The sequence below is a fragment of the Meles meles genome, chromosome 18, assembly GCF_922984935.1.
Source record: "Meles meles chromosome 18, mMelMel3.1 paternal haplotype, whole genome shotgun sequence".
NCBI lineage: Eukaryota > Metazoa > Chordata > Mammalia > Carnivora > Mustelidae > Meles > Meles meles.
The window spans coordinates 28,398,251-28,683,633 of record NC_060083.1 but is presented as its reverse complement, the minus strand read 5'-3'; the positions used below and the strand labels follow the sequence as shown (position 1 = coordinate 28,683,633).

The 285,383-nt window shown below is 39.7% G+C and overlaps 4 protein-coding genes and 1 non-coding gene across 7 annotated transcripts in view; 1 reads left to right on the top strand and 4 right to left on the bottom strand.

Moving 5' to 3' along the window:
* Positions 1-11,280: 11,280 nt before the first annotated feature.
* C18H17orf64 (chromosome 18 C17orf64 homolog) lies at positions 11,281-21,575 on the bottom strand. The gene is made up of 6 exons (XM_045986248.1): positions 21,525-21,575; positions 20,254-20,355; positions 19,814-19,989; positions 19,285-19,384; positions 13,968-14,163; positions 11,281-11,366 (listed from the first exon to the last, which is right to left on the bottom strand). Exons 1-6 carry the CDS (start codon positions 21,573-21,575, stop codon positions 11,281-11,283), a joined length of 711 nt encoding a protein of 236 aa, XP_045842204.1.
* A 20,530-nt stretch (positions 21,576-42,105) lies between these two features.
* Positions 42,106-42,227, bottom strand: LOC123930361. The gene has a single exon (XR_006816074.1). It is a non-coding gene; the product is annotated as a small nucleolar RNA SNORA31 (small nucleolar RNA).
* A 1,830-nt stretch (positions 42,228-44,057) lies between these two features.
* USP32 (ubiquitin specific peptidase 32) lies at positions 44,058-265,647 on the top strand. Of its 3 annotated transcripts, XM_045984378.1 has the most exons (35): positions 44,058-44,258; positions 113,603-113,730; positions 154,476-154,581; positions 158,108-158,226; positions 163,486-163,645; positions 185,532-185,663; positions 187,335-187,442; positions 189,497-189,612; positions 190,201-190,263; positions 194,133-194,216; positions 200,728-200,789; positions 210,865-210,967; positions 220,447-220,642; positions 222,868-223,043; positions 223,590-223,730; positions 227,930-228,089; positions 229,197-229,232; positions 231,652-231,806; positions 232,801-232,882; positions 233,697-233,771; positions 234,230-234,368; positions 234,612-234,717; positions 236,193-236,366; positions 237,178-237,352; positions 238,023-238,174; positions 240,198-240,309; positions 241,431-241,642; positions 248,239-248,423; positions 252,358-252,444; positions 253,444-253,564; positions 258,194-258,385; positions 260,549-260,837; positions 261,969-262,393; positions 262,821-262,913; positions 263,384-265,647. In XM_045984378.1, exons 1-35 carry the CDS (start codon positions 44,201-44,203, stop codon positions 263,555-263,557), a joined length of 4,896 nt encoding a protein of 1,631 aa, XP_045840334.1. In that variant the 5' UTR covers positions 44,058-44,200; the 3' UTR covers positions 263,558-265,647. The 3 variants fall into 3 exon arrangements, with proteins under 3 accessions (XP_045840334.1, XP_045840336.1, XP_045840335.1); XM_045984380.1 differs by lacking the exon at positions 229,197-229,232 and having other exon boundaries at positions 227,930-228,047; XM_045984379.1 differs by lacking the exon at positions 229,197-229,232.
* On the bottom strand, positions 142,038-143,364 carry LOC123929111 (glyceraldehyde-3-phosphate dehydrogenase-like). Its single transcript, XM_045984381.1, has 2 exons — positions 142,458-143,364; positions 142,038-142,350 (listed from the first exon to the last, which is right to left on the bottom strand). The coding sequence occupies exons 1-2, from the start codon at positions 143,347-143,349 to the stop codon at positions 142,241-142,243; spliced, it is 1,002 nt and encodes a 333-aa protein (XP_045840337.1). The 5' UTR covers positions 143,350-143,364; the 3' UTR covers positions 142,038-142,240.
* Positions 265,648-283,207: 17,560 nt separating the features above from the next.
* CA4 (carbonic anhydrase 4) overlaps positions 283,208-285,383 on the bottom strand; it is an 8,557-nt gene continuing 6,381 nt past the window's right edge. Inside the window, exons 4-8 of the mRNA XM_045985978.1 lie at positions 285,376-285,383; positions 285,161-285,259; positions 284,827-284,893; positions 284,520-284,686; positions 283,208-283,520 (exon numbers count right to left, since the gene is read on the bottom strand). The exon at positions 285,376-285,383 is cut by the window's right edge and continues 138 nt beyond it. Coding sequence (XP_045841934.1) covers positions 283,326-283,520; positions 284,520-284,686; positions 284,827-284,893; positions 285,161-285,259; positions 285,376-285,383 — 536 coding nt within the window. The 3' untranslated portion in view covers positions 283,208-283,325. The remainder of the gene's footprint in view (positions 283,521-284,519; positions 284,687-284,826; positions 284,894-285,160; positions 285,260-285,375) is intronic.

The following is a 285,383-nucleotide window of genomic DNA, read 5'->3' as shown; positions in this document are numbered from 1 at the left end:
CCCTATAATCATATAACTTAAAGAATTAACACTTTCCAGCTTATAAGTGTGCTGATTTGTGCATTTAACAAATTTTACATAGAATTTACTCTGTAGCAGATACTATTCTAAATGTTAGCCAACCACACCCACTTATTTTACACACATTCGTTTCTACAGTTCGAAAATTCAGAGCAAATTCAAACTCATCAGGATGGTTATTACCAAAAAAAAAAAAAAAAGTGTTGGCAAGGATGTAGAGAAGTTGGAACCCTCATGCATTATTGGTAGGGTTGTAAAAAGGTGCATCTGCTAGGAACAACAGTAAGGTGTTCCTCAGAAAATTAAAAATGGAATTACCATGTGATCTAGCAATTCCTCTTAGGGGTGGATGTTCAAAAGAATTGAAAGGATCTTTGATATGTACACCATGTTCATAGCATTCATGATAACCAAAATGTGGAAGCAACCCAAATGCCCATCAGTCGATGAATGGATAAACAAAATGTGATACATCCATACAATGCAATATTATCTATCCTAAGTAACATTCAAAATAATAATTAACTTAGTACTCCTTAAAAAGGAATGTTTTTAAACTTTTTTTTCTAAGATCTTATGTATTCATCAGAGAGGGAGAGGCAGAGGGAGAAGCAGGGCCCCCATAGAGCTGGGAGCCGGATATGGGACTCTCAGGATCCCAGGATCACAACCCCAGCCAAAGGCAGACACTGAACCAACTGAGCCATCCAGGTGCCCCAAAAGGAAGGAATTTCTAACACATGCTACAGCATTGAAACTTGAGGGTATTATGCTAAGGTGATGCAAGCCAGACAAAAAAGGGAGGGCAGAGTATACTGTATCTACTGTAAGTATGATTCTACTTACATATGTGGTCAAACTCAGAAAAAATGGTAGTTGTCAAAGCTGGGAGGAGCTGAAAATGAGTGGTCGCTTAATGGATATAGAGTTCAGGTTTGCAAGATGAAACAGTTCCTGGAAATTCGTTACACAACAATGGATACAATACTACTGAATTGTACATTGAGATGATACATTTTGTGAGTTACCACAATTAAAAATCATTGGACATTGGGGAAGGTATGTGATACGGTGAGTGCTGTGAAATGTGTAAGCCTGATGATTCACAGACCTATACCCTTGGGACAAATAATTTTTAAAATGTTAAAATCATAAGACAAATTCTCCAATTGCATAAGCAGTTATATAAGACATGATAAAGTATGACAAAGTTTGAAAAAATCTAAATGATCACTTCCACTCAGTGCCTTGATAAAACTTAAGAGCAATTTATTTTCTGAATTAGAACGTTGATAGAACATGCCAAACTTGAGTTGTATTTAAATTCCTGTTCAGCATACAAGCAAGAGCTGCTAAAGAGTATTTTTCTTTCCTGTTATTGGCTGTATTCACAGCACACATTCTGTATTTGGTATGTTGGTGTCAGAGTAACTAAATTACACAAGACCAAACGAACAAGAGAGTCATTTAAAAACCACTCTTAGGGGCGCCTGGGTGGCTCAGTGGGTTAAGCTTCTGCATTCCGCTCAGGTCATGATCTCAGGGTCCTGGGATCGAGTCCCGGAGTCCGGTGTCGGGAATCTCCTCTCGGCAGGGGGCCTGCTTCCCTCTCTCTCTCTCTGCCTGCCTCTCTGCCTACTTGTGATCTCTCTCTGTCAAACAAAGTCTTGGTTGGCTCAGTGGGTTAAGCCGCTGCCTTCGGCTCAGGTCATGATCTCAGGGTCCTGGGATTGAGTCCCGCATCGGGCTGTCTGCTCAGCAGGAAGCCTGCTTCCCCCTCTCTCTCTGCCTGCCTCTCTGCCTACTTGTGATCTCTTTCTGTCAAGTAAATAAATAAAATCTTTTAAAATAAATAAATAAATAAAAATAAAAACCACCCTTAGGGGCGCCTAGCTGACTCATATAGTAGAGCATGCGACCCCTGATCTCAGAGTTATGAATTGGAGCTCCATGTTGGGTAAGAGATTAAAAACTAACGGGTACGGATGGTTCGGTTCGTTAAGCATCTGCCTTTGAGGGGGAAAAAAAAAGTAACTGCCTTTGGTCATGATCTCAGGGTCCTGAGATTGAGCCCTGCATCAGGCTCCCTGCTGAGCAGGGAGTTTGCTCCTCCCTCTGCCCCCCACCCCCTCTTCTGTGCAAGCGCTCTCACACTCTCTCTCTCTCAAAATATTTTACAAATGGGGCGCCTGGGTGGCTCAGTGGATTAAGCCTCCGCCTTCAGCTCAGGTCATGATCTCAGGGTCCTGGGATCGAGCCCCACATGGGGCTCTCTGCTCAGCAGGGAGCCTATTTCCTCCTGTCTCTCTACCTGCCTCTCTGCCTACTTGTGATCTCCCTCTCTCTGTCAAATAAAATCTTTAAAAAAATATATTTTACAAATAAATAAAGTCAAGTTTTATCTGAAGGTGAGAATTCTAGAGAGGCAGAGTGCTTACAATGAGAACAAGGACTTAAAGTGTCCAGAGGAGCTGCCTTTTTACTAGCTGGGAGGACATAGGCAAATTTCCGACCTTGGCTCCTCACCTTTCAAGTGAAAAGGACACTAATTGTCTCTTGGATTATTATGAAGATTAACCAAAAATGAATGCAGTGCCTGAGTCAGTACTACGCCCATTATAGACATTGTAGAAATGTTAGTCCTTTCTCCCTCACTAGCAGATTATGGAGGCAAAGGAAGAGGAACCTGGAAACTTCCCTTTTACTAAATACGTGATGATGCAGCATGCCTAGCAGGGGATTCCATCTGCCAGGATGACACCTGTAAGACTCAGCTGGTACCTAGCACCATAGCAGTTACTTAGGATTTGAGAATAAGTAGGGTTAATCTAAGCTCTTTGGCTTCAGGTCAGGTTTGTGGAGGAAGAGTGTTAGGTAGATTGTGTCCTTTTGAAGGTTGGTTTCAGTGACAGAGAAGTCACTATAGGTAAGAAAGGGAGGAGTCTCAGAAGTTGGAGGAGGGAATCTATCAAAGCCAATCAACACTTCCAGGAAGGTCAGAGTTCACTAGCACAACCCAGGACAGAATGGTAGTACGGAAAGATTCACTCAAGCCTAAGATTGCCCTGGGTCCTCAGGGATCTCTCTGCCCCTACGGACCTCCTATATCTCTTAATGTCTCCCTGATGGTTTATCATGTCCTAGAGACATCTCTAGTGTGCTTTAGGATACAGACTCTAGAGCTAAACCAGAATCCTACATCTGCCATTTACTAGCAAAAAATGCAAGCAGTACAGCAGTGTCCTTGCCTCTGGTCATCTCAAAGCCATAGATAGCACCAAGCTCTCTGGCTGCAGACTCCCAGGGCCAACTTGAGAATTTAGGAAACTACTCTTACACCAGGAGAAGCTTATAACACAAGGGGTGAGGGGTGGGGAGGGTTGGGGGAGAGCGTTAAATGAGCTCACACAAACTTTAGGGAAAATCCCAAGAGGAGACTATGAGATCCTGTTTCTAGCCGTGCTTAACACAGAGCAATAGTGAAAGGGGAGGGAGCCCCATGAGGTGGAATGGGATTGATAAACTGACATTGAAAACCAAACAATTTTTTTCCTTTCTCTTACAGGTGATATATATTAACTATTGGAAAATGCTAAAAAGTCTTTAAACAAAACAAAACACTTACAACCTTAAGAAATCAAAAATTACGTGAAAATGAAAATACAACAGTCCAAAATCTTTGGGATGCAACCAAAGTGGTTCTAAAAGGGAAGCTTATAACAATACAGGCCTACCTCAAGAAGGAAGAAAAATTTCAAAACAACCTAACGATATACCTAAAGGAGCCAGAAGAACAACAACAAACAAAACTCAAGCCCTGGAAAAGGAAGGATATAATAAAGATTAGAGCAGAAATAATGATACAGAAACTAAAACAACAAAACACAATAGTGAAACTAGAAGCTAATTCTTTGGAAGGATCAACAAAATGGATAAACCTCTAGCCAGACTCATACAAAAAAAAAGAGGACCCAAATAAAATTACTAATGGAAGAGAAGAGATCACCACCACCACCACAGAAATACAATTGTAACAGAATATTATGAAAACCTATATGATAACAGATTGGACAATTAGAAGAAATGGATAAATTCTTAAAAACATATAACCTACCAAAACTAAAGCAGGAAGAAATAGAAAACTTGAACAGGCCAATCACCAGCAATGAAACTGAGTGAGTAATCAAAGAACAAAAGTCCAGGACTAGATGGCTTTACAGGTGAATTCTACCAAACATTTAAAGAAGAGGTAATACCCCTTCTTCTCAAACTATTCCAGACAATATAAGAGGAAGGAAAACTTTCAAATTCATTCTATGAGGTCAGTATCACCCCGATACCAACTAGATAGAGACATCACAAAAAAAGAGAACTTCAGGCCAATATCTTTCACGTATGTAGGTGCAAAAAGCCAAATCCAACAATATATTTAAAAAAATCAATTGCTCGTATTGCATGGAACACTGGGTGTGGTACATAAAAACAATGAATTCTGGTACACTGAAAAGAAATTTTAAAAATAAATAAATAATTTAAATCAATTGCTACAATCAAGTGGGATTTATTCCCAGGATAGCTGGCAAGGGTAGCTTAATATTTGCAAAACAACATGATACTTCATGTCAATAAGAGAAAGGATAAAAACCATATGATTATTACAGTAGATGCAGAAAAAGCATTTGATAAAGTACAGCATCCATTCCTGACAAAAAAAAACAAAAAACAAAAACCACACAAAAAACAAAAACCAAACAAACCAACCCTCTGCAAAGTGAGTAGGTCTAGAGGGAACATATCTCAATAAAGGCCACTTAGGAAAAAACCCATAGCCAACATTAAGCCCAATGGTGAAAAACAGAGCTTTTCCCTTAATATAAAGAACTAGACAAGGATATCCTCCCTTACCACTTTTATTTAACATGGTACTAGAAGTCCTAGTCACAGCAGTCGGACAACAAGAAGAAAAGGCATCCAAATTAGTAAAGAAGAAGTAAAACTCTATTTGCAGATGACATAATACTATATATAGAAAACCCTAAAGGGACGCCTGGGTGGCTCAGTGGGTTAAAGCCTCTGCCTTCGGCTCGGGTCATGATCCCAGGGTCCTGGGATTGAGCCCCACATCAGGCTCTCTGCTCCGTGGGGAGCCTGCTTCCTCCTCTCTCTCTGCCTGCCTCTCTGCCTAGTTGTGATTTCTCTCTGTCAAATAAATAAAATATTAAAAAAAAAAAGAAAGAAAACCCTAAAGACCCTACCAAAAAAAAAAAACCTACTAGAACTGATAAATGAATTCAGTGAAGTTGTAGGATAGAAAATCAATGTACAAAAATCTATTGCATTTCTATACACTAATAATGAAGCAGCAGAAAGAGAAACTAAGAAAACAATCCCATTTACACTTGCACCAAAATCAATGAAATATCTAGAAATAAACTTAACCAAAGAGGTGAAAGACCTGTATTGTGAAAACCGTAGAACACTAATGAAAGGAATTGAAGATGACGCAAAGACATGGAAAAACATAAAATTAATTCGTTAATTAAAAATGGAAAAAACAGGGTGCCTGGGTGGCTCAGTTGGTTAAGCATCTGCCTTTGGCTCAGGTCATGATCCCAGGGTCCTGGGATCGAGCCCCACATCGGGCTCCCTTCTCCCTCTGCCCCTCCTCCTGGTCATTCTCAATCTCTCTCTCTCTCTCAAATAATAAATTTTTTTTAAAAATGGAAAAAACATTCCATACTCTTAGGTTGGAAAAACAAATACTATTAAAATGTCTGTACTACCCAAAGGAATCTACAGACTTAATGCAATCTCTGAAAATACAATAACATTTTTCACAGAGCTAAAACAAAGAATCTTTTTTTTTTTTTACTTTATCCATCCTCGTCTTATTCTTTCTGAATCATACAGCCAGTTTATAAACCTATTTTTGTTATAGTGGGCTTTGTGGAAGGAGGGAAAAATGCAACCATATTTGAACAAAGAAAAGGCAAAGAACACTCCAGATCTGATATTCTCTCATCCAGAAAGTAATTACTGAGCACTCACTATTAGCTAGGGGGTGTTTTAAGCCCAGCAACAAACTAAACAAAGTTCCTGACCTCACAGAAGCAAGGTAAAACAAAGAATCTTAAAATTTGTATGGAACCACCAAAGACCTCAACTGCTTTGACTAAAGCAATCTTGAAAAACAAAATTGGAGGCATCACAATTCCAGATTCCACATTATATGACAAAGTGGTAGTAAAAAGTATGGTACTGGCATAAAAATAGATCAGTGGAATAGAATAGAAAACCTAGAAATAAACTCACAATTATATGGTCAGTTAATCTTCGACAAAGGAGAAATGAATATCCAATGGGAAAAAGACGTATCTTCAACAAAGGGTGTTGGGAAAACTGGACAGCCACATGTAAAAGTGAAACTGGACCACTTCTTTCACCATACACAAAAATAAATTCAAAATGGATTGGGGCACCTGACTGGCTCAGTCTGTACAGTGTGGAACTGCGAGTTCAAGTTGGGTGTAGAGATTGAATGAATGGATGAATATTTTTTAAAAATCAAGAGTCACATACTCTATCAACTGAGCCAACCAGGTGCCCCTTACCATGTAATATTTTGTTATGGTAGTGTATTTTTCTCCTTTTCCATTAAAATTCTACATGGAGGGGCACCTGGGTGGCTCGCTCAGTGGGTTAAAGCCTCTGCCTACGGCTCAGGTCATGATCTCAGGGTCCTGGGATTGAGCCCCACATCGGGTTCTCTGCTCAGCGGGGAGCCTTCTTCCCCCCTCTCTGTCTCTGCCTGCCTCTCTGCCTACTTGTGATCTGTCAAATAAATAAATAAATAATCTTTAAAAAAAATTCTACATGGACACAGATCAACGGACCAGAACAGAATGTTCAGAAATAGGCACAAATAAGTCAGGAATTTAATGTATCATAAGAGTGACATTTCAAATCAGTGTAAGAAAGATGGTTGATTTTTTTTTTCCTATATGGTATATACTATAAATACACTCCCACACGTGCAAGGACAACTGTTTAGCCATCTGAAAAAAATATGTTGGATTCTTATTCAACTTATACCAAAATACATTTCAGATAGACCAAAGATTTAAATGTAAAAATTGAAACCCTAGTGCTAGAAGGAAAGACACAATTTTAAATATTCTCTGAGTGGGGGAAACCTTTCCAAGTCATAAAGAAACCATTAAAGGAAAGACTGATAACTACATAAAAATAGAAAATGTCTGTATGCACAAAGGAAAAATCATAAAGTCAAAACACAGAAGCACTGCAACCAGGAGATCTGGAAAGTCAGTATTTTCAATTCAGCTGTACCAGCTCCAAGTTGCTTTAAGGAAGACTTCAGGGAAAATATCCATGTTCTCTAAGGGAGGGGCCTTCCTTGAGGGCTGCCTAGCCTGGCTCTTGGTGAAGAGCCCTATACCCTACACTGCCTACAGTGGGAGTCCCTACAGTGGGACTACCCCCTAAGGTACCCTAGGCCAAGGTATGATTGGGGGTTCCCACCTGGACACTCCACCTCCAAATAGCCTTCCCCAACTACCTGCTCCTGGTGTCCCCAAGTCCAGCTTAGAGAGTCATGCTTTGGGTAGGAGATAACTAAGATAACGCAAACTATCCTAGAACTAATACATTGAGTCTTGTGGGTTATTTATGGGGCATGAGCATTTTGGCCAAGGGTGGGTGGAGCATGTGTCACGGGTATATGGGAAGTATGCCAGCCAGGAGGCACTGAGCTTGAGTTCTAGTCCGGTTCTGGCATTGACTTCCTGCCCAACCTCAGAGGAGTCAGCTTTTCTTCTTGGGCCTCTATTTTTCCCTCTGAACCAGAGTGGTTGGACTAAATACTCTAGGTTGGTTCATTTGTACATTCATTCATTCTACAAATGTTTGTTAGGTGCCTACTACAGGCTAGGTAACTGCTGTAATTGCTTGGGACACAGTGATGAACAAAACAGATGGAAAGCTCTGCCCCTGTGGAACTTACATGTTAGTTGGAGGATGGCATCAACAAACACGAAATACAATCATTAAATTATATAATATTTAAAAGACATAAGTGCCTTAGGAAAACAAAAACAGAATAAGGGATATTCAGGGTGTGTGTGGGTGTTGGATTTAAAATGAGGATACATGCAGGCTACACCAAGAAGGTGACTTTTTTTTTTATGATTGATTTTTAGAGAGAGTATAAGTGAAGAGGAGGGGCAGAGGGGGAGAGAGAAGCAGACTCCCCGATGATCAGGAAGCCAGATGTGAGAGTCGATCCCAGGACCTAGAGATCATGACCTGAGCCAAAGGCAGACACATTAACCAACTGAGCCACCCAGGCACCCCAGAAGGTGACATTTGAACAGAGATTTGAAGACAATAGCCAACTGAGTATCTTGGGAAAGAACATTCCAGACAGGAAACAGCCAGTGAAAAGGTCCTGAGGCAGGAGTGTAATTGTCAAGTATGAGAAAAGCAAGAATGAGGTCAGACAAGTAACAGAATGGACTATGGGGGATAGATCATAGTAGGTCTTGTAGGCCCTTGCAAAATCTTTGGCTTTTAGTCTGCATGAGATGAACTGTTGGACGGTTTTATTTCTTTGTTTTAATATTTTATTATTTTTATTGATTGATTGATTGATTGATTTGAGGGTGAGGGGGTGGAAGAGGGAAAGTCAGGCAGACTCTCCACTGAGGGCGGAGCCCTATACTGGCTCAATTCCTCACCCCTGAGATCATGCCCTGAGCCAAAACCAAGAGTCCGACACTTACCTGACTGAGCCACCCAGGCACCCCTTAATGTTTTTTAGAGCAGTTTTAGGTTCACAGCAAATTTGAGCAGAAGACTCAAGAGATTTCCCGTACACCACCATCCCCACACATGCACAGCCTCCTTTATTATCCACACCCCCTACCAAAGTGTACAAGGACATGCCATCACCCAGAGTCCACGGTTTACACTAGAGCTCACTCTTGATGTTGTGCATTTTATGGATTTGGACACATGTATAATGACATGTATCCACCATTCTAGCATCACACTGAGTATTTTCACTGCCCCCCAAATCCCTTGTGATTGGGGCACCTGGATGGCTCAGTTGACCAAGCATCTGCCTTCAGTTCAGGTCATGATCCCAGGCTTGGGGAATTGAGCCCCATGGAGTGCATGTTCAGGAGGGAGCCTGTTTCTCCCTCTTCCTGCCGCTCCACCTGCTTGTCCTCCCTCTCTGTCAAATAAATAAATGAAATCTTTAAAAAACAAAACAAAACACTTTTGTTCTATTGGAGGGTTTTGAGTGAAGAAATTTCCTGTGATCTTGTTCTTTGGAATCCTGAGATCCTATTAAATTTGAGGAAAGAGTTAAGACCAAGACTTGCCTATTTTGCCTTCAGGCCGCCTGCTGGTCCCCAGGCAGTATAAAATTCCCCTCCTTCCCCCTGGTCTGAGCCTCCGCACACGTCCGGCTTCGGTTGGAAGAATAAGGCTGTAGAATCCCGTCCTTCCTCTAGGTGGCGGTGCTGCCTCACACACAGGGACATGTTCCCTGTTTTGCGGTCCCAGAAAGACCGGCCCTTTCCCTGGGACTTTTGTCATTGAAATCGCTCAGGAGTGAAAGAATTGGAGAGGCCCTCCATCATCAGGGACACCCTCCAGCCTGCTCACCCTTCTTTGGCAAATCCTTGCTTTGTCAGAACTGTCAGGGGCCCTGGAACGAGGCCGACCCCCAAGCCTGTACTGGCACCTCGCCACTTCTGGGAGGCAGTGAGTGTGAAGACCAAGGACAGAGCCGGGATCTTCTTTCCCTCTTTTTGCTTCCGAGTACTTGTTCTTCAAGTCTAGATTGATATTCATTTTGACACGTAGACACTGTGAAGATACTCACTCCTGAATATGAATTGAGGGGAGGAGAAAGGGTCACGCACATATGGACACCATACACAGTTGCCTCAGGCAGCGACTCTGCTGTGCTTGTGGAAAATGATTGCACTGCTTCCCCTCCTTGGAGCTTACCACCATCTACATAGTCTTTCCAGGTAGAAGCAAGGTACCATTTTCACTTCCTCCTCCTCCTTTATCTCTCAACTCTGTCACCAAAACCTGTTTTACCCTACATAATGTCACAGATTCACACCTCCCCGCTCTATACACATCTTCACTGTCTTTGTATATCCCCAGAGTAGCAAAAATGAAAAGCAAAACGAGTCAAAGGGATGATATAATTGGAGGAAGAAGGCCAGTGCGTGAGGCAATAGGGAGAGGTGGGGACTGTGGTGAACCAGAAAGAGCATCGGGGAAACCTGAGCCACTGCAGCTCAGCCCCAGCCCCGTGCCCTTTGTGGGGAGGCACACCCACGCTTGGCAAGTCGTGAAAAGCCAGAAATCTGTTGCGGTTTGTTGTTTTTAATGTGGAATGTACCGGGTTCATGTTGGCAACTGTTTTTTTGTTGTTTTGTTTAACTGTTTTAAACAATAAGTAGAACACCACAAGAGAGCAAACAACACACCAGGGGTCAGAATTTCGCAGGCAGCGGCCCATTTTCGACCACGAGTTGGAACCATCATTCTAGCTACAACTACTGATGTGGTTTCTACTTGGCTCTCTGGCCTCTCCCTCCCGTGCACTTTGCTGGTAGGGGGGTGGGGGCGTGACAGAGTCTCTCCCCAGGCACCAGGTCATACCAGCTCATTCCACTGCCAGTCGCCTCCCACTCCACGGGCCCCCCAGTTTACCCACGAGACCAAAGGCGGAAGATCAGGGCAGGTTGCCAGACTTCTCCCTCTCTCACTCCAGGCCCACTCCCCTCCCTACTGCGCCCTCCCCGGGGCGTGCATCACTCCTTTGTTACCGGCCTCAACTCACTGTAAGGGCTCTCCTTGTATGTCTCCCACACTGGATGGTGATGGACGGCCATGATGCAAGCGATCACCTTATTCATCTGTGCGCGCGTGGGGCACCTGCAGCCCGGAAGGTATCTGGCAAATATTCTTTTAATAAATTAAAAAATGAATGAATGATGACTGTTAATCAAGTATGGTGGAACTGTCTTAAGGAAGTTTATTTCCCCACCCCATTTAGACAGAACTAAGATCTGAGCATCCTTTTGACAGACAGTTTTCAGTCTTTCCCCTCCTTGGCCCCCAGCCCCCAGGGTGCAGAGGTGTTGAAGACAAGACAAAGTGCTCTGGGAGCCAGGACAAGCTGGCCTTGCACCCCGGCCTGGCTGGCTGTTCTCACTCGCGCGTCTCTGGAGTCTCGGGGGCTTCCTTAATCCTCTTCCTTCTGAGTTTCGTTTTTTGAGGAAGTTTCCTTAGCGAACCTGAAAAGGGAAAGTGACACAGTCCTGATAATATCACAGAGAATCCCAGCCTGTAACATGGAGGGAAAGAACGACAAAATCTTATCTTCACTTGCAACCTCTGCCCCTTCCTCTTTTCTCACAGAAACCCTGTGGCAGGGGAAGATGGTGTCACCCCGATTTATAGATGAGGGATCTCACCCAAGCGCAGAGCCCACCCTGTCCAAAGCCCGAGGCAAGTGAGGGGCAGAGTCAGAACTAGACCATGTTGCTTGACTCTCAGTCCTCCCCACACTGTCTCGGCTTTCAGGCCCCGGTTCCCACGACTTGGCTGCCGGACTATTTGTGAACCCCACTGCCAGCTTTTTACTTAAAAACTGACTTTTGAACATGGTGCCAAAGAAACACCATGAAGGTTACCTTTAATATCACAGATGGACTGAGTGATTGATCAAACCCCTTCATGGTGGGCCCTCTAGACAGCATGGGCTTTGTCATGTAACACAATGTGAGGAACACAACCTTGTCTGTATCCCAGGAAAACAAATGGTGAACGGGACTTCATCAGGACTTTCGGTCTAAAGTCCTGTTTATGCACAGAGGAACAAGCTTAAAAAAAAAAAATGCCAAAAGGAAGCAACAAGAGTCAAAAGTGGAACATTCTGCAGAACACTGGCCTGATCTCTTCAACAAGTCAGGTTGTGAAAAGTGGGGGGGGTTGTTGGGTTCAAAGAGACGGAAGATATGTGACCAGGTGCAAATGCAGGAGTGGGAAATCGTTGCAAAAAATGTCTTGGGCTACTGGGAAAATGTGAATAAGAAGTACTTAATGCAACCATTAGATGAAAACATGGACGTGGAATGCTGATCTAACAAACTGAAAAAAGCAAGTTCCAGTCAAAATCCTATATGCAGTGAGGTCTCAATTGGCTAAAATACATGTGTATAGAAAACATTTGGAAAGTGCTAGCAGTAGTGAGGACAATATATGTCTACATTTTCTTATTTTTGCCTATTGGTATTACTTACTTTCCATGCTCTGCTTATGTGCGTGAGAACAAAATGTTATTTTAAGAATTACATGAAAGCCAACGTTCTTAACCCACCATCTCAGGCTTTTTCCTATTACGCCCCTGTCCTGCACTTCTCCAACCTGCTCTTTCATTCACCTCCAGGCCCAGACTGTCTGCTCATCGCCCCTCACCTCTGCACACACCTTTCCTCCCTCTCTTTCCCTCCCTTATCCCTCTTCCTCTCCTCCTCTTGCCTTTCTTTAAGACCTGTCCCAGAGTTACCTCCTCCAACCAGCCTTGCCCTACCCTTTGCCCTATGGCCTCGGATGGCTCATCTGTAAATTGTAAATCTGTAAATGGCTCATTGTAAAAGGGGGATAATACCCATCTCCTGAGGTTGTTGCAGAGGTTAGGGTTAGGTGAAATGAAGAGATACCAAGCACTGGTTTGGGAAAAGGTTAGCCCCAAAGCCCAGAGCTCACTTTCCTTATGTGATTCATGAACTGCTGTGGCCTACATTGTCTTCATGATGGCTGGCCTTCATTTCACAATGAAAAATAGACAACTTATTGTGTATTTTGCTTCCTCAGTTTAAACTCTAGGCACCAGGACCAAAGTCCTTCATGGAGCCCAGACAGGGTTCTGGGCCTCAGTAATTTCTTGACTCACGCTCACTGCCCCTGCCTCGTTTTCCCTTCTGCTCTCCCACTCAGGGCAGCTGTGTGACTGGTGGACGAGGCCCCTTGAGCGGCACGGCCCTACATCACTCCCCGCCAGCCTGACCCTCGGAGGAGCACCTGGGGTCAATTTAGGACCACACCGTGAGCTCCTACACCACCCTGTTTGCCTTCGTTTTCTCCCCTGGTAGCGAAGCAAGAACAGCTGACTGTGGTCCCACAAGCCGGATACAGAAGCGGGAAGGGTAAGTGGCTTTGTTCCTCTGTGCACAAGGAGGGACCTTCATAGGTTCCAACCTTGAAGGCGTCCTTGACTGGGACCCCTTCACTGAAGAGCCGCTGTCCAGAGGGCCAAGCAGGGCAGTCGTGGCAGAGACTAAGGCTGCTGGCAAGGCCATTCTCAGGCCATCTGACTCGACTTTCTCCCCACTGTGGGAATGAACCTGTCCCTTAGACCATACCCCACCGGACACCGACAGCAGGCTTCCTGCCTCTGCTTGGACCCTTCTTGGGAGTCCCCACTCCTGACTGCTAGCGAGCTGTCGGCTTCTAGTCCTATGGGCGAGTGGCTTCGTTCAAACTGTTCCCTGAAACATGCAGGATCCAAAACGGTATGTATCATGAGACCCCCAGGGGGAAGTCCTGCAGAACGCTGGGGGAAACACACCAAACTCTTGACCAGTCAGGGCCTTGGGGGATGGGTGATTTTCCTCTCTCCCGTTTTACACTTATCTCTACACTTCAAACTTTCTAGGATAAGCATCCCCACAGGGAGGGGGACAAAAAAGAGAAAAGAAGAAAGCGCTGAAGGGGAAGGAAACAGGGACAGAGAGAGAAGTGCAGGGTTAAGGGAAGCGGGGGAAGGGAAACCTGTTGCACCCCCGCCTCGGAGGCCCCTCCTCGAGGCAGGCCCCCACCCCTGTGGGCATTACCTGGCCCGCCCTGGGCCCCAGATGTGGGCTCCCCCAGCAGGGAGGCCTCTGGGCCGGGGGCCTGCATCTTGGACAGCCTTTCCTTCATGCCGCTGATGTTGCTGTGCAGGCCCCAGGCACTGCAGAGTTTGGGTAGACTGTCTTCCTGGTCGGCCAGCAAGGAGCTCTCCGGCGTGTCCAAGGGGCAGAACGCCACCTGCAATGGGCGTGTAATGTTGAGGAGGGTGTGGAGGAGAGGGGGTCCCACCTTCCAGAGCCCCTGCCCTGCCTGTGAGAGAAAACTACCGCGGTCTGGCCGCCCCTCACCCCCTGCCCCGCCAGCTGGAGGAATAAGTCACAGATGGGGGAGAGGCAGGACACTGGGGACACTGAGGCCAGGCTGCCAACAGTTCCTTCCTGGGTGGTTCTTTAATATGTCCTCCTCCTCCTTTTAGAGTGATATATAGTGTCTTTATTTGCTTCAAGTTTTTATTTAAATTCTAGTTAGTTAACATAGCATAAAAAATAATGGTTTCAGGGCGCCTGGGTGGCTCAGTGGGTTAAAGCCTCTGCCTTCGGCTCAGGTCGTGAACTCAGGGTCCTGGGATCAAGCCCTGCATCCGGCTCTCTGTTCAGTGGGGAGCCTGCTTCCTCCTCTCGCTCTGCCTGCCTCTCTGCCTGCTTGTGATCTCTATCAAATCAATAAATAAAATCTTTTTTTTTAAAAGATTTTATTTATTTATTTTGACAGAGAGAGAGATCACAAGTAGGCAGAGAGGCAGGCAGAGCGAGAGGAGGAAGCAGGCTCCCTGCGGAGCAGAGAGCCCGATGCTCGATCCCAGGACCCTGAGATCATGACCTGAGCCGAAGGCAGTGGCTTAATCCACTGAGCCACCCAGGCGCCCCAATAAATAAAATCTTAAAAAAAAAATAATGGTTTCCCTGGTAGGATTTAGTGATTCGTCACTTCCGTATAACACCCAGTGCTCATCACAAGTGTGATGATCCTTAATCCCGATCACCATCTGGCCTGTCCCCCACCTTTCTCCCCTCCAGCACCCCTCAGCTGCTATAGTTCTCTATATCTCTGTATTTAAGAGTTCTCCATAGTTAAGAGTCTCTTACGGCTTGCTTCCCTCTCTCCTTTTTCCCCTTTCCCTGTGTTTATCTGTTTTGTTCCTTAAATTCCACATGAGTGAAATCATACGGTGTTTGTCTTTCCATGACTGACTGACTTCGCTTAGCATAATGCACTCTAGCTCCATCCATGTCATGGCAAATGGCAAGATTTCCTTCTTTTTGATGGCTGATCTTATCACATATATGTATCGCATCTTTATCCATTCATCAGTCAATGGACATTTGGGCTTTTTGCATAATTTGGCTATTGTGGACATTGCTGCTGTAAACATCAGGGTGCACGTGCCCCTTCAAATCATTTTGTTTCCTTTGGGTAAATACCTAGTCGTGCAATTGCTGGGTCACAAGGTAGTATGTTTAACTTTGAGAGGAACCTCCATCCTGTTTTCCACAGTGGCTGCACCAGTTTCCCTTCCCAACTGTGCACGATGGTTCCTTTTTCTCCGCATCCTCACCAGCATCCGCATCCTGTGTTGTTAATTATAGCCGTTCTGATGGGTCGGAGGTGCATCTCATTGTCGTTTTGATTCCTATTTCCCTGAGACGAGTGATGTGGAACATCTTTTCATGTGTCCCTTAGCCTAGAGTTATAGTGTCTTATGTATTTGTTTTTAATGAAACTATGGTATTTGTTTTAAAGTCCTTGTCAAAATTAAAATTGAGAGCCTAAAAATATCTTTTGAAATTTTCCTGGCCAGTGAAACCCAGAAATCACTAAAATGTCCACACCTCATATTCAGAGTCCCTGAAACGATCCACCCATTCATGTTCAGAGGAAGAAACAGAGACCTGAGGGAGAGGGGATTTGGGTAAAGCCGGGTAGCTGGAGTGGGGAGCCGCAGTTAGAGCAGGGCTTTCCTCTGAGCCAGAGTACGTTTGAACCCAGCTCTTCCCCTCACTTGCTGTGTGGTCTGGATCATGTTACTTTACAGCTCTGTCCTTGGCCTCTTCGTTTACACACTGTGGACACTACTTGTAATTACCAGGTAGGGTTGCTTTTGAAGATGACAGGAGGGAAAATAAAGCACCTGGCACGTAGAAACTGTTGCCTATGATTCTTATTTTGAACTAGTGATTCTCAAACGGTGCTCTGTGAACCCCTGGGGACACGAAATATTTTAACTTCGCTGACCCCCTGAAACGTGGGGCCTACTCAAAGTGCAGGAGAGAAACAAATGGATTCTAATGAACCCAGTGTGAAAAGGTCATCGACGCAAATCTGAGGACGCTACATACTGTATGATTCCAACTGTATGACCTGCTGGAAAAGGCAAAACCATTGAGACAGTAAAAAAAAAAAAAAAAATCAATGGTTGCCAAGAGTTTGGAGGAAAGGATGGAGGGATGAATACTGGAGCAGTTTTTAAACAGTGAAACTATTCTATATGATACTGTAACGGTGGGCACAGGTCAGTATGCAATTGTCAAAACCTGTCGGGGGCACCTGGGTGACTCAGTTAAGAGTTGGCCTTCGCAAAAGCTTTTGCACAGCAAAGGAAACAGTTAACAAAACCAAAAGACAGCTGACAGAATGGGAGAAGATATTTGCAAACGACATATCAGATAAAGGGCTAGTATCCAAAATCTATAAGGAACTTAGCAAACTCAACACCCAAAGAACAAACAATCCAATCAAGAAATGGGCAGAGGACATGAACAGACATTTCTGCAAAGAAGACATCCAGATGGCCAACAGACACATGAAAAAGTGCTCCACGTCACTCGGCATCAGGGAAATACAAATCAAAACCACAATGAGATATCACCTCACACCAGTCAGAATGGCTAAAATTAACAAGTCAGGAAATGACAGATGCTGGAGAGGATGCGGAGAAAGGGGAACCCTCCTCCACTGTTGGTGGGAATGCAAGCTGGTCCAACCACTCTGGAAAACAGCATGGAGGTTCCTCAAAATGTTGAAAATAGAACTACCCTATGACCCAGCAATTGCACTACTGGGTATTTACCCTAAAGATACAAACATAGTGATCCGAAGGGGCACGTGTACCCGAATGTTTATAGCAGCAATGTCTACAATAGCCAGACTATGGAAAGAACCTAGATGTCCATCAACAGATGAATGGATCAAGAAGATGTGGTATATATACACAATGGAATACTATGCAGCCATCAAAAGAAATGAAATCTTGCCATTTGCGACGACGTGGATGGAACTAGAGCGTATCATGCTTAGTGAAATAAGTCAATCGGAGAAAGACAACTATCATATGATCTCCCTGATATGAGGACATGGAGAAGCAACATGGGGGGGTAGGGGGATAGGAGAAGAATAAATGAAACAAGATGGGATTGGGAGGGAGACAAAACATAAATGACTCTTAATCTCAAAAAACAAACTGGGCGTTGCTGGGGGGAGGTGGGATTGGGAGAGGGGGAGCGGGCTATGGACATTGGGGAGGGGAGGCGAACCATAAGAGACTATGGACTCTGAAAAACAACCTGAGGGTTTTGAAGGGTCAGGGGTGGGAGGTTGGGGGAACAGGTGGTGGGTGATGGGGAGGGCACGTTTTGCATGGAGCACTGGGTGTTGTGCAAAAAGAATGAATACTGTTACGCTGAAAAAATTAATAAAAAGGGAAAAAAAAAAAAAAAGAGTTGGCCTTCGGCTCAGATCATGAACCCAGGGTCCTGGGATGGAGCCCTGTGTTAGGCTCCCTGGTTGGAGGAGAACTTCTCCCTCTCCTCCCTGCTTATGCTCTCCATCTCTGTATCTCTCTCTCAAATAGAGAGATAAATAAAATAAATAAATAAATAAATAAGTAAATAAAATAATCGATAAAAATAAATAATCAATAATAAATAAATACATAAAATTAAATAAGTAAATAAAATCTTTAGGAAGAGCCTATAGATGCACAGCACAAAGAGTGGGCCCTAATGTGAACTATGGACATTATTTAGTTAATAATGTGTCTTAAATAATGTCAATACTGGCCCAATGATGGTAATAAATGTATCTCTTTAATGCAAGACGCTAATAGGGAGGGAAGCAGGAGGGGTAGCATACAGGAAATCTCTGTACTTTCTACCCAAATTTTCTGTAAACCTAAAACAATATATATTTATATTTAAAACATTCATTGATAGGTTTCAGATTCCATGTTGCTACTAAGTAGCTGCCACTGGTTGGATTTTGGTGTGGTATCAAAGAATATCCACAACTATCTAAAAATGTTAGTAAAATACTCTCTTCTCTAACCAACTGTATGTTGGTACAGGCTGGGTTTTCTTCTTCCCCTTCTCCTTCTTCTTCTTTAAGATTTATTTGTCAGAGAGAGAGAGTGAACACAATAAAGGGAGCAGCAGGCAGAGGGCAAAGCAGGGTCCCCACTGAGCAATGAGCCAGATGCGGGGCTCGATCCCAGGACGCTGGGATCATAACCCGAGCTGAAGGCAGAGGCTCAACTGACAGCCCCCAGGCGCCCCAGGCTGGGTCTTCTTCATGTACTGCAACCAAATCACATATCGCAAGAGACTGCAGAAGCGTCTGTTTTCTGGTAAGTCAGCCACTAAAGAGATTTGCGAAAACGTCAAGACAACGCTACTCTTCTCACTACATTTTTGTTTTGTTTTGTTTTGGAAAAATATAGATATTTCTTGTAAAAACTATTTATGTTAAAATGTGACAGGCTCCTTGTTTTTCTTTTTAAATGGATTGGTGGGTACATATTTTGAATTTTTTTCTTTCGTTTAAATTTCTAATAGGGCAAATATCAATAGCTGTAACCTATATAAACAAATGCTTTTTGGGCTTCTCACTAGGTTTTTAAGAGGGTGAACATGACTTGAGTCAAAAATGTTTGAGAGTCACTGTTCCTGAGCAAAGGCAGGTCAGCTTCCGTCGATAGTGCTGTGAGCCTTCCCCAAGCTGGCTGAGCCTCTCTGTCTGGCCTCCGCCATCCCCACCCAAAGCTCCTCAGGAATGTCCCTGCACCTGTCCACATCAGAGTGTGGGTGTGGAGAGGGAAGAGCTACCAAGAACTTGAAGCCGAGCCTCTGCCCTCTTCAGCCCCTTTGCCCCCTGTGGGGGTCTTCCTGAGGCAGTGAGTGTGGAAACCAGTCAAGGGATGCTGGCGGTATGAGAGGGCCCCCTCAGCCCCAGGCCTCCCCCCACAATCCCAGCACACACCAGCCAACCCTCAGCTGGGCCCGGGAGGAGCTTTCCTGAGCGCCTCACCAGGAACTTGGCTGTCTGGTTGCTCTTGGTGTACTTGTAGAGCCTGCGAAGCTGTTTCGCCTCCAATTCTGAGAATAGAGAAACAAATCGCCAGAGCATCCTGCGGGGGAGAAACCAAGGCTGAGGAAGGCAGAGCACAGGCCTTCTCCCTTCAGCGTCTGTCTTGTGTCCAGGACCCACCCAGGGAGAAACGGACCATGTGCTGCCTCCTTGGATTTGGTCGGGGACGTAGAGAGCTGGAGATTTGCTAAACCTTGAACTCCCCATCCTGGTGCTGGACATCCACACCACACAGCAGTTGTTCAATCACAGGGTCAAGGGTCCGCTGTGTGGGCAAGCTATGTGAATCAGCTCTGCCCTGAATAACTAGAGGACCCTGTTCTCTCCACCCCTTCTTCACCAAGCTCGCTCCAGGATCCTCACTCTTTCACATAAAGATGAAGTACTTTGGGATCTTGACTGAGGTGTGTCCTTGAATTGGCGGGGCCCAGGAATGGGTATAGTGGGAAGGACAAGGAGGCTGCCCTACTTCCTCCAGTGCTTGATCTCCCAGGTTCGGCAGTAGTGCTGCAGAAAGGTGTTGATGTGGTCCCCTAGGACCACCAGGCTCTGCTTCATGTACTTTAGCTTCTTCTTCTGGGGAAGGTCCCTGGGCAGGTGCAACTTTCGCAGGAACTTCTTCAGTGGCCTTAGATATTCTTTACACTGTGGAGGCAACAGATGATGTGAGGGGCCATAGGAGAAAAGAAGAGGCAGATGGGCAGCCCCAAGTAACCAGCAACCATTATGGGCCAGGAAGTGTTAAGTGGGTTAAGTAAGGAGGCTCTTGTCAAGGCCTTACCCTACTTCCTTGCCAAGACCGTGACAAGTGGGACAGTAAGTATGGGTCTGAGTAAGTATGGGTCTGAGGCCTGCCAATTTCTGACCCAGGTCTCCCAGCCTGTAGGAGGGACAGAGTCCCTTACTCACTATTTTGAAGGTGTCCTGGCCCAGGCCCTTGGCATGGCGTATAAGTGAGTCTCCAGTGGAGGTGGTGCCAGAGCTCTTCTCTAAGCAGGGTACCTCTGTCACCTGGGAGGAGGCAGGGGGCAGCGGTCAGCTGGGGGGCTTAGGTGCGTGCTTCTCAGGGGGCCAGTTCGAGACAACCAGTGGTCCAAATTCCAGCCAAAGCCCTTCTCCTTTTTCCCTAGGACCTCTTTCTTGGCCCAGCCTGGAGGCAAGGAAGCCCTCAGCAAAGAAACCCATCTGTGAAGATCCCTGCTTAGAAAACCTAGAATGCCCTACCCATTTCTTTTATAATCTTTAGAGCACAGTATTGTAGCTACTTTTGCAAAGCACTTGATAAACATGAACTCATTTTATTCTCCCACAAGTTCTGTGAGGTGAGATATCATTATTCCTGGTTATAGACGAGAACACTTTGAGGTACCAAGAGATTGAAGGGACACCTTGGGGGAATGAGCAGGGAGTCATTCACTCATTCATTCTGCAAACATTTACTGAACACCTAAGTCCTAGGTCTGCCTCTAAACTTTAGCATCAAGTCACAGTGATGGGTACTTGGAAAAGCATGTGATGGTGATGGTAATGAGAAGGAGCTTTCTGATGGGAAATATGGGGCCAAAAACCAAAAAACAAACAAACAAAACCCCCCCCCAAAACCTGAAAATTAATTAAGACAAAGTGGCTGTGAAATAATACTTGAATTCGGAGCACAGGATTAGACTGACACAGTAGAATTTGCACCTGACTTTGCAAAATCCCCTCAGAAAAGTGAGGATTCATTCCTGCCTGTGTTCAGGGGGAACAAGGAAGCCCCAGGCCCAGACCACTCCGAAGGCAGAGACCAGGGAAAGGGAGGAAGGCAAACAGAGGGCGTATGGAACTTGGGCTTCTCTGGGCCCCAGAGCGAGGGGACTCCGGCAGATCGATTCCATAAACACACCACTCACACCACACAACCAAACTCGCAGACCATAACGCAGGTGTACACACACACATGCACACACACATACAAGCACTTGTGTCTCCACAACCAACAATCATCTTGCCCTGAATATATGTCTTTGATAAACATCTGTTTGAATGAATTAACATCTTGTTCCTTCGGTCTCCTGCTAGCTCATACATCACCATTTTTTCTTCTTTTCTTCCTTGAATTTCATGTTCTCTGCTTTCCAAGACCAACCCCTCAAGGACCCTCCTTTCTTCCTTCCCTCACCTCCCTAGCCCCATTTCACCTTCTTTGGTGGCTCATCCCCTTCAGCCCCTTGCCCATCTGAGGCCTCCATCTCAACAGGTGCACTGGTGGCCTCCAGAGTGACGCTCCTTCTGTCCCCTCAAGCTTCTGACCTACTGCTTCTGTGACCTGAGTGTCTCAGGGAGTGGGCAGGTTGGCTCCAGAATTCAGAGCAAAACCATGGCAACCACCAACACAGCTCCCCTCCCCCTCCCATGCCCTCGTTCTTGGGGGTGGCCACCAGCCACCTCCTTCAACTGGGAATGGAATTCGGGAAGGGAGCAAGATGTGCTGGGTAGACCCAGGACTTTGTCAGAACTCCCCACCGGCCAGGAGGGGCTGTAACCCCTTCTCCCCGGAGAGCTGTCAGATGCCGGTGATTGTGACCCCTGGTAAGACCTTTGAAGTGATTTTCCTGCGTGTGTTTCACTCATGACTCCTCAGTTACACCGTGGGTTCCCCGAGATGAGGGCCATGGTTTATAACGTTTCTTTCTGGTTTGGGGATGAAGGTCTAGAGGGTGCTCAGAGAGAATGGAATACAGTAAGCCTCTACGGAGACCGATTTCTCTTCTATTCCTCCGTAGCCTCCGGGAAGTTAATAAGCCAGTGTTGGGCGCTGGTTGAACGGTGGTAGCGTTTTTAGGGAGGGTGCGAAAAAATACAGTTGAGCCTCACGACAGTCTTCTCTGATGTGGGTACCAGCAGTGATCCCATTTCACGGAAGAGGAGCCGAGACGCAGAGAAGTCCGATGACTTGCCTCAGGTCCAAGGCCAGTCAGTGGGGCGCGAGGCGCCGGGTCGGATCCGGACCGCTCTAGCCTTTCCGCCCCCCACCCACTTCGCTCCGACGCCGCCCTCCGGGGATCCAGGGCGCGGGAGGCATTGCAGCCGCCTGAGCCCCGGCGTCTGGCTGGCCCGCTGAGCCGGGAGGCGCTGGGAGGCGCGCAGTCCCAGCCGCGACCTCGCCCCTAACGCGGCCCCCGCGCCGGATCTCCGCCTCCACAGACGCACCGCGGGGTTCGGCGCTGATGAGACCGTTGCAGCCTCCGCTTGCACAGCCTGTATGTTCTTCCCGGGGGCGCTGAGCTCCACGTCCCGTCTCGTTCCCCCTCCAAGTCCATACTTCCTACTCCTCCCCTGCCTTCGCCGGCACCCGGTTGCACCGCCGTGGCCAACCCAGCTGGGCTGGGATCCCTGCCTCTGTCTCTCTTTCTCTCTCTCATGCCATCTGGCGGCGGTACCCGCACACGGCAAGGACACTGTGGCTCGGGACAGGCCTCGGGGAATGTGGCTCTCCTCCAAACTGGAAAGCCTGTTGTGCTGAGCATTAATCCAGGACTCTTTTGCAGCTATTAAGAAGGAAATTGTATTGGCAAGAGTAAGGGAAAGGGGGCTCTCTTATACACTTCAGCTGGGAACAACTCAGAATGTTAAATGTACATTCCCTTTGGCCCACAAATTCTACTGCTAGGAGTTGGTCCTAGGGAAAGACGATGTGTGCAATGAGCACTGTTACAGTGGTGACAATTTGGAAACAATTGAAGTGTCGTCAGTAGGAAAGAGCAAATAAGCTGTGGAATAGCAATACTTAAAAATAGTACTCTTATTAAATAGTAAATAAAATTAATTTTAAAAATACTACTGAAATACTACTACTTATTAAACGATTACTCTATATCTACATAATACTAACTTAAAAATTTTAAAGTTACTACTTTATATTTAATGATGTGGAAAGAACTAAAAATGCATGTCTAATATGATTCCATTTTTGGAAGTATGTATTTATATATGCATAGGGAAAAAGTCTGGAAGGATACACTTCAAAATATAAAGGGTGATTTTTCACCTTTTTTGCATATTGTCTGCATTTCTAAAAATAATATGCTTTACATATAGTCAGGGGAAAAAAAGGAGAGCTGATTCTGTTTTTAAAAATTACTCATAAAGGGGATGCCTGGGTGGCTCAGTGGGTTAAAGCCTCTGCCTTCGGCTCAGGTCATGATCCCAGAGTCCTGGGATCGAGCCCTGCATTGGGCTCTCTGCTCAGCAGGGAGCCCGTTTCCCTCTCTGCCTGCTTCTCTGCCTACTTGTGATCTCTGTCTGTCAAATAAATAAATAAAAACATTTAAAAAAATTACTCATAAGGAATAAATAACATCATTAAAAATGTTATATAATGCGGGGCACCTGGGTGGCTCAGTGGGTTGAGCCACTGCCTTCAGCTCAGGTCATGATCTCGGGGTCCTGGGATTGAGCCCCACATCGGGCTCTCTCTCAGCAGAGAGCCTGCTTCCTTTCCTCTCTCTCTGCCTGCCTCTCTTGTGATTTCTTTCTGTCAAATAAATAAATAAATAAAATCTTTTAAAAAATGTTATATAATGCTAAGTTAAAACACACAACACAAAAGAGTATTACATTATCACTCAGATAAGTCGACATGAATATGGACCAAGACTGGAAGAAAACAGTAAAAAAAAAAAAGAAACAAGGAATTGATTATAGATATTATATAATCTATTCCTCCCCCCCCCAATAATATTTACAATGCAGAAGGGGGAAGTAAGTCAGAACCTCAAAATTAACCTGTCCTTGCCTTCTCCCTCAGCCCACTCCACTTCTCCTTTTCCCTCCCAGAGCCTCCACCAAGTCCCAGACTCTGGGTGCCTGTCCCGTTCCCATAATGGTTTTATTATCAGCATAGGGAGTAGCCTGAAGAGGCAAATGAGCCTACCAGCAGCTAGGAATAATGACTCAATACTCAACATTAAAACAAAAATCCATTGTCTTTGGAAGACATTCTCCAAAATCCAATTGGTTAGCATAAAATGACACTATAGAGCAAGTCAACTCACTGAACAGAGTCATTCCTCCAGTCTTTAATTCAAAAAACTATGTGCCATACTTCAGGCAGGTGGGCTGGAAAAGTGAGGATGTTAATCTGTTCACCCTCCACTCTATGCAGGTTGGCATATTCCTTGATGGCAATGGGCTGGTTTCACAATCATTATGTCTCACCCCTACACTTTAGGGACAAAAATCTTGTTGTATGCCCTAAATTCAGGGGACAAAGCAAATGACTCTTGGCATCTACTGCCCATACTTCCTCTCATAAACTTGAAGATCTTTCCATCTCTCTCTCTCTGGGTTAGACAGTGACTCAGAGACTTTTTATTCCCCTAAAGGACTCTCTCTCTATCCCTTTCTTTAATAAGAAACCCAAGGGTGTCTTAACATTGCCAAAGAAACCTCTTGACCTTGTTCTGAACTATCCAGTTAGAATTGTATCAAGTGTCCGAGAAAATGGGGGGGGGGCATTCAAATTCACACCATAGCTGGAGTGCTAGATTCACACCATAGCTGGAGTGCTGAATCTGGAGGAAATGTGACAGTTTCCAGCTGAAGGTCAAGGCATCCCTTGGCATAACCCAAGGCCATGAGTGACTCTATCACTACCTAAGGCAGAGTCTCTTGCCATGGGGTCCACCGATATGCCTGGGGGAGTCAACAAACCCTTTGAAACTCTTAACTAGCACATTAAGGATTTATTGCCTCCATCAGGTAATCAGAGAGATTTGTAGCCCTAAAGAAGTTAAGAACCAAAGATCTAAGAGATTTAATCTAAGGGTGTAGACCTTCTTGTTATGGGTGGTTTGTCAGATGGGTCTTTAAATCTGAGCGCATGAAAGCACACAAATGGAGGTCATATAAGAAATGACAGAAACACATTGATCTGGAGAGAAACAGGATAAAGGAAGAAGGCAAGGGGGCTTTAGATCTAACTAACCATATTCCAGACCTGGCCCAAGAAACCAATGACTAAGGAGAAGGCCAGTGGGACCCCTGACCATGTCCAGTAAAGGTGACGTACTGCACCCCCTGCCAGCAGCCTGAGCCCATGACTCAACAGCGGGAAGGAAGTTCTCCCTGCACTAATCTGGGGGCAAGAGCCTGTCAGGACAGAGCCTACAGGCGTGACCCCTTTCCCTCTCTCACCCTGGCAGGACACAGGCCCTTCTCTGCATGCTGATCAGCAGCATCTGTTCATCTCCTCTCCTCTCAGAATAGTTCTCAAAAATATTTGGCACTTTTTTTCTTCATTCCTATCTGCTATTTACTGTAGTTTTCCATTTATGGAGCCCTGGTTTAATTTCACTTTGGGTTTTTTTCTTCTTTTTTGTAGCAATGTTTTAATTTGGGCTTTATGTGCTCTAAAAATATCTTGTCAGGATATCAAAATAACACCACAGAATGGCAAACTTGTAACTTCAGAGCATGTTTCTAAACAACTTAATGATATGCAAACTTCTGAGATGGTGTTAAATTGCTGGGCCTAATGATTTCCACTCGCCTCTCTCTGGAAAGTGTTCTTTCCTAAGATGGGAGGCAGGGAGATGCGCAGGAGAGAATTGTATGGCCAACAAATATTGGAGCTGGGAAGGATTTTGGAGAGAAAAAAAAAAATCCCACCCCTAAATTTGCTACAAGTCCTACACGTTCTCCCCAAAGGACTTACTCTTATCACCTCTCCTTTAGGGCACCAGAGTTGTACCCCCTGCCTTTGGCCTAGGTTTGGTGGTACTGGGGGGGGGGGGGCTAATATCAGGTGTTCCAGGCTGAGAAAAATTCTGATGAGAAAAATCACCTCGCCTCAGACTTTCAGATTCAGAATTTCCCAGGAGGGCCTGGGAATCAATACTTTGATATGTCCCAGCCACTCATCAGACAAATTTGGAAGATGCTGTGTGGTGATATGAATCCCAAATTGGCCATTGTTTAGATCGAATTGGGTAAATTATGGACTCTCCAGTGTTGTGTGAGAGCTAGCTCTAACAAGCTCATGAGGGACAATTATTAAATTTTTAGGAATTTTGCCAGCTGTTTGTTAAACACAGACATTACTGCATGATATTGAAAGCAGGGACTCAAATACATACTTGCACATTAGTATTCATAGCAACATTATTCACAACAGCCAAAAGGTGGAACCAGCCCAACTGTCCGTCAACAGATGAGTAGATAAACAAAATGTGGTATATCCATACAATAGAATTTTATTCAGCCATAAAAAGGAATGAAATTTTTATATGTGCTGCAATATGGATAATCCTTGCAAACATTGTGCTAAATGAAATAAGCCAGATACCCCAAAACAGAATATTATATGATTCTACTTATATTAAATATCTGGAACAGGAAAATTCAGAGAGATAGAAGTAGAATAGAAGTTACCGGTATCTGGGAGGAAGGAAGAATAATTACAGAGTTTCTGTTTGGGGTGATAAAAAAAAGTTCTGGAAATAGATAATGTTGGTAGCTCTGCAACATTGTGAGTGTACTTAATGCCACTAACTTGCCCACTCAAAAAAGGTTAAAATTTGGAGGTATAGCTCAGTGGTAGAGCATTTGACTGCAAAAAAGGTTAAAATGGTAAACTTAATGTTATGTATCTTTTGCCACAATTAAAAATTAATTCTGTAAAAATAGTTAAATATCAACTTAAAATTAAAGAAATCACATTGAAGACAAAATAATATTCAACAGTCAGCCCTTCCTGGTTATTTTTCCACGTTTAATGGTTATCTTTGCCCTGGTGGTTATTTCTGTCTGTTGCACTGGTGATGTAGAAACACTGTGTGACCGTGTGCTGCCAAGCATTTCTTCCCAGCTGCACACGGAGTTGTGATACATTGGTGGCTGGACGTCAGTGCAGAGGGAATATTTATACAACAGGAATCAAAACCACTACAAATCAGCGTCTTCTTCTCCCCACCAAACTGTTCATTAAGCATTTGCCAGCACACCACTCTTTCCAAACCATAATTTCCTCAATGGCAAAAAAGGAAATAACAAAACTTATCACACAGAGTTTCTCTGAGGATTGAAGATAGTTCATTGTGTGAGTGGATGGAGGTTGACTTAAACTGATAACTGATTGTGGTGATGATTTCACCATATATATTCATATAATCATATATATAATATACATATATTTTTTTAAGATTTTATTTGACAGGCAGAGATCACAAATAGGCAGAGAGGCAGGCGGAGAGAGAGGAGGAAGCAGGCTTCCTGCCGAGCAGAGAGCCCGATGCGGGGCTCAATCCCAGGACCCTGAGATCATGACCTGAGCCACAGGCAGAGGCTTAACCCGCTGAGCCACCCAGGCGTCCCTCTAATGTACTATATATATATATATATATATATATATATATATATATAATCATTATGTTGTACACCTTAAATAAATACAATGTTATATGTCAATTAAGAATTAAAAAAAATTTTAAAGATTTTTCAGGGGAGGGGCGCCTGGGTGGCTCAGCAGGTTAAGCCTCTGCCCTCGGCTCTGGTCATGATCTCAGGGTCCTGGGATCGAGCCCTGCATTGGGCTCTCTGCTCGGCAGGAAGCCTGTTTCCTCCTCTGTCCACCTGCTTCTCTGCCTACGTGTGATCTCTCTCTGTCAAATAAATAAATAAAATATTAAAAAAAAAAAGATTTTTCAGAGGGAAGGGCCCATCAGTGTGCCTGCCACATAGAAGTGTTTGGTTAACTTTCACCTTTCTCTGGAGACCATGAGCTCCTGGAAGGCAGAATCCCGCTCAAATTAGCTTTCGGTCCTCCAAATCTCTATTGTAGGAGCTCAATAAATGTTTGTTGAATTGAATACATGAACAAATGGATGGCTGTTCCCAAGACAAATGGAGAAAAATGTTGTTGTCTTAACAGCAAGCACCGGAATTACTTTTAGGAAAGGAAACAACTTCATAGCTAGAGGCACAAGGTGAGATCTGAGGCCAAGGCAGGAGCCTTGTCACCAGAAAGAGAGAGCTAAGCTGCTTTGAAAGAGAAAATGAGAAGAATTTGGCCTTTGGTTTTGTTTTTGATGTAGAAAAGGCTGTCAGAAGAGAGAGAAAAAAAGAGGGGGTATTACAGAGATAGAAACCCGCAAAAGAGATGATGTGAGTCTGGGTCACCCTGGGATGACTTGGAGGCTAGGTAAGCTGGGTGTGACACTCCAGCACTTCCAGTAAGGCATGCCTGGGGAAGGGTGACCCATGGGATGAATATAGGTTGTATCCGTTTGCTGTAAGGTGTGGGATGCAACATTTCATTAGAACCCTCTGTGTCAGGGCTCCTGGGTGGCTCAGTTGGTCAAGCAAGAGTCTGCCTTTGGCTCAGGTCTGATCCCAGGGTCCAGGGATTGAATTCCGCATCCAACTCCTTGCTCAGAGAAGGAGGGGAGCCTGCTTCTCCCTCGGCCTGCTGTTCCCTGCTCCCCCTGCTTGTGTTCTCTCTCTCTCTCAAATAGATAAAATCTTTAAAACAAAACAAAACAAAAAAACAAAAACAAAAAAACCCTCCATGTCTACCCTACTCGACATCTTTGGATGTGTGTCTGTTTTAGAATAAGATGAAGTAAAAAAAAACTGGGCTATCCTATTTTGGGCCCAGGCTGCCAGTGAAAGATAAGGAGCAGCAACAAGATATGGTAGAGAGCAAAAAATGTGGCAGAGGCAAAAAATGTGATCAGAAGAGACCACCATGATGACATAAATTCCTGGGAATTTGTGGAGAAATTGGAGAAGCACTTTAGACTTTCATGGTTTATAGGTTGCAGAGCTGAATCGATTTTCTCTAGATTTTAGAGAGCTAGGAGATCCTAACTGCCAATGGACTACATTCAATTATGTTGGAATTTGTATAACTGTGTAATGTTCCATTGGTCAATCAGTGGACAGTAAGATAATACATTTTGGCTTATTCCTATAGCTCAAAGACTATATTCCTATAGTTTCTATAGATTTTGAGAAGATTCTTTGTCTTTTTTGGATTCTTGTTAGAATTAGGAATGTTCTGGGTAAATCTGTAAAACCTAAGGCCATTATAATGTCTACATACCCTACTTTCTTACAAAATGTTTTTTGACGTCCAACAAAATCTAAGCCATCTAAAGAATGGAGTAGGAGAAGGGAATGGTGGTAGCTTTACAGTGGAGAAGCCTGTTGAACACTACATTAACCTAGTGATGAAGGTTAACATTACAGTGATGTCGTGTGAGTATCATGTACTCCCAGATATGATGTGTTACGAGAAGAGGACTTAACCTCCACAGCATTGTTGTTGTCGTTGTTTAAGATTTTTATTTTAAGTCATCTCTACACCCAACATCGTGCTTGAACTCACAACCCTGGGATCAAGAGTCACATGCCCTACCTACTGAGCCAGCCATGAACCCCTATCTCTGCGATATTTCCCCCCAAAAAACCCATTATCCCAAACGAATCAAAAGAAAAAAATCAGACAAACCCAGATTGGGAGACATTCTACAGGATGTCTGGCTAGAACTCCTCAAGATTGATAAGGTCATTTGAAAAATAAGGAAAGACTAAGAAACTGTAACAAAGTAGAGAAGACTGGGGGATACATGACAACTAAAGGTAGTGGGATAGTCTGTGTTTGATCCTGGAACAAAAATGAACTTAAATGGAAAAACTGGTGAAATCCAAAGCAAGCTTGGAATTTAGATAATAATTTACCAATGTCAATTTTTTAGTTTTGACAGAAGTAACATAGTAATATGTTAGCAATGGTGGACATTGAGTAAGGAGCATAAAGGAACTTTCTATACAGTCTCTTCTGTAATTCTGAAAGTATTTCCAAGTAAAAAGTTTATTTAAAAAGAAACGGAATTACACAGCCTTTGGTCTGACCCAGGAAACCCACATATTCTTATGTTTTGAGCTTTTCTGTTTTGGGGAATATAATTATATAGTTTATTTGTGTCACCCGACAGAGTACGTTTCAAGGAATCTTCCTTCATTCCCATGGGGATACAATAACACCTTTTTTTCTAGGTTCTACTAGCCCACAAAAAAAGATACACATTCACATCCCAGGAACCTGGTCCCAGGAAAGACATTCTCCGTTTAGTTGTTTCGGTAGAATCAAACCTGGCTTCCTTTCCAGAACTGCACTCTGGGATAATTACCCGCAGATGCTTTATTTGGGCAACAGTAACATACTGAGATTAAGTGCACCTCTGTGCACAACTCTGTCCTGAGTACTTGCATAAGAAAGGCAAACAGATACAACTAAGGTGACTGCCGTAAGATTATTGCCAACCTGGGAAGCCTTTCCTGGGCAGCCAACAAGCCTATGCGTTAAATGCGTTAAATGACGGGCTTGCGCATTCTAAACTGGGACTCCTACTAGTGATTATTCTCTGTTTGTTTGGGGATTGTGACACGGGCTAAAAAGACCAGCTTTCTATTTAAGTGTCCTTTTCAAACTGGAAACATGAGAAGATTGTTTCTTGACAGCCACTATTTTTAGGGTGTGTGCTCTGGGAGCACAATGATAGTGCTTGAGGGAGCTAATCCCAGTCTCTTTTGTTACAAGGAAACTGATGGGCATCCTTCTACAATTTCTCTAAATAAGCCAAGCCACACTTCCAGAAGCCTTTGGTGTGGTATGTAACACAAAGAGCATTGAAAAGCTGTGTTTCAGCATGGCCAAAACTTCCTCTTGAAAAGGGATCTTTCCCAGACCAGCTCCTTAAGGAAATGAGACGTGGAGGAATACAGGCTAAACTGGGAAGTGCCTTCATAGACATCTGGGCAAAGAGAGAACTAAAGGGTTTTCTCTCAACCCCCAGAAATAAGTACAAACATCAAGTTAGGACTTTTCCCTGGCATTAAAAATATCAAAAGATTAATGCTCAGGACCTATGCTGTGTGCGTCACCTTAAAAACACTTTTAACTTGGAAATAATTCCAAGCTTACAGAAAAGCTGTAAGAAAAAAAAAAACACACACAAATACTTGTATACCCTTTATTTAGATTTATTTGTTAACATTTTAATCAATTTGCTTTATTATCGCATTCTCCCTCTTTCCCATTCTCTCTCTCCACACATACACACATGTGCGTACATACAATATATATATTCCGGGAACGTGTGTGTTATGTGCATTAAAAACTTTTTTTTTTCCTGGACGCTTTAAAAGTAAGTTTCGTACATCATTGTCCTTTCCCCTAAAGAACCCCAGTGTGTATTTACCAAGGACAGGAATTCAAGTCAAGAGCTACTCTATTTGAGGACACCTGGCTGGTTCAGCTAGTGGAGTGTGTAACTCTTGATTTCAGGGTTCGGAGTTTGAGCCCCACATCACTGGATATAGAGATTACTTAAAAATCTTAAAAAAAAAAAAAGAGAGAGCGAGAGAGAGAGAGAGAAAGAGAGAGAGAGAGAAACTATATTTGAGGAAACACACCCAAGGAGCCTCAATCACACCTGGACCTGATCTCAATGATGAGATCCTACAATCCAGGCTTGAGCCCGAGATCATAATGCAGATTTTGGAGAAAGGGGTGAATGTATATTGCAGACAGAAGAAATGTCAGTTGTGATCAGAGGGCAGGCTGTGGTACAGCAGTGTTGGTGGAAGCCATTTCCCCTCCCCTTAAACCCAGGCAGAACTCTGTGACCACTTCAATGAATGCAGCGGAAGTGCCATTGTGTTACATGTAAGGCTAGCTCATAAAAGGTGATACAACTTAAGCTGACTACTCCCGCCCTCCACTCCACACGCACAGGCACACACTGCTCCCCTTTGGAAACTAACCACGGTCTTGTGGGGGAAGACGCAGCACATTGTCTCAGTGGCAACAGCTTGAAAGCTAAGGAGTGGAATCCTCTGAAGGCTCGCTCACTCATAACGCCAGACGGCTGGTGCCTGCTGTGGGCTGGCTAGATGGAGGAGAGGTCTCCGCTGAGACCTTATGAATCACAGATTCATAAGCAAAATAAAAGTTGTCATTGTTTTATGCCACTAAGTTTTGGGGGTAATGTCTTGAGCAGCAGTAATAACCAGAATCACAATCACAGGCAATGGCACGGGCAAGCTCACAGGTAGAGACAAATATGTACGTACTGGCATGTAATTGCATTTACTGCTTTAGGACTTTAGAAGAATGAAAAAGTTTGAGGTCAAGGAGGGATGGAGTATCGAGGGTAGAGAAACTCCTTATATTAATGTTTGCATGATGCAAGATGGGGTGTAGCTAATAAATGCACAAAGGGATCTGTAACTAGAACTTAAGTCTGCCCTTCTTTGTTTTTGTTCCATAGTTCCATTTTCTGGTACATAGAAACTAGAAAATTTAGGTTCATTTAGCACTGTTCCTGGGAAAGCTTGCCATTGAATCTAGTACGTGGTCTGAGCTACGAATGAAGAGAGTTTTTCTGAGTCGGGGGAAATCAAGCCCTTTCCTATGGAATTTCTGGGGATAGTCTTAGTATCTACTGGGTACTCCCTCACACTTTAGTATGAATTAATTAGGATGTTGGTATTATTTACTAATGTACACAAAAATATGTGGGCCTAAACAATCTCTGTTGAGTGACATCCAGGTTGAAGTTCATGCACAGGTAGAAAGCTACCTTCAACCATTAATTATCATACTATAGCCTAATTCATTCTTGTAGAACAAATTTTAAGGGTGCCTATTGTCCCCAGAACCTTCTGTCAAGTATTTGTCCATTGATAGATCAAATAAATCACAGCAAAATAGAAATCTGATGAAAATCAACTAAGCTCTTAAAATCTACCTGAAAGCAGGGTGCCTGGGTGGCTCAGTGGGTTAAAGCCCCTGCCTTCAGCTCAGGTCATGATCTTAGGGTCCTGAAATCGAGCCCCACATCGGGCTCTCTGCTCAGCAGGGAGCCTGCTTCTCTCTCTCTCTCTCTGCCTGCCTCTCTGCCCACTTGTGATCTCTGTCAAATAAATAAAATCTTAAAAAAAAAAATCTACCTGAAAGCATTCCTCAAATGCTTATAATTCTTACCAAGTGTTAGAAGTGAGAATTATTACCTTGCTAGTTAATAATGTATTTTGATTTTTCAGTTGTGTTAGTAGCTAGCATTTTTGTTCACATAAAGGGAATTTCTGATGAGGCAGAGCTTCTTATCTTTTGAGTTCTTCTTTATACCTCTGTGCCTTTATTTATACTTTTCTTCTTTCCTGGAATGCTACCCCTCCCCCGCAGCATGGGGGGAGGGGCAAAGAGAGTGGGAGAAGGAATCCTCAAGCAGATTCCCTGCTGAGTGCTGAAGCTCCACCCCAGGACTCCAAGGCCACTGGGGCTCAATCCCAGGACCATGAGATCATGACCCCAGCCAAAATCAAGAGTTGGCCATTCAACTGACTGAGCCACACATGTGCCCCTCACTCTCCCCTCTTCTTTGCTTTCCTACCTCACTGGCTTCCCCTTCTCAGTCTTCTTGCTAGTTTCCCTGATTTTTTTAATGTTGAAAGCTGCAGCTACCTTGGGAGTGAATCATATCCTGGGAGATCTCATCCAGTTTCATGACTTCAAGTATCATGACTCTCTAATGACCCCTCAATTTATATCTCCAGTCAGAACCATTTCTCACGTCAGACAAAACTTTAACTCTCTATTCAATATCTCTGCTTGGATAGCGAATAGACATTTCAAAAGTAACAGGTCCAAAGCTGAGCTCCTGAACTTGTTCCACAAACCTGCCCCTCTATTGTCTTCTATTCTACATCTCAGTGAATATTAATTCTAGCTTCCGAGTTCCTTTGGCCGCCAAGTTTGAAGTAGTTATTCTCTGACACATCCCAATTCAGTCTATCAATAAATCTTGTTGGCTCTTCCTTCAAAATATTATCTTGGACTCAACTGGTCCCCCTTAGCCCTCCCTGCCTGGATATCTGCAGTAGCCTTCCAACTGGCCTCCCCATCTTTACCCTTTCTTTCTTTCTTCTTTCCTTCCTGTCTTTTTCTTTCTTTTTTAAGTAAACTCCACGCCCAACTTGGGGCTCAGACTCACGACTCGGAGATGAACAAGAGTCATATGCTCTCCCAACTGAGCCAGCCAGGCACCCCTCTGTCTTTGTATCCTTTTATCTCTTCTCTCACTCCAGTTCATTTTGAACACATCAAAGAGATCCATTTAAAGTGTATACAGATCTCTTCTCTTTGCAAAATCCCACAATGGCATCCCATTTTCTAACTAGTAAGAACCAAACTCTTCTGGGAAGATCGACCTCTAACCACTTCCCTCAGTGTTCAGTCACACTTGCTCCTTGTTGATTCTTATATTGGCCAGGATGCTGTTGCCTCGGTGCCTAGGATATCCGTAAGGTTCACCTCTTCATCGCCTTCAGATTTTGGCTTAAATATCACCTTTTTGCTCCTCTCTGACTATTCTATTTTTTAAAAATTTTTTTTAAATTTATTTATTTGACAGAGAGCGAGAGATCACGAGTAGGCAGAGAGGCAGGTAGTGAGACAGGAGGAAGCAGGCTTCCTGCTGAGCAGACTGCTGAGCAGAGAGCCCGACTGACTCGGGGTTCCATGACCTGAGCTGAAGGCAGAGGCTTTAACCCACTGAGCCACCCAGGCACCCCTGACTATTCTATTTTAAATTACAACCTCATCTCAGCACTTCCTGTCTCCTTTCTCTGTAATTTTTCTCCACAGAACTTGTTACCAATGGACTTAATATTATTTTACTTATTTTGTCTTTCTTTTTCCACTAAAATGTTGATTTCATAAGACCAGGAATTTCTCTTTGGTCAATTCAATATCTTCAGGATCTAGGATGATACCTGTTACATACTAGGCACTTTGAACTTGTTGAAGGAGTGAATGAATGGCTGATTTCTTACTCTTTCCTTCAAGACTCCCATCCCCCAAGGCTTCCCTCCCTCCCCCACTCCTTTATTTTGGACTCTCCGTATTCTCACTTCCCATAATGTACTATATTTGTCTCAATCATAGTACTTCTTAGAGCCTTTAGAGAGAATTCATCTTTGTATTCCCTAAGGTTATGCACCGTCTCTTGCACACAGAAAAATGCTTAATAAATTTTAAAATAAACTATTTGCATTCATACCAAATTTGGGGGCAGTGGGAAGATGTTAGATCCTGAGTGAGAAACTTCTCAACTTCCTCTGTTTTTGTATGAATTTCCATTTCCTTCCTTTTTCAAAGAAACCCAGATTGGATTCCACCCCCACCCCCAGAATGCCAGTAAATGAATCTAATTGCCAAAAAACGTTTGGCCAACTGCTATTTTATAGCTTTCAAATCCTTTTGGAAGAAAATTTTGGGATTTTTAAAAATATTACTTGTTGGGTCTGGATCACCAAGCAAAAAGTTTTACCTAAATCTAGATCCTAACTCACATACTGCATATCTAGCTTCACCTACTAACTCCTCTGAAGACTAATGATTTACCCCATCCTCATCCACTGTGAACATCAGACTTTTTGAATTATACCATAATTACTGGTTATTAAACACCTACATGTAGGCAGGCATGTGTCTGTATCAGAATTTTTTATTAACACACTTGATTTTTCAGAGTTTTATGTTCACAGCAAAATTGACCACAGTACAGAGATTTCCCATATAACACCTGTCCCCATGCATGCATAACCTTCGCCATCAAAATAACAGCTGTTAATCAAAAGGAAGCCGGGAGTGAAGAAATGGAGGAGAATTAGACAAATAGCACATTGGTAGTTCAGTAAAAGGTGGGAAACAGAATAGAAGCATTGCATTAATAGCCAGGTGAGAAAAACTCAGCCTGACCTAAAAATATAAAGATTTGAGGTGGCAAGAGAATGTACATTTCGAAAGATAATAAGATCATAGAACTTAAGAATTGGAAAAAGCCTGATTGAGTATAAAGCCTTCATCTAGTAGACAAAGAAATCAAAATCTAAAGTATCCAGCTAGAGTTGCCATTTCTCAAATAGCTAACTATTAAGTAAGCTAACTATTAACTAATAAGCCTATTAGTATGATCAGCTGGACTTCAGATGACTTGACAAAGCAATTTAGAAACTAGAAACTGGGGCCGCCTGGGTGGCTCGGTGGATTAAAGCCTCTGCCTTCTGCTCAGATCATGGTCCGAGGGTCCTGGGATCAAATCCTGCATCGGGCTCTCTGCTCGGCGGTAAGCCTGCTTCCCCCCTCTCACTCTGCCTGCCTCTCTGCCTACTTGTGATCTCTCTCTGTCAAATAAATAAATAAAATCTTAAAAAAAAAAGAAACTAGAAACTGAAGTAAGGTATGTCTTAGATCTGTTCGGAACTAGATTCTGATTATTCTATGTTCTAATGCTGATTAGAATTCAATGAATGTACTTATTCTTAAACTTATACTTTCTATTTTGTTGGAAAAGACTGGCCTGAGTAAAATGCTGTTGTCCTATTAGAAGGAATAAGATCAGAGGAGGACTAAGAAGAAGCTGCTTGATTTTTCAGGAGCTAACAACAACAACGATGACAAGAGCCACAGCAACAGCTGCTGGTGAAACCGGCCACAATACCCCTTCCCTAACCTTTGTGAGCTGTTAATTTGAAAGAGATATAGGGGTGCCTGGGTGGCTCAGTGAGTTAAAGCCTCTGCCTTCTGCTCAGGTCATGATCTCAGGGTCCTGGGATCGAGCCCCGATTGGGGCTCTCTGCTCAGTGGGGTGCCTGCTCCCCCCACCACCCCTGCCTGCCTCTCTGATTACTTGTGATCTCTGTCAAATAAATAAAATCTTAAAAAAAAAAAAAGAGATACACATACAACCTCATTGCTTCTGGGGTGGGGGAGGGCAGTGTGGAGTTACTATAAAAGAGTAAACATTTACTCAGGTTCAGCGGGTAGTGTAAATTATTTGCCAGACATGGATTGTGGTAAGACACCTTCTAAAGTAGGTCTAAGTTAAAGGTCCTCACTTTGAATGTTTTACTTCTTTCCCATTCTTCATTTTTAGCTTATGTATCTTGTGAGTCAGAAGCTCTTAGGGAATGGGCCCTGTTGAAATTTTGCCAGTTAGACACCTTTTAAAGAATGATAAACAGAAAGGAGAAACACCTTTAGATGTAAATGAGAGAATGACTGACATCTCTTTAGTCATTCTTAAAATATTTTGTCCAGTACAGACAAAAGGTTGATATCCAGGATCTATAAAGAACTTCTCAAACTCAACACACACAAAACAGATAATCATATCAAAAAATGGGCAGAAGATATGAACAGACACTTCTTCAATGAAGACATACAAATGGCTATCAGACACATGAAAAAATGTTCATCATCACTAGCCATCAGGGAGATTCAAATTAAAACCACATTGAGATACCACCTGACACCAGTTAGAATGGCCAAAATTAGCAAGACAGGAAACAACGTGTGTTGGAGAGGATGTGGAGAAAGGGGAACCCTCTTACACTGTTGGTGGGGATGCAAGTTAGTGCAGCCACTTTGGAGAACAGTGTGGAGATTCCTGAAGAAATTAAGAATAGAGCTTCCCTATGACCCTGCAATTGCAGTGCTGGGTATTTACCCCAAAGATACAGATGTAGTGAAAAGAAGGGCCATCTGTACCCCAATGTTTATTGCAGCAATGGCTACGGTCGCCAAACTGTGGAAAGAACCAAGATGCCCTTCAACGGGTGAATGGATAAAGAAGATGTGGTACATATACACAATGGAGTATTATGCCTCCATCAGAAAGGATGAATACCCAACGTTTGTAGCAACATGGACGGGACTGGAAGAAATTATGCTGAGTGAAATAAGTCAAGCAGAGAGAGTCAAGTATCATACGGTCTCACTTATTTGTGGAGCATAACAAATAACATAGAGGACATGGGGAGATGGAGAGGAGAGGGAGTTGAGGGAAACTGGAAGGGGAGATGAACCATGAGAGACTATGGACTCTGAAAAACAACCAGAGGGTTTTGAAGGGGCGGGGGGGTGGGAGGTTGAGGAACCAGGTGGTGGGTAATAGGGAGGGCACGTACTGCATGGAGCACTGGGTGTGATGCCAAAACAATGAACACTGTTATGCTGTAAATAAACAACAACAAAAAAATTTTTGTCCAGGTTTATTTATTTATTTAAAAGATTTTATTTATTTGAGAGAGAGAAAGTGAGAGACAGAGCACCAGTGGAGGGGGAGCGGCAGAGGGAGAGGGAGAAGCAGACTCCCTGCTGAGCAGGGAGACCAATGCAGGGGTTCAATCCCAGGACCCTGGCATCATGACCTGAGCTGAAGGCTGACGCTTAACAACTGAGGCACCCAGGTGCACCTTTGTCCAGGTTTTAAATGAAAATGAATTTCATGTCTAGAAAAGCAGGGATTCAGTTCTGTGTTGTTAGGATTTGTGATAGGTAGAGGGTAATGACAAAAATCAGTTTAAATTGATATCAATATTAGTAAGGTAAGAGGAAATTGGCTTTCTCGGACACTCTTCATTAGAATGTAAATTGATCCAAATCTTTCTAGCAATTTGGCAACATCTACTATTAAAACTAAAGATGCATAGTCTTAGACTCTGGAATTCAGCTTCTGGAAATTCCATCTACAGAGATTCTCACATTTGTAAAGGGGATATATGTACTAGGATGTCAATTGCAACAATGTCTGTAATATTGAAACCCTTGAAAATAATGTTTATCAACAGATGTTTGGTTAATTATACATTAACTACATAAAATCGGCATATTATGTATGTTAAAAAAATAAGGTAGATCTATAAGCTGACACGAAAAGCGGTTTGAGCTATACTGTTGAGTGAAAGAGAAATTGCAGATCAGTATGTAGACTATGAAAAAGGTGTGTGGTGGGTATAGTTACAGAAAACTGGAAGGATACATACCCTTGGGGAATGAGATGGGGTGAAGTATACTTTATATACTTGTATAGTTTATATAACTTTTTTTTAATTGGTGGAAAAACTTTTTTTTTTTAATATTTTATTTATTTGAAAGAGAGAAATCACAACTAGGCAGAGAGGCAGGCAGAGAGAGAGGAGGAAGCAGTCTCCCCGCGGAGCAGAGAGCCCGATGTGGGGCTCGATCCCAGGACCCTGGGATCATGACCTGAGCCGAAGGCAGAGGCTTTAACCCACTGAGCCACCCAGGTGCCCCAGGAAAAACTTTTATTTACATAGAATATATGTTATTTTCATTAAAAATAACTGTTTAAAATTATATTTTCATTTACTCTAAAATACACTTTTTTATTTCTTTTCAGCATTAAAATACATTTTTTAAAGATTTTATTTAGTTTATTACTTGAGAGAGAGAGAATGAGAGAGAGAGAGAGAAGGGATGAGAAGGGGGAGAAGCAGACTCTCCGCCGAACAGGGAGCCTGATGCGGGACTCAATCCTGGGACTCCAGGATCATGACCGAAGCCGAAGGCAGTCACTTAACCAACTGAGCCACCCAGGTACCCCTAAAATACATATATTTTTAAAATATAAATGTGACCTCATCCTCGTATTTTATCATTATAAAGAGACAAGTACAAAATACTAGAAAAAAAAACCAATTCTGTAGTCATACTTCATACACTGTTGGCTTCATTTTGTGGCAATCAAGTTAAACATAAATGAGGTGCTGTTGCATACCTTCTTTATTGTATTGATGTCCCTGACTATGACCTAAGCTGCTTTGGCAAGTATTAAAATGACTCTGCCCGATTCCTATGTTATTTCTCTGGGAGTACAAACTGAGGAACACTGTCATTTAAGTTGCTCAACTGGAAGTAAAAATTACATGCCGGTCTTCCACACTTTAAATCTTCATATGGACAGCTCTTTCACGGGCATGTAATTACAGTTAAAACAATGGTTCTCCAAGTGCAACCTAATGCTTGAAGTCAGGTGGCTGGCCAACTCTTCACTGGATTAAGTGAAATATAATGAAAGTGAACAAACTAAATGATTAATAGGATTCCTTTCAGCATGACAAGTGGCCTTTAGATTTTCTACATCATCAAACTTTAGTACTGTGTCAATTTTAAGTTATAGAGGGATGTTTAACATTTGACTGCCGGATACTGTGTAATACAAACCAAAAGGCAGGCCTTAATCCCAGCTTAACATTTAAAATTCCCATCAGACATAACTATCTGCTTCACTGCCTTCAATAATATGCTTAATTTAACTCAGACAAGGGAGAAATACTATTTCTTAGTTTGCTATTTCAACTCACAATTTCGAGAAGTGTTTAATCCATGGTAAACTCTGTGATGGGATGAACATTTTTATGGCCCTGAATGCAGGTCTGAAACCAAGGAGGAAATTTTAAACGTTCCTGTGTGTTAGTACTGCTCTAAATCTTTCACTATAAAGTTTATATTCTACTCTTTCCTATTTTATAACAATTTACTATTTCATGTGATTAAGTCCAACCCTAGCCCCACCTTTCAAGTGGGGCAAGTACTACAAAGAGCTACAATTTGCTTCAAATTCCACTGTAAATCAAATGGGTAGATAATCACTCAGGGCTATCTTTGGTAGACCAAGGTTGTCTTTAGGTATTGATTATTTGAGACAGTAATAATGCTTAGGTATGTTGCAGTTGAACTCTTGAGGGTCTTCTTCCCTACAGGTGAGCCCTTAAGATTCATATCCCATTAATTATGATAATCTAACTGCGGGCTGGAGATGATAGAGTTGTTTTGTCTGGAGATCTGTCTATACCAAACTAATGATCTGGAAATGAAAGGCTTTGAAGTGGGTTCCCAACCCCCTCATTCATGGCCTTTTAGTAATGAAACTAATCTGAGGTCTTAAAATTAACTGCCTCACGGTGAACTGGAAAGGGCGGCACAGTGACTAATGCCACGCTGCTGATCTGGTCTGCCAGGAAAGGCAAGTAGAGAAACAAGAGTATTGCCTTCTTTCTCTACCAGGGTGTATCATAATCTGTTGGCTTTAGGAACTAAAATCTTTTTGCTGGCTCTGAATTACCTGACTGGCACCTCCTGTCTAATCTAATCCAAATGGTTATTTTTCAAAGTTATTTCCTTATCCAAAAGCTTTACACTGTGACGTTGAAAGTGAAGACTAACAGAAACAAATTGAATAGGCTTAAAAAGCGAGGAACTGAATAATATACAACTGTATATAGAATACAAGTGCGTATTGTGTACTGTGTGTGTATATATATGTATATATATACATAGTGTATATATACACAACAATATATACTTATACACACATGTGCGCGCGCGCACACACAGACAGTTGACTTTTGAACGAGAGGGTCAGGGGCATCAACCCTCCTTGCATAGGCAAAAATCCTTATATCACTCCCCCAAAACTTTACTACTGTTGATTAACCAGAGCCTTGCCAATAACATAAACAGTTCACACATATATTGCATGCTATATGTATTATATACTTTTTTTTTTTTGAGTGGCTAATCCAAGCCATTCAGTCTTTAAGATTTTATTTATTTATTTGAGAGAGAGAGAGAGAGAGAATGAGAGGTGAGAAGGTCAGAGGGAGAAGCAGACTCCCCATGGAGCTGGGAGCCTGATGTGGGACTTGATCCTTAGACTCCGGGATCATGACCTGAGCCAAGTCAGTCAGTCGCTTAACCAATTGAGCCACCCAGGTGCCCCTATACCGTATTTTTTTTTTCTTTTCCAACACTTTACATAAACTCCAATTTTAGACACTTTAGAGTAAACCAGATCTTCATTGTTGACAAGGTTTACTTGAGTTGCAGAAATTTCCCTCATTTTAGCCTGTACTCCCCCACTCAATCTTGACTGCCACAATGAGACAGACAGAAAGCACGAGGACTTTTTTCTTGCATCTCTAGTGGAAACCTTAGCAGCAGACAGGAACTGCTCCAGGTCTGTCAACCGTATTTTTTTTTTTTTTTTTTTTTTAGATTATTTCACACAGAGAGAGAGACAGTGAGAGAGGAAACACAAGCAAGGGGAGTGGGAGAGAAAGAAGCAGGCTTTCGGCTGAGCAGAGAGCCTGATGTGGAGTTTGGTCCTGAGCCCAAGGTAGACATTTAATGACTGAGCCACCCAGGCACCCCTATATACTGTATTGTTATAAAATAAGCTAGAGGAAAGAAACATAAGGAAAATACATTTACAGTACTATATGATATTTATGGGGGAAAATCCACATACAAGAGGACCCCTGGAGTTCAAATCTGAGTTCATCTGAGTTCAAGGGCCAACTATACCACATCTGTTGATCTGTCCATTGATGGACACTTGGGTTATTTCTATGTTTTGGCTATTGGGAATAATATATATATATATATATATATATATATATTCCCTATATATATATATTTTAAAGATTTTATTTATTGATTTTATTTAAAGATTTTATTTATTTATTGATTTGACAGACAGAGATCCCAAGTAGGCAGAGAGGCAGGTAGAGAAAGAGAGGGAAGCAGGCTCCCTGCTGAGCAGAGAGCCCCTGACGTGGGGCTCCATCCCAGGACCCTGAGATCATGGCCTGAGCGGAAGGCAGAGGCTTTAACCCACTGGGCCACCCAGGCGCCCCGGGAATAATATTTATAAATATGGGTGTATAAATATGTGTCCCTGCATTCATTTCTTTTGGTTATATACTTACAAGTGGAATCCTGGATCATATTGTAAATCTGGGAAATTCTGACACAACCTACAACAGAGACAAACCTTGAGGACATTATGGTCAAGTAAGTCAAATAAGCCAGACAGGAAATGAGAAATACTGTTATGATTCCGCCCATGAGGTATTTAAAAATGGTTAATTCTGTATTTCACCACAATAGAAAACAGGTTTTTGAAAAGCAAGGGGCTCCGTTGTAATAAGACTTGTAAGCCTCACATCTCTGGTGGGGAGCAACTCCTGGAGAGAAGCTAGCTAAACCTTTTGCACAGCAGCTCCCAGAGAGTCTATACAAGAGCCAGGCGGAGTGGGAGGCGGAGTGGGAGTGCAGACGTGAAGGGAAATCTAGAGTCAACTGGGGTATGGGGAGAAACGGATAACGTGAAAAGGAAGATATTCTAAACTTTTCACGAGGTTCATTTTTCCTTAGGGATCTCCCCACCAAGATTAAGAATGCTTTCGTCACAGGAAATCCTTGAGAGTCTCTTTCCTTTCACAACTCCCTCCTAGCCAAGAATTCCCATACCGTTAGAAGTTTCTCCCCTGCCCTCCCTTTTCTCTCACTGCACCCCTCACACCCCGGTTTCCTAAGATTCCACCCAAGATGGGGCCTGTCCAAGAACAGACCAACCGCCAGTTGCTCCGGCCCCGCCCCTCAGACGCCAGAACGGGTGGGCGGGAGACACCGCCACTAGCGCCCCGGAAGTCGCCCGCTCGAGTGGGCGGAGGCTCCCGGGCCTTGAGGCTTCGGATTGGCGGGAAGCTGCGGGATGATGCGTTACGCGCGGGATCCACCCTCCCTTACGCTCCTGCGAGCGGAGAGCTTGGGGCGGGGCGGTGTGTGTGGCCCCTGGCGGCCATTACCCGGAACAATCCCCGGCCTCGGGTCAGGTGACCCTCGGCGGGGCCGGTGGGAGGGGGGAGGGGGGAGGGAAGAGGGCGTGAGGAGGAAAGGGAAGGGAGGAGAGAGGAGAAGGGCGGAGTAGGAGGGAGGGGAAGGGGGCGGGGTGGGAGCGGGTCACGTGATTCGGCATGGAGGCGGTGGCGGCGGCCGGGAGGAGCTGCCGGGGCAGAAGCCGCACTTGTTAGTGTGGGGGGAGGAGGGGGCTGGGGGACGCCGACACCGTCACCCAGGGACGCCGAGTCGTGGGCGGGAGGGGGGGGGTGGGGGCGAGATCAGGCTCCGACCCCCGGCCGAGGGGATGAGGGGAGCATGGGCGCCAAGGAGTCACGGATCGGATTCCTCAGCTACGAGGAGGCGCTGAGGAGAGGTGAGGGGGGAGGGGTCTGGGCAAGCTGCGGGGGAGGCCATCGACTGGCTGCCCCGGGGGTGGGTGACCGGGGAAGGGGAGGAGAGGTTGAGGGCGTGGGGCGCCAGAGGCGGAAGGGAAAGGAGGCCAGCGATGGGGAATATTATTGGGGAGAAGGGTCGGGTGGGAGCAGTGTTTGGGAATTGGGACCGTATGGAAGGGGGAGCAGCTTTCCCACAGAGAGGGGTATCTGGTGCTGGTAGGGAAATGTCCGTGCTGTTTGGTGGCGTTGTTACCCTGGATGTGTCCAGGGAAGTCCTCTCCCCCCTTTCTTGGGTGGCACCAGCCCTTCCAGCCTCTCTCATCCTTTACTGCCATTTTCTCCTATCACTCCTTCATAAAACCCAACAACATCCTAAGCTCGTACCCAACGGCCTTGGTTGGAAGGGAGAGGGGAGGCAGCTGCAAAGCCTTTTCTTTTTGCTGCTGGAAGCCCCTTCCAATTGTGGAGTCTCCGCCTTTTCCGAGGGGCCTTTGCCAGTCTCTTGGGGGCTATCATCACCCACTCCTGCCACCCCCTCACCCTTTGAGCGACTGACTTGGATGAGAAGGACCTGAAATTAAGTTGTATTTGAGGTGAGATGAGACTGGGCAGCTGGTGTTGCCACAAGACCTTGTCTTAGGTTTCATCTCCTTAGACGTTGGCCAGAGCCTTACATTGCACTTGATCCCCAGTTCTCACCCCCTCCTCCCCGCAAAATGGCATTCGGAAATCCAGCATTCTGATATTGTGTTATAGCTCCCTTTAGAGACCGGCCTTGCTGCCAGTCTTAGCCTCCTGCTTATTGGCTCTGATGCAGTGTGTTGTTAACAGCCCCAACCCCCTACCACTTACTCTGATACCGCTGTCCGTGATCGCTAAAGCGCACGTTAACTGGAAGTGTCTATTGCACAGTTTATGGCCGGAATGTGACTTAATTTTTCATGACTGGGAATTGAGTGTATGTGTGTGTGTGTATGTATGTATGCTTGTATCTTTTCGACATTTAATGGCTATTCTTGGTAAGAAGTGAAACAATTAAGCAGGTTGGATGCTTGGCATTATTGTTAACAGGTTTCTAAATCAAGAAACCAGCCATGCTTCAGGTGATGGTGTCAGTAGCTAAGGATACAAAATAAAAATTGTACTAAAAGAGAGGCATTCAAAGTGAGGATTTAGTAGTTAACTCTGTCCATATGTGGGAATATAGATAAACGCAGAGGGACATCCCCGGAAAATAGATACAGAATTTAGGTGTATTCATTGTGACCTGGCCAGAATAACAAAAATATGCTTTTTCTTTCTTTTTTTCTACCAAACAGTGTAATGATTGTTCTTATGGACAATCTCCCTTGAACTTTTTTCTCAATATGAGAAATATTCCAAATTCTTGATGTGTTTCCAGCTCTAGTAGGCTAGTCATTTCCGGGATGCTGTCGAGCCTGACAGGTCTGGCCTCAGTTAGGCAATGGCTTACATGGCATGAAAGAGGACATCAGTCAAATTGGTTTATAGCTTCATGGTTCAGAAGTGTTCAGTTTCTTAACTTTGAGGGTGATGTAGCTGACATTAAAGGGATTCTAAAATTTAACTTTTATTAAACTCTACCTTGCTTACTCTCATATCAAACTTAAGATTTTAGTACCTTTGTAAATATAAGTGAAGTTAATAGTTGGTGCATTTTAAACTGATTTGATTGAAGGTCATTGTTCAATTTATTATGAAGTGTTTGCCTGTTGAATTTTAAAATGAATACTTGAAAAGGTAGCAAAGATATTTGTTAAAACCTTTTAAAACTATCCTTTGTATAAATTTATGTTTTACTAGTTTGCTTCAGAGGAAAAGAAAAGCAAAAGAGAAGCATGTTGATAAATAGTATTTCTAAATGTAAATCAGGAGCTTTTTAAAAAAGTGATAATTCTTTTGAACATACTGTTTACTGTAGGCAGTGTTAGACTTTATTTTTAAATATATTTATTTGAGAGAGCATGCACATGAGTGGGGTTGGGGGGGTTAGGGGCAGAGAGGGAGAGGGAGAAGAGGACTCCCCATTGAGCAGGACTCAGATCATGACCCAAGCTGAAGACAGACGCTTAACCGACTAAGCCACCCAGGTGCCCCAAGTGTTAGGTTTTATTGTAGAACTTCTTTCCTATTTTTCTTTTTTTAAAGATTTTATTTATTAGACTGTGAGAGAGCACGAGATCGGGAAAGGGCAGAGGGAGAGGGAGAAGCAGACATCCCGGGGAGCAGGGAGTCTGACTTGGGGCTCCATCACTTGGACCGTGGGATCATGGCCTGAGCCAAAAAGGCAGAGGATTAGCCAACTGAACCACCCAAGCGCTCCTATTACAGAATTTCTTTTACCAAGATTATAGTAAGAATTTATAAAGCTTTTGATAGAGCTAAAAAATGGTTTGGGAACTTTGAGGGACACGTGAAGAATCTAAATAGGTGTGGAAACCTCTGTCCCTAAAGTCTTCCTTGTAAGGTGATTGGGGGTGGAGGTAGGGGGAGGATTGGACAATATACTATAGGTTTCATGAATCACAATACACATAAAAAGCAAGCTTGATAAGTTACTGAAATACCTACCCGCTTGGCTTTAGTTAAAATTATTGAGCATTAAATAATGCCTAACCATAATTAGGTAGTATTAAAAAAATAGCAACTGTATATTGCTGCAAACAAACATGGAATTGCAGGCAGTTTATCTTCTAAAATGGGGCCTTGGGAATGGAGTGTTATGTTAATGACAGATAACGCTCACTGGACTTAAGTGAAGGCCCTGACTTCTCATTTACATTACAGAAGCTTTAGAAATTAGGAAGATTGGTTTTGCCTGCTGTTTTAGCTAGACTGTATGTCAGTTATATAAACATTCATCGCTTTCTGAAAGCATATCTTAAAATTTTTTTTAAATTTTACCTTAAAAATTTTTTTAAGGTAGATGTATTAGTGGTAGCTTTTATTTTTGGCCTCTTTCTATCTAGTCTTGAATAGAACACAAATAGGCTGTTCCTTAAAGGCTTGACCCTTGTTTAGATTGCCTGTATGTTCTGAAGTGTATTTACTATATTTCATGGGTACTGAGAATTTAGTAGCTGTGTTCTTCTCTTCACTTCCTTTTGCATCTGAGTTTGTGGCTTGTGTATTCCTAAAAATATATTCTAAATGTTTGGAACATAGCATTAGAAAAAACATTGAATGAAAGATGAATTGCAGTTTAGAGTATTTCGGAACTCCTAGAAACCTTAAAAAAATCTCCTTCATTCTTTTTTCTTGCTCCTCTCTCCTTTTCATCATTCTGGAAACAGAATTATAAGCCTTTCCCCTCTCCGCCCCAAGAATTGGCTGAATTAAAATTGTCCTTAGCTTTTTTGTGTGTGTGTGTGTGTGTGTGTGTGTTAATAAAGTGGGTGAATTTTTTCTAATCCCTTTAAGAGGAATTTGGCACTTATATGAGACTAAGTAGTTGGGTGATGAAGTATAGCATGTCAGAAATTATGCTGTGGTTTCATGTTTTTTGAGAGCTCCATTGCTCATTCATTCAGCAAATTTTTACGGAGCGCCACCCGTGACTTAGGCACTGAAGAAACAAAGACGACTAAGACCCTCTCTAGGAGCAAATAGTCTGGTCAGTGGGAATAAAACAGTAAAACGTCTTTTTAAAGTTCTATTTTGTGTATATTTGATATGGACAGTATTTTCAAAAAGTAGTATATATATTATTTATGAATGATTAACATATAGTATGCTAAATGCTACAGTGCTTTTGAAGAAAGTGCTATAGGGATGTACAGTGTGTGTTGGTGTATTGGCCTGAGAGTACCTAACACTATGCATTTCGTAGTATGTGCTCAATAATTGTATGTTAAAGAATTTAATTTCTTCATCACTTAAAGGTTGTTGTCTTCGCTAGTGGAATAATTTTGTAATAGTTGAAGATTCCAGTACTTTGAATTTTGCTTATTATTCACCAGCCCTCAAACATGCTCTAAATGCTCTAAAACATTAATTCCCCAACCAAGATTTTATTCGCCAAGTTTCATTGTATTAATATTAAAATTTCCCTGATATACTGCCTATGATTTGATGTTAGTTGGCTTAGCATAATATATCATTGTATAACTGAAAATTTAATTTCACACTTGTTACCTTCTGGGATGCACTGTTCTCTCTTATTAAAGCACTTATTTGCCTTTGTCTGAATTTATTAAATTTACCAGTGAGATCTCTCGCATTAGGGTGGAATTACAGGTTTAGGTTAAGCCATTTGCAAGTATATCTAACAAGCTGTTATTACATGTAAAGAAGAAAAATGGGACAGCTTTAAGTTAGTCTACTTACATGTAGTCACCTAAGTGATTACACAGGTGCTGTTCTTCAGAATCCTCAGTTCAACACTCCATGTAAAGTGTCCGTGACAAAGAGGAGATAAATTCACCAGTGAACCCTGGATTTGGGGAGGATGAGCAGAATGAGGTGACATCATTTCATGGTTAATGGCCTCCCCATTTACCAAACTGAACAGCTGTTGTTTGTGTTTTCTTGTTCATTGTTTGTCTTTGTGCGTGGTTAGGGAGACCTCACAGTGACAGCATTCAGGGTTGCTTCCAGAAAGACGTATTAAGTACGAAGAGTTGGGAATGTGGTGACCAACCAATTGTTAGGTGTTTTCTCAGGAGAAGGAGATTTTTGGCACTTGATTATATGGTGGGTCCCAGGAAAAGTCAGAGAAGTGATTATTATTCTTTCTGTGACTGTAGGAAATCCCTTTTTGGATTTGAAGTACTAGAGATTAATGCCGAGAGCTGGATTAGAAGCTTTGATGTTAAGTAGCTGCAGAGGTGGAGGGATTTTATTTATGAATTAAAAGTTTGTGGTTTGATTTGGGACAACACGGAGACTAGAGGGAATTATGCTAAATGAAACAAGTCAGACAAAGGCAAATACCATATGATTTCATTTACATGGAACCTAAAAAACAAAACAAATGAATAAACCAACAACAACAAAGAGCAACAGGCTCATAAATGTAGAGAACAAATTAGTGGTTGCCAGAGAGGAGAAGGGTGGGGGGAATGGGTGAAATAGGTGAAGGAGATTAAGAGGTACAAACTCCAGTTATAAAATAATTAAGTCATGGGGATGGAAAGTACAGCACAGAGAATATAGTCAATAATATTGTAGTAGCTTTGTATGGTGGCAGATGCTAACTGTCCCAATCATGGTGAGTATTTTGTAATGTATATAGTTGTCAAAACACATAAAACTTAATATGATATTGCATGTCACGTACTACTCCGATTAAATGGTTGATGGTCCAGTAATGGTACTGAGAAGACTTCAGTAGAACTGGGTAATGTTCATATCATATCCAGAAAGCATGGCTTCTCTAATCAGGGGTTGTTTATGCTTCAGCTTTTACCGTTTGGGCTTCATGACAAATGTGTTTAAATTGAGCCAATCTAAGGGTACTTGGCTAGCTCAGTCCTAAGAGCAGTGCCTCTTGATCTTGGGGTTGTGAGTTTGAAGCCCACATTGGGTGTAGATTATTTAAATAAATAAATAAGCAGAATCTGCTTTTAAAGATTTTATTTATTTGACAGAGAGAGAAAAAGAGCACAAGCAAGGGGAGAAGCTGGCCAAAGGAGAAGCAGGCTCCCCGCAGAGCAAGGAGCCCGATGCAGGACTTGATCCCAGGACTCTGGGATCATGACCTGTGCCAAAGGCAGAAGCTTAACCAGCTGAGCCTCCCAGGTGTCCCTCGATATCTGCTTTTATTTTATTTTATTTATTTTTAAGATTTTATTTATTTATTTGACAGAGACCACGAGGGCAAGGGGAGAGGGAGAGTGAGAAGCAGGCTTCTTGCTGAGCAGGGAGCCGGTGTGGGCCTTGATCCCAGAACCCTGGGATCATGACCCAAGCTGATAGCAGATGCCCAACGTCTAAGCCACCCAAGCCCCCTCAAAATCTACTTTTTTTTTTTTTTAAAGATTTTATTTATTTATTTGACAGAGCGAGAGAGCACAAGCAGGCAGAGCAGCAGAGGGAGAGGGAGAAGCAGGCTCCCCACTGATCAGGGAGTCAGATGCACAGCTCGATCCTAGGATCCTGGGATCATGACCTGAGCCGAAGAAAGTTGCTTAACCAACTGAACCACTCAGACACCCCAAAATCTACTTTTAAAAAAGTAAATAAATTGAGCCACGCCACCTCTTTCTGTATGCTGATAAATTCTTGTTCCTCTTATCTAATAATAAAGATCTCTTGGAAGTCAAAGGTGCATAGTTAATTACTGACAAAAGCGTGATAAAACTAGTAGTTTTAGATTTACTGTTAAAATCAGAGACCTGTCAGAAGACCTGTCTATTCAAAGATGAAGGTCTTCTTTTAACACCCTTCTTTATTATGGATTTAGTGTTAACATAAGGCTTTTTTTTTTTTTTTTTTTAAGATTTTATTTGTTTATTTGACAGAGAGAGAGATCACAAGTAGGCAGAGAGGCAGGCAGAGAGCCCCAATCCTGGGCTCGATCCCAGGGCCCTGAGATCATGACCTGAGCCGAAGGCAGAGGTTTACCCCACTGAGCCACTTAGGCGCCCCAACATAAGGCTCTTTTTATCTCAGGGAAATCTCAAGTTTATTACTATCTTGTAAACAAGATTCAGAAAAATTGATACATCAAGACCTTGCTATAACATGGTTCTTAGAATCCTTGATGCTGGACTGCATTAAAAGAAAACTGTGCTAAAACGAAGTTTTACAGGGGCACATGGGTGGCTCAGTCAGTTACACGTCTGCCTTGGGCTCAGCTCCTGATCCTGGGGTCCTGGGATGGAGCCCTGTGTGGGCTCTCTGCTCAGCAGGGGACCTGCTTCTCCCTCTTCCTCCGCCTGCTGCTCCCCTGCTTGAACTCTCTCTTTCTCTGTCTCTCTCTCAAATAATAAATAAATAAATAAAATCTTAGGGGAAAAAAAAATAAAGTTTTACAGAGAAATTCTCCAGCTTCTCTTTCATTTCCATAAAGAAGTTAGATTGTTTTGGCATTGTAGCCCTTGAGGGCAAAGGCTTTTATTTAAGGTTTTTCTAATGACTCATGAAAGACTCTAAAGAGATCTGTTAGGAAAAGGACCTTTCTGTCAAAGTCCTCCCCTGGTCTTTTTTCCACCATAGTAAATGGTACCATTATTGTATCATATACACATGTATCATATACATTATGTATATGTATCATACATTATCATATACATGTATCATATACATTATTGTATCATATACATCATATTGGCTAAAACCAAGAGTCCTAGACATGCTCAGTTCTTCTCTTCTTTCACCATCTGACCTACCTTCTTCTTCTTCTTTTTTTTTTTTTTTAAAGATTTTATTTATTTGACAGAGAGAGAGATCACAAGTAGGCAGAGGCAGGCAGAGAGAGAAGGGGAAGCAGGCTCCTCGCTAAGCAGAGAGCCCGATGCGGGGCTCGATCCCAGGACCCTGAGATCATGACCTGAGCTGAAGGCAGAGGCTTAACCCACTGAGCCACCCAGGCGCCCCCCCCCCTTTTTTTTTTAAAGATTTTATTTATTTATTTGACAGAGAGAGAGATCACAAGTAGGCAGAGGCAGGCAGAGACAAAAGGGGATGACCTATCTTCTTATCCCCAGTTTGAGTCTGTCATGTAGTCCTGTTAGTTTGGTGTCCAGTCCAGTCTTTTTACTTCCCTTCGTCTTCCCTGCGACTACTCTAGTCCCAGCTGCCATTGTCTCTTGCTAAGCTACTTTGCAGTGCTTTTCTGGTTTCACACAGCAGCCAGTGTAATCCTGAAATTAAAATCAGATCCTGTTACTCCTTTCCTCTCAGCCTGGAAAGGCTGCCTTCAGATTTTCACAGGTCTGCCTCATTCGTCATACCTTAAGTATGAGCTCTGATGGCCTCAGTGAGGCCTTCTCTTACTATCTTATAAGTCAGTATTGCACTGTTCTGTATGGTTCGTTCAGAGCCTTTATCATAATATGTAATTAACATGTTTATTGTCAGACATGATGGTGAATCTCCACTGCCAGGATAGGTGCAGTGCTGGGTATATTTTAAGTGTTAAGTAAATATTGGATGGCTGCGTGAAGGTATAAATATATAAATGTTAGAAGATTTGGAGAACTAGCATAATGTTTGTAAGGTTGGAGGTGAAGGATCGAGTACTGATAGGGATTGAGTAAACTAAGCGATGTATTGATCTCAAGATTTCTTTAACTTTAATCAACTTAAAAAAATGTACTAAACGTTCTGAATTATAGTTAAAAATGTAAGAGGCTTAAGTATAGTATATAATTTTGTCTGTTCAGATATTGAAGTTTAGATACCTAATTAAATTCCTGAGTAGACATTAAGAGACTAGTATGGCATTAAGTATTATGTTCATGAACACTTGAGAATGTCTTTTGGTACAATATAATATTTAATAATTTTGCCCATGAAATGATTTATTTTTACACAGTGACTTTCATGTGCTTTTCATCTATGATGACAAGTAGTATCTACTGCCAAATGCGAGGTTAGAGTTACATACTTTTTTGCTTAAAATGTTGTACAGTATTACTTTGGAAGCTGAGAACAAAATTTGCATCAACATAGAGTGCTCTCATTGGTTCTAAGTAGTCCAGGTGATTTAAAAATGAATTTTAGGGGTGCCTGGATGATTCAGTTGGTAGAACATGTGACTTTTGAACTTGGGGTCCCGAGCTCGAGCCCCACATTGGGCATAGAGCCCACTAAAGAATAAATAAATAAAATTTTGCTGTTTTGAGGGGGCCCAAGGTTCTTTTTGTCTTATATTCCATGACTAGTGTTCCTCCCTCCTACCTTCTTTTCTTAGTCTTTTAGTTTTAATTTTTATGACAGTGATATATGTGCATACTTTAGAATCAAATGGTTCTACAGGGTTTGTTATGAAAACAGTAGTACTGTTTTCCTCTCTCCCTTGCCAGTTTTCCTCTGCTTAACTGTCCAATACTTTTAATATTTTAAATTTATTAATTTGGTCTTTACATTATATCTCCAAATAATATATTTATGGTGATACTTTTTTTTTCTGTTTCAGGACTATTTAATTGCATCCCACTATTAAAGATCAGGATTTAGTTCTTTTTTTTTTTTTTAAGATTTTATTTATTTATTTGACAGAGATCACAAGTAGGCAGAGAGGCAGGCAGAGAGAGTGAGCGAGAGAAACAGGCTCCCTGCTGAGCAGAAAGCCCGATGTGGGACTTGATCCCAAGACCTGAGATCATGACCTGAGCCGAAGGCAGAGGCTTAACCCCCTGAGCCACCCAGGTGCCCCCTAGGATTTAGTTCTTAATTTCACTGCTGCCTGTCCTCCAAATACACACACGTGTTCTTTCTATAGTCGCATTTCCTCATCTTGGTGTGTGTATGCGTGTGTGTGTGTTTTAAGATTTTATTTACTTATTTGTCAGAGAGAGAGAGAGCACGAACACAAGCAGGGGAAGCAGCAGGCAGAGGGAGAAGCAGGATCCCTGCTGAATAAGGAGCCCAATGCAGGACTCCTTCCTAGGACTCTGGGATCATGACCTGAGCCAAAGGCAGATACTGAGCTGGCTGAGCCACCCAGGTGCCTTGGTATATGTATTTTAAAATTTTGGTTACATCATTTTTCAGTGTTTGCATAATTAGGTCTTTATAAATGCTTTTCACAGCTAAGCAGTTACTAGGATTACTTTTCCTTTTCTGTATCCTTGAATTCCTCCTAAATATTTCCTGCAATAATTGCCTCCTATTTTATTTGCTTAGGTTTCTATTTACTGTAATTGAACCCCAAAAATTCCAGTCCAGTTGTTAAGTCTATCTATATGTGTGTTCTTTTTTTTTTTTTTAAGAGAGATTTTATTTGAGGGAGAGACATAGGTAGTGTGAGAGAGCATGAGTGGGGATGAGAGGGAGAAGCAAGCTCCCTGCTGAGCAGGAAGCCCAGCATGGGGATCAGTCCCAGGATCCTGGGATCATGACCTGAGCTGAAGGCAGCTGCTTAACCAACCGAGCCACTCATGCACCCAAAATCTGTCCATATGTTAATATACATCAGATGTTCACTCAGTTCATTATATTGGAAAATTATCTTGGAGCCTTTTGGCCTGCTCCAATCTGTACCTATTGTCCTTATTTCACCATTATCCGAAGATTTCCTTCACTGTTCTGTATTGGATCTCCTGTTTTCTCTATTCCTTGTTTTCTTTCTTTTTTTTTTTTTTTTTTTTTTTTTTCCAAGAAAGAAAACAAGGGTACTTGGCTAGCTCAGTCCTTGTTTTCTTTCTTGACTTACAGTGTTATTTTGATGGAATTCGGGTGCATAGGAGGTAAATCTTTAAGACCTTTATTCTTGAGCTGGTGCTTTCTTACTTTAATTCTTATATCTCTCTTCTGCTCAGTTTTCAAGAGGCTCTCCACGTTTTTTACCAAGTTATTTGAAAGTTCCTTTTTAGTAATTCTTTTTTTTTTTTTTTAAAGATTTTATTTATTTGTTTGACAGAGAGAGATCACAAGTAGAGAGGCAGGCAGAGAGAGAGAGAGGGAAGCAGGCTCCCTGCCGAGCAGAGAGCCCGACGCGGGACTCGATCCCAGGACCCTGAGATCATGACCTGAGCCGAAGGCAGCGGCTTAACCCACTGAGCCACCCAGGCGCCCCCCTTTTTAGTAATTCTTATACTTGATCTTTGGTCATGTGGGTCTTAATTTAAGCCTTAGGGCAGATTCCTTGCATGATCGGTTAGCAACTGAGGTAGAAACTAAATTTATTCCTCGCATCGTCAGTTAGAAACCTTGCTCTAGAATGCAGTTTTCCTGATCATGTACCACTAGGCTATAAAATTCCATGAGGGTGGGGGCATGTCTGTTTTGTTCACTGCTGTATTTCTAGCAACTGCGTGTTGTTTGTCTTATGTTAGCTACTCAATACAATACTCAATACAGATTAAACTTTTAGAGAAAACTTTGTTCACGATAAATGTTCATATGCTCATGGGTATATGCCTTGAAGCTTAAAACTCATATTTTTCTATGTATGTACATATATTTAAATGCATCTTTTGCCTTTAAAAATTGTTAGTGTATTAAAATGTTATTATGTCATCTTTGGCTCTGTTTTAAAGTTGGTTTTGGAATCCATTGGTGAGCAGCTGTGGTGGGATTAGAACAGTTGTTTGATTAATAAATTTGGTTTAGAGATTCTTTAGTTTATGGAAGCATCCATAAATGAAATCTTTCACTGTGTGGAGTTTTATAGATCAGAAGTTATTCTTTGTCAGATGCTGAGGTAAGAATACCTCTTTATAGCTAATTACGGAAGGACAAGAAGTTGCTGCTTCTTTATAGGTTTAGAGGTATAGCAAGGAGTAATCAATGGTGGAAGCATTTTTTTATTGTCACATCACTGGTACCACATAAATATAAATATAAATTGAAGTTGACAGAAGATCGCCAAGCAAATATATTTAACTGACCCACCCAGGTGCCCGCCAAGCAAATATATTTAAATAATGAAAGAAATAGGATATCAACTGAGTGAACACTTGGCAATAAATAACATGTTCTAGAAAAATGTTTCACTTTGAGTGGAGCATATTTTTTAATATTTCAGTAGAGTCCCAAACTAAATGTAACTTATTTTTCTACAGATCTGCTTATATATTGTATAAGCAATATGATTTGTTTATATGTGATTTACCCACAGGCCTAAGCCAGAAACCTGGTTATCATTTGAGTCTTTTTTTTTTTCTGTTCACATTTAATCTATCACAGTGTCCCTTTGATGCTACCTTATTATCGTTTGTTTCTTCTCCATCTTTAAAGTCATTGCCTTAGAAAAGGCCTTCATCTGTTCTTTGGACTATTACTAGTCTCCTGCCTTCTCAATCCATTCTTTGTATATCCACCAGAATAACCTTTCTGAAATACATGTCTTCATTTTATTCAAGTGCTCATCAGTGGAAAGTACCTAACACCCTGTGGTTTGAAGTCAGTCTTTAGTGTTGGGAAGCCCTGGTAGTTTCTCTGATTTGGCTTCTGCCTGAACACTCTTTGCCTTTGAAATGCTGCTTCCCAGATCTTGAAATGCCTTCCTTTATTACTTATACTCACTAAAGTGCACAAATGTTGCTATATAGCTTGATGAAATTTTAGCTATATACCCAAGCAACCACCATGCAAAACCAAGATAGAGAACATTTCCATCACTCCAGTAGGCTTTCTCTTACTCTCTCCAGGTTGATACTGCCCCTCAGAGGTAACCACTGTTTGGACTTCGTCCTTATAGATTAGTTTCACCTAGTAATATAAATAATAAATCCTGTATAAATAAAATCGTAGAATATTTACTTTGTGTGTGCATGGTGAAATCATTTTTAAAAAATGCGATGTGGGGCGCCTGGGTGGCTCAGTGGGTTAAGCCGCTGCCTTTGGCTCAGGTCATGATCTCAGGGTCCTGGGATCGAGTCCCACATCGGGCTCTCTGCTCAGTGGAGAGCCTGCTTCCCTTCCTCTCTCTCTGCCTGCCTCTCTTGTGATTTCTCTCTGTCAAATAAATAAATAAAATCTTTTAAAAAAAAATGAGATGTGAACTCATTTTTTAAAAAATATTTTATTATTTATTTGAGAGAGAGAGACAGTGAGAGAGAGTATGAGGGAGGAGAAGGTCAGAGAGAGAAGCAGACTCCCCGTCTGCTGGGAGCTGGGAGCCTGATGCGGGACTCGATCCTGGGACTCCAGGATCATGACCTGAGCTGAAAGCAGCTGCTCAACCAACTGAGCCGCCCAGGCGCCCTGAACTCATTTTTAAGACCAAATTTTAGGCCTTTTCTTTATCAAGTAAGGTCCTGAAAAGATTACTAGTGGCTTGAAATTAGGGCCCGTGTATTATTTTTTTAATTTTAAAATTTATTATTTTTTATTTTTTAAAAATTTATTTATTTGACAGACAGAGATCACAAGTGGGCAGAGAGGCAGGCAGAGAGAGAGAGGGGAGGAGGCAGGTTCCCTGCCGAGCAGAGAGCCCGATGTGGGGCATGATCCTAGGACCCTGGGATCGTGACCCGAGCCGAAGGCAGAGGCTTTAACCCACTGAGCTACCCAGGTGCCCCTTATTTTTTTTTTTTTTTTAAAGATTTTATTTATTTGACAGAGAGAGACACAGAGAGGGAACACAAGCAGGGGGAGTAGGAGAGGGAGAAGCAGGCTCCCTGCTGAGGGAGCCTGATGCAGGGCTTGATCCCAGAATCCTGGGATCATGACCCGAGCTGAAGGCAGATGCTTAATGACCGCGCCACCCAGAGCCCCAAGTGTATTATTTTTATTTTTTATTTTTTTTATTTTTCATTTTTTAAAATATTTATTTTTTTTGACAGATAGAGATCGCAAGTAGGCAGAGAGGCAGGCAGAGAGAGAGGAAGGGAAGCAGGCTCTCTGCCGAGCAGAGAGCCCGATGCGGGGCTCGATCCCAGGACCCTGGGATCATGACCTGAGCTGAAGGCAGAGGCTTTAACCCACTGAGCCACCCAGGCCCCCCCAAGTGTATTATTTTTGTTTCCAGAAGCTGGTGTAGTGGCTGGCATGAAATATATGCTTATTGATGAATTGACATGTATCCTGATCCCTGAACTGTCTGCCTCACTGGATCCTCATCCATCAAAACTAAGCCCAGGCATCAGGTCCTCTAAGTAGTCTTCCCTGATATCACTCCTATTTTGCCTCCCCCTTTCTGCTGTCACACACTTTAATCATAGTGGTTATCCTGCTGCATTATAGCTGCTAGTTTAATTGACTATCTACTCTATGTGAGTTCTGAAATCCTTGAGAATAACTCTGGGGCCTAGACGGTAATTAGGAAGGCTTATTAAAATGTTGATTGAGTGAATGGGACAACTTAGTGCCCTTTGAATAGATAGAAAGGTGACAGAATAGAACTAATAGTAATAATCTGGTAAATTGTATTTTTACAGGATAAATTATCATTGTTTCATGACATTTATATAGTACTTCAAATGTTCCAGGAATATAAACATTTAAAATTTGGGTAAAAAGAATACCTGTGGCCCTAAACTAAAATTACCTGAATCCATGAAGCACTGAGTAGAAAATATGAAGGAAAAAGGAAACAGAGTCTTATAGGCAATGACTTGTAGATTTGTAATTTGTTATAATTAGCAGCTTTGATTAAATTTAGTGCCGACATTTTGCAAGTGAGTCTTGATTTGATTGGTTTTGAGACACTCAAATTTTTCATAAATAGCAGATACTTATTGGTGTGAATTGGAAGACATAAAATCATGGCAGAATTCCATGCAATTCTGGAAATTTTTTCATATAATATACGTAATTTAATATGTACTTCTACTTATTTTATTATTTTTTTCCAGAGAAAGAGTGCACATAGGTGCGTGAGGGGGAGTGTGAGTGGGGAAGGAGGAGAGGGAGAGGGAGAGAGAGAGAGAAAAATCCCAAGCAAGCCCATGTTCAGCACAGAGCCTGATGTGGGGCTCGATCTCACAACCCTGAGATCATGGCCTGAGCCAAAATCAAGAGTCCAGTGGTTAACTGACTAAGCCACCTAGGTGCCCCTCTACTTAAAATTTTTTAATCTCTTAAATGTGGGCCAGATGGTTTGCTTCATTTCATATTTCTGTGAATTCTCTTCTGTGGAGTGACTTTTTCTCTACCTTCACCTGTTCTAATAATTTTATATTGTACAAGGTGTTGAGCGGCTATATGAAGCTAGATTATAAAGAGTTCATTTTCATTTGATTTCACTCATCTTCCTGGACTTCTAGATTTTGCCTAGATCTTCTCTGGACCATTTCTGGACTATAGAGCACTTCTCCTTTGAATTCCTAGGACTCTTAATTTGTATCCTTGGTATTTGAATATTTTTGCATTTTTTTTTTTAAATTTTTTTTTCTTTTTTACAGATTGAGAGAGAGAGAGAGAGAGAGAGATTACAAGTAGGCAGAGCAGCAGCCAGAGAGAGGAGGAAGCAGGCTCCCTGCCAAGCAGAGAGCCCGATACGGGGCTCGATCCCAGGACCCTGAGATCATGACCTGAGCTGAAGGCAGAGGCTTAACCCACTGAGCCACCCAGGCGCCCCTGAATATTTTTGCATATATATGTTATTACTTTATGTGTTAATTTTTTATTTATTTTTTATTTTTTAAAGATTTTATTTATTTGACAGAGAGAGATCACAAGTAGGCAGAGAGGCAGGCAGAGAGAGAGAGAGCCAGGGAAGCAGGCTCCCCGCTGAGCAGAGAGCCCGATGCAGGTCTCCATCCCAGGACCCTGAGATCCCCATGACCTGACCCAAAGGCAGAGGCTCAACCCTCTGAGCCACCCAGGTACCCCTGATTTTAAGTTTCGTGAGGAGGAATCTCTTTTTTTAAAATCACTTTGCATTGTTTTAAGTTCAAATAGGTATTCAGCATATGTTTGATGATGGAGAGAACCAGATGATTGTAGTCATTGGTGACTTTATATAATTGTGATGTGTTGCTTTGTAAAATCAAGTTATCTTATTTAGTTTTCTTTTAAAATACATCCTTTAACTTTCATTTTTATGTTTTCTTCTGAACGTTTAACATGTGGCTCATATCTCAAACTCCCAATTTGCAAGTTTATATTAATGTGACTGAAAGTTACAGTAATACGTCCAAGAGAACTACACAGCCTGGCAGTTCTGTATGTGTTAGGAGAATTTATTAGAAGTTAGACAATTGTCAGTTGCAATGGAATTTAGGAGACTTTTGCTCATCTTATGTATCTGTGTCATTTTGAGGATTTGAGAGTGCACCCAAGATGACAACTATTTATCAGTATCTCTTGTGATTCTAATACTAACAAATAGTTTTTCACATACATATGAGAGAGAAAACAAAAATTGCACTAAATTATGATTTCTGATGTGATAGGAATATCGCCTTATGATTAGTATTGTATTATCAACCATATGTGTTAGGATTGTTGTCAGGGACTTATGAAATATTTTATGTGAATTTTTGATCTTTACAAGCTTAGGTACATACATAGTTTTGTTTTATTTTCTGGCCTTAGCAATTGATTATTGTGGTTAAATTATACATAAGATGAAATTTATTCTTTGAACCATTTTAATTTAGTTTCCTTAAGATTTTACTTTTAAGTAACCTCTGTACCCAGTGTGGGGCTTGAACTCACAACCCCGAGATCGTGAGTTGCATGCTGTACTGACTGAGCCAGACAGGCGCCCCGAACTGTTTTAAATTGTATAATGCAGTGTCATTAAGTACATTCATAACATTGTGCAGTAATCACCAATATTCATTTCCAGAACTTGTTCATCATCCCAAACAGAAATTGTGTAGCCCCTAAATAACTCCCTGTTTTCCCTTCCCCCCAGTCCCTTGTAACCTCCATTCTACTTTTTGTCTCTGAATTTGCCTATTTTAGGTACCTCATGTCAGTAGAATTATGCAGTATTTATCCTTTCATGTCTTTTTCCATTTAGCATAATGTTTTCAGGGTTCATCCATCTTATAGCATGTAGCAAAATTTCATTCCTTCTATGGTGAATAATGTGTGCATACCACATTTTGTTTATTCATTCATCTGTTAATGGACATTTGGATTGTTTTCACCTTTTTGCTGTTGTGAGTAATGCTGCTATGGATATTGAAGTACAAAGATCTGAGTCTCTGCTTTCAGTTCTTTTGAATGTATACCTAGGAGTAGAATTGCTGGGTCATACGGAAACTTGATGTTTCACAGTTTGAGGAACTACCAAGCTGTTTTCCAAAGTGGCTGTACTCTTTTATGCTACTACCAGTCATGTATGAGGGTTATGATTTTTCCACATACTTGACTGCACTTGTTATCTTTCTTATTTAAGTCATCCTAGTGGTTGTGAAATAGTACCTCATTGTAGTTTTGATTTGTGTTAACTTAATGGCTAGTAATGTTGAGAATTTTTTCCTGTGCTTGGTTATATAAAAGTTGTTTTTCAACTGTACTGTAGTCTTTTAAGTGTGAAAGAGCATTAGGTCTAAATAAGCAGTATATGTACCTGAATTTTAAAAATATTCATTTTTTTTAAAAGATTTATTTCTTTATTTGGGAGAGAGCGAGTGGGGGAGGGCAGGGGAGAGAATCTTTTTTTTTTTTTTTTTAAAGATTTTATTTATTTATTTGACAGAGAGAGATCACAAGTGGATAGAGAGGCAGGCAGAGAGAGAGAGAGAAGGGAGAAGCAGGCTCCCCGCGGAGCAGAGAGCCCGATGTGGGACTCGATCCCAGGACCCTGAGATCATGACCTGAGCCGAAGGCAGCGGCTTAACCCACTGAGCCACCCAGGCGCCCCAGGGGAGAGAATCTTAAAGCAGACTCCCTGCTGAGTGTGGAGCCTGGCATGGGGCTCAATCCCATGACCCATGAAATGATGACCTGAGCTGAAACCAGGAGTCAGATGTTTAACTGACTGAGCCATCCATGTGCTCTCCAAACACTTTATTTTTAAAAAATGCTAACCATCATCTGAACTTCGGTGAGTCTGAATCTTTTTGCAGATGGAGGGTCTCACCTTGGTGTTGATAGTTGGTGATTGTTCAGGTTGGTGGTTGCTAAAGGTTGGGGTGGGTGTGGCCATTTCTTAAAATAAGACTACAGTGAAGTTTGCCTCATTGAATCTTCCTTTCACAAAACAATTTCTCTGTAGCATGTGATGCTTTTCGATAGCATTTTATTTGCAATAGAACTTTCAAAATTAGAAGTCAGTCTTCTCAAACTCTGCTGCTGCTTTATCAACTAAGTTTATATTTTAAATCCTGTGTTGTCATTTCAACAATCTTTCTTTTTTTTTTTTTTTTGTAAGATTTTATTTATTTATTTGACAGACAGAGATCACAAGTAGGCAGAGAGAGAGGGGGAAGCAGGCTCTTCGCTGAACAGAGATCCTGTTGTGGGACTCCATCCCAGGACCCTGGGACTATGACCTGAGCCAAAGGCAGAAGCTTTAACCCACTGAGCAACCCAGGTGCCCCTCAACAATCTTTTATTTAATAGTTTATTATTATTTTTTAATAATCTCTACAGCCAGTGTGGGACTTGAACTCATGATGACTCCAAAGTCAAGTTTTGCATGCTCTTCTGACTGAATGGCCTTTATAGCATCTTTATGAAGAGATGCTTCATCTCTTCTCAAGATCCCATCTTAAGACCACTTTCCATCTCAAGAGACCACTTTCTTTGCTCATTAGTAAAAATTAACTTCTCACCGGTTAAACTTTTATCATGAGATTGCAGCAATTCAGTTACATCTTCAGGGTTTTTTTTCTGATTCTAGTTCTCTTGCTGTTTCCACCACATCTGTAGTTTCTTTACTAAACTGTTGAACCCCTCAGAGTCATCCATGAGGGTTGGAATCAACTTTTTCCAAACTCCTGTTAATGTTGATATTTTGACCCATTCCCATAAATCTTGAATGTTCTTAAGATCATCTAGGGGGCGCCTGGGTGGCTCTGTGGGTTAAGCCTCTGCCTTCGGCTCAGGTCATGATCTCAGTGTTCTGGGATCCAGCCCTGCATCCGGCTCTCTGCTCAGCATGAAGCCTGCTTCCTCCTCCCTCTCTCTGCCGGCCTCTCTGCCTACTTGTGATCTCTCTCTCTCTGTCAAATAAATAAATAAAATGTTTAAAAAAAAAAAAAAAAAGATCATCTAGAATGATGAATCCTTTCCAGAAGGCTTTTAATTTACTTTGCCCAGATCCATCAGAGAAATCACTTTCTATGGGAGCTATAGTCAAAATGTATTTTTTTCTTTTGTTTTTTTTTATTTCATTTTTTAGAGCGAGAGCATGAACGGGGGAGGGTCAGAGGGAGAGAGAGAATCTTAAGTAGGCCTCATGCCTTGCATGCAGAGCCTGATATAGGACTTGATTTCACCAGTCCGAGAACGTGGTCGGAGTCAAAGTTAAGAGTTGGATGCTAAACCAACTGAGCCACCTAGGTGCCCCTGTTTTTTATTTTTTAAAGTAAACTCTGGGGACGCCTGGGTGGCTCAGTGGGTTAAAGCCTCTGCCTTTGGCTCAGATCATGGTCCCGGGGTCCTGGGATCAAGCCTGTGTCAGGCTCTCTGCTCGGTGGTGAGCCTGCTCCCCCCACCCCCCGCCTGTCTCTCTGCCTACTTGTGATCTCTGTCAAATAAATAAATAATCTTAAAAAAAAAAAGTAAACTCTGCCTCCATGGGGTTTAAACTCAAGACCCCAAGATCAGCTGCCTCATGAAATGTATTTCTTAAAGAAAAAGATTTGATAGTTGAAATTACTTCTTGATGTGTGGGCTGCAGAATGAATGTTATGTTAGCAGTCATAGAAACCACATTAATCTCCACCTCCATCAGTGCTCTTAGGTGACCAAGTGCATTATCAGTGAGCATCCATATTTTGAAAGGCATCTTTTTATCTGAGCGAAAGATCTCAACAGTGGGCCTAAAGTATTCAGTAAACCATCTTGTAAACAGATGTGTTGTTATCCAGGCTTTGTTCCATTTGTACAGAAAGGCAATAGATTTAGCATTAGTTCTTAAGGACCTTAGGACTTTCAGAATGGTAGAATAGCATTGACTTCAACTTAAAGTCCCCTTTGAAGCGAGGCATTGACTTCTCTTCTTTAGCTATGAAAGTCCTAGATGACCTCTTTTTCCAGTATAATGTTTCATCTGCATTGAAAATCTTATTTTGTTTTTTTTTTTTAAGATTTTATTTATTTATGTGATAGAGATCACAAGTAGACAGAGAGGCAGGCAGAGAGAGAGAGAGAGAGGGAAGCAGGCTCCCCGCTGAGCAGAGAGCCGGATGTGGGGCTCGATCCCAGGACCCTGAGATCATGACCTGAGCCGAAGGCAGCAGCTTAACCGACTGAGCCACCCAGTAGTCCCATTTACCCTGCACTTCTGTGTTATGCAGAGGGCTTCTTTCCTTAAACCTCACAAACCAACCTCTGAAGCTTTTCGTCTACAGCTTCCTTACTTTCAGCCTTCATAGAATTGAAGAGATTAGAGCTTTACTCTGGATTAGACGTTGGTTTAAGGGAATGTTGTGGCTGGTTTGATCTAAAACTTTCTACCAGCAATAAGACTATTTCACCTTCTTGTCATTTTGTATGTTCATTAGAATTTTGCTTTTAACTTCCTTCAAGAACTTTTCATTTGCATTCACCATTTGGCTAACTGGCGCAAGAGGCCTGGCTTTTGGCCTGCCTTAGCTTTTGACATGCCTTTGAAGATAAATAGTAAATTTAATCATTTCTATTTTTTTTAAGATTTTATTTATTTATTTGACAGACAGAGATCACAAGTAGGCAGAGAGAGAGGGGGAAGCAGGCTCCCCGCGGAGCAGAGAGCCCAGTGCGGGGCTCGATCCCAGGACCCTGAGATCACAACCCGAGCCAAAGGCAGAAGCTTAATCCACTGAGCCACCCAGGTGCCCCATTTCTAGTTTTTGACTTAAAGTTAGAGATGTAGGGCTCTTTCACCTGAATGCTTGAGGCTGTTGTAGGGTTATTAATTGGCCTAATTTCAGTATCATTTCTCAGAGAATAGGGAGACCCAAGGAGAGGGAGAAAGACCAGGGAGCTGCCAGCTGGTGGATCAGTCAGAACATATACAACATTTATGAATTAAGTTTGCTGTCTTATATGGGCATGGTTCATGGTGCCCCAAAAGAATTAGAATAGTAACATCAAGGATCACTGATCATTGAGCACCGTAACAAATATAATAATAATGAAAGAGTTTGAAAATTTTTGAAAATTACCAAGTGTGACACAGAAACATGAAATGAGCAAATGCTGGTGAAAAAATGGTACAAGGAGAGTTGTGAAAAACCTTCAATTTGTAAAAAAAAAAAACAACAAAAAAAACCAAAAACAAACCACAGTATCTGCAAAGTGCAGAAAATTGAGGTGCAATAAAATGAGCTTACGTTTGTACTCTGGATATTAATACCTTATCATTTAGGTGATTTGCAGTTATTTTCTTCCTTTCTGTGGAGTGTTTTTCATGTTCTTGATACTGTCTTTTGGTGCTCAGAAGTTTTTAATTTTCATGATATCAGGTAGTTTTGAACTTAATGTTTTAGACTGTGGAGAGATAAAACCCCCCAAACTCTGAAAGATTGACCTCACAGTTGCAGAAAACCACAGTAGAAAGAACCCTACTTTCTATACCCAAAGGACCCTTGCCTCCCCAAATAAAGATAATGCTTTAGAAATAATTTTCCAAGTAATCCACACAGCTCATGGATAAATAAAAAGCAAACAGTCTGTAAAAGCTATCTATAATGTGAGCAGAGGAGAGCCAGTTTAATTATCGAATCTTAGCTACGGTGGAAAGTCCACGTATTCTTTGAGGAACATCAAAAAGATTGGCTTCTATTACTGACACATACACAAATAGTAGCAGGTAGTCTCTCTTTTTTTTTTTTAAGATTTTATTTATTTATTTGACAGAGATCACAAGTAGGCAGAGAGGCAGGCAGAGAGAGGAGGAAGCAGGCTCCCCCCTGAGCAGAGAGCCCTATGCAGGGCTTGATGCAGGGCTCCATCCCAGGACCCTGAGATCATGACCTGAGCCGAAGGCAGAGGCTTAACCCACTGAGCCACCCAGGCGCCCCAGTAGCAGGTAGTCTCTTAAGAGAAGTGCCTGGTCTCCATGAATTCTAAAAATTGAACCTTTGTTAACCCAACTGCTATGGAGGCCTAAGGCTTATATGTTACATATGCTACTGGACTAGAGACTATATGATTGCTACTTAGTGACGCAGTGACATTTATATGTTTTAAAATCTTTTGTTTTAGTAGGCACTCTTTTAAAGAAAGATCTGCCTGTAGTTTTTCAACTTACTGTCTGGGGGCAGGTTCTGAAAAGTTAACATATCTTAATGGACATATATAGATTAATAGGTGAGTTTAAGGGGGTGATAAATACTGGCTGTAAGAGGTTTCTTTTTAGCTATGTAGTCCCTTAGATGTAGTCCTTTGCATATCAAAATTTTATTACAGCAATGTTCTATGCATTTTTAATAGAGATTGTCAGTCATTTATATAATAATTCTTCCAGAAGTTTTTATCTTTTGGCAGTGACTTTTTGTAACTTCATGTATTGGAAAACTTTTATTCTAGACTAGAGGCTGTGATATGCTATGTTAGTCTGAAAATTTTTTCCATATTTGAAAGTTGTTTAACTGAGTGGCTTTAATTGGTTATTAATACTTTAATGTTGTGTTAAACATTAATGCCATTATAGATATATGGTAACTTAATGCAGTTAGAGTACTGCAAGGAAGAAATTAAATTTTCTTCATCTTTTAGATGTTACTTTTCATAAAATACAAAGTAATTGGCAAAAAGTTAAGTGAATTGAGTAAAAATGCAATGCATATTCTGTTGTTTTCCAGTTACACACACACTGAAAGATACGAATTATCCTCTCCTACCATACAAGTTTAGAGATTAAAGATTTGTCAGAAAATTAAAAATGGCCAGTCAAATTCATACCTTTTTTTCACTTTGCTGTTGAAATTTTTGTCATTCTGTCATTTTGTGCTTTGTGCATTTACATCTCGGGGCACCTGGGTGGCTCAGTTGGTTAAGCATCTTCTCAGGTCATGATCCCAGAGTCCTTGTATGGAGCCCCGCATCGGGCTCCCTGCTCAGCGGGAGGTGTGCTTCTTCCTCTCGCACTCTCCCTGCTTGTGTTCCCTCTCTCATTGTCTCTCTCTCTCTCTCTGTCCAATAAATAAGTAAAATCTTAAAAAATAAAATAAAAAAGGGAAAAGGAGAAACAACATTAACCAAAGAGATAATTTAGTGTTTGTTATTCATACACCTCATGGATTTGTACATATGTTTATGGTTCTAGAATGCAAATTCTGGCATCCTGTTACATAATTTATAGTACATTATAGATGTTCCTTTAAATGTCCAATGATAGTATTTATGCAGTATGGTGTAATTTAAAGTATCAGAACTAGTGTTTTATTTCTTTGTGGAAAAACCTATCGAGTAGTTTCAAGCTTGCCTTGTATACCTTAAAATATGGAGTGGGATCTTTTCTATGCTTTGGTGAATTTGTCATTCTAAGTTTGGATTAGCTTCCAACATTTTCTCTTTTGTATTTTCAGTGTTGTGAGAGTATCTGTGAGCTCTCTAAAAGTTTTTTGTTGTTTTTTTGTTTTTTCTGTCAGTGTTTCTCCTCTGGAACATCTTTCACTGAGTCCCTCTGAATGCCTGTCTAGTGTCTGGTGAAAGGTAGCAATGTCAGCATTTCCATGGTCAGCTGTTTCTTCTAAATCTCTATATTTAATTGGAATTTAGCATTATCACTTTTCATTTCTATTCTACATTTTTACCTTTGTTGGCTAGTTTCCTTTTTTGATTATCCATTTTCATAAAATATAACTTGGACTTATCACATGACATTTACACCTTCTTACTCTACATATGAACTGAGTAACGGCTGTGTAGGGACCAATTATAGACAAACTTTGAAAGAAGTGGCATGATCGGTTACTCATCAGGATTTGCATCTTTTATTAAAATAGGGATTCATGGACTGAGGGGTGCCTGGGTGTCTCAGTGGATTAAAGCCTCTGCCCTCCGCTCAGGTCGTGATCCCAGAGTCCTGGGACCGAGCCCGCATCAGGCTCTGTGCTCGGCGGGGAGCCTGCTTCCTCTTCTCTCTCTCTCTCTCTCTCTGCTTTCTTGTGACCTGTCAAATAAATAAATAAAATCTTAAAAAAAATAAAATAAAATAGGGATTCATGGACTGAAGAACCAGCCATGCAGTTTGTATTTTATGAAATTATATACAGTTAGTATTGATGTGGTGTCTGAAATTTCAACTGTGTTTTTGGGGGGCTTGTGTTATTTAAACTGTAGAAGCTGAAATTTGTGAATATGGTAACCATGCAAAGCAAGGACTGTCTTTATATTAAAAAGAACTAGCCTTACTTTCTCTTAATTTTTGTAAAATACATGTTTTAGTGAGGATTTGATTTGAAGAAAGTAGGAACGTGTTTGTGGTTTGTAGAGAAAAGGATGTGAAACTGACCTAATAACCTCAGTTTCTTTATTACACTTCAAAAATTCTGTGAGCTTATTGCCTTTAGTATAGACCGTGTATGATGTCTTTGTTTCCATAGGTAGATTTGTAAGATTAAGGTTTTTCATTTGTTATTTACCTTGGAGCTGATTAACAAAGGTATTCTCTTTTTATCAAATTTTGTACTTATTTTAAAGAGCTTTTTTTAAAGTTTTAAAGTTTTTTTTTTTTTTAAAGATTTTATTTATTTATTTGACAGAGAGAGAGATCACAAGTAGGCAGAGAGGCAGGCAGAGAGAGAGGAGGAAGCAGGCTTCCCGCAGAGCAGAGAGCCCGATGTGGGGCTCGATCCCAGGACCCTGAGATCATGACCTGAGCCGAAGGCAGCGGCTTAATCCACTGAGCCACCCAGGCGCCCTAAAGTTTTAAAGTTTTTTAAGTTTATTTATTTTTTAGTAATATCCACACCCATTGTGGATCTTGACTCACGATCCTGAGATCAAAAGTTGCATGCTCTACTGAGTCCGCGAGCCACCCCTCAAAACTATTTGTGTTAGATTGTTTATAGTTTTTAAAAAATTATGAATAGTCTAAGTGTCCACCAGTAGATTAGTAAAATAAATTGCTATATCTGTACAGTGAATATCATATACCTAGTAGAAAAGGAAAGCTGTTCACAATATGGTACAATGAAGAAAATGTGAAATAATGTATGGTGTCATTTTTGTAAAAATACATGTGTTTAAAGAAAAACAAATTTGAAGAATAAACAGTTGACCCTTCACACAGATTTCAACTGTGCAGGTCTTATCCTGGGATTTTATTATTATTATTATTATTATTATTTTTTTATCCTGGGATTTTTAAAAAAATAAATAACAGTGTAGTACTGTATGTATTTTCCCTATGATGTTCTTAATGATGTTTCCTTTTCTCTAGCTTACTTTGTTTTTTTTTTTTTTTTTAAAGATTTTATTTATTTATTTGACAGACAGAGATCACAAGTAGGCAGAGAGAGAGAGGGAAGCAGGCTTGCTGCTGAGCGGAGAGCCTGATGCGGGACTCGATCCCAGGATCCTGAGATCATGACCTGAGCCGAAGGCAGCGGCTTAACCCACTGAGCCACCCAGGCGCCCAAGCTTACTTTGTTTTAAGAATATGGTATATGGGGCTCCTGGTTGGCTCAGCAGGTTAAGCGTCTGCCTTTGGCTCAGGTCATGATTCTGGGGTCTTGGGATCAAGCCCCACATTGGGCTCCCTGCTCAGCAGGGAGTTTGCTTCTCCCTCTCCCTCTGCCCTTCCCCTTGCTCATGTTCTCCCCCCACCCACTCCAAATAAGTAAAATCTTAAAAAAAAAAAAAATGAATGGTATATAATATGTATAACATACAAAATATGTGTTGGTTGGCTTTATGTTATTGGTAAGGTTTCTGGTCAACAGTAGGTTATTAGTGGTTAAGTTTTGGAGGAGTCAAAAAAGTATACATGGATTTTCCACTGGAGGTGGGGTTGGTGCCCCGAAACCCCATGTTGTTCAGGGGTCAGATATATTGCAAAACATTAACAGATTATCTCTGTGTTGTGAAGCTGAAGGTAATTTTCCTTATATATCTTTATTATTTATAATTAAATTATGCTTAAAACTATTTTTCTTTTTTTTTTTTTAAGATTTTATTTATTTATTTGACAGAGAGATCACAAGTAGACAGAGAGGCAGGCAGAGAGAGAGAGAGAGGGAAGCAGGCTCACTGCTGAGCAGAGAGCCAGATGTGGGACTCGATCCCAGGACCCTGAGATCATGACCTGGGCCGTAGGCAGCGGCTTAACCCACTGAGCCACCCAGGCGCCCCAAACTATTTTTCTTATTACCAAAAAAAAAGCATCACTTTTTAGTCCTCTTCATGAAAGACTGTATTTCTTTTACATTTCAATGTAACAAGTTCCATTTTTTTTAAACAAGTTCCATTTCTTTTGATAATCCAGTGGGATTAAAGTCTCATTGTAAAATTTTTGTGACTTTTTTAAAGTTAATTTTTCAAATTACTATGTAAATGCTTTTTGTGTATTTTGTAACCAGTAGTCTCATAGTCTCATGAAAATAGATTGTGTTTTGTGAAGCCTTTAGTAGCTCTTTTTTTTTAGGATTTTGTTTTAATTTTAATTTTTTAAAAGATTTTATTTGTTTACTTGACAGAGAAAGAGAGGGGAATCACAAGCTCCCTGCTGAGCAGAGAGCCCAATGTGGGGCTCGATCCCAGGACCTTGAGAACACGACCTGAGCTGAAGGCAAAGGCTTAACCCTGAGCCACACAGGCACCCCAGATTTTATTTATTTATTTTTTTAAGATTTTATTTTTTTATTTGACAGACAGAGATCACAAGTAGGCAGAGAGGCAGGCAGAGAGAGAGGAGGAAACAGGCTTCCCGCTGAGCAGAGAGCCCGATGTGGGGCTCGATCCCCGGACCCTGGGATCATGCCCTGAGCCGAGGGCAGAGGCTTTAACCCACTGAGCCACCCAGGCACCCCCCGGATTTTATTTTTTAAGTAATCTCTTCGCCCAACGTTGAACTCAGATTTACAGTCAGGATTTGCATGCTCCACTGACTAAGCCAGCCAGGCACCCTTTAATAGCTCTTTTAATTTATTCACTTCATTATTTAACAGCTTTTTAAAATATTTTGGGCAGCAGAAGAAATGAGCCTATTTATTGGCATCTGCTTTAAAATGTTTTTGTTGACAATATGATCAGGTGAAGAATTTTAGGACTTATTGGTCAATATAATGGAAAAAAAATTTCTTTAATATAAAACACTCTCTTCCACATCAAAGTTTACCAAACTGTGTGATAGCTGTCTCTTTTATTAGCTTATGAAGAATTTAAGACATTTTGAGTTTATCTGGAAGGTAATCTAGATAAGTTTTTGCAAAAGATTTGAATAATGTTTTGCCAATCTGAGTTACATAGAAAAGTTAAGGTTAGATTATTTTAAGTGTTAAAGTAGAAAAAAAGGAAATGTAATGATAAATTACATTTCCTCTTTAGAAGTATCTTTTTGTTAAATTATTAGTTCCTTTGCCTTTCTTACCTCTTTTTAAAAAATGTATTGCCTGTCCTTTCTTATGGTTATTGGAGTAAATGCATAATTGAATGATTATTTATTAAATGCTCTGTGCTGAGTGCTAGGGCTACCAAGACAATGATACTACACTCAAGAAGCTTATTGTTCATATAAGACAGAATAGGGTCAGGACGGAAAGAGTACTCTGGGAATGAAAGGCAATAGGTGATGTTTTTTTTTTGAAAAGATATTATTTATTAGAAAGAGAGTGCACGTGCATACACGCTTACAGGACAGGAGCTTGTGTGCGAATCACGGCCTGAGCCAAAACCAAGAGTCGGATGCTTAACTGACTGAGCCACCCAGGAGCCTGGAAAGAGGTGATGGTTTAACTCAAATTGAAAGAGGATTAGTCAGGTGGCATTGCAAGAAGTAGGGTGATATCCATAGGGGAGGGAGCATTGTAAGCAAGGCGATAGGAATGGCAGCTAACAGCCAATAGCACTTTTGTAAAATTTGTTTAAAAATTATAAAGCAGTATAACATTACTAAAGATCCATTGGAAAAGGGAGAAAATTTCACTGATGGTCCTGTCACCCAACATAGCTAATTACTTGCTTTTCTTCCTTTTTCTTATAAATGCTTTATACTTTCATATTGTTTTAATCATAACCTACCTGGGATTTTGTATCTTGTTTTCCTGAGATGTCTGTTTTTATCAATGTTAAACATTCTTATAGTTTAAAGTGTTAGTTTGCGTAAGATTTGTTGAATTAAAAAAAATTGTTGAATAAGATGCAATTGCCTAATCTTGGCATTCGTTCTTTCCCAGAAGGTACTACTATATATTCTTTTAGTTGATCTTTGGTATTTGGTACTGATTTTTCAGTTTTAGGCATTATCTGTTGACTTCCCACTTCTAAGCATGAGAATTCAGCTTTCTTCCCCCTCCTTCTTCCTTAGCCACTTCCTCTTCCCCTCTCCTTATTACTTCATCCTGCCACTTTAATTGTATGATAATTTTCCTTAGATGAATATTTAATGTTTACCTTATGACCATGTAAATGTATGGTTCACAGTTCAAGTTATGTAGTAAGTTGTGATTATTTTTCTAGTGCAGTTTATTATTTTCCCTAGAGCTAATAATTGTGGTTTATTTATGTTTGGTTAGTATTCTAAGTGTTTATCATGAATCCAGTCCTGCATACAGTCTTGTCACTTGCCCACGTCTCCTCTCAAGATTATCACATGTTGTTAGTTTCTTCTGATGTTTGCATGTAGCCTGTGGACTGGTTTCAAACTGGATTGGTTACGCTTTGAACCTGGTCCATAGTGATGATCTTGGGAACTCCCTTCACCTTTATCCTGAGGATTCTTCTATACTAGATCTGTGGTTAACCTCTGTCCCATGTCTTCTGCTTTCTGGGTTTTTTCTTTTTGGTGGATACTTGGCTTCAGGAACTTTTTGAGAAAGAATTTATGTAAATTATTTGAGATTTGTAAGTCTAAAAATACCTTGACTCTATCTTCATACATGGTTAAGTGTCTGGGTTGGAATTCTAAGCTAGAAATAATTTTTCTTTAAAATTTTGAAAAAGTATCGCCTCATTTTTTTAGCCTTGATTTCCCATCTTGTTGAGATATCTGGTACCATTCTAATTCTTGGACCATTGTATTTGTTTCTGTTTCTGGATGCTTATAGGTTCTTTATTCACAGTGTTTTGAAATTTCACAGTGATGTCATTTAGTATGGCTCTGTTTTCACCTATTGGCTAGTAAAATTGGGCTCTAACCTGAAAGTTGATGTCCTGAATTCAGTTGTGAGGATTTTATTTTAATTGTTTTATAGATGATTTCCTCTCAGATTTTTTTCTTTCTTTCCTTTTTATAATTCTTTTTTAAAGATTTTATTTTTTTATTTATTTGACAGAGAGAGAGAGAGAGAGAGCACAAGTAGGCAGAGTGGCATGCAGAAGGAGAGGGAGAAGCAGGCTCTTCGTGGAGCGGGGAGCCTGATGCAGGGTTCGATCCTGGGATCCTGGGATCATGACCCGAGCTGAAGGCAGAGGCTTAACCCACTGAGCCACCCAGGCACTCCACATTTTGGGGGGGCGGGGGGGGGGACGCTTGTATTGGGATGTTGGAGCTCCTGGATTGATTCTCTAATTTTCTTACCTTTTGCTATCTTTGTCTTTTTACCTCTTTTTGGGGGATTTCTTTAACCTTGCCTTCCAATCTTAACTGATCTCCTTTTGCTCTCATTTTTTCAGAGCACTTAATTTTTTTCTTAATTGAAAATTTTCATGTAGTAAAATCTTACATGTACAGTGCATAAATCTCAAGTGTATACTTCAGTGAATTTGAAAATATGTACACCCAACTTCCATCAGAATCCTTCCCCCCGGATAAGGCTGTAGGCTGATGCTCACAAGGAAATGTGCTAATAAAGCCCATGCGTATGCAAAAAGAATACCCTAAAACAAAAAATTCCACCTATGTAACATATGCTGCTATCATGATATATATCTCAAGTATTTAGTTTAATCAATTTGGTGAGTGGTTTTTATTTATGACCAAAATCAAGATTAAGAATATTTGCATCACCCTTGAAAAATCCTTCATGCTTTTTTCCAGTCATCTGCCCCTTTAGTCTCTCTGCCACCAGAGGCAACTACTGATCCAATTTTTGTCACCATATATTAGTTTTGATTGTTTTTATACTTAGCACATGGAATCATATAAGTATGTATCCTTTTGTGTTTGGCTTTTTTTGGTCAACATAATATCTAAGAGATGTGATATTAATCCATGTTGCTGCTGAGTGGTATTCTACTATGTGAGTATGACATGATTATTTATTCTTCAGTTGGACATTTCCTGGCTGTTATGAATAAAACTGCCTTAAACACTTTTAAACATAATATTTCCATGCATCCTATATCCCTAGGAGTGGAGTGGAATGGTAGGTCATAGAGTAGTGTATGTTTAGCTTTCTTGGAAACCACCAAATAATTTTTCGAAGTGGTTATATAGTTTTCTTTTCATTTCTGCTGGTTCAGTTGCGCTGTCTCCTTACCAGCGTTTGGTACTGTGTGTTCTTTTAATTCTAGACATTTAGATTGTTGGGAAGTAGTATCTCACTGTTTTCATTTGTATTTCCTTGATGACTATTTATGTTGAACACCTTGTACATGTTGACCATTCTTCTGTCCTTCTGAGCCCTTTTGTTCTGTGAATTTTGTTCTGGCATCTTGTTCTTTTTTTCACTTTTGTTGTAATCTCACCTCTTCAAGGATATTATTAACACATTTTTAAAAGTTTTCTGTTCCTCCTCCTATAGACTTTCTTCAAAAAATTTTTTTTCTTGTTTTTTGCTTCTCACAATACAGGCTTTCTGCAGATGCATCATAATCTTGTTTCTCTGCTCATAAAGCTGAATACAAGTCCTGTGTTAGTGTTGCTTGTTTTGAGCATTTTCAATGTGGAACACCCTCCCCCAACTCCTAGTGAGTATCTTTAGGTCTTCACTCAGAAAAGTCTCCTCAGCTCTTCTATCTGGAGAGTAAATAAAGGTCTGGTTGCCAGACTCTGGAAGCTCAAAGGAGGAAGAGGGGAGATGTCTTTACATTCCCTTCATTACCTAATACCTCCGTTTAAGGTTTAGTTAACCTCATTTATATCTGGTGTCCAGAGATTTTCTGAGGTTTCATATCTTCAGACAATAAACCTCTAGTCTTTTGCCATGGCTGGAGAGGCTTCGTAGCTAGGCTGTGTGAAATGGGTTGGGGATCTCTGGAATGTCACTACTTAAATAGAATTGAGCCAGTAGCACCTCTGCCTTCTTTACCATCACCCTTCTACATCTGGAGGCACCTTCATCCCACTCATGCTGCATCTTTATGGGGTTCCTCCATATAAAAAGCTCACCTTTCCCATTGGCACCTTGGGATTCACTTTTCTTATATCTGCTAAGTCCTTTAATATCTGTCCATGTTCTTTTCAGCTTCCAAAATTTTCTTAGTTTTTTTTTTTCCTATCTCAATTTTTTTGTCTTTGGGTTTAATGCCTTTAAAAAAGAAAAGAACCCCTTTATTGAAAAGTGGGCTTTAAAAATGGAATGAAATTAAATGTGTTTCAATTAAGTGTTCTTTTATCAGAATTCTGTATATTTTTTGTCACATAGCATGTGATTTTATTTTTTTCAAATTATTTCCATAAATATAATTTTTCTTGGTTGCTTGATATTCCATTGCCTAGATTTTCCATAATTTACTGTTGCCTTATTACTTGATACTTCAGTTTGTTTCAATTTTTCACTTGTTACATTATGCTGAAATGAACATCATTTAAATTTCCCTATTTTTAGGGTTATTTCCTTAGATTTCCAGAAATAATCTTTTTTGACTCAGATCATTATCTGAAAATGATAAGTGAGTGTTGATTTTACTAAACATTTATCAGAATTTCGTATTATAACTTGTAAAAAAACCCACCTTTTTTCTAATTAGTCTAAAATGGCAGCTTTTTTTGACTTTTGTTTTTTAAAAGATTTTATTTATTCATTTGACAGAGAGAGACACAGCAAGAGAGGGAACACAAGCAGGGGAAGTGGGAGAGGGAGAAGCAGGCTTCGGGCAGAGCAGGGAGCCCGATGTAGGGCTTGATGTCGGATGGGATCCCAGGACCCTGGGATCATGACCTGAGTGGAAAGCAGACGCTGCTAAGCGACTGAGCCACCCAGGTGTCCCTAACATTTAAAATCTTTTTTTTTTTTTAATCAATTTGTAGAACTCTTTATAAGTGCCTTGAATGTTAACCATCAGATGGATTTGCTGCAGATATTTTCTGCAGTGGTTTTGCCATTTTATTGCCTTTTTAATTTTTTTTTTTTGCTATTTTTCCTTTTTATTTTTATTTGTTTTAAAATGAAGTATAGTTGACATACAACATTATATTAGTTTCAGGTGTGTAACATAGTGATTTAACATTTATATACATTTTGAGGGGTGCCTGGGTGGCTCAGTCGTTAAGATCTGCCTTCCTCTCAGGTCATGATCCCAGAGTCCAGGGATCAAGTTGCATTGGGCTCCCTGCTCAGCGGGAAGCCTGCTTCTCCTTCTCTCACTCCCACTCCTTGTGCTCCCTCTCTCACCATCTTTCTCTGTCCAATAAATAAATAAACAAAAATTTTTTAAAAGATTTTTATTTATTTATCTGACAGAGATCACAAGCAGGCAGAGAGAGAAGGAGGGGAGGCAGGCTCCCTGCTGAGCAGAAAGTCTGATGCGGGGCTCTATCCCAGGACCCTGGGATCATCACCTGAGCCGAAGGCAGAGGCTTCTGAACCACCCAGGTGCCCCTAAATAAACAAATTTTTAAAGAAACCACAGAAAACATGCATTATGAAATGCTCACCACTCTTAAGTGTAGTCACCATTTGTCACCATACAAAATTACTACAGTATTATTGACTATATTCCCAATGCTGTACATTACATCTCAGTGACTTACTTATTTTGTAACTGAAGTTTGTACCTCTTTTTTTTTTTAAAGGTTTTATTTATTTATTTGACAGAGAGAGAGAGAGAGAGAGAGCACAAGCAGGGGGAGTGGCAGGTAGAGGGAAAAGCAGGCAAAGGAAGAAGCAGGCTCCCAGTTCAACAAGGAGCCTGATGTGGGGCTCAATCCCAGGATCCTAGGATCATGACCTGAACTAAGGCAGACGCTTAACTAATTGAGCCACCCAGGTGCCTGAAATTTTTACTTCCTAATCCCGTGTACTTATTTAGTTGGTTTCCTTACCCATCTTTCCTCTGCCAGCCCCCAGTTTGTTTTCTGTATTTATGAGCCTATTTCAGTACAGTATATGTCTTTCTCCGATTTACTTCACTTAGCATATTACTGTTTGGCTTCATCCATGTTGTTACAAGTGGCAAGAGTTCATTCTTTTTTATGGCTGAGTAATATTCATGAGCTCAAAATTTGTATAGTCAGATCTGCCAACTGTATATGTTATATCATTCTGAAGTTTTACATTTTTGCTCTAACATATGCCTGAAAAATAATTAATTCTAATTTATGACTTCATATTTTTAGTGTTCAACTTTGTTTTATTTATCTGAGATTGATTTTGGAGTATGGGAAAAGGTTCTAAATTTGAGGGTTTTTTTGTGTTCTGATTAGTTGCTAAGCAGCTAATCCAGTATGAGCCAGGAAATCATTTTCATTATAAAACAATCCTTTAAAAAATAATTTGAATATGTATAGTAACATCTGTTTTGCCTCATAAATTCTGATTATTCTTTTAGTCTTGCATCAGAAACGTGTGCATTTTCTCAGAAACGTTCATTGCATCATATGAAGCCGGACTTCCTTATTTTAAATTATTTTGTTCTTTGCTTGTTTGGGAAGTGTTGGTACACTTCTGTTTTTATGTAATAAAACTTCAAAATGTTGTCATCTTGAGGTTGCTTATAAAACCATGTATGGTTATCAGGAAATGCTCACAACTGTGAAGTGCTTATTGGGTGGAATAAGGAAAATAAACTCCTAGGCTTATTTTGTGTTTATTATTTGGTGGCCAGATTCAGTTCTTAGTTTTAATTGTTTTGTTTTTGTTTTTTAACTAGGATCTCGGTTTGTTTTTTTAAAAGATTTTTATTTTATTTATTTTTAATTTACTTGACAGGGATAGAGAGAGTATAAGTAGGTAGAGTGGCAGCAGAGAGGAACAGGCACTCTGCCAAGCAGGGATCCCAATGCGGGGCTCGATCCCAGGACTATAGGGTCATGACCCGAGCCCAAGGTGGACGCTCAACCGACTGAGCCACCCAGTCGCCTCTAGGATCTCAGTTTAAAACATATTTTCTCTTCAGCTTTTATTTGTTCTTTTTCTTATAATGGACCTACAACAAGTAGCCTTATGTCTGAACCAGGGCCTTTGGATGAAAAGATTTTCCTCTAGTTGAGAATCTCCTCTAGATTTTTGTATCAGGATTTCTTACTAACTGTAAGAAATAGAACCCCCCCCCACTTGATTTCTATAAGTAAAAAACCAAACCAAACAAAAAACAAAACCAGTAAACTACCCATTGGAATAAAAAGCAATCTGATGTTTATATAACTCTGTCAAGCTTAAGCAAATTTACACTAAGGGGTGCCTAAGTGGCTGAGTTGGTTAAGTGTCTGACTTTTGATTTCCGCTCAGGTCACGGTCTCAGTGTTGTAAGATCAAGCCCCATGTTGGGCTCCACACTCAGCTGGGAGTCTGCTTGAAATTGATTCTTTCTCTCTCTCCCTCACCCTCTTCCCTTTTCCGTGCTCATGTGCGTGCTTTCTCTCTCTCTGATAAATACATCTTTAAAAAATTTACATTAAAATAAGTAAGCAGGTGGTACACTAGCTACTGTTGCAGTATAGCATTATCTCTAACTACAGCGAACAACAGGTTTGAACTGCATGGGCCCGCTTATACGCAGATATTTTTCAATATTATAGTATAGTATTGAATACTGTAGTATAGTACTGTAGATATATTTTCTCTTATGATTTTCTTAATTTTTTTCTCTCGTATACTTTATTGTAGGAATACAGTATATAATACATATAACATGCTAAATAAGTGTTAATCAGCTGTTTATGTTATTGTTAAAGCTTCTGGTGAACAGTAGGCTATTGGTAGTTAAGTTTTTGGGAAGTCAAGTTTATGTACATTTTCAATTGTGCAGGCAAAGTCGTGGGGCTTGGTGCTTTTATTTATTTTTATTTTTTAAAGATTATTTATTTATTTGACACACAGAGATCATAAGTAGGCAGAGAAGCAGGCAGAAAAAGAGGAGGAAGCAGGCTCCCTGCTAAGCAGAGAGCCTGATGTGGGGCTCAATCCCAGGACCCTGGGATCATGACCTGCGCTGAAGGCAGAGGCATTAAACCATTGAGCCACGCAGGCGCCCCAGCTTGGTGCTTTTAACCTATGTTGTTCAAGGATCAACTGTACTGTATTTCTGTTATAGAAAGAAGGGTAGAACTATGTTTTATGAAACAGTAAACTTGGTGAGGTGGCATTTTTACTTAATGTCAACCCTTGCAATGTCTTTTTAAAGTTTTGTTTGTTTATTGCCTGTTGGCTTTTCTGGTTTTTTTTTTTTTTTTTTTAAAGATTTTATTTATTTATTTGACAGAGTGAGATCACAAGTAGACAGAGAGGCAGGCAGAGAGAGAGAGAGGGAAGCAGGCTCGCTGCTGAGCAGAGAGCCCGATGCAGGACTCGATCCCAGGACCCTGAGATCATGACCTGAGCCGAAGGCAGCGGCTTAACCCACTGAGCCACCCAGGCGCCCCAGCTTTTCTGGTTTTTTGAAGTAGGTATATGGGTTTCTTTTTAAAAATGGGCTTAAGATTCTTACCCACTTTCATAATAGCAATGTATTTCTGTCTCTGGGAGAAAGAAGTACCACAGTTTTCAACAGTAGACTTAAATTAGAATATTTTCAGAATTCTAGAAATCAAGAATCAATAGCAGTCTGTCACCACATATAACTAAATTATATTTATTTTTCTTAAAAGTGTAGTAAAATATTCACTTTATTTTTAAGTGTTGGAATACTAGGATTCTTACTATTAAAAGTACAAATTAATTTTTTTAAAAGATTTTGTTTATTTATTTATTTGTCAGAGAGAGAGAGAGAAAGAGCACGCGTGCGCACAAGCAGGCAGAGAGGCAGGCTCCCTGCTGAGCAAGGAGCCCGATGTGGGACTTGACCCAGGACATTCTGATCATGACCTGATCCGAAGGCAGCCGCTTAACCGACTGAGCCACCCAGGCATCCCACAAATTAATTTCTTATGTCATTTTGTAACCTGCTCTTTTCAGGAGTTTGGGTTCAAGGCCAAACTCTTTTGGTAACTTCATTCTAGTTTTCCTCGTATATTTACTCCATGGAATTATTTTTAGTATTTCAATAAAATTACATGTAAAATTTTATTTTTAAAAAATGCCTTCTCTGTATAGATTCTTTTAGTAATTATTTCCTGACGACTTCATAACCATTACCATGAAGTCATGGTGTAGAGTAACGAAAAAGTAGTAACATTTTTGTACATAACTAGGACAGGAATTCCTTGGGGGAAATACTGAGTGAATGATTACAGGGATGGTAATTCTTTAGTTACAGATTAATTGCCTTGAAAGTTAAATTCAGCATTAAAATGCAGTCATTTTAAAGAAATAAACTCATTTAAGAAGCTAGATTAACTGAATGATTAGAGTTTGGTTGATAAGGAAAATTGGAAAAAGAATGAACATTTTCTTTATTTAAACAAATTAACATTCGCTTGTTGAAATAACTTTCCTTTCAATTTTCTTCACACCATAAACTGGAAATGCTATTGTCTCTTCCTTTACCTGAATGTTTAGTAGAATAGTAATGACTTTTCCTTCATGCTTATGGGTGAACTGTTAGTGTGTTGCTATGTCAGACACCTGTCTCAAAGTTGTGAATGAGAGTTTAGGATAGAATATGTGTCACTGCTATTAGAAAATTTGAGATCATGGGGCGCCTGGGTGGCTCAGTGGGTTGGGCCGCTGCCTTCGGCTCAGGTCATGATCTCAGGGTCCTGGGATCGAGTCCCGCATCGGGCTCTGCTCAGCAGCGAGCCTGCTTCCCTCCCTCTCTCTCTGCCTGCCTCTCTACTTGTGATCTCTGTCAAAAAAAAAAAAAAAAAAAAAAAAAAAAAAAATTGAGATCAGGGAACCAGTAAGGAATGAGACCTAAAATACTCATGAAAATTAAGTACCAATGGTACATGAGTCCTTTCTAGAAAAATTTGAAACTTCTATTTATCATCATTTTAATTTAAAATTTTCAGATTAAAACATTGTCATTACCAGATTGGTATGCATTTTCTAATCCTCAAGTATTGTTAAACACTCTTGAAATATCAGGAACTAAGTTTTGCAGTTGTAAATGTGTGACTTTCTTTTAAGAATCCAGAATTGCCCACACCTGACTCTTAACATTTATGTGATTTTTTTTCAGAATTGCTTTTGATATTAGAAGGGATAATGTATGAAATTTTGTTAGATGTTATATGATGTTACCATTAATAGTACTGAAAATGACATTTTTGTCACTTGTTAGTTGTGGTTTCCAAGATACGTTTGTTTTCAACAGTATTTCTTCCCAGGTAACAGCAGCATTGAGAATAGAATACTGTTTGTGTTCTTTTTCCACCAGTTTGCCAAGAAGGATGTTAAAAAATTCCAGCTATGTCCACTGTGTGTGGAAAGGATGAGTAATTCCAGATTACAGTAATATGTTTTCTTCTGACCATTTTTTTTTTTTTTTTTAAGATTTATTTATTTGAGAGAGAGTGAGTGAGTATGTGGGCATGTGGGTACTTACGAGCAGAGGGAGGGGCAGAGGGAGAGGGGGAAGGAGGAAGCAGATTCCCTTCGAAGCCTGTCTTCAGGACCCTGGGATCATGACCTGAGCCAAAATGAAGAGTTGGATGCTTACCTGACTGACCCATCCCAGGTGTGCCCCCGACCAGTTGTCTTTTTGTTTCCAAATTTCATTAATTTGTTTTCTTCCAAGGTAGTTTTTTTTATAATGCCTTTCTTAGTGATAAGTAAGGATGAATGAATAAATAAGGATGATTGTAGGAAAAATTTCATGATTTCTTAGTTAAAAGGCATAAAGAAATAGCTTCCAACCTGAATATTCTGAGTTTAGCTAGTACTAATGGTAGAATGGAAAAGGTCTAACTTTTAATTCTCTCGTCACTTGATGTAAATCTATGTTGTTATTGTGGCTTTCTCATTTGTGAAACTCATTGGAGGACTGAACTTTTTTTGTGGACATGTTAGTGAATAATAAAGTTTTTGGGGGTGCCTGGGTGGCTCAGTGGGTTAAAGCCACTGCCTTCGGCTCAGGTCATGATCCCAGGTTCCTGGGATCAAGCCCCGCATCGGGCTCTCTGCTTGTTGGGGAGCCTGCTTCTCTTCCTCTCTCTCTCTGCCTTTCTCTGCCTACTTGTGATCTCTGTCTGTCAAATAAATAAATAAAATCTTAAAAAAAAAATAAAGTTTTTGGAAAGGGGAGGTGCTTAGGATATGTTATAAAAGACTACTCTTTCCTTAAAAATGATTTTATTTATTTATTTGAGAAGACAGCAAGAGGAGGGGGTGGGATAGGGGCAGAAGGAGAAGGGAAAGCAGAATGTCACGTGGGGTTTGATCCCAGGACCCCAAGATCATGACCTGAGCCAAAGGGAGATTCTTAACTGAGTGAGCCATCCAGGTGGCCCTATAAAAGACTACTCTTAAAGTGAAATAGAATGGAGGTTCTAAATGATTTTAAATTCATAGATGTTTAATGTTATTGGCTTAGCACGTTTTGGGGGATGATGATGAAAGGAAACATCACTGGTTCCTTTAAGGAACCTGAAAATATACGTGTACTTTTGCGGGGGCTTTGTTCTATGTGGGCTGACCTTCCCTTCTTACTTCCTATGTTCCTGCCTCCTTGCCTACTTTCCCTCCTCACCTTCCATATCTTCCTTTCTCCCTCCTCTCCCCAAAACCAAAGTACCAACATAGATATATATGTTATCCTTATTAAACTATTGTAAGAATCTTTGGGGGCACCTGGATGGCTCAGTGGGTTAAGTGTCTGCCTTTGGCTGAGGTCATGATCTTGGGGTCCTGGGACTGAGCCCTGCACTGGGCTTAGTGTGGAGTCTGCTTAAGATCTATGCCCTCCCTCAAAGAGTATGCTTATGATAAGCACTGAGTAATGTATAGAATTGTTGAATCTCTCTGTTGTACACCTGAAACTGTTAACTATACTGTAATTAAAATTTTAAAAAGGAGTAAAATGCTAGGTTAGATACAACAGCTATTATTAATCTTCGTATCTTTAAGGTTAAAGCACTGATGACAACCTGTCATTACATTTTGGTTAAATTCACAAAGGAATTTGGGCTACTAGATGTCTTAACTAACTTCCCCCAACCCCTGGAAGAAAGGAAGGTACTTGGAAACATATATTTTAATGTAGTTGAACTGATGAGTGCCATGTTGCTGATAGCTCAGAAGTTTATGAACCAGGAGAGTGATAAATTGTGTGTTTGATTTGAGAAACTGCTGGAAGCAAGTGAATGGACTAGAAAACTTGTCATCAACATATGTTAAATAGTCATTTTGTTATGTTATGGAAAATAAAAAAAGCTAATGAATACTTCTAAAGTCATTCTTTCCATGACATTTTTAAGACTCTCCTGCAGCGTTTAAGTATACAACAGATTTTCTGTGACAATAAACTAAGTGGTGTCTTTTGTGATTTATATCCTTTTCTTTTGGTCAGTTTTCAAAGACACATTCTTGAATTATTTGAAGTTGTTAACTATAGTGGCATATTTGGTATGCTTCAGAATATAGCTGTCATTCTTAGTAGAAGAAAACTTGTACAACTTGGATGTTTCCTCATTTGTATTCTAAGTTTATAAATTACTCCTGTTTGATTCATTGACAAAATAGCTTTGTCTAGCACAGACTCTGTTCTATATTATTTTCTTCTTCACATTTTCATGCTTGTTAATAAAAAGCAATAGGAGGGAGGAAAGCAGAATTTTCTTTTAGACTCCTTCAATTTTTTTTATGCAGTACAGCAAAGCTCAAAGCTTAGGGATGCTGGGGAACAGAAGTAGTAGCAGATGGTCCAAACTGATGCTCTGCGAAGATAGGGTGGTTCGTTTTGATTACAGACACTGGCAGTCTGTGAAGTGAAGATATGGAGCCACAATATATTCTAAAACCTGCACTAACCATGTGTGTTGTGGTAAAGCCAAGAACAACTTTGTATGGACGGAGTAGAAGAGATGACTGGATCCACTTTTAGTTTCCACTCACCCACACAGAGCAATACTGTCAACATTATATCTTTGGGCACTAAGGCCAAGCAGTATATGAATTGCCACACTGTTTTCTGCTTTTAGCTGATTATAGCTATAGCTGATGTGCTCAGGGATATAAACTAGGTTATAATACAGAGAGCTAGATTTATATCTTCTCAGTGACAACAGAAAGGGAGATTTATTTTCTCCATTGTTTAAACAGCTTCTCAAAAATGGGCTCTATGGGATTCCTTTAGAAATTTTTGTTTGTTCGAATTTCTGAGACCATGTAAACAATAGTGGATAAAAGGCCAGGGAAAGCATAATTGTGAAAATGTAAATTGGTAGAGTCATTTGGAAGGGAGTTTGGCAGTATTAAGCCAAAAAAATGTGAATGACCTACTGCTTACTAGAGAAGCATATGGGTATGTGTATATATTTCTCCAAGGAGGCATGATTTTTCATAGCAAGTGTGTGAAGGAAAACATGAGAAACTCCCTAAGTGTCCAACAACATTTGAATGGCTAGATAGTCTGTAGTACTACGTAGTGGAATACTATACAGCACATAAAGGAATGAGATCTCTTTGTAACAGAGTAAGTTGCACTGTGATATGTATAGTAGGATACAACTGTAAGTTTCACTGGGTATTTATGAAAGCGTGGAAAAAGATCTGAAAGGAGACAGACCAAACATTGATTATTTCTTGGGAAGCGTGAGGGAGAGGTAGGGATTAGGACTAGTGGAAAGAAGTGACTAGGATTTTGAAGTGGTGTTGTCTTTAGCCTTATCTGTATGTATTGTTTGAATTTAAAAGAAGAATTCATTTACTTATTACTTGCATGATAGAAAACATTTAAACAGTTATCCCCCAGGGGTACCTGGGAAGCTCAGGTTTTTCCAGCACTTGGTTTTATTCTTTTTTTTTTTTGTTTTGGTTTAAATGGTGATCTCAGGGTCATGGGACTGAGCCCCACATTGGGTGCCACACTGGGCACGGAGTCTGCTTGAGATTCTTGCTCTGCCTTTCCCCTCCCCCTGCTCAGGTATGCGCTCTCTCTCTCAAATAAATGTTAAAAAAAAAAAAAAATCCCCCAGTACTACCTAATACAATAACCACTTTATTTGCACATTGTCTTCATTTGTGTATATATTTGTCTACTTTTAGTAATCTGTTGTTAATTTATTATATTACAAACATGTTTTCGTGTTTCTGTGAAGTCTCTATTACCATCTGTAATAATACTTTTAAATTATTTCTTTACCTGAAATTCCCAGGAATTAACCATGTGATCAAAGGATATGAACATTTCTGGCTCTTCTTAAGTATTGTCATATTATTTTACAAAAGGATTTTACCAGTGTATAATGCTACCAGCAGTGGTAAAGTATAAGTTTACCACACCTTACCATTCAAATTTCTTTTTAAAAGCGTAACAGAGGGCACCTGGGTGGCTCAGTGGGTTGAGCCTCTGCCTTCTGCTCAGGTCATGATCCCAGGGTCCTGGGATTGAGCCCCACATTGGGCTCTCTACTCGGCAGGGAGCCTGCTTCCCCCTCTCTCTCTGCCTACTTGTGATCTGTCTCTCTCTGTCAAATAAATAAAATCTTGACAAACAAAGCATAACAGAAATTAAAGAGTAGGGATATTGGAGTTGACTTTGTGAATACAAATCCTGCCTCTGCCCCTCGTCAACTTTGTGACCTCAGGAAAGTGACTTGACTTTGGTGCTTCATCTTCCTCATCTGTAAAAATGGAATAGTAACAGGATCTACTCTGTAGGATTTTTACAATGATTAAGTGAAATATTTGTAAAATAGCTGGAATGGTGTCTGGCATAGACAAAAAATTGGTAAAATTTTTTAAAAAATCGTAACTTGGAGGATCTTTGGAACAAGACTGTTTTGTATAGGTTGTATGTTACCTGTCTTGTTACATACTCTGATTATTTTTCTAAAATTTGTCACTTTTTGTCATTTGAAGCAAAAGCATACTACGTAAGTGTATAAATACATAATTCTTGAGTATAGTGTGTATGTTTTTAATGATAAAAATGGATTTATCAAATGTAACAGTTTTTGAGAGCGCCATTGTTTGATTTTCTGCCTTTGGACAGGTAAATATCTAAATTATACCTATTTCAGCACTTTTAGAATTAACATATTCTAAACTTCGTGTTTCTCATCTGAGTTCCATTGAGTAGGCTACTAAATGTGATTCCAAATTGGATTTAAGCTAAGGAAAGCTGTGAGGAGATAATACTTGTATTATGGTCACATTTGCATTATGTTCACCTTGGGTGATAACAAACATCAAGTGTAAGATAATTAAAAAACATTTTTTTTGAGCATTTACTGTGAGTCAGTATTGTTCTAGATGCCGAGGTTCAGTGATAAGTGTGAGTCAGTGAATGAAAGGATAGATAGGACATTTATTTGATCATTCACAAAAATCTAAACTTTGTCCAAAACCTAAGCTTTATCCAAAAATTCATTACACATCAATAGTTTTTAAGGTTCTTTGATGAAGTGTTAGATACAGGTAAGGCCATTTCTTTGTTCTCAAAGAGCAGAGGGAGATATATAGCTAAATCAGAAAATACAGTATAAAGTTGTGTTAAAGTTAAGCACAAAAAGTTTCATACTGAGTAAGTGATTATAAGAAAGGTCATTCTGTAAAGGGACACCTAACTGTAGGTTGTAGGTCATGGAAGCGTTCAGAATAGGCTTCTAAAAAATAAAGGAGAGACATTAAATTAAATCTTGAAGGATGTTGGGCTAGTTAGATTAATTGGGGATAAGGGGCAAAGAACATTGTGAGGATGGTGACAGTGAAGGTAATGTGGTTAGGGAGTGGTAAGTAGTTTGGAATACCTGGAGCCTGTGTATATATCTCTACTTCTGATTCTAGGGTTTACATTTACAATTTTCATCAGATTATTGCTGTCAAAACATTTTAGATTCTTTTGGTCTAAGCCTAGGATTCTCAAGTCTTGTCGAGTGACATTCTTGCTGGCTTTATAATCATGGCATAAGCTATATTTTCTTAGTTTCTGAGATGCCCCATAAAGTAGTCTCAAAGCCTTAGGAAGCATCCTCCTCATCAGTATCCTTTTCTCACTAGTTTCTAATGGCCTTTGATATTCTTCATGTACAGAGTAACATTGCCTTTTTTAGCTTCTGCCTTACTTTATTTTTTATTATTTTTTAAAAGATTTTCATTTATTCACTTAGAGAGAGAGAGAGAATGAGAACAAGCATGTGTCGGATGGGGGAGGAGCAGAAGAGACAGAAGGAGAAGCAGACTCCCTGCTTTTAGCAGGACTCAATCCCAGGACCCAGAGATCATGGCCTGAGCCAAAGTCAGACACTTAACTGACTGAGCCACCCAGGTGTCCCAAACCTTGCCCTACTCCTCCTTTGAATTTTGAATTGTGCTCATTTTTCTAGTTCTCCTTCTTTCAATTTTGGTTCTCCTGACTTAAAGGTGTTTTGAATTATGCTCATTTTTTCTAGTACTGTTTCTCACTTGTGAGGTTCTGATCTGTAACTGACTTTTTTTTCAGTTTCAAAAAAACTGATTTGTTTTCAGTACATTGTTACATGTTCAAGTAGCCATTAATTGTTTTTTATATACTCTCATTATTATGACTATTTTTTAAGATCCATCCATTTATTTTAGAGAGCACAAGCATGAGTGGGGATTGGGGCAGAGGGAGGGAATCCCAAGCAGACCCCCTGGTAAGTGGGAAGGCCAACCCTGGCTTGATCTTGTGAGATTATGACCTGAGCTGAAACCAAGAGTCAGACACCCAACCAGCTGAGCTACCCAGACACCCTTACTCTTTTTATTAGATATACAGATCTAGTCTGGAACTTGTTCTTTTCTGTAATGTATCTAGCACTTAACCTTTGCGGTCTACTCAGTACCAATCATAATTTAATCATCACTAGTTGGCTTTTTATGCTTTTTTGAGACATATTTACAGAAATTTGTTTCTGTTATGGGATTTCTTGTGTATTATTTCTACTTTTATGTTTAGTTGTTTATATTTTACCATTCTTTTTCTTTATATTTATTTATTTATTTATTTGATGGAGAGAGATCACAAGTAGGCAGAGAGTCAGGCAGAGAGAGAGAGAGAGGAGGAAGCAGGCTCCCTGCGGAGCAGAGAGCCCAATGCAGGGCTCAATCCCAGGACCCTGGGATCATGACCTGAGCCAAAGGCAGAGGCTTAACCCACTGAGACACTCAGGTGCCCCTACCATTCTTTTTCTAACAGATATTTTGGAAACTTTGGAGGGATGGCTTTCTTTTACTTTACCTTCAGAATGCTGTTTTCTATGTTTGAGTTTAAAGTCCAAACAGAATACTGTGAATGCTTAAAGGGATCTGTGAAAATGTCATTTTGGTAGACTCGTTCACTGTCAAAGATTAGATTTGTACCATTGATTTAATGAGGTTAGAGAAACCGTTTAGATTAACTAAACTACTGGAACATGTGGGGGGTTTTTTTGTTGTTTAAGAGTAAGCCTAGTTTAAAGTACTCTATAGATTGAGTTCCAAAAGTTTACTGAGAATTGTTAACCTTAAAAATAAAACTGTCAGTTATTTTACCAGCAAAAGGAGGGCTTTATTCAGGAAGAGCAGAAAAATTGCAATCCAGAACAAGCAAGCTATAGCAAAGCCATAGGCAAGTCCGTGGAACAAAATATAAGCATGCCCTTTTATAGACCAAAGGGGGCGAAGTTGGGAGGGCTGTTACAAACAAAAGACTATGAAAGTAAAATGGGGGTTCTAAGTATACTGGCTGTTCATTGTCTGGGTTGTGATGGTCTCTTACTGGTTGGACATTACTGTGCATGAAGAACATTACTGTGCATGAAGAAAATTTCCTTCTTCGTGCTGGGATAGTCCAGTAGTATCCACCTTCAAGGAAGGTTCCTCTCTTCCTGTTGGGTCTGTAATTGGCAAGAATACTGGGCATGAGCACTCTCTCTCTTGGGCTCCCAACTCCATTCTAAACAGCATTTCCTTTTATTGATTTTCACTGAATTTACTATTTATGTCTCCATGGAAACAATCTTGTTAATGCTGATTAGGTTTGTAGGATTGTGGCTTACAGAAATTTTAAGTCATTGTTTAGCTGAAATACTATATACATTTGCAATAAAAAAGTAGTAGAAACAATACTGTGGAATACTAGATGAAACACAAAACCAGTAAGATTCACAGATGGATAAGAGTTATTTCTAGGGAATTTTTGTTCATTTGTGAAAAGCTGGGGATTTTTGATACAAGCAGATCTGCACTTTTCAAAATCGGCCTTCTTTTTGCCCAGTGTTAGTGTCTGTGAGCTTCATCCATGTTGTTAAATGTATCAGCTTTTTCTTCTTTATTGCAGAATAGTATACTATAATATTAATGTCTCATAATTTTTTTGTTGTCTTATTCATGAATGGAATGAATCATCAATCAAGTTACTGTGAACACTTTGTGTAAATCTTTTGGGATCATATGTTACCATTTCCCTTAAGTAAATATCTAGGTGTGAAACTGCTTGGTCAAAGAACAGGTATATATTTAACTTAATAAGAAACTGCTAAACCTTTTTCCAAAGCAGATATACCATTTTATATTCCCACAAAATATAGCAATGAATAAGAATTCCATTTCTTCCATATCCTTGCCAACATTTGATGTTCTTCTAATGTTCATTGAATGTTTATTGATTTGGTTATCCTCTTTCATAAAAGCTCATTTAAGTCTTTTTTTGTGTCTCTCAGTTGGGTTCTCTTTCTAATCCATGCTTTCAAGGACGATGAAGAGCCTGATATAGAGATCCCTCACTGAGACTTGAAGGTATAGATGTTCAGAAGCAATGTAGTTACTACTTTTGAATCTGGATGATTGCTTCTTGGTTTGACCAGGGGTCTTAGCATTGGAATTTTTATTTTATTTTATTTTATTTATTTATTTGAGAGAGAGAGCATGAGCTGATAGAGGGTTGGGACGGGAAGGGGAGAAGCAGACTCCCCATTGAGTAGGGAGCCAGTTGCAGGGCTCGATCCAGGACCCTGGGATCATGATCTGAGCTGAAGGCAGATGCTTAACCCTCTGGGCCACCCAGGCACCCCTTAGCATTGAATTTTATTGATCTCATTTGCTTTTTATATTTTGATGAACAGAATTCAGAATAGGTATAAAGCTCATTGAATTTAAACTATAATAAGAGTTTGTATTTTGGGATCACAAGTACAACCATAATCAAATCTGCCATTATTTACCACAGAAACAATTTGTATAAACATTGTTATAAGTCCTATGAGCCATTTCTTTTTCTGAGGGTAACACTGCTTAAGGATCACAATCAGTAGTTAGAGTGTTAGCATTGCCCTTGATTAGCCAAATTAGTCTTTTGGCCTCACTTACAAAAATTGGGAACTTCTTCCCCACTTTCTGGAGGTATTGTGGAAAACTGTGGCTCTCATTAGTCCTTTAATCTTTCTAGAATAAATATATAATTACTAAAATTATTTCTTTACATTGTCTAATTATTTAGAGGTAATTTCCTTGTATACTTCTTGTACTAACCAATTTAGAACAAAAATGAAAGTCTACTTTGAAGGAATTGATCCATTTATATTTTTAGAGATTCTAGTTTATAGAACAAATATCAGACCAGTTTCAGAATTTTCAATTTTGTGTCACTTGATTAAACATTATAAATATGTGTGAGTTTAACGTTTCAACTTTGGTTTGCCCCCTTTCATAAGAAAAAAACTTAACATCATTTAGCCTGAGATTCATTCTGAAATTCTGGTGAAGTTGTATTCTTGACAAAGTCACTAGTGGCAAAAAACAAACAAACAAACAAAAACAACTTTTGCTGTTTGTAGGCTGTCTCTTGTCTGAGATGTTTCATCTAGGGTACTCTTTATTATCTACTTGAAGTGGCTTTGCAGTAGCTTTTGCTACAGGTAGCCTGCTAGAGAGTCTTTTTTGGTAGAAAAATTCACCAACCACACTTATAAATTAATATTGGTTGTGATTTCTTTGCTATGTTCCACTTTTTGCTTCTTCTGTGTTTGGAAATTCTTACCCTACTTTGGCAGTAAAAAGCATATTTCCCAGTGTTTGTTTACCTCTCTGGTTATCCTCTGATTCAGATTGTTAAGTTTTTATCTATGCCTTTGGAACCAAACTGTCAAAACAGCAACTCCTGTATTTTAGCATAAACCTGAGTGCAAGACAGCGCCTTGGCTCTGTGAGAGAGAAGAAATATTATTACCTAGTGTCTGCTTTTGAGAGACTTAAAATCTGCTTGGAGAGAGATTTAACCTCTACCTTTGGAAAAAAGTTATAGTGTAAAGCAGCATATAATAGGAATACAGAACACCTGTACCATGGCCTGTTGTGAAATATTTTATAGCCATTTAATGAGTAATACGAAGTACTGAACTTTGGGGTGGGGGAAGCCTGCCTTTAAAAAAAAGTGGATTAAAGTTCGTGTATTTCACATATGCATATGATTTCTTTACTGGAGATAAAAAGAGTGTAGTTACAGAGTTCAGGGAATACCCATGAAATGAAAACATCCATCCTGTCACCACAGAAAAAGTTTGATAACTATTATTATAGAAACCACCCCCGCCAAAAATTGTAGGAGAGATGAGCATTGATTGTTCTTTCTTTTATACTGAAGTGTTTAGTTTTGTTTTGGTGCCATCACTAAAGTACATATTTATTTATTTATTTACTTTTAATTTATTTGACAGACGGAGATCAAAAGTAGGCAGAGAGGCAGGCAGAGAGGGGGGGAAGCAGGCTCCCCGCTGAGCAGAGAGCCCAATGTGAGGCTCAATCCCAGGACCCTGAGATTGTAACCTGAGCCGAAGGCAGAGGCTTTAACCCACTGAGCCACCCAGGCGCCCCCATATTTTATTTTCTTTTCAAGGAGAGCAAGTTTTAATCTCTTCATATGACCCTGCAAAGCCATTTAAATAGCATCTCTAAATCAGAACTGTGGAATTGACCTATTTATTACTGGTATTATACAGATTGTATTAATGTGCTTGGTGTGCCATAATATACCATATAGACTGGGTGGCTTAAAACACAAAAGTCCAAGATCAAGGTTCTGGCAGGGTTTGGTTTCTGGTGAAGGCTTTCTTCTTGGCTTGCAGATAGCCGCCTTAATCTTTGAGCCTCCAGGGCCTTTCCTCTCTGTGCGGGAACTCTCAACTCCCTGGAGTCTGTTGTTATAAGGATGCTAGTCTTATCTGATCAGGACCCCACCTTTATTTATTTAAAAAATTTAAAAAATTTTTATTTAGGGGGCACCTGAGTGGCTCAGTTGGTTAAGCAACTGCCTTCAGCTCAGGTCATGATCCCGGAGTTCCAGGATTGAGTCCCGCATCGGGCTCCCAGCTTCATGGGGAGTCTGCTTCTCCCTCTGACTTTCTCCCCTCTCACGCTCTCTCTCACTGTGTCTCTCTCTCGCAAATAAATAAATAAAATAGTTAAAAAAATTTTTTATTTAGGTAATTTCTACACCCCTCAAGGGACTTGAAATTATGACCCTGAGATCAAGAGTCACACACTCTTCTGACTGAGCTAGCCATGTGTCCCTTTAGAAAAGTTAAAAAAAATTTTTTATTTAAGGACTCCAGCATTAAGACCTCATTAAAATTTAATTTCTTCCCAGATCCAGATGCATCCTCACTAGGGGTTCGGTGCCGGGGGGACATATAAATTAAGTCAATAACATTCTAACCCTGGTCCTCCAGATTAATATTCTTGCATCTAAAATGTATTCATTCCATTCCAACAGTCTTAACTCCTTCCAGCATCAACTGTAAGGTCTGAAGCCCATAGTCTCATCTAAATATCCTCTGAATCCAGTCATAGGTGAGCCTGGAGATAGGATTATTGTGAAGAAAAATTTTTCTCCAGCTATGAACCTGTGAATCTAGACAAAGTTATGTGCTTCTAAAATTCAATAGTGTGCCGGAAAAGGGTAGACATTCTCATTCCAAAAGGGAGAATTTGGAAAGAGGTGAAGTTTCCAAGCAAGTCCAGAACTTAGCAAGGCAAATTCCATTAGTTGTTACGTTTTGAGAACAATTCTCTTTGGTTCAGCGTTCTGCCTGCCAGGCACTGGGGAGTCAGTGCCACTCTCATGGTTCTGTGGAGCAGCCTGCTCCCAGATACTGGGCCATTACGTTGCTCTTAAGGTAATGGGTGGTGGCATCTTGGTGGCATCTTGGTTCCCTACCCCCAAACCAAAGAGACTTCACCTTTTGAAACTGAGGAAGAGCCAGACTTGTCCTCTGGACCTGTGGTGGGAGTGGCAGCCCTCCCATCTCTGAATCCCCTTTGGGGTTAGTCTCCCCTTTTCTTGAAGGATAAGTCATGTTTGAAGCTGGATACCTCTATTGTATCATTCTGTAGAATCCCGGAAGTCTTACAGCTATCTCATTCCATACCATTTTTTTTTTTTTCCTGTTCCCTTTATTGTCTCAGCTGGCTGGATTTCTGCTGCTATTATCCCATCTTTATGTCTGGCTTCTGCTGAGGTGGTTGATTTAATTTGTGGCTCACACCCATACTAATTTCCTTATCACATAGTTCAGCCACACCCGTAGTGTTCTTCCAGAATAAGCTTTATCATTTTTGGCAGTATGGATAGGCTGAGAATTTTCCTAATCTTCAAGTTCTAGGTCTTTTCTGCTTAACATTTCCTTCCTTTTCTTTCTTTCCTCTCACATTTTACTAAAAGCTGTAAGGATAAAACAGGTCTTCAACACTTCGCTTAGAAATCTTTTTAGTTAAGTATACAATTTTGTCACTCAAAGCTTTATCTTCTACAAAACACTAGGATCTGAACACAGTTTAACCAAGTTCTTTGCCTTTTTAAAAAATTTTTATTTATTTTGAGGGGGGGAGGAGGGGCCGAGAGAGAGAGAGAGAGAGAGAGAGAGAGAATGAATCTCAAGCTGACTCCCTGCAGAGAGTGGAACCTGACATGGGGTTTGATCTCATGACATGGAACTCATGACCTGAGCAGCAATCAAGAATCAGATGCTTAACCAACTGAGCTACCCAGGTGCCCCTCTTTGCTGTTTGTTGTTGTTGTTGCTTAAAACAGGAAACAAGGATCACCTCTCCTTCAATTTCCAGTAACATGTTCCTCATTTCTGTCTAATATCTTACCAGAATGGTCTTTAATGTTCATATTCCTAACCAACATTCTGTTCATGATTTAAATATTCTTTAGGATGATAGGGACCTTCTCTGTGGCTTTCTTCTCTCTGACCTCTAACCTTTCTTCACCTTATTTCTCACCTTTGAGGGCCATATTTCTATCAATAGTCCTTTCACAGCAATCTAGGCCTTTTATATATAAAGCTTATTTATTTTTTTAGTAATCTCTGCACCCAGTGAGGGGGTCCAGCTCACAGTCCCAAGTTCACGAGTTGCATGTTCTTCCTGCTGAGCCAGCCAGGCACCTCTGTGCCTTTTTTAGTATGCAACTCAAAACCCCTCCAGCCTCTACCTATTACCCCGTCCCAAAGCCACTTGATATTTTTAGGTGTTTCTTATAGCAGTACCCAATTTCTCAGTACCAAATTCTGATTACCTTAGGTGGCCATAACAAAATATCCTAGACTGGATGGCTTAAACAACAGAAATCTCTTTTCTCACAGTTCTGGAGGCTGGAAAGTCCAAAATTGAGTTTCTGGCAGGGTTTGGTTTCTGGTGAAGACTCTTCCTGGTTTACAGATGGCTTCCTCCTCTGAGTCTTCACAAGGCCTTTATCCTGTCTGCAAGCAGACAGTTGGGGGTGGGGGAGGGAAGCACCTTCTCTCTGGTGTTACTTCTTATATGGATACTAATCCTATCAGCCCCACCCTTGTGACCTCAATTAACAGTAATTCTTAACTCCAAATGCAGCCACACTGAAGGTTAGGGCTTCAACATTTGAATTTTGGGAGTGACACACACACTTAGTCCCCCGCGGAAATGTAAATACCATGTAAAATACTCACATTCTGGTAGACTTTATCTTCATCATTGACACTGAATACACTTTAGGACCAAGCAGACATTTAGATCCTTTTACTTTCTTGTCCTTTTACGGCTAATTAATTATCCTTTCCTTTGAACCTATTGAACCCTGTTACAGTCAATTTTAATGTCTCTTGAATCTGCCTTTAGCTCTCATCTCTTGTCTGAATGAGTGCAGTAGCTTCTCAGCTGGTCTTCTGTCTTCGTGCTGCCAGTGTGGCCTTTTTCTAATATTTTTAATATCTTAACATGAGTGTGAACATAAATCTGTTTGTTACTTATTTGTTTAAAACTCAGAAATAGCTTAAGAGTTTCCTTCCATATACTTAGACCTAATACCTCTATCAGTTAGGATTAAGTTTGGTTAAATAGTAAACAGAAATTTTCTTTCTTTTTTTTAAGTTTTTTTTTTTTTTTTTTTAATTTCAGAGAGAGATCATGGTGGGGGAGGTGGATGATGTGGGGCTCCATCCCAGGACCCCAAGACCATGACCTAAGCTGAAGGCAGATGCTTAACTGACTGAGCCCCTCAGATGCCCTTAAACAGAAGATTTTTCTTGTTCTTTTTTTTTTTTTTTTTAAGATTAATTTATTTATTTGTCAGAGAGAGAGAGAGTACATGAGCACATGCAGGGGGAGTGGCAGGCAGAGGGAGAAGTTGAGGCCCAGGGCCCTGGGATCATGACCTGAGCCCAAGGCAGATGCTTAACAGGCTGAGCCACCTAGGCATACCCTGAACAGAAAATTTCTTAAATAATATATAGGAATCACATATAGTTCTGGAGATAGGATATCCAAGGTTGTATGGTAATTTTATGGTCATCTGAGCTTTTTCTGACATTTTGATTTTACTGTCAGTTGTGTATGGTTTATAACTTCAGGTTCATTTGTTGTGTAAGAGAGCTGCTGCAGAGGCAGGCATTGCTTTCTGAGTTCCAGGTGGGAGGAAGACACAAAAGCAAAAGGACATTCATTACTAACTACCTGCAGTTTCTTAAAGGAGTCTTATGCTTTAGCAAATTTTATATTTCATTGACCATTTTTAGTTGCAAGGAAGCTGGAAAGTATAGTTTTGTTTTGTTTTTGTTTTTTTTAGCTGGGAACATTATCACCTTGAATAAAGTAGGGTTCTGTGTATTTCCCAGTTACCATTCTAGTTTCATTTCCTACACCTCTGCTTCTTGCACCCTGTACTCCATTTATATCAAACTACTTGTAGTTCCCCGATTATCAGTGCTACTTTATTCTTTTAAATGTGTTTTCCTCGCATGGAATACCTTTTGGCCTTTTTTTTTTTTTTTTTTTTTTTTTTTGTAGGTGAACCCCTTCATTTCAAGAATCAACACCTCTTGGAAGCCTTTCTTAGTCACCATCTCAGAATTAATCACTCCCTATTTTGGGACTCCATTTTACTACTTCCACCATAACATTTCCTATCTGGTTATGATGGTTATTTGGTTGTGTGCGGATCTTACCTTCTGAAATTTGAAGTATTGGAATGTGTGAATTATGTCTTATTCATCTTTACAGTGACTGACACATAGTAGCATGTAATAAATGACTGTTGAAAAAATTAGTTAAAACCAATTTTAAAAAAAGAAAGAATGTTATGCTTATAGGCCACGTGTAGTTCAAAACTGCCTGTAGGAACTGCAGATAATGAATATTTAGGATATACAAACTACAACATAATTAGGGAAATCTCTGAATTCCCTTGTTGAATGATCTGAAGATATTTATTGCTTAAGACAAAGTTAGAATTAGTCTTAGTAGCTCTGCTTTGTAAATGAATTTTCCTAAATGGATTTTTTTTTCCAGATTATGCTTCGCCCTACCCTTTTGAAAATAATCTATGATAAAATAGTTACAACTTTAACTAAAAGCTCTGTTTCATCTTTGATTTTCACTTCCAGGGACAGTATGTCCATTGCCTTGCTAAGTCATGCTTCATTATAGAAGTCATGTTGAGTAAAGGAAAAGAGAAAAATTTCCTTTAAACTGAGGAAGAAATGCTCTAGATAGTCAGACCCTAGAGCGAGCCTCAGATCAGGGAGTCACTGGAAGATAGCCTACTTTTTCTTATCCTTTTGCCATGGACTGCTTTTCCTTCCCTTTCCTCCTTCCTTTCCTTCCTTCCTTTCCTTCCTTCTCTTTTGTAGATCTTAGATGCTGAAGTTCTTAACTGGAGAAATAATTCTCAGTCTCCTTTCCCTCCCTTTTTTCCCTCTAAGACTAAGTTGCTTCCAGTTTCTGAAGTAGTGCCCTTAGATGTAGTGCAGATGGGTTTCTGATCTCTCCCAGTTGGGTAGCAGATCACATGCTTTTCCTCTCTCATCTTCCTTTCAGTTTTGTACCTTTTCTAAGATGTTAGTTTGGAAGTTTAAATCTTCCGTTTAGCTCTATTTTTGGTTAGAGGTAATGTACTATAATAGTTGAGTATTCCTGAAGGAGAGTGGTATGGTTGTCTTCTTTTTTGCCAAGTACTATTTTCTTTAGTACCTATGTATATAACTTGTCTTGCAAAGATCTGTAAATATTTAAAAGGGGAATATATGATGTTGTGTTCTTCAAGTGGCTGTGGAAAAAAGAAAACCTGGTACAAATATTTAGTGTTCATTATATGGCAGATTATAATTTTGAAAAATGACTGTGACAAATATCCTATCCCACTTGCTGTTACAATATGACTTTGACAATTCTCCCATGAAAAGTGGGATCTGTGGTTGCTCCCCTTGAATCTGGGCAGGGTTGTGATATCAGCAGAAACACAAGCGGGGGGAACTGTATGTTTCCCCTGGGGCTGAGCAGAGAGCCCCATGTGGGGCTGAATCCCAGGACCCTGGGTTCTGGACCTGAGCCAAAAACAGAGGCTTAACTGACTGAGCCGCTCAGGTGCCCCTTGAATTCCTATTTTTAAAAAAGGTATACCTTCTTCTTCTTTTACTGACCAGAATAGGACTCAAGTATTTATTGACAGATTTTAAGCTTTTAAAACCAAGGAAATAAAACAAAACAAAACCCTACCAAGGACAATACCTTATCTTTGTATCATCCCCCATAGAACCCAACACACTGTTGTCAGAATGTTAGGTGAAATACACATCTGTTTAGTTTTTATGTTGTTTCATATAGGCTACTCAGAATATGCTTGAATTACTATGTAACCAGAAACTGCTAGATAAAACTGAAATGTTTATTCTGCTCTTGTTTGTATTTTATAAACAGATTTTAAAAAATTCCCTCTAGAGAAGTCTTGAATTTAGTGAACTCTCTACTAGTCTTGTGTCATATGTATGATTTATATCAAAGAAGCCCCATTCTTCAATCTGTTAGAAAGTAGTCTTATTTTTAAAATGAGTACAAGTTGAATTCTTTGTGACTTTAGTTCAAGGAGCTTTTGTGATTAGGAGCTTTTGTAGATAAAGTATAGCAAGTGACCATACCCATGCTTTAAGTAAATATTACATTTAGCGCAGCTTGTAACCAGTGAATACAGCTAGATTTACCTGATTGAACCTTTGATCTATTAATGCTAAGCGACTCCTGATTTCTTTTATGTGAGGTTGATAGCAGAATTTATTTTACAAAGGATAATTTTGTTTATAATTTTATAGAATGAATAGGGTACACCCTCATTACTGCTAGAAATCCTTTCCTTTCAGACTGTCATTTATTGAGCATCCATTATTTTCCTGTCTTTGTCAAGTCCACATACATACCGTTTTACAGAAGAGTAAGTGCAATGATACTAAGTAACTTGCCCATGTTCTCACCCCTAGTAGGTGACTTTGTTCAATTTAAACACATGTATATTTTGTTAACCATTTGGCCAGAGTTTGTTAAACTTGGCAGCTGGCTGGACAGATATACTGAGACAGCATGCTGTTTAAAATTTTTAAAAAATTAGTTGTCAGTGCTTTTAAAGTAGAGATCTCTCTCTCTCCTTCTCTCTCTGTCTCTCTCTTTCACTCACCCCCCCCATTCTTGGTTTCCTCATTGCTACATTGTAGCAAATGCCTGGAACTTAGTAGCACCTACCCCCTGTAGGAGGATGTGTGGTCTCTAGGGTTCCATATACCCCACCTGGCCCACTTCCTCACTTAGATTGCCTTCCTCCTCCCTGTATGTATTTCAGTTTTTGAGCTTTGCTCTATCACTCTTTACTTTCTCCAGTAATTCCCATTATGCTTGAACTTTTATTCCTTAGCAGAGGAGCCACAGAATACTTTTATTCATACAACTTTTCTTTCCGGTGTCAGATCTGAGAATAGTCATGTGTGGGGGAGATGTCTAATGTTTCTGGCCTTTTCAGTTGCTATTATGCATGTATTTTCTTCTTCTTTTTTTTTTTTTTTAAAGATTTTATTTATTTTTTGTCAGAGAGAGTGAGCACGGGCAGAGGCAGAGGGAGAAGCAGGCTCCCTGCTGAGCAAGGAGCCGGATCCCAGGACACTGGGATCATGACCTGAGCCGAAGGCAGCCACTTAACCAACTGAGCCACCCAGGCGTCCCAAAGATTTTATTTATTTATTTGTCAGAGAGAGAGAGTGAACACAGGCAGACAGAGTGGCAGGCAGAGGCAGAGGGAGAAGCAGGCTCCCTGCCGAGCAGAGAGCCCGATGTGGGACTCGATCCCAGGACGCCAGGATCATGACCTGAGCCGAAGGCAGCCGCTTAACCAACTGAGCCACCCAGGCGTCCCACATGTATTTTAATTTATTTAGATAATTTGTATTGATAATTTTGGTAAAGGATCAGATGAAATGTGATTCAGAAATAGTGGAGGTATTGAAGAAGCATAGGTTTCTTGTTAGCACCCACTGCCCTGATTATGTGATCCTTTAGCAGGACATGGACTGCTGCCTGGAGTGAATTCAGCATCTTCCCCTTAGCTCACCAAAGTACACTGTTCCTTTTGCCCTGCTCAGGAAACCAAGTGATGAGAAAGGATGGGGACAATCTGGGATGGTAGGGTATCCAGGAAGCACAGATTTGTGGCTAGCCCTATTGTCTATGCCTGAGAGCTTTTCATTTTCTCATCCAGATGAGGAGGTTGATGGCCTGAAAGCATGTGGGGAATTCTTGAAGTTAGTTATCTGTTCTCCTTCTCATCACAACTAACTCAAGTCCAGTCAAGTTAGTCCCAGTCAGTTGGTATAACCTGTAAATCTTATCATAGAATACTACAGTTTTCTCTTAAAAACATGATTATAACTGTTGATTAGGTTGTTTTTGTTGGTTATGTTGCTGTATTAGGATTATTATAGGTCAGATAGGTTTTTAGAATGTCATGCTATACATTATCAAATGTAGGAGGAATTCACAATAAGGAGACGTTTATAAAAAGGATATAGAAGTAGGGGCGCCCGAGTGGCTCAATCAGTTAAGCATCTGCCTTCAGCTCAAGTTGTGATCATAGGGTCCTGGGATCAAGTTCCACTTCAGGCTGCCTGCTTGGAGGGGAGCCTGCTTCTCCCACTCCCTTAGTGTGCTGATCCTGCTGCTCGCTCATGTGCTTGCTTGCTCTCTCTGTCAAATAAATAAAATCTTAAAAAAAGATTTAAAGAAGTATATAGACGTAATCACTAGATGTAGCTAGTTGTCTGTTTTGCTGTGAGTTGTGTTTAGAGCACAACTTAGTAGTGTAGTTTTAGAGCAAGCACTCTTCCTCCCTTTTTAGGTGTTCTTCCTCTGTGCCCAGCTATGTCTTTTATATTTACTATATTGTCATTATTTATTCATGAGTCTGTCTCTTAGCCGTGAATTCCTTGAAGGTAGAGTTGATTATTTTTAGGTTTGTGTTCTCCATTGCATAGCACAGGGTTTGGGCATATGGTAAGTAAGGGCTCAATAGCTTGTAATATTTAAATTTTTATGTTTTGCATTTTAAGGTGGTCTTTCTGGAAGGATTCTGTTTCACTAGTGAATACCATAGTCTTTGTTTTATCTCTGGTCCAGTATTGGCCCTTTCTGTGTAATTGCTTTTGCTTCTTCAGTGCTACAATCAGAAAGTGATTATCAAGTACTTCTTTTTCTTACCGGATCTTGTTATTTAATTGTGAATTGCGAATTCTCAGCAATTAAATATTTTAAAAACTGAGATGTCTTGAAGTCACCAAGGCTTTTTTTGTGATGAGATTTGTGTTAAATTTCCCTGAGGGGCACCTGGGTGGCTCAGTGGGTTAAACCTCTGCCTTCGGCTCAGGTAATGATCTCAGGGTCCTGGGATCCAGCCCCGCATCAGCCTCTCTGCTCTGCATGGAGCCTGCTTCCTCCTCTCTCTCTGCCTGCCTCTCTGGCTACTTGTGATCTCTCTCTCTGTCAAATAAATAAATAAAATCCTTTAAAAAAAAATTTCCCTGAAAATCATTTTTGATATGAGAAAAAATATTTTGCCCTTCTATCTTTACCTTCGGTGTTTCTTTGTTGTTGTCTTCTGTTCACACTTCCTGTTTGAGGAGGGATTATGGTTCTGTCCCTATATCTTTCAGTAAGATTCTGGATGGTTTCTTAACTTTCATGACAGAATGTTACAGGTGTACGGTTGACCCTTGACCCTTGACCCAGGGACACTGACCCCCTGGACAGTCAGAAATTCACATAAAGCTTGTGATTACCAAAAAAAAAATTTAAGTAGTCTCTGCCCAATGTGAGGCTTGAACTCATAACCCCGATTTCAAGAATCACATACTGTACCCACTGAGCCAGCCAGGTGCTCTTGATTCCACAAAATCTTAACAATTAATAGCCTGCTGTTGACTGGAAGCTTTACTGATTACATAAATAGTAAATTAACACATATCTTGTACGTTATATGTATTATATATTGTATTCTTAAGGTAAGCTAGAGAAAACGTTATTAAGAATCACAAGGAAGAGGAAATAACATTTACAGCACTGTATTATTTTTATTGATATTTTAAGTTTGTGTCATATGTTTACAAGATGAATCTGTGAGTACCTACGTTAATATTATTGTATATAATATAAAACATTGTAGATGTTATATGTATTACTAACACTAGGCATCAAAAATGAAAAGATAATGTGAAAAGGAAATTCATATTTACAGGCTTAACAATTCACACATTGATAATGAAGAAGCAGCAATATGGTTGCTTTATGGTAACCTGGTGTTATTGATCCATTTGCTTCATAGTAGCTTAGCCTAATGAAGTTATTCTAATGAATGAATCATTATACAGTTTTCATGGCATACATTATTGTAGTCCTTTTCATAACTCATTGTCACATTAAAAAACATACCTGTGATCATAGTCTGATAATGCAGTGTCTCCAATTATGAGAGAGGCATACTGTATCAATAACATACTTCTTTGAAAGAAAAGTCATAAAGGGGCGCCTGGGTGGCTCAGTGGGTTAAAGCCTCTGCCTTCGGCTTAGGTCGTGATCCCAGGGTCCTGGGATCGAGCCCCGCATGGGGCTCTCTGCTCAGCAGGGAGCCTGCTTCCCCTCCTCTGTCTCTGCCTGCCTCTCTGCCTACTTGTGATCTCTCTCTGTCAAATTAAAAAAAAAAAAAAGAAAGAAAAGTCGTAAAAACTAACACATTACTGATTTTATATGAAATACCGTTCACTATGGTGAGTGCTGTGAAGTGTGTAAGCCTGACGATTCACAGACCTATACCTCTGGGGCAAATAATACATTATATGTTAATAAATTAAAAGAAATATCATTCACTTCATGCATACATAAAGATAGGCTATCCACTTCCATACGAGTTTTGTACACGGTGTTCTACATAATGAATAGTTAGATGATGATGACAAAAACATCACAGTTCTTGCCATACAGTTACTAGATTTTCATACAAAGAAACATACATACACAAGATAAGCTTTTTTTTTTTTTAATATTTTATTTATTTGACAGAGAGAAATCACAACTAGGCAGAAAGGCAGGCAGAGAGAGAGGAGGAAGCAGGCTCCCTGCGGAGCAGAGAGCCGGACGTGGGGCTCGATCCCAGGACCCTGAGATCATGTCCCGAGCCGAAGGCAGAGGCTTTAACCCACTGAGCCACCCAGGCGCCCCACAAGACAACTAGGCAGAAAGGCAGGCAGAGAGAGAGGAGGAAGCAGGCTCCCTGCGGAGCAGAGAGCTGGACATGGGGCTCGATCCCAGGACCCTGAGATCATGACCCGAGCCGAAGGCAGAGGCTTTAACCCACTGAGCCACCCAGGCGCCCCACAAGATAAGCTTTTTAACTTTGACCTACAGTTACTTACTATTCATTAAGTAAAAGTAGATTATCATAAAGGTCTTCCTCATTGTCTTCATATTGAGTTGGTTGAGGAGGAGGAAGAGGAGGGGTTGTCTTGCTGTCTCAGGGGTTGTAGAGGCAGAGGATGTGGAGAAGTGGAAGAGGAAGCAGAAGAGGCAAGCACACTTGGTATAACTTTATGGAAATACATGGTAATTTCTGCCCGATTTTTTTGCTTTTTCGTTTTTTTAAAAGCATCATATAAAGATGTCAGCATGATATGGTACCAATCCTTCTTCCACTATTTGCTTTAGTTTTAGTGCCCGTATCATAGGAGGGTCCAGGTCATAAAAGAATTTAAAATAGTCTTGCCTAATTGAAATCCTTCTGCTAAATTGTCTAATGTCAGTTTGTTTTCTAGCACTGCTTTTACATCTTACTTCTCATTATCTGGCACTGGTTTGGAAACATGTATCTCCATTGTATTGTCTCCGTCAAGTCTGCCTTCTGGTGCTTCTGGTGTGGTGTCCATTTGTTCTTGAATTTTTCCAAGATCCCTATCTTGAAACTCTTTATCCCCCACTTTTTTTTTTTCATATCTACAATCTCTTTCATGGTTTCCTTGATTGGCTCTTTTGTAAATCTTGTGAAGGTACCTGTAACATTTGGACACAGTTTTCTCCAGCTGGATTTTATTGTTTCAGGCTTTGATGGCTTTGCTGCTTTTTCTATAACAGTGGTGGCATCTTCAGTGGTGTAATCTTTCCAGACATTCATGAGGTTCTCTCTAATATGTTCTCTTCCATAGCATTGGCAATCCTTTCCAAAGAATACCACATGTAATGAGCTTTATGACTCCTTATGACCTGACCCCCTGATACAGAGGTTGAACTAGAGACATTGTGTTTGGGGGCAGGTAGATCACTTTTACACCTTTGGTGTTGTACTCATAGGGTTCTGGGCACCCAGGGGCATTGTTCAATATCAAAAGTATTTTTTCATTTGAAAAGTGTGATTTACTAGTCACTCATTTGTCTAAGCAGATCTGAGTGCCTACGATGTAACAGATAAAGTTCTAGTCTGAGATCACTGTTCCAGAAATTGAAATTTGTTACTGTTCTTCCATTCCCCAGTCACAGCGTCCACCCCAAGAATTTGTACCCCTCTTCCTGTGTGAAGGGATTTCACACTTAAAGACATTTTTTTTTTTTTTTAAAGGGTCTTGATAGGGGTGGAGACCACCTCCATCCATTAGAGGGGAACACCCAATTTCCCAGATATTCTTTCAGGTGGACATGACTCCTAATGGCTCCACCACTCAGATGACCACATGCCAGACTCTGACTCAGGACCTGGTGCTACAGAGGCTGGAACTGTGCAGAAGCATTTGGCATAGGTGGTATGAGTGGCAGTAGTGTCGTCAGGAGCAGCAACAATAGCAGTCCTGGCCACAGGGTCCAGTGTTCAATATTTAATAAGGATGAGAATCAAAAGAACTTTAAAAAGTAGACCCTTTCTGGCAAGGTATTTCTGACTATAGGGACAGAGCATTGATGGAAGGGGTTCTCGTTGTGGAGAGACTTTGTTGTACAGCCCAGTGACTGATGTTTATCTTTTCCCTTCAAGGATCAGGTGTTAGCAACTTTAGAGATAAGGGTAGTCCTGACCATGAACCCAAGTGCATCATGAGCCCAAGTGCATTGTACAAAACAATAGAATTACCTTGTCTCTTCCTATCTTAAATCCCGGTGCTTGCTTCTCTTCCTTACCAATAAACGTTCTTTGAGGCATTCCACCCTCCCTGTGTGCCCCTGCATCCCCAGGATAGGACACTTACATCTGCATTTAAAACTTGCTCGGCAGATATCCTTCTCTTCAATGATTTTCTAAATGGCATCTGGGAATTCATCTGCTGCCTCTTGGTCAGCAGAAACTGCTTTTCTTGTTGACATTTTTTTTAAGATTTGATTTATTTCTTTGATAGAAATAGATCACAAGTAGACAGAGAGGCAGGCATAGAGAGAGAGAGAGAGAGAGAGAGAGAGAAAAGCAGGCTCCCCGCCGAGCAGAGAGCCCGATCAGGGTTTGATCCCAGGACCCTGAGATCATGACCTGAGCTCTACGCAGAGGCTTAACCCACTGAGCCACCCAGGCATCCCCTTGTTGACATGTTCTAAGGCAGACCTCTTTTTTCAAACCATCCTTTGCTGGGATTAAGTTCTTCAGCTTGACTAGATCCTTCATCTTCCTTTTGCCGTAAGTTGTCATCTGGTGACTTTGATTTTTCTTGGATCATGTTAGAGTCTACAGGTACGCCTTTCTTATTAACAACCTGCACCCACATAAAAGCTGCATTTTCAGTACGAGATAAAAAGGTATTTCACAAAAAGTATAAGGTTTTCACTCCTGCTGGCACAGATGTGGTGAGGCTTCATGAATCTACCCCCCACCCCAGCCTTTTTAAAATAATGGTCCTTACAGTGGATTCATTTATCTTCAGATAGTGGGCAGCCACAGCTGCAGATCTGTCTGTGGTATATATCAGGCAATTCAGCTTTTTCTTAAAATGGTATGACTTTCCTGTTTCTTGGGAGCACTTCCAGCCTCACTAGAGGCACTTCCTATGGGCCCCCTGGTGTTATTCAAGGCTTAGGGTTTTGCACTAAACGTGATGAAAAATACATGAGAACCACGAGAGATCACTTTTTACTGTGCTACACAATTTACTAGAGAGTAATACCACACGGTATTAAGCAGATGTTCTGACACTTGAGCTCACTATAATAGTAATAGGAGGTGGCTACAAAATTATTAACAGTTATACAGTATGTACTACAGTTAGTTTTATGCAGTTATGATTTAATACCGCATTTTTACATTTGTTTGCATTTCTCTTGGAATGGCACCAAGTACGGTCTGTAAGTGTGTGTAAGTTTTGATAAATTCTAACTTCTCTAATTTTGTATATTTTTTGGTAGTAAATGGTAAAATAGACAAGTATCTACATATATTTCATGCATTCATGACATACCTTTCAATTTTCTTTGATAGTTCTAGGCTGTACAGTTCATCTGTTTTTTCAAATTGCAAATCTCTAAAACATTTTTCAGTGTCTTTATTGAAAAAAAAAAGTCCATGTATAAGTGAACCCATGCAGTTCAAGCCTGTATTGTTGAAGGGTCGACTGTACTTTGAAAGGTTTCTCTTCTCTTTTTTAGGTTGTTAAGAGAAATCTAAAGTAAAACTAATCCTCGAGATTTATTTTTTGAAGGTGAAATACCTCTTAAAGCTGATCCCACTGTGGTCAGATGTATTACTTGTACCGTCCTGCTCTCTCTTTTTTTTTTTTCTGGAACCCTTCTTCATTTCTAATCTGGTCCTATCCTCTAGGCCTACTGTGTAGTTGTCATCCTGGGGTGTCATATCATACTCAGCCATCCTTTACCTCTCTCATGCTGGAGTCAGTGTTTTCCAGATCCCTTTTCTTTTGTTTATCCCCTTATTTTGATGAAGAACATTGTCTTACAGCTACTGGGAAGGGGTCCAAGAGATTATTGTTATTTTCTCATTGCTATATTTTATAATGCTTATTTGGATGTAATTTTCCTTTTATCCTTCTCTAAGAATATTTGGAGGTTTTAGTATTTTTTTTTTCTTATTTCTTCATTATTTCTGTTATCCCCCCTAACCCTTCTTTGTTTTGGTACATTCCTTGTTGGTATCTTTCTTCAATATTTGGTGTTCTTTGACTGCTTATTCATTTTTTTAAAGGTCCATTCTATTGAAATGTAATTTACATACAATAAACTGCACAGATTTTAAGTACTCAGTTTAATTAGTTTTGACAAATGTATTCTCTTGTGTAATGAGCACACCAGGCAAATGTATAAAACATTTCCATCACCTCAGAAGAGTTCCCTCCTACCTCTTTTCGGTCTGTTCCCTACATTTCTACCCACACACCCTTTACTCCACCAATGGTCAATCACTGTCTTTGCCACCATAGTTAGTTTTGCCTCTTTAAGATTTTCATATAATGTGGTTATACAGTCTTTTCTTTTGTGCCTAGTTTCTTTTGCTCAGTATCATTTTTGAGACTTATGTTACGTGAATCAGTTTCTTAATTTTTATTGCAGAATACTACTCCATTGTATGGATATGCATTTATTCACCTGTGTATGGACAAAGGAGTTGTTTCTAGTGTTTTGGCTGTTATTAATACAACTCCTGTGTACATTTCTGTACAGTATGTTCATTTCTCTTGGGTAAATAACAAGGAGTAGAATTGCTGGGTTATAGGATAAGTAAGTATATGCTTAAGTTTGTAAGAACTGCCAAACTGCCCATTTATTTTTAAAAGTGTACATTAAACAGATTGATTGGATGACTAATGTGTTTGAATTTGTCACTTGTTGACTTGTGGATTTTCCTGTTGGGTAATTAATTGGGAACCCAGCCATTTCTAAGGAGGGAATAGAGTCTCCTCTCACTCCATGTCAGTAACAGTAGGCATATATCATTTACTGCTGTCATTTACTTTTCTTCGGGGAAGAATCCTATTTATTCAGCCTACGTGAAAAATATATCTCAGTAGGGCAAGGAATACAGATGCTCACTTAATCTTTACCTTTTTTCATTCCTTACTATTCTTAGCTCTCAGGTAAACCTGCTGTTTCCATGTATGGAGCCTTTCTACCTCAGATTCTTTGGAGAATGTATCTCTGGTCTTTTAATATATATCTATATCTAAAAGGTTTGTGTGAAAGTTGTGGCTTCTGCCTGACTACGTCATGCTTCAGGGTTAGACCTGAGGGTCTGGTCTAACCACTTTTCATACAGACTTTCAACCAGTCAGTCTCTCTTTATCCCCAACTATTACCACCTACCCCTCCCACTCCCGCCTTTGGTGGTAATTGGTACCATCAGTTCCTGAGCCTTTTTTTTGGGGGGGGGGGGAGGGTGCTCTGAATAGGGTAAAGTAGGTAAATTATTTTGCTTCTTGTTCATATTTCTCAACTGCTAGTGCTTAGGTTTCAGGTCTTTGGTCTGCATAGATGGGTCAGCACTCCTCCAAACACTTGATGGTCACAGAAAAATTTGACTCTTAGGTCTCACTTTTCTCTTACCTTTCCCTTGTGAATTTATATCCTTTTTTATTCTTGCTGTAGTTCTAGTGAAGTCTAGAGAGACAAAAGAGATTTAAAAAAAAAAAGATTTTATTTATTTGAGAGAGAGCACTAGTGTGAGCAGGGGGAGGGGCAGAGGGAGAAGGAGAGAATCCCAGGCGGACTCCTCACTGAGCATAGAGCCCTACATGGGGCTTGCTCTCATGACCCTGAGGTCACGACCTGAGCTGAAATCAAGAGTTAGACAGTTAATTGAGTGAACCACACAGCTGCACCCGAGAAGAGATTTTTTAAAAAATGCTTTCAGGGATGCGTGGGTGCCTCAGCTGGTTAAACATCTGCCTTTGGCTCAGTTAAGCATTTGCCTTCGGCTCAGGTCATGAACCCAGGGTTCTGGGATCCAGCCATGTGTCAGTCACCCTGCTCAGCGGGGAGCCTGTGGCTTTCTCTGCGTCCTGCTCCCCTTGTTTATACTCTCCCTCTTCTGCATAAATAAATTTTTAAAAAAATGTGTTTAGTTTTCCATTTTTTACCTGAAGTTGTTTTTTCTTTTTTCTTTTTTTTTAAAGATTTTATTTATTTATTTGACAGAGAGAGATACAAGCAGGCAGAGAGGCTGAGAGGGAAGCAGGCTCCCTGCCGAGCAGAGAGCCCGATGCGGGACTCGATCCCAGGACCCTGAGATCATGACCTGAGCCGAAGGCAGCGGCCTAAACCACTGAGCCACCCAGGCGCCCTGTTTTTTCTTTCTAAAGCGAAAATAACTACATTAATGTTATGTTTTCCTACTTTAAAATTTTACTAAGCTTGATCCTAGTCTATTTTCCATCTGCCTAAATTTTTATTTTTTTGTTATTTAATTTTTAAAATAGGTACCATTTATTGAATATCTGCGTGTAGTAGACCTGACCTATTACATGCTTTATATTCATTAGGCACTTTAGTTTAAATAAAAGTATGTGAAGCTGTTAGAAAGAGTATTGGAAGTATTATGGTATAATTTCATTTTATTTCATGTTATTCTCACAGCAGTTATAGGCTATTCTCATCACACATATATGATAATGACAGCCACAATAAATAACATTTAGATGGCTTTCTATAACTCAGGCACTGTTTTGAGCAGTTTACATTAGTGAACAGAATTCTCCTAGCCACCCAGTAAGGTATGTACTTTTCAAACTGCCATCTTACAGAAGGTTCCAGGGATAAGGAATGACCCAGCTGGGATTGCAGTCCTCCTAAATTTTCATTTTTAAAGTTTTCAAAATTTCAGTTGTACAAAAGTGAACACTTTTATATATGTACTTGTTGTCTACATATGAGCCAATTGTTAGTCTGTTTATTTTGAATAAATAAAAGTGCTGTTTGTTTTCAGTAAGTACGGATCTGTGGCAGTATTTTAGTGTCTAATATTCTATTTCTCGTATATACAGTAACTTATTCAGTCTGTCTTGTGTTAATAGATATCACTTGCTTTTTATAAGTGCTTTAAAAAGCTTATTACATACATTTTCTCATGTTATAAATGAATAAGTTCATTAGTCAATAGTCTGCTATTTTTTTTTTTTATATTTTATTTATTTACCTGACAGACAGAGATCTCAAGTAGGCAGAGAGGCAGGCAGAGAGAGGAGGAAGCAGGCTCCCCGAGGAGCAGAGAGCCCGATGTGGGGCTTGATCCCAGGACCCTGGGATCATGACCTGAGCCGAAGGCAGAGGCTTTAACCCACTGAGCCACCCAGGCGCCCCAGTCTGCTATTTTTTAAATGTACTACTAAATAGTTCTTCAAATGATCGGCAACCAACAGTGTATGAGATTATCATTTTATATCCCAGTGATTGATTTTTCTTATCTCTTCCACTAGACTGTGAGCATTCTAATTTGTTAGTAAAGCTGTTAATGCAATCAGCCATCTTGAAGAAATATGTATTTCAGTAGCTGAAGTAATTTCTTTACCATTACCATAGTTCATGAGATTGAGCTTTGTTTTCTTTACTTTTGCATTCCCTTTTATTTTTTTTTAAGGGAGTGTGTACACATCGTGGGCGGGGCAGAGGGAAAGGGGGAGAATCTCAAGCAGCCTCCACCTGACACGGGACCTGATCTCATGACCCCGAGATCATGACCCAAGCTGAAATCAAGAGTCCAATGCCTAACTGACTGAGCCACCCAAGGCCCCCCTCACTTTTGCCTTCTTATGAGGAAAAAAAATGAGTATATTGAGGATGTTAATAGTATGACTCCAATTTTTAATGAATTAAGCATGTAGTATTTACATTTTTCTCTAGTTACTTATTCAAGTATTAGGGTTTTTTTTTTGTTTGTTTGTTTGTTTTTTTGACAGTTTACAAGTAGGCAGAGAGACGGGCAGAGAGAGAGAGAGAGGAGGAAGAAGCAGGCTCCCCCTTGAGCAGAGAGCCTGATGCGGGGCTCGATCCCAGGACCCTGAGATCATGACCTGAGCCGAAGGCAGAGGCTTTAACCCAATGAGCCACCCAGGCGCCCCAGTTCTTATTTTCTTATCATCGCCCTACAAATTGTCAGACCCATGTTTCTTTCCCTACTACAAACATTTATTGAATGATAATATATGTGCCAGAGACTCTTTGGTCCTTATCTTGTTGGTTCTTTCTGCCTTGTGTGAAACTGTATACCAGTTCCTTTTTCTTGTCCTTTGGATACTATACTTTCTTGTTTTTCCTGTTCTAACTGTTCCTTATCAATATTCTTAGAGTATTTTTCTTTTTCTGCAGATTCTGTAAGCATTGGTTTCTTACAGTTTTGTCTCGGACTCATTGTGCTTCTTATTTATAGTTTTTAATTGTCATCTATGTGCTGATGACTCTCAAACCTCTCAGCTAAGCTTTACACTCATAATTGTAAAAACCCACTGAATTTTCCCAGGATTCTTCATATACAGTATATCCATACCAGAGTTTATCATCTTTTCTTCTTCACTTATCTTTTCTTACATTCCCTTTCTACATGATAACACCATCCTTCAAGTTTCCCTGACTAGAACCATGAAAATATTATCTTAGATTGCTTCTCAGCCAGCCTCCAGGTTCTACTGACTTTTTTCTTTATAGACATTTTCCCAGATGTAGCTTCTCCTTTTCTTCTTGTTTATTAGTCTACCTTTTGCTTCTCTATATTACTAGTAGAATGGACTGTCTGAATTGTATCCGACCGTGTTCTGTTTCCTAGCTGCGTGGAATTTGTATCTGAATTGTGTCTGACTATATCCCTTCCTATATTGTGACAGAGCAAAATTTCTGTGACTTGGTCAAATGACTTCCACCCTAGGTTTATAGTTTACTACTCCCTGCCTTGTTTTTTTTGTTCTAGTAACATACAATTCCATACACTCCATTCATCCTTGTACTTTGTAACAAACTGTCGTGTCTGCCTGGCATACCGTTGTCTCTTTGCTTTGGTTAGCCTTTACATTTTTATGTAATCATTCTCTCTGTCTAGAGTCTTCTCTTTTCTCCAGCATTGGCTAAAGGTAACTACCTTTATGTACCTATCCGTGCCTCCATTATAATCCCTGAATTGACTGCGTAATATTAAAAAGTATTTTTCTTGTCCTTATAGACAGATACTGTTCGAATTGGTGAAAAAAAAAAGTCTTCAAAATGTCTAAAATAATGACTTGGTAATTTTTTTGATAGTGGATGTCTGAAAATAATTAGGTTGTTAGAATAATCAGTTCATAGATTACTTTCTTTGTAAACGATGACAAAATATAAGCTAAACTTGGAGACTGTCCTCCATATGTATACATAAGTGCTTAAGGAGTATAAATAATACAGTTTTTATCCCAAAGAAAGTTGAAGTATAGTTGGCATACAATATTTTAACTTATTTTATAGCTGGAAGTTTGTGCCTCTTTATCCCCTTCACCTGTTTTATCCATCCCCTCATCTGTCTCTCTGGCAACCACCAGTTTGTTCTTTGTATTTATGAGTCTGTTTGTGTTTTGTTTGTTTTGTTTTTTGGATTCCACATATAAGTGAAATCCTACAGTATTTGTCTTTCCCTGTCAGACTTATTTTGCTTAGAATAAATACCCTCTATGTCCATCCAAACTGTTGCAAATGGCAAGATTTTGTTCTTTTTCATGGCTGAGTAATATTCTGTATTGTATATATATGTATGTGTATATGTGTATATATATGTATACACATACATACACACAAACACACAGCTCTTATCCTTATCCATTCACATGTTTTTAAAAGATTTTATTTCTTCATTTTGAGAGAGAGAGAGAGTGAAGGCACGTGAGTGTGAGTTGAGGGAGAGAGAGACTCTCCAGCAGGTTCCATGCTGAGCACAAAGCCTGACACGAGGCTTGGTTTCAGGACCCTGAGATCATGACATGAGCTGAAATCAAGAGTCAGCCACTTAACTGAGCCATCCAGGCACCCCATATCCATTTATTTTTATTAATAAAATAAATTTAGGTGCTTTCAAAATTTCGCTCTTATACATAATGCTGCAGTGAACATAGGGGTGCATCTGTCTTTTGAAATTAGTGTTTTTGTTTTCTTTGGACACTGAGAAGTGTGTGTGTGAGGGGAAGTACTCAGAAGTAGACTGCTGAATCATATGGTATTTCTGTTTTTAATTTTTTGAGGAACTTCTGAAATGTTCCATTGTAGCTACACCAATTTACATTCCCACCAGCAATGCACAGGGGTTCCCTTTCTCCACATCCTTGCCAACACTTACTTTTAAAAAAAATGAAGCTTTTGAGAGACTTCTTTTCTCTGCTGGTTTCTTACCCTCCTCAATTTCTGAATTGCAGTTACAGATGTAGAGCTGAAACGACTGAAAGATGCCTTTAAGCGGACCTGTGGACTCTCATACTATATGGGCCAGCACTGCTTCATCAGGGAAGTGCTTGGGGATGGAGTGCCTCCAAAAGTTGCTGAGGTAATCTTTGTATTCTTGGTTTTCCTTTGAGATGGTTGTCCACCAGCCTGAGTTCTTGAGGAGCTTTCTGGTCTTAACGTGTGTAATCTTCCCTACAGTTATTTTTCTTCCTGAGTAGGTAAACAGGTCTTATTTTAGATGCCATTATGACTCTGTTTTTCAAGGCCAAGTGGGAGTAACACGGACCCTTTCTGCTGCTTTTATTCTTCTGAGCTTCAGTAGCCAGTGATTGTAACCATGGGACCATTTGTATGATTGACTTCTTATTCATATAAACTTCATTACTCTGACATATATATTTTATGTTAGGAGTATGTTTTTTAAATTTTGTGTTAAAAAAACCTTTCATAGAGCAAAGCCTCATTAAATTAATTCTATAAAATTAAACGTTGTAAATGAAACACTAGCTTATTGGAACCTCTAAAGACTTAATTAATTTCTACTAAAAATTTGAGGTAGAGATAAGATGTCCTAAGTTGATATAAATACACCCTTTCTAAAAATAGTTAACTATTTTATAGCTACATACACATATGCATTTTGTCTTTTCAAATGTGCAATGAGAATAAAACGTTGAAAATGTTAAACACCGAAAATTATAGGAATTAAAGCTTAGTATATTACAAAGAACCATAATTCACCATTCTTTCTTTTTTTTTTTTTTAAGATTTTTATTTATTTATTTGACAGAGAGAGAGAGAGACAGTGAGAGAGAGGGAATACAAGCAGGGGGAGTGGGAGAGGGAGAAGCAGGCTTCCTCTGAGCAGGAAGCCTGATGCGGGGCTCGATCCCAGGACAGACACTTAACAAAGGCAAACACTTAATAACTGAGCCACCCAGGTACCCCCATAATTCACTATTCTTAATTAGTGACAGTTTTTTTTTTTTTTTTAAAGATTTTATTTGACAGACAGAGATCACAAGTAGGCAGAGAGACAGGCAGAGAGAGAGAAGCAGGTTCCCTGTTGAGCAGAGAGCTCTATCCCAGGACCCTGACATCATGACCTGAGCCTAAGATAGAGGCTTAACCCACTGAGCCATCCAGGTGCCCCTTAGTGACAGTTTCTATTTCTAACATGGGTTGTGTGCTTTTAAACCTGTGGTTTACATAATACAGAGTTTACATTTTTAAATTCTGTCTTTTTTTTGGGTGGGAATATATGTTGCATTAATTCTCCTAAATGTATTTTTTTGTAAAATTAGGTACCTCTGCCATTGTTTTGGATTTATGACAAAGTTAACTTTTTTTCTTAATACTATATTGGGTTTTCTGTTTCAGTGTGAGTTCTTTTGCCTGTTTCTTTCAATCTTTTTGTCTTAAATGCTTGTATATAAAATTCTGGAATTTATTTTATTTTAGGATATAACTAACAGTTTATGAGGTAATATAAATTGGCAGATGAGGAAGGGTCCTCTGAGTCCATAATGATTAAAATATTCCAAATTCAATTATATACTACCTTCAGCCTTTGTCTCCCTTCACCTCCTTTCTTAAAGTCAAAACTGTCAGACGGAATATAATTCATGGTACTGGGAAAATAAATCAGAATATCTCACTTGTCTTTCTGGATCATATAGAAAGATTTACTTGCATACATTGAATTATAAGATTTCTCTATATATTCTAGATACAAGTCTCTTATAAGATACATGATTTGCAGATATACCCTCCCATTTTGTAGGTTGTCTTTTCACTCTCTGGATGGTACCCTTCGTAACACAAAACTTTTAAATTTTGGTGAAGTCCAGTTTACCTATTTTTCCTTTTATCATTGTGTTTTAGGTATTGTATCTAGGAAATCATGGCCCCTCCCTCCCCAAAAAAGAAAAAAATAAATAAATCATTGCATAACCCAAGGTCATAAAGATTTATTCTTCTGTTTTTCCTCTAAGAGTTTTAGCTCTTAAATTTAGGTCTCATCCATTTTGTATTAATTTTACATATGGGATAAGGAGTCCAACTTCATTCTTCTACAAGTAGTTCTCCAGCTGTTGTACCATTTGTTAAAAAGACTGTTCTTTCCCCGTTGAATTGTCTTGTCACTGTTGTTAAAATTGTTGAAAATCAGTTGACCATAAACATAAAGTTTTATTTCTGGCTCTCAGTTCTTTTCCATTGATATCTGTGTCTCTCCTTGAATCAGTATCACATTTTCTTGATTACTCTAGTTTTGTAGAAGATTTGAAGTCAAAACATGTTCTTTATTATTATTTTCTTTTTGAAGATTTTATTTTTTTACTAGACAGAGAGCGAGTGGGCACGCCACGCTCTCAACCATGAGTGAGGGGGGAGCAGAGGGACAAGCAGGGAGCCCAGCACAGGGCTCCATCCCCTGAGACCCTGAGATCGTATATGTGCTGCCGAAGCGAGCACGAGACCCTGAGATCGTGACCTGAGCCAAACTCAGATGCTTTACTGACTGAGCCACCCAGGTGCCCCCAAAACTTGTTATTCTTCTAACTTCCAACTTTAATCTTCTTTTCCAAGTCATGTCTATTCTAGGTCCTTTGTATTCACATATGAATTTTAGGATCATCTTGTCAATTTATGCAAAAAAAGGCACCTGGGATTTTGATAGGGGATGCATAGAATCTGTAGATTGGTTTGGGGAGTATTACCATTTTAACAATATTTTAAGTCTTCTGACTCACAAAATTAGGAAGTTTTTTGCATTTAATTTTTAATTTTTTTAAATGCTTTATAAGTTTCGTTATACAACTCAGATGTCTATTGGCTGAGCAAAATGTAGTAAATACATACAACAGAATATTGTTTGTTAATAAAAGAAATGAAGTTTTTTGATATGTGCATGGACAAACATGCTAAGTCAAACATAGAAGACCCATTTTTTAACCCGGTTTTATGAAATGGTCAGAATAGCCAACTCTGTAGAAACGGGAAGTAGACTTGTTAAAATTCTGGTTGATTTTTTTCTTACTCATGTGTGTAGCAGCTGCATCTTCTTTCTGGGTTCTACTATTGGAGAGGCAATTCATACGTCTCATGTTTTGAAGGAATCTGTCTTTCCTGGGATGTCAGGTTACTTCATTGCCTCTGACAGGCTCAAGAAATATTGTAATGTGATAGTTTATTTGGCTTTTTCCTGGTTTTTAGGTTAGAAGTAACACTCTTGCAGATACTTTACATCGAAGGTGGAAATGGAACTCCATGCAACATCATCTTTATGTGAATCTCTCATAAATTTCATTTCACCCAAAACTGCTTCAGGAATCTTGCTCTGTCCTTTGGACTCTCTGTTAAGAGTCTTCACTGGCTAGAATAATTAAACTAATTATTTTATAAGAACAATCTTAATGTTAAATTGTAAAGTCCACAATGATAATTTCAAGTTTCAGTTCCATTGTAGTTGACGCTTTGTTTGTAAAATCTAGCACTGTGCTAAAACGCATGAATTCTGTAAACGCTTTTAGTGATGATATTAGCCTTTTTTGCCATAGCGTTAAAACGCATGAATTCTGTAAATGCTGTTAGTGATGATATTAGCCTTTTTGCCATGTTATTTACTGACACAGGCTTATTTTAAGTGAGGATGGGTACTAATAGCATGTGAATATTGATTAGTAAGTATAATTGTGTGAATTGTGACGTATGATAAGGAGCTAATAAATACTTTTATCTTTAATTAATCGCTGGTATTTTCTCAGGAAAGGAAGTCCTTATAGTATCTCATACCGTAGTTTCAAAAGGATGAGTGAACCTCATTTAAGCTCAGTTTTGGAGCAGTTTCAACATTCAGCTTGTGTTTTATTTTAGCCATCTCTCAAAGATAGGTCAGTAAATAGACTTTACTAGCTTTTGTGTGTGTTTGGGAATGGGAGAGAATTTATTAGTGTAATTCATAGTTGCAGAGACAGAGTTATTTGCTGCAGGAGAAATGCTACATTTTAAATAAAATGGAAGTTATAGGTCTACACAGGTAGTTTTGAAGCTTGAATTTAGTTTTAATGTGTAGGTAGACTCAATGGAGGTCTGCATTCTACAGCTTCAGGGAAATAAATGATTGGATTTATAAATAAAGAGATGGCCTTGTGAGACCTTTCTTAAAATCCTGTGGAGAGATTCAGCCTTAAATTTGGGTGAAGGGGGTCACCCACTCTTGGTGAGATTCTGAAATTAATGTTTTGAGGCACAACTATATTACTTTAGTGCCAGTATCTCTATAAGAAAAGCCAAAGCCACAGGAACCATTTCAGCTCCCAATTGTGGGTAGAGAGAGAACTTCATTCCCTAGTTAATCAGTGTTTTCCTTTAAAGTAAAAGTAATAACATATCTTTGAAAAGTAAGGGGGAGGTATTTTTGGAATCTTAGTGGAGAAGGATGATGAACTTAAAAAGTAACTTTAGTCCTTAATATGTTAATTAAGGAAGCAGTGCGAGTTTCTAAATTATTTTCTAGAAGAGAGTAGCTGTATATTTTTAGAGCAAAAGAAGGATTTATTTAGGATTGAACTGAACTCTTTTTTTTTTTTTTTTTTACTTTCTCTGAAGACTTACTGTGATAAATTGTAAGACATTTTGGATAAGGAATAAAAACTCATGACAGTTGACAATTTTTGGAATTTAAGCATTGATTTCATTTGTCTCATTGTTTCTAGAATAGATTAGCGTAATTTATATTTTGATGCAATTCTGATCTTGTAATAGTAACCATGTATTATTTGAGTAGAATATCAGATGAATAGGATTTGAGGGGATTGTGATAACAAAGTCAAATGAAGTATGGGGTAAGTAAATGAAAAATGTGTAATACTTGAAATTGGCCTTTTCTGAACCAAGGCCACTAACTCTTAATAATCCAGTGCTTCTTTTGGGTGCCACCCATCTCCCAACTCCTCTCCTCCCAAAGAAATTCTAATAACATAATATTTATGTGTAGTATTAATTTGGAATCACTTCCTATTATTTTCACATTCACTTAAAAGTAGTTTTCACCATTTACAAAATCTGCTTAGGCAAGTGAATTTGTGGTAGCTACTCATTAACTGTTTTTTTTTCTTTAACAAAAAATTCTTAAATCTCTATCTCAGGATTGATTTCAATTCTGGATGACTGGTGAATATATAGTAGTACCTTTCCACCTTTCTCTTTACAGCTGCCGCTGACAGTTTCAGCTCACATTGTTTTTCTCCCATTCCTTACAGGTACTGAATCCTGCCTCTACCTCTACTATGTAGCACAACATTTTATGAAGTGATGGCTTGTTCTCTAATTGTTCATTTATTTTTTTTTAAAGATTTTATTTATTTATTTGACAGAGAGAGATCACAAGTAGGCAGAGAGGCAGGCAGAGAGAGTGAGAGGGAAGCAGGCTCCCTTCAGAGCAGAGAGCCAGACGTGGGACTCGATCCCAGGACCCTGAGATCATGACCTGAGCCTAAGGCAGCGGCTTAAACCACTGAGCCACCCAGGCGCCCCTCTAATTGTTCATTTAAATCTTGTCTCTGAACTAAGTTGCAGTTCATGATGGGCAGACTTTATGACTTTTAAAAAATATGCCCCAGAGTGCTGTGCATATAGTCTAAACCTAATGAGCATTTATTAATGCTTTTTTAAAAGTAGTTATATATATATATATAATATATATATTATAATATATTATAGTATTCTGCAAAATCCTATTACAAGAATGACCAGGGGCGCCTGGGTGCCTCAGTGGGTTAAGCCTCCGCCTTCGGCTTAGGTCATGATCTTAGGGTCCTGGGATGGAGCCCCACAACGGGCTCTCTGCTTGGCAGGGAGCCTCCCCCCCCGCCCCCCCCCGCCTCCTCTCTGCCTACTTGTGATCTTTCCCTCTGTCAAATAAATAAAATCTTAAAAAAAAAAAAAGAAGGACCAGAAAACCAATATTTGTGAAGTCAATTAGCTTTGCTAATTTTTGCAATCTTTGAACATTTAACCTTTTCCAAATTAGAGGAAAATGCACATGTTAAGTGAAAGCAATCTTAGAGCCTAAAGTGTTTTCAGAGATAATGATCAACATGTAAAAACAGTTGATTAGTAGGGTATTTTTCCACTAGTAGTGGTAAATTTACACTGAAGTGTTCATATTCATTTAGATGCCCCTTGGGACTAGGGACATGTAGTTACTACATAGTCAAGGTTTAGGGGGACTGACCACAGAATTATGATTAGTATTTGTTTTGATGTTAGTTGATATGTATTACTTAGTACATTCCTTTATGTTGGATTTACTAGAATGATGGCTAACAACTTTCTTGACAACTCTAGTCATTGATTTTTAGTGCTTGATGCTACAGATCATTGACTGTTGTGATATCCAAAATAATTGCTTATATCAGCCAGAGAAGAGTAGCTAACTGTAACATTTGTTACTGTAAATTCTAATCTTGACATTATAAGCTAACAGGAAAACACTAGGCAGGATACTGGTTTAAAATCTTTCTTTGTAAGCAGAATCTGTAAAACATTCACTAGACTTGATTTTAACTGCATTGCATTTTGTTCTCAGTGTAATATTTATTATGCTAGTTCTTAAGTTTCATGGTTTTTCAGTATTTCTGTTTGAAAAACTAGATAGAAAAGATACCAAGGATTCTATTAGGTGAAAATATTAACAAAATATTCTAGCCACTTGTGAAATTATGTATGGACTTTAAAAAAATGCATTATTGTCTTTATGGTTCTTAACTGCCAAGTTTTATCCTAGAGTGATTTTTAAATAGCTTCATAAACTATTGAGAAACAGTTTATAGGAGTGCCTGGGTGGCTTAGTCAGTTGAGTGTCCAATTCTTAATTTTGGCTCAGGTCATGATTTCAGGACCTTGGGATTGAGGCTGCAGTGGGGAGTCTGCTTGAGGAGTCTCTTCCTCTCCCTGTACGCATCAGCTTGTGTGTGTGCACATACTTGCTCTCCATCTCGCTCTCAATGTCTCTCTCAAATAAATAAATAAATATTTTTTTAAAAAAAGAAAAGCAGCTTATAGAAGCTTATGTCATTAAGCATAATGGAATTAGTGAACTTATATAAAGCATTATATCAAGTACATGGTGTAAATTACGAATGTTGTAAATTGTATTGCAGATGTCAGCGAAGTTATTTATATTAGAACTAAAAAATACTTTTACAGAAAATAACTTACGCATAATCACTCAAATCCTTGATGTATTAACTGAGCTACCAATATGACTGGTGTAGTAATTGGTGAAAATAATCAGTATCCTGTTAAAAGTCAGTCTTGATAAACACATCTGTCCAATAGCATCTTCCTTAATTGATAAATAATAAAGGTAAAATAAGGCTGATTTAATTTATAACTTTAAAAACTCTGCCAAAATTTAGCTAATAAGATTTATCTAGGTTTGACTATAGAAATCATAACATTCAGGGCACCTGGGTGGCTCACTTGTTAAGCGTCTCTGCCTTTGGCTCAGGTAATGATCCTGGGGTCCTGGGATCGAGCCCCACATCGGGCTCCCTGCTCAGTGGGAAGCTTGCTCTTCTCCCTCTCCCACTCCCCCTGCTTGTGTTCCCTCTCTCACTTGTTGTCTGTCTCTGTCAAATAAATGAATAAAATCTTTAAAAAAAATTTATAAAATAGAAAAGAAATCTTAACATTCATATAAAAATAATTCTAGGGGAGCCTGGTTGGCATAGTTGTTAAGTGTCTGCCTTCAGCTCAGGTCATGATCCCAACGTCCTGGGATCGAGCCCCACATGACCAGAGAGCCGGTTTCTCCCTTTCCTACTCCCCCTGCTTGTGTTCCCTTTCTTGCTGTTTGTCTGTCAAGTAAATAAATAAGATCTTTAAAAAACAATAATTCTAAATGGTGGGAAAAGCAACTAATATTTGCTAAACTTGAGTGAATGTAGAGGGAGACATCTGAATTCTTATCTTTTTCCCCTTTCTCCCCAGGCCCATAGATGGAATAAATATAGCTTTATTTTATTGAGGAGCTGCCTAATAAAATTGTCACAGAAATGGAACTATTTTGTTTGCCTTGTATATGGTTGTTACTATCTTCTAAGACTTTAATCTTTGACTACTGTGAGTTACTACATTCAGTATTTAGATTAAAATGTAGGACCCTGAGATCATGACCTGAGCCGAAGGCAGACGCCTAACTGAGTCACCCAGACGTCTCATCCATGGGAATGCTTTAAAGAAATTTTGTCCTGTATTTATAGCTGCTAAAGTTAGATAATTGAAGTTTTTTTTTGTTTTGTTTTGTTTTGTTTTGTTTTTTTAAAGATTTTTATTTATTTATTTGACAGAGAGAGATCACAAGTAGATAGAGAGGCAGGCAGAGAGAGAGAGAGAGAGAGAGAGAGAGAAGCAGGCTCCCTGCTGAGCAGAGAGCCCGATGCGGGACTCGATCCCAGGACCCTGGGATCATGACCTGAGCCGAAGGCAGCGGCTCAACCCACTGAGCCACCCAGGTGCCCCGATAATTGAAGTTTTTAATTATTTTTTTCCCCCAGAGGTGATATACTACTGAAATACATCTCTTTATTGGGTAGTCTTTCTATAACATTCTTTCCTTTAAAATAGAAGCATATTAAAAATATCTGTTCTGTTCATCATAAATATAGGAAAATGTATTCACAATGAAGATTTTCTTTTAACTACTTTGAAAAATTATACTTGATGACTCAGCAGTAAAAAGGAAGATCTAAAATAAAAAGGGAGATCTATTGATACATGCACAAACATGAGCGAATCTCAGAATCACTGTGCTAAGTGAAAGAATCCAAGTAAAAATAGAATATATGCTTATGATTCCATTCATGTAAAATTCTAGAAGTTGCAAAGTTCTCCATCTTGAAAGGAAGCTTACTGGGTGTTGGTGGTGCACGGGGAAGAGGGAGAGAGATTACAGAGGGACATGGGGACACTTTGGAGGTTACTAGTTTTTTGATTGTGGTGATAGTTTCAGTGGTATGACATGCCGTTATAAAACTGGTCATTTGTATACTTTAAATATATGCAGTTTATTTAAAAATGGGACTAATAAAAACATTTGCAGTTTATTGTACCTCATTTATCCTTCAAAAACTTTGTTAAACATTTAATTGGATTTTCAGAAAGAATACTAATACTACTTGGAAAAGAGAGCCTGAAATATAAAAAATGACTTTTGACAAGGTGTATCATTTCCCTTTCAGTTAGGATATTTGGGTTTTAGTTCTAACCAATTAATTTTTTTTAAAAGATTCTATTTATTTATTTGACAGACAGAGATCACAAGTAGGCAGAGAGGCAGGCAGAGAGAGAGAGAGGGGAGAGCAGGCTGCCTACTGAGCAGAGAGCCCGATGGGGGGCTTGATCCCAGGACGCTGGGATCATGACCGGAGCTGAAGGCAGAGGCTTTAACCCACTGTGCCACGCAGGCGCCCCCTAACCAATTAAATTTATTTCAAGGTCTTTTCCTAGTCACTTAAGCTCTGAGTCAAAAGAACTTCCAAACCTTTGATCAGAGTTGTTGTAGGAATTAGATGTATGAACAGCTTGATTGTAATTAGAAAATTTAGAAATGCAGTTAAATTTATGTTTAGTGGTCTTTGAAACTGGCCTGGAATGGAGTAGGAAAGGATGTGGGCTAGGTTAGGCTGGGAAGGTTGAGGCAATGAAAGGGAAGACTTCTCAATGATAAATTTGGAACTCTGCCTTTTCACCCTTGATTTGAAGTTACATATTGAGTTAAACTTGTAGAAATTGAAGTTAAAAGCAAGGAGATTCCAGATTGAGATCGTTAGAAATAAAGATCCAGGATAATCAGTTTCCAAGAAAAGTAAGGATAATAAAGTAGGAGAGGGAGCCAGTTGTGAGGACAAGGATCCAATCTTAGTATCATGCATTAAGGTGTGAAAACATCAAGGAGAAAAGCCTCCATAGGCCGAATTCAGAGACACTGACTCAAAGGAGAACAGTTTTGACTTGAAACCTCGTGGTTGAACCTGAAGCTTCTTCAACACCTGTGGATCTAAGGAGACTGCAGCTTCTTCATTGGGATGGGACCAGATCAGGGACAGACACTTGCTTTAAGGAAGCTAGTAGGGCGCCTGGGTGTCTCAGTGGGTTAAGTCTCTGCCTTCAGCTCAGGTCATGGTCTTAGGGTCCTGGGATCGAGGCCCACATTGGGCTCTCTGCTCAGCATGGATCCTGCTTCCCCATCTTTCTGCCTGCCTCTCTCCCTACTTGTGATCTCTCTCTCTGTCAAATAAATGGGTAAAATCTTAAAATAAATAAATAAATAAATAAATAAAGGAAGGAAGGAAGGAAGGAAGGAAGCTAGTTAGTGGATGGGAAGTTACAACCCAGAATTTCAAAGAAATTATTTAATTATTTTAAACCACTCCCAAGCTAATTGAGAGGGTATACTAATACTTTGCCTCACTAATGTCTAGTGACACTGTAGTTTATACTCTGAGTATGACATGTAGTTGTGTATTTGAATAGACTTACATAGACAAGGTATCTAGAGATGAGAAAAGAGGTAGAGACTGAATCTCAGAACTTGCTTTTTGGTGTGGTAGGAACAGGAAGTTACCTAAGACAGACAGAATTAGTAATCTGGTTTGTCCAGTTAATCCTAGGATTAGTTATCAGTTGGACAGTCCATCAGATATAAATAAGTAATGTACAGAATTATCCTGGGTTATTTTGTTTAGGCAAGGCTTCTTTGCTTTCGTGCTTGAGGAAGGGAGAGAAGTGATATGGAATATTCTATTCTCTAAATTTAAGAAGAGTATTAGTAACTTACTTTTGGACTCTGGTATTACATAAACATTTTATGATATGGGTTTATGTTTAGCATCTAATAGTCAACGGTTCTATGGGATAGATACCTGATGCAGGCTTATGAAGCTCTAGGACAGTTCTTATGTGAAAAAAATAGGGGGTTATAGGATAAATATAGTAAAATATACTTAAGAACAGAGCAAATGGCATGTTTTAATTTTTTTCTGAAAATAGTATTTAATTTTTTCCCTTTAACAGATTTAACAGCTGATTCTTTAACAATAAAATAATTTGGGAGGATAGTAATCTACATAAAGAAAATTTCTGTCTCTTAGAATGTCTTTTTTTTTTCATTTTTTATTTTTTAAAGATTTTATTTATTTGACAGATAGAAATCACAAGTAGGCAGAGAGGCAGGCAGAGAGAGAGGAGGAAGCAGGCTCCCCTCTGAGCAGAGAGCCTGATGCGGTGCTTGATCCCAGGACCCTGGGATCATGACCTGAGCTGAAGGCAGAGGCTTTAACCCACCGAGCCCCTCAGGCGCCCCTAGAATGTCCTCTTACTTTTATTACACTTGGTAGGTCTTTTCGGGGAAATAGGACTTAAATTATAGATTATTCTATCCTATGTGCATGAATTTTTCTTTGGTGATTCTCTGGAGGAACCTCAAACAGATAGGCGATGTACAGAGTTTCTCATACTGAGAAGTCTAAGAATTGCATGTGACCACAAGCATTGTCTCAGTAGAATGAGAAAGTAAACCATGGTGCCCAGTATGGACTCTCAAATCAAATTACAAGAGCAGATGATCTGAAATGCAAGTTTTGATTTATGATTGATCATTAATATCTTAGAAAAAATTGAGGTTCTCTTACTAAGGAAGGAAGGAAAATGGATATTGCGTAGACTCCTAATGGTTTCTGCCACTAACTATATCACACAAGCTGTATTATGATACAGAGTGAGTAACAACAGGAATTTATTTAAATAGATTAAACAGGATTGTGGAGGCTAGTCATTCCTGTATAAATGTAAATTTTATTTAGTAAAATTGCCTTTTAGGACACCTGAGTGGTTCAGTAGGTTAAGTGTCTGCCTTCTGCTCGAGTCGTGATCCTAAGGTCCTGGGATCAAGTCCCATGTTCGGCTCCTTGCTTGGTAGGGAACCTGCTTCTCCCTCTGCCTGTTGCTCCCCCGCCTTGTGCGCACGCTCTCTCTCTCTCTCTGTCTGACAAATAAATATTTTATATGAAAAAAATAAAATTGCCTTTTGAAAAATGTATGCAGTGAATGTTCATTATATTATTTAAATTGAATTATAGTGCCCTTGTTTCAGTTGCTCTGTATTATTAATTGTATTGAAAGAATAGGCAATATATGCTGAAGGCACACTATTTGAAACTTACAGAAGTATTTTTAATGAAAAGTAAAATAAACCTTCTCCATCTTATCCCTATGACCTAGAGTCCTTCCTTAGCAGCAACCAGTTATCCTGCTTTGCAAATAAAGTTTGGGTTTTTTTTTTAGAGATTTTATTTATTTATTTGAGAGAGAGAGAAGAGAACATGAGTGGGGAGGAGAGAGAGAAACAGGCTCCTGCTGAGCAGGGAACCCAATGTGGGGTTTGATCCCAGGACCCTGGGATCATGACCTGAGCCAAAGGCAGACTTTTAATGACTAGTTAGTTTTTAAATTATCTTTTTTATCATAGTGATATATGCACATGGTCATAGCAGAATCAGAAAGAGCTAGTGAAAAGCAAGAATCCTCCAACTACTCAATCTCGAGTATTATGATTATATAAATTTTTGTATGCTACAATTTATTTTTATTTTTTTGTTTTTTCCCTGGGGTTAACAGTTACCTTATTTTTTCATTTGCTTAGTTTTCATACCTGTGCCTAAATCATCCCAAACATTCCAACAACTTTTTAGTGTAATTTTTCATGAGTCAAAAGCTAATTTTTTAAAAAAGATTTTATTTATTTATTTGATAGAATGACTGCAAGAGCAGGAACACAAGCAGGGGGAGTGGGAGAGGAAAACCAGGCTTCCCGCTGAGCAGGAAGCCTGATATGGGGCTCCATCCCAGGACCCTGGGATCATGACCTGAGCCCAAGGGAGATGCTTAACTATCTGAGCCACCCAGGTGCCCCTCAAAGGCTAATTTTTTACACTGGGCTTCTAAATGTGTGTGTAAATATTTTAGTTGTGATATATACATAAATATGTCATATCTATCTATTTTTATATCAGGCTGTCTTTCTATCCTTTTATATTCATGAGCTTGTATACTTTCTGGCCTTCTGTGTCCTAACTGTGAATAAAAAAACCAAGATTTAATTAGTAAGTTTTCTTTATATGCTGTTGAAGTAATGTGGGACGTTAAGATAAAATATAGGTGGTGAATTGGGGATGAATTTTTATCACATCATTTGCATGTTGCTAAATTACCATTAATAACAACAGTGGGAAAATACTACATATAAAATTCCATCTGTGTGAAGCACTTGACCTCAGAGGAAAGAGAAAGTCTTAAGAATTAGTTTTTTTTTTCTTTGTCTAAGAAAGAAGCTGAGATACTCTTTAATTAGCATATCTAAACGTGTTTTGTTTTTTACAGATTCTGGCTAGAATTTGGCTTTTTAAATAGTTTATAATTTTTAAAACCCGCTTATAGCTTATAGCTTATAGTTAGCACGCTCATAGAAATTAGTAGTAGTAGACTTGCTTAAGTTACTTTATTTTTTATTTTTTTAAGATATTATTTATTTTTGTGAGAGAGGAAGAGCATGCCCAGGCCCGAGTGGGGGTGGGAGGGGCAGAGGGAGAAGCAGGCCCCCAGCCAAGCATGGAGCCCCTGGGATCATGACCTGAGCTGAAGGTAGACACTTAACTGACTGAGCCACCCAGGTGCCGTTAAGTTATTTTATTTTATTTATTTATTTATTTTAAGATTTTATTTATTTATTTGACAGACAGAGATCACAAGTAGGCAGAGAGGCAGGCAGAGAGAGAGAGGAGGAAGCAGGCTTCCTGCCAGGCAGAGAGCCTGATGTGGGGCTGGATCCCAGGACTCTGGGATCATGACCTGAGCCGAAAGCAGAGGCTTTAACCCACTGAGCCACCCAGGCACCGCCCCCCCCCTTAAGTTATTTTATATATGAATGACAACTTTAATAGTATTCCAGCTCTGAAAAATAATCCTCTCATTCCTTTCCAAATGACAGAAGCAGTAGGGGTGTTTTGACGTTTATATAAAAAGCAGTATTTTTTTTTTTTTTTTTTTTTTTTTTTTTTTTTTTTTTTTTTTTAAAGATTTATTTATTTGACAGATAGAGATTACAAGTGGGCAGAGAGGCAGGCAGAGAGAGAGGAGGAAGCAGGCTCCCAGCCAAGCAAAGAGCCCGATGCGGGGCTCGATCCCAGCACCCCGGGATCATGACCTGAGCTGAAGGCAGAGGCTTTAACCCGCTGAGCCACCCAGGCGCCCCTAAAAAGCAGTATTGACATGGGACGCTTGAGTGCCTTAGTTAGGCGGCTGCCTCTCCTCTCGGGAGTCCTGCATCGGGTTCATTGCTCAGCGGGATGCCTTCTTCTCCCTCTGTCTGCCTCTCCCCCTTCTTGTGTGCTTGCACATGTGCACGTTCTCTTTCTGATAAGTAAATAAAAAACTTAAAAAAATAAAAATAAACCGATATTGACATATAATACCGCACATGAGGGTTCATTCTGAACTATTTTTCCTGTCTTCATTCTTTTTTATTTTTATATTTAACTTTAAAAAATTTTAGATGTGGAATAAAAAGGCTTATGGGAGCAGTCTTCCAGAAAATGTGTTAAGCCAACTTTTCTATTATACCAGATCTTTGCTTTAAATGAAATACTGGTATTGTTTCTTAATAGCCTTTTCCCTAACGGTTTCCTAATTATTGAGATACAGTACATGCTATTCAACTCACCCCTTTTATTTTCTTTTTTTAAGATTTTATTTATTTGTCAGCACAGGCAGGCGGAGCAGCAGGCATATTTTATTTCATTTTATTTTTAAGTAATCTCTATACCCAGCATGGGGCTCAGACTCACAACTCAGAGATCAAGAGTTGCATGCTCCAACTGAGCCAGCCAGGTGCACTTCAATTTCCCGATTTAAACTATATGGTTAATGACTTTTAGTTTGTTCACAGAGTTTTGCAACCATCACCACAATTAGTTTCATCAGCCCCAAAAGAAACCCTGTACCTTTGTCACCCCTATTTTCTCCATCTCCTCCTCCGTCAGCCCTAGGCTAATATACTAATTTACTTGCCATCTTTATAGATTTATCTCTTCTGGGCATTTTGTAAAAATGGAATCTACAATATATAGTCTTCCGTAACTGGCTTCTTTGACTTAGACGAATGCTGAAAACATGCTGTTGCAATGTGTATCAGTCCTTCATTCCTTCTTATTGGTGAATGATACAGGCTTGTATGGATGTATCACATTTTGTTTATTTTTTCATCAGTTGATGGATATTGGGGTTACTTCTGTTTTTTAAAAAAAGGTTTTATTTTTATTTGACAGCGAGAGAATGCATACAAGTAGGGGGAGCAGCAGGCAGAGAGAGAGGGAGAAGCAGACTCCCCGCTGAGCAAGTAGCCTGATGCGGGTTCCATCCCAGCACCCTGGGATCATGACCTGAGCCAAAGGCAGACTCTTAACTGACTAATCCATCCAGGCACCCATTTCTACTTTTTGGCTATTATATATAGTGATGCTATGAACATTCATGTGTATTTGTGTGGGCATATATTTTTCATTTCTTTTGGATATGTACTTTGGATGGAATTTCTGGGTCATATATGGTAACTCTGTGTTTAACCTTTTGAGGGACTGCCAGACTGTTTTCCAAATTGGCTGTACCATTTTACCTTACCACTAATGGTGTATGAGGGTTGCATCTTCTCTACATTCTTGCCAACCTTGTTATTATCTGTGTTTTGGTTAGAGACATCCTAATGGATATGAAGTGGTATCTCATTGTGGTTTTGATTTGCATTTACCTAAATAGTGGTATTCTGAAATAAATTTTTTTTTTAAGATTTTATTTACTTGATGGAGAGACAGATCACAAGGAGGCAGAGCAGCAGGCAGAGAGAGAGAGAGAGAAGGGGAAGCAGGCTTCCTGGTGAGCAGGGAGCCTGATGCGGGGACTCGATCCCAGGACCCTGAGATCATGACCTGAGCCCGAAGGCAGAAGCTCAACCCACTGAACCACCCAGACGCTCCTGAAATACAATTTTTTAATTTTAATTTATTTTAAAAAAAATTTTATTCATGAGAGAGAGAGCAGATGTGCCTGACTGGAGGAGGGGCAGAGACAAAGGGAGAAGCAGATCCCTGGTTGAGCAGGGAGCCAGACCTGAGCTGAAGGCAGATGCTTAACCAACTGAGCAACCCAGGTTCTTAAAAAAAAACCTTAAGTTTTTAATTTTTAAAAAAGAGTATTTGAAAATATTTGAAAGTCTTTGAAAGTATTTGAAAATAATCTCCTAACTGTTCAGGGATCCCAGTTAAATATATTAGTAGATCTGAAATGTGCAGTAGTGGTTTATACATTCTGTGGTGTGCACATGTATGGGAATTTGTGTATGGCTTAATTGTCTCAAACCTTTTGAGGGCTCTAAAGAATTTGAGGTTTTCTGTATTTTAGCAATAATATTTTTAAAAATTTAATGTAATAATCATTAATTAAACTTAATGTTGATGTAAAGGATAATCCATATTTCATATTAGGGTTGTATAGTTCCAAGTCTGAAACGCTTCTTTAATTTAAACCTCAACATATATATTTTCTTGGTTTGTATGTTGTAATACTTATTAAAAATTCATCTCTCTAAGAACATTGTTTTTAACACATAAATGTGATTTAGATCTGCAGAGGGACCTACCCTTCTCACTTTGAGTCGCAAGATCTATTAAACATATCTTGTGAAACAGTAGGCCTGTTTTGTACTTTGTAATCAGAATTTTTTTGTGGCACCCCGGAGTTACCACTCTTAAAAGATCTTGTTTTCGGGGCACCTGAGTGGCTCAGTGGGTTAAAGCCTCTGCCTTTGGCTCAGGTCATGATCCCAGGGTCCTGGGATAGAGCCCCTCGTGGGGCTCTCTGCTCCGCAGGGAGCCTGCTGCTTCTTCTCTCTCTCTCTCTGCCTGCCTCTCTGCCTATTTGTGATCTCTCTCTGTCAAATAAATAAATAAAATCTTAAAAAAAAAAAAAAAAAGAGCTTGTTTTCCTGCATTTCCCGTTACTAGATATAGGGAAGTGATATTTTTTGTTGTTACTGGATTTTTCAGTTCTAAAATTTGCATATGGTTTTTCTTTATGCCTTCTGTTTCTATACTAAGATTTTCTGTCTTTCCATTCAGCAGTGAGTGTTTGACCTCATTTGTTTTGTCATTTTTATATGGCTTCTCCCGTGTCTTTGATAGGTCTAAAATCTGTCTCATGTTGTTGATTATCTTTTCCTAATTGAATTGAGGCTTTTTCTGGTTTTTTATATGCTGAGTAATTCTGGATTATATTCCAGACATTTTTAATATTATGTTATGAGTTTTTGAGTCTCTTTAAATCCTGTGTGGAGGTTGATATATTTGTGTATTCAGTCATTGTATTAGATCATTGATACTGATCGTTTAGGCAGCAAGTTCCAGTCCATCTTCTTTTGGTTGTGGTTCCAGTGTCAGTTGAGTTTCCTAAGCCTGTGCACTGTTATTTGATCTGTTTCATGTGTGCACCACCCAGTGGCCAGTGTGGAACCTGGACACTGCTCGATCCGGAATTTAAGTCTCAGACTTTGTTGTGATGTTTAAATTCCAGTCCGTGCATGTGCTGTTAAAAGGTGAACCCAGGAGTCAAAAATAACGTTGCTGCGCTCCTCCCTCCTCTCAGTGTCCATAGTACTTTTCCTTTCCCTGGAGCTGCCATTTTCAGTAGAAGGCTGGTACTTTAGTTACCCTCTTGTGGCCACACACTTTCCACTACTCTGCTTGTGTCCAGAGCCAAGCTATAGGACAACAGAGAGAGAGAGAGAGAGAGAGAAAGGGAGTTTGGCCCATCCTCTTGGGGTTATAGGTGTTCTGATTAGAGAGTGTGATAGGCTGAATAATGTCCGTCCTCCCCCCCCCCCCCAATCTCCAGGTCCCAATCCCTGGAACCTGCATATGGCATGTGTCTGTGGATTTGTAGTAATAAATGCCCATGTTCTAAATGCCAGGTTTATTACTTATGGCTCTCTGAAGATATTTTTATTTAATTAGGGATGTCTTGGGGCTCCTCGGTGGCTCAGTGGGTTAAAGCCTCTGCCTTCGGCTCAGGTCATGATCCCAGGGTCCTGGGATCAAGCCCCACATTAGGCTCTCTGCTCAGTGGGGAGCCTGCTTCCTCCTTTCTCTCTGCCTGCCTTTCTGCCTACTTGTGACCTCTGTCTGTCAAATAAATAAAATCTTAAAAAAAAAATTAGGGATGTCTTTCTTGATTACAGGAGATAGGTTTATATAATTATGTGTTTTGGTTGTTAAATCTCCAGTTCCAGATTTTCAACAGAGATGACTAAAAATTTACTGTGTGGGTGACATTGTTCTATGATGATACTGAAAATATTTATAACCTGTCCTCCTTTGTTATGTAATGAATATTCCAGTTGTCCTGTTAATAAAGTCCAGCTGTTGATACAGTATTGGGCACATTCTTATACAAGATGAGTTAGGTTTTGTTTTTCCCATTTCTCATAGAGTTATGTAGTATTTGTGTAATGGTTGAGTGGTACAGTGTTTAGGTCAATATAAGCTACCAAAGGGTGTAGGTAAGGGCATGAACTGGCATGAGCCTGGGAAGAGCTTGCCGTGAGCATGCCACTTTTAGTTTGGAAGAGCAGGTCAAGCTAATAACTATATTTTACTCTAGTCTGCTCATTCCTTGTTCAGGCAAGACAGTTTTTGACTGCGAAGTTAGTTCTCAGAAGGAACCTTGCTTACTGCAACTTTTACACTTAAGGAGTAGGAATGATAGACTACTAAGTCAAGTCATTGTGTGTCTCAGAGGATTTCTAAAAATCTCAGAAAATAAGTCTTCCTTCAAGACCAGACACTTTTACCAGACACTTATTAATGAGATAAGGAAGGTGTAGAAGGAGGAAGCAGAGTAAAACACATGTAAAGAAGATTTATACATCTATTTTCAGTGAGCGTTCTACAGAATGTTAGTGCCAAAAAAGACCAGTTCAGTTGTTTATTTCTCTTCCACTGTGTCTCCCATATCCCATTTGATGTCTGGCATGTAAGATGCCCAATAAATATTATGTGGAGTATAAATTTTAATTACTACCTGGCTCTGTGAATAGTTGGTGTTTCCTCTCTTGAACTGGAAAAGTGTTTATGTTGTTTATTTATTTATTTTTAAAAAGATTTATTTATTTATTTGACAGAGAGAGAGAGATCACAAATAGGCAGAGAGGCAGGCAGAGAGAGAAGAGGAAGCAGGCTCCCTGCTGAACAGAGAGCCCGATGTGGGGTTCGATCCCAGGACCCTGAGATCATGACCTGAGCCAAAGGCAGAGGCCCAGCCCACTGAGCCACCCAGGTGCCCCTGTTTATTGTTTGAAATAAGTTCAGGTTCTGTATGTGTGGGTCTTTGTGTAATTATTTTCCTTGGTCATTGTGCCTGTAGAAGGAAAGCTAGCTATTAAATCTAGTAGTGGGGAGGGAATATTATTGAGAATACATTTAACATAAAATTTTTATAATGATTTTTTTCCCATGGTACATTTATTCAAATATTCTGAAAATTTGTTCTTCCTAAAAGTTGTAATTAAAGTTTGTATTAAAATAAATACAGATTCACATGCAGTTAATAAGAATACAGAGGAATCCTTTTTTATACTTTGTTAGTTTCACCTGAAGGTAACATTTTGCAAATGCATATCACAACTAGGATGTTGACATTGATGCTTTCTAGCCACCGATTTTAAACTGCTTTCGCCAGTTCGCGCGCGTGTGTGTGTGTGTGTACACTCAATTCTGTGTAATTCTGTAACTGTGGGGACATGTGTATCCACCACTATGGTCAAGATACTAAACAGTTGGTGAAGTCATCAAAGCTTGATAGTTTGTTAACCTTTGAATTTTCTGGTGTTAGAGGCTTTTTGTTGTCACAGCATAGAACCCATGCACAGTATGGTTTACTGCTGTCCATTTTATTACTCTTTTCCCAGCAGAATTCCTTTCGTTTCTAGTAATGATTTGGTTTGGTTTATGGTACTCTTGTTTCCTGAGAATGGAAGTCCCTTTTCAGTTCTGTTTGAGGATGCTATCATTTGTCTAGACAACCCTGAGAAAAAGATCAGAAGCCTAATTGTGCTGATATTATTAAAGCTATATATTGAAAAATTTGGGACTGAAAAATAGCCCCTATTAGTTTTTCATTGACTGTCTCTCTCTCTCTCTTTTTTTTTTTTTATCTCATAGGGTCAGGATTATTTTTTCATTAATCCCTGGAAACCAGCCTATTTGTTCTGAAAGAGAGTAGGGATTTATTTAATACCTTTAAACTCCAAAGAGATACTATCTGAATTTTTTAATTATCTTGACTCTTTTTCTTATTAGGTCATTTGAGAGTATCATGCTATAATGGCCAAGGTTATTTATTTGTTTTATCCTCTTGTGGATAGTTTCAGCTGAACCCCAAACTGGCAATAACATACTCATATGTAGTGAGTTTGCAGGTGTGACACAAGGTATAAATAAAAGCAGTTTATTTATTTGAAATCAGATCTTTCCCTCTGAGATACTATTTAACTGTGAAGAACTTTGGTTGTTGTTTATTAATATTATATGCTAGTTATTACCTGCTTTGTAAACATGTCATTTAGTACTTGCAACAACCATGTGTAATTGGTTTATCTTATTGGGGATGTTAACTTTGAACACTTAAGATTGCGTTTGCCTAGTGAATTCACAAATTTTTATCTGATATTTTGTTTGTTACGTGATGTTTGTCATGATGCAGGTACTGATATTATTACCATTTAATGAATGAGGCAAAGGTATAAGACTTAAGGAGGTTAATTTACTTGCCTAAGGATTAAAGTTAATACGTGAGGGGTGCCTGGGTGGCTCAGTGGGTTCAGGCCTCTGCCTTAGGCTGGGGTCGTGATCTCAGGGTCCTGGGATTGAGCCCTGCATCGGGCTCTCTGCTCAGCGGAGAGTCTGCTTCCTCCTCTCTCTCTGCCTGCCTCTCTGCCTACTTGTGATCTCTGTCTGTCAAATAAATAAATAAATCTTAAAAAAAAAAAAGTTAATACGTGAATGCAAGATTCAAGTCAAGTATCCAAATTCATATTAGCTATTCTTATGTTGCCTCCCACTGATTTTTTGCTTTTGTTAACCACTGATGATGATCATAACTAACATTTATGGATTTATTTATCATGTACTTGGCACTGTGCTAAACATGTTATGTAAATTATCTCAGTTCTCACCACGCCTTGTGAGGTTTAGGTGCTATTACTGTTAATCTTGTTTTCTAGACAGATAAGCAGAAGTTATATAATTTGTCCAAGAACACACAGTCCCTGAGTAAAAAAGCTAGGATTTGATCAATTTGACCTCATGTCTATTTGGTTCTTAACTACTGTGTTGCACTGAAAATTGCAGGCTTATACATTGATTTGTCATGTCAGCCTTTTTATATAAGATATACAGCATATATAGAAAACTGTCTTGTCCTGTGACTACGACTTCATTTTTCACCCATGTTAGGTCTCTGTCAGTATGATATAGTGCATGAGGGCAATTGGAAAATGCTTATTTTTTCTTTTTTCTCTCTTGTATTTTTTAACAGATGATAAATTCTCATGGTTTAGATTTTTAAAAAGAGCAGAAGGACAATGAAAAATTTCCTTTCCATCCAGTTCCCTGGATGGAAACTCAGTTTCTCTTCCTGAAAGGAAGGAAGGATCTTACCATTTTTTTTGACATATTCTATCAAAGTTAAGATGTATCTTAACAAATATAAATGGGATATTTACTCTTTTTTTTTTTAATTTTAAAAATTGACATTATATCAGTTTCCTTAGGTTTCTAAAACACTTTGTTACCCTGTAGTTGTGAGTTTTTTTGCAGTTTCTAACTCTTGGGGATTTCTTTTCTTTGCTTTTTTGGTGAGGACGTTTAATTTCTATTCTCATAAGAAGTTTGAATTATATAATACAGTATTATCAACTGGAGTCACCGTGTTTTACATTAGAACCCGAGATCTTATTCATCTTACAGCTGAAAATTTATACACTTTTACCCACCTGTCCCGATTTCCCCCACTCCCCAGCCTTGACAATCACTTCCCTACTCTCTGTTTCTTAGAGTGTGAATTTCTTTTCTTTTTTCTCTTCTCCCCTTCCTTCCTTTCTTACTTAAATATTCCATGTGATACTGGGAAGTATTTGTCTTTCTCTGTCTGGCTTATTTCACATGCTATAATGCCCTCAGGGCTTATCCATGTTGTCACAAATGACAGGATTTCCTTTTCTCTTGAAGAATATTTCATTGTGTATGTGTGTATCCATCCATGTTGTCCCAAATGGCAAGATGTCATTCTTTTTTATGGCTGAGTAATATTCCATTGTATATAAATGCCACATCTTTATCCATTGATCTATTTTTTATCCAGTAGATCTATTGATTTATTGATGGATGTAGTGATTCCATATCTTGGATATTTGTAAACTACTGCAATGAACATAGAGTGCACATATATTTTCAAATTAGTGTTTTCATTTTCTTTGGATAAATACTTAGAAATGGAATTGCGGGCAGATTAAGGTGGTATCTCATTGTGGTTTTGATTTTCATTTCCCTGGTGATTAGTGATGTTAAACATCTTTTCATGTGCCTGTTGACCATCTGTTTGTGTTCTCTCTTACATAATGTCCATTCAACATTCCCACCTTTCCCCCCCTCCCACTTTTTAATTGGATTGTTTGTTTTTGATAGTGAGTTGTGTAAGTTCTTTATATATTTTGGATATTACCCTCTTACAGTTATATAATTTTCAAATATCTTCTCCCATTCAGTAGGTTGCCTTTTCATTTTGCTCATGGTTTCCTTCACTGGGGGAGTTTTTTTTAGTTTGATGGAGTTCCATTTATTTTTGCTTTTGTTAACCCTTCCCCGAGGAAACAGATCCAAAAAATACTACTAAGACTCATGTTAAGAACCTTACTAATTTTTCTTCTGGGAGTTTTATGGTTTCTGGTCTTACATTAAGGTCTTCAATCCATTTTTAGTTTGTTTGTATACGTGTTATAACGAAAGTGGTCTTGGTTTCATTCTTTTGCATAAACTTGTCCAGTTTTTCCAGCCACCATTTGTTGAAGATACTGTGTTTTCCCCATTGTATATTCTTTTTCTCCTTTGTTGGAGATTAAAAGACCAAATAAACATGGGTTTATTTCTAGACTCACTGTTTTGTTCCTTGATCTATGTGTGTGTTTTTGTGCCAGTACTATACTGTTTTGACAGTTACAGCTTTGTAGTATAGTTTGAAATCTGTGGTTGTGATATCACCAGCTTTGTTGTTCTTTCTCTAGGTTGCTTTGGTTATTAGGGGGTCTTTTATGGTGTCATATAAGTTTTAGGATTACTTGTTCTAGTTTTGTGAAAAGTGCCATTGGTGTTTTGATAGGGATTGCATTGAATCTGTATGTTGTTTTGGGTAGTATGGACATTTTAGCAATAATAATTCTTCCATTTCCTGAGCTTGGTATATCTATTCATTTCTTTGTGTTTCTTCAGTTTCTTTTATCAGTGTCTTACAGTTTTCAGAGTTCAGGTCTTTCATCTTCTTGGTTAATTCATTCTTAGGTATTGTATTGTTTTTGCCATGTTTGTCTATAGATGATAGCTTTCCCCCACTAAGATTTATTTATTTATTTTAGAGAGAGAAATTGAGCAGGGTGAGGAGCGGAGAGAGTGTCTTAAGCAAACTCCCTGCTGACCACAGAGCCCAATGCAGAGCTTGATCTCATGATCCTGAGATCAGCACCTGAGCTGAACCCAGGAGTTGGATGGTAAACCAACTGCACCACCCAGGCGCCCCCAGATGATAGCTTTTCTAATAGTTGTGAGGTGATAGCTCATTGTGGTTTTGATTTTCGTTTTTCCAGTGATTAGTGATGCTGAGCACCTTTTCATATACCTATTGGTTATTTGTATATCTTTGGGAAAATGTCTGTTTGATCCCTCTGCTATTTTAAGAATCAGGTTTTTGTTTTTGTGCTATTGTACTATATAATAGCATACAGCATATGTGTGTTATATATAATATTTGCAGATATTTTCTCCCATTCCATAGGTTGCCTTTGCATTCTTTTGTTGGTTTCTTTTGCTGTGCAGAAGCTTTTTAGTTTGATGTAATTCCAACTGGTTTATTTCGTTGTGGTTGCCTAGAATGAATATATGTATCTTTGGTTACTGAGGGAACGAGTAAGAGGGTAATGTCTTGGCACAAAGTTATTATTACCATTCTTCAAAATAGTATTTAGAGGGCACTTGGGTGGCTCAGTTGGTTGGGCATCTGCCTTTGACTTGGGTCACGATCCCAGCATCCTGGGATCATCGGGCTCCCTGCTCAGTAGGGAGCCTGCTTCCCCCTCTCCCACTCCCTGCATCCTGCTCATGCCCTCTCTCGCTCTCTTTCTCAAATAAGTAAATAAAATGTTAAAAAAGTAGTATTTAGAGTCCCTATTTTTTTTAAAGACCTAGGGCAGCAGTGGCGTGTGACAGCACCTCACTAGCATTCCCTAGTGCTGTTGACTTCTTTGCAGGTTTATTATTGCCAGTAGCCAATGTATATAGTGGTGGAAGTTGTGTTCTATGATCAGGTGCCCCATTATTTCTTGAACTGGATTCCTAGAAATGAGAGGAAGGAATGAGCAAAAAGGGTAGTCAGACATGTTACTATCTTGCTTGATTGATCCCATTCTTAGAGGAATAGTAGTCCAGGTTCTGTGAATGTGATTTTGTCTAGATTTATCATTTCTGGGATATAAAGACTTTATAATGTCTCCCGTCCCTACTCCAGTTGCTCACTTTGTTTCTTTAGCTTATTTTTGTCTGCCTAATAATCTCAGCAGTGGAGGCTGGGAAGGATCAGGTAAGAGAGGAGCGATGAGCAGAGACATATTCATGTTGTGTTTTTATTACCTGTTTTAACACATGGTACAGGCATATCTCTCTGGAAATAATATTTGTAAATGATTGCATTCCTATACTAGCTCCCAAGCTTATTTAGTTCATAATAACACAGATGGAATACATACATTCACAGTAGTATGCTTTTAAAGTCCTTATAATTATTGTTGTCAGTTTCTCAATATTATAGCCACATTATAATTTAGGTAGAATTTTGGAGGTTAGCTAGGGAAATCTGATCATTAATTATGAGGAGAAATGCATTTTGTATTCAAATAGTCATTTTCACAAACTGTAGATGTATAGTGTGTTTGTAAGTTGGGAACGATTTCCTTATTTCTTAGTAAATAGAGTTACTTGTGAGTTATTTAAGGGTTACCTTTGGGATAGGTTTTGTTTGATTTTGCTAGTCAGTCTTAAGATTTGCTAAGTAATTCCATGACACTACAGACTTGGACTGGATGAGTGAGTTGGATCAGGACTCCAGTAAGTCACTTTCTTTGCTGGATCCTCCTGAGCCAAGAGGGCAGAGAAGCATTTGGAATAAAATATACTGAATAAAATTTACCATTTTAACCATTTTTAAGGACATCTCAATGGCATTAATTAAATTCACTTAATTGAATTCATCACTACTATCTTTGTCTAAAATATTCTTATCACCCTAAAGAGAAACTCTGTACCCATTAAGCAGTAAAAAGGCCTTCCCCCAACCCCTTGCCCTACGGTTCACTATCTGCCTCTGTGAATTTGTTTATTCCAAATATTTCATATAAGTGGAATCATACAGTATTTATCTTTTTGTGCAGCTCATTTCACTTTACATAATGTTTTCAAGGTCTATCCATGTTGTAGCATGTGTTAGAACTTTGTTTCTTTTTATGGCTCAGTAATATCTCATTGTAACTAAAAGTGGTTAAGTTTTTTCTCACAATATTCTTCTGTTCAACATTTCTCTTACATTGTTAAAGTTTTTTATCTTGCTAATTGTTGTATGTTTTAAGTTGATGTGACAGATCAGCTTGAAGATGTAGGATGTCTTGAATTCAGTGAAATTTTTATGGTTCCATCCCGTTTAAATTTGGGGGCATTGAAATAGTTTGGTATATGCCCCTGATCTAGTCCCAGTCTCATTTTCTGGCTTTAGAGATGGTGGTGGAGCTGGAGGCAACAGGATTTTGGCACAGTATCATGATCCCAGAATTTGTGCTACTAGAACCCCCATTGGAAATCTTTCACCTCTTAGAGATGGAATTCAGCTGTATGAATTGGGAAAATGGAACCTTTCCTTCTAGGCCTCTGAATAAGTCCTTTTCCCCTGCTGCTTCTTAACCATAGTTAATATGCATACTAGTTAATCTCATGCTGTTCTCTAGGTGGAATTAGATTAGTGAACAGTAGGAGAATATTTAATTCTTTAGTCAGTACCATGCTCATAAAATTGTATCTTGTTTTTCTATCCTTATATATACTGAGTTTTAAAGAAACTCTAAATACATTTCGCCCAAGATGATTCTATATTGTTACCTGTTTTTTTAGCCACTTTTGTCATTTATAAACTTAATACATATACCTTCTATGTCAAATCCAAATCACTGATAAAAAGATGTTTAATAGGGGCACCTGGGTGGCTCAGTCAGTTAAGCATTAGCCTTTGGCTCAGGTCACGATCCCGGGGTCCTGGGATCCAGCCCCTCTCATAGGGCTCCCTGCTCAGTGGGGAGCCTATTTCTCCATCTCCAGCTTGTGCTTGCTCTCTGTCAAATGAATAAATAAAATCTTTTTAAAAAAAGATGTTTAACAGTTATAATAAAAATAAGGTCCAGTTAGAACTTCCTTGGAGTCTTTTTTCCAAGGAAGATACAGAATTTTTAAACAATATTTTTTGTGTTTATTCTCAGTCATGTTTGCATGGCCCTGAGTATGATTTTTTTTTTACATTTTTTAAAATTAATTAATTAATTTATTTTTTATTTGTTTATTTACAGCATAACAGTGTTCATTGTTTTGGCATCACACCCAGTGCTCCATGCAGTACCTGCCCTCCTTATTACCCACCACCTGGTTCCTCAACCTCCCACCCCCCCGCCCCTTCAAAACCCTCTGGTTGTTTTTCAGAGTCCATAGTCTCTCATGGTTCATCTCCCCTTCCAGTTTCCCTCAACTCCCTCTCCTCTCCATCTCCCCATGTCCTCCATGTTCTTTGTTATGCTCCACAAATAAGTGAGACCATATGATACTTGACTCTCTCTGCTTGACTTATTTCACTCAGCATAATTTCTTCCAGTCCCGTCCATGTTGCTACAAACGTTGGGTATTCATCCTTTCTGATGGAGGCATAATACTCCATTGTGTATATGGACCACATCTTCCTTATCCATTCATCCGTTGAAGGGCATCTTGGTTCTTTCCACAGTTTGGCGACCGTAGCCATTGCTGCAATAAACATTGGGGTACAGATGGCCCTTCTTTTCACTACATCTGTATCTTTGGGGTAAATACCCAGCAGTGCAATTGCAGGGTCATAGGGAAGCTCTATTCTTAATTTCTTCAGGAATCTCCACACTGTTCTCCAAAGTGGCTGCACTAACTTGCATCCCCACCAACAGTGTAAGAGGGTTCCCCTTTCTCCACATCCTCTCCAACACACGTTTCCTGTCTTGCTAATTTTGGCCATTCTAACTGGTGTCAGGTGGTATCTCAATGTGGTTTTAATTTGAATCTCCCTGATGGCTAGTGATGATGAACATTTTTTCATGTGTCTGATAGCCATTTGTATGTCTTCATTGAAGAAGTGTCTGTTCATATCTTCTGCCCATTTTTTGATATGATTATCTGTTTTGTGTGTGTTGAGTTTGAGAAGTTCTTTATAGATCCTGGATATCAACCTTTTGTCTGTACTGTCATTTGCAAATATCTTCTCCCATTCTGTGGGTTGCCTTTTTGTTTTGTTGACTGTTTCCTTTGCTGTGCAGAAGCTTTTGATCTTGATGAAGTCCCAAAAGTTCATTTTTGCTTTTGTTTCCTTGGCCTTTGGAGACATATCTTGAACCTGAGTATGATTATTAAGTCTGCAGTTTGCCATAATATCTAAAATATAGTATTAGGAGATCTTGTCAAATACTTGTCTGAAGAAAGTAAGCATATATATACTTTAATTCTTACTGGTTAATTTGATTACTTACCATTTAAAATTTCTGGACCATGATATTTATCATAACATGGAATCTAACTTTTTTTGTAACTTATATATAGGCTAACTTTGGTTTAGGCATATGAGGGAGGTGGTCTCTTTCTAATGTGATCTCGTAGAAAGGTGTATTATTTAAAAATTCACTTTTTTTTTTTTTTTTGACTGGGTACAGTATACTTTATTGATGGTACATGACAAGGTAGGGCTCCCCAAGCCCCTCCCCTTCTTCGGGGGTCTGGGATGGAAATAGTGGAGGTTGGGAGATTCTCAGTGTTTTGGGGGATAAGTTGGGGCAGGGATTCCCCAGCAGCTGAGGGCCTCTCTCTTCCTCTTGCTCTGGTTGGGGCTGGTGGTCCAGGGGGCTCTCACTCCTTGGAGGCCATGTGGACCATGAGGTCCACCACCCCATTGCTGTAGCCAAATTCATTGTCATACCAGGAAATGAGCTTGACAAAGTGGTCATTGAGAGCAATGCCTCCTTGGAGGCCATGTGGACCATGAGGTCCACCACCCCGTTGCTGTAGCCAAATTCATTGTCATACCAGGAAATGAGCTTGACAAAGTGGTCATTGAGAGCAATGCCAGCCCCAGCATCAAAGGTAGAGGAGTGGGTGTCACTGTTGAAGTCGCAAGAGACAACCTGGTCCTCAGTGTACCCCAGGATGCCCTTGAGGGGACCCTCTGATGCCTGCTTCACCACCTTCTTGATGTCATCATATTTGGCAGCTTTCTCCAGGCGGCAGATCAGATCCACGACAGACACGTTGGGGGTGGGGACACGGAAGGCCATGCCAGTGAGCTTCCCATTCAGCTCAGGGATGACCTTGCCTACAGCCTTGGCTGCACCAGTGGAAGCAGGGATGATATTCTGGGCAGCACCTCGGCCGTCACGCCACAGCTTCCCAGAGGGGCCATCCACAGTCTTCTGGGTGGTAGTGATGGCATGGACGGTGGTCATGAGTCCCTCCATGATGCCGAAGTTGTCATGGATGACCTTGGCCAGAGGAGCCAAGCAGTTGGTGGTACAGGAGGCATTGTTGACAATCTTGAGGGAGTTATCATACTTCTCATGGTTCACACCCATCACAAACATGGGGGCATCAGCAGAAGGAGCGGAGATGATGACCCTCTTGGCCCCGCCCTTCAAGTGAGCCCCAGCCTTCTCCATGGTGGTGAAGACCCCAGTGGACTCCACAACATACTCAGCACCAGCATCGCCCCATTTGATGTTGGCGGGATCTCGCTCCTGGAAGATGGAGATGGACTTCCCATTGATGACAAGCTTCCCGTTCTCAGCTTTGACTGTGCCGTGGAATTTGCCATGGGTAGAATCATACTGGAACATGTAGACCATGTAGTTGAGATCAATGAAAGGGTCATTGATGGCGACAATATCCACTTTACCAGAGTTAAAAGCAGCCCTGGTGACCAGGCGCCCAATTCGGCCAAATCTGTTCACTCCGACCTTCACCATCGTGTCTCGGGCACGCAGCTAGCACTGCACCTGAAGATCTGGCTGTCTGTCGAACGGGGAAGAGCAGAGAGCCTAAAAATTCACTTTTATAATAGTTTGAATTGAGCCCTTTTTCAAAGTAGTAGAAAAATGTAAGAATTGGTATATTTAATGATTAAAAGATTGCTTTATTCATTTGATTTACATTTCGGTCCTGACTAAGATATTGGGCATCTTTTCATGTGCTTATTGGTCATTTGTATATCTTCATTGGAGAAATCTCTAAGTCATTTGCCCATTATTTGTTTTCTGGTTTATAAAGTCTCCTAGTTTTTTGTTTTTGTTTTTGTTTGCTTTTTCATTTGTTCATAATTGGGTTGTCTTTTTGTTGAATCCTAGAATCCTAGGCTGTGTACAGACATTTTTTCTTCCTTTCAGCACTTTAAATGTGTTCCTTTTATTGTCTTCTGGCTGGCATATGTTTTTTCTTATTAGAAGTCAGAGATTATTTTTATTTTTGTTTTGCTATGTAAGGTATCCATTTTTTCTCCCTCGGTGCTTTCAAACTTTTCATTGTTTTTTCATGAATTTATTATACACTTTAATTTGTTTTTCTGTATTGTATGAGTTTCTTCGAGAATCTTAGATCTGCAATGGAACTTGAAAGAGATCTTTACCACTATCTTTCAAATATGTTGTTTTCTGTTTCCCCTTCCTTTTTCTTGGCCTCCAATTACATGCATGTGAAAATGGTGATTTTTCACATGACTGGAACTCTGATTTTCTCCCTTTTATTTACTTTCCATCTCCTCACCACCGCCCATTTGTAGCCTTTTTTTCTCGCTGTACTTCAGTTTGGATAGTTACAGTTGTTCTGCCTTTAGGTTCACTGATCTTTTATTTACCAGTGTTGCATATGCTGTTAAGGCTGTATAGTAAATTTTTCAGGTATTGTTATTTTCTTTACTCTAAAATTACATTTTTTCTTTTAAAATACAGTTTCAGGGGTGCCTCAGTGACTCGGTTAACCCTCTGCTTTTGGCTCAGGTCATGATTTTGGGGTCCTGGGATCAAGCCTCGCATCGGGCTCTCCGATCAGCAGGGAGCCTGCTCTCCCCCCCGCCCCGGCCTACTGGTGGTCTCTCTCTCTCTGTCAGATAAATAAATAAAATCTTAAAAAAGTAAAATAAATTAAAATAAAATACAGTTTCAGGGGCATCTGGGTGACTCAATCTGTTAAGTGTTTGCCTTTGGCTCAGGTTATGATCCCAGGGTCCTGGGATTGAGTCCTGAATCTGGCTCCCTGCTCAGTGAGGATCCTGCTTCTCACTCTCCCCCTTCCCCACTGCTCATGTGTGTACATGCTCACTCTCTCTCTCTCTCAAATAAATAAAATCTTTTAAAAATTTTTAAAAAATATATAGTTTCAGTTTTCATGTTCATATCTTCATTTAAATCCTTAAGCTTATTTAATTGTTATTTTCACCTTCTTTCATAGTTTTTATCATCTTTGTCATTCTTTTGCCTGATTTTATTTCTGGTGATTATTTACATTTTCCCTCCTCTTGTATCTAGTATTATTTATATCTGCTGGATATTATAAAATTTTTTATAAAGATTTTATTTATTCAGTTGAGAGTGAAAGAGCATGAGCAGAGGGAAGAGGCAGGGGGAAAGGGTGAAGTAGACTCCCCACTGAGCAGGAAGCAAGGTGGGGCTTGATCCTGGAACCCCAGATCAGGACCTGAGCTGAAGGCAGATGCTTAACTATCCAAACTGCACAGATGTGCCAGATATTTAAAGAGACAGAGAGATTTATGTATATATTTTAGAGAACGAGAGAGAGAGTGAGCATGGGGTAGGGGGTAGAGGGAGAATGAGCAAGAAAACGAAGCCAACTCTGTGCTGAGTGTGGAGTCTGCAGCTGGGCTTGATCCCACCACCCTGCAGTCACAACCTAGCTGAAACCAAGAGTCAGAGGCTTGACCAACTGTGCCATCTAGGCACCCGTAAATTTTTTAAAAAGATTTATTTATTTTAACAACAACAACAAAAAGATTTATTTATTTTAGAGAGAGGGAGAGAGAGCGCGCGAGAGAGTGAGCATGCAAGTTGGTGTACACAGGGGGTGGGGCAAAGGGGGAGAGAAAAATCTTCAAGCCGACTCCCTGCTGAATGCAGAGCCCTACACTGTCTGTCTCACCATCCAAGAGATCATGACCTGAGTGGAAACCAAGAGCTAGATTCTTAACTGACTGAATCACCCAGGTGCCCCTCTACTGGATGTTATAAATTTTATGTCTTGAGTACTTGAATTTGTTGTCTTCATTTAAAGAGTGCTAGCTCTTTTTTATTCTAGCACACAGTAAAATTAGTTGCAGATTAGTCTAATCCTTCTGAGGCTTGTTTTAAATTTTTGTTATGTTGGGTCTTGAGTAGCCTCTACTGTAAATCTTGTTTAGCTCGAACAGTAAGAATTGATTCTTCTGGAGTTTCTTGAAAATGTACTGGATATTAATGGAGATCTCTCTTCTGAATGGTCAACTCCATATGAGCTTTGAGTACTGTTCAGTTTCCTAATACCTGGTAGTTTTTCCTTAGTATTTGTTCTTTTTTTGTGGAATTTTCATTATGCACCTGTATGTTATTTGGACTTTCAACGGGTCCTTTTTTATTTTCTGAAGCTAAGTCTGATTCTGTCTTATGATATTTCTATATAGAATTTACAGAAAAGGAAAATTTGATTAGTATTATGAAATGCATTTGAATTAAAGAAACATTTAGTTGGAACGGAATCTGCAAAGGCAATAATGTAAACAAATACTTTTTGTCTTTAAAAGGAAAAATCTTTTCAACATATATGTAGAATCAGAGTTTGCATTTGAATAGCAATTTTGCAAGTTTTATGGGTATTAAGTATGTTTTATGTAAATAAATATTTCATGTTTTCATAGGTTATGTACTGTGGGTCTTATCATGTGCTTGAATTATTCTTTGAACTTCACCAGCATACAGTGTGACTCATTTTGTGTATTCATGCTATGTATTTGTCATTAAACCCTGAAGACAATTTTAGGCTTACAGGTTGGTAGACTCAAGGTATCAGGGTCTTTGGGAAAGTATGTGGGTTTTTTTTTTTTTTTTAAAGATTTTATTTATTTATTTGACAGAGTGAGATCACAAGTAGGCAGAGAGGCAGGCAGAGAGAGAGAGGAGGAAGCAGGCTCCCAGCCAAGCAGAGAGTCCTATACGGGACTTGATCCCAGGACCCTGAGATCATGACCTGAGCTGAAGGCAGAGGCCTAACCCACTGAGCCACCCAGGTGCCCAAGTATGTGGGGGTTTTTTTTGTTCTCCCCCCAACTTTTAGCTTTTATACCTTTTTTAAAAATTGCTGTGTCAGTCATTAGAGATGATACTACACTTTTGTAACATGTTTCCCCTAAAATAGGAGCTCGAGATAACACAAGCTATTTTTCACTCATAAAAATTCTGTTGATGGAGTTAGGTGATTCTCTGTAATAGTTCCTTTGTGTATTGGTTCTACTTTCCAGGCAGTATCAGTTCTTATGGCATTTTTACTGCATATCAGAAAGAGCTTCTATAAATCACCAAGGGAAGGGTAGTCATTCCAGGGAGGGGTCTCTTGCCTGCAATTAGGTATTTAGCCCAGAAGTCACATAGGTCATTCTATCCCTAACCCTTTGGTCACTAATAGTCATATCTTTTCTATCCTGTGCACACCCACTCTCACCAGTCCTAAAAACAAAACTGAGTAGTAATGAGCATTGCCCGTAACATTTCATAAATATTAAAGTATTGTCATATTGTCAGTTGTCACATAACCAGTGCTTTGAAAATAACTTTTTGGGGATAAAAAAAGATAATACACATTAGGTATGTTAGATGCATGATCATTTCTGGAATATTAATAAAAGGTAGAAATACATATGCCTTAGAATTCAGGAAATATGTTGCTTTTCCTGGGCCTCTTTTCCTCATCTGTCAGATGAACTTTTGAACTCGGTAGCTTTGGAAGGTTATTACTGTTCTTATATTTTGGGAATGAGGTTACCAGTATGTTTCAGCATTCCAACCAAGCGTATTCAAAACAAAATCTTCTGCATTTTAGAAATACTTGCAAAACTGAAAATCATTTCTTACCCAAAATTCCTTGATTAACTTTATCCTCACTATAATCTCTTTGTATTAAAGTCAGCTAAGTGGTCAGAAATGAAGAGCCTTCATCATTAAGTTAAAGCACTGGGAAAAGGGATGCCAAAGATAAAGTGCTTATGCATTGAGTTTGTGATCATTTGGGATTTTGTAGTTTAATTTTTAATAGATTTCAGCAAAATGGTATCATTCTTGCTGGTAATGGCTTTCATTTCATGTAATACTAAAGAATGTATATAACCATGTTATAGAACTACAAAGTGGTTAAGAGTTCAGTTTCAGGAACCTGGCTTGCCCAGGTTTTGAATCTTGACTCTGCCACCTCATTAATGTATGACTGGACCATCTCCTTGGGCTCTAGTTTTCCTCAACCACAAAGTGGGCACACCAGTAATACCTTCCTCATGGAATCGTCTGGAGGCTTAATACCTAAAGCACTTACCACAACTGTTGTATGGCACATAACAGGTCTTTAAATATTGGCTGTTGTTTTTATAATTATAAAAACAATAACTTAATGGAGTTAATGTTGGGTTAAACACTACAGTGCTGTGATTTAGTAAGTAGTTTCTTGCTGAGTGGCAGTGTAAGGATGGAGATACATGAAATACCCTTGTACATGTAGAATGCAACAGTGTGTGTCCAGTTCCTTTCTCCCATCTTCTGTGCTATTGTCATGTGTTTTAATTTTACACATGCTATAAACACATTACATTTTTACTCCTGTTCCTTTAGACAGCCGGTTATCTTTTAGAGCAATTAAAAATAAGAAAAAAACTATATTTACATGTACCTTCATTTATGCCATTTCCTTTTCTTTTGTTTTTGTATAGGCACATGTATCTAGTTTGGTATTGTAGTTCCTTCAGCCTAAAGTACTTTTCTCCCGCTTCTGTGTGGTGCAGCTTTGCTGGTAGTGACTTCTTTTTTTTATTTTCCTGAAAAAGTCTATTTGACCTTTCTTTTTGAATGATATTTTCTCTTGAGTATAGGATTCCCAGTTTTTTCTTCTTAGTGTGGTAAACATGCCACTACACTTCTTCTGGCTTACGTAGTTTTCAATGAGAAGTGCTTCTCTCAATGTAGTATGTCTTTTTTCTTATCGGTGCCTTAAAGATTTTCTTTTTATCTTTGGTTTTGAGTAGTTTGACTATGATTTCTCTAGTTGATTTTGGGAAGTCAGAGGTATAATTTATCCTGCCTGTTCTCAGAACAGATTCTGTCTGTGGTTTTTGTGTCTTTATTTGTTTTGGAAAATTCTCAGCATTTATCTATTCAGATACTTCTTCTGCTTCATTCTCTTTTACTTCTAGGATTTCAACTGCATGTGTGTTAAATCACTTGATTGTCCCAAGCTCTTGGATTTTTTTTTTTTTTCCCCTTTCTGCCTGCACATATTTCCCCCTCCATTTCATTTTGGACAGTCTCTTACTTGACTCTCTTGAGTTTACTGTTGAGGCATTACAAAGGTTTATTGAACTCTGTGTTCCCCTGTTTTCCTTTCTCAGGGTGATTTTTTTCTTTCCTTCCTTGTAGAACTTATAATTTGGTTGAAAGATGGGTGTTTTATACTGGACAGTAGAGACTGAGGGCAGTAGTTTTTATGCCTGGCTAGGTGTTTAGCATGGGTAGTTGAGTCAGTCTCGTTGAGCTACATTTTGTATTGCTGGACACCCAGTGCATGGTAGGCTTCAAATTCTAGTCTAGAGTTACCTTTTTTAGGGTAAGATCTCATTTGCCAGAGGATTTTTCTTTCCTTTCCTTTTCTTTTTTCTTTTCTATTCCTTTTCTTCAAGATTTATTTATTTATTTGAGAGAGAGAGTATGCAGGAGTAGAGGGAGAGAGAGAATCTCAAGCAGACTCCCTGCTGAGAGTTGAGCCCGACCCATGGCTCGATCCCAGCACCCTGAGATCATGACCGGAGGTGAAATCAAGAGTCAGATGCTTAACTGAGTCACCCAGGTGCTCCACCAGAGGATTTTTCTAATGTCTGCTCTTTGGATCTTACTTTCGTACTTTCTTAGTTGTTACAGTACCTCAGAGAGGGTCTGTCTCCCTAATCTTCCCTCCCCAGCAGTAGACTGATATTATTTATTGTCAGTGTTTGCTAACACAATGGGGGAGGGGGATGGAAGAGGGTGCTGGAGTGGGAGACAGTCTGTTTTCCATTTTTCTGTTTCAGTTTTAGGCAGACAGTATATTCTCAGAGACTTTCTCAGTGGTTCTACCTCTCTCCCAGGGGTAGGGGATCTCTATAGGTCTAGGTCTATGATGTTTTCTACCCTTGCCTCAGGATAGAGGGTGTTTTCTGTTAGCTTCCTTCAGTTTATGCAGAGTCCAACTAAAAATAGTTATTCCACAGAGTATATCTGTTAAGATTTTTTTTAATGTTTTTTGTGTTCTGATCTGAAGCCATCTCTCTAGGTGTCTTTTCCTAGACTTTTCTATCAGTGGCACCAGAGATACAGAGTTTTTGGCATCAAGAATGTTACTAAATATATATGTAAATACATTTAATAAATAATATATTTTCACTTTTCATATTGACTATATAAGTTATTTCTTTAATTCTTTTTTTATTGAAGTATAGTTGCTACATCATGTTAAATTAGTTTCAGGTGGGGGCGCCTGGGTGGCGTCAGTTGGTTAAGCAACTGCTTTCTGCTCAGGTCATTATCTCGGGGTCCTGGGATCGAGTCCTGCATGGGGCTCCTTGATTGGCAGGGAGTCTGCCTCTCCCTCTCTCCTTCTCCCCCTCCCCCTGCTTGGGCTCTCTGTCTTCTTGTCAAATAAATAAAAATAAAATCTTTAAAAAATAATTAGTTCAAGGTGTACAGCATAGTGATTTAACTTCTCTATACATCATGCTGTGCTCGCAAGTGTAGCTACCATCAGTCACTGTACAAACTGTTACAGTACTATTGATTGTATTCCTTATGTCGCACCTTTTATCCCTGTGAGTTGTTCATTCTATAACTGGAAGCCTATTATCTCCCACTCCCCTTCACCCATTTTGCCTATCCTCCCCACACTGCCCCTCTGGCAGCCATCAGTTTGTTTTCTGTATCTGTGGGTCTGTTTCTGCCTTTTGTTTTATTCATTTGTTTTGTTTTTTAGGTTACACATATAAATGAAATCATCTCACTTACCATAATACTTTCCAGCTCCATCCGTGTTGTAGCAAATGTCAAGATTTCATCCATTTTGTGTGGCTGAGTAATATTCGCGCGTGTGTGTGTACACATACAACATCTTCCTTATCCATTCATCTATCAGTGGACACCTGGGTTACATAAAAAAATGCTGCAATAAGCACAGGGGTGGATATATCTTTTCAAATTAGTGTTGTCATTTTCTTTGAGTAAATAGCCAGTAATGGAATTACTGGATCATATGGTATTTCTATTTTTGATATTTTGAGGAGCCTCCATACCCTTTTCTACGGGGGCTGCACAATTTATAATTTCACCAACAGTGTGCAAGGGCTCCCTTTTTCTCCAGTCCTCACCAACACTTGTTATTTCTTGTGTTTTCTATTCTAGCCATTCTAGCAGGTATAAGGTGACACCTCTTTGGTTTTGTTTTGCACTTCCCTGATGATTAGTGATATTGAGCATCTTTTCATGTGTCTTTTGGCTATCTGTATGTCTGCTTTGGAAAAAAATGTCTGTTTAAATCCTCTGCCCTTTTTTTTTTCTTAAGTACTCCATGCCCATCGTGGAGCCCAACCTGTGGGACTTGAATTCACAACCCTGACAAGAATTAGGTGCTTAACCGACTGAGCCACTCAGGTGCCCCATGTCCATTTTTTAATTCTATTATTGGGGTGGGGGGTGTTGGTATTGAGTTGTATGAGTTCTTTATATAGTTTGGATATTAACCCCTTAACAGATATATTATTTTTCAAATATTTTTTCACATTCAGTAGATTCCCTTTTCATTTTGTCGATGGTTTCCATCTCTATGCAAAAGATTTTTATTTTTGTTTCATATTATTTATATTTTATAAATATTAATACTTATTAACATTTATATTAATAGTTTTGTTTTTGCTTCTGTTTCCCTTGCTTAAAGAAACAATCTTGAAAAAATGTTACAACAGCTGATGTCAAAAAAAATTACTACCTATATTTTCTTTTAGGAGTTTTATGGTTTCATGTCTCACATATAAATCTTCAGTCCATTTTTATTTTATTTTTGTGTTTTGTGTAAGAAGATGGTCTAGTTTCCCAGACCTGTCCAGTGTTCCCAGCACCATTTATTGAAGAGACTGTCATATTTTCATTGTATAGTCTTGCCTCTTTTGTCTTACATTAATTGACCATATAAGTATGTGTTTATTTCTGGGCTGTTTATTCTGTTCCATTGATCTTTATTTTTTTTTATGCCAATACTGTTCTGCTTTGAATACTTTAACTTTGTAATATATCTTGAAACCTGAGAGTCCTGGCTCTGTTGTTCTTTCTCAAGGTTGCTTTGAATATGGGGGGTGGTGGGGTTGTGGTTCCATACAAATTTTAATATTGTTTGTTGTTGGTCTATGAAAGATGATTTGGTATTTTAATAGGAATTCCATTGAATCCATAGATTCCTTTGGGTTTGAACTACTTTCTAATCATGCATTTTACTGACAAAAATTCTGCATGGCAAGTACTAGGTCACTTTGGTTGTTTTTTTTTGTTTGTTTTTGTTTTGTTTTTTGCTTTATATCTTTTTTAAAAATTTTATTTATTTATTTATTTTTTCAGCGTAACAGTATTCATTGTTTTTGTACAACACCCAGTGCTCCATGCAATACGTGCCCTCCCTATTACCCACCACCTGGTTCCCCCAACCTCCCACCCCCCGCCCCTTCAAAACCCTCAGGTTGTTTTTCAGAGTCCATAGTCTCTTATGGTTCGCCTCACTTTGGTTGTTTTAAACGATATGGCACTTCTGACACCAAAACTGTGGGTTTTTTTTCCTATTATCAGTCAGTTTTTCAACTCTCTGCACACCAAAATTAGATGTTCTACAACTCAGTTCAATTCTGATACTGAGTACCCTGAATTAGTGCTGACCTCACAGGTCTGATCTGCCCCCAAATTAAGATGCCAGTCACAGGTCCTGGACCTTTGTTACTTCTCACCAGTTGGCTGTAAATCTAAGATTGCTCTGACCCCTTCTATGGGTTTGGTAGAAATGTTGGAAATGGCTCACAGAACTCAGGAAGACACTTTAATTACTGTTACCAGTTTATTTTAAAGACGACAGCTCAGTAACAGCCAAATGGGAAGTGATGCTTATGGAGAAGAGGGATGTGGATGGACAGGGAGGAAGACAAGATGCAGAACTTCCATGCCATCTCTGGGTCCACCCTTCCAGCACCGTGATGTGCTCACCAACCGGGAAGCTCTCCAGGCCTTGTGGTGTAGGGTTTTTGGGGGGGGGTTGTTTTTTAAGATTTCATTTATTTACTTAACAGAGAGAGACAGCCAGAGAGCACAAGCAGGGGGAATGGCAGAGAGAGTGGGAGAAGCAGGCTTCTGGCTGAGCATGGAGTCCAACCTGGGCTGAAGGCAGATGCTTAACTGAGCCACCCAGATGCCCCGGTTTAGGGATTTTTAATGTAAATTCACTTATGTAGGTATGGTTGATTAAATAATTGGCTTTTGATTGGTTATTGGTGATTAACTCAGTTTCCGAACCCTCGGGAATGAAGCTGAATACAGCCCTCTAATCGCATCTTTTCCTTTGACTGGTAAACTGACATTTTGAGGCTTTGTAAATTAGGCCCACCAGGAGTCACTTCATTAGCATGTGAATGAACAGTGCTTATTGGATGAATAACAAAAGATGCTCCTTTCATCTACATCACTCAGGAAGGATTTTTAGAAGCTCTTGTGTCAGGAACCTGGTATAACACCAAATACTTATTTCTTATTATATCACAATATCACCCTATGGACTCAGTGAAGAATTGTCGAATGAATGAATTTGTGTGATTGTTGTTGCTGTCCCTTTTTATGCATGGCTCTTTTTATTTTTAATTACTATAATACTCATTTCTAAGAGTATAAAAAATGTCTTTTGTGGTCTCTCTATGTTTTCCTTTTTAGGCCACCTGAGTGGCTCAATGGGTTAAGCATCAGCCTTGGCTTGGTTGTAGTCTCAGGGTCCTCGGATCAAGCCCTGCATCTGGCTTTCTGCTCACTGGGGAGTCTGCTTCTCCCTCTCCCTCCTTCTGTGCTCTCTCAAATAAATAAATAAAAGTCTTTATATTTTACTTTTAAGAAATTGAATCTATTTGACATGTAACATTGTGTAAATTGGAGGTATACAACTTTTTAATTTGATACATTTATATATTGTAATAAAGGGGCACCTGGGTGGCTCAGTGGGTTGAATCTCTACCTTCGGCTCAGGTCATGATCTCAGGGTCCTGGGATGGAGCCCCGCTATGGGCTCTCTGCTCAGCAGGGAGCCTGCTTCCCCCTCTCTCTGCCTGCCTCTCTGCCTACTTGTGATCTCTGTCCATCAAATAAAAAAATCTTTTTATATTGTAATATGATTGCCATTCCATTTCTGAACTTTCACTTAAAGAATGTTCATCTTTCGAATAAAAATGTGTGTAAGTTTTACAGAGATGGAAGGAAATTCTGTAATTACACAAAATTCTTATCACATCTTTGGGGATTTTGAAGATGGGGGGAGGAGCTTTATCTTCTTTAGCCTTCATAAGGACTCCAAAGAGAAAGAATATTCAGTGTGTGAGCCAGTGATATATGTACCTTAGAATAGATACAATGTATTTTTAGCTAGTGCAGTAACAAGATGTATGAGAGGAAGAAGAGAAAGAAACAACATCATTGCACTGAAGTTTACCAAAGCCTTACTTGGAGATGGACACAAGATTTGTTAAAGGTGATATCAGCTTCAGATTCCTCAGCAACTGAAACATCTAATGTTGGCTTTATCATTTTTTTCCCAGGTGATCTACTGTTCTTTTGGTGGAACATCCAAAGGACTGCACTTCAATAACTTAATAGTTGGACTTGTCCTTCTTACAAGAGGCAGAGATGAAGAGAAAGCAAAATGTAAGCACTTTTATTATCTCAGAGTGATAATACTACATTGGTGTGTAGAATAATTTACCTGAAAATTCCGATGACAGTTAAAGCATTTGAGTTGATGTTTTTCGGAAGTAAATATACAACTGGCCAATAGACGCTTGAAAAAATGCTCAACATAATCAGATATTAGGGAAAGATACATTAAAGTTAGAGTGAGATATCACTGCATATCTACCGGAATGGCTGAAACAAAAAGGACATATTAGGATTGGTGAGGATGGAAAAGTTGCAACGCTCATACGTTGTTATGGGAGTGTAAAATAGTACTGTCACTTTCAGAAAACTCTTAGATAGTACTTCAAACTGTTACGCATTGAGTTATATGACCTGGCAATTCCACTCCTATGTATATATCCAGGAAAATTGAAAAAATGTTTTCAATGAAAAAATATACCTGAGTATTCACAGAAGCACTGTGCATAATAGTCACAAGGTGGAAACAACCCTAGTGGCCATCAGCTGATGCATTCAACATAAACAAAGTATATATGTCTATACGATAATATGCTACTTGACAATAAGAAGGAATACAATACAGGGGCACCTGGGTGGCTCAGTGGGTAAAAGCCTCTGCCTTCGGCTCAGGTCATGGTCCCAGGGTCCTGGGATCGAGCCCCGCATGGGGCTCTCTGCTCAGCAGGGAGCCTGCTTCCCCTCTTCTCTCTCTGCCTGCCTCTCTGCCTACTTGTGATCTCTGTCTGTCAAATAAATAAATAAAATCTTTAAAAAAAATAACTAAAAAAAAAAAAAGGAATAAAGTACAAATAAATGCTGCAACATGGATTAACCTGAAAATATGATGTTAAAGTTATAAATGCCAGTCACAGTAGGCCACATAGTATGTAATTACATGTATATGAAATGTCTGGATTAAGCAAATCCATAGACACAGTTGATTAGTGATTTCCAGAGGCTGGTGGACGATAGGAAAAATGGAAAGCAACTGCTAATGAAGGTGGGTCTCTTTTCAGGATGAAAGTTTTTACTGAAAATTTCCCATAGAAGGGGCACCTGGATGGCTCAGTGGGTTAACCTTCTGCCTTCAGCTCAGGTCATGATCCTTGGGTCCTGGTAGTGAGTCCCAAATTGGGCTCCCTGCTCAGCGGGGAGCATGTTTCTCCCTCTGTTTCCTGGGCTTGTGCTCTCTTCTCTCTCGCTCACTCTCTCTCTCTCAAATAAATAAGTAAAATCTTTAAAAAAAGAAAAAAAAATTTCCCAGGGGAAGTAAAGGCAAATGTTTCTGTTTCATAGGATATACATATAACATTTTGCTCTAAGAATTCCCAGGTTTTTATCCTTGGCCACTGGATGTTGGGTCTTTCTTCCTTCTTCCTTTTCTAACCTGCCTTCTGACTGCTTCCCCTAAATCTCTAAATCCCTGAATTTAGACTGTTCTTTTTAATTATTTTGCTTTTTTATAGTTTTATTGAGGTGTAATTGACTTAAAATAAAATGCAACATATATAAAGTGTAGATTTTTATATGTTTAGACACATATATACCCACATCATCACAGTTAAGATATTGTTGGTATCCTTAAACCCAGTTAGAATTTAACTGTGATCCTGGTTTTTCAAATTAGCATCCTTCTACCAACAAACAAATACTAGTAGCTCCAGGCAGCCAGTAATTAAAAATAACATTTTGGGAGGGTCACAGACATAAACCTATATTCAAATTTTTTCGTTTTTTAAAAAAGATTTTATTTATTTATTTGAGAGAACAAGAGAGAGCGGAGAAGCAGAGGGGAGAGGGAGGAGGAGAAGCAGACTCCCCTTTGAGCAGGGAGTCCAATGCAGAGCTTGATCCCAGGACCCCAGAATCATGTGAACTGAAGGCAGACGCTTAACTGACTGAGCCACCCACCCAGGCGCCCCTCTTTATTTTTATTATACTGTTGTATTAGTTTTCTAGGGCTGCCCTAACAAAGTACTGCAGACTTTCATAAGTGGCTTAAAACAACAGAAACTTACTATCTTACAGTTCTGGAAACTAGAAGTCCAAATTGAAGATATTGGCAGGGCCCGCCCTGCTCCCTCTGAAACCTATAAAGAAGAATGCTTCCTTCCTAATTTTTCATGGTATCATGTTTGATGTTCCTTGGCTTGTAGCTGCATCACTGCCAATTTCTGCCTGTCTTTTCACATGGCTTCCTTCTGACTGTGTTTTGTCTTCTCTTCGTACAATCAGTCATGTTAGATTAGAGCCCACCGTGATGACCTCATCTTAACTCAATTACATCTGCAGAGACCCTCTCCCAAATAAGGTCACATTTATGGGTACTGGACTTTACCATCTTTAGTGGAGAACACAGTTCAACCCATAACAGGTGTTCAAAGCACTCGAGCAAATAATCCATCTGAGGAAATCTGCAATGGGATGCAGGAAGGCAGGCAGCGAAACCCGCCAGGCCTTCAGAGGAATGGAATGTCTCTTCTCTCTTTCTGTCTTCTACCTTTCCAAATAAGTTCCCATTCACAAGTACCTGGAGGTTGGGTTTCAACATATCTTTCTGGGAGATGCAGTTCAATCCATAACAGCAATATTTCAAACATATATATATAAAATATGTACATCCACCAAAGCTTGGTACATCCACCAGCTTTATACTTAACATTATATCATATTTGTTACAGATCTTATTTTTTAGGAAATAAAACATTACAGCCAAAGTGTGGTGCTGTCTCTCTGTATCTCTCCATGGTTCTATCCCCATTCTTCCTTCACAGAGGTAACCACTCTGATGAATATAGTGCTCTTTCATTCCTCATGTAGGTCTTTATATAGTTATGATGTTGTATAAACCCTTAAACATATCTTCACCTGTTTTTCAGATTTTAAACTTTTTTAAGTAAATGGTATACAGTACAGATTATTTTGCAGTTTGCTTTTTCCCTGAATATTTTTTATATTTATCCATCTTGAAACACTTCCTTTATTCTAACTGCTATGTGTCATAGTGTGTGTATATCTCAGTTTACCTATTTTCTTATTGATAGACATTTATCTTTTTTCCCCCTGAGTTTTGCTATTGCTGATAATACTCCAGTGGACATTGTTGTATCTCATGCACATGTATGAAAGTTTCTCAAGGGTGGAAGTTGAGTTGCTTAGAATCTGAATTTCTAGCATATATTCCCTTTGCTAGACTTGGCCAAGTGAATCTCCAAAGTGGTTGCAATAATTCATATTCTTAGTAATAGTGAGTAATAGTTCCTGTTTCTCCCGATTTATTGCTAACACTTAGTATTGTCACACCTAAACATTTTTGCACATTTGCTGTGTTTGAAAAGATACCACATTGCTCTTTTAATTTGTATTGCTGGTTTCATTTTCTTTCTTTTTTTTTTTAAGGAATAAATTAAATTACATATTTATAGAGTGCTTGGCACTAGTAATCACTCAGTAGTATTTACCTCTCTCTTCCTTTACTACTTCTACCAAGGTATATTTAATCTATGGTGTTTAATTTATTCTTTCTTTTTCCTAGACATTTTTAGTCTTTTTGCAAGTGAATCTGGGAGCTATGTTATACGGGAAGAAATGGAAAGAATGCTCCATGTGGTGGATGGTAAAGTCCCAGATACACTCAGGAAGTGTTTCTCAGAGGTATATTTAAAGACTTACATTTCATCTCTGCTTATTACAAAGTATTAATTCTTAGATGTTTATGTGCAGCATATTATTGACATTTTTTATTTTAATGGTTGATGTTCCAACTGTTTATGTGCTGTGCCCAGAGGTCCTTGACACTTACTACTGCTGTATTTGTGAATCTGAAAATTCCCAATTCTGCTTTAAAGGCAAGTGTCTGTACTTATGGTATAATGAAACATTCTGACCCCAGCACAACTGGTGATTCTGCAGGAAGCTGAGCATTGCTCACATTGTAGTGTCCTTGCTTTTCATTGTACTAATGGACTTGAGCCATCTGTGACTCTGGGACATGTCAAGGCTTATTTTGTCATTCATTTGACTTAACTGATTTGCATAGTGAAATATTTGGGTCTGAAAAACCTGTTATTTTTTTTCTGTTTTCATAAATACATTTTCATTGTAGAAAACCTAAACAATAAAAAAATGTGTATCTTTAAAAGATAATATTTTCCACCCCACCTCCCCTGCCCTTTTCATTGGTCTGCTAATATGAGAAAAGTCCCTAGAGATGGTAGAGTAAAAACCCTTTTAGAATTTTCTGATCCTTTCCTGCAGCACACTCAGTGCTGTGTGATTTCTTTTTTTTTTTTTTTTTTTAAAGATTTTATTTATTTATTTATTTGACAGAGAGAGAGAGAGAGATCACAAGCAGGCAGAGAGGCAGGCAGAGAGAGAGGAGGAATCAGGCTCGATGCGGGGCTCGATCCCAGGACCCTGAGATCAAGACCTGAGCCGAAGGCAGCGGCTTAATCCACTGAGCCACCCAGGCACCCCAGTGCTGTGTGATTTCTTATGGGTGGCTGTTTGACTCATTTGCATTTCACAGATAGGACAGCCCCTTACTGCTCATAGTTTTATGCAGTTTAATTTAGTCACCTTCCTAACTGTGTAGGCACTGATTGTCAGTACTCCAGCCATATGCATATATGTGGTTCTAACGTCTCTTTGGACCCTCTAGCTTTAGCTTTTCACTATTCTGTCTTTGAGTTTCTTCTGTGTTGATAGCACCTGGAGATTTCCCTTTCTTGCTTTGAGCTCACTGGTATGCTTTTTGGTCACATTTATGGTGTTACATTTTACTCAGCATTTCTGTGTGTTTGGTACAAAAGGTTTGGCTTCCTACATTTTTGCTTCTGACATATTGACTGGAAGTTGCTGTGGTAGTATTTCAGTACTTCAAGACAAACTAAGCTGTGGTTTTTCTCTCCATTAACAAACATTTTCTGGTCACAAAAAGTCATCTAATCTTTGCAGGCCTGATTAATTGGATTTTTCACAGAGATGTCAAATGTGTTAGTACTCTGTACATTTTGGGGGAGAATGTATATTTTTCTTATTTTAATAGGTTTTATGCACACATTCCCATTTTATAGATGGGAATTAAATGTGGTTAGTCACCCAGTTCTCTAAAGTTTATGCACAATAGCAGATACATGTATTAGATGGTAGTTAGTGCTATAGGGGAAAATTTAAGTAAAATAAGGGGGATAGGTGGAGATAGGCAGGAGGTGACTGAGTGGAGGTATTTTGTTTAGGATAGTTGGGAAAGGCTTGTCAGATGAAGTGACATTTGAACCAAAAATTTAAAGGATGAGAGATACAACCTGCAGATACCTGGGAAAGCATTTCTCAAGAAGAGAATACAGCAAAGGCCCTGAGTTGGGAACGTGCTTGACATGTCCAAGCAACAGGTAACCTGCCGTAGAGTAAGAGAATAGTAGGAAATGAAGTTACAGAGGTTGGGGAAGGAAGGGATGGGATGAGGTGGGGAGATTATATGTGGCTCTGTAGGACAGTGTGAGTTCTTTGACTTTTTTTTTTTTTTTAAGATTTTTTTTATTTATTTGACAGACAGAGATCACAAGTAGGCAGAGAGGCAGGCAGAGAGAGAGGAGGAAGCAGGCTCCTCAGCAAGCAGAGAGCCTGATGCGGGGCTCGATCCCAGGACCCTGAGATCATGCCTGAGCCGAAGGCAGAGGCTTTAACCCACTGAGCCACCCAGGCGCCCCGAGTTCTTTGACTTTTACCCTGAGTGAGATGAAACACTGGAGGGTTTTGGGCAGAGGAATGAATACATGAGGGTTGTTTTATTTTGTTTGTTTTTAAGATTATTTATTTGAGAGAGAGAGTGTGGAGGGGAGGGGCAGTGGGAGAGGGAGAAAGAGAATCCACTGAGTGCAGAGCCTACCCGCCTCAATCTGATGACCCCAGATCATGACCTGAGCCAAAACCAAGAGTTGGACACCTAACTAACTGAGCCAAGGTGCCCCAACATAAGGTTTTTAAAAATGTGATCAGTTTGGCTCTTCTGTAGAGGGTAGGCTAAACAGAGACCACCTGAGATATGTGAATAATCCAGGTAAGAGGTGGTAGTCATGTAGATCATGGTATAGCTGTGAGGTGATGAGAAGTTTTCAGATTCTGCATTTATTTGAGAGAGAGAGTTGACAGGAATTTTTCTTGTATTGATTATGGGCTGTAGTAGAGAGAGAAGAGGATTAAGGTGTTTGGCTTGATTTATGAAGTGAATGGAATTTCCTTTAATTACGACGACTAAGATTATTAGAGGTAAAGTTTGGGGTTTTGATATCAAGGGAGATTTAGGACATAATTAAATTTGAAAATCACTTTAGACATTAAAGTGGAGATATCAGTTGTGCTTTTTGATATATAATTTAGTGTTCATGGGATAGGGTTTGTTGGCTTATAGTTGAGGATGAGATCATCTTGGAGTGAATTTAGATAGAAAACAGATTGGAAGACTAAGTTCTGTATTCCAGTGTTCAGAGAGTAATGAGATGAAGAAGAATCAAAACAGGAGCCTGAGGAATAACCTGTGAGGAGAACCAAGAGAATGGTGTTGAAGCCAAGTGATGAAAGTGTTTTAAAAGAGAGGAGTACTTACACCAAATAAACTGAAAGGTCAAGTGAGTTGACCTTTGATCATTGAGAAGTGATTATTAGATTTGGCAATGTAGAGGAGTTGTTGTATTCTTTTCTTACTGAATATTTTCTTAGGTTGTCAGTTTTTAAGGTAGAAATTCATATTTTATATTGTTCTTTAAAGATGTATCAGTTTCAGGAGCCCGTTATTTTTAATTGCCCTATGTTATTGGAATTTTTTTTTCTAAACTGTTGTGACAATTTATAAAAGGAAATTTGTGTTTGCTGCCTTTTTTTAGAAGACATCCATGACTCAAAAACATAAAAAGTTGGGTTTAACAGATGGAATTTGGGTGTTACCAGTATTGCAGTGATCTGAATGGATAGATGGAGTTCCGAGATTACTTTATATTTTACTAAGTCAGCCACCAAGTGTGGTGTATAACTTAGGCTTAGAAACTTTGGACTACCTGGGTTTAGTCATATCCCTGTCACTGTATAACTTAGATATTTCACTTTTTTTTTTTTAATTTAATTTTATTTTTTTGACAGATAGAGATCACAAGTAGGGAGAGAGGTAGGCAGAGAGAGAGAGAGGAGGAAGCAGGCTCCCCGCCAAGCAGAGAGCCCGATGCGGGGCTCGATCCCAGGACCCTGGGATCACGACCCGAGCGAAAGGCAGAGGCTTTAACCCACTGAGCCACCCAAGCGCCCCGATATTTCACTTTTTAATGCCTCAGTTTTCTCCTGTGAGAAATAGGGATGATAATAGTATCTCTCCTATAGAGGGTTACTTTGAAGATTAAATTAATATAAACATGTTTAGGGCTGCCTGGCTGGTTCATTTGGGGGACTTTGTGATTCATGATCTCAGGATTGTGAGTTTGAGCCCCATGTTCGGTATAGACATTACTTCAAAATATTTTTAAAAATTTTAGAACAGTGCTTAGGGAATCGAGAACAGTATTGACTATATGGGAAGGTGGTAGAAGTGCCTATTTTAATTGGCAACTTCTTTCTTTCTTAGTACGTGAGGGTGCATTTTATAACAATAACATCTTAGCTTCACCGAAACCATTGATGCTACTTGTTTCATTGTATCTAAGATCCCATAGATTAGAAGATGTACCTGCTTGTATTACAAGGAAAGACAAAAACCTGCTAGTTATAACTGAAGGACACTGTTGATTTACTCATCCCAATTTACACATTAACATGTGTAAAAATATGTGCAAGCTTCTGGATATATACTGCTAATCCTCTTTCTAGACTAAATGCGGGAAACAGAAAGAATATGGGTATGATCCCTGATCTCTGCACATGCTGGCAATGTCCTCTCATGTCTCTGCAGCAGCTCTGAATGCTACCTTCTTCCATTCAGAAAAACAAGACTTTCGATGTTGTTTTGATTTGCATTATACTGTTAAATCTTCTGAAACTACTAAGTGAAGTGTATTACTGTACTTAATAGGATGCTTCCAATAATGTAGAAATTATTTCTACCATATATCACTTTTAGGTTATGAGTTATTTGTATCCCTTAATATTTCTATCAGGATTAGACCTGATAGGCTCCTGAATGTCAGTTTTCATTGTATTTCTATGTGGGTTGCTTCTCTCTTTTTTTCATAGAAACATCTGGCCCTTATTCACCCTAGGTTCTCTTGTCTCCCAGGCAAAGAAATTGACTTACATAGCTATATGATGTTCTTTCTCAGCCCAGATACTTTTTTTATCCAGGATTTAGAAAGCAAAAAATTTGACAAGAAAGCAAATAAATAGAAATCTGCTTGTTTCTTTTTGTATTCTAGTTGACTTATGAATACATGTTTTCAGTGACACCTTCTGGAAGAGGGCCCCAGGACAGTTGTTTTTCATTTGCCCTGGAAATTTAAAAGAGCATTTGAATCCCACACATACTTAATTAAAAATGCTAATTATGACAGATTCAGGTGCTGAAGAAGAGGGATAAGGCAAGTAAAAAAGTGGCCTTCTTAAATATAGGAAAAAATGCAGTTTACGGATTTCAGGATATACCTTAGTAAATAAAATATGGCTTATTAGTAACAATGCACTGCTTTAATGAATTGATAAAATAATTTACAATTAGCAAATAGATTTTATGGAAATAGAAGTTCTTAAGTACAGTTATTTTTGAAAGCAGTTTGATTTCCAGGTATACAATCTGTAGTGTTATTTAGATTAATTGTTCCTTTGTAGATAGTAGAAAGGTAAATGTCAACGAATTGCAGATTTCAGGTTGTGCAAGTTCTAAGCAAGATATGTTAAAATTTTACTAAATCTGTGGGGTTTTTTTTTTCCTTTTAGGGTGAAAAGGTAAACTATGAAAAGTTTAGAAATTGGCTTCTTCTAAACAAAGATGCTTTTACCTTCTCTCGTTGGCTACTATCTGGAGGTGTTTATGTGACCCTCACTGATGATAGTGATACTCCCACTTTCTACCAAACTCTGGCTGGAGTCACACATTGTAAGTAATGGCATTTTGTTGTTTTCTATTCACTTTTTAATACAGTTGCCTGTTTATATGACAATATGCCTAGTAAGGAGAAATTTATTGTCAGTGGTTTTTTTCTTCCAAAGTGTAAAAAATGAAGTACTGGAACACTTGGTACATAGCTGAAAAGGAAAACTTTTTCTCTACTCACACCAATTACTTTTGTGCTTCACATGTGTGGGGGTTTCCCCCACACAAAGCAATTCACCAATGCTCTGTAGATACCAGTGCTTCTGATCAACCAGCTCTAAATGAGATGATCTCCCTCCTTGGGTTGGATAATTTGGTAGAAGAGCTCATAAAACTCAGGGAAACAGTTTATGTTTACTGACTTAATATATATAAGAAGGGTTGTGTTAAAACAATACAGATGAACAGCCAGATGAAGAGATACATAGGGCAAGTTTGGAAGGGTCCCAAGCACAGGAGCTGGGATGCGCCAGTCCTTCTGCAATGGATGTTGATGTTCATCAATCCAGAAGCTCTCCCAAACCCATACTTTTGGGATTTTTATGGAGGCCGTATCACATATAGGTATGATCAATCATTAACTCTATTTCCAGTCTCTAGTAGGGCTGAAAGTTGCAAGTATCTAATTATGGCTTGGCCCTTCTGGTCACCAGCCCCCATCCAGAAGCCCACCAAGAGTCACCTCAAGCATTATAATGAAAGACTGCTATCACCTAAGAAGTTACAAGGGATTTAGGACTTCTTTGTCAGAAACCCTTATCACTCAGGAAGTTAAGAGAGTTTGGTCAAAGACCAAATATTAGCTGGGGCCGGGGGCAGAAACCAATTTCACACTATTTCATAATGGCGCTCTACTTATTGTCCATAACCAAGTGGTATTAATTTCCTAAAGTTATTCTAACAAATTAGCACAGTTCTGGAAACTGAAATCAAGGTGGTAACACGTTCCTCTGAAGGCCCAGGGAAGAATCCTTCCTTGATTCTCCCAGCTTCTGGTGACCCCAGGCTCTGCTTGTGGCCGTTTAACTCTACTTTCTGCCTCCATCTTCCCGTGGCCTTCTCTGTATCTCTCTGAGTCCTCTCCTTATCTTATAAGGACACTCGTTACTGGATTTAGGCCCTAGCCTAAATTCAGGGTGCTGAATTCATTACATCTACAAAGACCCTATTTCCAAATAAGGTCATATTCTGAGGTTCCAGGTGGTCATGAATTTTTGAGGGATATCATTGAACACACTACTATATAGGCCTTAAGTGTTAATTTCTACTGTTCTTCTTTCCTGTGGGTACAGAAAAGTACCTGCACTGGGCTTTTGCTAATGCTGTTTCTTAATACTAGAATCCTTTTTTCCTTTCCTTCTCTCTGTAAATCCTAGTCATCTTTGAAGACTTAAATCACATGCCCCTTTGTTTCCATGAAACCTTTTCTTGCCCTCCTGTGGGAAATCATTTGTCATTCCTCTGAACTATCATATAACACCTTTTTTGTACAATTCTTGAATGAGCTTACCACTTTCCACCTTTTATTATAATTATTTATAGCATCTATTTATGTGCACATGTCATCTCTCTTTTTTAGAGAAAGACACAGAGTGGGGGTGAGGAAGGGGCAGAGAGAGAAGGAGAGAGAGACTGCTGAGCAGGTTCCATGCCCAGTGGGGAGCCTATGTACATGTCATCTCTCTTAAATCATAGAGTCTATGTTATTGTTTCCTCTCACCCCCTCTGTGCCAAACCTTAAAAATAAGTATTTGTTGACTGAATAGAGTAGCTTGGATGTCAGGTACTGTTTTTATCTGTTGCTTTATGGAACTTATGACTGGTTATTAATTATACAGCAGCTACTTTTCTGCCCATTTTCATTCCATTCTTACCAGAAGTTCCAACAGATTCTGGCATAAATAGGCAATGAACTTGATTTTACTACTTTTCTGTGCTGTTGTCTTTATTTTTGATAGGAAGCCTCTTTAAAAATATTGTTTTGCATAAAAAATTAGGGACTTTTTCTTATACTCACTATAAGCTCTAACTTAACATTAATATTTAAATTGTCAGTATTATGTATATTTTGCTGAACTTTTGGTTTCGTATTTGATTGTATGGTAAATTATTTTTCTGTTAATATTGGCTAAGAGTGTGACTACTCCCCTTTAATGACTTGCGTTAAAGAAAAAATTATTCTGACCCTTGTTAAAGTGGTAAGGAAGACTTAAATCCAAGACTTCTACAGTAGTCTATTGTAGTAGTAGAGAGAGATTGGTCAAAACAGGGACAGATAAGGAGTTGTAGCCAGGGAGTGAGGTGAGGTGGTCAGAGGAGATGTCAAGGGTAGGGGGAATTCTTCCTAAAGGCAAGCCAAGAACTTATTCATCAAAGGTGGGGTTTGAGGAACTTGATCAGATATCAAGGGTAGGCAGACAACTTGGCAGGATTCTTTGCTAAGACTGGATCTGAAAAGACTGGATGGGGGCCAAGTTGGAGGCCTAGTAGAAAGGAGGACTCAAAGAAGCAGGACTAAAGTGTGGTCAAGGAGAAAGTCTTTTTGTCAGTTTCTTGAGGTTAAATTAGGTCTGACATACTTTGCAAATGCATATGCTGCTTATTCCTTATTTTGGAAAGCACTGTATTATTACAGATTACAGATTTACTTAAATTCAGTCAGAATAATTTTCAAAATGTTAAAAATGTTATCCCATTATGTGGTTCCATTTTTATTTGAAAGTGATCTTTTCTGTTTAGCTTTTTATCATTTGGGAAGATTTCTTGAATTTTTAATAGTGTTTGAAAGTTATAATTCCTTTGCCTTGTTAAAAATATTTATCTTGAATTATTTAAAGCAAATATTAATGTAGATGCATTGTTTTACCTGTAATAATGATCTTCTAATTTCTAAACTGAGTGGTTTCTTCTTAGGGTCATTGTATCTACTCATATCTCACAGCAGCATTTTAGCACTATTCAGTTTTCATGAAATTCTCTTTTTTGACTTTTGAAACATTGTAGTTTCCTAGTTTTTGTTGTTGTTTGGGTTTTGTTTTGCTTTTTTGTGTTTTTTTGAGTTTTCTTTACTGCTCTCCTTTTTCTGCCTACCTTTTAAATATAAGTTATTGGGTGCCTGGGTGGCTCAGTGGGTTAAGCCGCTGCCTTCAGCTCAGGTCATGATCTCAGGGTCTGGGATCGAGTCCCACATCAGGCTCTCTGCTCAGCGGAGAGCCTGCTTCCCTTCCTCTCTCTCTGCCTGCCTCTTGTGATTTGTCTCTGTCAAATAAATGAATAAAATCTTAAAAAAAAATATATATATATAAGTTATTTCTCATGGGTTCACCTTTGGCCCTACTTTCTTCTTAGATGATGTGCATGCTTTTGTTTCACTACAGCCATTTCCATTGCTTTGCCTATCCATCATATCTCTGCAGGTGATACTTTTTTTTTTTTTTTAAAGATTTTATTTATTTGATAGAGATCACAAGCAGGCAGAGAGCCCAATGTGGGCTCGATCCCAGGACCCTGGGATCATGACCTGAGCTAAAGGCAGAGGCTTTAACCCAGTGAGCCACCCATGTGCCCCTGCAGGTGATACTTTGATGAAGTTTTCTGGTCTTGCTTATCTCAAGCTCTATATCATTTTAATCAGTGCCTCCTGAATATTAGTGGAAAGCAAGATTCAGCTGAGTAAACTTGAAGATCAAATTGGCTTTATTCAAATCATGAACTCAGCAGTATCCCGTCTAGCAAATAGAAAGGAGCTCTGAGGAATTGTAAAAATGAAGGCTTTTGTAGGCAGAAGGGAGCAGGAGTAGGGATATTAGGATGGAGTTTCTAAAACAAAGAGTGGATTGTTAGATTGTTTCAGGCAAGGTCATCTTCTTTTGGGGGAATGGAAGGGGTCTGTCAGGCAAAATACCTTACTAGTGCTGATCAGGTAATTCCAGATTGACTGGTTAAAGGTCAAATTTCTGGGAGAGGCTGAAACTACAGTTAGATTAGATATTAAATCTTTGTTTGCTGCATGAGGCTCAGCACAGGTGACTCCATTTGGGTCCTACTGTTTTTTTGTTTTGTTTTGTTTTCTTTCCTTTTCTTTTTCTTTTTCTTTCTTACTCTTACTCTTACCAGAGCTCAGATCAAGACAGACACTTAACCAGTTAAACCACCCAGGTGCCCCTATTGTTCCTTTTTAAAACTACGTATATTCTAACATCTTAATCTCAGATGTAAAATCAGATTCCTGATTTTTCCTAAAGGTTCGGAAAGCAAACAATGTGTTCTTCCTCTTGTCTCTTCTGTCATGGTTAATAGTATTTGTAATTCCAGTCATCCAATTTGAGATTAATTTTGACTTTTCCTTGTCAGCCTTCACATTAGATCCTATCAGTCTTAACTCAGCCATATTTCTTACACCTTTCTTTACTATTGCCGTCATTGCAATATTTGTCCGTATTTATCTGACTATATGTTAATGCTAGGAAATAATAAAGGGCAAATCTGTTGTTTGTTGTTGTTTAGTTTACATTAAAAAATATAAACTCTTCCCTGCTCCAAAATCTTTGAGGAGTCTTCATGTTCTGTAGAACAAAGTTTAGACTCCTTAGCGTCGCTCTGAAATCTCTTAGTTTCCTATTCTTAATTATCCTTATTCATTTTTCCTTACATATGTGCTGTGCTTAATCTCCAGAGCACTGCTCAGTCTTCCATAACTATCCCCATGAATTTATACAGCTACCCTATACATCACTCCTAATATTCCTTCAATTAAGATTGCATTTCATCTTTCAGCCCTTGACAATTGAAATACTTTGTCCTCAAAGCCCAATTCATATGCTTCCTTTTTGATCATGCTTTCTCCATTTTCTTCAGTTTGAATTACTTTCCATTTGCATTCTTGCACATTTTACATTTCAATTAAAGCAATTAAGATGCTTTTTGCCTTACCTCAGAGACATTTGAAAATGGCTTTGATCCCCCCCAGAAGTTACAAGTCCCTGGAGGACAAGGTTCTTGTCCAGTTCATCTTTGAGTTCCTAGTACAATGGACCAAATGCATGTTATTGGATTGGACAGTATTGAAAAATTTTTAGTCACTAACAGTCTGCTTTCTAAGTAGTGATTTAAATGTTTGATTTCCCCAGGAGTGAGCAGGGGGTATATGCTATTTTAGGATTATAGCACTAAACCCATGCCAAGGAGAAAGGCCAGTATCATGTTTGAATAAGGTTCAGCAGTTTCGGGCGCCTGGGTGGTTCAGTTGATTAAGTGACTGCCTTGTGGCTCACATCATGATCCTGAGTCCTGGTGATCCTAGGGTCCTGGGATCGAGCCCCATGTAGGGCTCCCTGTTCAACAGGGAGCCTGCTTTTCCCTGCCCCTGCACCCCCGCTCCTCTGTGTTCTTTCTTTTGCTCTCTCGCTCTCTCTCTCAAATAAATGGATTTTTTTTAAAAAAAGGTTCAACAGTCTCATAGTATGTGAACATTCATGTAAAGACATGCCATGTTTTGGGGGGAAATGAATTATAATATTTATAAATATCATTAACTGCTGAAGGGTGCGAAGTTGGTTCTAAGATCTTCTTTCTGAAACTCTTGGATAAATGATGTGAAATACAGAAAATTGATTAGCATTAAGGCACATGGAAGATCAGCTTACTATAAATAGGAGGGAATTATTATCTGAACTAATTATTTTATCTGCCCCTGTAGTGTGCCCATTGATTTCCCTGGTGGCCAAAGAAATAAGTAGTATATGGTAAAAGCCTGGAGAAATGGTATGCTTTAAATTTTTTCAGTTATTTGTAACATATTAAATTGCTGGCATCTTAGTTGAATTTTGTCATATCCTTGTGTCTTGTAAGAGGAATACATCAAAATAAAAAAAATAATCAAATATAAAGCTACTACAGTATATTGGTAGTTACCAGTCTTTATTGAGCATTAGAATTATTTGGAGAGGGTATTAAAAGTGCAGGTTCCTGGTTCTGTGGTAATAATTGTTATTCAGGGGGCCTTAGGACTTTGTACTTGAACAGACATCTAAAGTAATTCTCACGTAGGTGGACCATGAACTACATTTTGAGAAATACTGATAGGATGTTTAGGAGTTCTTCAGACTCTGAGTCAGACACTGGCCCTATCACTTATGTCAGTGTGGGAAATTTATTTAATCTCCCTGAACTTCTTTTTCCTCCTCTGGAAAACAGGGAAAATGGTACAGTTACGTTCATGGCATGTAGGGGAGGAAAACTTCTTTTCCTCTACCCATCTTGGGTTCATTGGTTGGGGCCCTTTAAATTAGACTGACAAAAGGTGGATAACAAGCAAAAAACATAAGTTTATTAACATAACTTATACATGGGAGTATTCATTGTGAAGAACTGAAACAGGTGGTTAGAACTTGAGTTTATATTGCATCTTGGCAAAGACCAGTAGTTTTATAGAGAAGGGACAAGACAAAGGAAAAAGGACTTTGACTTTGAGCTTCTAGAGGTGGCAAATTATAGGAAGGCAAATTTTTGGAGAAACGAATAGTAGTAGGGCTGCTTAGTAAGATCTGTTACATAGATTCATTTATCTGGTGGAATCTCCATGTTGTTAAGGATCTAGACTAGTCTCTGGTGATTACTTCTGTCCTTCCTGATAGAGGGGCAGGGAGGACGCTTTTACAAATTAAGTAAATGGAGGTGGGTAGTTTGCAGAGAGCTTTTTCTCTTACCTGTTTCTTCTCAATTACCTTCAACTCAATAGAATCCTTATGCCAAAGTGACATATTGGGGGTGGCATATTGTTCTACCCTTTAGGCGGACATGACATAATACTTGTTTTAAAGGACTCAGCTCGGGTCCTGTTCTGGAATTGGTGCTTTACGATGAATATGCATCCTCTTGTATCACTGAACACTTCACTTGGAAATGTCAGTGAGCTTCACCCTGGTATCTCCAGGGAGTAATTGTTTTAGAAGCCATTAATTTTATAATAGAGGGTTGTAGATTGGTATTAAAATGAACTCATCCACATCTGTGGGAAGAAAGTCTTTTTCTTCTAAGTTTTTTTTATTTTACAATTTACAGAAACAAAGAACCAGCATAAACCAGTGGAACAGACAACACAGTGGGTATGGGCTTCACCAGATAGCTACTGTCTTCATGGGGATTACTATGAAGTCATTTTTTTTAAAAAATTTAAAGATTTATTTATTTATTTGACAGACAGAGATCACAGGTAGGCAGAGAGGCAGGCAGAGAAAGAGAGAGAGAAGGAAGCAGGCTCCCCGCGGAGCAGAGAGCCCAATGTGGGGCTCGATCCCAGGACTCTGGGATCTTGACCTGAGACGAAGGCAGCGGCTTTAACCTAATGTGCCACCCAGGCGCCCCTTACTATGAAGTCATTATCGCAAAGTCAGAATTACTGCTAAATTTCATTTATACATTCTGACATGGGTAGATTTACATTCTGATGGCTATGATTCGTCATAGTATCTATAAATTCTCATTTTCTGGGTAAACAACTTGCAATTGAATTATTTGCCGGCTCTTCCACTTGATGAATATTTGGCACATTAAACTTTTCACATAATGTATCCTGAATGTGGAAACTTGTGATAAAAAGTAGAGTGTTATTAACTGATTTATAAGTACACAGAAAATTTTTATTTTAAAGCATCAGTGACCCCTTTTAAATATGTGTAATGAGCCAAGGTATCTAGGAAACAAAAAGGAATTACAATTTTTCACTTGTAAATAACATTTATATTAGAGTGTAGATGCCTTTAATTACTTTTGCACATACAATTATAAAGTAAAATTTGAAGTCACAGTAAATTGAACACTTCCATATTTAATCAGTTGTTCTCTTTTATGCAGATCACAAAGGAAACTGGGGAGCTCTTTGTATTCAATACAGAGTCAGAATAATTAATTTGATTTATACAAGATTATAGATTTTGTCATGGCAAGTACATTTTTCAGAACTGCAAATTCCAAATTATTGTTACCTTACCTTTTTTTTTAAATTTAAGAAAGTGAATTGGAACTTTAGCGCAGAGTTAAATTTTTAATATTTGAGTAGATCTTAATAAAATTTTTTTATTAGGGCTATTACGTTTTTCTATCATGATTTGCTATTTAAATACCTATGATTAGATCTGAAGAAGATCAGATGGTAGAGTAGAAAGATTGTGGGCTTACCTCCTCTCACAGACACACCAAAACTACAACTACATATAGAACTGCTCTTTCTCAGAATGACCTGAAGACTAGCAGAACAGCTAATCCACAACTAAAGACATAAAGAAAAAGCCACTTGAGATAGGTAGGAGGGAGCGCAGAGATGTGATGTAGTCAGGAATGACACCCCCAGTGTGGTAACCCTTAAGCAGAAGGGATATCACAAATGTGGAAGTCCTCCCTGGGGAGCAAGGGATTTCAAGCCCCACAGTGGACATCCCCACCCTGGGAACCTGCACTGGGAAGATGAGCTCCCAAAAAGGCCTGACTCCCAAAAGGCCTCACTTTGAAACTCAGCATAGCTTAACTCCAGAAGAGCTGCTGAACTGTAAGAAACCCGAAATTGTACCCTTAAAAGTAGTCTGTGCACAAATGCACTCACTCCAAAAGCACAGAGTCAGGAGTTTGAAAAGTTCCTGTGTCATATATGAAGATTTATTTGCCTATTTTAGTGCGTGTGCTGAAGGGGCAGGGCTTTTTAGGAACTTTATCCTGAAACAGAAATGCAGGTAGGTGCCATTTTTCTTACTCTCCTACCGAGCTGGCCTAGTGCTGGTAGGTGCCATTTCTGACATTCTCCATCTACTTTGCTAGTACCACTCACCATGCCCCAACATTCCTGCACCCCTAAATTGTTCCCCCCACCAAGCAGGTGACTCTCTAAAACAGCTTCTCAGCTTGTCTCACACACCCACCTTAAATGATTCCCACCTCACAGCACCCATTGGGTGTCCTCCACCAAGACCTCCTGCCATTCTGCATGCAGCGTGTGGGTATGGCCTGGACCAGCAACCCCAAACTGGCTTCCACTCCAGAGAGTCAGCCCAACGCAGTAGTGTGCTGGTAGCAGCTGCATCTGGTCATTTCAGCCAGTTGTGCTAGGGACACTCCTACTTACCAGTGTACTTGGAGCCATCACAGTCCAGTCACAATAGAAAGGCACACACGACCCACAGAGCGGATACCCCTGGAGGGGATACCAGGAGATACCTGGTTTTGATGACCAGGGGGATTGTGCTTCTGGGCCCCACAGGATATGTTGTACATAAGGCCACTCCTCCAAAACTAGGAGATGTGGCTTATCTAATACATGGAAACAAACACAGAATGAGGAGACACAGGACTATGTTCCAAATGAAAAAACAAGATGAAACCTCAGAAAAAGAACTAATGAAAAAGAAATAAACAATCTACCTGATAAAGACAAAAGTAATGGTCCTAAAGATGCTCACCGAACTGAGGTGAAGAATGGATAAACACAGTGAAAACATCAACAAAGAGCTAGAAGATACAAAAAAGAACCACTTAGAGGTGAGGAATATAATAACCAAAATGAAAAATACACTAAAGAGAATCAGTGGCAGATTAATAATGCAGAAAAATGGATCAGAATCTGGAAGAAAGAGTGGTGGACATCACCCAAGCTGAACGGCAAAAAGGAAAAAATTATTAAAAATGAGGATGGTTTAAGGGACTTCTGGGATAACATCAGGCCTATTAATATTTGCATTATGGGAGTCCAAAAAAGAGAAGGGAGAGAGAAATATCAGAAATATTTTTGAAGAAAGAAAAGGGGAAAACTTAACTTAAATCTTGGGAAGGAAACAGGATATTCAGGTCCAGGAATCACAGAGAGTTCCAAACAAGATAAACCCAAAGAGATCCACAGGAAGAAACATAATAATTAACATGTCAAAAATTAGGGGCACCTGGATGGCACAGGTAAGCATCTCACTCTTGGTTTTGGCTCAGGTCATGATTTCAAGGTCATGAGATTGAGCCCTGTGGTAAGCTCTGTGCTCAGTGGGGGGTCTGCTTTTCTCCCTCTGCCCCCTGCCCAAATGTCAAAAATTAAAGATCAGAGAGAAACTTAAAAGCAGTAAGAGCAAATACAAGAGAACCCCCATGAGACCATGAGCTGATTTTTCAGCAGAAACTTGGCAGGCCAGGGTGCCTGGGTGGCTCAGTTGTTGGGTGTCTGCCTTCTGCTTGAGTCATGATCCTGGGGTCCTGGGATCGAGCCCTGCCTCGGGCTCCCTGCCCTGCAGGAGGCCTCTTTCTCCCTCTCCCACTCCCCCTGCTTGTGTTCCCCTCTCTTGCTGTCTCTCTCTCTCTGTCAAATAAATAAAATCTTCTAAAAAAAAAAAAAGAAAGAAAGAAAAACTTCGCCGGCCAAAAGGGAGAAGCATGATATATTCAGTGTGTTATAAGGAAAAAAATCTATAACCAAGAATACTCTACCCAGCAAGGTTATCACTCAGAATAAAAGGAGAGATTGTTTCCCAGATTTCCCAAACAAAAGTTAAGGGGGGGTTATTTATCACCATTAAACTGGTCTTATAAGAAACATTAAAGGGACTTCTTTAAGTGGAAAAGAAAACGCCATGACTAGAAGTAAGAAAATTATGAAAGAAAAACATCTGGAAAAGCAAAAATATAGTAAAAGTAGTACAACCACTTGTAATGCTAGTATGAAGGTGAAAAGACAAAGTAGTAAAGTCTATTTCTACAATAATTAGTTAAGGGATACTCGGAATAAAAAGTAAAATATGACATCAAAAACATAAATGTGGGGACAGATGGTAAAAATGTGTGTTTAGAATGCATTTGAACTTACATGACCACAGACTTAAAATAGACTACTGTATACATATTCGGGTCTTATATATATGAATCTCATGGTAACCACAAACCAAAAACCTGTAATAGATACACAGAAAATAAAGAGAAAGGAATCCAAACATCATACTAAAGAAGGTTTTCAGAGTATAAGTCTCCAGTTTTCAGAGTATAAGTCTCCTCTCTGCTCGATTAAATTTATCCCTAGATATTTCACTCTTTTTAATAGTCGTATATAAATGGGACTTTTCTTAATTTCGTATATAAATGGGACTTTTCTTAATTTCTCTTCCTGATAATTCATCATTACTACAGATTGAGCACTTACTGGAGGAGGTACTATGTGTACTCTGTGTATATTATCTTGTTTAATCCTCGTGCTCTCTCTGAGGTTCGTTTTATCCATATTCTAAAGATGAGGAAACGAAGGCTATGTGAAGTTAAAGACCCTCTCTCAGGATCAGATGGCTAATCGGTGCCAAACTGCGATGAAGACAGTTCATTGACATACACTCTTCTTATTCTTCAATCTTTTATGAGTAGCTTGTAATTATAGATAAAAGGAGTTGGGCATGTGGTTATTGTGGTTGTTCTGCTCCATCTCCTTCAGACTCACTTCAGACAGTCTTTGCAGATTCACTCTTCCAATTTCCGTTTTCCCCCCCTTGAGATACTTACAATGATTATTTTTTATATCTCTTCAATAATTAATTTTATTTGATCCAAGCAAGGTCCTTGAATGATTGTATATTTACCAATAGTGAAATGGGCAGTAGAAGAACTATGATTTTATGAACTATGTTTTAAAAATGAGTTATTTTCTTTAATGTTGATCATATTTTCACATAATTTCGCTATATTTTTGGCAGAAAATGTGTGTTCTTGATTTTCTTTTCTCTCTTTCTTCCTTTCCTTTTCTTTTCCTCTCCTTTCTCCCCACTCTTCCCCTTTCTTCTTCCATCCCCTTCTCTCCCCCCCCCCTTTTTTTTTGTTTTTTTAGTTGTTTTAAGTAGGCTCCCAGCCCAGCTGTGGAGCCCAGCATGGGACTTGAACTTCCATTCCTGATATCAAGACCTGAGCTGAGATCAAGAGTCAGACACTTAGCTGACTGAACCACCCAGGTGTCCCTGTGCCTATTCTTTCTTGTAAATATCTCTTTAAATAAACCAAGAATGAGTTTTTGGAATTTCCTTAAAATGTATCATAAGAATGAATAAGCCTAGTAAGTCTGATTTCTTTTTAGTAGTAGAATCTGGACTTTGAGGTAATTAATGTAGTATTTTGGGCTAATTTTAGGGCTATGGAATTCATTTTGATCATTTTTCTTTTCATATCAAACTTAAATTTATACTGTCTCTATTTTAGCATTATTATTGTATTCCCTTGCCACATTTTAGTTGGTATTGTTAGCACCTTCTTTCAGTAAGAAAAAAAGTACTTCAGTGATTCTTTGACCATAAACCCCTAGTAAATCTGCTTGTCCCTTCTTCATTATCCTCTTATCTGGTTGTACAGGACATAAGGATTACAGCCCTTATAGCCATTTTAAGTAGATCTCAGAAGGTCATTGCGTTTGTGAACAGGTTGCTTCCTCAACAGTGCTAAAGAACTATGTTACTCTTTGAAAGTACTTGAATATTTTGCCTGGTTTTTTGTTCTGTTTTGTTTTAAATGAGGATCCAGTTCTGGCCTTAAAGACCTATTTCTGCTGTTGCAGCCTCTGGTAAGGTAAGACTTCATTAGGATGGCCTAAAGTGTAGGCCAGGAATTGTTTAGAATGCTGAGAGTATGGTGTGCTGCTGTTGTGAACCAGAACAAATTATACCTGTAGGTGGGTGATAAATTCAATCCTATTTAATTAGTAAAGTGTAAGTTTTGGGATTGACCTACGAATTGCAAGTAGAGTAATTACTGCAGTCATTACCTCTAACTTCTTTAAGTAAAAATAAAGTTAGTTCCCTTCCTTCTTCCCAGGAATTCAGCCGCCAATTCATGTAAAATGTTTGGGTAATGCTAGTACACGTAATTTACTTTAGCTTGCTTTTGGCAAGTATTCGGTAATGCAGTCTGTAACCAGAATATGAACAGATGACATAAGCTTGAAAGGGAACTGTAAAGCTTAGTTTTAATTGACCATGACAGTCTGATCCTAATCATTTTTTTCTTTTAAATATCTTCTACATGTCTTTCCATGTTTCTCCTTAAGCAAAGAAATTGTGTTTTTTAAGGAGATTAATAAAGTTTTTAAAAGTAAAAAAAAAAATTGAAAGGCAGTTAGTGTAATTTTCTAATTTAGTGTATTGTGTAGACACCAGTTAATCAGAAGTTCTTATTGAACATAGGCTCAGTACCAAGAATTATAGAAATAAGAACAGTTTCTGTCAAGGCTGCTGTCTTTCTTGTTTTGTTTCAGGGTCAGATTTTTTATGTGTAGATCTATTACTTGGAAGAAAGTTTAGAATTTGAGAAAGCTATTTCTCTGCAGGAACGGAAGAGGGTTCTCTTTTCTTTCATGTAGTATAAATAGAGTGAACAGATATCTAACTTTGGAAAAGCAAACATTAGTCCTGTCTTAATTTATCAGACTCCTGTGGTTACTCTCCTTATTGTTAAATTTTTATTTTTTTTGAAGTTCTGTTTATTGAGAGAGGAAGAAAGAGAGAGAGTGTGCATATGAGAGTGGAGGAGGGTCAGAGGGAGAAGCAGATTCCTCAGTGAGAGGAGTTAAATTTTTAAATACTCCTTTTTATTAAATTCAGTTATCTAGGTATTTGAAGTAGATACCTCTGTTTTAAACTTTCACAATTTTTTTTTAAAGATTTTCTTTATTTATTTGACAGACAGAGATCACAAGTAGGCAGAGAGGAAGGCAGAGAGAGGAGGAAGCAGGCTCCCCCTGAGCAGAGAGCCCGATGTGGGGCTCGATCCCAGGACCCTGGGATCATAACCTGAGCCAAAGGCAGAGGCTTTAACCAACTGAGCCACGTGGGCGCCCTTCTGTTTTAAAAAATCGAAAGCTACATGCTCATTAGAAGTTTTGCATATTTAAAAAATTATTTGCTGTTCCAAAATGATTGGATCCTTTCAAAGGTTGATTCATCAGAAGGTTACAACGTAGTATATTCGGTATTTGGTTAAAAAAAATGTGTACTGGGGCCCCTGGGTGGCTCAGTGGGTTAAAGCCTCTGCCTTTGGCTCAGGTCATGAACCCAGGGTCCTGGGATCAAGCCCTGCATCAGGCTCTCTGCCCGGCAGGGAGCCTGCTTCCTCTTCTCTCTCTACCTGCCTCTCTGCCTACTTGTGATCTCTGTCTGTCAAATAAAAACCTTAAAAAAAAAAGAGAGAGAAATGTGTACTCTTGTATGAAAATTTTATCTTTTTTGTATCTCAGTCTTGATGATTTTGATGTAAAATTTAAAAAATTAATTTAGCCCATTGATTTTTTGAATCTATGAACAATGATTTTCTATAATTTGAGAAATCATACAGTGGTATAGATGATACAATGAAAGTATTGGAAATAATCTTCCCAAACAATCTAGGTGACATTTAGTTTAAATACATGTACATTCAAGGGTGCCTGAACTGGGTGGTTCAGTCAGTTAAGAGTCAGACTCTCGATTTTGGCTCAGATCATGACCTCAGGGTCATAGGCTCAAGCCCCCGAGCTCAGCAAGGAGTCCGCTTGGGATTCTCTCTCTTCCTCTCCCTTTTTTCCTCCCCCTGCTCATGTTCTAGCTCTGTCTTTTTTTTTAAATATTTTATTTATTTATTTGACAGAGAGAGATCATAAGTAGTCAGAGAGGCAGGCAGAGAGAGAGGAGGAAGCAGGCTGATGTGGGGCTCGATCCCAGAACCCTGAGATCATGACCTGAGCCGAAGGCAGAGGCTTTAACCCACTGAGCCACCCAGGCGCCCCCTCTAGCTCTGTCTTATGCATGCACGTGCTCTTTCTCTCTGTCTCTCTCTAAAACAAATAAATCTTTAAGTAAATAAATACATGTATATTCAAATATATATATAGTTATATGAGAACATACAATTACATGTTTTTTCTTTTTCCTTTTTTTGATTACCTGTATTTTAAATAATTTTTCATGTAACAAAATGTATTATTAGTCTAGTGAAAGCAAGTAATCTTAAAAAAAAAATTAGTATAATTAGTATTTTTAGTTTTAACTTTTGAAAACATGTTTTAACTTTGTCACTCAGTTGTAACTCAGTTGTTTTTAGTTACTTTTAATAATTAATCAGTAATTAGTTCTTTTTAAATGCCAAAATATAGGATAACTTTATTGTCATTCTGAGAATCCCTTTTCCTAGATTTTGTGGATCATTAAGAAGTCTATTCTAGGGATAGCCAAGTTAAGAAATTTCCAAGAGCGCATTCTTCTTTGTGAAATGGGGACAAGTTAGAATCAGTGTACTTGACCCCAGGTACATACTGTTAGGGCCTTTTTTGTTTTAACCTATGGCAGGTATGGTCATTTCCATGTACTTTTTCTGCTTCAGAGTAAATTAGAACACTGTCTTTCTCAAAATCTCAGTTCTTCTGTCTGCTGATGTGTAATAATGTGCACAAATTTCTCTATTCCTAGTGCAGATTTGTTTTTATTTTTATATTTTACTTTCAAAAGAATTTCACTTTTAGATCTTTTAAGTAAAAACCTCTTTTAGGTTTCAGGTATAGAGAACATCAGGGCAGAATTCGGAGTATGAAGGGAAAATAGTCATTAGCTTTAAGTCCGGGAAGCCCCTTGAAAATCAAGCAAAAGGAATATTTTTCTTAAAATTTTGTGAAAGTTGGTAGAATATATGTTTTCCTTCACCTTCTTATAACTATAATACTTAACACAAATACCGTACAGGTATGCATGTTGATTTGACTATCTCTTTATTGTCTTGTTGATAAATGAAAAAGTTTTCCCCCTAAATTTGTGCTAAAACTACAAAAGAATAGAGGAAGAATCCTTTGAAAGCAGTGGAAATTTAGAGAACATTGTTCTTGTCTTCCTAGGTAACTAAGTTATTGGAGGCCAAGGTTCCCTACTGATACCAATCTTCATTTTTTATCATAGTTAACACTATTCTGAATATATATATTCTGGATTCAATAAATAATTCTTGTTCATTAAAAAAATATTCTATGAGTGTTCGAAATGTACCAGGTATTATTCTGAGTGCTTAGAATATCTCAGTGAACAAAATAGACCATAAGGGGCGCCTGGATGGCTCAGTGGATTAAGCCGCTGCCTTCGGCTCAGGTCATGATCTCAGGGTCCTGGGATCGAGCCCCGCATCGGGCTCTCTGCTCCGCAGGTGAGCCTGCTTCCTCCTCTCTGCCTGCCTCTCTGCCTGCCTCTCTGCCTACTTGTGATCTCTCTCTCTGTCAAATAAATAAATAAAATCTTAAAAAAAAAAAAAAAAGACCATAAGACCTTACCTCAAGGAGGATATGTTCCAGTTGGGGGAGGCATCCAATAAACAAAACAAATAAATTATGCCAGATACTGATAAATATTAGGGACCAAAGTAAAGCAGAGAAAAGGGATGGAGGAGTATCTTCAGGTCGGGTGCAGTTCAGATGGTCTGGGAATGTGACATTTGAATAAAGAGCTGAAGGAGCTGTTGGAGTAGCCATGCAAGTATCTTCGGGAAGAATGTTGAAAAGTTTTGAAGCCGAGAAGTAGCATGATTGTGTTTAAATTTTTCTTCTGAACTGATTTATTTTATTTTTTTATTATTTTTTAAATTTTTTATTTATTCATTTGAAAGGGAGAGACAGAGCATGAGTAGGAGAAGCAGAGGCAGAGGGAGAAACACACTCCCCATTGAGCAGGGAACCCAACATGGGACTCGATCCCAGGACCCTGAGATCATGAGCCAAAGACAGACACTTAACCATCTGAGCCACTCAGGCTCCCCTGATTTTTTTATTATTAGTGAAATTAAATCCCTCCCCACTATTATGAATTGTCCATCTGTGCTTGTTAATCAGTTGTCTAGTGTTTCTTAATTGCATGTTAATAATTGCATCAATTGCATTGATGATTTTAAATCTTTTATTAAACATCTAACTGGTCATCTCACTTCTGTTCTTGCCACCCACCAGGCTATTCTTTTTTTTTTTTTTTTTTTTATTTGACAGAGATCACAACTAGGCAGAGAGGCAGACAGAGAGAGAGGAGGAAGCAGGCTCCCTGCAGAGCAGAGAGCCCGATGTGGGGCTCGATCCCAGGACCCTGGGATCATGACCTGAGCCCAAGGCAGAGGCTTAACCCGCTGAGCCACCCAGGCGCCCCCCACCAGGCTATTCTCACTTGGTAGTGAAGAGTAGTAATCCTCTAAGTCACATCTTGTCACTGCTCTGTGTCAGACCCTCCAGTAGTTCACAGTTTAAAACCAAAGTCCTCACAGTGACCTACATAACCTGACCTCCATTTTTCCTTAGACTGTATCTCCTACTACTGTCTCCCTCACTAACTCCACTTCAGTCACTTTGCTCTCCTTTCTTTTCCTTAAGCTTGCTAAGCATGCTTTTGTCTAGAGGCCTCTCTCCTTGTTCTCTCTGTGTAGAACGTTTTTTTTTCCACCATTTGCCCCCTTGGCCTCCTTCAGATCTGTACTCCTGTCACCCTCAGGGTGTGGTCTTACATAACCACCCTATTCAAGCCCATGTATGCCTCTGTCAAGGCCCTACTTGAGGCCGTGGTATGCTTTATTTATTCAGACCTTTAATATTATTATATAAAATTTTCTTCATAAAAATCTCGTATCTTAAAGTTTACTTTTAGATATTCATTTCTTGTAGGGAATTGCTATTCTTGTGTTTTTTTCTCTTTAATGTTTTCTTACATGTTATTAATGTTATCTAGAAAAGCACTGATTTTTGTTTATGTATTTTGTATCTCTACAGATTAATTTTAATATGTTAAAAAAGACCTGAGTTTTTAATATGCATTCTGCTCATATGCAAAGAATAACCTTGCTGCTTCTTTTCTAATTTTATACTTCATGTTTATGTCTTACGGCATTGGTGAGAATTTTCAAATTCATGTTAAGTAATAATTGAAGGGTTCTGCATTAGGTTAGGAAGTAGAAAGATATGAAAGACCTTCACTCCCACTGTAATAACATGAAATCACCACATAAACTAAATCATACTCTTTAAAGCCATATCATGCAAAGAAATCTTAGAAGGGGAGGAAGGAAGGGGAGAAAGGAGGGAGGGAAGGAGGGATGAAGAAAGGAAGAAAGACTGAACTCCAGAGGGACAAAGCCCTTCCTTAGTCATCAAGGGATGTAGGGTGCTTTTGTATCTCAGGCCAAGAGCCTGAGATTGGAAGTAAGGCTGGCAGAGGAATGAGCCTGCCTGAGGACAAGCTTTACGGGAACAAGGAGAAACCAGCCAAACTTTGAGAAACCTGTTTCAGATTTGAGTCTGAAAGGACCCTAAATGCAAAGATAATTGTTTCCACCCAGTTCTCTCCTGTGGAAGTCTTGCTGAGACTAGGGGCAAGTTGAAAAGTGAAAAGAGATCTCTTGATTTGTAGTTTTATGGCCTAACAATTTTGAAATCTCAGACTTTGAAGGGTCTCAGTCTCAAGGCTGTGGTGGTCCCCAGGTACTTTCATTTTGGAAAGTTTCCTAGTTTTGAAGTTCATGCAATTTTAAGGTCTAACACAGAGATTGGCAAAACGTTTTTTTTTTAAGGCAGGTAGTAAATATTTTAGACTTGTGGACCATATGTCTGTTTATCACAATTACTCCATTCTGCCTTTGTAACACATTAGCAGCTATAAACTATATGTAAATAAATTGTGTGGTTGTGTTTTAATAAAACATTATTTATATAAACATGGATGCAGCCTTTAGGCTGGAATTTATGGACCCCCTAATTTCAAAAACTAGCAATTTCTGGGTTTTCCTGAGTAGAAATCTGAACTCAGTTTTCAAAGCATTTGAACCTAGGGGCTAACAGTCTAACCAAAGCTGCAGTCAGGCTCCTATCCAAAATCTGGGATGATCTATATCAGCCCCAGGGAAGTTAGGGACTGGGCATTTCCTGTTTTCATCATTCAGTCTGAAAAACACCCTTTAATAGTCCTTTTGGTGCAGTTCTGCTATTGATGAATTCTCTCAGCTTTGGTTTGTCCAAAAAATTCTTCATTTTGCTTTTTTCAGGAAGGATATTTTCATAGGATATAGAATATGAGATTAACAGTACTTTTTTTTTTTCCCCCAGCACTTTTTCCCCCATTGTCTTCTGGCTCCCTTGTTTCTGAAGGGAAATCATTGCTTATTTTAGTTCCCTTGTTTGTAATGTGTTTTGCTCCCGTCTGTTGCTGCTTTAAAATTTTCTATTAGCAATTTGATTATGACTTGCCTTGGTTTGGTTTTCTTTGAATTTTTCTTGCACAAAGTTTATTGAACTTTGGGATTTGTGGAATTATAGTTTTCATTAAATTTGAGGATCTTTCGGCTGTTATTATTTCAGATATTTTCTGCTGTCCCTTCATGGGATCCCATGTGTGTTGTGCTGTTAGAGTTTATCTTATAGTTCACTAAGATTCTAGTAACTTTTCACCTGTTTTTTTCTCCTTATGCTTCCATTTGGGTAGCATTTCTGTTGCTTGGTGTTCAGATTCACATATCTTTCCTCTGTAGGTTTTAATCTGCTATTAAATTTTCTTTATTTCAGATATTGTATTGGGACACCTGGGTGGCTCAGTGGGTTAAGCCACTGCCTTCGGCTTGGGTCATGATCCCAGGTTCCTGGGATTGAGTCCCTCATCGGGCTCCTTGCTTGGCAGGGAGCCTGCTTCTCTCTCAGCCGCTGCCTGCCTCTCTGCCTTCTTGTGCGCTAGCTCTCTCTCTCTCTCTCTGACAAATAAATAAATAAATAAAATCTTAAAACAAATATTGTATTCTATATCTCTAGTTTCAGTTGGTACTTTTTTATAGAATATATGTTTTAAGGGCTTTTTTTTTTTTTTTTTTTTTTGCTAATTCCAACATCTGTTACTTCTTTAACTTTTTGTATTGACTGATTTTTATCTTGGTTTTGAATCACTTTTTCCTGCTTGTTTCATATTTTTGTGGCTGCTAGACATTGTGAATGTTAAGGTTAAGTGGATTCTCCCTTTAAAAGGAGTTTTTTTTCTTCTCACGGGCATTTAAATTACTTTTGGATCAGCTTGACATTTTGAAGGATTTTTTTTTTTTTTTAAGATTTTATTTATTTATTTGACAGAGAGAGAGATCACAAGTAGGCAGAGAGGCAGGCAGAGAGAGAGGAGGAAGCAGGTTCCCCATGGAGCAGAGAGCCTGATGCGGGGCTCGATCCCAGGACCCTGAGATCATGACCTGAGCCGAAGGCAGCAGCTTAATCCACTGAGCCACCCAGGCACCCCTTGAAGGATTTTTTTAAAAGCTTTGTTGGGGCGGGTCTAGAGTAGCCTTTATTCTGGCGTTAGTTTTTCCCCTTCTAGTTAAGTGTGACCCTCTGAGTCTGAATACTCCCAGTGTTCAGGAAAGTGTCTCCACCTTGGCTGGTCAAAACTTAGGCATATCCAAGTCCAGCCTCAGTGAATTTCACTGTGTGCATACACAGCTTACTATTCTGCTATTCTCCCAAAACTCAACAAGAGTCCTGTACAGATTTTTGGAGCTCTTTCTTTGTATTAACTCTTTCCTTTCCAGTACTCTGCCCTGCAAATTTCAGCTACCTTAACCTCCCAGAACTATAGCTTCTCTGTTTACCTTAGTGAAATTTCACTGCTTAGGTTCATCATACCTTACCAACATCTGGAAAGTGACTACAGGCAAAAAACCATGGCAGTGGAAGGCCTCTCACCTGCTTGCTTTCTAAATTTTACTTTAGTTCCTTGGTGGGGGAAAACATACATAAAATGTAACAATGGTTGGAGCTTATCTGTAATTTTTTTATTGTACCTTCTGTTGAATGAGGAGAGAAAGATACTCACGTTTTCATGATGCCCCATTACTTATCACATTGTAAATCCTATTCTACCTCATCTGTTGTTTATTGACTTTTATTATTTATAAAGTCCTTTTTCATACTCTTTTTCATTAATAAATATTGACTGTGTAGAAGGTTATTCATATCAACAGGATGAGTCAGACATGGGTCCTGCTATTAGGATGATTACAGTGTGGCCAGGAATGAAATAAGATAAAAACAGAGAGAGGCGCAAATCATAAGAGACTCTTAACTCTAGGGAACAAACTGAAGGTTGCCAGAGGGGAAGTAGGTGGGGAGAATGGGGTCATTGGGTGATGGGCATGAAGGAAGGCAGTTGATGTAATGAGCACTGGGTGTTACATGCAACTGATGAGTCACTGAAGTCTCTCCCTCAGACCACTAATACACTATATGTTAACTAACATGAATTAAAAAAAAAAAAAGAATCTTTAAATCCGAGGTAGAGATTGAAAATTATGAAAAACAAATATGAGTAAAAGTGGTATAGGAAGCCAAAAAGAAATGTCTCAGTTTTTTATTATTTTACATGTTGGATTTAAACAACCTACTTAATGGAAAATTGTAAATATTTTTTTCTGATTTTGAGGCCACTTTTATATTATTATATGTGCTGCTGAAGCGAGCACAAGGCCACTTTTAAATTAATTCAGATTTAATTTTCATGCTGTTTTATTTATTAATTTTTTAATTTTTTAATTTAGAGCACAAGCAGGGGTGAGGGAGGGGCCTATGGAGAGGAAGAGAGAATCTTAAGCAGGCTGCGCGCCTACTGGTAAGCCCAACTCCGGGCTAGATCTCATGACCCCGAGATCATGATATGAACTGAAATGAAGAGTCGGACACTTAACTATGTGAGCCACCTAGGCACCCCAATTTTCGTGCCATTTTAGATATAATGTATTTATTTTTCAGAGTTTTGTTTAGGTAATTATTATTTTTAACAATTGGAAAATTAAAATACATCCTTGGAAGTTACATGATCAGAATAAACTAACTGCCTAGAAGAGAGGTCTGAGGTTTTATAATCTTATTTGTTTTGACACTCAGTGGAGGAATCAGACATCATTGATCTGGAGAAACGCTACTGGTTACTAAAAGCTCAATCCCGGACTGGACGGTTTGATTTAGAGACGTTTGGCCCATTGGTTTCACCACCCATTCGTCCATCTCTAAGTGAAGGTAGGAATCATTCTCTTTTCTATAAATGTTCTTTGGTAAACACACCTGAAACCATCCCTTCTTTCTAATCAATATATCTTAACTCTAAAAGACCATAATATTATAAGTTTGCAAGTTTCTTACAAATAGCCTAGTGGAAAAAAACTAGAAGGGAAATTAAGATTGTGCTCTTGAGCTTCCTATTCTACCTATGTAACCGTGCATAAATCAGGTAAGCTCCCTACACCTGAATATTCTCAAATATAAAATGAATTTGACGGAGTTAGTCACTGTATTGCAGTGAAGTATCTCAGCCATGGTACAGGGGTTAGTGTGGTGGCCACCGGCTGGGTAGAGCTCCAGGTTGCCACACGTAACCCCACCCCTTCCTCTCTTCAAGTGCCTCCCCTTTTTAGGAAGTTTCCACTGCTGTATCCACCCCACTCCATCCCCAGCCCTGCACCAAAAAAAGATTAAGAAACTATTGTACTGGACCATCTCTGAGGTCCTTGATAGCTCTAGACTTTTCATTACTGTAACTTTTTTTTTCTTTTAAATTAGGAATACAGAGAGTAATTGTGGGTGATATCATAAAAATCATATTTGGAATCTGAATATTTGGATTCTGTTTTTGATTCTGACCTTGTTTAACTTTTCTTACTTTTGGCCAATCACTTTGCCCCTCCTGAGCTTTAGTTTTCTACTCTTTAAGGAATTACATTCTTAAAATGTACAGTCTGTGTTCACCAGGTTCCTAGCATACTTCAGAAGTACTTACTGAGGGGGCGCCTGGGTGGCTCAGTGGGTTAAAGCCTCTGCCTTCGGCTCAGGTCATGATCCCAGGGTCCTGGGATCGAGCCCCACATCGGGCTCTCTGCTCCGCGGGGAGCCTGCTTTCTCCTCTCTCTCTCTGCCTGCCTCTCTACCTGCTTGTAATCTCTGTCTGTCAAAAAAATAAATAAAATCTTTAAAAAAAAAAAAAAAGTACTTACTGAGGGAGCCACAGCAAATAGGGCCCTGGGCTTTTCCACCTACTTCAGCAGTGCAATTGGGATTTTACCTTTTTAGAATTGGATATTGAGAAATCATTTTATTTGAAGACAGAATTTTTCCATTTGTAATTTACAAAAAGGTTAAAAACCACAGGATTATAAATTCCCTTTCTGATTTTACATATTTGTTTATGAAATATAAACTATGACAAAGACTACAGTACAGAATATCTTTTATTTGTAATATGGTGTGTTATTTTTCTTTGCTTAATGGGAGCTTTATAGGAGCTTACAAACATATCTTTGTGTATACATTAGCTTTTCTCATTTATTCTTCCTTTTTCTTCTTAATCTTTCTAAGTAAAGATAATTATAATTCTGATTTTTTTAGTTTTTAATTTTTTACATTGATTTTAATTTTTTACATACTATTGTCATTTTTAGCTGTTACAACTGATAGAAGATAGAGACAAACAGGCAAATATAACTGAACGCTAAACGACTGTAACGTATTTTCTGCGAGGATCTTAAGTTTTAGTTATACCTGGAGAAAAATACTTCCTGAGACAGTGGGAACTACTGATAAACTTTTTTTTTTTAATTTGGCCAGTTTGTGGGAGTCATGCCTCCTTTCATAAGCATGATATTTTAACAGGAGGCTTGTTGGCTGGGATTTATGTTGTCCTTTCGTGTTTCACAGGTTTGTTTAATGCTTTTGATGAAAATCGTGACAATCACATAGATTTTAAGGAGATATCTTGTGGATTATCAGCCTGTTGCAGGGGACCTCTGGCTGAAAGACAAAAATGTAAGTGTGTTAAACATTTAATTTAAGCGATTAAAAAGTTGCAAACTCTATATACAGACAAAAAATTAGCATTCATCCATGTAGCATCATCTGTGTATTAAGGCTTGAATTTTCATCATATTGTCAGATTGGCAAATACCAGTCTCCTGTTGAGGTTTTACTGAGGTGAGTCTAAGGATTCAATCTTCTCTTCTTTTTTACTGTGGAATAGTTTGGGATCTTTGTAATTACTAATGGAATTGATTTTCCTGATGAATTTGCAGTTCATAGTAAGTGAACTACATCAGTCACAATATATTTGACAATGTTAAGCATTTAGAAAATACTTTCTCATAGTCCATAGAGAATTTTGTGTCTTGCATAATTTAAAGTACAACTCATTTTCTGTCACTTGTATACATTAATATTTTATTAGTAAGATGAAATCTGTGATCAGAACACAATTTTATTAAAGACTAAAATGGTCTTTTTAACCTAGCTAAAATGTTATTGTAGCATAATTTACAAGCATAAGTACATTATGTCATTAAATCTTAACCATATTTGAGAAAATGCAGCCGTTTACATTTAATTGGAACCTAATTCTGTTGTATTTAGTAGGGTCACCATTTCTGTGTCTTTCTAAAATACAGCTTCACAAATGTCACCTATTTTGGGTGTGCTATTTGATATTTTTATCTTCTTTAGTAATATTTACTATGCTGCATTCAGTTGATTTAATAGCATAATTATTATGGAGGTATACTGTAATAGATAACTGTTTAATCTTAAAATTCACGATTCTTCCCTGATGATATACAATTACTGCAATCTGGGCTTTATAGTAGATTATTTGTTCCCATTAAAGTTCTAATATTAAAAAGGAGGCTGGGGAAAAAAAAATAAGGACACTGAAATCTTTGCTTCTCAAGTGAGGTTAATTAACACCTTATATTTGTTTTTAATTGTTTTTTTGCTAATGGACTAACAGAAGTTAGCAAACTGTCATGATTTGTTTGGAGTTAATTAGGAAAGTACTGATATTTCTTTTCTTTTTTTAGAGATTTCAGTACTTTTTTTTGTTTTGTTTTTTTGTGAAAGAGAGTATGTACAGGAGTTGGGGAAGGGGTAGAGAGAGAGGGAGAAGCCGACTTTTTGCTGAGTAGAGAAGCAGACTACTTGCTGAGCAGGGCTCAACCCCAGGACCCTGAGATCACAACCTGAGCCAAAGTCAGACACCTAAACTGAGTGAGCCACCCAGGCGCCCCAGTGCTGATATTTCTAATTCAGAGCATGTGTTATGTAAACTTCACAGAAGAGTTGAGATTGTTCTTCGGCAAAAAAAATTGAGTGTGCTTTAATTACATTAGGGGGGCAGAGTGGAAGCAGGCCATCTTTATAATACCTTGTCACTGATTCTTTTTTTTTTTTCCTTTTTTAAATTTGAGAGAGAGTGAGCGATTGTGAGAGAGAAAGGGGTGGGGAGGGCCAGTGAGAGGAAGAGAGAGAGAATCTCAAGCAGACTCCTCACTGAGTGTGGAGCCCAACATGGTACTCGATATCACAACCCTAAAATCATGACCTGAACCAAAACCAAGAGTCAGACGCTTAACTGACTGAGCCACTCAGGTGCCAGGTGCCCCATCTTACTATTCTTAATATAAATGAAATATTTTCAACATTATAAAAATTAACTCTGCAATGATCAGTTTAAAATATTAGAAATTAATTAAAGGCTTGGATTACCTCCTCAAAATGTGTGAGGCATTGTAGTATTTCTTGATAGTAACTTAACCCTTTTTTATTAGTTTGAAAGGAATTTTGCTCTAGATTTGGGTGATGGATAAGACTCTGTAACCCAGGTAGTTATTCAGAGAGGGATACATGAAGTATGCAGGAAGTCCTATGAGTGCAGAGGACTTTAATGACATACCATATCCTACTCCAGATGAGAACTTAATCCAGAATATACTTGCTTGAGAAACTAAGTGATTTTACTAGGGCAGCTTCGGTGAAAGGCACTGTACTTCAGAACAGGAAATTAACTTCCCTCCTTAAGAGTTTCTTTTCTTTAGTTTGCTTCAAGGTGTTTGATGTTGACCGTGATGGAGTTCTCTCCAGGGTTGAACTGAGAGACATGGTGGTCGCACTTTTAGAGGTGTGGAAGGACAACCGCACGGATGATATCCCGGTAATTTCTGATTTTAAGCATACTGTTGAATGTAAACTTCCAATAGGAAAATAGAGTGGAGAATTTAAAAAGAGAAAGAAAGAGAAAAGGATTTGTATTACTTTTGAGTTGCTGTGTTGCGCTACTACTTAAAATATTCATAGCTGAAAGTACAAAATTGGGAAGAGAATGTACCTTAGAAAATTTAATAAACTGAACTTACTGTGTAAAGTAAGAGTAAGACTGCAGAATTCTCTTAATTTTTTTCAAAGCAGATCTGAGCACCTATTTATTAAGGTAAAAAAATGTACTTGACTGATAATTACTAGAGAGGAGGGATGTGGGGGAATAGATTAAACAGGTGATGAGGAGTTAAGGAGAGCCCTTGTGATGAGCAGTGGGTTATGTATGGAATTATTGACCTACTATATTGTATACCTGAAACCAATATAACATGTATAACACTGTAAAAAATAAAATTAGTATTTAAAAAAATTTTTAAATTAAAAATTCTTTAAATACTTGACCAAAATACACTGTACTTTAGCCATTGAATAATAAAAATGATAACTCTTTTCTAATTATTCCTTTGGATATCTGTTTTTAAAGGAGTTACATACGGATCTATCTGACATTGTAGAAGGCATATTGAATGCACATGACACCACAAAGGTGAGTCTAGCCAGGACTAGAATGAATTATATTCTTTTCTAAAAATACCAGGTACTCTGAATTAGGATATATGGCTTATATACATATTTGAGTCTCTTCTGCATCATCTCCGCCAAGTGCTTATTTGGACCTCCAGTTATAGTACCTCCAAGTTGTCCTTAAGATAGTCCATTCCATCTTCTTTCTTTCTTTCTTTTTTTTTTTTTTTTTTTAAGATTTTATTTATTTATTAGAGAGAGCCAGAGAAAGAGTACAAGGAGGGGTGGGGGAAGGACCAGTGGGACTCGATTTCAGGACCCCAAGATCATGACCTGAGCCACCCAGGCGCCCAGCCCGTTCCATCTTTAAACAACTCCATTAAGTGTTTATATATACATTTATATTTTATAAGCTAGGTATTTTATAAAAATTAAGTAGACATAGCCCTTGTCATATGTGGTTTATAATATTTAATTTTCACATTTTAAGAAGTTATGGTAGGGCTAACCTTACATTGAGCAAAAGAAGTTACACAAAAAAGAATACTTACTGTGTCATTCCATGTATATGAAATTCAAAGACAGAAGCAAAACTAACAAATGTTGATTGGTATTAGAATAGTGATTTGGGGGCGCCTGGGTGGCTCAGTGGGTTAAAGCCTCTGCCTTCGGCTCAGGTCATGATCCCAGGGTCCTAGGATCCAGCCCCGCATCGGGCTTTCTGCTCAGCAAGGAGCCTGCTTCCTCGTCTCTCTCTCTGCCTGCCTCTCTGCCTACTTGTGATCTCTATCTGTCAAATAAATAAATTAAATCTTAAAAAAAAAAAAGAATAGTGATTTGGGGAATGGGTGGATTAATTGGGAAGGACCACAGGATATCTGGGATGATGGAAATTATTTTTTTAAGATTTTATTTGTTTATTTGAGAGAGAGGGCACAAGCAGGGGGGAGGGGCAAGGGAACGAGCAATCTTCCTGCTGAGCAGGTATCCCAACAATGGGGAGCCCCACCTGGGGCTCGATCCCAGACCTTGAGATCATGACCTGAGCCAAAGTCAGACACTGAACCAGCTGAGTCACCAGGTGCCCTGATGGAAATGATTTTTTATCTCAGTCTGGGTGATGCGTACATTCCTGAATTATTTTCTCCAATGGTATTGGTAAAGATCTCTCCTGAGTTATTTAATGGCACCCAAATTAATCATGTAATACCAGAAATAAACATGTGCTTTACAAAGAGTAAATTCTTTTTTTTTTTTTTTTTTTTTAACATTTATTTGACAGAGACAGATCACAAGTAGATAGAGAGGCAGGCAGAGAGAGAGAGAGGGAAGCAGGCTCCCTTCTGAGCAGAGAGCCCCATGTGGGACTCGATCCCAGGACCCCGAGATCACGACCTGAGCCGAAGGCAGCGGCTTAACCCACTGAGCCACCCAGGCGCCCCGAGTAAATTCTTTTTTTAAGTAAATTTTTTTTTAAGTTGGACAACATTTATTAGTAAGGATATTATTAAAGGTTCATTCCTGTGGCTTATATTACTGTAATGTCTTTGTGACCCTGTGTGAAACTGAAAATAATGCACATATGTGAGGCACATTTTAGTTATTTTGAGCCTTTGCATTCAAACATTGACATGTACAAAGTACCAGATTGGTTGGATATAGTCCATAGTGGTGTTACAGAGGTTTAGGAAAAATAAGTGACATCAGTTTTGTTGTTTTTTTTTCTTTCTTCAGTCACAATTACAGAAGGAATCATTTAGTCTTTTTAACTGATGCTCAGCAGAAACAAATAATAGAAGTCAGTCTTAATAGGATTTGAGCTTTGTTTGGCAATAACAGCCTTCTCCCTCATTTACTTCTCTCTGCCTAAAAACTAAGGTCTCCACTTCTATTTGATATGCATAGAAACCTGGGAAGTTTTCTGTTAGAAAATACCTCAGGCAGAGGTACAATTTCTAACACCCTTTTTCTGAGTGCTAAATGTGTAGGTATTATTACTGTCTGTTTTTAGGTAAGATGTAATTTCTTCTTCTGGCTCTGCTGTGAACATTAACAAGAAAATAATTTAGCTGCTCCATCTCCTTGTAGCGATGATAATGAAATGGTAATAGTTTAGAATAAAACTTGGACCTTTCAGCCAAACCTATTAACCATAGTCACCCAAGACATACTATGTCAATAGTAAACTTTTTTTGTACCTTTAGATTTAGTATTAACATACTAAGAGAAGCTGTATTATGAAAACTAATAATTACAATCACAGTACATTAGAATCTTTTTGTATCATATGTGGTTGTATAGTGAAAGAGAACATACCAATATCATTAAGTAATAAAAGTAAAAAACATCATTCATCTAGGATAATGCAGGAAATAACACATGCAGGAAAAAATATTTGGTTATAGTTTTGTTGAACAAGATAAAATAACATGGGCGCCTGTGTGGCTCAGTGGGTTAAGCCGCTGCCTTCGGCTCGGGTTGTGATCTCAGGGTCCTGGGATCGAGTCCTGCATCAGGCTCTCTGCTCGGCAGGGAGCCTGCTTTCCCCTCTCTCTCTGCCTGCCTCTCTGTCTACTTGTGATCTCTCTCTGTCAAATAAATAAATAAAATCTTTAAAAAAAAAAAAAGAAAAAAAACATATTGCCTCTATATGCATATGTAAGTTTTGTACATGTTGACACCACAAAAATGTTTCTTTACTCAACTTGTAATTTGCTCAATTATTTTGGGGAAAAATTAATATGGTTATTTATTTTTGATACATCAAAATTTGTTAGCAAGTTCCTTTAAATGTCTGATTAGTCTGATAATATTGTCAGATATTTCTAAAATGGTCTTAGGAGATTGTTGGAATTGGTGTTCCTGGAGACTCCGCCGGTTGAGGGTCTGCCTTCCTCTCTGGTCATGATCCTGGGGTCCTGGGATTGAGCCCTGCATTGGATTCCCTGCTCACCAGAGAGTTCTGCTTTTCGCTCTACCGCTGCCCCTCCTTCTGGCGGGTGCTCTCTCGGGCTTGAGCTTTCTCTCTCAATTGAATAAATAAAATCTTAAAAAAAAAATTGTTAGAATGAAAGTGCATAATCCAAAGAGTCTGCTTTTTGCTTTCAAAATTTATAAATATTTCAGTTTCCGTATACAAAGCCTTTGCAGCTTTCCATAGATAACCCTTGGAGCAGATGATAATGAGAGTTATTTCCCAGGTCTTATTGGAGGAATGAAGACTGTTGACAATAAATTGTCCTTATTACCATTGACTGCTTCGACAGAGTTTAGTTGCTTTTAAACTTACTGTAGCTCGTTTAGTTTTCAGATAAACACACAATGTCTACTTTATTTTTATTTTTTTAATAAGATTTTATTTTATTTTTTTATTTGACAGAGAGAGATCACAAGTAGGCAGAGAGGCAGGCAGAGAGAGAGGAGGAAGCAGGCTCCCTGCCAAGCAGAGAGCCCGATGTGGGACTCGATCCCAGGATCCTGAGATCATGACCTGAGCCGAAGGCAGAGGCTTAACCCACTGAGCCACCCAGGTGCCCCACACAGTGTCTACTTTAAATTTTTGCTTTGCTTCCAGAAAAATTACTGATATAAGTTTAATAAACCAGATTTTATTCCAATGCTATAAAAATGAGGACATGCTTGGGGCGCCTGGATGGCTTAGTCATTTGGGTGTCTGCCTTCAGCTCAGGCGATGATCCCAGAGCCCTGGGATTGTGCCCAGTGTTGAGCCCTGCTGTTGGGCTCCCTGCTCAGAGGGGAGTCTGCTTGTCCACCTCCCTCTGCTTCTCCTCCTCACTCATGCACCCACTCTCTTCCTCTCTCTCAAATAAATGGAAAAAAAAAAAGGACATTCTTAACATGAGATCTTCTAAAATATTGTTTCTCTTTCAGATGGGCCATCTTACTCTAGAGGACTATCAGATCTGGAGTGTGAAAAATGTTCTTGCCAATGAATTTTTGAATCTACTTTTCCAGGTATGTTTAAGATAAATGACAGGTGCAGAGAGTAGTAGTTCTACATCTGCTTCATTGTGTAGTAGTTACTATAACTCAGCTACAAAACCACATATTATAAAAAGAACTACAATATCCTTTATACAACTGAAAGATTGGTAAGGTAGAGTTTGAGAGCCCTGTGGCATCTCAAAATCATGACATGAGAGATGAGGAAGTAGAATAGAGCTGACTGTTTATTTATCTTATGACTCATGGTAGACCAGAATGTTAAATACATAGAAAATAATTTAGATTGCAGAAGCCATCATAATTTCCTATTTTTCTTCACTGTTGTCTTTTTTAAAGGCCCTTCCTAACAAGTCAGGCAGTGTGAATAGACAGATGGATCATAAGTAGGCAGCTGTAAAATTTTCAACGTACACAGTCTCTCCAGTTAGGAGATTATCCTGGCTACAAAACTGTTTCTAAAACTTTTAGAAAGTTCTTTAGAAGAAATAAGAAAGATTGAAGAAGGAAGAGAGAAAAAGCACAAAATGCAAAGAATGAACATTAAGTTATAAGCCTTGCCAGATTTCAACTATTTTCCTGGTTAGAGTATTTCTCTTGCTCCAATTTTAAAAAAAGAAATTATGATTTCCCATTTTTTATCATTCTTCATAAATATTTTTGATTTAGTAGTGGTATTTTAGATTCTTATTTTATTTTTCTTTCCCTGTGAAGTTAAAAAAAGTTCGGTATTTTTTTTTTTTTTTAAAGATTTAATTTATTTATTTGACAGAGAGAGATCACAAGTAGACAGAGAGGCAGGCAGAGAGAGAGAGAGGGAAGCAGGCTCGCCGCTGAGCAGAGAGCCCGATGCGGGACTCGATCCCAGGACCCTGAGATCATGACCTGAGCCGAAGGCAGCGGCTTAACCCACTGAGCCACCCAGGCGCCCCAAAAGTTCGGTATTTTTGTATCTATCATGCTCTTCCATATTAAATAAAGAATAACTCATTTGTGCATGGCTGTTTTTGAATAAATGATAATTGGTCTCTTCCTGATAGCTAATGACTAATTACTATGGATATAAAACATAAACAATCTAATAAGCCTGTAATATCCATTTATATCAATCAGTTACTCCACTATCAGTTACAGTTTTCAGCAGGATTTAAGTTGATGGCTTTATAAAGCATAAACATGTACAAAAATTATATAAATCATTATTCTAAATAGAAATAGCTTGCTTGATAATACCAAAATTGATCAACTATTTTTATCTCATTTAAATAATATCCTCATTACTTTATTTCATATTTATATAGACATTTAGATCCCTTTGGCTTATGTCTGTGTCATCTTATAGCTCTTACATAGCATAGCATTTTGATTTTTTCCTATTGCCTTTTCTATTTTCTCATTCCTTTTTTTTCTCCTTCTTATCCGGGACTTGCAGTGGCACTAATTTTCTATGACTGATTTATAAATAAGCATATGCTTGAGATTTGCTTTTGTATGTGTGTGTTTCTAATATTGTGTTATGATGAGCTGAAAGATAGTTTCCATTGAATACCTGTCACTGACATTTTAACATTACATTTTACTATATTCACTTTATTTCACATGAAATATGTTTTTAAAACTATATATTCACTTAGTATATGAGTAAGAGACTATTCACACTAAGTTGTATTTTCTGTGTGTCTTAAAATTGGTAGAGTTACTTGGTAAGTCTAGCAAATCAAAGCTTGAATTACACACTTATTGCCAAGATTCCTCTTAGCTGAGTGTTTTGGGTATTTAAGTATAACATACATAAGTGTCAATAGAATTAGAAAACCATCCCTGTAATAATATCTTTATTTTCAATCTTTTTTGTACACTCAGTGCCCAATGTTTTGCAGAGGCAGGATGCTAAATGTAACCAGGATGTTGTTTCTTTTGCATTTGTCAAAAATGTCAAGTTTTTAAAAGCGTGGTAAGCAGAAAAAATTCACACCACCTCCAGCACCAATTATCCATGCCCTAATCCCTGGAACCCACGCACGTAATCTTACATGGCAAAAGGGACTTTGCAGATGTATCAGGTTAAGGACTCTGAGATAGAGAGATTAGCCCAGCAGATGGGCCTTTCTAATAATGAGTACTTTTTTTTTTTTAAAGATTTTTTATTTATTTCACACAGAGAGAGATCACAAGTAGTCAGAGAGGCACGCAGAGAGAGAGGGGGAAGCGCCGAGCAGAGAGCCCGATGTGGGGCTTGATCTCAGAACCCTGGGATCATGACCCGAGCAGAAGGCAGAGGCTTTAACCCACTGAGCCACCCAGGCGCCCCGCTAATCATGTGTCCTTAAAAGTAGAGAACCTTTTCCAGCTGTGGTCAGAGAGAGGGAGGGAGAGAAAGGAGGAGAGGGAAAGAGATGACCTTGGCAGAAGAGTTGGAGATGCTGGCTTTGAGATAGAGGAAGGGGCTGTGAACAAAGTAATGTGGGTGAACTCCGGAAGCTGAAAAAGGCAAGGAAATATATTCTTTTTTTAACCTCCAGAAAGGAATGTAGTTCTGCTGACATCTTTTTTTTTTTTTTTTTTTTTAAGATTTTATTTATTTATTCATGAGAAACAGAGGGAGGGAGGCAGAGGGAGAACAGGGAGCCTGATGCGGGACTCCATCCCAGGACCCTGGGATCATGATCTGAGCTGAACGCAGACACTTAACCGACCGACTAAGGCATCCATGTGCCCCAACACCTTGATTTTTAACCTAGTGAGACCCGTATCTGACTTCTGACCTACAGAACTGTAAGATAATAAATTTGTGTTGCTTTAAGATGCTGAATTTGTGGGCGCCTGGGTGGCTCAGTGGGTTAAAGCCTCTGCCTTCAGCTCAGGTTATGATCCTAGGGTCCTGGGATCGAGCCCCGCATCAGGCTCTCTGCTCAGTGGGGAGCCTGCTTCCGCCTCTCTCTCTGCCTGCTCTCTGTCAAATAAATAAAATCTTTTAAAAAAAAAAAAAGATGCTGAATTTGTGATAATTTATTACAGACGCAATAAAAAACCAACACAGAGCAAGATAATCCGGATTGTAAGGCTCAACATTTTAAAGATGTCAGGTCCCTTTAATTTAGTTTGTAGGTTTGGTACACTAGCAATCAAAAATCCCAAAAAGTTTAATGTTGTCATTGTTTTTGTGGAACTTGACAAGCTGTTTCTAAATACATACAGAAGTGGAAAGGGCCAAAAATAGCCGAGATAATGTAAAGAACAGTGTTAGAGGACTGAAGTTACTGAATATTAGGACTTCTTATAAAACAACAGTGTTAAAACTGTGATATCTGTGTGAAGGTAGACAAAGAACAACATTGAGAGTTTTTAAACAGACCTACCTGTTTGTGATCACTTGATTTATAAACAAGAAGACATTGCATTGCACATGGGAAGGGGTAATCTTGGCAGTGAATGGTGTACTGGGTCAGTTCATATCTCTATGGGGGAAAATGCATCATTATTCCTACCTCATGCCATGGATGAAAATTAATTCCAAGTGAGATCATAAGTCTGATAAGTTTGAAAGGTAAAAATAAAGCATTTAGAAGATAATGTGCAAGAATAGTTTAATGGCTTTGAGGTGGCAAAGAGTTTTTTAAAAGGACAGAGAGAGCATTAACCACCAAGGAAAAGTTTTTAAGGTGGACTTCAGTAAAATTAAGAATTTTTTTGTTTTGTTTTGTTTTTGTTTTTTAATTGGGAGATACCATTAAGAAAATGAAAAGGTAAGCTATGCAGTGGGAGAAGTTGTTTGTGATACCTGTATCCAGAAAGACATGTGACTAGGGCATATAGAGAATAAAAATGAGAAAAAGGTAAAACTTCAGTATAAAAATGTGTAAAGAAAACTTGAAGAGATGCTTGACCAGAGAGACTATCCAGGGGCGCCTGGGTGGCTCAGTCGTTAAACGTCTACCTTCAGCTCAGGTCATGATCCCTGGGTCCTGGGATCGAGCCCCACCTCGAGCTCCCTGCTCAGTGGGGAACCTGCTTCTCCCTCTCCCACTCTCCCTGCTTGTGTTCCCTCTCTCGCTGTCTCTCTCTGTCAAATAAATAAAAATCTTTTTTTAAAAAAAGAGAATATCCAAATAGTTAATGAATGTTATGAAAAGGGGCTCCTTAGTCCTCACAGAAATACTATTAAAATCAAGTATGAAATACTAGTAGACATGCCCCCAAGAATGGTTAGTTTTTAAGTGATAAGAAGTATTGGTGAGGATAACAAAAACTGAAACTCCCATACATTGCCAGTAGGAATACAAATTACTACAAATACTTTGGAAATTGGGGCTCGTGGGTGGCTCAGTCAGTTAAGTGTATGCCTTCAGCTCAGGTCGTGATCCCGGGGCCCTGGGATCAAGCCCCATGTCAGGCTCCCAGCTTAGTGGGGAGCCTGCTTCTCCCTCTGCCTGCCATTCCCCCAGCTTGTGTTCTCTCATACTCTCTCTGACAAATAAATAAATAAAATCTTTAAAAAAACAAGCAAATACTTAGGAAGTTGCTTGGCAGTATTTACAAAGTTGAACATGCGCTTCCCCCTGTGACTCATAAAGTCTACTCGGTATGTAAACCCTGGAAATATGTATATCTGAGCATCAAAAGACATACAAGTAGGTTCTTATAACTTGTTATAGCCCAGAACAGAAAATGACCCAAATATTTATCAACAGTAAATACATAAACAATAAGCAAAGTGTGACATGTGCATAGAGTGGTATATTGTAACGCAATGAAAATAAGTATAATGGTGCCACACAAAAAAACTTGGATGAATCTTATATATAATCTTGAGTTGAAAATACTAGACCAAAAAATTCAAAGGCAGGCAAAACCTCTTCTATAGTGACAGAATTCAGGATCATGGATACATCAAAGGGGTTCAGTGGTGTGTGGGAAGGAACCTAAAGTGGGACTTTGGGTGAGATAGCAGTGTTCTGTTTCTTTTTTTTTTTTTTTTTTTAAAAGATTTTATTTATGTATTTGACAGAGAGAGATCACAACTAGGCAGAGAGGTAGGCAGAGAGGCAGGCAGAGAGAGAGTGAGAGGGAAGCAGGCTCCCTGTGGAGCAGGGAGCCCGATGCGGGACTCGATCCCAGGCCCCTGAGATCATGACCTGAGCCGAAGGCAGTGGCCCCCAGTGTTCTGTTTCTTGACTGGGTAAAGGTTTCATAGATGTTACTTTGTGAAAAGTCATTGAACTGTACACTTAAGATTTGTTCACTTGTAAGCATGAATATTGTATTTCCATTTTCTATAAGTTCGCTTGAAAAATCAGTTTTGAGGCATCTTCATGGCTCAGTTGGTTAAGTGTCCAACTCTTGACTTTGGCTCAGGTCATGGTCTCAGGGTAGTCAGTTTAAGCTCTGCATCATGCTCAGTGGGGAGTCTGCTTGAGAAATCTCTCCCTCTACGTCCCCCACCCCCAGGCTCCTGCTCTTTCTCTCAAATAAATCTTAGAAAAGAAAAATTGATGGGGCGGCTGGGTGGCTCAGTGGGTTAAAGCCTCTGCCTTCGGCTCAGGTCATGATCTCAGGATTGTGGGATCGAGCCCCACGTCGGGATCTCTGCTCAGCAGGGAGCCTGCTTCTCCCTCTCTCTCTGTCTCTCTGCCTACTTCTGATCTCTCTCTGTGTCAAATAAATAAAATTTTTAAAAAAGAAAAAGAAAACTTAGTTTCAGAAGCTCAAGTATGTCAGTATGAGAATGGATGAAATAAACAGTGGCATGTTCGAAGAGTGAAATACTATTCAACTGTAAAAATGAACAGCCACTACATAGATGAGTCATAAAAAGTTGTACTAATGTCTATAATTTACTTTGAATGCATCCAAAATTAAGATGGATTGATGGGTGAATTAAGGGATAGATAGATGCAAGTATAATAAAATGTTGATGTCAAATCTAGTTAATGGATATGTTATCTTCAGTATAAAATTCAAGTTTTCTGTATTTTTGAAATTTTTCATGAGAAAATGTTGGTAAAAATTACATCTTTTGTGATGATATTTAGAGAAGGCAAATAAATTGAGGATGAAATGAGCCTTAAAAAGCATATTTAGCATTAGTGGCAATAATCTATCTCTTTGAACTGTTTAAACTAAAATGCCACCCATATCTTTTGTCTCCTGTATCCTCTTCATCACCTTCACCTTTCTCCTCACATACTGTGATGTGCTCTTCAGATTTCAGGCATGAAAATAATATTTTCTGAATGGTTCTTTTCGTTATTCTTTGTCTCTCTCCCTCCCTCCCTTTCCTGTCTCATACAGAGATTTGGAAATTGGCCTCTATTGAAACAGTTTGTTTAAAAACAAAACAAACAACAGCTAAAGTTTAAAGCTCAAGTTGCTCAAGTGAATCATTGATAATTCATCAGTTGAAAGCTACGGCTAATTCAGATTCCTATCTACAAAGTGGAATTCATGCAGAGAATGTGAGATATTACACAGTCCCGTCATTGCCACCAGTCAGTGAAGTTTGATTTATCACTTTTTTCTCTAGGTATGTCACATAGTTCTGGGGCTAAGACCAGCTACTCCAGAAGAAGAAGGACAAATTATTAGGTAAGTTTGTGGTGTATTTTTCATTACATAGTTGAAATTTTTGACACCTGAAATATATTGTTAATACATAACAGCATGTCCCATTTTAATACAGTCATTACAGTGACATCTTATTTCTCCTGATTAATTTCATACTGAAATATTTTTGTTAAAGTAATTTCCTAACCAAGGGATTGAATTAATTTAGAAATCAGATTCTCTTTAACATTAAAATTGCATTGAGTACTGAATTTAACTTTTTGAAATAAGACATGAGAAAAAAGGTAGCAAATTTTCCTTACTACAGAGTAATTCATATTTATTGTGTAAAGATTATAAAGTAGAGCTAAACAAAAAGAAGCAAAAAAATACCCATCATCTCTGTATTTAAGGTAATTGCTGTTGACATTTTTTTCGACTTTATTGAGGTATCATTGACATCTGAAATTTTAAGATATTTAAAGTGTGCAGTGTGATTTGATATGTATGCGTTGTGAAAGGATCCCTTCATTGAATTAACACTTCCATCACTAGGGCCTCACATACTTTTGTGTGTGTGTCAGAACATTTAAGTTGTACTCTCAGTTATACATTATAGTGTTATCAACTCTGATCATCATGTTATACATTACATCTGCAGACTTAATTCATCATATCGTAAAATTTTTTACACTTTTATCACCCTTTCTCTGTTTCCCCCAACTCCCAGCAGCTGCTTTTCTACTCTCTGTTTCTGAATTTGACTTTTTTAAATTTTTTTAAGATTCTACATACAAGTTCTATACCTTGCAATATTTGTCTGTCTTTGGCTTATTTCACTTACTATAACGCCTTCCATTCTCATCCATGTTGCTGCAAATGACAGGATTTCCTTCTTAAGACTAGATAATAGTCTGTTGTATATACATACCACATTTTGTTTATCCATTCGTTCATTGTTGGACACTTAGGTGGTTTTCATACCTTGACTTTTGTGAATAATGCTGCTGCTTTTTTTAATCTTACGTGAAATATGTTTTTTATAGTAACTATTCCAGTTTATTCCAGTCCCATCAGCAGTGTACAAGGGTTCCTTTCTCTGTATATCTCTGCCAGTGTATATTATCTCTTGTCTTTTTGATAATAACCATCCTGACAGGTGTGAAGTGGTACCTCGTTGTGGTTTTGATTTGTATTTCCCTGGTGATTAGTGATTTTAAATATCTTTTCATGTAGGTGTTAGCCATTAATATGTCTTTTTTAAGAAAAATGTTCAGGTTCTTTGTTATTTTTAACTGCTGATTCTTATTTTTTTTTGCTATTAAGTGATATGAGTTTCCTATATATATTTTTTGGATATAATCCTTTATCAGAGCTGTGGTTTGCAAATATTTCCTCCCATTCCATACACTGACTTTTCATTTGTTGATGGTTGCACTGTTGATACGTTTATATTCATATACCTATGTGTATATGCCATTGATGGAATTTATAATTTTTTTAATGAGAATCCTTCAAAATACTGTTTTATTTTTGGCTTCCATTTTCACTGCAGATCATATCAAATGATACTTTTACATATCAATAAAGCCTCTTATAATTTAAATGACTAGCTAGTAGGCCTTATTCATCCCCTATTTTTTTTTTAAAGATTTTATTCATTTATTTGACAGACAGAGATCACAAGTAGGCAGAGAGGCAGGCAGATAGAGAGAGGAAGAAGCAGGCTCCCCGCTGAGCAGAGAGCCCCACGCAGGGCTTGATCCCAGGATCCCAGGAGTCTGGGATCATGATCTGAGCCGAAGGCAGAGGCTTTAACCCACCAAGCCTCCCAGGCGCCCCTCATCCCCTATTTTTAATCTCTATTTTTCTTCAGTATAATTTAGTAATAAAAGCTGTATGCCTTTGTTAGGTATGTATTTAGGCAAAATTACTTGAGGTGAAATATCTTGGTTAATAGACATGCACGTTATTACGGCTTTGATTCAATTTTTTTTCCTGTTTTTTTTTTTTTTTTTTTTTTTTTTTTAACATACAGTGTATTATTTGCCCCAGGGGTACAGGCGTGTGAATCATCAGGCTTACACATTTCATAGCACATACCCTCCCCAATTGTGATTCAATTTTTGGTACATCAAGTATCCTTCATTGCTTGAGTGTTACCATTATACTATACATTTGTGTAGAAAGTTTCAGAAACAGAACCGAATCTCTACTAAACTTCGCTTTTAAAAGGAATAAATTCAATACATAGTTTGTCACTTATTCTTAAAAGTAGTGTGTATACAAATTTTTCAGTAGTTTTTTCTGGTGTGAGACTGCTTGGTAAAAGAGTTTACTGAAATAGAGTTATTTGGAATACCTGAAAATAGGATTATATGAAGAATACCAGTTGATGTTCAGATTAATTGAAGTAGCAAAATATATTTTCCAAATTTTATAAGGATTCTTTTTAAAAATGGTCCTTTCTTTTAAAGAACGTTAAGCAAAATCCATTTTTTAAAATGTTGTTTTCATAAAAACACTAGTCTCATGTCGTGTTTTTAATTTTCATGCTCAGAAGATTCATTCTTGTTTATGGTATTCAAATGTTGACAATGTTGTCTTGATTTTTGTCTGATTTTTAGCTATCATAAAATAAAATTTTAAAATACATTTAAGTCTACAAGTGAGATATTGCAGAGAAATACTGAAAGGCTTTTATATAGCTGCAATAGCTTTTTTTTTCTTAACTATTGCAATCTAATTTAATCACATACTAATACCTTCTGAAGTCAGCATGACTTACATTACATACTAAGAATGCTATCAAGATAAGCACCAGGTAATATACACCTGGCACTTGATATAACTCTGTATGTTAACTAACTGGAATTAAAATAAAAACTTAAAAAATAAAGAAAAGAAATGTTGATTTAAAAAAAAAAAAGGAGGGACACCTGAGTGGCTCTATCTGTCAAGGATCTGCCTTTGGCTCAGGTCATGATCCCAGGGTCCTGGGATCAAGTCCCGCATTGGTCTCCTTGCTTGGCAGGGGGCCTGCTTCTTCCTCTGCCTGCCATTCCCCCTGCTTGTGTTCTTCCTCTTAAATGTGCTGTCTCTCTGACATAAATAAAAATCTTTAAAAAAAAATTTTTTTAAAAGGAATGCTGTATAGCATGATATATATATTTCTTGGCTTAATTATTTTGCAAATGCTCATAGCATCCCTATTTAAAAATAAAATGTTGGTATAATCTCATTTTTTTGGTTTTTTTTAATCTCATGTTTTTATAGAACTTTATACTACTTGCATTATTTCATCTGTTCCTTAGAATAACTGCATTAAATTAGTGTCACCATCCCATTTTATAAAAGAGGAAACTGAGATTCACAAAAGTTGAGGAACTTAACAAAAATTGGATGGAAGTGGCAGAATCAAGTCTAGAACCTTTTTCATTGAAAACACAAATGGTCTGTTTTCTGTAATCCTTATTTTTTCAAAAAATCTGAATCTTAAATTCTAGATTCCAAATTGGCTAATTTCATTTGTGACTTTTGAATTTTGTTTTATTTTACCTCCATTTTCACTGCTAAAAATTCATCTGAACTTTTAGGATGATTTTTAAAAGATGAATCAGGTTGGTATATAAGTAGTGAGGTGAAAGAAATATTTGTCTGTAACTTAGAGTCAGTAATTTGTTTCAAAATTAGTGTCATGATTTCTGCAGTGGCTGAATAAAGATCTCAGCAAATCTCTTCCTGAAAAGCAACTAGACAAAACATAGCACTGTATAAAATTGTCAGCCAACTGTTTTAGGACTCTGGAAACTGAGCAAAGGTATTTAACAAGTTGGGAAGCATTTATTCATCAAAACTATTTAGTAGTTTTACTAAACCTTGGTAAGAAAAATGGGAATCCATAGTAATTTTACCTAGGGCTGGTACCATTCCCTCCTACATGATAGTTTTACCAAGGCATGGGTGACAGGGCTGACTTGATTTGGATTAGAGCAGGGATGAATGCCCGCCTAAGAGAATTGTAGCAAACAAACAAAAAAATAGTGATCATGGTGGCAAATAGTCAAGGAACATCATTAGCTTGGATTTGAGATACTGGTTAAGGAAAGCAACAAACTGAGAGACCAGTCAGAATTTTAACAAAGAGATCCAGAGAACAAGACAACCAGAGTGTGTATTGATAAACAATAAATTTCCCCATGTCCCAGATGATCTGCAGGGCTGCTCATATATCCAAGGCTGTGTGCAAGCTCAGCAGAAACCAAGGAGGGTCTTAGCTATCTATTAATTCCTGATGGAATGTAGGGCCTAGCTCATGCAGAAAATAAAAGCCAAGAAAGGTTTGTAACCTGCCTGAACTTTGCATCATTTCCCAAACTGAACTGACATCAAGAAAAGGGTGCAAGTGTCACTGGCTCAAGATGTTTCAGCACAGCAGTTATTGGCCAACCAGTAAGTTCTGCTCTCCTCAGTTATTGGCTGATAAGTAAGTTCTGCTCTCCCCAAGGAAACCAAACTTAAATGTAAGAAATAATAATGAAGAAAACGGAACAACCTCACACTGCAGGGGAAACAAACTCTATAGAGTTAGTCCAGGAAGTCACAAGGCAAAACACACAGACAGGGTCAGAATCCAGAGTTAGTGAAATATATTATCAAATATGTCCAATTCTCAGGAATGTAAGATGATGAAACATGCAACAAAATAGGAAAAATGTGACCCGTGGTGGTGGTGGGGACACTAGTTAATAGAGATAGCCCAGATGGTTGACTTAGAACACAAAAAGGACACAAAAGACTTCAAAGCAGTATTATAAATGTTTTCACTGCTAAAGGAAGCTTTGTTTAAAGAATTAAAGGAAGTTATAATGACAATAACTAACCAAATATAAAATATCAGTAGAGATAGAAATTTTTAAAGTGAACTAAATGGAAATTCTGGAGTTGAAAATTAGAATAAACAAAAATTCACCACAGTGACTCAGCAACAGATTCGAGCCACAGAGAAATAACCAGCAAAATAGAATAAAGTTAAATAAACTTTTCCAATATGAAGAACAGAGAAAAATAAAAATGAACAGAACCAGAGATATGTGGAAGTCCCAAAGGAGGAGAGAAAGGTGCAAAAAAAGATAATTTATAAAATGATGGCCAAACCTCCTAAAATTGCTTTAAGTTGCTAATCCAAGAAGCTCAGTGAACTGCAGAGAGGTTAAAAACAGATCTACATCTAAACATACCACAAAGATCCTAAAAGTTGGAAAAGGAAAATGACTCTGTGTAGAAGGCAATCCCAGTAAGATTAACGGCTGACCATTTTTTTATAGAAATGATATAGGTCAGTAGGCAGTGGGATGACATTCAAAGTGCCAAAGGGGAAAAAACTGTCAACCCAGAATTCTTTATCCAGCAGATCTATCTTTCAGAAATTAAGATAATTTGTAAACATTCTCATATAAACACTGTTGGTAGTAAATACTTAAATACTGAAGAATTAAAATACTGAAGGAACTTCTTCATGCTAAAACAAAGTGACCCCAGACAGTAATTTGAACTACACAAAGAAATACAGAGCACCAGTAAGCATAATTACATACTTAAAAATTAGGCAGTATAAATACATTTTTCTGTTTTATCCTTTTAATGATTTAAAATACAAAATCGTGGGGTGCCTAGGTGGCTCAGTGAGTTGGGCCTCTGCCTTAGGCTCAGGTCATGATCTCAGGGTGCTGGGATCAAGCCCTGCATCGGGCTCTCTGCTAGCCTGCTTGCCCCCCTCTCTCTGCCTACTTGTGATCTCTCTCTCTGTCAAACAAATAAGTAATATCTTTTTAAAAATACAAAATCGTAAGATAATAATTGAAAGCTATGCTGTTCTTATAGCATAAAAAGGTGTCATATGCATGACAATACAACTGAAAGAATAAGAAGTAGAGCTGTATTTGAGCAGCTTCTATAATTTACTGGCGTAAATTAGTATTAATCTGAAGTAGCATGTGTTAAGGTTTATTTTATACCTCTAGAACAACCAGTAAGAAAATAATCCCAAATACAGTTTCTTTAAAAAAATAATAATAATTAAAATGATACAGTAGAAAACAACTACTTAACACAAACAAAAGAAGGAAAGTAAAAGAGGAATAGAGAAACAAATAAACACACTTGAGATGAATAGAAAACAAGTAACAAAAGGGTAGGCACAAATCTATACCAATAATTACCTTAAATATAAATTTGGATTAGTTGTCAAAGCTAAAGATAGACTGATATTTTTAATCCAAATACTTGAGGGGTGCCTGGGTGGCTCAGTGGGTTAAAGCCTCTGCCTTCTGCTCAGGTCATGATCCCCGGACCCTGGGCTTTCTGCTCAGCCCCGCATTGGGCTTTCTGCTCAGCAAGGAGTCTGCTTCCCTCTCTCTCTGCCTGACTCTGCCTTCTTGTGATCTCTCTGTCAAATAAATAAATTTTTTAAAAAATCTTAAAAAAAATACTTGAGATTCAAAGACACAGGTCGAAAGTAAAATGATGGAATAGATACAATAAGGCACATAGTAACAATAAGAGAGCTGGAGTGGATATACCGACATTAGGAAAAAAATGGCTTCTAGGCAAAGAATTATTATTACAGGCAGACATTTTATAATGATAGAAGTTTTAATTCATCAGGAAGATATAAAAATTGTAAATACATGTGTCTACAGCAGCAGAACACCCCCCAACAACAACAGAGTACATATTCAAGTACACGTGGAATATTGTGTAGGACCAAGTATGTGTTAAGCCATGGATTATTATACTATGGCTCACTGACCAACTTTGGTCTGATTTGATGGACCAACTTTGCCTGATTTGATGCAGCCTGCAAGCTAGAAATGTTTTTTTCCCCTGTTGTTATACACTGAGAATCACAAAGCTCGGCTGAGAGAAGTTAAAATCTAAAGATAGGTCAATTGAAGCTATTGAGACTGAGGAATAGAAAGAAGAAAGAATGAAGGGAAATGAACAGAGCTTCCTGGACCTGTGAAATAGCAGCAGCCTTACCAGCATACACATGATAGGAATCCCAGAAGGAGAGGAGGGAAAGGGACAGAATATTTGAAGAAATAATGGCGCCAGACTCCTCAAATTTGACAAAAGATGTGAACCTAAACATTTAGAAAGCTCACTGAACTCCAAGAAGGATAAAACTGTAAGTGATTCACACCAAGACACATTATAATCAGATGGTCAGAAGCCTGGGGACAGAAAATTTTAAAAAGCAGCAAGAGAAAAGCTATATATGCAATAGATCCTCAATAAGATTAACAGCAGGTTTCTCATCAGAAATCTTGGAATCTAGAAGTGAGCGGAATGGTACTTTTATTCTATATCTGGGAAAAAGATTTTTTTCAAGAGTGATTTGGATTTTAAGTTGAATTCTTATATGTGACACTAAAAGGATAAGCAGCTGAAGAAAAAAAGATAAATTTGTCTTCATTAAAGCTTCATTAAAGTTTTATCAAAACACGTTTCAGGAAAGTGAAAAGATAACTTGCAAAATGGAAATAGTATTTGTAAATCATAGGTCTGCCAGAGGTCGAGTAACTAGAATGTATCCAGAACTCCTACAGCTCACCAACAAAAAGAAAACTCAACTAAAAACTGGGCAAGGGACTTGAATACACACTTCTGTAGATATGACAGACAGATGGTCATCAGGCATATAAAAAGATGCTCAAAATCATTAGTCATTAAGGAAATGCAACTCAAAACCACAATGTTTCTACCTTGCATTTACTAAGATGTTTATAATTTTAAAAACAGAAAATAAAATTTGTGAGGATATTTAGAAATCGGGGCCCTGATACATCACTGGTAGAAATGTAAAATGGGGGTGCCTGGGTGGCTCAGTGGGTTGGGCCTGCCTTTGGCTTGGGTTGTGGTCTCAGGGTCCTAGGATCAAGCCCTGCATCAGGCTCTCTGCTCAGCGGGGAGCCTGCCTTCCCCTCCTCCTCTGCCTTCCTCTCTGCCTACTTGTGATCTCTGTCTATCATATAAATGAATTTTTAAAATCTTAAAAAAAAAAAAAGAAATGTAAAATGGTGTAACTACTCTGCAAAAAATACGGTAGTTCCTCAACGGGATTACCGTGTAACCTGGCAATTCCACTTCTAGGTATATACCCCAAACATTGAAAACAGGAACTCAAATGCTGTATACAGATGTTCATAGCAACACTATACACATTAGCCAGTAAGTGGAAACAGTCCACACAGCCATCAGTGGATGAATGGATAAACAAAATATCGTATATCCATACTATGGAATATTATTCAGCCTTACAAAGGAATGGTACATGTACTCACGCATGCAGCAACATGGATGAACATCACAAATGAAAGAGGCCAAATACAAAAGGTCACACATTGGAGGATTCCATTTATATGAAATATCCAGAATAGGTAAATGAATAGATATAGAAAGGTGATTATCAAAGGCCGGGGAAAAGTAGTAATAGGAAATAACCGCCTAATGTGTAACTGCTCAGTTGGGATGTATGAGAATGTTTTGGAGAAATACACATAACATGGAAGTGACTATTTTCAAGCCTCCAATTTAGTGACATTGGTTCATTCAAAACATACAACCACCACATTGTTATGAATTTCTCCTCTGTAAAAACATTTTTTAAAAAAAATCACAATGTGGGGCGCCTGGGTGGCTCAGTGGGTTGAGCCGCTGCCTTCGGCTCGGGTCATGATCTCGGGGTCCTGGGATTGAGTCCCGCATCGGGCTCTCTGCTCGGCGGGGAGCCTGCTTCCCTCTCTCTCTCTCTGCCTGCCTCTCTACTTGTGATCTCTCTCTGTCAAATAAATAAATAAAATCTTTAAAAAAAAAAAAATCACAATGTGATGCAACTTCACACCCACTTGAATATTTATGATAGAAAAGATAGATGGTAAAACACATTGCCAAGAATGTAAAAAAACTAGAACCATTATACATTACTGATAGAAATGTTAAATGGTGCGGCCACTTTGGACAACAGCTTATCAATTTCAAATGATCAGATTTTAGATGGATAAACAAAATGTGGTGTATACATACCTGTGGGATGCATTATAAATAGTATTTGGGGGGCTCAGTCGGTTAAGCAGCCAGGCAACTCTTGGTTTTGGCTCCAGTCATGATCTCACGGTCCTGGGATTGAGTCCTGTGTCAGGCTGTGTGCTCAGTGGGGAGTCTGCTTGAGATTCTCTCTCTGCCTCTCCCTCTGCCCCTCCCCCCACTCATGCTTGCTCGCTCTCTATAAATAAATCTTTTTTTAAAAAGATAGTGTTTGGAATGGAATAACAAAGCACAAAGTAATGATATCTGCTAAAATGTAGATGAACCTTGGGGTGCCTGGGTGGCTCAAGGGTTTAAGCCTCTGCCTTCGGCTCAGGTCATGATCTCAGGGTCCTGGGGATCAAGCCCCGCATCAGGCTCTCTGCTCAGTGGGGAGCCTGCTTCCCCCTCTCTCTCTGCCTGGCTCTCTGCCTACTTGTGATCTTGGCCTCTCTGTCAAATAAATGAATAAAATATTTTTAAAAAATAAAATGTAGATGAACCTCAAAAACATGGTAAGTCAAAGAGGCCAGATGTAAAAGACCATGTGTTCTATTACTCCATTTATATGAAATGTTCAGAAAAGGGAAATTTGTAAGAGATAGAAAATAGACTAGTGATTTCCTGGGCTGAGAGTGGTAACATGAATTGACTAAAGTGGACACAGGATAGCTTTTGGGGGTAATGGAAATGTTCTAGAATTGGATTGTTGGATTGTGGTGATAGTTGTACATGTCTATAAATTTACCACAATCATTGAGTTATACTCTTAATTGAGGTAAATTTTATGTTAATGTAAATTATTCCTCAATAAAACTATTTTTAAAAACATTGGGTATGAAGCTTGATAGTGTTGTTATGACTCCTGAAATGGACTTACCAGTGTTTCACTAATTGAAACTATGGCAGTCTCTGTAGTATGTCCGTGTCATGTTTTTACTTTGTAAAAATTTCTAATAATTTCTGGATGTGTGTGTGGTCATCTGTTTCATATACCATTTGATGTACTGAATTTCTTCTGTATATACAGAGGGTGGTTAGAACGAGAGAGCAGGTATGGTCTGCAACCAGGACACAACTGGTTTATCATCTCCATGCAGTGGTGGCAGCAATGGAAAGAATATGTGAAATATGTGAGTATGATCCCCCTTTATCTACATATTACATAGGATATTCAGCTCCATCAGACTTTGTGTGCCTGTTGGCCAGTAATAAAATGCTTCGGTGTAGATAAGGATTTGAAGGGGAAGGAAACGAATACCTATGTGATACTTCCACGGACCAAGCTCTGTGCTTACACTTCCACATAAATTTTCTCTCTTGCAACAGCTCTGTAAGGAAGGTAACAGTGGACATGGGGGTGCATGCATATGGACCTTACGTATCTCAGTTAATCTTCACAGTATCGGGGTGCCTGGGTGGCTCAGTGGGTTAAAGCCTCTGCTTTCGGCTCAGGTCATGATCCCAGGGTCTTGGGATAGGGCCCCACATCAGGCTCTCTGCTCAGCGGGGAGCCTGCTTCCCCCCTCTCTCTGCCTGCCTCTCTGCTACTTGTGATCTCTGTCTGTCAAATAAATAAATAAAATCTTTAAAAAAAAAATCTTCACAGTATCTCTGGGAGGAAGGTGGTATTAACACATTTTACCTGTGATGAACCTGAGGCTGAGATTAAAGGTAACCTAAATACAGGGTAGAGTTCTGGGATCAAACCTAAGGACTGACTTTTAAGCCAGTGGTGTCTCAACCACATCATTTACATTATCCTTCATTTGTTCACCTTTTTCATCAAAATATTGAAGACCCTTGTCTTCAGAAGTGCTGATTTTCTATTTAAAAAGTTAATTTCAGGACTAACATTAGAACTCAGTTTCTAATTGAGTATCTGCCATTGTTCCAAATAAAGAGTTCAAAGAGAAATTGTCATTAGTGAATATTCTCATCTTACTTAAAATGGAATGGATTTTTCTTTAGAATTAAAAGACTCAGAGTAATTCCAGAAATCAAATTTCTCCATACTTGGAGAGCCAGTTGGTATGTAGACTCATTGTTAGTTACCAAATAATCACTAACCTGGCTATTTGACTTATTTTTTTTCTCTATGTCCTTTTCTGTCCTTATTTTTAAATCACAATATTGGTAGATTGTTTATATTATCTACTTAATTATTATGCCTGGTTCTTTTTCTATTTTGCAGGGTTAACATTGTGTTTTCACATATAAAATACATTAATCAATGTTGTTGAAGGAGTAGAAAAGTGGGCAAATGACTTCAAACCCTGTAGGTAGATAATGATGGTTATTGTAAGTAGAGAATGAAAACATGGGGTAAAGCATCACAGTCTATGTCGAAATGCTTTTTGTCCTTTATGTTCTTAGATTGGCCTTGAAATGAATGGTTATTAATGTTTTACTGGCTGTGGACTCAAAGTGATACCTCATTTTGTGTTTTGAAGTATTACTTTTTGTTTCCTGTAGGAACACGGTAGAGGTCTTATTCGTAGCAGCACATCCCTTATAAACAGAAGTGCACTGATGAGAACACAAACCTGATTTGCCCTCACCTGTGTAACCCTTCTATGTATTAAAAGAATTAGTGGAGGGTTGCAAGAGAAAAATGTGGAGGGGGAAATTACACTGAAGGGTCGTAGTCTATCCACTGTGGCATTCTGTATTACTGTCCAATATGTGTCTGTCAAATGCAAACTTTTAAAGTTTACTCTAAAATTAAGTTGGTCAGGGGCATCTGGGTAGCTCAGTCAGTTAAGTATCTGACTCTCAAGCCCCTTGTCGGGCTCCCAGCTCAGCAGGGCATCTGCTTCTCCTTTTCCCTCTGCCCTGCTCATGTGCTCTCACTCTCGCTCTCAAATAAATAAAATCTTTTTTAAAAAATAAATAAATGCAAATCACCTTTTAAAAAAGTGACATTCTGGCCCATGTCTGTAAAATGACATTAAGAACAGTTACCTCCATGACAGGATGTTAGAAGATTAAAGGAGTTGATACATGTTAAACATTTTAGATCAGTGTCTGGCATATAGTAAGTACTCAGTAAGTATTAGCTAATAGTCTGAGAAAACAGTACAGGATAATAGTAGTGAGCTATTATCCTTTTATAGGATAATAGTAGCGACCCGTGTGTTAGGGTCCTGGTCCTGCTACTTGTGGCATAACCTTGAATAAGTTACTTACCCTTCCTGTGCCTCAGTTTTCTCATACAAACAACAGGGTTAATAATGATGCCTATTTCAATAGGGTTGTTACAAAGAATTAAATGAATTAACATAGATGAAGCATTTAGCCCCATGCCTGGCAGGTAGGACCCAATGTAAAGTTAGAGGAAGTAATGGTAGTAATACTAGCAGTGGTTTCAGCAGCAGTAGCAGTAGTAATTAGTGATTTACATTTGCCTTTCCAGTATATATGGCAATTTTGGCAAATGCTTTGTTTAAGAAAAATAATCGATATTTCCAGTGTATTGGATTATTTCCTCTGGGCGTAGTCTGCCCACCTAATAAGAAATCCGTTAGCTTTATTTAATGTCTCTTCATAAAATGGCATATTTGCTGATGTGAATTACTAATTGTCTATGAGGGCAGACTATCTTTCAGACAGCAGCATGTCTAAATAGAAAGAGATTAAGAGAGCAGGAAAAATAAGCAATCCTTTCTCAGAAGTGTCTTGCCTCATATGAATGATTGACTTGAGTTTGAATTTTGGATCTGCTCATAGGATCTACTCCTTCTTTATGGAGCCAAAGTTTTTTTTCTACTGTGTGAAATCTCTTTTTGCACAAATGTAAACTGGGAGAAATGGTGAAATCTTTTCTGTCATCGTTGTAGTATATATTCTTGTCTTCCCTCCTGTTTGAGAGCTGAGAGAGCAGCTCTTACTACTCATGGACAGATTTTACTGTTCATTATGTATTATTGGTTGGTATGTGACTTTGGAGTTAGAAAGCACTTTAAGCACTTCTCTTTTCTAAACTTGCAAAGCTTCTGAGGGCCATTTAGGTTTTGTAACTGCACAGAGTTGTACTGGGCAAATATTTTATCCCTGATCTAGATTTTCTAGAGTTTCAGGTCTCTTGACTCCTATCTTAGTACTTTTTCCATTACTCCATACTACCTTCCATTTTTCAAAAACCAGCATTGCAGACTAATGAAATATAAAATTGGCATAACTAGTAGTTAGGTTCATTAATAGTTGTAGTATATACATATGTATAGAAAAAAGTAGCATCATCATTGATAGAGAAGAAAGTGATCCTGACTCTTACTTTGAAATATCATTAAACACTGACACAACTCAAAAGAAATCATGACATGCTCAAAATAGAATTATATTAAAGTGCCACATATCCGTTTTGGGAGTCAGTGACTCAGAGCTCAGAGGAGGATGAAGTTTTTCACCATTGGTGAAACTTTATCTACCTAGAGATCTGTCTTCTGAAAACACAGGATAGTTGCTAAGAGTTCCAGAGCCAGAAGTCAGAAAAACAAAACAAGACCCTTTGACATTTAAGGGGAAAAAATTTCCCAGAGCAACTGGAAATAACACTCAGAGCCAGTGACTATGTATGTGACCATTATTGATTTGTTTAAGATGTAGAAGGAAAGTAGTCATAAGATTAGTCAACTGAAAATGTTGACAGTTTCACTGAAAGCCAAGGGTGGAAGCAATGACCTGAAAAATAGGACAGAGAAGGGGGAAGAAGAAAGAACCTGAATAATGGTGGCACATTCAGACAGTGCCCGACACTGAGAACAGTAGATTCCTAGAATAGAAAAATAAGCCAGACAATGAGAAGATAGACCACTCTAGTTGGAACACTGGAAAGTAAGTGAAGAAAAGCCTTAATTCTCTATCTAAAAAGGGTATCATTCACTGTACCATGTTAAAAGCATATGGTATAGTGTGCAGTCACTGGTGACAAAGGTTGCAGTCTCTGATAAGCTATTCAATTCTGTTGCTGAATTATTGTAAAACTTAACAGATTTAATGCCTGGTAATATTTTTCTCACCTCATTTCTTACCAATGATATCTATAGATTTCATCCTAAGGACTAAGCTGTTCAGAATAAGAAATAAGAATGGTTTCATGTAGGGGTACCTGGGTGGCTCAGTGGGTTAAGCCTCTGCCTTCAGCTCAGGTCATGATCTCAGGGTCCTGGGATGGAGCCCTGCATTGGGCTCTCTGCTCAGTAGGGAGCCTGCTTCCCCTCTCTCTCTGCCTGCCTCTCTGCCTGCTTGTGACCTCTCTGTCAAATAAATAAATAAAATCTTTAAAAAGAAAAAAAAAAAGAATAGTTTCATGTAAGTTTTCTTTAGAAATGTAAGCTATATATAAGATTTCCAAACCCTTGGGGCCTGGGTGGCTCAGTCTTAGGTTAAGTGTCTGCCCTCAGCTCAGGTCATAATCCAGGGTCCTGGGATCGAGCGAGTTGGACTCCCTGCTCAGCTGGAGTCTGCTTCTCCGTCTCCCTCTGCTCCTTTCCTTCTCCCCTGCTTGTGCAGCTCTCTCGTTCTCTCTCTCTCTCAAATAAATAAATAAATCTTTGTTAAAGATTTAAAATACAATTCAAATATTTCTCTTTGAACTTCTGCTAAATATCAAACTCCGAGGAAAGTGTAAAGGAATTTTTTTTCTCAGATATAATTAAAGGAGACCCAGTCTTCCTCAAAGGATATTACTATATATATATATTTTTTAATTTATTTGACAGAGAGAGATCACAAGTAGGCAGAGAAGGCAGGCAAAGCGGGGGTGGGGGGGGGGGGAAGCAGGCTCCCCATGGAGCAGAGAGCCCAATATGGAACTTGATCCCAGGACCCCAAGATCACGACCCGAGCTGAAGGCAGAGGCTCAACCCACCGAGCCACCCAGGCGCCCCAATTACTACATATTTTTAAAAAGTGAGTTATAGTACATAAACTTAAATGGAATAGAGAAATGAGTATAAATTTTAAAAAGTTGCCTGTCAAGTCACATGATAGTTACATGGACATCATTTAAGTTCAGAAACACTTGTAGCAAAAATAAAATGATTTTTCTGGAGGGTAATGAAGTAACCTGAGAGAAGACATTAATTTTTTAAGTTGTTCTTTCAAAAGGCTATCTTACTAGTTTTACTCCCATCTTTATAGAAAAGAAGCAAATGACCCAAAAGTTCATTAAAAATCTGAATCTTTCTAAAAAGCAAGTTCCAGAGGAAGTAGTACATTCAGTAAGAAATCAGTTACTACTCTACTCTCAGCATTGGGAGCACATTATAAAAACAAAAGTATGAGCCTATGATCCTCACTGGGGCAGTGGTTATCAGTTTTGACTACATAGTAGGATCACATAAAGGCGTTTACAAAAAGAGAAAAAAAATGCCTCTGTTCCTCTCCAGACCAAATAACTCAGAAAGTATAATTGGGGGGGGGGGGGGGAACCCACATTGAATTAATATAAATAAGTCATCTTATTTACTAAAAATTTTGAAACTTAAATCCATTTCTTTTGGTATGGACTCAGCATCAGAAAAGCTGTGAGAAGATCAGTATTATCTTTGAGAAGATCAATGTTATCTTTAAGAAATTGCCATGAAATCCACACACAAAAGACCAAACATAGGATTAATAATACAAACTACTCAAGCCTAGTTTATGTTTCTACTTCTTTGGCCATAGGTAATTTTTGTTTTGTTGTACATATGATTTGACTTCTTTGGTGGATAGTCTAATTTAAAATACTGATGGTGGGGGGTACATTGCTGGCTCATTCGGTAGAACATGCAACTCTTGCCAGATCACGAGTTCAGGCCCCATGTTGGTCATAGAGCTTACTTAAAAAGAAATAAAATCCTAATGGCCCCAAATCCATATTTAACGTAGATTCCCAGTTTTTAGTCATTTGTGTACTATGGCCATCATATTTTGCCATATAATTATGTGCTTAATGTGTTTATTTAAATAACTTTATCATTTTTTATGTAAATAAATGTATTTTTAAAGTAAACTTTGTATCAGCATCTTAAATAGAAAATCAGTGTCACACTCCAGAAATAGAAGGTTAAAATAAAAATAAATTCAGTGAAAATAAGATTTAACATCAAATTTCAGCTAAACAGTGTTGCCCTTTAAAGAGTAGTATTAAGATCTGTTCTCTGTTAAAAAGAGAAATTATCAGGTGTTACATAAGCAGATCAAGTATTAGATTAGCACTAGGAAAAAAAGATTAGCACATCAGTACCAAACAGGGACCGTTTCCTTGAAGTAATTAGAGGATTGAGAGAGAATTGAATAGGGAATAACTTTTTCACTGTGAACTAGTTATTAATACCCAAAATAATCTGGTACCTTTCCTATACTTTAGGAAACGTATTAATTGACAGAAGATGCCAACATTAGGACCTGTAATAAAGAATCTACATGCTTCTGAATTGTTTGCAGTTATAACAATTGCTATTTTAAAAAATTTAATCCCAAAAGTGAATTGGTTTGTAGAAAGGAACCTAGGTTTTATTCTCATTCTTCTTGCCACTCTTTAAGTTAAAGGCATTGAAATTTTTTCAGACCTGGCTTCTGAAGGATCTATAAATTGATAGTATTCACCTGGCTTATAGATGATACAGGAGAAAGCATCTAATAAAATGTTGATCCAGTGTCTCTCTAGGCTAAAATTAGGGATGTTTACTTGCATTAAAAGAAACTAAAGGTCCCACTGTGCTATTGCTATGGTGTTACTTGGAGCTTGTCTTTTAAATTGGGTATTTTTCTTGGGTTGGGTCATTTGTTTTATAAGCAGTGCCTCCAGCAATCAGTTTTTTTCTATAAAACGCATATCAGTGTGTGTTGAATGCCACTTGAGTTCTTCTACCCATGCTATTGCATATCTTCTCAGATGCCTTTTGGACCTTGTTTCACTGGTAAATCCCTTTAGTCTCTTTACCCTCTCAGTTACAAATATCCTGATCTTCTAAAGACATTCACAGATACACATTCTCAGAGTCTTATCTTTCTGTTTTTCTGTCACTAAACAGTGGAAGATAATTCTGTGTTAGTCATCTCAGCTTCTGGTACTGTACAAGCTCTTGATTTTTCTTTCAGCATTCAGACTCTAGATTCTTACATTACAAATTTTATAAATATTATTCTCCCCTTATTTTACATACACCATGTTCTTAGGCTTCAGAAAGGCTCTTGACCTTCAAATTTTTATACTCTGCCTCTTTTTCTGTCCTGAGCACAAGACTCAAGTGTCCCAGGTAACTCAAAAAGAATATCCCAAAATAAGCTCATTCCCCCAGATGATCCCATTAACTCATAAACTTTATCTTATAAAGGTGTCAACTCCCATCTAGTCATCTATACCAGCACCTCAAGTTCTACCTTGGAATTATCTTTGCCTCTTTTTTATACACAATTAGTTGTCAAATTTTTTCACCTCTTACATATTCTTAGTCCATGTTCTTCTCTCCATTTCCTTACTTCTGGATCTGTCTTTATGGTTTATTACCTTACAATCTCTTGCCTTGAATTATTATAGGAGCCTTATTTTTTTTTTTTAAGATTTACTTACATTTATTAGAGACAGAGAGACCGTGCAGGACGGGGATGGGGGGGAGAGAGAATCTCAAGTTGACTCCCCACTGAACAAGGAGCCCGTCACAGCGCCTGATCATGACCTGAGCTGGAATCAAAAGCTGTGACTGAGCCACCCAGGTGCCCCAGTATAGGAGCCCTCTAACTTGTGTCTCAGGTTTCCATTTCTGCCTCTGGTCCTTTCTGTAGAGTACTTTTTAAAGCAAAAAATGGATTATACTGTTCTATTTGAAAGCCTTTCACAGAAAAATCCTGTGGATATAATGTTAAGTGAAAGAAAAAGAGAACTCTATGCTGTGTTTAAAATGTAATACCAGTTTTATAGCAACCAGAATGATGGTTCATATTTACTAAACACCAGGCACTTTACATGTGTTGCTCAAGTAATCTTTCAGTAACTCTGAGATAGATACTAATATTACCCTGATTTTTACCCATGAAGAATCCAAGGCTTAGAAATTTACTTATTGTGGGGGTACCTGGGTGGGTCCGGAGTCAGTTAAGTATCTGACTCTTGATCTCAGCTCAGGTCTTGATCTGAGGGTTGTGTGTTCAAAGCCTGTGTTGGGCTCCATGCTGGGCGTAGAGCCTACTTTTAAATAAGTTATCGTGAAAGGTCACATAGCTGGTAAGTCAGAGCACTGCCCTTAGTTCTAACTATATATTCCACGCTATTTATTTTTTGCATGTATGTGTATGTTTTCAGTTATGAAAAAATAAACACACCAAAATATCAACTGTAGGTAATGCTAAATGGTGGGATCATTTAGCATGTTTATGATATTCTTCAATAGTTTTTGCAGTGACAGTGTAATCTGTAATAATAAAAATAATAAATATTATTTTTTTAAATATTAAAAGAAACCTTCCATAATTTTCAGTTTTTGACAGAATAAAGGCCTAAATTAGTTTGTATCGGGGCACCTGGAAGGCCGACTGGCTGGCTCAGTCGGTAGAGCATGCAATGCCCCCCAACTTTTTTTTTTTTTTAAAGGCTGACCCCCTTGGGGTACCTGGGTGGCTCAGTGGGTTAAAACCTCTGCCTTTGGCTCAGGTCATGATCTCAGGGTCCTGGGATCGAGCCCCGCATTGGGTTCTCTGCTCCACAGGAAGCCTGCTTCCCTTCCTCTCTCTCTGCCTGCCTCTCTGCCTACTTGTGATCTCTGTCTGTCAAATAAATAAATAAAGTCTTTTTTTAAAAAGCTGACCCTCCCATGAGTAAGAGGATCTTCTTTTCCCCACCCCACCCCGAATATTTTTTGTTTATTTGACAGAGAGAGACAGTGAGAAAGGGAACAAAAGCAGGGGGAGTGGAAGAGGGAGAAGCTGGCTTCCCACCAAGTAGGAAGCCGTATGCTGGGCTGGATCCCAGGATCCTGGAGTCATGACCTGAGCTGAAGGCAGACGCTAAACAACTGAGCCTCCCAGGTGCCCCAGAGCATGCAACTCTTGATCTCAGGGTCACGATTTTAAGGTCCACGTTGAGCATAGAGCTTACTTTAGAAGATAATAATAAACAGGGGCACCTGGGTGACTCAGTCAGTTGAGCGTCTTGTCTTTAGCTCAGGTCATGATCCCAGGGTCCTGGGATTGAGCCCGGCGTGGGGCTCCCATGGGGCTCCCTGCTCAGCGGGGAGCCTGCTTCTCTCTCTCTCCCTTTGCCTTCTACTTTGCCTACTTGTGCTCTCTGTCTGTCAAATAAATAAATAAAATCTTGGAAAAAAAGATTTAAAAAAAGATAATTTAAATAAAATAAACATATATACGTACATATATCACTCACTCCCTTTGTGTCACAGAGTCCTTTGTGCTATGTGTCCCCAGTCTGCTTTATCAATTTTATTTACACACTCTTCCCCTTTGAAAAAGCTGAAATTTAGTTACAGATTAAAATGTTCTTAATTGGCAGTAGCTAACTACAGGAGGATTAAAAGCAATAGATAATTCGGAGATTCATTTTTGAAACCTGCTTAGTGCTTGCATTATTAAATTGTACCTTTTAATTTCTGACCTCATGATTTTTTAGGATGCCAGCCCTGTTGTAATTGAGCCGTCATCTGTTCTGAATGGAGGGAAATACTCATTTGGAACAGCAATACATTGTATAGAGCAGAGTGAAGATAGAATCGGAGGAGGCAGCCTCAACTATGTGAATACCACAGAAGAGAAGTTTTCAGACAACATTTCTTCTGCATCGGAAGCCTCAGAAACTGCTGGCAGTGGTAAGATGGCTTGCTTCCCATAAAGTTTATTCAAGGTCACTTCTTAAAAGAGTATACTTTGTCAGAGAATGTGCTTCATAGGATATAACCAGACTTCCGTTCACAGAAATAAGTTTTGAATGAAATGAAATTCTTGAATATATTAGTAGCTTTACAAAGAGAAACTCTTCTGTATTCTATTTCATGAATCTCTCAATTTGAAAATATGTTCGCTTTTGGGGTACCTGGCTGACTTTGTCAGTAGAGCACACACCTCTTGATCTTAGGGCTGTGGTTCAAGACCCAGATGGGGCATGAGCCTACTTAAAATAAATAAGTTCATTTATTTAAAAAATATATATATATTTTCTCACTATTTTCATTGATTAAACTACTTTTCTCCATATCGCTATTTAATTATTTTGTCAATCATTTGGAGAAACAGTTTTGAGAAAATCTAAAATTCCATCTCCAAGACTCACTCTGCCTTCACTGGGTTAAACGCACCCTCATATTGATTCTGCAGACATTTCAGGCTGGCATTAGGGGATTATTTTGTGAAACTATTGAGAAAAAGTCATAATGCGTCCCATAATCCTTTGCAGTCCTTTAGTCTTATCTAAAACTCAGTGTTTCCACACATTTGGGGAAAATGCTTTGATGTTTTTGTGGCATACCTGAATTGAGCTGATCCCTCTGCTGATTAACAGTGGCAGTACTCTCAAGCTTACTCTTATTTCATCTCTGAGATCCCGCAAATCGGACAGAGCTAGCATCTTCTCTACGAAGTTCTTTGTAGAATCTACTCCTCCTTCTTCCCTATCTGATATATTTTTTTAAGATTTTAAAAAAAAATTTATTTGTTTGACAGAGAGAGAGATCACAAGTAGGCAGAGCAGCAGGCTCCCTGCTGAGCAGAGAGCCCGATGCGGGGCTCTATCCCAGGACCCTGAAATCAAGACCTGAGCCAAAAGCAGAGGCTTAACCCTCTGAGCCACCCAGGCACCCATTCCCCATCTGATATTATAGCAATCATTTAGCAGTCCTAGAAGTTCTGTCTCTGATGAGCTTTAACACCAAGATTATTTTTTAACATCAAGATTATTTTTAACCCTCTCTAAGGTCCTGTGCTATCCATAGTCTGATCAGTGCCCCAGACAAAGGTTTAAAGTGTCCGATGGCTAGAATGGTTAGTCTATTGTTCAGAGTTGAAATACCTTTTTTTTTCTTTAAGATTTTATTTATTTATTTGACAGACAGAGATCACAAATAGGCAGGGAGGCAGGCAGAGAGAGAGGAGGGAAGTGGGCTCCCTGCTGAGCAGAGAGCCCAATGCAGGGCTTGATCCCAGGACCATGGGATCATGACCTGAGCCAAAGGCAGAGGCTTTAACCCACTGAGCCACCCTGGCGCCCCCAGAGTTGAAATACCTTAAAATACCATTGAGGTTCACAACTTTTAAATCATTATTAATCATCTTTCTGTGTGCATTTTTCTATTGTAACCTGACATGCCTTCCTTTGAAATAAATTTACTAGGAAAGTTCCTTCCTCCCTGGCACTCTTCTGTTAAGAGTTCTTGTTTTAGCTCCTTCGCTTTGGTTTAGAGACTTCTTATGACCAGTCTCTTAAGAACATTTGGAATGTGTTTACAGGGGGAAAAGAAGAATTAAGGGTGACTCTGTGAGAGCCCAGCTTTTTGGCCATACACTCCCTTTTCTATTAAAGGATATATAATTATCGTGAGTTATTAGATATTTTAGGAGGCTGGCCACATGTTCATTTGGTGATGGTTTTTTGTTTTTTGTTGTGGTTTTTTAGATTTGTGTTTATTATTTTAGAGAGAGAGCATGTGAATCACGGTGAGGGGAGCGGGAGCCAGAGGGACAGAAAGAATCACAAGCAAACTGCATGCTGAGTACAGAACCTGACATAGGGCTGGATCTCATGAACCTGAGATCATGACCTGAGCTGAAATCAAGAGTTGGGCACTCACCCGACTGTGCCAGTCAGGGGCCTCATTTGGTAACAGTTTTTAAAGCTTTTCTTCCACCTAGTGTTATGCTAGGTGTTGTCCAGAAGGATTACGTATGTAATTCCTATCTTCTACAGAGTTGTCAGAATCCTAACACTGTACTGCCATGCCAACAGAAAAATAGCACTAATCTAATATATGGACATTGAGTTCAAGCCTATTTATGTATAATAACTACAAATAAAGAGATTCCATCCTCTTTCCCCTTACAGGCTTTCTGTATTCTGCCACACCAGGGGCAGATATGTGCTTTGCTCGACAACATAACACTTCTGACAATAACAACCAGTGTTTGCTGGGAGTCAATGGGAATATTTTGTTGCATCTCAATCCCCAGAAACCAGGGGCTATTGATAACCAGCCACTAGTAACGCAAGAACCTGTAAAGGTAGGTGATATGACATCTACTTAAAATAATTCCCTTTCAGGTGGCAAGTAAGTTTCATTCTAGAGGTTTTAACATATAGCATGACATTCGTACATTCACGGTTCATTAAATTAACTTGTTGTAGGTAGGTATCTCTGCATAGTATATTTCCGTGAGGATATTTTATGATTTAGTAATTGCACAGAAGCAGTGTAGTAATCCTTAGAAATAGTCTTACTTAGGACAGCCACTGGGAAAATGTAGTTTTATGTGTATGTGGAATTTTTTTTCCAAAATAATATTTTCTGTTGTTTGAAAGAAATCTGTGAAAACCAGTCTTATTTCCAAATGCTCCAATGATTTTTCAAATGATTTGCCTTGAGTTCTCTTTCTTAAATAATTTATTTTGGAAGTTAAAAATCTCTTTTAGAAAATGATTTTCCAGTAACATGAAACTGAGTAGTGACATATGTGTTTGTTCTCCTGTGTCTAGATTTTGTTAAAACACAAGAGACTGTAATACTAAAAATATTAAAAAACCAACATTTATATTCCATTCTTTCTAAGGCTACATCACTAACACTAGAAGGAGGACGATTAAAACGAACCCCACAGCTGATCCACGGAAGAGATTATGAAATGGTCCCAGAACCTGTGTGGAGAGCACTTTATCACTGGTATGGAGCAAACCTGGCTCTACCTAGACCTGTAAGTATAACCACTGGAGCTTTATAAAAGGAACAGTCCTACTTTGGGTCTTCCATTACTTTCCTATATGAATCTCACTATTCACAAATTAGTTCTTTCTTATCACAGCAGAGTGCTCAGTACCTGTAAATTAGTTGAACAAAATTTAGGTTCCTTTATATTTAATCACTTATTCATTCATTTATTCAAACATTAACCAAGCACTGTATTAGTACCAGCTCTACAGTGTTGTGCCTGTGGAAATGGGTGGCTTACCTGGGGTGGAGGAAATAGTTACTAGACTAAAGTCAAGGAATTGTTAGACTAGGCTATTAAATAAGCCATCCATATAAACATAGACTTTAGAATAATGTAGGGCTTAGGCTGGAGCAGAAGTCTGAGAGCCAGTGCCAAAAAGTTCAGTGAATATAAGGGAAGTGGTGCAATGATTACTTCTGAGACTTATTTTCATTAACCACACAGACATCCAGTTAGGGATTGGTTCATCCCATAGTTGTTGGTGGATTTTTGTGTTTTGTCTTTTTGAAAGAAGGACACAAAAATGATCATAACAGGGGGGCGCCTGGGTGGCTCAGTGGGTTAAGCCGCTGCCTTCGGCTCAGGTCATGATCTCAGGGTTCTGGGATCGAGTCCCGCGTCGGGCTCTCTGCTCAACAGAGAGCCTGCTTCCCTTCCTCTCTCTCTGCCTGCCTCTCTTGTAATTTCTCTCTGTCAAATAAATAAAATCTTAAAAAAAAAAAAGAACTTTAAAAAAAAAAAATGATCATAACAGGAATGCAAGCAAGTGAATTCTGATTGTCACTATTACTAGGATGAGTTATTCAAAGCATAAATAAAATGCTCTAAAGTAATTTAAAAGACTTAAAGAATGTAACAACAAAATATTAGCGAGTTAACTATCCCATTATACTGTTGGGCTTATACCGTAAGCAACAGGACGCATACCCTGAATACTCTTTGCATTATCAATGCAGTAAAATGCTTCATAATAAGGTTCCTTTTGTAGATCAGGAAGCACTCTCCAGGGGCGCCTGGGTGGCTCAGTGGGTTAAAGCCTCTGCCTTCGGCTCAGGTCATGATCCCAGGGTCCTGGGATCGAGCCCCACATTGGGCTCTCTGCTCCGCAGGGAGCCTGCTTCCTCCTCTCTCTCTCTGTCTGCCTCTCTGCCTAGCTGTGATTTCTCTCTGTCAAATAAATAAAAAAATATTTAAAAAAATTAAAAATAAAAAAAAGGAAGCACTCTCCATCATATAATGTCCAAGATAGAATTTTCTTATACTAGAAAAGTTGGCGTAAATGAGATACAGTAACTTAGATCACTTCCAAAGAGAGTAGAAGTCTGCTATAAAGCCTTAGTCTATAATTTTGATGTTGATTGTGATTTATTAATAATTATGTTTATTAAAAATTGTGTTCAAGTCAGAATCAGGAATTTGGGCTTTGAGTTTGTTGGCTCCAAAAGTTTCCTACTGTATTTGGCATCAGAACTCCTAGAAGATACATATAAATACATATATAGAGAGATACATAAACATATACTTTATTTCTTGGGAGGTGGGGTGATCCTTCAGTTAGTCGCTTAATTTCTGGGACTTCCCAGCTCTAGCTTAATATTCTGTATCTGGGAATATATCTGGGAAAACACTGTGATAATCGTTTTTGACATATATATAGTTTGATGTTTTAGAACCTGCCTAAATTTGGATTACCAGTGTTCCAAGCTCTAAATCTTAGTTTCTTCCTCCTTTCTAAAATGGAGGTAACAGTATCTACTTCATTAGAGTTGTTTTGATAATTAAATAATACATATGATTAAACAGCATCTGCTTTACAGTAAGTGCTCAGTAAATGTTGACCATTGCCAATATCATCATCATTAAGAGCATTTTCAGAGCCTCACACAAGGTCATGTTTTTTTACATTTATGTCAGACAAATATTAAAGTGATTTTACTAGATCAGAGCTGCATTTGCTGGCTTGATAGAATTTTTTCATCTCTAAATATGACACATTTGCCTGATTTCAGGAAAAAATGCTACAAAAAACATTTAAAATGGTGTTTTCAGGTAGAGAGAATACTAAATATATTGCCATGGCAAGGTTAAAAATGATTGCTTTTATGATGTATAAGTCATACTGTTTATATAAAAATATCTTTGGAGGGGCGCCTGGGTGGCTCAGTGGGTTAAAAATATCTTTGGAGTGCCTGAGTAGCTCAGTCGGTTAAGCATCCGACTCTTGATCTCAGCTCAGGTCTTGATCTCAGGGTTTTTTCCAAACGTGTGTGATCTGTTTAAGGTAAATTCTTGCACATGGAATTGCAGCTATTGTTTGGCAGTTGACACTGAAGTTAAGAATTTCAAAGATAATAATTAAAATGTAAATAAATACGTGTTTCTGTATGTTTGTGCGTAAGACTTTATTCATTTTTAATGTTTCACAAACTCACTTGTTATTTTGGCAAACAAGATGCATATTATAAAAACTACTTCATTATCAGTTCAGATTCTGCCAAAGGTATGTTTTATGTAGCCTGTCAACTACTAATACTGAATTATTAATGCTTCCTCAAATCATATTTAACTGAAATTACAAGAAATTATGGTTGGCTTTGCAACTGTTAGTGCCTGCCCAGAAGTGGACAGACTTCTTCCAGCAGTCTAGAATACCAGGGAGAGCCCTTTCTTGCTTATCATGTAAGTAGGATTTGAAAAAGCTCCCCAATGGAGCTTTTCAAGTGCCATACTGTAGCATAACAGAACATGTGGAATACTGTTAAGAAAAAGTCCTAAAGGTTTGGTTTGTAGCATTGTTTTCATTTGGTTCTTTACTGCCTCCTCTTGATACTGGAAAATGGTCTACTGCGAAAGACATTGGTTACTAGGGCAGAGGGAAATAAAATAAAACCTGCTCACTTGAGACTGTTAAAGATTGTGTAGGATTTTGTGTTTTAAAGTAGGTTAGTCCTGCTATCCTTTTGGAATACTAAATTGATAATGTTCTACTCTTAAAATTCTTAGAGCGATATTTTTATAATGAAATGTTTTCCTGTATCTTTGGGCTGGCAAGCACATTATTTGGAGGGGGTTACTAAAAAATCCTGTTTCAACATGAATCTCAATTTTGTGCATCCAGAGTAATTGTTTTAATCATAGACAAAAATACATGAAACAAACCAGTTATAGTAGAATATAGCAAATTTGTATATGAAAACATTTCTATTCTTAAAACTAATACAAGAGGGGTACCTGGGTGGCTCCGTGGGTTAAAGCCTCTGCCTGCAGCTCAGGTCATGATCCCAGGGTCCTGGGATCGAGCCCTGCATCGGGCTCTCTGCTCGGAAGGGAGACTGCTTCCTCCTCTCTCTCTGCCTACTTGTGATCTCTGTCTGTCAAATAAACAAATAAAATCTTTTTTAAAAAACCGAAAAACTAATAAATAAAATTTTAGGCAAATTTATAATACTCTTTTTATATGTGTTAAAGAAACCAGGTATTTTCAAATGATGTCCACTGATAAGGTTTTATGAGGGAAGTACATTCATAAATTTCTGAGGATATTGTAAATTGCTACACTTCAGGTGGCAAAATGACTTAGACAGTTAATGATACGGCCTTCCATACTTTTTGACTTACAGCTCCAGTCCTAAGAATTTGTCCCTTAAAAGACTATCATTTAGGGGTGCCTGGGTGGCTTAGGCGGTAAGCATCTGCCTTCGGCTCAGGTCATGATCAGTGTCCTGTGATTGGGCTCCTTGCACCGCAGGAAGCCTGCTTCTTCCTATCCCACGCCCCCTGCTTGTATTCCCTCTCCTGCTGCGTCTCTCTCTGTCAAATAAATAAAATCTTTAAAAAAAAAAAAAAAGACTGTAAAAGTGAGAAGAATTATGGTGTGAAGGTAATGGAATTATAGATAATATTTAAGATATCCCCCATTAATTTCAGTGTTCCTTGCTTTTAAATAAAAGAGGAGAAAATACTCACCGGGAGTTCAAATCTTGGAAGATGAGTTTAGGACCAGGAGCCTGAGAGTATTTAAACCCATGTAATTTAAGTCTATGAATCTGTAATCTAACAAATACAAGTAGTGAACCTATTGAACATTGTAGTTTCAAAATAAATCGTAGAAATTCAATAAAAAAATTACAAATTTTGTTTCTTCTTTTATAGTGATCACATTATATCTTTTATAACAATAGGTGATCAAGAATAGCAAGACAGAAATCCCAGAGCTGGAGTTATTTCCTCGCTATCTTCTCTTCCTAAGACAGCAGCCTGCCGCTCGGACACAGCAGTCTAACATCTGGGTGAATATGGGTATGATGAGCCTGAGAATGTTTCCTCAGCATTTACCAAGAGGTAACTTAAGAATGCAGCAAGAATACCATGCATTTCTTCAAAAAAACAAAAACAGCCAACTTGCTCTAAGTCTGGTGCCACTGTCCTAACACATACACCCATCTACTTTCATACAGAATCAGTAAATCCTCTGTGGGGCTTAGATCTATGGTCATGCGCAAGACTCGATGGGATAGTGGCAAAGTCTCAGCATCAAACTGAGAAGAATTGTTTCCTTTTCTGGTTTTTAAACATACAAAGAAAATAAATAGAATAAATTTCACATACTTTTTTTCTTTGGGGAAAAAAAAAAAAGCCATTATAAATTACTTGTTAGCCCTAAGTTAGAATCTGCCAGTTGATGACTGGTCTTTTCAACTCCACTCAAATTTCTGAAAAGTAATTCTTTTCACAATATCATATTTTTGTTTATTTGTTGGTGTTTTGGGGGGACTCTTTTGGCAAAACATGATACATTTCTCATGGTTGGTCCAAGGAGCCTTTATAAGAGACAGGTAATATAAAGTGAAGAATATATTTTTGAAAATAAAAATGGCACATTTGCTTTGAAAAACATCAAACCTGGCTTATCAAAATGACATGTAAGTTCCCATTTTAATGTATTATAGGCAAAAATTCCCCTTTGATTTCTCTGTGAGGTTACACTTTATTGATGGGCAGGACTTGCTCTATGCTTTTGCTTTGCAAATATTTGACATTGTTCTTCAGCAGAAATAATGAGTTACACATTTACACAAAGTCTGAGGCTTTGTGTAACAATGCCCTAACGTTATTAATATAACTTGGGATGCAAGAACTACCTGTGAAACTAAACCAGCCCTATAAGCACCATTCCTCTTTGGAAATCAAATAGTTTTATGTCTTCCTTAAAGGTTATATTCCCATAATATATGCAGATTCTTACACATTCTGTTCGGTAAGAATTATAGCAAAACATTGGCTTCTGCCTAACCAAACTTTGTCTTTGGGGAAAATGTCAAAATCAAGGAACAGTGAAAACAGAATCACTATGAAACATTTTCTTGATTTAATTTTCCATTGAATAAAAGTATTCACCTTGCTTCCATGACACCCATAGCATGTATCTTTCTCAATTCTCTTCGAAAGATAACATGAGAGGCAAGATGTGTTGTTGCACTTTTAGTAAGTATTCTTTGTAACTCTTGTGCTGATCCTAGATTTTTGCTGTTTCTGTAAATTCCACTAGATTTGTTGGTGTTACTCAAAAACACAAAATTATGTGTAATAAGTGGCTGCCTGCTTAATGAGCTATGCTATAAAAACTGTCTAGAATTCATATAAATTTCTTACATGGCTTAAGATAATAGAAATTGACTTGGACACTACACTTGCAAATGCTTCTGAATCCTAGAACTTGGGTAGCTCCAAATTTATTCTTAATTTGAAATTTTATTCCTTACTAATTAGTTCTGAAATCAATCATTAATCATTTTGAAGTTTATGAAAATATGCTTTCTTGCTGTAATCTTATAACTAATCCTCTGATGTATAATTGGAAAATTTTGCTCTTTTATTTTCTGTCAGGAATTATCCTTTGCTTGCTGATAGTAAAGAACTTGCTAGACTGTGTTTAAAAATTGATCATGGTTGGGTTTTGTTCTGTCATAACATACTTTTCATCTTTCTCATTAATGTATTAGGGCTGTTTACTAGACTCTTTTATTACTTTTGAAGTGATGGATATACAAACTGTGACACAGTTAACAATGACTTAAATGTAGCCTTGTTGACAGATAAGGCTACAGGGTCTTTGTTTCTTACATGATTTTTCAGCCTATTTTAGGTGAGTAAATTTTTTGCGGGGGGAAGCTCTTAAAAAGCGGATGATACCAATACTTTTCTCTGCTTTGTTTAGTAGTTGAAGACTCAAAGGCATTTAATAAGAGGAAAAAAACTAAGTCTCCATTGGATGGGTGGAAAATTACCTGGCATGTATAATTTTACCCTCAGTGGATTATATCGATACACTAAGTTCATTTTTGTTTTGGGTTGCTCAGTTAACTATAACCTACTATAGCTAGAGAGGACCATTTTAAGCTACAGTTCTTGCCTGGGTTTTTGGCTGAGTAGTTAACCAAGGTTTAGTTGATTGTTTTAGCAACCTATTTTTGACTTCCATCATCTCTTGTCATGTCATCCCCCTTCTCTTTAGAAGTAGCAGGTGGTTAATTAAACTTGATATATTCTTTCTTCACTTTTCTCTGTTTCCCCTCATTGTCATTCTTTTTGTTTCTTAAGCCCTCTTGGAATTCAAGATCATGTCTGCTGTCATCTTATTTTGCAGGCAGGCCATACGGTTTTCCTGCCTCCTACCTTTTCAGCAGGGAAATTTATTTTTTGGCATGGGAAGGTTCTCGGTTTCACTTTAAACTCTGTTTTGCCATTGTAGAGTCTGTACCTGTTTGGAATCTTAAGTAAAAGTTTCTTGTGTAATTGTACTACTGTGCCAGGTAATTGGGGCACTTAATTACTGAGAGTGATGGGATTAATTCAAAGACAGTTTATTTTAAGAAAGTGGGTCAGGTTGTTAAATAACAAAAATTCAACCAAGTAAATTTTAAAGATCTAATTGGCTTTATTAATTGATTTATGGATCTGGCAACATCCTTTCTAGCAAGTAGAGGAGTACTCCCAAGAACTACAGAAAGAAAAGCAGGGGTTAAAGATAGAGGAGTGGAAAAAAGGAAACTTTTCACAAAGATTCCATTGTTTTGCGGCGCCTGGGTGGCTCAGTAGGTTAAGCCTCTGCCTTTGGCTCAGGTCATGATCCCAGAGTCCTGGGATCAAGCCCCACATGGGGATCTCTGCTCAGCAGGGAGCTTGCTTCCCCCTTTCTCTCTGCCTGCCTCTCTGCCTACTTGTGATCTCTCTCTCTGTCAAATAAATAAAATCTTAAAAAAAAAAAAAAGATTCCATTGTTTTAGGCAAGGTCTTGCTCTAAAAGGGAATAATAGGGGTCTATCAAATTTCCTAGTACTGACCTGGAAATTCCCGTGTTGACTGGTTAAAGGTTACATTTCTAGTGGTTTGAAACTGTAGTTAGGTTAGGTATTAAGTCTTGGTTTATACACTTACAACTTTAATGTAAGTGATCCCATTTGGAGCCATTCTTTTTAATGAATCCAGTTTTGTGTGGAATTCTTTTTAATGAATTCAGTTATCTGTGGAATTCAGATCCAGTCCCATATGATCTTCCCCATTCTTAAGTTGAATATTGATTTTGCAGTTGAGTGTGACCCTGCTGAGGGCAGCCAAGGTACCAGTGTCTATTGTTGATACTTGCTACTCCTCTTGGGATCTAAATACTGCCTGTTACTTGGGCCTCTGGTTTTGTTGCTCTTCCTTTCAAAGTTAAGGCTTTGAATTTACTTAAACACAGTTGGTCTCCTGTCTGCGTTTTAAAGCTTCTTAATTTATAAAATTATTAAACCTGTAATTCTCATTTCTCATCATTATTTCCTAAAACAATCATTGCTGAATGGGGTGCCTTTTTTTTTTTTTACATCTACCTTTTTCCGTATTATGATTACTATGACCATAGGCAATGTACCTTCTCCGAATGCACCATTAAAGCGGGTCTTAGCCTATACAGGCTGTTTTAGTCGAATGCAGACCATCAAGGAAATTCATGAATATCTGTCTCAAAGGCTACGCATCAAAGAGGAAGATATGCGCCTGTGGCTCTACAACAGTGAGGTAAGTCATTCCCAGTTGTAAGGTGACTTGTACACATAACTGACAAGATCCAAACAGTATAGAAGTATATACTGAAAATTCTTCACTCTCATCCTCTTACCCTTGTCTTCCATCCTCCTCTGGCGTAGTGTTATTAATTACTTATATAGTCTTCCTAACATCGCAGTGTTTTCAGATTATACTCTGAAATTGGATCATAAGTAGTTTTAACCAGTTCTGTATTCCACTGTTCCCTCTTTTTATCTTCCTGTGATCACCATTGAGAGGCAGTATAGTATAATAGTTAAGAGCACAATTCTAATAGCCACACTGCCAGGAATTAAATCCTGGCCCTGTCACTTGTTTAATTGTATAACCCAGAGCAAGTCACTTAACTGTCTCAATTTTCTCATGAAAATTGAATGCATTCCAACATAATAGTATCTCCCTTAGAATTAATAATATACCTTAGAATTAATAATAATATCCCTTAGAATTAATAACAACATAGTATCTTCCTTAACATTCCAGCATAATAGTAACTCCCTTAGAACTAAATAACTTAATTTTGTGAGCACAAAAACATGTAATTCTGCTGTAGAATTTTGATTTTGTATTTTTGGTTCCGGTATGTTTCATCTTGATCATAAGTATGTTTACTGAATTTCATACTGGGTACTAAAGAAAATTTCTTTAGTGCAAGTGCTTCAGAAAATCTAAATCTCAGTAAATTTTGGTTTGGTGTGTGTTGAATCTTCTCATCTCCCCAAAATTCTGTTATAATTTTTGTTTTGGAGATAGAGTGTTTGTTTGTGACGTAGGCATTATTTTTCTCTCATTTTGCCACCTAAATTGTAAATATTTCTGAACAACTATAATATGCCAGATATCTGTCACATGAGTTATGGAACTACACGGACATGTTTAAATTTTTAATTATTGTTCATTTTTACTTCCTTTTCTGTTTTAAGTTTAGTAATCAAATTAACAAAAACATTTCTTCCTCCATGCACAGAATTACCTTACACTTCTGGATGATGAAGATCATAGATTGGAATATTTGAAAATCCAAGATGAGCAGCATCTAGTAATTGAAGGTATAAGATGGAAGCATGCATCTATATTAGATTTTACGGGAAGAATTTAAAGATTTAGTTACTAATAATCTACTTTATAATTTTTTTACTATAACTTGATCATTATATTCTTTATAGTAAGAAAAACCATTAAGCTCTTATGTAATCCTACACACTACATAAATTGCTTTAAAAGAAAAATAATATCTGCATTCGTTGGTTGGCAAGGAATATTAGAAAGATTAGGTAGAAACAAGTGAATTCGGTTATAAGTTTACAAAATTTCAAGCTACCTTTTGAATTTGAGTAAGAAAACTAACTCTCTGGCATAGTGAGTGGCAGAGGCTTTCATTAGTCATCCACACCGGTCACTCACCAACAGAGCTTACTTGTATACTCACACATAGATCTACACACTGGCATGGGCATGTCAGTGAAAACTTAAAATGTATCTTTTCCCTTCAAGATTTTCGGAAACATTGTAGGATGCCTTTGTATTAAAAGAAATTACTCTGACAGTTGTCATAATTTAAGAAGGAATTGTGATAATTCTTATGCATTAAGTTTAAGAGCTTTAATTACTTCTATAGATGTTTGAGTATAATTTTAATTCAGGTAGGCAATTGAGGGAATAGTTTACCAGTGCATTCGAATCAAGTGACTATAAAGTCCCCAGTATAGTTAGAATGGTTTCAGAATCAATTACTAAAATTAACTCAATTTTTTTCAGTTTCTGATTTAGAAATAAAAACCTTTCTTAAAAAAAAAAAAAAAGACAGAAGCAATTGATTTGAATGGGTAAGAAATTAACATATTCCTCTCTCTGTCTTTCCAGTTCGCAACAAAGATATGAGTTGGCCTGAGGAAATGTCCTTTATAGCAAACAGTAGTAAAATAGATAGACACAAGGGTAAGTCTCTGGTTAATTATTTCTAAAGAAATTATCTTAAAATTACTAAACTATTGAAGTGTTAATAACTTTGGCTTTCTAGTTCAAAAGTGATTAGGACCCCTTTTTCTTTTTCCTGGAGCATCACATTTTTTTTCTAACCTTGGCAATTATATAATTTATATATTTTTTTAAAGACATGATACTGGGAGAGAATTGTTTGAGTTGTAAAAATCTATCATAGCAGTTAAAGAGAATCATAGCTAATTTTAGATCACAATGAGCTTAGATTACCATAATCGCCACTGATACTCTGAAAAACCTCTACTTCAGCATTCCAAGACCAGATAAAGAAGTATTAGCTCCATTTAGCTGATTAAAAAAATTATAAAAATCATTGCATCAAATACAAGTAACTGTTTGGTCTGCCTGTGACATCTTTCTATAGTTAGGCTTCCTTCTCATATTGTTTGTTCTAGTTCCCACAGAAAAAGGAGCCACCGGTCTGAGTAACCTGGGAAACACTTGCTTCATGAACTCAAGCATCCAGTGTGTTAGTAACACACAGCCACTGACACAGTATTTTATCTCAGGGAGACATCTTTATGAACTCAACAGGTAATATTTCTTGGTTCATTGCCCTCTTTTATGACTTTGATATGAACCCACTATCTCTTAAATCTCCTCTTCTAAACCCTGGGGGAGAAAAGTCTTATTTGCCCTATTTAGTATAAGGGGCAAGGGATACTTCTCTCGTTTTAAAAAGAAATTTATGAGAAAATAGATGCTAGACATTTCTGTCCCCTTGTGATTGTGATTTATGAGAACGTTTGGCAATAAATTTTCCTCTCAAACTTCTAGGACAAATCCTATTGGTATGAAGGGCCATATGGCTAAATGCTATGGGGATTTAGTACAGGAACTTTGGAGTGGAACTCAGAAGAATGTTGCCCCATTAAAGCTTCGGGTAAGCAGATTAAAATAATACTGAAGTATTAAGTCCTAAGCAGTTGTTTAAGTAACTGATTTTTTTCTACATGCTTTTTATGTTTAGCTTTTTAGTTTTAGTTTAACTAATGTGTTTTAGATCTTTCATGAGACTAAACTAGGTGTCAGATGCTTTTACTTGTTCAGATATATGCAAAATACTGCTGTAGATGTAGTGTTAGGAAATGATCAAAGTCATAGTGTAAATTTGGGTTGTCATTCAGTTTACTGATTTATCAACTATCTTGTATACATAGGAAATCTTCCTTTGTTAGTCCTTTACTGTTAGTAGTATTCTAACTGCAAGATATACCTCTGAGCCTAATAAATGATACTCAGTACACCTTTTAATATTGCTAAGATAATTCTATCTATAGAATTTTTTAAAAGATTTTATTCATTTATTTATTTATTTGACAGAGAGGAAGAGAGAGCCAGAGAGCACAAGCAGGGGGAGTGGCAAGCAGAGGGAGAAGGAAAAGCAGGCTCCCTGGGCTCAATCCCAAGACCCTGGGATCATGACTTGAGCCAAAGGCAGACAATCAACTGAGCCATCCAGGCCACCCCATATATAGAATTTTAAAAAGCAGCAGGAGAGACGCCTGGGTGGCTCAGTGGATTAAGCATCCAACTCTTGATCTCAGCTCAGGTCTTGACCTCAGGGTGATGGAGTTTAAGTCCCACATTGGGCTCCACACTGGGCATAGAGCCAAATTGAAAAATAAATTAATTAAAAATAGGAACCAGAAAGAATGTAATTACTGAAATCCATGGATATAAATTTTATATTTTACAATGATTTTTTAGGATTATTTTTTATCTTTATTTAAAAACAATACAAAAACTTTTTAGATTAAAAATTAATAATCATTATAGCTAAAAATTTGACTTCTTAACCACTTCCAAGCATTACTCTAATTACTTTATGTGTATTAACTCAGTTAATCTTCTGAATAGTCCTAAAATGTAAAGCAATACTATTATCCTCATTTTATGGCTTAGGAAACTAAGGCTCAGGGCAGTTAAATAGCTTGCCGGAGATTATAAACTAGTAGAATCCTCACAGTTAAACAGGCTATTCTGCCTCCAATAATAAAAGTTAGGATACAAGACCAGAAAAGTTAACTGTTAAAGAAAACACTTTTTCCAATGAGAGCAAATGCTATTTTAATATTTCTGTCCTACCTGTCTTAAATAATATCTGTGTTCCTAAAGAACTGTTTGCTTATATGATACTGAACTAGAACACAGTATTGGCCAAAATACCTTTTTTTCCTTGTCATTTAAGATTAAGACTAGAAAGATTTCATGGTTATTCAAAACATATTTGCTGAAATCAAGGCAGACTAAATATTATTTACCTTCTCATAATGCCACTGAATGAATTATGGGGCATGTTCATTCCAAATTTTACGTGGTAGCAAATAATGAGTTTGATTCCTGTTATATTTATAGTGGACCATAGCAAAATATGCTCCCAGGTTTAATGGGTTCCAGCAGCAAGATTCCCAAGAACTTCTGGCTTTTCTCTTGGATGGTCTTCATGAAGATCTCAACCGAGTCCATGAGAAGCCATATGTGGAATTGAAGGACAGCGATGGCCGACCAGACTGGGAAGTAGCTGCAGAGGTTTGTCGGTTTTGAATTTCTAATGTAAGCAATAGATCAGATGTTCTGGCCACAAACGTGTGTCACACAACTTAAATGCTAATTAAACTATTAACATTTAATTTAATTAAACTATTCTGTGATTAGAATTTTACTGTGGAAGTGAAGGAATTTATATTTCTCTGTTTAATTCTTATTCAGTAACACCAAAACAAAGCATCTTTAATGCAAGTTTTAGAATGTTACCTTTTTACATTGTAAACTTTTGGGAAAAAATGTAGGAATAATCATTCAGTAGAACTTGGGAGTCCCCTTAATTGCTAAAATAATGTGTACAGTCACCAATAGGCATGTTTTATCTACCTTTTAATGGACAGAGAACTTTAATACTCACCGTTGTCACCATGGTAAGAACAAAAAAAATAGGATTTCCCATCTGTATTTAATATGTAGGTTGAACAAAAAGAATCAAAGTCCATTCAAGAACTGGTTTTCTGTACTATCTCAGTAGATGGTACATTTTAAATTATATATTTGTACTATAAATTTACAGGCAGAAAGCTTCCATTTTTTTTAATTTAATTTTTTTTCAGTGTTCCAAAATTCATTGTTTATGCACCATACCCAGTGCTCCATGCAATACGAATGAAGACTAAGGATTATTTTTTTTTTTATTGGAGTACAGTTGATATACAATGTTACATTAGCTTCAGAGGATTATATTCTTGACATTTAAACCTAATAGATTTAGCTAGTTCATTTGAATTTGTGTAGAAATAATTATCTTTTGAATTTTAGAAAAAAAAAGTTTTCTAATTTTTTTCCTTGCTAGGCCTGGGACAACCATCTGAGAAGGAATAGATCAATTGTTGTAGATTTGTTCCATGGGCAGCTGAGGTCCCAAGTCAGATGCAAGACATGTGGGCATATAAGTGTCCGATTTGACCCTTTCAATTTTTTGTCTTTGCCACTACCAATGGACAGTTATATGCACTTAGAAATAACAGGTAGGTCACAAAGTTCTGAAAAATTACTTAACTTGAATGTCTTTTACCTTATTCAGGTAACCTGAGTTTGTAAGTATAGTCATTTCTTTTTAATGCATTCCCATAAAAATTGGCCATCATGTTATAATCTAGCAATCTAATTGTAAGAATAATTTGCGGTTTGAAAGACCTGGAATAGGGGTCCAAGCCTTGTACTCATCGATTCCTCTATTAGTTTCAAACATGCCAGAAACTCTTTAAAATCTTGCAAGGCCATTCACATTTCTATAGCAGATGAACATCAAAAAATAATGATTGCACTCAACATCATCCCTAAGTACCATCTGTTGTAATTTACATATAAAATAAAAATTCTAGACTGAGGGGCACCTGGGTGGCTTGTTAGTTAAGCGTCTGCTTTTAGCTCAGGTCATGATCCCAGGGTCCTGGGATTGAGCCCCACACTGGGCTTACTGCTAAGCAGAGGGTCTGCTTCTGTCTTTCCCTCTGTTCTTCCCCCTGCTCATGTTCTGTCTGTCTGTCTCTCTCTCTCAAATAAATAATAAATAAAATCTTTTTTTAAAAAATTCTAGACTGAAATGTTTGCTATTTCCAAGTCTCACACACAAACATAGGAAAGCTTTCAGTGAAACCTGTATTTTACTGATAAAAGATGTTTTTCCTTTACTAGTTATTAAGCTGGATGGTACTACCCCTGTACGATATGGACTACGACTGAATATGGATGAAAAGTACACAGGTTTAAAAAAACAGCTGAGCGATCTCTGTGGGCTTAAATCAGAACAGATCCTCCTGGCAGAAGTACATGGTTCCAACATAAAGGTAATATTAACTATTCTTTCTAAGAAAACCTTGATTCCATCCTTCAATGATCATAGTTTTCTCGGGGCACCTGGATGGCTCAGTCAGTTGAGTGGCTAACTCTTGACTTTAGCTTAGGTCATGATTTCAGGGTCTTGGGATCAAGCTCCGTGGCCATCTCCTTGCTCAGCAGGGAGTCTGTTCCCTCTTCCTCTGCTTTTCTCCCTGCTCTCACACTCTCTCAGATAAATAAAATCTTTTAAATAAATAAAAAAAAAATCACAATTTTGTCAATTGATGACTGAAGGAGATACTAAAACGCAACAGAGACTGAACAAAAAAATTTCTCAAGCTTCCCGTTCCAGAAATTTAAAAAAGGGTTATCTACCAGCATAAAGAAGTAATAATGATAGTGGCATTTTTAAAAGAGAGAAACATGTAAGTTCAGCGCTATCTGTATGGAGTAATCTAGCTATGTTACTGCAGTATAGAATTACCCTAGTGACTACTGCTGCTACACTTTATGGTCCTTCTATATTACCATGCTCACTAGAATTCTTCCTAGGTTAAAATTATATACATAGTTATAAATGTGTTCTTTTATTATTTCTTTATTAATGTATACACCTGGCCTTTCAATACACTAAGTTAGAGAGCAAAGGCAAATGACATAAATCAGTTCTTTTATATTATATATAATGTGTGTGTGTGTATATATATATATAGCCTACATATATAATATATATATTGTCTAAAACTAATATACACCATATGTTAACAAACTAGAATTTATTTTTTTTAAAGATTTATTTATTTATTTGACAGATAGAGATCACAAGTAGGCAGAGAGGCAGGCAGAGAGAGGTGGGGTGAAGCAGGCTCCCCACTGAGCAGAGAGACCGATGCGGGGCTCAACCCCAGGACCCTGGGATCATGACCTGAGCCGAAGGCAGAGGCTTTAACCCACTGAGCCACCCAGGTGCCCCAACAAACTAGAATTTAAATAAAACCTTGAAACGGGGGCGCCTGGGTGGCTCAGTGGGTTAAAGCCTCTGCCTTCGGCTCAGGTCATGATCCCAGGGTCCTGGGGTTGAGCCCCGCATCGGGCTCTCTGCTCAGCGGGGAGCCTGCTTCCCCCTCTCTCTCTGCCTGCCTCTCTACCTACTTGTGATCACTCAGTCAAATAAAATCTTTCAAGAAAAAAAAAAAAACTCGAAACAAAAAAAATAAATAAATACAGGTGGGTGGGGATGGAGTAACTGGGTATCGAGCATTAGGAGGACATGTGATATAATGCACAGTGGATGAGTAACTGAACTCTGCATCTGAAACTAATGCTACACTGTATGCTAACTAATTGAATGTATTTATTTGCTTTTTTATTGCAAGATTTTATTCATGATTTAAGAAGAGGAAGCTAGAGAGGGCACAAGGGGGGTTGAAGGGCAGAGGGAGAAGCAGGCAGAGAGAGAAGCAGACTCCCTGCTGAGCAGGGAGCCCAATGTAGGACATGATCCTGGGACTCCATGGTCATGACCTGAGTGAAAGGCAGACAGTTCACTGACTGAGCCACCCAGGCGCCCAGCTAACTGAATTAAATAAAATAAGCTTAAAACATTTTTCAATAAAATAATAAGTATGTTGCCTACCCTGAATTGAGCTCCTACCATTGGTATTATTAACATTTATCTTTGGGCTTTCTTAACGAACTCACCTAATTAATGTTTTTCTCATGTGTAAGGCAAAGGTAAGAGCTCTCTGAGTTTGGGGTTTAGATGCTTGAAATGAAGGACAAATCTTAAGGAGCCAGCTATGCAAAACATACTTTTTTCCTATGGAAAGAGATAATGGTTTTGTCAGTAAGGTTAGTTTTCAGCCAGTTTATCAAGATTTCATCTTTTAGTTGTTTGAGAAGAATTACTGTCTTTTTGTTTTTTTTATTGGTGAAAGCATCTAAAACATTAGCTTGTATGTATCAGAAAGAATGATTTTCCATTTTATCTGAAAAATTTCCCCTTCTTATCTTACCTTTTTTTTTCTGTAGAATTTCGCTCAGGACAACCAAAAAGTACGGCTCTCAGTGAGTGGGTTTTTGTGTGCATTTGAAATCCCCATTCCTGGATCTCCAATTTCAGCTTCTAGTCCAATACAGACAGGTAAGATAGAACTAGAGCTCCCTCTTGTGATCTTAGCTTTAGATATTGGCCTAAGAGCTTATATTATTTGTTCGAGCTAAAGATATTTGAGCAAAAGAACTTTGGAGCCTGATGGAAACCTTGGTGATCATTTGGCTCAAATTCTTCATTTTTTAGAAGAAGAGGCTAAAATTCAGGCAATACAAGTGACAGGTAGATGATTAACTAAATCTTCCACTGGAATTCAGATTTCTTAATTCTTTTTATCTGACACTAACATGGCAATAGATGGTGTAAGAGATACATACTATCAGAAAATAAAACAATAAACTCAACTAAAGAATCTGTTTTAGGGTTGGGATGGGAAATAAAAACAAAAAAAGAATTATTGTTTATTTAATATTGCATGTGATTTGATATGGTTATCTTAGTCTTTTTGACCATGTAGTATTGTTTGTCTGTCCTATAACCTTTTCCATCCAATAGAATATCCACTAGTCACATGGATTGTTGAGCACTATTGAGACTGAAACAAATGCATTTTTAATTTAATTTAAATTTAAGAAGTATTTTCCATCATCATTTGTAACAAATATATCCCTTTGGCTGCGAAGGTGTTGCTAATGGGGAAGACTTTGCATTTGTGGGAACAAAGGGCATATGGGAAATCTGTGTACCTTCCTCTTTAGTTTGCTATATACATAAAGTGGCTCTATAAAATAAAGTATTTTTTTAAAAGATTACAAAAAAGGCAACATCTAGCTAGAGACTACTGTATTCAACTAAACATTTTTAAGAGAATGGAGAAATGAATTTGTAGAGGAAGAAGAAGATAAGAGAGAACTATTTGCATGCAACAATGTGGTGCTGATAGAGGTTCTTTGAAAAATTTACTTAAACTTTTCAGAAAACTTTCCAGCAGTTACTCTTGGTTTGTTATTTAGTCTTAAATGTGAGTTATAGAAGTAGAATCTGAAATTAAAATCTTCTAATCTAGAATTATTATTTGAATTATGATTTCTCCCTGACCTTTGCTAAAAGAGACTCTACTATGGTGGTCTGGGTCCCCGCATTAATTGAGAAAAGAGCAAAGGTGAAGGCACCACAAGCTTATGATGCTGTACTTATCTTTGAATTTGTAGATTTCTCCTCTTCCCCATCTACAAATGGAATGTTCACTCTGACCACCAATGGGGACTTGCCCCGACCAATATTCATGCCCAATGGAATGCCAAACACTGTTGTGCCATGTGGAACTGAGAAGAACTTCACAAATGGAATGGTGAATGGTCATATGCCATCTCTTCCTGACAATTCCTTTACAGGCTACATCATTGCAGTCCATCGAAAAATGGTTAGTTTAATGTTAGGCAAGTTATTGCTGGTCTTGCCTGCCAGTGTCATTTGTGAAACATAGCCACTTTCTGTCTTTGGAGCATCTTCATTGTGTTCACTTTCAATGTATTATGATGATATTGTATGTGATCAGAGCCGGGATTTGGTATCACACATGCTGACCCATATATGAAATTACATTCCTCACTCATATTAAACAACAACAGGATAGCTGGTACATCAGAATACTACTTTCTTTTAACAGTTTCTGTCTCCTATGTTACATACACATGTACACCTTCTCTGCCATGTAAATGTGGATACCTTTGGAGATTAGTTGGTTGGTTGGTTGGAGAGAAACAAGAATGTTCTTGGGTAAAACAAGTTGTTTCCTAGGACTGCTGTAAGAAATTAGCACAAATTTGGTGATTAAAACAACAGAAATGTATTCTGTCATACATATTTCTAAAGGCTGGAAGTCTAAAATCAAGACGTCTGAAATCAACAGGGCCGTGCTCCCTCCAAAGGATTTAGGGGAGAAACCTTCCTTGTCTCTTCCAGCTTCCGTAGGCATTTCTTTCTTTCTTTCTTTCTTTCTTTTTTTTAATATTTTATTTATTTGACAGAGAGAAATAACAACTAGGCAGAGAGAGAGGAGGAAGCAGGCTCCCTGTGGGGCAGAGAGCCCAAAGCGAGGCTCGATCCCAGGACCCTGGGATCATGATCTGAGCCGAAGGCAGAGGCTTTAACCCACTGAGCCACCCAGGTGCCCCCTGTAGGCATTTCTTAGCTCATAACTCCAATCTGTGCCTGCTTCTTTGCGTGGTCTTCTCCTTCTCCCTTTGCTTTTCACTAATAAGATTTACTGATAAGAACATTTGTCATTAGATTGAGAGGCCACCCAGATAATCCAGATATGAGGATTTCTCAACCTCAAGAGCCTCAACTTAATTACATTTGCAAAAACTATTTTGCCAAATAAGGTCACATTCATAAGTTTAGGGGAGTTAGGATGTAGACATCTTTTGGGGAGCCACCATTCAACCCACTACGGATATCGTTTGTCATAGTATGAAAAAAATTAAGTACCTAGAAATAAACTACAATAGACATATAAGGCATCTATATGGAAAACAATAAATAAAATATTGACAAAAATTTTTATAAAGACTCAAATATTTGAAGGACTAGACCATGTTCATGGATTAGAAGACCCAATATTTCAAAGATACCAGTTCTCCACAAACTGATCTACAGATTCAACGCACAATCCCAATGAAAATTCTAACTCAGTGTATAGATGATTGTGTATGTATAACTCGATAAGCTGAATCTAAAATCGAAGTACGGGGTGCCTGACTGGCTTAGTCGGTAGAGCATGCAACTCTTGATCTTGGGGTGTTGAGTTTAAGCCCCATGTAGAGCTTACTTTAAAAAAAAAAGTAGAGGTACAAAGCACCAAAACATTCTTGAAGAAAAATAAAGCATGAGGAATTGAACTACCAGATACTATAATTTTATAACACTACAGTACTTAAGACATTGTGATATTGGTGTGAGAAAAGACAAGTAGACCAGTGAACTAGAATAGAGAGCCCAGAATCAGGTTCACAAACGTATGAACACTTGATTTATGACAAAGATGGCATTGAAGATCAATGAGAAAAAGACAGTTTTCTCAGTCTCTCTCATCACACCGTGTTCAATTCCAGGTGGGCTATAGAACTAAATGTGAAAGCAAAACAATAAAACAGTGCCCAGAAGATGATAATAAAGGTGAATATATTCATGTTTGTAATGCCTATAACTGCCAAAGGGCTCAATCCAATACAAAGGACTTACGTAAATGATTAAGAAAAAAGCAGTTCCATAAAAAATGGTTGATACTTAAATAGGCACATCACAGAAAGGATATTCAGATAGCCAGTAACCATATCAAAAAGTGATCAGCCACACTACGAACCAGGGGAATGCAAATTAAAGTCACATTGCCATATCAGTGCACACCCACCAGAAGAGCTAAGATTAAACAGGTTGATGGCATTGGTAAGGATATTTAAGCAACAGGGACTCTCATACCCTGCTATTAAAAGTATAAATTAACATAGCTCTTTTAGAAAATAGTTATCTAGTTAAGGATAAATCTTTTTAAGCATCTAAAAACAGGCATGTATACCGGGAGATATATATAAGAATATTCATTCAGATAACAGCATTATCTGTAATAGGCCAAAGCTAAAAAGAAAAATGAAAACATTAAATGTCCATTAATTGGGGCACCTGAGTGTCTCAGTTGGTTAAGCATTGGACTCTTGATTTCAGTTCAGGTCATGACCTCAGGGTCATGTAATTGAGCCCTGCATTGGACTGCAAACTCAGCGGAGAGTCTGCTTGAGATTCTCTCTGTCTCCCTCTGCCCCTCACCCTACTCACCCTCGTTTGCTCTTGCTCTTTCTCTCTAAAATAACAAGTTGAGGGGTGCCTGGGTGGCTCGGTGGGTTAAAGCCTCTGCCTTCAGCTCAGGTCATGATCCCAGGGTCCTGGGATCAGGCCCCGCATCGGGCTCTTTGCTCTGCGGGGAGCCTGCTTCCTCCTCTCTCTCTGCCTGCCTCTCTGCCTAGTTGTGATTTCTCTCTGTCAAATAAATAAAATATTAAAATAAAATAACAAGTTGAGACATATTCATGTAATAGAATATTGTACAGCAATGAAAATGAAGGGACTTAGAGTTATATTCAACATAAATGAAACATCATAAACAATGTTGTGGGAAGAAACCAGACACAAGTATAAATTACATGATTTTTAAAAAAACAAAAACCTCAGAAAGAGGGGAAATGAAATTGACTATCTTTAATGCATAGACTACAAAACTAAAAAAGCAAGGAATAATTGACTACCATAAAATGCAGAAAAATTGTAAACTTTCTTTTTTTTTACTTATTTAATAGAGAAAGTGCATGAGCAGGGCCAGGGGGATAGAGGGAGAGGGAGAGAGAATCCCAAGCAGGCTGCACACCCAGTGCAGAGCCCAACGTGGGGCTCAATCTCAGGACCCTGAGACCATGACCTGAGCCAAAATCAAGAGTCAGACATTTAACCGACTGAGCCACCCAGGTGCCCCAAAACTGTTAACTTTAGAAGGAAGGAAGAATTTGGATTCAGAGAAAGCAGAAGGAAACTTTTAAGAGTGCTGGCTGTATTGGGTCATGACCTGAGTGGTAATTATACAGCTGTTTGCCTTCTGATAATTCTTTAAAATGTACTTTTCTTCCCTTTTGAATTAATAACTTTTGGCTTAAGGTGAGTTTCTGACCATATGGATAACATTCTGTGGACCAGGATTGTATGAGTAGACAGAGAAAGGATCCATTTGTGACTTGGAATTGTCTTTAAGCATGGCTCCAACTGGTCCCATCAGCTAAAATAATTGATCCGTGTATTTCCCTGTCTTTCTTACCAAATGTTATCAGATCATAAATTAAGAACTCTGATGTACTTTTTTTTTAGTCTTTCTTGGAAAACAGTTCTCTTCAATTATCATGTATATGTTATGTAATTGCTTGGTAAATGCTAAAGCATTATGTACAGGTTTTCATAATTATTGGGCCATAAAGCCACATTGTCAGCTCTTAATTTTCACATTTAACTAGTTTCCTGTTTCCAGTTTCCTTCATGATTTAGACAGCTGCTTTGGGAATGCCTAAATTTGATTTTACCATCTGTCTGTCTCAAGTCACATTCCTTTTCCTATCATTTTTGTGAAAGGCAACATTATTCTTCCATGCTAAAGCTAACAGCTGGGAGTGTTTTTAGGTTTTTTTCCCCCTTTTCTTACCTTATATTCATATACCTCTATGCTCTTTTCTTCTTTCAAAGTACTTAAGTACTTGAATTTACCATTTCTTCATTTTCCCTGCCACTTTCTTTCAGACCTTATTGCTATCATGCTTGAATTACTTTGAACGTAGTTTTGTTTTGTTTTGTTTTTTTTCTATTCCCTTCTACAGGGTACAAAAAGAAAAGGAATAAGGCAAGGCAACATAAGCAATATTCCGAAAATAAAGGGAGAAATAGAAAAACAGTATTGACATGACAACTAAAGGGAAAGTCAATTTAAAAGAAAAAAAAAAGTAGTTTACATGGGCTAGAGAAGTCAAAAAGTGAAAACTACAGTTTCACAGTGTAACCTAGTAAAAAAATGAGGAAGTTCTTTGCATAGTCGGGTCAAATGAGTTACTTCAGCTGAGAGGAAAAGTTGTTGGAAGAGAGCAAAAGGAGAATTTCTGGTGTAGGAAAGTGGGAGTGTTAACCCTGGGGAAACTGATCAGAATCTCTGTTTGTTACTGGGAGAAGTTACTCTCAAGAGGATGAAAATTTTGTGTGGGTTTAGAAAAGAGTTACACTGATAAGAGTAGAGGAAAGAGATCATTGCTTAGCTGATCTCATTTAGTCTTATTTAGTAAAGTAAGTCATCTGCTGAGAGTGGAAAAATAGTAGAAGTTCAAGTAGAGAAGAACTAATCTACATTTTTAGGTTTTTTGTTTTTTTTTTAAAGATTTTATTTATTTATTTATTTCTCAGAAAGAGAGAGGGAGAACACAAGCAGGCAGAGCGGCAGGCAGAGAGGCAAGGAGCCCGATGCGAGACTCGATCCCAGGACCCTGGGATCATGACCTGAGCCGAAGGAAGCGACGTAACCAACAGAGCCACCCAGGCATCCCTGTTTTTAGGTTTTTAAAAAATAGTTCTGAATTCTAAAAAAGTTCTGAATTTATCCATATTTCTCTGAGTCTTGTAAAAACATCAACACATGAAATGTGGCTTAGAATCATCAATTTAACTAAGCTTAAATAAATAGTGGTAAGGGGTGCCTGTCTGGCTCATTTGATGGCACATGCGACTCTTGATCTCAGGGTTGTAAGTTTGAGCCCCACTTTGGGTGTAGAGATTATTTAAAAAGAAAATCCTTTAGGGGCGCCTGGGTGGCTCAGTGGATTAAGCCGCTGCCTTCGGCTCGGGTCATGATCTCAGGGTCCTGGGATCGAGCCCCGCATCGGGCTCTCTGCTCCGCAGGGAGCCTGCTTCCTCCTCTCTCTCTGCCTGCCTCTCTGCATACTTGTGATCTCTCTCTCTGTCAAATAAATAAATAAAATCTTTAAAAAAAAAAAAAAAAAAAAAGAAAATCCTTTAGGGACACCTAGGTGTCTCAGTCAGTTAAGTGGCTGCCTTTATCTCAGGTCATGATTCCAGAGTCCTGGGATGAGTCCTGCATCAAGCTCCTGCTCAGCGGGGAGTTTTGTTCTCCTCCTCCCTCTGCCTGCCGCGCTGTCTGCTTGTGCTATTTCCCTCTGTCAAATAAATAAATAAAATAAAAAGTAAAATAAAATCTTTTGAAAACTTATACTTTAAAAAATTAATGGCAAGATAAAATGCTTGAGAATCTGAAAGTCTTTTCCCCTAGAAACTAGATAACCTTTAGTGAGTTTCTAAGTTGTTGATTTAGCTTCTATAAGTACTACACAGAGACCAAACTTAAAGAATTAAATGTCCTGGGGCGCCTGGGTGGCTCAGTGGGTTAAAGCCTCTGCTTTCGGCTCAGGTCATGATCCCAGGGTCCTGGGATCAAGCCTCGCATCAAGCTTCACATCGGGCTCTCTGCTCAGCAGGAAGCCTGCTTCCTCCTCCTCTCTGCCTACTTGTGATCTCTGTCTGTCAAATAAATAAGAATTAAATGTCTTAAGTGCTAGGCAGCTTTTTTTTTTTAATTAACATATAATGTATTATTTGTTTCAGGGGCACAGGTCTGTGAATCATCAGTCTTAAACAATTCACAGCATTCACCATAGCACATACCTTCTACAGTGTCCATCACTCAGCCACCCGCTAGGCAGTTTTTTTTCAGTAATCCTGAACTCTAACCAACCTTTCTATTACATTAAACTTTTGTTTTATTAAGCAGCTATTTCCAAGCTACTTCTGTATAGTATCTCTATATTAAGGAATATTGTAAAAATCTCCTTAACATACTAAAAGCAAATATTTTTAAAGTGTACCTTTTATTCTATCAAAAAAAAAAAAAAAGACTAAAGTCACTCAGCTACTTTTAGGAAGATGCATAAGTTTTTATAACATTAAGTGGCTGGGTTTTGTATCTTTCCAAAAGTTTGAGAATTATGCTGTAATAGCAGCTATCAACACCTTACTAGAAAATTTCATTTTGAGGGAGTTTGGGTTTACTGGCATACTTTCTAGAGAAAGGATTTTATTGCCTTTAAAAGCCTTGAGCTCTGAAACTATCACTAGTTTTTATGTATGATCCAGTATGTGTGAGAAATATTTATCAGAGAAAACTAGTTTGAAAATATTAAATGCTGAAAATCTCTGTTTGATAGACAACAGCTCTGAAACTGGCAATACCTCAACCTTTCAGTGACTCCACTTTAAATAACCAGTCTCTTCATAGTAATAAAAAATGTTTCTGTCAATAAGGGGAGGTGTGATAGTGACTAATTTGAAAATGATAACAATGTCTGTTACTGGCAGTCTTAGAAGAATGAAAGGGAGGAATCAAAGGCCTGTTTTCTCAGCCTTCTCTTTTGTTTGTACATACAGATGAGGACCGAACTGTATTTCCTTTCATCTCAGAAGAATCGCCCCAGCCTCTTTGGAATGCCACTGATTGTTCCATGTACCGTGCATACCCGGAAGAAGGACTTGTATGATGCGGTTTGGATTCAAGTGTCTCGATTAGCCAGCCCACTCCCACCTCAGGAAGCCAGTAACCATGCTCAGGATTGGTGAGTTTAGGGGATCAGCCTAGACCTGTGGTTTCCAAACTCAAGAAGAATTTCTGTGAATTCTGTGTGATCCATAGGATACTTTCCATGTTAGGTTAATCACTTGTTGAACAGCCATCCAGAAAGTATATAATTCAACCATTTGGTTTGATCTTTTGAGTAGGAGACTATATAGTCTCCTTTCATCACCTAGACATTCTGGTGTCTAAAAATCCTTTTATTCTCTAATCTCTTACCTAAAATCCTTCCTGCTAATGCTTTAAATCCTTCAGGTAATATCCTTGACTTCTGTTATTGCAAAACTAGAGACTGTGAATTCACCAGGAAATTTGTATCCTCTAGTGTGCATTTCTATATATGAACTCTAAAAAATTCCCATGCCATAACAAATGATTCAGTTAGATTGTTTCCATACTATGTCAGTTTAACACAGAATAATATCATAAGTCTAGGTAAAGAAAATAAACATCTTCTGTTTTCTTTCCATTCCTCCTACCAGTGTTCTGTTGGATTCGTAAATATGTTTCTTTTTTTTTTTTAAAGATTTTTATTTTATTTATTTGACAGAGCGAGAGATCACAAGTAGGCAGAGAGGCAGGCAGAGAGAGAGGAGGAAGCAGGCTCCCTGCGGAGCAGAGAGCCCCATGCGGGGCTCGATCCCAGGACCCTGAGATCATGACCTGAGCCGAAGGCAGCAGCTTAATCCACTGAGCCACCCAGGCGCCCCAATATATTTATTTCTAATAATTGTTGGGATCATGATGCATTACCTATATCTGAACTGAACTGCTGTTTATTTTCTTATCATAGTGCAAGTGAGAGGTCAGCTTCTGTGTTAACTGAATAGAAGTTCTGTTTGCTGATAGGTTATGGTATGGGGTCTTTTGATGGCTAGGGTAAGGCTTAAGGATAAATCTTAAAGGAAAACTGCAGACAATAAGGAATTTAGTTGAGGAATGTTGTGCTTAGTAAAAACGACAGTAGGTGGGGTGCCTGGGTGGCCCAGTGGGTTAAAACCTCTGCCTTCGGCTCAGGTCATGATCCTAGGGTCCTGGGATCGAGCCCCGCATCAGGCTCTCTGCTCAGCAGGGAGCCTGTCTCCCCCCCTCTCCCTGCCTGCCTCTCTGCCTACTTGTGATCTCTGTCAAATAAATAAATAAAATCTTAAAAAAAAAAAAGTAGGGCAAGATTAAACTTGAAGCAAAAGTCAGACTGAATTGAAGGACTTCCAAATGAGAACTTTTCCCAGGGTTTGCTAATGAATTAGATATGGAATATGAGAGAAAGAGAAATCCAAGCTTGGTTTTCAGCCTTAGGACTTGTTTGTGAATGGTGTTAACACTTATTGAATGGGAAAACTGAGAAAGGAGTATGTTTGGGCAAGAGATGACAGGAATCAAGTTAAATTCAAGATGTAGGTTATATTTCCAAGTAGGAAATAGAATTAAGTGTCCTTTGCTAGAGATAGAAACATAGGTGTCATCAGCAAATAGTTGATATTTAAAGCCTTGAGACCAGATGGTATCATTTAGGGAGTAAAAATTAGAGAAGACACCCACAATCTAATTCCTGATCCCTTCCAACATTTAGAGGTTGAAAAATGACAGCAAAAGAGATTGAGAAGAAACAGCGAATGATGTAAGAAGAAAATCAGTAGTAAGTCGTGTCCCAGAAGTTAAGTGAAGAAGTGTTTAAAGGAAGATCTGGTCAATTTTGAGTGCTACAGAGAGATTGAGAAGGGGACTGGGAACTGACCACTGGACTTGATAAAATGGCAGTCTGTGGTGACCTTTGCAAAAGCTGTTTTAGTGGAGTAGTGTAGATGAAGGCATGGAGGTTAGAATAGGTAAGAAAAAAAGTGCTTCTACAAACAAAAAAAGATAATAAGAGTTGACCTTTTAAAGATAACACACTGAAATATTAATGAAAATGATAAAATGTGTCTAATTCCCTTCAAAAATAATTAACGGGTCACAATAACCAAGAGGTAGAAACAACCCAAATGTTCATAAACAGACAAATGGATAAACAAAATGTGGTGCACCATACAATAGAGGATTCGCCAACCATAAAAAGGAATGAAGTTCCCGTACACACACAGCATAGATGGATCTTGAAAACATTATACTAAGTGAAGTAAGCCAGACACAAAAGGACAAATACTGTGTGATTTAACTTTTATAAGATACCTCAAGTAGGATATTCATAGACAGAAAGTAGATAAGAGGTTACCAAGGTTTGGGAGAAGAGGTATAGGGGAATTATTATTGCTTGATGGGTACAGAGTTTCTCTTTGGGAAGATGAAAAATTCCTGAGATGGATGGTGGTGATGGTTGTACAACATTGTGAATGTACTTAATGCTACTGAACTGTATACTTAAAAATGGTTAAGTGGTAAATTTTATGTATATTTTAGCATAGTTTTTTTATGATAGAATAAAAGAATTTAATGGAGGTAGGTAAGGGTATAGAGGAAATAGAAGTGCCCAAGGGTTGATGATGATTATAGCCAGGTGACAAATACATGGGGTTTCATTGTATAGTTCTCCATTTTTGTGAGTGTTAATGTCAGTAAGTTTGCAGTTTAGAGGGACAAATTCCTAGAATTGAGGATCTGTATAAAAGATTATTTTGAGGGACAGTAGACAAGGAGAAAAGTGAGAATTTGAGGACATTGATGAGGAATTTCTCTTTGGTCCCTGGGGGCCTGGGTGGTTTAGTCACTTAAGCATTTGCCTTGGGTCAGGTCATGATCCCAGGGTCATGCACCACATCAGGCGCTCTGCTTAACAGGGAGTCTGCTTCTCCCTCTTCCTTTACCCCTACTCTCTCACTCTCATTCTCACTCTCAGACACGTGCTCTCTAATAAAATCTTTTTAAAAATAAAAAAAAATAAGTAAATAAAAAAGAAATTTCTCTTTGGCCAAAGAATTGTTAAAGTAGTGATACTTGAATAAGTGATTTAAAAGGATAGGAGATGGTTGTTGCAAAGCAGGATATTTGGAACTGAGATTTTTGGAGGTCATAAATTCCTTATCATGGTTTCATTATCTTCGGCAACCATGTAGTAGCCAGTACCAATTGCCAGATGTGCTGTCCTGCATTGCTTCTTATTGGGGAAAGGATGAATTTTTTTTTTTTTTAAATTGGAGAATTCAAGGCTCTCTTGCAGCTAAAAGACATTACTCTAAAAATGTTATGTACCTTATAGCTTTGAGTAGTTAAAGCAGGGAAGAGAAGTGCCTTTCATGTACCACATCAAGGTTCCCATTAAAGAAAGCTTCTAAATACATGGTTACTCAGCTCTTCAAAAAAACCATTATGAGGGGTGCCTGAGTGGCTCAGTTGGTGAGGCAACTGCCTTCGGCTTAGGTCATGATCCCAAAAGTCCCACATCAGGCTCCCTCAGCTCTGTGGGGAGCCTGCTTCTCCCTCTCCTTCGGCCTGCCACTCCCCCTGCTTGCGCTCTCTCTTTCTCTCTCTGTCAAATAATTAAAATCTTAAAAAAAAAAAATTACGACCTTTCAGCCTTCTGTGCTGTCTCAATGTTCTTGTCATGGAAAGATCTAATTATTTTAGTTTAATGTGAATTCAATCTTATGATAGAATTAGAACTGAAGGATAATTGGTATTTGATTTCATAATTTGCTGCTCTTATAAAATTTGTGTGGACCACATGGACTGTCTTATTAGGGACATCTGGCAGTCTAGTCTGTCTACCCTTCTGTATGCAGGGATACCGCGTGGGAGCCCTTAGTGTGGTTGGTACAGGGCTGCTGCTAATGGGTTAAGATAACCAGCATCGAACCATCACCATGAGCCTACTGCTATGACAGATGTCCCTGCCTTGGGTTACTTCAAGAGAAAATGAAAAGGATTTGAGACCTCAAATCAGAAATGTTTTTTATACTTTGGTTTATGTTCTGTTTCAGTGATGACAGTATGGGCTATCAATATCCCTTCACTCTACGAGTTGTGCAGAAAGATGGGAACTCCTGTGCTTGGTGCCCATGGTATAGGTAAAGTGATCTTCTGCAAAGGAAAAATTTTAGTAGAATTGCAACTTGAGATATTATACCTTTCTTATAAGGTTTCCAGTTTTTAGAGGTAATACTGAATAACGAGAAGCTTAAACTTGGGAATTTTTTATTGATCTTTTCCTTATTATGATCCTATTTTGATTTTGATCCTATTTTCCTATTATTCCTATTATTGATCTTTTCCTTTTTATTTCCTTATTATTTCCTTATTATAGCTTAGTTTTGCTCGAGCCTTGCCTGGTTCCATAAACTCTATGATCCTCATCGAATTCGTAGTTTATGATCAACATTTATTATTTTATACTTTCTGCTCCTTAAATATAAATCAGTTTAGCAGTTTTGAACCCAGTAGAACATAGTCTCCATACTAGACTTTCCTGGAAGTCTGTTTTTGATTTTTAGAAGAATTACGGAGATTGATTGGTCATTACTGTGCAGCTTAGAAAATACCTGAGTACTGAAGTCAGCCTTCAGAGAACTGTAATAGACTTAGCAAACAATCTGAATAGCACTGAAACCTTGGCTTTGTCATGGTCCCTCCCTCCTATAAAACTTTATATGCATTTATTTATTGTGACACTTTACGAACAAGGAAATAGGGATTGTTATATCAGATGAGTTATCCTACCTCAGAACATTAAATAACTAAATTTAGAATTTTCTTACAGGTATATTATCTCAAATGTCCGATTCCCATGTCATTTATTTGCCATAAAGTCCACTCATATGGATTTAAAATGACTGTCCACTGCATTGCAAAAACAGAGACTTGAGAAGTGATAAGCATGCTTCCCTAAAATAATAATAATTATATTAATATATATTCATGCATTGATCAGTCTTAAGTTAGAGGCCCATGACAGACTGTGAACCCAAGAAAGAAAGGGAGAAGTAGAAAGGAAGAATATTTCTGAGAAAGAAAATTCGGATTCTTTCATAATGACTCCATCCTTCAGTAGATCATTTTCCTCCATTTAGATTTTGCAGAGGCTGTAAAATTGATTGTGGGGAAGACAGAGCTTTCATTGGAAATGCCTATATTGCTGTGGATTGGGACCCCACAGCTCTTCACCTCCGCTATCAAACATCACAGGAAAGGGTAAGTACTCAAGGCCACCATAAGACTGTGATTTGTAAACACTTTCCCAGGTTAATTGTATTATGCCATTTCTGTTTTAGATGATCTAATCATGAATCAGAAGAATATCCGTTGGTATTCTCTGTGGCACTTAATATACTGGCATGGTTACGTGGATGTTTCAGTTTTCCCACTTCTGCAGTTAATTGTATTGGGGCCTTATATTTCAAAAATACTAATAATAAGTAAATCTGGAAACTCTGGGTATAATTAAGATGCTGTATTGTTTGGCCATCACATACCAAGCAATAAATCTCTCTCTGCCTGTTGTATTAATTATTTTTGAAGCTGCCACATTTGATAACCACTGTTACTTAGCTCCAAGGCATCCCAGGGCTAGAGTTTCTTAGTGGGCATAGTGATCAGAAGAATTTAAAGAAATTTAAAGAAAGAATTTAAAGAAAAGATTGAATGTTTCAGCACTGGGCACCTAAGAGTACATCTCAATGGCTATTCTTACACTTGGCATTCCTCTACTGGCAGAGCAGTTTTTAAATTTGGAAAATAATACTTCAAAAAAATATTCAAAACAATACTAAATATTGTTTAGTATTCAAAATACTATCAAAATATTAAAAAACAATACTAACTCCATTGCTAAAAATGTTTGCCAAGTATCATTTGAAGGGTAATTTGGCTAGGTAGCTTGTGGATAGAAATAGAACAAATCTGATGGAGAAGTAAAAGGAACAGAATCAAAGGATTTTTTTTAGTCCCGTGAAGAACTGTAGTGGCTTTTACATTTATGTGGCTCTTGATGGAAATTTCCAGTGCACAATCTGAAAAACTCTAGAGGACATCCTGCTTTTAGAAAGAAGGGCCTGCGTGACCTGTTCAGTCTCACCCCATTTCCACTTTCAGTGATGCTCTTAGGATACCATGGAAACCAACTTGCTGTTGAAATATCCTGCCTTGCTAGGGACTGGGGCCACATGACTAATTTCTTTCTTTATAATTTCTCTTCCTACCCATGATTTCTGCGTGTGCTTGGGGAGTCACGTAGACAAAGGAGATCCCTTGGTTTAAATTGACATTTTTACCCATATATTTTATGTTCTTTTATCCCAGTGATTCTAGGAATTGATTCTAGGGAAATACTCTGTAATTTGCTGACAGATCTTCATCATAATATTTTTTAGAATAGTAGAAAAATTTGAAACAACTTGTATTTATCCCACATTACAGGAATGGCTAAATAAAGCATAGTGTATTAGCTGGGTAAAATATTGAAAGTCATTGAAAACAGTCATTGAAAACAGTGATTACCAGGAGTTTTGGAGGGGATGGTGTTTAAAAGATGTTATTTATTTGAGAGAGAGCAAGTATATGAAGGAGAGGGGGGGAGAGAGACTCAAGCAGACTCCACGCCAACCTCAGAACCCTGCACGGGGCTCAGTCTCATGACCCTGAGATCATGACCTGAGCTGAAATGGAGAATTGGGTGCTTAGCAGACTACCCAGGTGCCCCATTACCAGGGATTTTTTTACTGTCATATATGGGCAGATACTTAACAATGTCGTGGGTTTTTTTTAAAGCAAGGTATAAAATTGCGTACACTGAAAAATCTATTTGATATAAAGGAATACTATTTAGGAAAAGGATAGAAGAAAATCTGTCAATATTTTGACAGTGTTTATCTTTGTATTAAGAATATAAAAGGGGGGCGCCTGGGTGGCTCAGTGGGTTGGGCCGCTGCCTTCGGCTCGGGTCATGATCTCAGGGTCCTGGGATCGAGTCCCGCTTCGGGCTCTCCGCTCAGCGGAGAGCCTGCTTCCCTTCCTCTCTCTCTGCCTGCCTCTCTTGTGATTTCTCTCTGTCAAATAAATAAATAAAAATCTTTAAAAAAAAAAAAAAAAAGAATATAATAGGGGACAGGGTACCTTGAGACTTGAGACTCTTTCTTTCCTTTTCCCTCTGCCCCTTCCCCCTCACACACTCTCTAAATAAATAAATAAATCTTTAAAAAAGATATCTGTATAAAATGGGGCCGGCACCTGGGTGGCTCAGTTAGCTAAGCGTCCCACTCTTGGTTTCGGCTCAGATTATGATCTCAGTTCAAGCCCTGCATTGAGCTTTACGCTGAGCATGGAGCCTACATTTAAAAAAAAATAAAAGAAGGGGCGCCTGGGTGGCTCAGTAGGTTAAACTTCTGCCTTTAGCTCAGGTCATGATCTCGGTCCTGGGGTTGAGCCCCACATCAGGCTCTCCGCTCAGCAAGGAGCCTGTTCCCCCGAAACCGCCTGCCTCTCTGACTACTTGTGATCTCTGTCTGTCAAATAAATAAATAAAATCTTTTAAATAAATAAATAAATAAAAGAATATAAAAGGTTCCCTGCCTTTTTATATTTTCCATCTTTTCCAAAATTTCTTTGTAAATGTTTTATTTGGTAAATAGGAAAAAAGGCAATTGTTCTTAGTCTTTTTCTTTTTCACTTGTTTAGACTCACATTCCTCAGTAGGTAGTTGAACTAGATAGCTTCTTATGTCTCCCTCTCTCTAATAGTCTTATCATGTGAGGAAGCCATGACTTTATTCTTTATGTTTTGTGTTAAGGATGAGCTTTCAAGCAGAAGAAGAAAGAGGGTGCCAATGAGTGATTTAAATTATTCGAATAGTGGTAGAGGATCTGGGAATGGATCCCAAGAGGTAAAAAGGGAATCTTTGTCATTTAGGGAAATTTTATTGATACTGGGTTTTTTTTAATCAGCCTTCCTCCCTGTCTCCAGTAGCCTGTGTGTTCCATAAGAAATATAACAAATAAAGATCAACATTCATTACTAGCTTCCTGCAATTTGTGGTTGTCCATAAAGCATCCCTGATAGAGATGATGTTTCACCAGCTAAGAGAAAAGAATATTACTGTTTTTCTACTCTGATTCTAGCAACCATGAGGCAACATATTTTCTTTTGAAGCATGTCAGTTTTTCTCTCGAATGACCAGCTCTAAAGATGATGAAAGTTAGTATCAGAAAAGAAGTCAGTGACCTAAGGTCAAGCCAGATTTCTCATTCTGGGGAAAAAAAAACCAAACAACTTTTTTCTAAGTTCCTCTTTTTATAGATCTTTAGAAATGGCTGGTGATGCAATGCTGAAACCATTAACTGCATGGTCAGCCTCAGCATTTGACAGCCTGTGACTAAGCTATTCTCTCGTGTAGGGAAAAAGTCACACATGACAACCTCTTGTAAACCGAATGTTCTGAGCCATGCCAGATTGTAAGCCAGGGAGCTCAGTATTCCCATCATAAGTTCAGGAAGGAAAACAGAAGGGAAGTTGCCTCAGGCAAAGAGAACAAATTTACCTCTGGATGGGGTGAGTAGTAAGTTCAGTAAATGGACATGGGTGTGCCCTTTGCCAGAAAGAGACACACCTATTGTTGGACTTGGTGTCCAGACTTGGGATGAAAAGATCACTGGATGAAGTCTCACAGTAGCATTTGTAGTCCTGATGCTATGTGTCACCTGCTGTGGTTCTGGGTTGCTGTTAGGTGGCAACCAAGAATGGAAGAGGGCAAAATTCTTCCTTTTCTGTTGCATTCTAGGTACCTCCTCCTCTCCTTCTTCTAGATCGCACACTACCTCCAACACACATACTCACACACCTATCCACATCTGCTCTCTCTCTTACATGTATGTCTTTCTCGCTCCAGAACCTAGTGTGCTGGTTAATATGACCAGAGAGGTTTGGGCAGGTATTAAGGGCCTTCTCAACAAAGTTCAGCACTTTTTGAGCCTGCTCTTGCTTTTATTGCCCTCTCTTTATTGCTGTCTCAGATAAAAAGGCCCCAGGAGGCAGGAGACAGATGATACACTTGGTATTCTGATAACTGTGTTACATGGCACCAGTATGCAAATGAGTTCTATCCTGTGGGGTTTCATGCTCTCATATGTTCCCTTCTATGGCGAGTTTTTCTGTACCCTTTCTCATCTAATCCAGATCTGGCATTTGTGTTCCAGTGATATTTCTCCTAGCCTCCTTAAAACCTGCAGCCTGCTAATAATGTCTTTCTGGTTGAAAATGAATGGCTTAATTTCAGCACCCCTGGCATGAGGGTGAGCGCACATGTAAGCTATTTTAGGATTTCAAAATTGTAAAATAGAGGTGCAGTAGCCACTAGTCGCCTATGGCTGTTGAACACTTAGAGGTGCCTGATTTAAGTTAAGGAGGTTTGTAGATTCCAAAGACTTAGTAAAAAAGACTCTAAAATATGTCATCAATAATTCTTGTATTGATCACATGTTGAAATGAGACTGTTTTAGATAAAATACATCATTATAATTAAAAGATTGTAAAACAAACAGGCAATTCTTTGTTTTTGTCATTTTGAAGAGTTCAGAGAATAGTCAAGAAAAGCTGTTATGGTCATATAAATAGAAATTTGATCCAGGATGTTATTGATGTGATTTTGGAAGTAAATGTACAAACACTGCATTTGCTTAGACTCGTTTGAGTCGTACTTTCTTTCTCCTCATGTAGAATAAAATGAGAATCAGTCACACCTAGCAGATGATGCCTAGCCATGGGACCATTTTAAACTCCCTCCTTCCCTCCCACCCCTTCTGCCATTCCTTTTGTCCCCTCCATCTGCAGGTTGTCGATGAGCATGAAAGTGTGGAACAGAGTCGGCGAGCACAAGCTGAGCCCATCAACCTGGACAGCTGTCTCCGTGCTTTCACCAGTGAGGAGGAGCTAGGGGAAAATGAGATGTACTACTGTTCCAAGTGTAAGACCCACTGCTTGGCAACCAAGAAGCTGGATCTCTGGAGGCTTCCCCCCATCCTGGTATGTTACAGCCCTACCTCTGAGAGAGCAGGAGCTTGGCATAAAGGAAGGAAGTCATGCACAAATAGGAATTTTATGACTTTTGAGAATAAAAAGACCTTTCCTGTGACAGTGTTCAAAACACTTTGGCTATGCAAGGTTTATGTATTGCACCCAGATTAATTGTTCTGCACATATTACTACTGCCAGTTCCTGCTCTGAAGGAGCATACAGACTAGAAGGAGAGAAAAGTCATACAGACCACTAACTATAGGTCCATGCAGTGTGTGAGAAACACCGCAGGTTGTGCCTCCTGGTGAACTCGAACTTCAGGAGAAGGTGAAAGCACTTCTGGGTGTAGAGAGAGAAGCTTAGGCCCTTCCCTAGAAGAGCAGCTGAGCCCGATCTCCGGTCCCACTGTGTTTGGTCACCTGGCCACAGCACAAGCACACAGGTGCACTGGGGCCTGTGTCTTCTTTTATGTGTTATTTACTACTTCTGCCTTTTGCCTCAGAGAAGATGCTTCTGTTGCTTGTCAGGAGAGTTTGAAGTGCCAGATCTTCACATTCATTTAAGGAAGTATTTTTCCTTAAGGGTGGAAGTATCATATCAAATGTGACTGTAAGGCACCAGTATATTTTAACCAGACCTTGTGTGTATTTTTTTCTTCATGTCTTCTTCCTACTACTCTGTGAGTCTGTAAATGTGGGTTTTCTTTCCTTGGACCAGAACAACTTCAGAGGAAAAGATATAACAGGAAATTAATAACATAAATTATCTAGCTCCAGTGTTGGGAGCTCTGGGAAGAGAGGAAAAGGGCAGGGGGCAGGCTTGGAAGAGGTAGGTGGGAAGGGAGAAAGTTAATTTTTAACTGAGGTGTAATTAACATGAAATTAAATGCGTAGATTTTAAATGTCTAGTTTGAGGAGTTTTGTGGGTTTTTAAAAGATTTTATTTATTTATTTGACAGGGAGAGACACATTGAGAGAGGGAATACAAGCAGGGGAGTAGGAGAGGGAGAAGCAGGCTTCCCACCGAGCAGAGAGCCCAATGTGGGGCTCAATCCCAGGACCCTGGGATCATGACCTGAGCTGAAGCAGACGCTTAATGATTGAGCCACCCAGACGCCCCTAGTTTGAGGAGTTTTGATAATTATATATACCTGTATAATAATCACACAGAACATATGCAGTAAAGGCATTTATATAAAAGCTATGTTTTTGATGTCTTTAAAGAATAATAAAAAATATATGTTACGTTGAGAGTTTGTTGGGCTTCTGTAGATCCATATGCCAGTATATGGAAGGGTTTCTCTTTATTTACACAGTAAATTGTTAGCATTTACTAACGTTTAGGGTAGAGGTAGCCACTCAAAGATCTGTGCCCATACTAGGTTGTATAATAAACTGTGTAAGATTAGAGGAATTTGTTGCTCTTGAAAAAGAAAAGAGAAGCCACAAAGGAAAAGGGAGATTCTTACGCTTTTTAGGACAGTGAAACTCCCTGGTAATAACTAAAGGATATGGTAAGAAATGAGAGGCCTCCTACTGGAGACTGGGTAAGTTTCATCCATTTTTCTTCAAAACATTCAGTGTAGTCTTCTGTCTTCATGACAGAAGTATATTTCTGATGTCTGAAAAGGGAAAGGTCAGTTTGGGTCACAGGCCTAGGAAGCAAGGGAAGACATGCAAATATGTGCCCGTACGATGTTGCAGAAATTTGGGAAGAATTTAGGATATGCACAGGCTATGACATTATGGAGATTATCATGTTAGCTATGTATCTAAAGGCCAGTGGCCCCACTGATAACTCCGTTACATGATAAAATATATTCTTTTTGGAAAAAAAAAAAAAACATACATTCTTGAACATTCACATGAATTAGACTTGGGGGTTTTTTTGGTTTTTTTTTTTTTTTGCTTTTTTTTTTAAAGATTTTATTCATTTACCTGATAGAGATCACAAGTAGGCAGAGAGGCAGGCAGAGAGAGAGGAGGAAGCAGACTCCCTGCAGAGTAGAGAGCCCGATGTGGGGCTTGATCCCAGGACCCTGAAATCATGACCCGAGCCGAAGGCAGATGCCTTAACCCACTGAGCCAGGGTGCCCCAGACTTGGGCTTTTAAATGTAATTTTGTATCTTCTGAACCCTTTAACGTAACTTTTTTCTGCCTTTGCTTCTCCAGATTATTCACCTTAAACGATTTCAGTTTGTAAATGGCCGATGGATAAAATCACAGAAAATTGTTAAATTTCCTCGTGAAAGTTTTGACCCTAGTGCTTTTTTGGTACCAAGAGACCCGATTCTCTGTCAGCGTAAACCACTCACACCCCAGGGGGATGACCTCTCCGAGCCCAGGGTTCTAGGAGGAGATGGGAAGAAAGTGGACGCTCTGAATTCAGCTGGCGAAGAGGATGTCCTCCTGAGCAAGAGCCCATCTTCACTCAGCGCAAACATCGTCAGTAGCCCTAAGGGTGAGGAAGCCTGGGGGACTCACAGCACCCAGATCTCACCCTCATAGGGGCTTTCCTGGGACCCCTATAGGCTTCATGTTTCCCTCTGCCTTCCACTCTTGATGTCTTTACCATGATGAGGTACAAGGAACCCACCTGGAGTCAGACCTATCTAGGTTTGAGTCACCTGTGTGACTTTTAGCAAGAGATACAGCCTCCCTAAATTTGTTTCCTCATTCATAAAAGTTCCCAGAGTCTGAGGATTTGCTACATGAGGAGCGAAGCACCATATATGCCTAATACCTCTGGTGATCATGAATGATAGTGGTCATCCTTGTTCCTACAGCAAAGGTTCTCAAGGTGTAGTCTGGGAACGCCTAGAGGGTCTCTGAGAGTCAGAGGGCCTGGAAGAGCAGAACGATTGTCATAAAAACTACTAAGACAGTATTCACCTTTTCAGCTTTTGTTCCCCAAATGTGTAGTGGAGTCAGAGCCACCATGATATGTGATGATACATCACTGAAATATGTGCTTATGTATTATATTCTTTAATTCCTCAGTTTTAATTTCTAATATGATTAATACTGGTAACCCACATAAACAAAAGTTCTACAGGTCTTCAGCAATTTTTGAGAGTATATAAGGAGGTGAGGGAGGCTGTGACCAAGAAGTTTGAGACCCACTAACTTACGAGATTGTTGTGAGAGGTAGAGATAGTAGAGAGAGTTCCCAGTACTGTGCCTAGCAATAGTAGGTGCTTAATAATTGGTGATCGTGTTTTTTAATCTAATGTAACGAAGGAGGATATGTATTTGTAATATGTCTTAGTCTACTTGTTTGTTTTGACCTGAATCTGACCTGTTAATCTTTCTACTGTTTGTCTTTATTTTATTTTTATCTCTCTGCTCTTTTTAAGTCCCTACTTGGTACTTTACATTTTCAGGACATTGCTACCTGTGGGAGCTTGGCCAGAGAAAAACAAGAATGTAACTTATTGGCTACAAAATAGGAATAAAAAGTAGCTGGTCCGAGCACCCCTGTATTTGCCTTTATGTGTGCACTTGTGAAGTCGGCTTCAAAGTTGGCATTTGGTGGCTGCTTAAACCTGTGGCATGGGGATTTATGAGTCTTTTCCTTCTCTTCTCTTCACAGGTTCACCTTCTTCAACAAGAAGAAGTGGAACTAGCTGTCCCTCCAGCAAAAATAGCAGCCCTAACAGTAGCCCCAGGACTTTAGGGAGGAGCAAAGGGAGGCTCCGGTTACCCCAGATCGGCAGCAAAAATAAACTGTCAAGTAGTAAGGAGAACTTGGATGCCAGCAAAGAGAATGGGGCTGGACAAGTCTGTGAGCTGGCTGATGCCTTGAGCCGAGGGCACGTGCTGGGGGGCAGCCAGACTGAGCTGGTCACCCCTCAGGACCATGAAGTAGCTCTGGCCAATGGATTTCTTTATGAGCATGAGGCATGTGGCAATGGCTACAGCAATGGTCAGCTTGAAAACCACAGTGAAGAAGACAGCACTGATGACCAAAGAGAAGATGTTCATGTGAAGCCTATTTATAATCTGTATGCAATTTCGGTAAGTCGTTTGTTACATGTTTTGCAGAATGATTGGCATTTCTCTGTGGTTCATTCATCTTCATTTGTCAGTCATTTTTTTCAGGGCCTGCTTATTTGCTAGGCATTGAACTTGGTGATAGACAAAGTTAGCAGGGGATAATCATGTAATCATAATTGGAGTCACGGGTTCAAGACATTCACAGTTATGTACACTTAAGGAATTTTTGCCTTTCAAAAAATAGTTACAACTATAAAATGGTAGTGGTAGGATTTGGAGCTTTTAAATTTTGACTCTTCTGTTTTGTTTTTAGAAAACAGTAGGTGGTTCCAAAACATTTTTCTTAATCACTTGAGTGCTTGGTGTTTTCCTGATTGGGTTCTGGTACCACGCCCTGGCCAGACTGCTGTTAACCACTAACATACGTCTACTTTCTTCTCTCTTGCAGTGCCATTCAGGAATTCTGGGCGGGGGCCATTATGTCACTTATGCCAAAAACCCAAACAGCAAGTGGTACTGTTACAATGACAGCAGCTGTAAGGTAAATATCCCCAGTCTTTGAATAAAAGATGCAGAAATGTCAGCAGATCTAGGGGACATTTGTTTAAATAATGGACTTCGTCCCAAACAGGAAATAAATCTAGTTAGAGTCAATATATAGGTGCCTTCCGTATTAAAGGAGCAAAAGTGCTGTGCAGAGTAGAGAATGAAAGCATGAATGGTGAGGAAAAAGAAGGTATTGGTTAATGAGAAAAAGTTCTTATCTTTTGAGCTATGAGGATGTGATGGGTTTTTGTTATTCTTTTGTCAGTGGTCATAATATTTTCCCCAAAGCAAACATTGAGAATAATGGGACTTATTTTAGGGCCAGTGTCAGGCAGCCTCAATATCGAATTGATTGGAAGCAGTCTGGCTTAGTAATTGAAGAGGGTCGGTGCTCCCTTCCCTAGCAAGGATTAAGAGCCAGCATAGGGATGGCTTTTTTATTAAAGGCTTTTTTTGCCCCTTCAGGAACTTCACCCTGATGAAATTGACACCGACTCTGCCTACATCCTTTTCTATGAGCAGCAGGGGATAGACTATGCACAATTTCTGCCAAAGATCGATGGCAAAAAGATGGCAGACACGAGCAGCATGGATGAAGACTTTGAGTCCGATTACAAGAAGTACTGTGTGTTACAGTAGAGCCGCCGCTCGGGCTGGTAGACAGGCTGGTGGTGAGGGAGGCGGCGCCCTGTAGCTGACATTTGGCAGAAGCGTTGCTGAAAGGCAAGCTAAATGTAGTTATTTTATCCTGTGACCCTGAAGCACAAAATAAAAATCCTAATTAAAATAGCAGTTAGCCTAACAGTAGTGATACTTTGGTTTGGAAGTGTCTCACACAAGCTCTCTGGTAGAGAACTTTTCAGGCAGAGCCCACCATTAGCCTGTAGACAAAAGGGTTTGGCACCAGCCACCTGGGACCAAATAAGAACTAAATTGTGCTTGTCCAGATATAAACAAACATGTAGTGAGTGTAGAGTTTACCAATAACCATAACAAAATGCTAAGAATTTCCTTGGAGTCAAAGTCAAACAAAAAATTGTAGTGTTGTCTGGGGACGACATGATATGCTACCTCCTTTTTCCTGAAGTTTTATTCCATTATACTGATAAGATGGAGAAAGCAAGAGCAGAAGGTGTGCAAAGGATTCTTCTGGCACGGACACGACGTTTTTTCTATTTATTTTTTTAAACTATTTCCCCCACTCTTTCTATGCCTTTCTTGCTTTTCGTTTCTGTTGCTGTGTTCGTGTTTGAGACACAACCAGTCATTCGTGGCGGAGGCATATAGAAGTGGTCAGTTTGAAAGGGAGACTCTCTTAAGAGCTGTGTGCCTTCTACCCAGGGCGGTGGTCGGAGACCCTGTAGGGGAGAAAGAGCATCCTGGGAAACCCAGCTAAAGTAGCCCTGCACTTAGAGGCGTCTTACCTTGAGGACACTTCAAGTGTCCTCAGAAGTAGACCCCCACCCCTGCTGAAGCGCGGTAGAGTAGTTGTGCCAATATTTGCACCATCTCTCATGCCCACATTGCACAAGAGTTTCTGAGAAGGAAAGTGACATCAAAGGTAGATGGCGTTTTACAACTAGGGGCTGTTTGTTCTTTGTTTCTTTGTTTTGCACTTTAAAATAAAGAATACATGCAAATGAACTTTTTAAAACATGTTCATATTTGATGGCTGTAAGGGCTATAAATTAACTTGAATGGGGGTATTTTGCCCCATCATATTAAACTTAAAAAAACAAAACTCATCCCAGGCACTGATAGTGTGTATTTTTAATTTAATTGGTGGGTTTAGGAAGCAAGCTTTTATTTTGTTTGCATTGTCCTTCTTTGTGTGTGTGTGTGTGTGTTTGTCTTTTTTTTCTTTCTTTTAATAATTTCACAGTAGTGGATCAAAAGTTATGTTTCTTTGCTCGCTTAATTTTTTTTCTCTGATAATTCAAAACTGGAACAAAAGTATAAATGTTATTTATTTCAAGCATCATTTTTTTCCCCTGTGTTGTTTTTAAATATATATGAAGTAAATATTTCCCCTTTTTCCCAGTCTTTTTTCATTCATCTGGACCTTGGAAGTGACTCTCATTAATTGTCAGATTTCATTAACTTTCCTTCCTCACAGATAGTAGGTACCAATGTAATTGAGCATTTGTGTTCTGATATCTGAGGCCGGTTATTATCCAGTTCTTCTCAGAGCATTTGGAAAGGTTATTTTAAATGGATATGTAAGTTGAAACCCTATTCAGAAAAAGACTGTAATTACAAGTAAGAAGGAATGGCCTAAATGGTAAATATGATGAAGTCAGATGAAATGCAGGCTTTATAGTTCATGATTTCAGTATATAAAAATCTGTCCATTTCTACCTGGACAAGTCCCATGAAAAAGTGGAAGATTTAAAATAATTTCCTTACAGATGTTTTATTTAAGCAGGTAGCACAATCTACTAATGTTGTTTGATCTGTGTTTGTTATATTGGTTGTAATTAATTTTTTAATTCATGACTAGCAGAAAATTTATTAACTATTAACTACATTCACCTTGTAAATTACTGTATAAAACTTGTTGACAATGCACTGACTTTAGAAAGATGTTAATGTACATAAATAGAGTGTAAATAAAATAGTGTTGATGTACTGAAATATGAACTGTATAAAAAAGTATTGGTAATTGTATATGGAGTGTACCTGTTTATCTGTAACTATTACCCGAACATTAAATACTGTGGATGCATCTATGTGCTGTTTTTCCTCTATACAAGTAAACACCAGAAGAGTCAGATTTTTCAGCCTTTCTCTCTGTAGCCCTGTTTAATTCTCCTACTTGAATAATACCTACCTGACAATAGAGTGGATTCTCCATCTGCGAAAGAACCAAGAATGGAAACCGTTGAAGGTAGAACAAGATCCCTGCTGTGACCAGGTGAATTGATTTAAACTTTGCTCACATCCCTATTGGGACATCGTTTGGAAGGCACTGGTGTAGGGGGAGAGGATGTGTATGAGAGCTAGTGGTGAATGGAGACCTGATGAAGGAGATCTTCACAGTAGTTTTCTTGAAGATTAAGAGATAAGGTGAAGAGGTAGACTTACCATTGAATAATGCCTCAAATGATCCTGGCTTTCTAGGGGGCGCTGTGAAACCAGGTTTATCCCTGGGTTGTCTCTGGGAGGTCATCAAGGAAGCAGTTGGCCCTGGGTCCTTCACCCTTAGTCCCTCTTTCTTTATCTTTAAAAATAGAATGCCTACCTCCCGCCTTATCTTAAGTAAATGAAGTATTCAAAAGCCTGCGGGTTCCTTGGTAAATGCTCAATGAATGTGGACTCTTACCTGTGAGATTCAATCATGTTTTGCCAAGAGGTTTTTTTTACTCTTGCTATTCTAATACTAAAAGAATTTAATAGCTCTTTGATCAAATTCTCAAAAACAGGAATACACATTAAAAATGTAATAGAAGGGGGCGCCTGGGTGGCTCAGTGGTTTAAGCCGCTGCCTTCGGCTCAGGTCATGATCTCGGGGTCCTGGGATCGAGTCCCGCATCGGGCTCTCTGCTCGGCGGGGAGCCTGCTTCCCTCTCACTCTCTCTGCCTGCCTCTCTGCCTACTTGTATCTCTCTCTGTCAAATAAATAAATAAAATCTTTAAAAAAAAAAAAAAATGTAATAGAATTGGGGCGCCTGGGTGGCTCAGTGGGTTAAAGCCTCTGCCTTCGACTCAAGTTATGATCCCAGGGTCCTGGGATTGAGCTCCGCATCGGGCTCTCTGCCCAGCAGGGAGCCTGCTTCCCCCTCTCTCTGCCTGCCTCTCTGCCTGCTTGTGATTTCTGTCTGTCAAATAAATAAATAAATAAAGTAATAGAATGAAACATGTTGAATCAGCAGCAGTGGTAGCTTGTTTAAGGAAACACAAAAAATCCCAAAAGTCATCGAAAATAGGGCTCCTGGGTGGCTCGGTTAAGAGTCTGCCTTCGGCTCAGGTAATGATCTCGGGGTCCTGGGATTGAGCCCCACATCTTCAGGCTCTCTGCTCAGCAGGGAGTCCTCTTCTCCCTTTCACTCTCCCTCTGTGCTTACCACCCCCCCCCCCAAACAAATAAATGTCTCTTAAAAACTCAATCAATCAATCAATCATAGCTCCTAAAGCGTAGTCTGTGTCTCTGGCTCTTTAAATGACAACCTTTTTAAAAAGATTTTACTTATTTACTTGTCAGAGAAGCAGAGGGAGAGGGAGAAGCAGACCTGAGCAGGGACCCCGTTGCAGGACTCGATCCCAGAACCCTGGGATCATGACTTGAGCTGAAGGCAGATGCTTAACCCCCTGAGCCACCCAGGTACCCTACAGGACAATCTTGAAAAGAACCAGCCTATGGAGATGGGTAAGCATTTGTTTCTAGCTTCTGCGTGGCCCTTAATAAATTGGGAGGTTTTTGGCCTCCCAGCCTCTCTGGCTGAGGGTAGCATTTCTACATACAATCTCCCTATCACTTGGCTTTGCTGCCTGTGGGCTCCTTTCGTAATTGTAGACACAGTTGAATTGAAGAAAATTGACGAATTGCCACATTTCCTCCCAACTATTTTAAGGGTTGCATATAGGATTTTTACTAGTCCAGAACCAGAATATGTAGCTTAGGGAACAGAGGATCCTAGTTTCCATGATGATGTACCAGCAGGTTCCTTAGTATTGACACCCCAAAGTCAGAAGTGCACACACCCACCCCTATGATCAGAGAGAGACTCATGCAAGACAGTGCAAATAAAAAGAGGATGTCTTTAGTTTGCCAAACTTCCTGAGCAATGAAAAGCAAGACCGTAAATAAGAGTGCAAGAATTGCAAACTCCAAGGCCTGTAAGGCCCTGGTTTCAGAACAGAGTATAAGAGAAACAGGTTCAGCCATGTATGAGAATGGGGAGTATTAGGGACTATGGTGGGTTCTAGGGCACACATCCATCAGAAAGTTCCATTTGATTGTTGCCATGCAGGAAGGTGGGCCCCTGTGTTACCATATCTTTTCTTTAACCCCAAAAGAGAAATCAGTAACCCAGATTTTAATACAAAATACCCAATTTAGAAATGTTAAAAAATTTTTAAAAGTTTTAAACATTGTGGTGTTCACATAAAGCCTATCTGCAAACTAGATACAAGCCACCAGTCTATGCCCTCTGGCAAATGGAGAGGTCATGGACTGAGAGCCTGTTAAATCAAAAGTTAGTTGTACCAGCTAGTCCAACAGCTGTGCACTTCCAAGCCCTTCAGATGCTCACATTCTCCCGCCCGCCCAGGGAACACCATTTTACTTCAAAAAGGTACTGTAAGGAGTAGATACTGGATCTAAATAGGCACAGAATCTGAAACTTACGAAGTACTCAAATAACAGTATTCTTTCCTCATGTAGGGAAACAGAACAGAGGTATAATACAAGCGTAATGTTATGATCAAGTTCATTGCCGGTCCAGAAGCATGTAGCTAACGACATGGAAGCACATTCTAGGTACAGAGCTCTGTGCCAGGTCCTCTGGGGCAGCAGTTCCCAACCCGGCAATTCATCAGGATCATCAAAATCAACCAGGAGCTTGGGGCGCCTGGGTGGCTCACTGGGTTAAGCCTCTGCCTTCGGCTCAGGTCAGGATCTCAGGGTCCTGGAATCGAGCCCCCGAGTCGGACTCTGCTCAGCAGGGAGCCTGCTGTCCCCTGCCCCCCGCCACCTCTCTGCCTACTTGTGGTCTCTCTTTATCAAATAAGTAAGTAAATCTTTTTAAAAATTAAAAAAAAAAAATCAACTAGGAGCTTGTTACAAGTGTTGATTCCAGGGTCCCCATCCATCACTGTCATGTTAAATCTGTGTTCTGTACGTCTGCACTCAGATTTATGAGATCTTCTTCCGTGCAGTCGAAGAATCTGCATTTTAATCAGTTCCTAAGGGGACAGTGTTTTACAGCCAGTTCACACTGGTCTTCAGGTTGGTCATTTATGGAAACCACTGCTCCAGGGAAGGGGTCATGATTCAGTCTAATTAGGGAATGATGATATGCTATGCACACATGCAAGGAGCAGTGGTAGTAATTAACCAAAGCTCCCTAGATATAATTGTCTTTGATGAGGTGCTGGCTGAGGGCACTTGGATAGTAGGCTGTTGACAAAGTACTTCGGGAAAGCCAAATGGGAAAGGAAAGTGAGCTGTGCCATGAAGCAAGATCAGGACTTTATCAGAAGCGTGCAGAACAGTCTGGCAGTCTAAACAGGCAAGGGAGCAGTTGTGTGGACCTGTTTGGAATGAGCTGAAAGTGCGTGAAGACTATGGCGGAAGATAACAAGCAGGCAGAAACCATGTTGTGAAGGTCTTCAAAGGTCAGGCCGGTTCTAAGTGTTTCATGTTGCCAAGTATTTTGGTATGGTTGCAACATACTTTTTACGTTTTTTTCTAAGTTTTTAAATTTATTTATTATTCGAGCATAAGCAGGTAGAGCAATAGGCAGAGGGAGAGGGAGAAGCAGTCTCCCCGCTGAACAGGGAGCTGAATGCGGGACTCGACCTAGACCATGACCTGAGCTGAAGGCAGACGCTTAACGACTAAGCCCCACAGATGCCCCTTCTTGTGGTCTACATAAGTGCACAGTACATCTAGACCATTTTATTGTAAACCAGTTTTTGTTTGCTGTCATTTAACTTTTCTTTTTCATACACACAATCCCCATTTGCTGAAATTTCTGTTGATAATAGACTTTGAACCTTACCATGAGCCCAACAGGAACGCAGAAGGCTGCTGGGCTTAAAGTGCTCCAAAAAATCAAAGTAAGCGGAGGAAAAAGAAAAAAAGAATCGGGCCGGAGATGGTAGAAACACTTAGAAGGGCTTTGGAAAGGAAGAAGGCAGGTGGGAGAGAGGAGCTGAATGTGGCCTAGAGAATGGAGGAGAGGAGGCGCGGAAAGGAGAGTGAGCTGTTGGGGTATCTAAAGCTTTGTGGAATCACGGAGGCGGGCTTCTTTAGTTCTCCACTGGCAGGATCCTCTGCTATTGATGGCTAAACCCTAGTGCTCACTGGGATTGTAGCTCGAACAGAGGGGCGGGGACTTCCATACTGGTGATCAGCAGAGAGCCTCCGGGAATGCATTAGGAGATGCCTATGGTTGTCAGAGGCTGCTGTAGCCTCAAGTTCAGGCTAGTCATCTTAGCTGCCACCCCAGAAAGCAGTGGACTAGAGATCTAGTCCACAGTGTTTTTAATGCTCCTTGAAGAATTGTATGACCTTGAGCAGGTCACTTGTCTCCTCGGCACCTCAGGCCCCTTTGTGAATGATGAAGGGGTTGCATTAAGTCAGTGGTCTCCAGCTTTTAGTTTGAAACAATATTGGGACTGGACCCTTCCAACTCCATTTGCTCTGAAGGGCTGGTGGCTCGAGCAGATGAGGTTGGAGTCGCTCGGGTTGAAGTGAGGGTGGGAGATGGGGTGCTGCCTGAACAACCCGTGCGGGCTCAGATGTGCATTAAAGCACCCTCTAAGCCTATAGGAAGGTGTCCTGCAAGGCCTGAGGAAGTCCCAGAGGATTGTCCCAAGCAACAGTAGAAATTCTCATTTGGTCTGCTGGAAATGACTGGCCTCAGGATGGACCTTTCTGAAGCTATTTTGTTATCCTCAGGACATCTGGGGAGGGAAGAAAAGACAGCCAACAACTAGAGAGAGTGAGGGCCCGCCTCCTTCCCTGCAGAGACCGCAGGTAGCAAGCATCTGGAGCCCCTGTGGCTGGCGGGCTACAGGAAGCCAGGCCCAGGGCCTGTGACCTTCCACTGTGTCAGCTGGAGAAAGTTACTGCTGCCACTCCTTGTTTGCAGAGCTCCCTGTGCTTGGAGCTCTGAGTAAACATCCTCAAATTTTGGGAGGGGTGGGGAAGGGGAGTTACTGCTCATCCATCAAGTACTTGCTTACTGAGCACCTGTTGTAGGGCATGAAGGACAGGCCTGCACTTGGAAGCGGAAGACGAGTTCAAAGGGGCACTTCGACATTCAGTGGACATTCACCATTGACCAGATCCCATGCTGTGCACATCTTGTTCATTATTAAATGCTCACTACATGAGGGATGCAGTATCTCTCCTTTTTATGGTTGAGGAAACTGAGACTCAAAATTAAGTCTCTTGTCCAAAGTGTCACACAGATGGAACGTTTCCAAGCTGAATTCAAACCCAGATTAATCTGGCTGCTTCTATACCACCTCACTTCGGCCTCAACTGGAGTCTATGATCTGCCACTTAGCAACCTCTGGCAAGATGGTGAAGAACTCTGAGGCCCTGTGGCCGCCTTTTTTTATTTTTTTTAATAACCGACTACGCAAATACACAGCTCAGAAACCGCTAGATGCATTGGGCAAGGGATGCAGGAAAGGCTGTGGAGCTTTCCATTCCCTCTCCAGGCACACCACTCTCCTCACGTCTCCCCGTGCTCACCAACCCGGCTCTCTGAACAACCCCCGTGGGCTTCTTTGACAAGAGATGAGGGTCACCATGACCCTGACTACATTATAGTGTTGTGGTAAGCACTGAAGGAGAAAGTGAAAGTGATAGGGAGCCTGGGTTCCCTATCTTGGGTTCGTGAGTTTGAGACCCACGTTAGATGTACAGATTACTTCAGTAAATAAATTTTAAAAAAGGTGAACATGAAACCCTTTTACAACTGATATCACTTATGCAAATATGAAATATTATTACATAAGAGGAGGAAGTAGGTGTCCGAAAAATAGCCTCCTCCCGTTGTTCCTGGAAGATGAAAAACTGCTGGGAGCAAACAGCCATGAGGTGACTCTTGTCTGAGATGATATTCTAGGTTTGTTCTCTCCACTTCTGGTGGCCCAGTGACCTGAGGAGCTGGACAGAGGGAGGAAGGAGGACGTAAGAGGGGAGGAGGGACTGGGGAAGGAGAGAGAAAGGACTCTGGGTCAAGTCAAGGCCTGCAGCTCCACACTGGACTTTGAAGTGTCGGAATATATCTTAACAGGGATTTGATAGGGATGTGATGGTTCCAGAGGCACGACAGGAAAGATGAGGATTGCGTGAGCTCTTCTTGGGAAGGTAGCCACCAGCCAGAGCAGCCCTGAGATTCTCCTGCTCCCCACTGGCCCCCTGCCAGACCGGGCTACCTGACGATGCTTAACCCACTGAGGACAATGCCTCCTCTCCCAAGCTGGGGCCTTTTCCTTCCTGACCTTTTCCCGGGAAGGGAGGGAGAACAATTGAGCCAAACCATTTCTACCCAGGTGTTTGGGCCTGTAAGCCAGGGCTCTAAACCGAATACCACATGTCTATACAGCTACTGTGGCAGGCCCGTCACACAGCAGGCGGACTCCTCAGCTGCCTTCCATTCAGTCCTGGCTGTGCTGAGTCCCAGAGACGCAGCCCATTGTCTTTCTCTCCACACCGCCACCCCCTACCTCCCCGCCAGGGTTAATGAGCCCAACTTTGATTTTTCTCTCCTCTTCAGTAATAATAGAAATGCTAGATCTCAACCCAAAACTGATACACGTATCCCCACTTTTCCGAAAGTCGGAGTTATGTCACTTCCCTTTTACAGAACACCTGTTTTCGCGAACCAGAAGACCTCCAAAGAGGATTTTCACTTTTATGAAAAAAGCCACTACCATACGGACGTGGGTCTTTCGTGAAAGCTCAGTGGTGTAACATGAACTTTCAAAAGGTGGGGAATACCCTTCGCTTCACACCACTTCCGTTTGTGAAAGGTTTCAGAGGAATACTCTGCTTTAGTTTGGCTTTTGCTTTTAGAGGTGGGGCTGGGCGAAGGGGGAGAGAACCCCAAGCAGATGCCCCACTGAGCACGGAGCCCGAATATGGGGCTCGATCTCCCAGCCTCGAGATCACGACCTGAGTGAAAACCACGAGTCAGATGCTTAACTGACAGCCACCCAGGCACCCCAGGAAGCCTCTACTTTTGGATAGCGAGGGAAACCCATATATGTCAAGAAAGAAAGAGCGAGGAAGAGCGAAATGGAGAGACAACAAAGGAAGGAGAAGGGAGGAAGGAAGGGAGAGAGAGAAGCATGCCCAGTGTGGACCCTGAGGAAATCAGCACCGTCAATGCAAACTGATGTGAAAAGCGACGTCGAGGTCAAGGCCTGCTGCGCTGCCCAAGCACTACCTTCCCAGGGGTGGCAGCACGGGCTCGGCGCCTGGCAGAGGCTCGGATGAAACATTTCCTCAGTTTCCCTGTTTGCACTGATGTTCCTTGTGGAAACCCTCTTCCTCATCTGGATCACAGGCCCGCCCGCTCCCCGAACTTGAACTCTCAGCAGAAGGCACACAGCAGCGTCTCCCGCCCACACAGACTGTGCCCGCCCCGCACAGCAGCCTCACGCTCTGTGAATGGACGGTCGGTCCCTGTGATGACACAGGCGTCACGGCATCTTCCTCTTACCCCCGCGCTCCGTGTACATATGGAAGGCAGCCTCCCCAGGGTATCTCAAATTCGTCTTAAGCTAATCCTCTCGGCTGTCATGTGATGTCCCCTGAGGAGGAACCTCCAATCCCTGATTCTCTCATGCAATACCACCACTGCCTCCCCCAAATGTCCCCTCACAGAGTGGACACCAGGGAGGGAGCTGTTCGCTGGGCCTTCATACCAGTGTCCCCACAGCAGAGCTGCCTGCCCCCCACGAGCAAGCGTCGGCATTTAGCTGGGATTGCTCCTTCCAGCTTCGTGGGCCACTTCCGTTACTTTTATGACCTGCTGAGTGACAAGAATTCAACCAAGTAAGTTTTCAAGTTCTAACTGGCTTTCTTAATTGATTCATGAATCGGGCCGCATCGTGTCTAACAAGTAGAGGAGAGCTCCATTGAGCTGCAGGAAAGAAAAGGTTTTCAAAGGCAGAGAACAGAAGAAAAGGAAATTATTAGCAAAGAATGCATTGTTTTAGGCAAGGTCACCCTTCTTCCAAGGGAACGGAAAGGGTCTATCAGTACATTTCCTAGTGCTGACCGGGAAATTCCCGGCCGACTGGTTAAAGGTTACAATCCCACGGGCACTGAAGCTGCAGTTAGGTTAGGTAGTAAGTCTTGGTTTGCTGACATTGGGCTCTTAACGTAAGTGGCTCCATTTTGGGCCTGAGGTTTTCTTTCTGGCAGACCCCAGTGTGAATTCCAGAGGCTGACTGATAAACCCCACACTGAACTCCCAAGTCCGTCCTCCCTTTCGACTCTACTTGGACCCAGCATGTCACACCAGTGCCTTTCCCTGGAGAGCTGTTCCCAGGAGACCACGCAGGCGGTAGACCCCGGCAAGACCGTCCTACATACCCCAAGCAGCTCCTGATACAGCCCTTAACCCCGTGGCTGCACGTGAACACACAATCCGCACTGGAGTGAAGCCTCTGTTTGACCCGCAGCCTTGTGGAGACGGTGCCTGCTCTGGGCCCACGGAACGGAGGAGCCCAGGCACCTCGGGCCACCGATTGGGAAACAGATTCCCTGAGGAGGATGCATTATGTCGGGGAACAGTGAAAGCCCAGGATCAAGTATCTCCTACGCCCAGGCCCTACATGTGGAAACAGCTGTTCAAACTGTAACAAACCCGGATTGATTGTGTCAGTCACAGAAGGAAAGTCAGCGTAAATAGAGCTTAGAAAACCTGGCTTATCTCTCAGGATTGCCCCGTGGGCAAGGTAAATATTTAGTTCCAGCCCTGGAATGGTGCCTGCTAATTCAGTGTTTTTGCTATCTTTTTTTTTTTTTTTTTTTTTTTTTTTTTTCAAATTCATTCATCTTGCAAACATCTGCTCCCCCCTCTGTGTGGCCGGCCAAGATGGGGCACTTCCATACTCGGATGGCCAAGAGGCAACCCTCCAGTCCTCCATCGAGTCAGCTCGGGGGTCTTGGTCGGGGAGATGGAGGGGAGCTGACACTGAGGAGGGCTTTACAGATGAGTCAGCTCTAAGCTGGGTGTTTTGGCTGGTGTGTAAACCTCATGGGAAGAAGGCAGGCAGGGAGGGCCAGGGGCGAGTGTTCCAGATGGAGGGAACAGCGTGTCTCTGGCTGGCTAGGTGGCTTCTGATTGCAAGCTTCCGTGGAAGGACTTCCAACACACATCTCAGAATCTTGTGTTAAGGATTAAGTGAGATATAAAGTATGTTGCACAGTTTTGCCTGAATAAATATTTGCTCCTGTTAGTGAAGCGTTATTTGTGTGGAGTCAGGACTAGCAATGCCTATCCCAGGATTCTTCCAAGCCCATACTGATTGAAAGCCTACTATGTGCTCTAGGCTCTATGGGTACTGATGCACCCCAGTCCTGCAGGTCGGCCCCCCAGGGAGCTGACAGAGTTCAGTGCACAAGGTGTTTATTAGGAAGTGCCTCTAAGGGGCGCCTGGGTGGCTCAGTCAGTTAAGCATCTGCCTTTGAATGAGATCATGATTGCGGGATCCGGGGACGGAGCCCCACATCGGGTTCCCTGCTCAGCAGTGAGTCTGCTGCTCCCTCTCCCTCTGCCGGTGCTCCCCACCGACCCCCATCAGCAAATGAATACATAAAAATCTTTTTTTTTAAAAAGATTTTATTTATTTATTTGACAGAGAGAAATCACAAGAGAGGCAGGCAGAGAGAGAGGAAGGGAAGCAGGGTCTCCGCTGAGCAGAGAGCCCGATGCGGGACTCGATCCCAGGACCCTGAGATCATGACCTGAGCTGAAGGCAGTGGCTTAACCCACTGAGCCACCCAGGCGCCCCAAAAATCTTTTTTTTTTAAAAGTGCCTCTCTGACACCTGAATGGCTCAGTGGGTTAAGCCTCTGCCTTGGGCTCAGGTCATGGTCTCAGGGTCCTGGGATCAACCCCGCATTGGGCTGTCTGCTCGGCTGGGAGCCTTCTTCCCCCCTTCTCTCTGCCTGCTGCTCTGCGTACTTGTGAGCTCTCTCTCTGTGTCAAGTGAATAAACAAAAAATCTTAAAAAGAAAAAAAAGTGCCTCTAGGACCTACACCTGTGGAAGAGAGTAAAGCAGGGTTGGGCTGGAACAAGAGAGAGGGAGCTACCACACAGGCCCAGTCGTCACCTTGACTGGCCCCACCTAGAGCTCAGAAGCTGGAATGATTCCTTGGTGTCACCCCGAGCTGGGCTAACCGTACATCTAACCTGATCAGTTATTGGTTGGAGGCTGCTGCAGAAAGGAGCGTGACCTTGAGTGAGGGGCTTCCTTCTCTCCAGAGAGGGCAACAACTGAAGGCATCTGCGCCCCCACCAGCACTCATCACAGGGGGACCAGGTGTCCCTAGGGCTCTGAGCTGTGCAGGACAGCATCCCCCACAAATAGTCAACAGAACAGATGAAAATCCTTGCTGTCCCCAAAAGACGGTGCCAGCGCAGGCTTTTGTTCTAAAGATTACTGTCAGGATTCAGTGAAATAGTGCATGCAAATGACAGCTGAAGGTAGTGAAACAGATCAGGTGATTACAAGGTGAAAGGAACCGGAGGAAGGGCGGCAGCTGGACAGAAAGATCTCAGCTGCCTGCTGGTGTCTGGGTCCTGCTCTTCCTGTACTCCAGGTTCTGACGCGAGCATTCCAACTCCCACAGGGTTCTGCACCTCATGAGTCTCTCCTCACTTTGTTAATAAAACCCTGGCACCGGGCCCCTTCTGACCTCACCTGGAGACTGCAGCCAAATCCTGCCTGAGGGCTCCCTTCTGTGTGAGGTGGCTGGTCTGCTGGGGGGAACTGAGCTCAGGAAGGGGTCCTGGCACTCCAGCGCCGGGAGGCTGGCATCAAGCAGAGACCCAAGGAAAAGGGATGAGATTACTGATGAAGAAAATGTTAGGGTTCAAAACCGACAGCCAAGGTAGAGTCCTGAGACGTCTTTGGTCCAAAAAGATGGTTTTGTTAAAGCATGGGGATGGAGGGGCGCCTGGGTGGCTCAGTGGGTTAAGCTGGTGCCTTCGGCTCAGGTCATGATCTCAGGGTCCTGGGATCGAGTCCCGCATCGGGCTCTCTGCTCAGCGGGGAGCCTGCTTCCCTCTCTCTGCCTGCTACTATCTATCTACTTGGGATCTCTCTGTCAAATAAATAAATAAAATCTTTAAAATCTTTAAAAAAAAAAAGCATGGGGACGGGATCCGTAGGCAGAAGAACTGCGTTGGGGTTGTAAAGGGTGGTGGTGATTATATACTTGCAAGTTGGGAGGGGGTTCAGGACAGGACAAACCTCCAAAGGCATTTTGGAAACAAGGCTTCTAGTACCTTGAGGGAGCTAGCTTTTGTCGGGAAGTTCATTTTTTATTGTTCAGTACAATCAGGCGACCCTTCAGATGTACATTAGTGGGCCACATGCTTGGAGGAGGATTCCTAACAGGTATCTTGGTTCGGGGTAGAGATAAAGATAAAGGAAGCTTCCAGAGGAATTTTGGCATGTTTAAAGCAGACCCAGGATCCTAGAGGGTCAGCTTAAGATGCCTTTTGCCCTTATCAAAGTGTCAGCATGCAGGCAGCTGAGTCCCTAGAGGAATGTCACTCTGCCTGTCTGAAGGACTTGTCAATGGGCTGTAAATAGAAAGGAAACTGAAGAATTTTTCTTCCACTTTGTTTCCCACATCAATTTCTTTGGCACAGACCTCTCTTAAGTCTTTAGAAAACTGTGAGGAGGAAGTCCACTGGCAGAAGCGCCTGCTCCCAGGTGTACCAGGTTGCCCTCCCACCAGGAAGCCTGAACCAGGCAGGGGGAAAACCCTCAGCCAGAGAGCTATCAGTTCCTGGAAGGTGCGGCCGGCGCGAGGGAGAGGGGGATGGTCAAGCAGGGGATGGTGGTGGCTCAGTCTTTGACCCTTTGTCCACCCTTCCCTCTCGGCCTCAGTTTTTGGGAACTAGGTGGGATGGGAGTAGGGTCACCACACCTGGTAAATACAAATTCAAGACACCCAGGTCAAGTTCAGCTGCAGATGAACACTGGAAAATGCTTTAGTATGAGTCAGCCCAATGCAATTTTGGAGATATACTTTAAAAATTCTTTCTCTGAAATTCAGATTTTTAAAATTTTTTTTAAGATTTTATTTATTTATTTACAGAGAGATCACAAGTAGGCAGAGAGGCAGGCAGAGAGAGAGTGGGGGGGGAGCAGGCTCCCCACCAAGCGGAGAGCCCAACATGGCGCTCGATCCCAGGACCCTGAGATCATGACCTGAGCGGAAGGCAGAGGCTTAACCCACTGAGCCACCCAGGCGCCCCTGAAATTCAGATTTATCAGGCAATCTGAGGTAGGTGCAGATCAGGTGCTGGGGAGAGCCTGCAGCAATTCCAGACAAGACGGACGACCAGGGACAGAGCCAGTAATAGAGAAAGGGACCCGTCAGAGGGCACACCCGGTAATCCGCAGCTCCCGAGGAAGGCCCGGAGGAAAGGGAAATGGATTCCGCAGCAGGAGCTCTATGGAGGCTCAACCCGACTCTACCCTGGACCCTTACCCAGCAAGGCGGGAACGTGAGCCCTGCAGAGACCCAGGTGGGTGCAGTGCTGGGGGGCGTGACCCAATGTCTGAATGGAGAAGCAGGCTCCTCAGGACTGCCACCCCACCTCATCTCTGCTCCCCATCACAGAGGCAAATCTGGGCATCACTCCTCAGAATTCGGACCCCTCCCCACTCTTTCCTATCCCCATCCCTGGAAGTGGCCTATTTCTCTCCATCTGTAGTTCCTACCCAAACTTCAGTGCTCCCTGTAATAAAAAGAATCCTCATGATAGCTACAAATTATGGAATACATCCTCTCGGCCAGCATCTGGTTTCATCGTGACAATGTCCTTATGAAGTAAATACCATCATCACCCCCATTTTACGGGTGAGGAAAACGGAGGCTCAGGAAGGTGAATTAAGTTATCAAAGGCTCCTCACTTGCTTTTCACAGTGGTGGAAGAAGACTCAGGTCTAGGTCTGTGGCCCTGGGGCCCATGCTCCATGGGAGTATTTTGTAGAGCTGGCAGTATTGTGCCCTCTGTGTCTGCCCCGTGGCCAGGAGTCTTGGGGGAAGAGCACAGACTGGGTTTTTTTCTACCCAAATCCTCAGCCCCTGTCACAGAGGAAATAATCGTGTTTGTTGAAAGACTAAATCTAGCTGAAAGATCAAAATGTACCTTTAGCCCGCCCCTGTCGCCCGGCCCTCCGCCTATCCTCCCAGGCCTTGGAGCAGGCGACACTTGGAATGTGAAGAGCCTTCCACGTGTCCATTCTCAGCTGGGGCTAGGACTCAGAGGAAGGAACTGGCTCGGGACTTCGCCTGTCCTGTAGCTCTCGTCCAAAGGAAGCCCCTCCCCAGGCCCGCCTGGGCCCAGGGACGTGTCCTCGGTCCCTAGAGGAGATAATGCCTTTGTCCCTACTCAGATAAACAAACTGCGTGGGCTGCTGGCTGTGTCATTGGAGGAGCGGGAGCAGTGCCCCACCCGCAGAGATGGGCCCGGCCTTGCTCTCAAGGTCACCGGCCGGAGCTTGAAGACAGCTAGGTCCAGTTAAATGGAAAGGTCAAGCTTAGCCCATCTTGTAGATGGCTAAACAGGCCCAGAGCAGGGAGGCATTGCCCGCATGCCACCAGCTTCCTTGTCTTCCCACACAGATGCACAGTCTCAGGGTCATACCACACGGGGGCACTATCCGTAACGGGGACTCTGTTTAGGTACCCCCCAGAGTTTGGTGTCAGAGTGGCCTTTCCACATACCTGTGCCCACGTGCACGCTTCACTGTGACTCTGGGCCCCTATAGACCCTTCTATTCTCCCCACCCTCCCATTCCACCCCTCCCAACACTGCACCCCGCACACACAGTCAGATCAGAGCCACAGGAAACACGGCCAGCAAGTGTGCAAACGGAGAGCCAAGATGGGGAAGTTTATTTTCCAAGAATCATCTAAACACATAGGGAGTATTTTTAGACCCTGGCTCCCATCCAGATGCCAAATCTAAACAGGGGGCCAGAGGGAGTCCAGAGAGAGAGCCATCGGGGATACAGAGCAGCCAGCAGGGACAGGGTGGGACAGGGTGGGACAGGGTGCTGTGGACTCCACCCTACGCCTGGTCAGAAGATCTGTCCTCCTGCGAACTGCCCCAGGTCACAAGTGGGAGCCGAGGAGATACAGAGAAGTGACCCCAAATTCTGACAGGCCCCCTTGATGTAGGAAAGATGTTAGAGTTCAAAGCCAACGGCCAGGAATTCTTGAGGAGTCTTTGGTGCCAAAAGGTGGCTTTATTAAAGCACAGGGACAGGACCGGTGGGCAGAAAGAGCGGCACCGGGGTCAGGAGGAGTGGCCTGTTCTATACTGGCAAGTTGGGAAGAGCTTCAGGACAAGACAGACCTCCAAGGTATTTTGGAAACAATGTTTCCAGGATCCAGAGGGGGCTGGCTAGCTATTGTTACGAAAAGGTCATTTATTAGTGTTCAGTAAACCCTCTGTCAAGAGACTCGTCAGGTGCACATCAGTGGGCCGGTATGCTTGGAGGAGGGTTCCTAACATGGATCTCAGGGTGGCCGGCTAGAGATAAAGGGAGCTTCCAAAGGCATTTCTGTATGTTTAAAGTAGACTCGGGATCCTGGAGGGTCAGCCTAAGATTGCCTTTTGCCTTTATCCAACAGTCAACACCAAGGCATTTTGAGTCCCTAGAGGAATGTCATTCTGCCTGTTTCAAGGACTCGTCAATGGGCTGTAAGTCGTAAGGAAACTGAAGAATTTTTCTCCCACCTTGGTTTCCCACATCACCTTAACCTCTCCCTGTGCCTCGGCATCTCGTCTGCGTCTGCGGTCGTACTGCCCTTACAGGACTGCAGTGAGGCCCATGCTGGACCCGCAGCGGGCATTGGAGGAATGTGTGCCATGCTCGGTGCTGGAGCCAGCAGCCTCAGAGAAGTCGGGTGGTGACCAAAACCAGCCGGCGCTGAGGCCTCTCCGGTCACAGTGAAGTGTGAGTACACACTGTATGCCCAGCGCAGTGACCAAGGGGCATTAGAAGTAAATGAAAGCAGGGCTGTGCGGAGGGGACGCTGGGCCCTGTTTCTGGAGAAGGGGACTCCTGGTCGCCTCCCGTCATCTCTGGCAGAGTTGTGTCAGGAGCCAGGCTGGGTCTCTAGAGAGGGAGCACCTTCTCTAGAATGGGGTCATGCCCAGCACGGAAGGACGGAACGGCTGCGGGAGAGGAGGCCCTCTAGAACACACACACCCTACAGAGGGATTGCCCATCAGGCTCAGCCTCCAGGGTGTGGGGGCCAATTCCAGGAATGGCTCCTGCAGGGACTGGCCAGGAATGACCTTGCTATGAATCACAGGCTGACAGCACTTACTGGGCTTTCGGCACGAGGAAGGGCGGACACAAAGGGAAGAGGTTTCAGCCCTGGGACCTGAGCGTGCTCTGGCACCCACTGGCCAGGTTTATTACCGTGGGGTCAGGGTGACGAGGGAGGGTCATGCGCCTTACCCCTGGGCTCCTTTAGACCCTTGGAGAGAGCGGGGGACTTCTGGGTCTTGCTACCCTGTTGTTCAGGGGTGAGGGTGGGGCTAAGTGGTGGGGGGCACCGTGGGGGTTTCTGAGAGCCCTGAACCTTGGGTGGGAGGGGCAGGGTTCAGGTCAAATCTCAGATCCCCTACAGGCTGCACCAGGAACCAAAGAGAACAGGTTTGGTATCCTCACACCCCCTGCTGACACAGGCTGCCTGCTGTTGCCATGGTGACGGTAACACCCCCCCCCCATGACTACGTGATCACTGCGAAGGGAGGGGTGCTTATTCTTGGTCACGAAGGGGAAAAGGGGAGGGCAAGCTCCTCCCTCTCCCCCAGGCCGAGGGGGGCAGCAGGGGGAAGTCCAGGGGGAGTTGGGGGGGTCAGGTTCTCTGAGAGCTAGAGGGCAGCAGAAGGCGTAGAGGTCACCTCTACCAGCCAGCTCACCTCCAGAGACTACTGGCTTGCGGGAGGTGGGGGGGGGGGGGCGTGGAGGGGCTTCCAGCCCCGGGTAATGGAATCCCTTGAGTGCCTGACTAGCTTGCACATTCCTGTAGGGAAGTTCACCACCTCCAGATGGTAGAACCTGCTAGAGCCCTCCAGGGACCCTTCTTCACCAAGCAAGGCTCATTCTCCTCCCCTTCCCCAAGCTGATACTCCACAGTCCAGCCCTCCCTGGATGATGAGATCCCAGAGCCTGGGGCCCCTTGACCCCTGCTTGCCTGGCTTGGGACCTGTCCTTGGGGCCCTCATCTCCTTGTCTCTCAGTTTTCTAGACCCTCCACTTCATACCTGCCACCCCCGGTCTCACTCACAAAGTGTCCTGTCTATTCACCTGTGACCACGAGCTAGCTCCGGGATCACTGCAGCCGCCTCCCCTCCCTCCTCACCCCTGCAGCCCCTGCTTCCCCCAAAGCAGCACATCAGGCCCCTCTGCTCTAGCCTCCCCAGGCTCCCAGCTCTCTCCCATTCAAAACCAGCATCTTTAGACTGGCCTCCTACAAGCCCTTCCTGCCCCCCCACACACTTGACCTCTCCTTTTCCCCTTGACCTTTTCCCCTTCTCTGCCCTCCAGTTCTCTGGAGGGCTTTCCCCTTCCCTCTCTCCACTTGAGCTGGCCTGCCTGCTGTTCCTCTGACCGTCGCCCTTCCCTCCCTACAGGGACACCTGCTGGTTCCCAGATGGTTCCCCTCCCTGGCCTCCTTCAAGTCGTCCGGAGACTCCTTCCTGCTGAGACCTTCCCTAACCCCCTTCCCTTCCCAGTTTATCCTTCTCCATAGCTCTTACTGCCCTCTGATATGCTGTCTGTGTATATTTCATCTCCAGCAGCTCCAGCTAGACGGCGACCCCAGGAGGGCCGGCATTTTTTGTCTGTCTTCCCTGCCATATCTCCAGTGCCTAGAACATAGACACTCAAAAAATATTTGGGCAAATAAATGAACACCGTGGCACCTGGCTTCCCTAGGCTGCACCCACACACGACCTGTGCTCTGCAGCCCAGAGGAGTCCCGAGGAGACAGTGCTGGGCAGGGGGCAGAGCCCCCTTGGCCAGAGCCTCACTGTGTGGTCTCCACCGAGCCTTTTCTCCTTCCTGCGCTCTGGCTTCCCCCATTATACAGTGAGGAGGCTGGATTGGAACTTCCAGGACTTTCTTGGTATTGGAATTCAGAACTGTCTTTGCATCTCTCCAAGTGGGGTACAGACAGGAAGTTTATTTACAAAGGTGGGAGGGGGTGCCTGGCAGTCCCTGCTAGGAAGAACTTCCAAGACTCAGGCCTCTTCCCTGAAATGGTGGCAGGTTGAGGGGAACAGGGCAGGGATGGTCATGGGAACTAAAAATAGACCCGAGAAAGGTTTCTCCAAAAATATATCCCTTTAATCATCATCAAAATCCATGCGAGGAAGCCTGAGGAATGGAGGCCCCAGGCCTCTACACACTGAGAGCAGAGGTCAAGTGTCCAGAAGGGATTGCTCATCGGAGGAAGCCAGTCATCAGGCAGGTGAGCGTGGGGACCAGAACGGTGGCCAAGGGCAAGGGCAGCAGCTGTCCTGGGGCCCGAGACTTGAACACGGAGCGCTGCCCCTGGTGCTGCAAGGGTCTGACATTATCTGTCATACTCAGTTTCTGCTCATTATCATAGTACAGCTTCTTGGAAAAGGCGAAGATCTGTGGAAGAGGCAGGACTCAGCACGAAGCCAGGAGCAAGCAGAGCTATGCTCCCTGATGTGTGATCCCAGACCAGTCACCTTGCCTGTCTGAGCCCTCTTTAGGGCTTTGGAATCCCTGGCTCTCAAGTTTCTTTTCTTTTTTATTTTCTTTTTTTTTTTTTTTCCCTAGCTCTCAGGTTTTTGTGCCGATGAAAAGAATAAGGATGTAGAGTGCTTAGCTTCCCTTAGACAGATGGACACACAGCTCACAGTTTTAAGGGCCCATAAGCACGGATCACTGCTGTCTTATTGCTGTTACTATAGAACAGTGGTTCTCAGACTTAAGTACATGAGCATCATGGCAGGGCGGGGTGGGGCCGGGTGGGTGCTTGTTGGGCCCCACATTGCCAGGCCCCATCCCCAGGGTTTCTGAGTCTGGAGCATTGGGGCGAGGTCTGAGAATTCAAATGTCTAGCAAGTTCCTAGATGATCCTGATGCCCCTGGACCAGGGACCACCCTTTGAAAATTGCTGTTCAGCACGGAGAGTGTCACTGAAGCAGGGATTTGGCCCTTGGGTTCACGGCTGTATCCCTGGAGCCTTGTAAGGCCTTGAGTACCATTGCTGAATGAATGGACTGTTTTCCTACTGTGGCTGCACTGGTCTTCTCTCGGCTGCTCCTGGCCAGTCCCAGCCCTTCCCCCTGGCTCGCCCTCCCTCTCTCCCCAGGACACCAGCTCCCTGCCCTCGCAGGACCAGTCCCACCTACTTGCGGGGGGAAGCCTTTTCTGAGGGCTCCTGCCACAGCCTCCCCGCCAGCCCTCGAACCGGGGATAGGCAAGAGCTTTCTTGTTTGTCATACCCTGGGGAGTGTCTTGGGGATTCAACCAACAGGACCTCAGCTCCCTGGGGTTGCCCCATGCCCACCGCTGCCCCGGGGGCCTCTGTGAGGATCCAGAGGGATGGTTTCTGGGGAACTGGGCAGTGGGAGGCTGTACCCTGGGCCAAGCCCTATGTACCTGATCCCTGTGGAGCTGAATGCGCTCCTGGAACACGGTCCAGACAACCGTCTCCTTGCAGCCTGGAGTGGTAAGGGAGCCCAGGTAGCGGTAGTAATGCCTCAGTTTCTCCTTCTTGGGGACTAGGTCGAACAGGCTGATGCTCTCTTTCATCGTGGTGTTCATCTCTGGGGCGGGGGTAGGTAGGGAGGATACCGTCGATGGGTGGGGGAAGCCGGGGATCCCTGAGAGCCCAGGCCACCGCATCACCCTGGCCCTTCCTCTGTAGGAAGAAGTCTCCTCCCTTCCCCTCCCCCCAGCCACTCACTGGGTCTGGGGACATAAGCCAGCGCCTCCACCAGGGGCTGGAAGCCATCATTCTCCTCAGATCCGGCCTGGAACAGAAAGGAAGGGGGCTTGAGAGGGACCTGTGGGGAGCCAGTGCTGACCATAAGTCCATTCTCCTGGTCCGGGCTGGGGAGGGCAGGAAGCTTCTGGGACTGAGGCCCTGAGAGCCTCTGGGCTCCCCACCTGGGGCTATACAAGTTGCTGAGAAACAGAGGGGAGGTCAGGGTCCCCCAACCCCTTCCTGCCTTTCTGGAATCCCAGACCTCCTGATCCCAAGAAGCAGCCCCTCAGCCCCTGGGGAATGAGAGTCCCACCTCCAGGAAGAAGGCCAGCACCGCAATCTCATCTTTGGGATCCTGGGCCTCTTTCTCGTTCCTCGCCGGCCCCTTCTGCTTCTCGTGTACTACATGCATCTGGTGGCAGGGAGAGGAATGGAGAGAGGACCTATGAGGGGACTGGAGCGCCCTTCTCACCCAAGGTAGGCCCACCCAGAGCCCAGCCACGCGCCACCCTGGAGAAGGGCCCTCACCTCCATGG

Excerpts from the sequence above, each read along its gene's own strand:
- C18H17orf64 (XM_045986248.1), bottom strand. The coding sequence starts at position 21,575 with ATGGAGGCCTCAGATGGGCAAGGGGCTGAAGGGGATGAGCCACCAAAG. Across the intron at positions 14,164-19,284 it reads ACCAGACAGCCAAGTTCCTG|GTGGCGTTCTGCCCCTTGGA; the intron begins GTGAGGCGCTCA and ends CGCCCATTGCAG. Across the intron at positions 11,367-13,967 it reads TGGGGCCCAGGGCGGGCCAG|GTTCGCTAAGGAAACTTCCT; the intron begins GTAATGCCCACA and ends TTCCCTTTTCAG.
- USP32 (XM_045984378.1), top strand. The coding sequence starts at position 44,201 with ATGGGCGCCAAGGAGTCACGGATCGGATTCCTCAGCTACGAGGAGGCG. Across the intron at positions 154,582-158,107 it reads AGATGAAGAGAAAGCAAAAT|ACATTTTTAGTCTTTTTGCA; the intron begins GTAAGCACTTTT and ends TCTTTTTCCTAG. Across the intron at positions 231,807-232,800 it reads TGTGGCTCTACAACAGTGAG|AATTACCTTACACTTCTGGA; the intron begins GTAAGTCATTCC and ends CTCCATGCACAG.
- LOC123929111 (XM_045984381.1), bottom strand. The coding sequence starts at position 143,349 with ATGGTGAAGGTCGGAGTGAACAGATTTGGCCGAATTGGGCGCCTGGTC. Across the intron at positions 142,351-142,457 it reads TACCTTTGATGCTGGGGCTG|GCATTGCTCTCAATGACCAC; the intron begins GCATTGCTCTCA and ends GCCTCCAAGGAG.